General features: G+C 41.4%; 7 protein-coding genes across 15 annotated transcripts; 5 read left to right on the top strand and 2 right to left on the bottom strand.

The window, feature by feature from the left end:
- The first annotated feature begins 6,025 nt into the window (after positions 1-6,025).
- On the top strand, positions 6,026-43,640 carry rxfp2a (relaxin family peptide receptor 2a). 2 transcript variants are annotated; one of them, XM_084373181.1, is made up of 20 exons: positions 6,026-6,280; positions 10,655-10,798; positions 12,903-12,986; positions 14,557-14,662; positions 18,555-18,626; positions 20,585-20,653; positions 21,250-21,321; positions 22,811-22,882; positions 25,326-25,400; positions 26,968-27,039; positions 34,288-34,359; positions 35,421-35,495; positions 35,727-35,798; positions 35,875-35,946; positions 36,054-36,283; positions 38,339-38,484; positions 38,850-38,945; positions 40,300-40,468; positions 42,329-42,547; positions 42,705-43,640. In XM_084373181.1, exons 1-20 carry the CDS (start codon positions 6,196-6,198, stop codon positions 42,968-42,970), a joined length of 2,268 nt encoding a protein of 755 aa, XP_084229307.1. In that variant the 5' UTR covers positions 6,026-6,195; the 3' UTR covers positions 42,971-43,640. The 2 variants fall into 2 exon arrangements, with proteins under 2 accessions (XP_084229307.1, XP_084229306.1); XM_084373180.1 differs by having other exon boundaries at positions 20,585-20,656.
- Positions 43,641-50,864: 7,224 nt separating this feature from the next.
- On the top strand, positions 50,865-114,454 carry fryb (furry homolog b; the record flags this gene model as incomplete). 5 transcript variants are annotated; one of them, XM_084373090.1, is made up of 66 exons in its annotated part: positions 50,865-50,970; positions 75,721-75,914; positions 76,661-76,714; positions 76,818-76,957; positions 77,855-77,945; positions 78,419-78,498; positions 79,293-79,373; positions 81,641-81,809; positions 82,151-82,243; positions 82,482-82,580; positions 85,136-85,237; positions 85,790-85,893; positions 86,320-86,428; positions 87,027-87,113; positions 88,527-88,698; positions 88,826-88,958; positions 89,218-89,325; positions 89,482-89,608; positions 90,205-90,318; positions 90,557-90,721; positions 90,992-91,078; positions 91,187-91,446; positions 91,593-91,782; positions 92,445-92,569; positions 93,344-93,401; positions 93,824-93,915; positions 94,296-94,468; positions 94,698-94,858; positions 94,962-95,072; positions 95,191-95,345; positions 95,630-95,729; positions 95,865-96,036; positions 96,207-96,463; positions 96,542-96,688; positions 97,193-97,361; positions 97,455-97,542; positions 97,713-97,786; positions 98,773-98,923; positions 100,095-100,198; positions 101,604-101,695; positions 101,846-101,939; positions 102,091-102,310; positions 102,485-102,636; positions 102,826-103,013; positions 103,099-103,193; positions 103,277-103,475; positions 103,569-103,790; positions 103,981-104,179; positions 104,271-104,368; positions 104,549-104,719; positions 104,942-105,082; positions 105,178-105,363; positions 105,474-105,638; positions 105,939-106,013; positions 106,199-106,369; positions 106,940-107,134; positions 107,247-107,384; positions 107,654-107,868; positions 108,402-108,606; positions 109,208-109,357; positions 109,472-109,570; positions 109,683-109,766; positions 110,090-110,107; positions 110,316-110,426; positions 111,172-111,407; positions 111,678-114,454. In XM_084373090.1, the coding sequence occupies exons 2-66, from the start codon at positions 75,795-75,797 to the stop codon at positions 111,934-111,936; spliced, it is 9,000 nt and encodes a 2,999-aa protein (XP_084229216.1). In that variant the 5' UTR covers positions 50,865-50,970; positions 75,721-75,794. The 5 variants fall into 5 exon arrangements, with proteins under 5 accessions (XP_084229216.1, XP_084229215.1, XP_084229214.1 ...); XM_084373089.1 differs by lacking the exon at positions 50,865-50,970 and adding an exon at positions 69,153-69,240 and having other exon boundaries at positions 102,515-102,636; XM_084373088.1 differs by lacking the exon at positions 50,865-50,970 and adding an exon at positions 69,153-69,240.
- Positions 114,455-114,764: 310 nt separating this feature from the next.
- zar1l (zygote arrest 1-like) lies at positions 114,765-117,533 on the bottom strand. Its single transcript, XM_084373095.1, has 4 exons — positions 116,954-117,533; positions 115,518-115,610; positions 115,342-115,416; positions 114,765-115,210 (listed from the first exon to the last, which is right to left on the bottom strand). Exons 1-4 carry the CDS (start codon positions 117,500-117,502, stop codon positions 115,067-115,069), a joined length of 861 nt encoding a protein of 286 aa, XP_084229221.1. The 5' UTR covers positions 117,503-117,533; the 3' UTR covers positions 114,765-115,066.
- A 2,868-nt stretch (positions 117,534-120,401) lies between these two features.
- On the top strand, positions 120,402-153,301 carry pds5b (PDS5 cohesin associated factor B). Its single transcript, XM_084374121.1, has 35 exons — positions 120,402-120,523; positions 129,570-129,697; positions 131,713-131,916; positions 132,311-132,397; positions 135,224-135,321; positions 136,506-136,632; positions 136,941-137,021; positions 138,660-138,800; positions 139,607-139,722; positions 140,362-140,456; positions 140,637-140,782; positions 141,252-141,403; positions 143,543-143,656; positions 143,767-143,848; positions 143,940-143,988; positions 144,182-144,321; positions 145,086-145,201; positions 145,341-145,446; positions 145,846-146,006; positions 146,191-146,314; positions 146,482-146,640; positions 146,864-146,932; positions 147,054-147,190; positions 147,414-147,537; positions 147,707-147,911; positions 148,234-148,348; positions 148,632-148,764; positions 148,880-148,999; positions 149,496-149,558; positions 149,675-149,820; positions 150,409-150,481; positions 151,414-151,814; positions 151,973-152,053; positions 152,286-152,385; positions 152,497-153,301. The coding sequence occupies exons 2-35, from the start codon at positions 129,590-129,592 to the stop codon at positions 152,527-152,529; spliced, it is 4,206 nt and encodes a 1,401-aa protein (XP_084230247.1). The 5' UTR covers positions 120,402-120,523; positions 129,570-129,589; the 3' UTR covers positions 152,530-153,301.
- A 4,211-nt stretch (positions 153,302-157,512) lies between these two features.
- kl (klotho) lies at positions 157,513-172,206 on the top strand (the record flags this gene model as incomplete). Its single annotated transcript, XM_084374054.1, has 13 exons — positions 157,513-158,232; positions 159,134-159,564; positions 159,650-159,729; positions 159,924-160,086; positions 160,941-161,046; positions 161,635-161,784; positions 161,958-162,193; positions 162,295-162,490; positions 162,574-162,752; positions 164,307-164,414; positions 164,618-164,723; positions 165,091-165,217; positions 171,055-172,206. The coding sequence occupies 13 exons, from the start codon at positions 157,513-157,515 to the stop codon at positions 171,387-171,389; spliced, it is 2,937 nt and encodes a 978-aa protein (XP_084230180.1). The 3' UTR covers positions 171,390-172,206.
- Positions 172,207-172,293: 87 nt separating this feature from the next.
- rfc3 (replication factor C (activator 1) 3) lies at positions 172,294-175,862 on the bottom strand. The gene is made up of 9 exons (XM_084374055.1): positions 175,657-175,862; positions 175,131-175,268; positions 174,911-174,978; positions 174,153-174,250; positions 173,845-174,026; positions 173,610-173,746; positions 173,398-173,496; positions 173,218-173,287; positions 172,294-173,117 (listed from the first exon to the last, which is right to left on the bottom strand). Exons 1-9 carry the CDS (start codon positions 175,741-175,743, stop codon positions 172,926-172,928), a joined length of 1,071 nt encoding a protein of 356 aa, XP_084230181.1. The 5' UTR covers positions 175,744-175,862; the 3' UTR covers positions 172,294-172,925.
- Positions 175,863-180,865: 5,003 nt separating this feature from the next.
- Positions 180,866-241,763, top strand: stard13a (StAR related lipid transfer domain containing 13a). 4 transcript variants are annotated; one of them, XM_084372729.1, is made up of 17 exons: positions 180,866-181,295; positions 186,607-186,741; positions 190,490-190,669; positions 194,363-194,393; positions 226,716-226,787; positions 228,628-228,709; positions 231,532-231,595; positions 232,926-234,232; positions 234,743-234,913; positions 235,485-235,644; positions 235,734-235,932; positions 236,131-236,344; positions 237,161-237,275; positions 237,891-238,142; positions 238,308-238,525; positions 238,976-239,152; positions 239,241-241,763. In XM_084372729.1, exons 1-17 carry the CDS (start codon positions 180,909-180,911, stop codon positions 239,356-239,358), a joined length of 3,882 nt encoding a protein of 1,293 aa, XP_084228855.1. In that variant the 5' UTR covers positions 180,866-180,908; the 3' UTR covers positions 239,359-241,763. The 4 variants fall into 4 exon arrangements, with proteins under 4 accessions (XP_084228855.1, XP_084228853.1, XP_084228852.1 ...); XM_084372727.1 differs by lacking the exons at positions 180,866-181,295; positions 186,607-186,741; positions 190,490-190,669; positions 194,363-194,393 and adding an exon at positions 208,545-208,996; XM_084372726.1 differs by lacking the exons at positions 180,866-181,295; positions 186,607-186,741; positions 190,490-190,669; positions 194,363-194,393 and adding an exon at positions 215,529-216,075.
- The last annotated feature ends 10,334 nt before the right edge of the window (positions 241,764-252,097 follow it).

The following is a 252,097-nucleotide window of genomic DNA, read 5'->3' as shown; positions in this document are numbered from 1 at the left end:
TGGTAAATGTTGATTGATTGCAGCTGTGTCTCTGCAGCTGCCCACAAACGACTCATGAATAAACATTAGCTTACATTTTTGTTCTTTTTATATTTAACCATAAGATTATACACCTTGTGCAATGAACTGCTTTCGCCTGTTTGTGTGTTTGTCCACATTTGTACTGTCATATGTAATCCATTGCAGATGGCGAGGGCTTATCCCTGGTAAAAGTCAATCTGGCTGTGTTCACTCACTATGCTAATTGTGAGCGGGCAGGCGGGACCTCTTGTCGTTTCTCTGGTCTCTTTGGTGCTTTTGAGCCATCTGATGCTTTCACTGATTCTGATCAACTGGAAATGGGAAGTATTTATTCCACCAACAGTTTTATTGCCACCTACAGGCTTCACACCACATATTTCAAACTGAAAGTGATGAAATGTGTGACATATATTGAGCTATCGGGAAAACTAAAGCTAAAGTTAGATTAAGTCTTGACCTGCCAAAACACCAAAGTACAGTAATGCATGAGTTTGACTTTTAACTTTAAACATGCAACATGTAACTTCTGCCAATAGGGGGCTCTCTATCAAAACAAAAAGACAGATGTTTGTGGAGTGTTGAGTTTAGGGCCGGGCGGAGAAAGGGCAGCTAGAGATTCTGGATTAGAGCCGGACCCTCTGGAGAATAAACACCTGGAATGACTTTGGATTCTGCTCTGATCCAGAACTGTTAAGAGATCACCTTTAAACCTTTGGGATTAAAAAGTGGCTTTATCAGCACTCCTGTTAATTAACCCGACTGCAGCAGCGATCCACGGAGCTGACCTCCGTTTTCGGCTGTTTACGTACTGTAATGTTGACTGCTGACTGGAGCTGGAGGGGAGATGCACTTTACTTCATGAATAACATTACAGAGAGAAGAGGGAAGAAGAAGAGAGAGAGGCAGAGTCTCTGGTGAGGAGGCTACTGAATGCATAGAGAATAAACACCAATGTTCCTGCTGCAAAACTCACTTCACTGTTGATGTATACGGCATCAAACAACCACCACTGCTGATGAAAGTCCATCTGATATGACTCAGGAACAAATGTTCACAGATGAGGTACTGTTTGAAAGATTTATTCACCTCAAATTTAGTCCTGTTCTTGACTTCTCTTTCCCCCAAGTAGTGGTGGCAACCTAATGAAACCTCTTGAGTAAAGTTGCAGAATTAATACAAAATACACTTTTAAATGATTTGATTTTTCTTTCTGTCAAAAAAGAAAAAAAAAGGAGATATTTGATACGATTTAAATCATATCAAATGTGTAAGATGTGGCCAGAATTTGAGTTAAAAACACACAAAAATGAACAGGATGTTGTTATTATCATTTAATGAGCCAGATTCTTCTCTGTAGATACTGACCAAGTTATCATTTCTGGGTGAACTTATCCTCCGCTGAGATAAACCCACTGTACATTAACGTCCCAGCACCACACAGAGCTTGAACATAATGGAGCATTTAGCTGCTAAAGAGGCAGATATCTCCCTCACGTGTTGAAAGCAGAGTGAATATTACATTGATGTGGTGGATGCCGGATGTGTAAACTTTATTGCTTTATCAATTTTATGATGTTATGACATCTCCATGTGGTGTTTAGAGCCTGTTCCACTGCCCCCAAGTGACCAGATAATCACATCCTGCAGGTTTAAGTCTCAAAGCAATTGTCTTTTCAGTATTATGATCAAATAACGTGCATTCTTTTGAGCTGTAACAAAATGTGCTCACTGTGTACTCGATGGGAAAACACAGATGTCGGGGGAACATTTCCATCTCCAGTCCCCCCGGTGAGACGAGCAAGAACAAGAACAACTGTTGCTCCACAATATAATCTCACAAGGAACATGGAAGGAAATGCTGCACTAAGCCAACTCATCTCTCCTTTGATACCGCAACAGTCCTGCCGCCAAACTTTATAAAACGGAAGAAATTGGCGCTTCTTTTCTACACTTTTTTATATATTCAGACCCAGCTTATTTGTTAGCTCTTATATTCAGAAAGAAAAATATCAAAAGCAGCAGGACTTCAAGATTTGTTAAATTACAGCCTAATCCCTTTGTTAACTTTTTGCCAAACAAGACATAAAAAAGCAAGTCTCTCCTCATCACTCTTTCATCTGTTTCCTTTTAGTCTGGAAGATTTAAATCTTCATCACATTATGCTTTTTCTGCTGAAATTACCTTTGTGCCACAAGAAGTTGGCATGTTTGCCCATCATCCTATAACAAGTTTAGTTTGTTAGTTAGTTTTGGCAGATGCATTCTTTGAATCTTAATGAAGCCAACCAGGCTTCATGAGCTTCACATACACTGCTCATGTATAAGAGCCCAGACACGTCAAAACAGTCATCAGAGAACGAGTGTTAATGAAGGCCGTCTGTCGCCTCACGTTGCCTTGAACACAACACAAACAATAGAAATGACAGCCAACCTGCTCCATGGTCTTTATTAAACAAACCAATAAGAAAAAGAACGCATCCTGAGTGAGGCTACCTGATTAAAGTTATACTAAAGAGTACTCCAGTTCGCGCTATATGAACAATGTATAGCGATATCTGCTGGTGGCTAACAAACTCACAGCAGGGAGGTCACGGTTCACAAAGAATCCCAAAACAGGCACGTTGTGTACATGTCTGTGATTTGATTCAGATTTGATTAAACTTCCCAAAAGGCCTCCAAGGAAAACAATGATCTGCACCGAGACATTTGCTCCATTTATGCTGACCACAATTACAACCTTGTGCTGCTGCTGCTGCTGCTGCCAGGCTAACTGTGTCTTTGTACTTGTGTTTTGTGTCTTACTTGTCAGAGAGCTCATGAAAACTTTTGGAAAGCACACTTTGCACCAGAACTCCCGCACTGCTCGCTTTCCACTCCATGCTCACGCATTGATAAATCATTTCCCCCTCTCTCTCTCTTTTATGACCTTTTAAAACCTTCTCCTGTAAAAACTCAACCAGACGTGCATGTCACACCATCCAAAACCAAAATGACAGCTTTATAGGGATATTCGGAGATACAATCTGAAAAAGGAGATTGGTACCAGTATGCAAAAACAAATATGTATTCCCCAAAACTAAGACAAGGTCTAAGATCACAATGAGCTCAGTGTTGAATGGAAGAATAAGCCCAGGCTCCTGCTGCTTTATCACTTCGGTTCCTTTATTGGTAAAAGACATGCTCCTGCAGGGTCACAGAAAAAACAATATAGCTCCTCGACTGGGAAACACAAAAGGCACATATCAAAGTGAGTGTCTCCCTCTGTGCTGCTGTCATCTCCAATAAAGAAACTCATCCGTACCCTTAGGTTTGCACGGCAGGTTTCATGATATGCTGTAGTATGAAAATTGAAGGTTATCATACTGTGTACATATGCAAAAGGGAATGGGAGAGAACATTTTTTTTTGATTGAAAAAATACGCTTTTATGAAGAATTTGCTAGTTGGTTAGTTTATTTTGAACATGTAAATAAAAGAAATTAAAAAAGAGAAAAGCATTATCAAACAAAATAAAAAGACATTCACCGGTCAAAGAAAAAAATGAAGGAATGAAGGAAAAGTGAGAAAAGGAAACAAAACAAAAACCTGATTCCTCGATTCCTATTCATCATCCCAAATTTTAGACATGATTATGACAGTCATGGTACACACATCCTAATACCCAAAATAATAATAATGCTGAAATTAAATTAAATAACATGTTCAAAAAGGAGTAGGAAGAAGTGTAAAACTTATTTACTCCTACCCCCTTTCACCCACATTAAATACCCATATCAAAGTGTTTCCCTATTCATCATGTGCATCTGGAGTAACCTACCAATGAGAAACAAAGAAAATTTCAACCAATGAAATCCCCATAATGTTTTATGGTTTTTTTTCTCATTGCAAAATTTAAACTTGAAGAATACATCCAAGCACACATATCCACATACAACACACGTATACAAGCATAAATACACACATATATGTATACGCCTACATACACACATGATTCACCCATACATGAACATACTTCCATGTACAGAGGTAACAAAAATCCGTAACAAATAAAGTTGATGAATAAACAATGAACAGCTGGTGATATTTAAACACCTTCCTCACACTTATATTGTATATACATCTTTTCCTTATATTTCTTTTTGAACTGTTTTATGGTCGTGCATTCTTTTAACTCCACATTCATACTGTTCCATAGTTTTACACCAGCAACAGAAACACAAAAACTTCTCATTGTGGTGCGCACCCTAAAAGTTTGGAAATTATATTTTCCCCTTAAATTATAACCCCCTTCCCTTTCTGTGAATAGCTTTTGAAGTTTTTCCGGTAATAGATGATGTTTTGCCTTAAATATTACTTGCGCTGTTTAAAATGCCACTTGGTCTATGAATTTTAGTAGTTTTGACTGTAGAACTAGTGAGTTAGTATGATCCCGATATCCAGCTTTATGAATGTATCGTATTGATATGAACAGTGAGTGTAGCCTGCTTTTGTAGTTATTGCCCCAGATTTCAGTACAGTAGGTGAGATATGGAAGGACTAGGGAACAGTATAAAGTGTGAAGTGCTTTATGATCCAAAACCTGTCTGTTTAAAACTGCAGTGGTCTTTGAGACGTTTTGTTGTACGTGCTTGATGTGGGATTTCCAGTTAATTTTTTCATCTATTGTCACCCTAAGAATTTCATTTACCCTTTCAATCACAACACCATCTAATAAAACTTATCTGTATATCATTCTTCCAGCTACCAAAATGCATTATTTTTGTTTTGTTCAAGTTTAATGATAATTTATTTTCATTAAACCATCATTTTAGTTTATCCAATTCTGTGGTGACATTAAGCATTAATTGCTGTAAATCATTTCCAGAGCAAAACAAATTTGTATCATCCGCAAATACTACAGGTTTTAATATTTTAGACACATGACATAAATCATTAATATAAAGTATAAATAATTTGGGTCCCAACACTGACCCCTGGGGGACAAGTCATTTGGAACAAAAATCACCCAGTTTTACAAATTGCTTTCTGTCATCCAAATACTTTTTCATCCACTGTAAACTTAAACCCCTGATTCCATACCGTTCTAATTTATTGAATAATATTTTATGGTTAATTGTATCAAATGCTTTCTTTAAATCGACAAATATTCCTACAAGCTGTTTTTGATCTATAGAATTTGTTATTTCCTCTACTGAATCCATTAGTGCCAATGCCGTTGATCCGTTTGCCCTGAATCCATACTGACTGTCGGTGAGAAGTTTGTGTTCGTCTATGAAGTTGTCCAGCTGTTTTGTGAAAAGTTTTTTGTAGATATAAACAACCTAAATGCACCTGATGTTTTCATCAAGATGCATTATCTAGAAATGAACGAACATGACAAAAACACCCTATCCCACAATGTCAAAGAAAGTGAGAAAAAATTCTTAGATCTGCACCAAAAGTTAATGGGGTCTATTCTGGGCCGAGACCCATCCTCCATCCAAGTTTCATGGAAATCTGTCCTGTAGTTTTTGTGTGACCCTGCTGACAAACCAACCAACAAATAAACATTACCTCCTTGGTGGAGGTAACACCTATCATAAAACCTGAAATTCAAGGTATTGTACCGTGAGAAATGTCATACAGTTGCAACCCTACCATGCTGGAGGAGCGACAGGGCTGCAGCCTAGGGGGTGGACCTCCTGTAAACCCTGCACAGGTGCACAGGAGGGTGGATGTAGCACCTTGTTGCTTCTAGTGGCCAGTGACCGAACATCTGCAGGGGGGACGATGTGCCAAAACCACAAAGGACGACACCAGGACTTACAACATAGGCTATAGAAAGAGAAAGGTGGTGGACACGTGAGCGTATATGTGTGCGTGCGTGCGTGCGTGCGTGCGTGTGTGTGTGTGTGTGTGTGAGTGAGAGAGAGAGAGACACACACGGTGCCTCTCTGCAGAGCGCTCAGAGGTCTCTGGGAGGGACAACGTAGAGAGGATGTGGCTCCTTTTGCGCACCGAGCTCACCACTTTTCACTTGCCTCACCCCTACTTCACCTCACCTCTCTGGTCATATTTAAGTGTCGGCCATGCTCTGGCGTGTTGACTTGGACTTCTGTCGGGCTTGTCGATTGACTGACCCTCGGGTAGAAACCTGTCGGGGTTTGGTCTGAGCGACGGATTTCAGCCGGATCGACATGAGCGCAGGAAAACGTGTCAGCCTCAGGATGGATTTACCTGTTATGATTCTGCTCATCCACCTGACCCATTCTGAGATTAGAGGTAAGGAGAATGGAGGGAGGAGGAGGTTATAATATTCAGACCCACAAGAAAACGTCTCATCATATTTTAGGATTATTACAGGTTGTATTTTAAGTTTATAATAGGTCATTTTCTCAAGTTGCTAAAGGTTTTTTGTGAATTGAACATGCACAGTGGAAGACAAGTCTGACCCCAGAGTTAATAAAACATAAGTTTTAACAACCTCAGCTGTGGACAGGAAAACTATCAACTATCAACTATCTATTTTGATTATTTGAGTTGGACAGATATCCACATTTTTTTGTGGTACAAATGCATGAAATAGGCTGTGAGATTGTTCAGAGCTGTATGACTGCTGTCATCACAAAGATAGAATTAATTACAGACTGAGTTGTGTTTTAATTGAAAAGAACCGATACGATTCATTAGTTGGTGTTTTCATGGAATTGTGCCAGAATTTAGAATAAAAGTGACCTTGATGCTGAAATGTCATTTTACTTTGCTACGTCTAAATCTGTTCGTTAGTATTGAGGGAGATTTTCCAGACAGCTGTGGAGCTGATAAATATCATAAAATTCAATGTCCAATTCATTTGTGCCCACTCACACTCCCTCCACCTCCCAGCCCGTGACTCATCTTCATTGTGTCAAAATGTTTGGATGAGGTTTTGTATGAGCAGAGACACACAATAAGGACAGAGGTGTTACTAATTCCTAATTTTCAGCAGGTGGAGGAATCAGAGCACAAACACAACAAAGAACAGGTCATTCATTTAGATCAGTGTGGTGATTAAAATGACTTTTTAAAGGTCCAGTCTGTAGGATTTAGCTGCGTCGAAGGGTGAGGTTGCACATTGTAAAAAACTGAACACTCATCACCTCCCCCTCCTCTATGTGAGCACCAAAAAAGCAAAAAGTGTGAAAAGCCAGTGTTTGGTTTGTCCATTCAGGACTGCTGTAGAAAAAAGGCAGTGCACCTGTACACAAGTTTAACGTCAAAATGATAAATAAAATAAGAATTTGACCAGGCGTAACTTGAGAAAAGATGGCAGAAGCTACCTTTCAAGTGAGCCTCACAAGTCAATATGTTCCTGCAAGAGTTTCTGTCACTGTATTGATAGAGGGCTTTTAATTTGTAATGGATACAAGAAAGGTTGAGTTTATATTGACAGCATATTGAATTAACTTACGCAACATACAATATATTACTAACCTGGACCAACTGGTTACTGATGACAGTTACTTTTGGAGTGGCACTGAAGGCACAACTCTCAACTACATTACAACAAAACATAGAGGAGAAACCTCTCATGGCTGTCCCAGGGTTTGTGCTAAATTTGGGGCATGCTGCTATCTACTTCATAAAAGTTGGAAATTCTACACAAAATTCTCTTTGTGTCTGAAGACCTTGGCTGCTCCCTCTTCCTTTCCCTTCTTTCTGGCGTCCTGATGTACATGCAGGCCCTCACAGAGCAATCCACTCTAACATTTCAACAGTTCAAATCAGTCATTTTTTTTCACGTCATGCGGTGAGAAGATGGGGTTTTATTATGAAGCATGCTACATTTCACTGAAGTGGCAAAAAACGTTTATTTTTGTTGTTTTAGGAAGTAATGTTGAGGATTTATGTTATCATTGCTTATATTTGGTGCCTTGTGTGTTTTTCTGATGTTTTACAGCTAACACATGGACAACCTGCTACCTAAAATAAAGTGAATAGTAAAATAAAACATATACCACCAATGGAGTTTTTCTGAAAGATTTATTGGGGATTTAACCTGGACTGTTTCCTGTTGTAACTGAGGCTTTCTTGGCTCGGAGATTTTTAACCAGGATCAAGATTTTAATCTTTACCTGCTCATGAAGACAGATGATGAAGTCAGTGTTAGAACACAGAAAATATTGCAACTTGAAGCTTAAACTCTGACTTAAAAAAAAGAAGAAAGAAGAAGAAGTAGAAACAAGAAAATGTGTGGGTAAATTCTTAAAGTAAAGTTTGTCACACTTTGTTGTATGTTGCAGGGTGACACCAGCTTGAACAGGATAAAGGGGTATGAATAATGGATTGATGCAGATTGTTCCAGGCACTCGCTCCACAGCTTGATGACTCTATAAATACTAAACTACCTTATACAGTAAACGGTAACTGAAAAAGTGACACTTGTAGTATACTCGGCAGTTTTAAAACTCTATTATGCATTGCTGATATTTAATAATGTGAAGCAAAGATTCAGACTGATCAAACAGCACAATGTTTCTCTGTTCTGGAGTGCCACAGGGGCTCATTGCACTTTCACGGTACATCTGTTTTCATTCATCTTTTTATAGCCGACATACGGCAAACAGAACCAGCTAGAATCAGAATCAGTATTCCTTTATTGTCCCATAACGGGGAAATTTGTTTGCCACAGCAGCCAAAGGACAGAATATTACAAAAAAACAATAACAACAGCCAAAAATCTACAATATAATTAAAAAGGTAAGAAATAGAATAGACTTGTATGTACATATAAACATGGCCAAACTCTCAACAGATCTAAATGTTAGTGTGTGGTCTCTGCATGGATTTAAAGATTATCTGGTGGCGGTCATACGACTTTGATCACTATGAAATGTCAATTTAGACAGTTAACACATACTCCCACTGTGTTACTCACACAGGGAGGAAAGCGAGTGATGAAAAGACACAAGTCACTGATCAGGGCAGAACAAGTTTTTCCAAGTGTTTGACTTAGATGTCGGAGACCTGCTCTGAATAACTGAGTGTAGCTTTTTGAAATGTCACAAGGAGTTTGTCTACAGGGAACATTGCAGTGCTGTAATAACATAAATCAGAGACCAAAGCATTTATTATATGAAAGGTAACACATTGCTCATTTTAAAGCAGATATAATTGATATTTTCAAATGACTTGGCTTATTGCCAAACACCAGACAGAGACAGTTAGTCACTTTTGAACATTTTGAAGCAAAGGAGTCAGATTTTTCGCTCAGGAGTTTGTAAAGATCAAAAATAGAGCTAAATTCCAAATGAATGTTCCTCTGTAACTGTCTAAATAAGCAACTGCCCCCCCAAAAAAGTGGCCCCAAAATTAATTATCGTATGGGTTCTTATTCCTATCTTTTTTTAAGAGCATTGTCTTTCAATTTGAGACTGTCACATACAGATTTTATAATGCCTCCCCTCAAAATCCTGCCGTCACACTCAAATAGCTCCTGCGTGCACTCAGATTTACTCTGCATCTGCTCAAACTGTGTGCTTGCGCTCAGATATATTCTCGCTTGCACATATTTCCTGCGCTTCCGTCCTTCTCCGCAGCGAGGAAGCGTCACAGTGAAGCTGCTTCTGTGAGGCAAACGTCCCTCGATTTCTCCTCTGCTGTCAGACTTTTTGCATAACAACCCTGTCACAGAATGCAAGGTGTAGCGCTGAGTGAGTGCTGAAATAGAATTACATTACATTACATTCTGAATCAGCTCGTTATCTGCAAATCACGTCACAGTAATTCTAATAATCAAATCCCAGAAAAACATCCGGGCCAACAAATTAAGATATGCATGGCCTGGATTCGACAACATTTAACGTTTAATTTTTCACATTGGTCCAGTCATTGACAGGGCAATATTGTTACTGGTAAAAAAAAAAAACACAAATAAAAGAACAAAAACAGTACAAAAAGGTCAAGAAAGAGATTTTTTTTGTTGGTGTCAGCAGAAGGGTTTTAAGAAGGAGTCATTCTGCATGAGCCTCTTGCAGATGTGAGTATGGGGCCTGGCAGGCAACAGTGTGCAGGATCTGTTTGTGGGTGTTTTTTACTGACCAGGGACATGACAGGCTGCAGTAAATGAATCAAAAACAGTGTTTATAACGACTAAAGCCTCCTGAGACCGACTGGTGGACATAAATTGTGAAGCAGTGGTGAGTGAGTCATCTGTCAGGTTTAACCTTGCTAAAACCAAAAGAAGAAGGAAAATAGATTATTTGTTCAGTCACCAAATTTTGGCACAGAGGTGAAACTAATACGAATGGTTTGTTAAGCTCACTGGGGAAAGAAGTAAGGACTGTGTGTACGGGGCTGATACTGTTAGTGGTGTCATAGGTCACCTCCTCTGTTTATCAAATTTGTGCATTTCTGACTGCATTGAACTGCTTAGTCCTTTGGCTGGACAAGCTTTGCCTCAATGTGTTACTGAGTTTGTAGTGCACAGGGATGTAATGTTGTACTGTGAACTGCCTGCATTCACTTGAAAAACAGCCCTGTGGGCTTGTTCCTGTACCCTTGTTGTACCCTTTTAAAAAATATTTTCTACCGTAAACATTTCTGACAACTGAGATTTGTTACTTATTATAAGCCTGATGTATGTAATCTCACTCATTCCTGCATCTCTTTTTTTAGCGCTGCCGGCGAACAGGGCAAAATTAGAGACCGCATGCCCCCTCGGACACTTCCCATGTGGGAACATGAGTGAGTGCCTCCCACAGGCCTTGCAGTGTAACGGGCACAATGACTGTCCCAACGGAGCTGACGAGCAACGCTGTGGTAAGTGTGTGTACGTAAACTAAAACAGAGGTTTTCAACAAGCAAAGAAGACTCAGACAATGTTTAGGGTGACTGAGGAATCAACAGCAGAACATAAGTACTGCATTTTATTTTTACAGTACATTCATTTTCCACTAAAACAGCTTTATTCACGAGTGATCTGGTACCAACTCTTTCTGGTTACTCAGGCCAGATATTAGTCTGAACCCAGTAAAATAAACAAACTTTAGACCAAAGAAGAAACATTTTTCATTGAACATTAAGACTAAAAACCAAGTCAATACAGCCTCACTTGGCAAATGTGTCCTTTTACAACATGGGCAAACTCACTGGTGGATGTGCCCCCATGTTCGAAATAACACAAAAGAGACCCCTCTTGGACACCCCATGGTAGATAAAACATAACAAAGTGCCTTCTAGGGGGTCCTTCCAGTGGAGAAAATGTGACATAGTGCCCATAGTTCCTCGGCCTGCATTTCACCATAAAATTCAAATGCTTTACATGTCCAACATCATTATGGTAATGGAAACAAAAGTAGAAATCCTCATTTAACACTTTCAGACATTGGGGATGAAAATTTTAAATGTAATTGTTGCCCTAAAGCAAGTGTATGAGACTCTCTTTCTGTGATCAGCTAGAAACGAAAACATCAAGAAAAGGTGAACGCTATGAGCATAAAGTTGACCATGTGCTGTGCTAAAGAGATGACAGGAGGAGTTTAAATCAGGTCATTATTTAAATCCCTAATTAAGTCCCATATTCAAGTAATGCTGCAGAAAATTTGGATTAACCTTCAATGCTGGAGACTTCTGTGTGGAGATGTAATTTCTCCTGCTGGAACCCAGCCTACGTCAAGTAATTGACACAGCTGTGAATATATTCACTCTGTCAAAGCCAGAGCCACAAGCTCAAAGTTATTTAGAGCTTTACTATGTACATGTAGATGGTTCAAGTTTTTAATGAGACTGGGTATTTATTTTACAAAGAAAAACCCATGCCCTCAGAGTCATTTGAAGCAGGCAGCTCATCGGTGGATTAGTGAGCACCTTACTGATATCAAAGCACAGCCTTCAGCCAGTAACCTCAACCAGCCTGCTGGGAGAGCTCATAGCAACAGTGAAATACTCCACAAATGCAAATAGTGTTTAATTTTCACATTTGATTAATTTGATTAACTCTAATAAGACCACATTTTATATGTTAACAAATGCAAAACTGTTTTTCGCCACATGCCGAAAAGGTTTTTTGGGAGTAAAATAAATGTTTTTCATCTTGGTGAAAACTCTCCTGTAAACTCTCAGGATCCTCGGTCATCTGTAGCCTGAGCCACTGGAATAACCTCCTCACCACACTCTGTAGTCTCCGACTAATGTAATGTGAGTTGATGAAGGTTCTCAGTCCAGGTGATGGTAACTCTAAGTGCTGTATCGTAGGCAACTGGACTTTCAGTTTCTTGAAGGCGTTTCACCTCTCATCCAAGAGGCTTCTTCAGTTCTAACTAACTGGAGGGGAGCTGCAGGCTTTTAAACTGTGTGTGGGAGTGTCCTTACTGAGTCGTCAAGGACACGTGCGAGCTCTGAGTTTCAGAGTCGTTCGGTCAGAGCTCACACGTGTCCTTGTCGATGCAGCACTGAGAATTACCATGAACTGGACTGAGAACCTTCATCAACTCACATTACATTAGTCGGTTTTTACTCTAAAAAATCTAATCCCTTATAAATATTTTGATGAACACTGAATTTTCTACAGGTTACAGGCACATATTTAATATTGGCTGAATCGAGGAGAAGCACTCACATTGAACTGATAATTGCTGCCGCCTGTCAAGTCTTTAAGCGTAGTCGAATTCACTTCTGCAGTCTCCAGTCAGGCACATTTGACTCTTTCATTCAAAGTCGACTTCTCAAGGACTTCGCAAAACTTTGAAGAAGTTGTTAAGTGTGGAAACATTTTGCTTCCAACACTGCAGTGACTGAAGAAAACACAACTAGATGCTAGTGAAGTAAAATATCAAGATTCTCTTGTCCTGTAGCAAACTTACCATATTTCTTCAGCTGTTTTTCCATTGTTCTGTCATACAGTAACTATTGTTCCTCTTTGCAGGGGACAATGTTGGCTGGGCGGACTTATTTGGTGATACGCTAAAAAATGCCAATCCATTGGACCAGTACTACCTGAATGAGTGTTGTAAGTATGTGTGTTTACACTATTTGTATTTGAATACAGTACTTGAAAGTATTTTACAAGTATGTTTGTGTGTTTAGTCATTTATCAGATGAGGATTTTAGCCTAACAACTAATTTGTGTTTCGTAAGGTGTTGGGACACAACAGCTTGATGTAACAAAAGATATGATTTCTCCGCTTCCTTATCTTTTTACTCCAATCACAGCATAACTTGCTGTACATTAATAACAAGCTGCTGAATACAGACATGAGGCTGAGTTGATGGGAGAAGATGGATTCATAATGCTTTGTTCACACTGAACTCGAAGTTGATTATTTTTTTTTCTTGCGTAGCTCGTGTGCTCGAGTGTTTACTTAACCCAAACAGCAAGACGTTAGCTGTAAGGCACATACATTTATTTGAGCCTCTCACTCAACTCAGCACTCACCAGAGACTCAGGTTCTCTCCCCTTTTTTACCCTCTCATGGTATAAAGTACATTTCCCCTCCAGCTCCAGTCAGCAGTCAACATTACAGAACATAAACACCTACAGGAGGCCACCTCCGCAGATCGCTGCTGCAGTTAGGTTGATGAGCAAGAGTGAGGATAAATACAAGTTTTAATCCCAAAAGTTTCAAAGTAATATCTGAGCTCTCCTTCTGTCAGTAAAGTACCCCAGATCCGTGTTTATTCCTCCGGAAGCTCTGGCTCTGCACCTGACTCTCTCTTAGCGAGCTGCATGGCAAATTTAACACTGAAAGTTCTCATATTTAATATATTTTTTGATGCAAAAATCTGCATTTTCAGTTCATTCGCGCTGCGTCATTTGCATCATTCCAGATGGCCGGATTGAATAGACGTGGAGTTGCGTCTGCACTGATCTGGCAGATCAGATGAATCCCCATTTATCCCTAATTTTGAGCAAAAATAGCAAACACTGACTGGTTTCAGCTTTTCGAATGTGAAGATCATTGTAAATTGAATCACACTGGGCCCTTTGAAACTGTGATGTCTATTTTAATTATTCACGACTGCTCCATAATGAAAACAGCTACACATTGTAGCCCTAATGGCCATTCTGTAATAGGCCTATGTAGTTAAAAACCATGAATGCAGTGATTGCATTGAGGTGGAAAAGTATGGACGGCCCTACACCTGGAATGTGGTTACGGGAGATGGCGACATGCTTGACACTGGAGAAATTAACTAATGTTGCCAAAGGGAAACTAAATAAGTTCACAGAGATATGGGACACTTTTATGCGGTTCCTGGAAAGTGATCAGTCTGAAATTAATGAGTAAATTTGATTGGCGGCGCCTGTGGAAGCTGGCATGCCTCTTAGAAATAAACAGGACCACTATTGATTTTGTGTTTTGTCTCTATTTAATTTGAATTTCTACTTTTTTTTTTGGTTTTGTTTGTTTGGTTTTTTGTTTTCAACGTGTATACGTGTTGAGGGTGGGGGGAGGGCGGATTTTCATAATGTTACTGTCCCTGTGACTGTATATCTTCTATGTCCAAAACAATAAATATATTGTTAAAAAAACAAAACAAAACATGAATGCTATTTTAAAGTGTGTATGTTTGTGTAGTCTTACAGGAGTATCCAGAGAGTTGTGACTGCTTACGCACGGATGTGGAGTGTGTGGAGGTCAACCTGCAGGACGTTCCTCTGCTCTCTCCAAATGTCACCTGGCTGTAAGTGCTCTGACCGTGATGACCGTGTGTCTGTGTGTGTGAGTGAGTGTTTGCGCTTCTATCGTGCTGACTAACAATTAGAGTTCTAAATCAGTAGTTTTCATGTTCCTCATTTCGTCGAGAAGCTATTTCAGTTTGTGACCTGCCCTCAGCAAGATTTCTGACAGTGGGTCTTGCTGAAGAGAGGAAGGGCCTGACAAAAACACCAAAATCCAATTACCATGACTCAGTCTAGTTTAGCATTTTACATCATCCTCTTGCTTGTTGGCCTTTCTTTTGTGCCAAGCTTTGGGACCTCTTTACTCTTTCAAGTCTTAGTTTGTTAATTTTACCCAGCAAAGTGAGTAAAGAAAGTCAGAAACTCTGCTGTTGATTGTCAGTGTCTTTGAAGCTTTAATTTCCAACTGAGCCTGATTCTGATGAGGAGGGACAAGCAGCTGTATGTATCACTTAATCAGAGCAACGCCAGAGATCAGGGGTCATACTTGTTAATGCCTCCATGGAAACCCACTTCCCTTTGAGGTCTGAGCTCAGCTCATCAACAGGGGACAGAGGCCAAACAAGCATATAGGCAGACAGAGCATGAAGCCTAAAAAACATTCAATGTTTTTCTGATGAAAAAATGTTCACCTTATGAGTCCCCAAAATCAGGGTTTGTCATTTTGAGAAACGTGGCTTTCTGCTGGTTGCCAGGCAACCTCATCATGAAAATAGCCCCATTCACACTGCACTCCTAGTGCAGGAACCATGCGCCGATACTCTTTCTTGATGCCTGTGTGAAAGTTACGGATGTGGAGAGGAGAGACAGTTTCGCTGTGGGTCTGATTTGCCTCAGGAGGTAATATCAGAGAGGCAGCAGAGGCGAGACAGCAACTGTGTGAATGGAGAAGCCAGAGGCCTGGATCAGGGGTGTGTCGGTCTGATGGTGTTCACAGTCTGATAGCTAAACAGACCCTCTGTCTGTACTCATGTCCGTACTACTGACTCTTCATCACATTTCTGCCCGAAAAACAGCGTCTGTCCCCGGCAGCAGAGCCAGGCGGCTCCCCGCAGTTGAATGGCGCTGATCATGTGACGTAATTTAGAGCAAAAAACTGTAACTCACCATACTTTCCCCCAGAAAACAGCATCCTTCCCCATGAGTGAAAGCCAGACAGGGTCCGCTGTTTACTGATGGCGATTTTGTAATTATGTAATTTAGAGCAAAAAACATAACTTTCCAGGATGTATGGTGGGTCAGGATCTCAATCACAACACATTATGACAGCATCCATATGATTATATGGATGCGGTTATTTTAAGGTGAAAAAATGGCATAATGTTGCATAAAGGGAAGTACTGTAATGCTGAGCAGATCTACGCATGAGCAGGGGCAATTTGAGTGTGACGGCAGGGTTTTGAACAAATGCATTACAAATCTGAACATGAAATCAATGAGTCATGCTCTTAAATTAAGACCACACTCTTGAATAAAGATCCAAAAGCCCGGAAGTTCCAGGAAGTGTTCCAGTGAGCGAACATGAGCAATACCAGGCTCAGTTAATGGGGTACAGTTGCTTTTAATGTCACTTACCGTCTCCATGACAGTAAAAGATACAGCCTTGAATGAAATAACCATTGATTAGCCGTGTCCCTTCATTCATCTCTGTTTCAGCTTCTCTCCTGCCAATAGTTCATTCTAGTTTCAGGCCTGATTGCTTAATTGAATCCTTTAGTCCTTTTCAATTTGGTCTCTCAGTAAGAGGCCTCACACTACTCATTACCCTGTTGTCTGAGTACTCCGTGTTCTGAATTATCTAATAAGGCTCTAAATGCACTAAAAGCCCTCTAAGATGAGCTGTTTATTTTTAACAGTTTTGTTTGTTTTGGTCATTTCCCCAAATTTTCCAGAAAATCACTTCCAGCCAGATCATGGACAAAATGCAGCCACAAAATGACCTGTGGCCATGAATTTCTCATCCGCCGAATCTTTTTAATCTTTCACGCTATGAGGCATTTGGTTTGATACTTTCCGCCACACGTCATGCATATGATTCTCATCACATTCTTGACCTTTTCAACAATATTCCTGTGTTTTCTCATTTCTATGCCAGTTTCCTCTCTCAGTGATATCTCGTTTTTCTTTCTTCACTCTGGATCATTTTCGGTCGCTTAACTTTTCTAATCTATTTTCATGCTCCAGTAAGTTTAATCATCTCTGCAGTGGCTGCCTTTCAGTTATAGGTGTTACTGATTACTCTCATGGCACTGTCTCAAAGTCCTAACTTGCTACAGTATACTCACACCCTGGAGAGGTGTCCAGTCTGTTGAAGAGTTAATAGACTCACATAGACGAGTCTAGACAGTCTGACAGCCGGAGGGTAACCTCAGCTTGAGCTTGGAGGCGACCAGTTTGAAAGGTGAGATGCTCCTCTCGTCATCGATTTCAACAATTATTCTATGAGATTTATATCTCACATGTCCTTCAACCCGAAGCGTACTTTGAAATTCCTGGAGGGCCCCTTTGTGTAGGTCAGCTGTTTCAGTATTTATGGATCGCAGCAGTGAAAATATGAAGTGAAGTTATTACTGTGGATTTACAACAGTTGATCAAAACTGGACCTATTTTTCCTTTTTTTTTAGTTTTAACTCCACTTGCAATTTTTATCTGAGCCATATGCCTTGATATTACTGTGCATTCTGCTCAGATGGGAGTCATTCTTCCAACTTAAGTGTCTCCATGAGTTTTGCCGAAGAAATTCAAAGTCAGAATTTTAGTATTTACATCTGAGAAGTTTTTATCCATAACTGAATAAACAAGCTGTTCTCAGAGGAAAATAAGGTCCCAGAACACTGTTTGAAGCTAGAAAGGTGGCAGGGTCCGCCACATATAAACAAAACAGTATGAAACTGTGTTGTCCTTTAAGGTCAGTTTGCTTATTCAGTTTATTCAGTCGTGAAAACAAAGAGAGTTTGTTTATTTAGTTTGTTTAGGCATAAAAAAATCAGTCAATGAAGATCTTTCTCTTCTGATTAAAATGTCTTCCCTTAAACTGCATAGAGCACCTTTAAGTCATAATGTGTAAAACAACATGGATGCTACACAGAGCTTTTAAACAACATGTCTCTGCTGCACCAGCGCTATCAGAAAAATACATTTTCTAACTCATCTAGTCTAAAACAATGTATTTACAATAGTTACAGTTATTTTCCATCTTCAGCTGGTGTGAAAGAGGTGGTCACGTCATCCTTATTTCATATTCTCTTTTTAATTTATTTCAAAACACTTCATTACCTTTTCAGCTGGAGCATTACTTTAGATCATCGAGCCACAAAGCTCTGAAGAAATTACAAATGTATTTGTTTTTCTTTTTGTTTTGAGGTGCTCACGAGCTGTTCCATAGGCTTTGATTTAGTTTCTGCAGGTTGTGTTTCTTGGGTTTGTTTTAATTGTCTACTTAATAAATGTGTAACAGCTCGTATTTGTTCCCTTTTGCTGCCGATGGTGCGATCTGCTTTGGTGCAAATAAGTTCAGTCTTTGTAGAGATTCAAAGATGGTTTACTGGAATTCCTTCTGAGATATCTGCTGCCAGTCTTGCGTCTGCATGTGTGTGTGGATGGGTGGGGTGTATTTAAGTTTATTCTCATTCCCATTTTTTCTATTTCCTGTCCTTGAAGTAGCCTTTTCAGATTATACAAACGGTGGACCTTTTTATTGTTAACTTTAATGCCAGGAACTCTTTGAAAGCTATTTCTGAATAAAGTAGCAGTGGTTAAGACTCTATTGTCACTGTTCTTTGTGCATAGCTAATGCTACAGACCTTTCATCCGTTCTCGCTCTCTTTGTGTCTGTTTTTGCATGAAGTGTTTTGTGTTTTTTCTAACTGTTGCATTTCACCGTTTCTTTTTAAGGTCACTGAGGAGCAACAAGATCCGAGTGCTGACTGATTTTGTTTTCTCAGAGTACTCTGCCCTCGAGAGACTGTGAGTATTATCATGGTGCTTTCACTTCTAGGTTTTATTTAATGTTTATTTAACCAGGAAAGAAGTCTCACTGAGATTAAGAATCTCCGTTACACAATTGCAGGGATAAAACATTCAAATCAAACTGAAACAGATACTTCATATGAAGCCATGAATCAACAGACAAAGCATCTACAGCTAGTTATCCTTTCTTCCAGGTCATTTCGACATGCTGTCAGTAGGATGAGCTGCTAATGATTTGGGGGAATTTTGTAAATGATTCAAAGCAGATGGAGCAGCACACTTAAATGCTTCTTCTTTCTTTGTTTTTTTCCAATTGCAGCACTGACTTTTTGGACAGTTAGTAGAAATAAGTCCTGGGGGCGAAGGCGGGGGCCTTTACTTTTTGAAGGATGTAGTCCTGTCAGTAGGATGGAAGCAGACCAAGAATAGCATTGTTGACCCATCATTTCATTTCATTTCATCACTTTTACGCAGTTTGTTTAACTGTGGCCACGTCCTCAAAATCTGTTCAAGGAGATTTTGTGGAAGGTGATTTAAGAAAACAACAGTAAAAAAAACACATTTGCGCTCATGAAAAAATTGCCAAATCTTCCCTGCCAAACAGCTTATGAGGCCTGGCGCCTCCTCATGCTGGTCATCAGCCTGATCACACACTGCTGTGGGATGACATCCCATTCTTCAACCAGCATTTGTCACAAGTCAGCCAACGTGGTTGTGTTGGTCACTCTGGCACAAACAGCACACACAAGCTGATCCCACAAGTGTTCAATGGGGTTGAGGTCAGGACTGCTGGCAGGCCATTCCATCCTCTCCACTCCCAAATTCTGGAGGTAGTCTCTGAGAAACCCCGCTCTGTGTGTTGCTGCATTTCTCTGCAGACAGACCCAGACACGATGGCATCATAATACTGAATAAAGTATACTCTATTACATTGATAACATCACTACAAATCAGCTCCACTTAACAATATAAAGGGCTTTTGAAATGTTGTTCATGATACCATCATGATGTTTACTAAATAGGCAGCCGAAGGCACAGTCGCAGTCTTTCTGGCGCCTCTGTTTAATTATCAACTGTTTGTGCAACAGGCAAGGCAAGTTTATTTATATCGCCCCTTCAGACACAGAGCAATTCAAAGGGCTTGACAGAGACTTAGAAGTGCGCAAAATTAGCTCTTTGCACTTTTTATCTGTTTTTATTACCTCTTTATCATCTCTGGTGCCTTTGACATTGTCTGACATTACTCCGTACACAGATTCAGACGTGAAAATATAATATCTCATCAATGTGTAGTTTAAACTAATTTATATAACCAATTTATATTTTTATTATCTTGGCACTTAGAGAAGATAACAAAAAGGAAGATTGGCACAGCAAAAGCATTTTTCACTCTCTCAGCCTCTTCATCCCTTTTTTTTATTATACAGTATGTTAAACTCCATTATCTGGTTGATATCACACAACGTACTGTATCTATCATCACTGATGAATGAGACTAGAAATGGTCTCATTTGTGTCATTTATTTGTTGACTTAGTTATGAGGCTCAAATGGTAAAATGGATCAAATAATTGAAGCTCCAGTCCAGCACCTCTGTTTTTGAGTGCTTTGTTCATGTGCTCTTGTAAAATATGCAGCGATATAGAAAATTATAAAAGGGTTTTCATGAAGTGGGTTTGTCTGCAGAATCTAGAATAATAGCTAACAGCATCTAATTGATTGGGAGGACACAGATTCACTTACATTTCCACTGTCTTAAAAGTTAACTTTAATAATAAATCAGAGGTCAGTATTTCTATCTTTTAATTAGTGTGTTTTTAAGTGTCATAATTGTCCCCTGCAGATATGTGTGAAAGGGAAAAGAAATTGTGCAGTGGATGATAGTGATGATAGTGTTCTAACAACAGGGTACTACTCACTCTGAGTTTCACATGAATTATTATTTTTTTCCCACAGTTTTCTACAAAACAACAGCCTCCAGTTCATATCCAAACAAGCCTTCAGCGGCATGCACAGTTTAAAGAGGTTGTAAGTACCCCGTTCACTTTATGAATCACGTTTTATTTCCTTTGCTTAACTTTTTTCCTTTCTTTTTTTACCTTCACATGTATCTCTGATGAGCTTATTGTAGGTCAGAAAGCACACAGCTGCACAGTGAGAGAAATCCAGATGTAGAACTACCACTTTTTTCATTATTGATTAATTAATTTGTTAATGAAATATAAAAAAAAAATGTGAAAACATTTCACTGTGATAAATGACAAAGATCCTCATATTTGAGAAGCTAATACCAGAAAATGCTAAGTTGTTTTTTTTCGCTTCTATTGCTTGAATTATGACTGATACGATTAAAGGTGCAATGTGTAAGATTTTTAGTTTTAAGAGACTGACTAAAATAATCAACAGAATTTGAAGAAAGAGGAATTTTGTCGTTATGTCAAGGTGTGGGGCGTTGCAGAGATATCTACGGAAATTACCAAACTAGCCAGCAGGCCGATTCTTACATACTGCACCTTTAGTCAATCATCTAAAAAGTTTTGTGTGCTTAATGGATCTTTAGGAGTTGGAGAAACTACACTAGACAATGTATTTTTATATATCAACCCCTCTTTTTCTCGCAGGTTTCTTAGTGAGAACTTGATATCCTCTCTCAGTCCCGGTGTGTTCAGGGATCTCCATCAGTTAGAGTGGCTGTGAGTAACACACACACACACACACACACACACACACACAGTCAGTCATGCTCTTTTTTGTCTGGTTTTAGTTAAAAAGTAGGCATCTGGAGTTCTCTTTTAGATTTTGATTTGTAGTTTAGGGTCCCTCCTTTAAACAGATTCTCTTAATGTGATAAAAAAAAATATCTGGGCAGGATGGAGAGCCAGGAGAGTTGTTTTTTTACTTTAACAAGTATGTGCAGTTTTACGGCTTGAGTCTTATTTTCACTGTGAGATCGAATTTGAGTCAATTGTCCAATAAAAGAAAATGATTTATGCTCATCTCATCATATCAAGAGTTTAAAGGGATTATTTTGTTTTTGGTGCAGAGATTTAGACTGTGTCTTTATAGGCCTGCAGCAGGATATAGTAGATCAAGTCTTTCAACAACGATCATTTGGCACTACGAGCCTCCTTGACTCAACCAGCTGCCTAACAGTAGACCTATGATACAGTACAGATTAGTACGATGTTGAGGTCCATCTTGTGATATTGAGCACCCAGCCAGAGAAAAAGTAATCACCTAAAAAAAATCAGCATTTTACAGTGTGTTAATTAGAAGGACCTGTGACACTCTAGACCTGACAAGAAACATTTTGCAAAAGATTCCTATCCTCTTTCTCACCGAGAGTTAAATGAGAAGATTGATACCGCTGTCATTGCTGCTACAACCAGCAGCTTGTAAACTTATCTTAGCACAAAGGGCTGAAAACAGGGGGAAACAGCTGGCCTGTCTCTGTGAAAGATAAAAAATATATACCTACCAGCATCTCCCATCTCAATAAATAACATTTTATTTCTCATTTGCATGGAATGGCATTGTCACAGTGAAGTCGCCAGGCTATTAGCAGAGACTCCAGGAAGTTACTGTACCAAGAACCAGTTTCAGCTCATAACTCCCTGTAGACCACCTCCTTTTGTGCTCAGAATACACAAATGTACGGAAGCCCTGATGGGTGAGAGTGAGATTTTTTTTTTTTTCCTCCGTGATTCACTGTTCACTGTAGACACCTATTGACGAGAAGGCTGATATTCCGCCTGTGACACTAACAGCAGATTAGCGCCAAGTACATATTCCTCGCCAAATGAAACATGACAGTCATGGGACATAACCTGCTAACAGATACTGAAATAGATGCATCTTGTGTTCAGAGTGCAGAGAGAAATTAAAACTGCTTTTCATCTAATTTGGTGAGTAGTGGTGCACTTACGCCCCTTGTGGTCATTACAGAAACAAACACTTTAAAATGAGCTTTAAAAATTTCCACTGGGTTTCACAAACACAGAAAAAAGTACAAATTTTCTTTTATACTCGGCTCAACACATGAAAACAAAAAAATTAACTTAGAAAATGGAGCACTTTAATCCCAAAAATAAATCTATCCTTTTAATAATAATTCTTAAAAACACATGAATTAAGTTTGGTCACATGATTGCATAACTGAAGTGGTTTGTTTTTCTGTGCTAGGATGTTGGATCATAACCCACTGAGCATCTTGTCCCAGGATACTTTCATTGGGCTCCAGTCTCTCATGTACCTGTAAGTTGCATCTTTCGTCTCTTTTAAGTCTTGTGCTTGGGTATTGACTGATTTCTAATTTCAATCTTGTTCCTGCAGTTCTCCGACATACGAAAAAATGAGAAATTTAGTTGTTCATATGTCTGCATGTGATTTAAAAAATCTAGTTAGTTAACTAGAAGTTTTAATAAAACTAACACCTTCTCTTTGAGGGAAAAATGCTAACCTAAATGTTCTCAGTATAGGAAAATAAACATTTTAATCACACCACAAAGATACATATCTATACGTTTATAAATATAACGTAGGTCAACTTACAAAGGTGCATATATAATGTAACATTTTTAATTTTCTGTGTATTGTTTGACTTTCAAGATTTGAAGCATGTTGGAGCTTCAATCATTAATTTTCCTAAAAGATATTGACAAAGTGCTTCATAGAGAAATTGTAAAAGCAATAGCAAAATAATTCAAACAAAAAATAAATAGCTAACCGACAGTTGCACTGTAACAACTTTTAATCCCCTCTGCCCTTTTTGTTTCTCTCATAAATTCACAACCACGACTGTTTTTATCCTTAACATCCACACCACAGTCCAGTCTCTCTTTATGTCTTGCTGGCATCCTCACTTCCCTCCTCTTTATCCAGTTCCTGCTTTTATGATCCTAGATCAGCCCCAGCTATTGTCCTCTGTAGCCTACAATAGAAAGATTACTCTGACATTGTTCTCCCAGTCTTTAATCTGAGTGTCACCCCTCTGCACTGTCATCTGCCTCGCGCCCGTCTGCCACAGTTAATCTCGCCACTTGACATTTGATTTCAACAGGTATCCATATCCGTAAATGTCTTTTGTAATATTTATGCTTGAAAGATAAAAGCCCTTTAAATGTGCTCTCACTCTGTTTGCCTCTTCAAAGAGTGCGTGTACCTCAGCGGAGTGTCAGACAGAGGCTTCATCGCTGCTCTTGTCTGTCTGAAACCAGGAATAAAAAAAAAATGTGGGAGCAAAGACTTGCTGACTGTAATGTAATTGCTCAGTATCAAGGAGTGTATTTACAGTGTGTTTAAGAAAATGGTTTCACTGTACCAGGCAAATCAACTCTGGCTTTTGGGTGGAACTTGGTGGAAAACACTGATTTGTGATGTGATCTGATTGGCTAGGAGGGGAATGCCCCAAGCTGCTTTCACTCATTAATTAGAAGCCAGTCTCCACAGCCTGTGTACAGGTGATCTGAATCCACTGCAATCAGTCCAGAGGGATTTTGAAATTTTAGCTAAAAGTAAAAAGTAGGTATGACACAATGGGACTGCTGCAACTGAGAAAACATTTTTCAGGCAAACATTACTGAAATGAATAGAATTTATGTCACTGACTTTAGACTTTAGACTTTTATTTATCCCACATTGGGGAAATGTACTTGTTACAGCAGCAGGTAGAACAGACATATAATAAATACACAAGCAGGTAGACAGACATTCAATACGTACAGGGGACATAAAACAAGTAGACTTAAAATACTAAAAAGGATTTAAATAAGAGACAGAAAATATAAATGTGTAGAAAAATAAAATAAAATAAAAAAAGGTATTAACAAGGTATAATTGCACATGGTAATTGCACAAATTGGCGGAGGTAGAAGTGATAATAGTGCAGGATATGGAGGTGTTTAAGGTGCTTATGGTGCTACATTAAGAGTTTTTGGAGTTGTACAGTCTGACTGCAGATGGAATGAACGACCTGCGGTAGTGTTCTGTTTTACACCGTGGGTGGAGCAGTCTGTAGCTGAAGGAGCTGCTTAGGGCCTCCACAGTCTCATGTAGGGGGTGAGAGGGGTTGTCCATAATCGATGTCAGCTTGGCTAACATCCTCCTCTCACCCACCTCCTCAATGGAGTCCAGAGGACAGTCCGAGACTGAGCCAGCCCTTTTGACCAGCTTATTTAATCTCTTCCTGTCCCTCACTGAGCTTCCACAGCCACAGCATACCACAGCGTAGAAGATCACTGATGCTACCACAGAGTCATAAAAAGTTTTTAGCAGTGACCTCCACACACCAAAGGACCTCAGTCTCCTCAACAGATGGAGATGACTTTGGCCCTTCTTGTACAGGACATCTGTGTTGTTTGCTTGCATAGACTTGATTATTACCTGTCATAAGTAACATATAACAGTGAATTTGGTACTTAAATACATTATTGTTTGGTAATCCACTTGTACAACTACAATAACTATGAGTCATTTGGAGTCAGTCTGCCTAAAGGTACGTCACATGACGAACGACAAAAGGCAAATACAAACATTAAAGTCGCTGCTGCAGCTGTAGTGTTCTGATTTATTCTCAAAACAACTCACAGCTCCATTTGTTTTCAGCTCTACAAGCTGTTCCACTTCATCATTTCTGCTCTGTATTAATGGGAGCTCCTGATGTGTAGAGTTTGAATCTCTTTGTTCATTTTCTCGTCAGATCCATGGTGGACGCATCGCTGGAGCAGCTTCCTCACCCCAGCTTCTGTCAACACATGCCTGCCTTGGACTGGCTGTGAGTCTGCTCCAACAGTGTACTTGTGTGTGTAGTGCAGGTGTGTGATGAAGGAGATACTGTGCTCCAGACGGACTGATGTGTGTGCTTGTAAACAAATGAGGCTGGGAAATAGAGGTGACAGGAGTTACATAGCCTGACAATAAGAGGACTGAATGAGTGTTCCTGACGACTACATTAGAGGTGAGGTTTCCTCAGCCGATGTCACAGTGGTTGGTCAGCTTGACTAACTACTTTTGTTTAGTGAGTGCGGACTGGAGAGTCTAATAAACACCTCATTTCATCTGTAGTTTTTATATCTGTTTGCAGCGGACTGCTGTTCAGCACTCGTACACACTCCACTTTAACTTTCAGAGTGAAAACAATGTCTGTCACTGTTGGGTTTTTTTGTGTTTCTCAAACACAACCTTTACAAAAATGTGACATGTGAAATTAACTTCTTCAGATGTGAACTAAAATCGTAATTTGTGAAAATAAATTAAAGTCACACGTGAACTGAACATCTTTGCAAGAGATTGGCTTTGTTTATTTACAATGAATGGAAATTCATTGTAAATATGAATTTTTTATTCATACTTACTACTATTTTCACATGTGAGTTACGTACGTTCATATGTGATTGGCATCAGTGTTGAAAAATGTTGGGGACATAAGGGCAAACATTCTTTCAATGGTCTTCAAGATTAGCAGTTTTAGGCAATGTGATGAGGGGATCACATGTGCGTCACAGTAGATTATTATAACGGGGGAAAAAATACAAAATGGTGCATCAAATTCAATCTAATCTAATTTGTTAGTCAACGACAGTGGAGTGTAAGCCATGAATTAGAAGATCATCAGAACCAACAGGCCTTTTGTTTAACGAAAAGTAAAGAAAGTACGAAAAAATGTTTTGCCTATTACATGGAATCATCCCTAAAAATAAATGTAATGCTTGAAACATGTTTTGTGTTACGCCCCGTGGTGACTCCATAGTTTTAATGCTCCACGACTTACAAGGTTACAAGGTAAATGTATTGTCATTTTCTAAAACACAAGGCTTTAAAAAGATGTTTGAGTCCTTCATGCTACATCTGTTTTATAAAAATAGAGTGTTAATGATGATTTGAGGAGCGTGAAGGTTGGTAAACAACATCCAATGATGGACCTGTTGACCCTTCAGAGTCGTTACTCCAACACGTCACGTTCCAGATAACTTTGAAGCAAAACCCTTCGGCCCTGAAAGTCAAAGACTTCCAAGTAAACTAAAGATAAAGGAAAGTTTATCCTCGGGGTCTTTGGAATTCATTTGAGGAACCACAAAATCAACGTTCACCATTCAGAATGGTGATCAGCGATATGTGGGGGAATTCAAATGAGAAGCACTGTGCGAAGGAGAAGCCAAAGGGAACCCTTCTTCCTTTTTACCATCCACGTATGAGTGACTTTGATGATGGCTCGATTTAATTCCAGTGGAGGATAGGTGAATTAAAGTAGATCAAATGGATTTACACAGAAATGGTAGAGGTATATTGACATTAAATCACCAAATGTGTTTCTATGTCTTCTTCATTTTCTCTTCTCTCAGGGATCTTGAGGGAAACCAGATTCAAACACTCAACCATTCTATCCTGAAGACCTGCAGCAAGCTTGAGGTTCTGTGAGTATCTCATCTTTCATCCTGTGAAACTTAATAAAAGCCAAATTCATTTAAACACAATCTATTTTTGCAGTTGACAAGAATGAGGGCCTTTTGATTCCACTTAGGGAGCTTAAAGATAAACTACAAATGAGATGCATGTGTCAGGGACGATGCACATGATTGGGTTTTTGCATGTAGATATCCATCTCACGTTGATCATTTATCCCGTAATTATGTTCTGACATCAATGATGTTGCGTTGTCTTAACGAACAAATCCACAAAACTGTTTCTTCCAGCCAAGTGGTTTATGTCAAAACGTCTCATTTACATTCAGCTTTATGCAATACGATCTGTTTTTACTACTCTGTATGTTCTTGATGATCTGCAATAAGTTCATCACTCCTCAATGAAAATATGGCAACATTTGTCGTAGAATCAACTTTATCACAACGATTTAAATTGTAATTCAAATTTGCATCATTCTTAGAAGAGTGTGACTCTAATCAGATAAACTAGCTGCATCTGTAGGAACATTAGTCAAACTAATTTAATTGCATTATCATCCTCAGTAAATAGAATTTGTTGTTGACCATCCCATCTTATCTCTGGAGCTCTACAGACTCAGTGTTGCATAAACACATTCTGGTTTTATGTTCTTTTGTGTTTCATATCTAACAAGACAAAACCGAGACATTTTGGGACTTTTCTCCCTTTTCATGAACTCTATGTCATCATGTCAAGTTATAAAGTCCTATTGATTCCGACAAACTGAGATTAGAGAGTGAATTAAAATGTCACTCCGGGGCTTCCGGTCTGAGCGGTGCCATGTGAGGACGCGTTCTTACTGAGCTCCTTGCCAACACTATTAATCAATATAGAAGCAGCTATTTAATGTAAAGATCTTGAGTCACACTCATAATAGAAGCCAAGACGTCGCACCAGGCTTGAAATTTTGACCTAACGCTCGCTGAAAATGTCTAAAAACCCCCAAAAAGCGCCTGACACAAGGGTTAGCTCCAAGGCTAGCCCAGAGGCTAACGCTGCACCTGATGCTGTACCTAACGCTGCACCCGACCGGGGACCCGGACATGAGGCCATCCTCCTAGCAATCGCCGAGTTGAGGACTGAATTGCTCACCAAAGCGGAGGCACAATCCGCTGAAATTCGGAACCAGGTTGACCAGCTAAGAGCATAAGTTAAACTAGCCAACGATAATGCTAACGCCAAGAGTGAAGCCCTAGATAAACTGGTGGGGTCCTTGAGTCTGCAGCCAGACTATTTTTTGCTGGACAAGAAACTCCTCCCCTTGCTGAGGTCTAGTGAATATGATAGCATCGTTATCTCTGACCATAGCCCAGTAACAATGGTGCTTTGCTTTCCAGATAACGAGCCTCCATAACGCACCTGGAGACTTAAAGCAACACTAGATAGTTTTTCGACCTTAAAATAATATTTCTAAACTCAGTTAAGTGGTAGAATAACGGTTAAAAGGATGAACGGTGACACCTCTGCAGCCTGAGGGGGGTCGCGCCGGCAGAAACCGCACTGCGTAAGTTCTCAGAGCGGGTAGGTACATACCTGACGTAAAGGCGTCTAGTGCGACCTGCTTTATGACGCGTTTATTCGTCAGTGGATTTAGCCAGCAGCTACTTAGATTTTTTGTAAACCAACACCATGGCCAAGCCAGCTAAAAAAGCCAACAAGGTATTGTCTGAGGAGGCGAAGAAATGAAAAAGAGAAAGTGATATAACATGAGCCGGACATGGATAAATATTGGACCAGCTTACACTCTGTGGTGCGAGCTGAAAGAACTGATGGCGACCTAGCCTTAATATATATACATATTTATTATCTTACTGACTTTTACTTTGAGTTGATTTGTTGTTATGTGGTGTTCATTGGGGCTCTATTTGTCCAGTTTATAACCATAATAAAGCCGGGAGATAAGCTAATGCTGTCCGTTTCGATAGCTTGCTCGTTTTCATGTAGTGACTGTAAACGATGACTAACTTACTAAAACACTATGAACGTCTTGTCTTGTAAAGTTGCAGATTCCTTAGTTCATGCAGATAATCAACATAATTGTTGAACAGTGTGGTCGGGAGGTAACGTCAGGCTATTATTGATATCAATAACGTTAGCACGCTACTTAGCTACTGTTGTCGTACCGAGTTGGTTGTAGTTATTACACCAAACACAACGTCAGCTTGCACGTTTTCATGTAGTGACTGTAAACGATGACTAACTTACTAAAACACTATGAACGTCTTGTCTTGAAAAGTTGCAGATTCCTTAGTTCATGCAGATAATCAACGTAATTGTTGAACAGTGTGATCAGGAGGTAACGTTAGCATGCTACTTACTGTTGTCATACCGAGTTGGTTGTAGTTATTATGCCGAACACAACGTCGACTTGCGATTGTATTCAGTAACTCCCGAAAACGTAGTTATATTTTCAGACGTTACTAAACACATTCACACCCAAGTGTCGTGTTTTGGAAGTAACTTAGTCGGTGCAATCACTATAACCAACTCGGTATGAGGATAATTCTAGCACGCTAATGTGCTGTGCAGCCTATATGCTAGCAAACTACCAACTGCTATCTCTGAATCTAGCTTGTTGTTGGCACTCGATTGAGTTTTTTTCAGACGATTTCGTGATTCGCCGGCTCCGTCAACAAATTCACGTGTATTCATTTTCCCCAGGGATGCTAGTAACAGATAATTGCGCTTCTCAACCAGCCGGCGGTAGTAATGAGTCCAAACTACCTAGTGTTGCTTTAACCCACGTCTTTTGTCTGATGAAGATTTTGTTAACTTCCTATACTCCCAAATTGACTTCTTTCTAGAAACAAATCAATCACCAGACACGAGCCACTCCAACCTGTGGGAAGCAATGAAAGTGTATTTACGCGGTCAGATAATATCTTATAATGTAAGCATGAACAGAAGACGGTCAGCACGCCTTAATGGGTTGATCTCTTTGATAAAGGATGTTGATCATAAAAATTCTGAAGCTCCATCTGCGGATCTCTGTAAAGAGAGAATAGGTTTGCTAACAGAATTCGATACCCTCTCATCTGGTGTAGCTGAGGAGCTTCATCTTAAATCTCACCAAGAATTCTACGAGCATGGGGAACAAGCCAGCAAACTACTGAGCCATCAGCTAAGACAAGAGGCTGGATTTATAACAGAGATTAACACTCCAGAAGGGATAACCACAGATAAAAAAAAGCATAAATAAACAATTCAGAAAATTTTATGAGGACCTCTATGCCACTGAAAATTGTGATAACACTAAGTTAGCTCAGTTTTTCGATAGTCTTGAGATTCCAACCGTAGGCTGACAAGGCAGGGCAGACCTTGATAGCAACATTTCAGCAGCTGAAATTGATCGGGCAATTAAAAAGATGAAGAGTGGTAAGGCTCCGGGGCCGGATGGCTTCCCTATTGAATTCTTAAAAAAATTCTCATTCAAACTAAGCCCTCTTTAAAAAAACGTATATACCGAGGCATTGGAGCGTGAGACTCTCCCTCCTACAATGACCCAGGCCACCATTTCAGTCCTTCTTAAGAAAGGAAAGGGCCCTCTGAATTGTGAGTCATTTCGGCCTGTTAGTCTACTCTGCTGCGACTACAAAATCTTGACCAAGGTTCTGGCTAGTAGATTGGAGTCTGTTATGCATACAGTGATACATCCAGATCAGACTGGTTTTATTACAGGGCGGCAGCTTTTTGGCAACATACGAAGGCTTTTTAATATCCTTTATTCCCCGAAACTCCACCTACAGCAGAGGTTTTGCTCTCCCTCGATGCTCGCAAAGCATTTGACCGGATTGAGTATGAGTATCTTTTTGCAACTCTCGTCTGTACTAATAAAATAATCTCCAACTATTTTCCTATATGTAGGAGGACGAGACAGGGCTGTCCATTGAGCCCACTTCTGTTTGACCTCGCCATTGAACCACTAGCGGTTGCACTTAGGAGTGCCGAGGAGCTCATGGGTGTTGTTGGGGGGGTCAAACTCACAAACTGTCTCTATATGTGGACGACCTGGTACTTTACCTGTCCGATCCTTGCACCTCTCTTCCTAAGGCATTAGAAATTATCTCAGGCTTTGGAGAGATTTCAGGCTACAGAATCAACCTTACTAAGAGTTTGCTCTTCTCTATTAGCGACCAGGCTCGACAGATGTCTTTTGAGACATCAACATATCAACTAAAAGAAACTCGTTTACACTTTTACCTATCTTGGCGTATCAGTAACCAGTAAGTACAGTGACTTATTCAAGCATAACTTTAAACCAGCCCTGGAGAGGGCCAAACAAGACCTTATCCGTTGGTCAACGCTGCCTATGTCACTTGCTGGCAGGGTTAATTCTGTCAAGATGATAATTATGCCCAGGTTCTTATTCTTGTTTCATATAATACCTGTTTTTATCCCAAAGTCTTTTTTCAGAGAGCTAGATAAATCTATATGCACCTTTATCTGGAATAAGACCATCCCACGAATAAGGAGGGCACATCTTGAGAAACAGAAAGAGGCTGGAGGCTTAGCATTACCACATGTTTTACAATATTACTGGGCAGCTAATATTTATAAACTAATATACTGGGTCTCTGCGTCTTATGAGGAGGGTGGACCTGTATGGGTTGAAATAGAACAACATTCCGCTCATCCGGTGTCCTTACCTTCTTTAGTATGTGCGCCATTGCCACTCAGTAAGCAGCGCCTCACAAACAATCTTATTGTGAGTGGCTCACTTTGAATATGGTCCCAATTCAGGACCCACTTCAAACATAGACAGGCTATGCCCTCTTTCTCCCAATCTCAGCCAGTGCACTCTTTCCACCCTCACTCGTGGATACAGCATTTAAGTTATGGTTCAGGAATGGTCTAAAAAGGGTGAAGGATCTTTTTAAGGATGGTGTGTTCATGTCATTAGAGCAGCTGGTAAATGAGTATAATATCCCCAGTTCACATTATTTCAGGTATCAGCAGGTGTGTGTCTTTGTTCGGAAACATTTTCCTTCCTTTCCGTTACTCTCGCCAAATGACTGGATAGATGAGTGGTTGGAGGGGGATCTAAATCAGAGAGGAGGAGTGAGCAGATTATATGAGGATATCGAGATGATCACCTCACCATCACTTAGTCATATTAGGGCAGGGTGGGAGGAGGAACTAGGATTTTTAAGTGTCGGACGTCTCCTGGCAAAGCGCAATTAAGAGAATACATTCAACTTCGATTTGTATCAGACATGGTTTGCTTCAGTTTAAGGTGCTCCACAGGCTTCATCTATCTAGGAGTAGGCTTGCCAGGATATATCCAGAGGTCGACCCGATGCTGTCAGGCTACGGCTACCCTCTATCATATGTTCTAGGCTTGCCCATTTGGTGTGACCCCTGCTGGGATGGTGATATCTGGTGCACAATCACAATCAGACGCCATTGCGTTTTCATCTCTATTGGCCAGACGTCTTATTTTGTGTAATTGGAAGTCAGATATGCTTCCCACACACAGGCGCTGGGTTGAGGATGTAATGGCACACTTGAAACTTGATAAGTTGAAACACACGATCAGGGGTTCAACCCAGAGATTTTACAAGGTCTGGCAGCCATTTCTGAATTATTTTAACTAACAATTCCCTGCTGGTAACACTGGGACATAATTGAGTCACAGGCTCTGTAACTCTGTAACATGTCAGTTTTGTTTGTGCTATTATTGTCATTTTATTATTGTATATGTTGGGGTTGATGTTTGGGGACTTGTTAATTTTTCCTCGTCACCTACTCCACTCCCTCTCTCACATACGCACACAGGATACACTTTCATTAGTCTAAATAACGAACAAGTGGTCAGCAGTGTGTTGTTTTCATCACAAGGCAAAGAAGATAGTGTTCTTCAATTCAGAAATCACATTACAGTTACTAATCAAAACATTTATGTCGTTACTCGAGTTACATCAATTATCTTCGTATTGAAAGGTTAGGAAAAAAAATCATCAAACCTGGCCTGACCTCTCCTGATATCCAGGACATTCATCAAAGTGGTGCAGTCTAGTGCAGCGGTGGATCACATCCACTGCTTTGGTGATAAACATGTAAAATACGCTGGTCTTGTCCACTATAGAGCTGAGGATTGGTGAGCGAGCGACTCAAGTGAGAGTGTGTGTAGCCTGTTACAATTTCAAAGTGACTTTTTTTCCCTTCCAAGTCTGTCATCATCATATAATGGTGCTAGGAACAGCAGTCGTATTTTTTATTTATTCGTTTAGATGCAATTAATATTTGTACAAGACGATCTTCCTGTCTTTGTCTTTTTGCCGTCCTTTTTGTGTGTGCCTGCATTTCATTTGTTTAATAGCCATTGTGTATTGAAGTCTGTCTTTTTCACTCTTTCTTTGTCAGTTAATTTTGTTTGGGGTGTCTCTGTGTTGTAGATATGCGGCAGCCTGTTTTTGTCAGTTTTGTTTTGCCTTTGATTTATTTCCGACTACAGCTTCTTATCATTAAAGCCCGCTTTTTGTTTTTCTGTGCGGTCGCCTCTGTCTGTCTTGCGTTTGGGTCCCTTTTTGATACCCACAACACTATCGGCTTTGTTATTAAAGAGCATAAAAGAAAGCTCTTGTTTACGCCTTCCTTACTATGATAGGGCTGATTTGTGGGCAGATGATGCTGCAGAGCAACAAAAAAGTAATGGAACAAGATACTCGTCTTGTCGTCTTTTTTCTTTTTCAGAGTTTTTTTTTTCCTTACAGGAATCACAGAAATGGTTTCCTAAACTACATGTAACATTACTCTGGAAAAGTTTTCTAATTACATATTCTGTTTACCCCTCACATACACTCACACACTGCCACACTCTGTTTCTCTTATCTGTTTTTCATTATTAGAACAGATGTGTCTATATATTGGAGACATTTCTAATCATTTGTGACATTTCAAACTCATTCCAGTTGCTTCTCTGCTGCAGAATAATTGTAAAATAAGTGAAGCGTTTCAATCTAGCTCCCGTATTGCTCTGTAGCAGGGCGGCATCTGAGTGTGGATATGTGAATGTTTTGGCAGCAGGACGCTAAAAAAGTCGCTTCACAGTGCAGAAACTTCTCTCAGGCCGACCCATTTGAGTCAAAGTTGACTCAGTGTTTACAGGAGCCATATGTTCAGATGCTAGAACAGAGAAAAATGCATCTGGACCCAGCAGGGATCTAACACAGAAGCACCACCGTGCACAATTTGTCTGACTGCCACTCTGTCCTGTTCAGATTACTGATGGACAACAGGATCAGACGAGTTCCAGAAAACACCTTCCAGTCTCTGTTGAAACTGGCTGAACTGTGAGTTTGTTTATGTCTTTATCATTCTGTACATGTAACCACTTCACTTTCTATCAGGCGGTTTCACTGGGGACTGTAGAGAATCTTTAAATGCTGTGATGTTGAGGGAGATTCTTCAGGCTGGTGGAAAATTAACATTTCACCGCCTGACTCAAATTTAATTCATTTCATATCAGCAGATTCTTGTCAGCGATACGGACTTTACTTTTAAAAGACCTCATTATACAATAAAACATTTCAGCTGATTTAACAATGAAGGCAGTATTGTCTGGCTGGTTAAGAATAAAATAATTCCCAAATATTTTGTGAAATCTAATGTATTATGAAAACATGACCACATTATGTAAGGAGCGCTGGGTTATGTAAATTATATTTAAATATTTAATTCAATCACCAGCTGCCTGAATTTGATGTTGATCTTTTAATAGATGTTCTATTGGCTATAGTCAAATGAATGAAGTAACCCACAAGAGGCGAGTAATAATTTCACAGATCTGCAAAAAATGTCAACACAATAAATGTTTGAGAGTGAAATGACACCATGAAACAATTAATTAATAAATAAATTATATTATTATGTATTATTATAAATTAACAATTAATATAAGAGTAATGAACAAGAAATGAATCAGAAAGCACGCAAGACTTCACATGAAAGTCTTCAAAAACTGTTTTTGAATCTATTTAAACTTCTGTATTAAATCTCTTTCTATTGTGTTTATTCTAGGACCTAAGATAAGTGTGACAGATATTTAAGGAGTAGTTTTGTTCTGCAGAGATTTATTCTTGATGTTTTTGCAAATCCCTGATAAGCAAATCCACTGTTTTAGAAACCAGTTCCATTGGTCAGTGTGTATTCTGCTAGTTATTTAAAAAATAATAAAAGGAGAAAAAATAACATAGAACCAGAACTTTGCACAATGTCTTATAAATGCTTTCCATTTTCACGTGTGGTGATGAATGAATGTAAGTGAATCTGCACATTTCTCGTTTTGCTTTTCTCTGTAGATTTAGCTCTCTATTTTTTGTCCATCTCGTTTTCTCTCTTTCGTCGTGTTCAGGAATCTGTCCAGCAACAGGATAAGAGAGCTTCCAAAAAACACCTTTAAGAATCTCTCAAAGTCCCTCCTTAAACTGTGAGTAGCTGAGTCTGGCTGTGAGGAGAGGTGTGCTCCCTTATGTGAGGATTATCTTTATCTTACTGTTAATTAACTATAGATATTGTAAGTTGGTGAAGGTATAGTTATACAGCCACAACTTTATCCCATATTGAGTCTGAACAGTTTAATTTTACTGGTAGATTTATTGTTCGTCTTCGACCTGTTTCCCTGTTAAAAATGACAAAGAACATCTGTCTCTTGTTGCAGAAATATTTCCCACAATCCCCTTCTCCACATTCTCCCCAGCCACTTCAACCACCTGATAAATCTTCAGTCTCTGTGAGTACACAGGCACAGACACATGCACACACTCACAGACACTGTGTGGTAGTTAAATATGCTCTGTCTTCTATAGGGCTCTGGAGGGGATCGAGATCCCAGACATTCAGACGAAGATGTTCCTGCCGATGAAGAACCTCTCCCACATGTACGCACAGAAGCATCACAAACCTCACACATGAGGCTGTCGCTGAACAGCCAAACATGACATCCCTTTGTCACCTTCTATTTTTATTTCCTCCTTTCCTACACCAGCTACTTTAAGACGTTCCAGTACTGCTCCTACGCGCCTCACGTCAGGTCCTGTAAGCCCAACACGGACGGCATCTCGTCCTTTGAGGACCTGCTGGCCAACATGTTGCTGCGGGTGTCCGTCTGGGTCATGGCCTTCATCACCTGCTTCGGTAACCTCTTAGTGATCGGAATGAGGTCACTGATACGAGCTGAGAACAACCTGCATGCTGCCTGCATCAAAGTCCTCTGCTGTGAGTAACCACACACTACATTTCCTGGAAACAAAACTAAAAACAAATCAAGATGTTATGCAGAAGTAGATTGATGTGTGAATACATGTAGCATTCAACTGTGCACAGAAGGGCGTAAGTTGACAACAACAGTGCTAAAGTATGGCTGTGGTTATTGTGCTGTGATTGGCTCAGACCCCTCATTTGCACAATGAAGCAGAAATGCATAGAGAAAAGTAAAAAGAAATACAGGAATGAATAAGTTTGTGGAAATGAATAGGGGAAAAATGCAAATGGAAAAATAATACAGAAATAAATCAAAAATAATAATAAATTAATAAGCAAAAAGGAAAATGAAATGGGAAAGTCAATAGATAGTTTAATTAATACAAAGGTAAATAAATACAGTGACAAATAAAAGCAGAAATATCTATGTATGTCAATTTTATAAATTAATTAATGCCTACATATATTTTCCATTTTATTTTCATGTAATGAGATGGTAATTTATTTATTGAGCCATTTATTTATTTCAGATTTTGGCAGGTGCAGTCCTCCAAACTAAAAACATAAACATTTAAAATTTAAAAAAAATTTAATTTAAAGATAAGGCTGTTCGAGAGTCCTTGCTGCAAGTGCTTGGTATGTACCTTGCGCTTGAGGGCATCTGCACCTGGCTTTTTATGCATTATTCACACCACTGTGCACTGTGCAAAATAATTTGCCACGCAAGTGATAGAGCGAGGCGCTCAGAGTGTGCACTGAATGAAGGCCAGTGGATCTCCTTTTCAGGGGAAAGAATCCATGTGTAATATAAACATAGCACAAAAAGTAAGGACATTTGTGTTTGGAAGATTATTTCTTTGTTGTAACAATGCTTCTTGGCAATAAATCTTATACCATTGGAAAGCCTGTTTATTTCCCTCTTTAAATAGTGCCACATTTGTAAGAAACATGCATTTGTGGGATGAGCAGCAGAGCTGAGTATCTACCAAACACAAATTTCCTTACTTTTTGTGCTATGTTCACATAAAGCCTCCCGCATTAGTACGTTGAATTAAATTGTACTAATGAATGCCTATGAAAAAACATGCGAGGAGGTCAAGGTCCTGTCCTGTTCACACAACCAGGACACAATGATTTTAGATCATTTGCACACAATAAGAGCATTAGGTTCAAGCTTTAGCTGTGATTATCACAATTAATATTGCTCTTCAATCCTTATCAGCTGTATTATAATGAAGACTCTCTCGAGATGATCGTCATCGTTCCCACCTCCTGCAGTTCATTTCTATTTTTTTATCTATAAGCACTGTTAGTCACAGTGAATCCTCATTTCTGTGGCAGTTTGGTTAGATTTAGACGAATGGTGGCTGGTGAATCAAAAGATTGGGGAGGACAGGAGGGAAACCAACCCACAAAATCATGTTATTTTGCACTAGTTTGCTACTTATCTCTGCTCTTTTTATGTTCAATGAAAAAGAAAAAGTAAAACCACGCCTTATGAGATTTCTTCTAAAGCCTATGTTATCTAAAAAACATCCACACATATCCATTGCCTTTTCAACATCTAGACATTTTGACTTCCCTCCCCTCCTGCTTTGTATTCACTCCGTTTTATAATGTCACTCAGTTTCCTTTTCTTTAGTTCTCATGTGTCAGCTTTACTTAAAACTTTTATCACTTATATCCCCTGTCTCTCTCTGACTCACCCTCTGTCAGTTTCTCCCCTTCCCTCCTTTTTGGTCATGCTCCAGGCTTCGCGCCCTTCGCTCTGCTATTCAGGATAATTCTTAACTGCAGCATGTCGTGTAGGCGTTTGTTGCAGGAGGAAAACAAAAAAAGATGAAGCTTTAAAAATGTCATTGTGGCTTCCTCGAGTCGTACATTAACCCAGTGACTTCTCAACCACCCACTCAGTCACACACCTGCACCCAGCCACATCACAAGGGATTACTGGTCGGAGGGTAGAAATGATTTTCTGCATTTTAATGAGAGATTTGGGGGTCTGGCTGGAAGTGCCAGAAGCCGCCAGATGGATCTTTCTCTCTAAATGGACCATTTCTCATTGTTCAGGTGCAGACTGCCTCACGGGCGTGTACCTTTTCTTCGTCGGAGTGTTCGATGTAAAATTTCGGGGGCAGTACAATCGTCACGCCCTGCTTTGGATGGAGAGCGTGGAGTGTCGGACCATTGGCTTCCTGGCCATGCTGTCCTCAGAGGTAACTAAGATTAGCATCCGTCTTGCAACAACCACACATACACAAGTTTGAGCACATTCTTGTAAACAACTGAAGTGAATGACTTGTTCTGTTTGTGCAATGATTGGATTACTTCTAGTATCTGCCTCTTAGGTCTCTTAAGTAATGGACAGACAAGGAGGAGACAGCATCAGAGCATGCTGAAAATCTGTGACAGTACAGCAGACTGATGCTACTGATGTGAATAGGAATCGTTTTAGCTTGAGCCAAACTCAATTTCTGTCTGGAAGGAAGGAAATCAGTCTGAAAGTTTATGGTTCACTTTGAAAAGTGGTGCGACTGTAAGTAGCTTATGAGTTAAATGAAATGCAGGTGTTTCCCCTCAGGTGTCCGTTCTCCTCCTGACCTACCTGACTCTGGAGAAGTTCCTGGTCATTGTGTTCCCCTTCAGCAACCTGCGCCCGGGCAAACTTCAGACAGGGGTGAGCCGAACTACTAATAGAGGGAAAGACTCTGTTCTAATTTCACATGAACTTGATCTTCTCCTTTTATTTGTTTTTGATGTTTTATGTAGAAAATCTCTAAAGAAACAACAGTGGTAACTGCTCACTGTAGCTGTCGGTTGTGTGTAAAATAATCATACAACCCTAATGCTGTGACAACACTGGATTTGTTCTTCTGTAGTAGTTCAGTGTACTTTGTATTCAATTGAATGTATTTATATAGCGCGGAATCATAGCAGAAGTTATCTCGGGGCACTTTTCACATAGTGCTGGACATACTGTACTCGTTATAACCTTATGTGTCACTCTGTGGCCTTTGATGTAGCTACCTATAGAAACAGATTACAAACTATATTACAGATCAGATCCTACTTCTAGCGAGGTAGAGCCAGAAAAGCTGTTTTACGTGTGCAGGTGCACCATTTCAGATTGGGTCACAGAGTGTTCGCAACGCCTGCTTTGATTTGAAATTACTGATACAAATCTGATTAAATGACAACACTGCTGTCAGTTGAGTCACCTTGTATCTGTGAAAACACCTGTTTAGGAATTCTTTATCAAGATTCTCATTAAAACAGCTATTAGCTTTTGACACTTTTTACCATTTAGGGCAGATGGACAAAGCGTTAGTTCAAGAAGAACAGCTGTTTTGTTTATAGATTCAATCACTGCCTCACTCACAGCTGTGTGGGTTATCAGCTGACTAGAAATGTCCAATAATATTCATGTGTTTCTCATTTTTGTTTGCTGCCTAGCTCACACGTACAAAAATATTTTAAAAAAGGGTTTTAAAACCTAATGATCTCCGCCTGGTCGAGTGTTTTTGCACCTTTTCAGAAATAATCTCCATCCATACACACACCTGAAAACCTGGCGCGTGCCAGTGTAAGCAGGAAGCAGATTGTATACCCTGTGGTTTGTTGCTTAGTTACAGAAAATGCTATGAATGATTTATTTTTTTTTTTACTTTGATTGAATTTTACAGGTAAACTTTCATAAAGCCGGGAAACTGAGCTCGTCACAGAATCCTCCTGGATATTGTTATTTTTTATTAAAGAATTGTCAGCAGCTGTTTTTGTCTCTGTTTTCTATCATTGTATTTTCAATGTCCGATTGTGTCTTTTGAAATATAGACAATACAAAATCCACTCTGTCAATGCAAAAGATTATGCTCCAAGTTCACATTTGCCAGAGATGCTACATACACTGATACAACTTGATTAGGAAGCTAACATGGGTGTCGATGTCGTCGTTTCCAAAAATCTCCATTTCTGCACTTCCAGACCTAGACACAGAAAACAGTGTCTGAATAACATGTTGTCTCTGCTACCAGGTGATCCTGACATCTATCTGGCTGCTGGGGTTCATTATTGCTGCTGTGCCCCTCATGAACGAGGATGTGTTTGGAAACTACTACGGACGTAATGGGGTCTGCTTTCCCCTTCACTCTGACAGGCAAGAAAAACCTACCGCCAAAGGATATTCCACAGGCATTTTTCTGGGTAAATTGATGAAAAAATGTGTTTTTTTCAGGACGGCTCATTCCACAGTGAATACTGATTTAGTGTACTGAAAAAGTTGGTAGCATTGTTATTTGTTTATCACCTGCGGGTACCTCTAAATCCTCTGCATCCAATCAGTGAAACTGATGAAGCATTCATGCTCTAAAGACAAAAAATAAAAAGGAAAAAGAAAACACGGTACGCAAATGTACCACCTCTGGTCCCATTTTAGGTGGCATTGTTACACATCAATTAACAGAACGGGGAACACGCTGCACCTTAGATTGGGCTCATACACGGCAAACGCTCGGGCTCCTTCAACAATGCACAATTAGTCTGGGTTCTTATTACTCAATGTTCTTACTGAGCACCCATTGAAGTCGGTGATGAATGAACAATGGGGATATTCTGTCTAAAAGGGTGCCAGCGTTGACATCACTGAGCTGTTAAAATAAGAATCCAGTGAAATAATTCACGAGATGCCTTAGTTTGTGATTCATCACCAGCTTTTCTATGCTGCTGTGATACTGTATGTATGCTCATATGAAAAATTCATGTGTGTTTGAGTAAGTGTACTATATATAACGTACCTGCCAACCTGTGTTGTATGCACATGTATGCAGTGGTGGAATTTTATTCAGGTCTCTACTTAACTGCACTATTTAGGTGTTTGTACTCAACTTGAATATTTCTATTTTCAGAGATGGCAAAAGTGCACACGTTCTTTACTCAAGTAGAAGTACAGATACTTTTGTGAAAAAAGACGAGAAGATAAAGTAGAAATACTGATTCAACTTCTTTACTCAAGTAAAAGTCAGAAATTACAGGCTCTGAAATGTACTCAAAGTATAAAAGTAAAAAGTATCCATCTGAAGGACATTTCTAAATAACACGTCATATTAATATAATAATTATACTATAATACTATAATTCAAAGATTATTAAACTTAAAGATAGAGTGAGTAGGATTTGTCCGAGCAGACAGATTGTTGATTGTTGATTCCAAGGATGACCAATACCCACATTTTTGGGTTGGTAAATCGTCCTGACCACAGCAACAAACTGACAAAAAAAGAAAATCCAGGCTGAGGGCTGCAGGGTCTCTGCAGATAAGAGACACTAACACACCTTTTTTTAATTATAAAATTAAATGCATTGTTAAAGGTTAAACCGGTTGTTCACCTAGTTCATCTATTAATTAATTAATTTAGACTATACAATTTCATCACTTGAATTTGTTGTAAAGGTCTTCTGTTTGTACCGTTTTCATTTTCGTATTCTTTGCTTATTTTTTTTTTTGAAAGCTTTTTTCATAGTTTGTTTTCTTTAGTTTTACTTTAGTTCTAAAAATATATCTATCCATCTGTTGTTTGAGGCCCAGAAGAGGAACAATTATTCAAGATGTCAGAAAATGAGCTAAGATTAGAAAAACTTTCAAAAAAGTAACACCAATCCGTGAAGCAGAACTTTGTTTGTTCTTCTTTTCTACCACATTAATCATCTCACAACCCCTGATGATGCTCACGAATTAACCTATTGTGTCATCTATAGAAGTAAAAGGAGCTGGTACTTTTACCTTTTAATCCTGAAGTACATTTTGTTGATAATACTTCTGCACCTTGAATTTAGTGGGATTTTGAATGCAGGACTTTAACCTGTAATGAAGCATTTTTACATTCATGTATTGATACTTTTATTTCCTGTGTTTTACTTCAATTCTTGTGTTCTTATCTGGAAAATAAAACTGTTTTATGTCATCTCTGTGTAAAGCACTTTGCTCAACTTTTTTTGTGTGTGCCTCTGGAAATACACGTGACTTGACTTCAGTAAAGGATCTGAATAGCATGTGCGTTTCTTTAGGTCTAAACCTGGTGGCCTTCCTGGTGATCGTCCTATCCTACTCCGCCATGTTCTACTCCATCTATAAAACTGGCATTAATGCCACAGACTTGAGGAGCAGACTGCACAGTGACGTGGCTGTGGCCAACAGGTTTTTCTTCATAGTGATCTCTGACGCCCTCTGCTGGATTCCCATATTTTTGGTGAAAGTCCTGTCACTACTGGAGGTGGAGATACCTGGTAAGAAAAGAACTATACATGAACATGTCATAAATAACTAAGTCACCCTGCCACACACCAGCGATCTATTGTTGAAGCCCTCTGCCTTTGTAACAGCATGATATACAGGCACACACTGCTTTAAAATTCACACACCTCTGCTTCTGTTCTCCTTTAGGCACAATCTCCAGCTGGGTGGTCATCTTCATCCTTCCCATCAACAGCGCCTTGAACCCCATCCTGTACACTTTGACCACCAGCTTCTTCAGAGAGCAGGTGGAAGTCTTACTCTGTCGCTGGCAGAGAAGACACACCTTGAAAAAAGACCGCAAATGCCTAACCTCCTCCACAAGCTTCATGGAGGCCCATCGGGTTCTAGGCTACCAGCTGCCCGCCTACCTCCAGCGGGTGTCACCAAACCGCGCAGATCCTCGCTACGCCTGAAGGAGATGGGTGCTTTTACTGGCACTTTCAAAAATACGGGTGGAGAGCCCTGTTGCTGGTTAAATACTGAGGATTATCAGTCACTGAGCCGTCTCATCATGCTTCTACCCAGGGGCGTCGCACCCGTGGGGGATGTGGGTGTTTTAACAGCCACACTTTTCCCGGTTAGAGGGTTCAACAGCCACACTTTTTCTGCAGTTTTTCCGCAGTTTTGCATAAACGCCTCACTACAGTCGCTCAGTTTCTCTGGCCGCTCTCTGTCTGCGCTGCGGATGCCTCCTCTCACCCTCCCTCTCCTGTTGTTGCTTCAAACATGACACCGGCTTTCAGTGTGACCGGCTGATGATTGGCTTGTTCTGCCCAGCCTGTCCAGCCTCTGCTGTGTTAGATTTATCGTTCAGCTCGTGCTGAGGAGGCGGGAACTAGCCATAGATGTACATATACATAGACGCTTCACTGAGCGCTGAATCGTACGTCGAAGTCAGTGGAGTGAACTTTATAAAGCTCCTTCTACAAAGCGCTATAAGTTCATGCCTCTCATTTACACATTCACACACGTACGAAAAGAAAAACACATACGTGGGTTTGGTGCCTACCTGTTTACTGAACATATAAGGAGTAGTTAACGTTTATAATCATCAGAGAACGTTACAGACGTTGTTTTTGGTACCTGTCTGTTTCCCAGATATATTCGTACGTGTGTGAATGGGTCAATGGGAGGCAACAAGGATGTGTGAGACACTCCATCTCACTCCTATTGCCTCTCCTCCTGTCCGTATCCCACCTCAGCGCTTCACAGGTAGTGCTCCTGCACATGTACATGCGTCCCCTTCTGACTACTACAGGACTGAATTCTACAAAGTTCTGGATGTTGTTGACATGCAGTCTAGAGAAAGATTTGAGCAGGAGGGAATGCAAATGTTAAGGCATCTGGAACAAGTTCTCTTAACTGGAAAGACCACATCCATCCCCCACACTTTTGAAAAGCTTACTACGCCCCTGCTTCTACCCAAAGCCGTTTACAGTTTTTTCCCCCGACGTATCCATGCAGGGTTTAGTATCTTGCTCAAAGTCACATCACACAGGGCACAAGGAGCCAGGGATCTAACCACTAACCTTACGATCTATGGAGGACTCTTCGTACCACTCAAGCTCCAGTCACCCCCATGCTTGCATGCTTATCTGGCCATATTAAAGCAACACTAGATAGTTTTTCGACCTTAAAATAATGTTTCTAAACTCAGTTAAGTGGTAGAATTACGGTTAATAGGATGAACGGTGACGCCTCTGCAGCCTGAGGGGGGTCGCGCCGGCAGAAACCGCACTGCGTAACTTCTCAGAGCAAGTAAGTACATACCTGAGGTAAAGAAGTCTAGTGCGACCTGCTTTATGACACGTTTATACATCGGTGGATTTAGCCAGCAGCTACTTGGATTTTTTGTAAACCAACGCCATGGCCAAGCCAGCTAAAAAAGCCAAGAAGGTATTGTCTGAGGAGGCGAAGAAAAGAAAAAGAGAAAGTGATATAATATGAGCCGGACAGGGATAAATATTAGACCAGCTTACACTTGGTAGGTCATATATTACATATATACATATTTATTATCTTACCGACTTTTACTTTGAGTTGATTTGTTGTTATGTGGTGTTCGTTGGGGCTCTATTTGTCCAGTTTATAACCGTAATAAAGCTGGGAGATAAGCTAATGCTGTCCGTTTCGATAGCTTGCACGTTTTCATGTAGTGACTGTTACTAAAACACTATGAACGTCTTGTCTTGAAAAGTTGCAGATTCCTTAGTTCATGCAGATAATCAACATAATTGTTGAACAGTGTGGTCGGGAGGTAACGTTAGCATGCTACTTAGCTACTCTTGTCGTACCGAGTTGGTTGTAGTTATTGCACCAAACACAACGTCAGCTTGCACCTTTTCATGTAGTGACTGTAAACGATGACTAACTTACTAAAACACTATGAACGTCTTGTCTTGAAAAGTTGCAGATTCCTTAGTTCATGCAGATAATCAACGTAATTGTTGAACAGTGTGATCGGGAGGTAACGTTAGCATGCTACTTACTGTTGTCATACCGAGTTGGTTGTAGTTATTACGCCGAACACAATGTCAACTTGCGATTGTATTCAGTAACTCCCGAAAACGTAGTTATATTTTCAGAAGTTACTAAACACATTCACGCCCAAGCGTCGTGTTTTGGAAGTAACTTAGTCGGTGCAATCACTACAACCAACTCGGTATGAGAATAATTCTAGCATGCTAATGTGCTGTGCAGCCTATATGCTAACAAACTACCAACTGCTATCTCTGAACCTAGCTTGTTGTTGGCACTCGAGTGAGGTTTCATGTTGTTGATGTTTCCAAACGAGTCTTCGTGATTCGCCGGCTCAGTCAACAAATTCACGTGTATTCATTTTCCCCAGGGATGCTCATACAGCGACAGTATTTACGACTCTAGTAACAGATAATTGCGCTTCTCAACCAGCCGGGGGTAGTAATGAGTCCAAACTACCTAGTGTTGCTTTAATGTTATTGTTCTAGCTGAGGTTACAGAAAAGTGGAACAGAGAAGAGGAGATGGATGAAAGCATGAATACCAGCATATACTGTGCAACGGAGGACGATCACAATGGACTTGTCTTAAAGGAATAGTTCACTCTAAAACAAAATTCAGTCATTATCGACTCACCCACATGCTGATGATAAGTCTGGTGTAGTTTCTTATTCCTCAAAGTGCAGCTGGAGACCCGCGGAGGTACCCTCCGGCAACGATAATCCATATAACGAGCGTAATTGGTGTCCCAGAAGAAAAGGTCCATAAAACTACACAAAAACTTTGTAATAATCCTCCATACTGCTCGTCCGCTGCAATCGAAGCGTCCTGAAGTGGCGACATCCAGAGTTTACTCGAAACGAAGTCATTTAGTACATTTTTCTAGCCTAAACAGTCACTATGCTACATCTGCCTGGAGGCACTACGGAAGCTGCGCCGGACAAGATGAACGAGACTCGCGATAGATACACACTGGTATTTACTTCCTGCTTTGAGCACCGAGCAACACACAAACACAAGAGGGATCTGCCTGCACTCATGATTTGAAGCTTTGACACTCACAGCAGCATGTAAACACCGGTGTGTATCTATCGCGAGTCTCGTTCATCGTGTCCGGCGCGGCTTCCGTAGTGCAAACGCTGTGAGGGAGACTCCCTTGAACGTGGAGCGTGCCTCCAGGCAGATGTAGCATAGTGACTGTTTAGGCTGTAAAAATGTACTAAATGACTTTGTTTCATGTAAACTCTGGATGTCGCCACTTCAGGACACTTGGATTGCAGTAGACGAGCAGTACGGAGGAATATTACAAAGTTTTTGTGTAGTTTTATGGACCTTTTCTTCTCGGACACCATTTACGCCCGTTATATGGATTATCGTTGCCGGAGGGTACCTCCGCGGGTCTCCAGCTGCACTTTAAGGAATAAGAAACTACACCAGACTTATCATCAGCATGTGGGTGTGTCAATAATGACTGAATTTTGTTTTAGAGTGAACTATTCCTTTAAGTCAAGCAAGAAAAGTGCTAATGGTGGTTTTATAGAATACATAATGTCTCACATCACATCACATCACATCACATCATGTCACTTGTCACTCCGACCCCTTCTCTCACCCCTTCTCAGGAGGAGAGGCAGCTGCGAGACAAGCCAACAAATAGCTCTCTTATCTCACAGACACTATTTTCTATTTAGGGACTTCAGGATGAAGCTCATTAAGTCAAAGATGTAGCGCTCATCAGTCGCTGAGCTGAGAAATGGTTTCAAGGATAAAAGGCCTGAACAAAAACGACGAGAATGAGCCTCGGACTGCATAAAATGTGGCACTCAAACACAATTCTAGGCACGACGCAAATTAAAATGGAAATCAGCTGCTATATTTGTTTTCATTTCATTTGCACAAAAACTCACATTTAAAATTCAAGTGCCAAAATTCTGTTCAGATTTGCGTGCCATCTACCAATTAAAATGCAAAGTCAATTTGACATGCCATTTTAATATTTTCTAACACAATAAAAATTAATAACACAGTTAATAACATGTATGTATTGTGCCATTCAAATGGTCCCTTACATTTAGGAGGCTCTGTACATCATCCCTCTGTATTTCTGCTCACTGTCTCAGCTTTTGTTGTCTTCTCTTTCTAGTAATTTCTCTTCGCTCCATCAGTTGCTGGATTTACTGTCCTGATTAGTTCTTTTTCTGTGATACTCAATCTCCAGAGCCTCCTCTTTACAGAAATGTGGACTTGAAGCTGTGGAGGAGAGAGAGACATTTGCATTTTAGCATGATGTGTGATCATGCAAAATTATTATATAAATGCAACCTGTGAAATTACTTACCATATTTTGAGTCCTGTTTCTTCTGATTATTATTTCTGATAGGTTTGTATTGAAGGGGATGAGAAAATTACGAAATGCCATGTGGTAAGTTTAAAAATGACAGCCTAAACTTGGCTTTGCATTTGAATTACTATATGTCAAAATGTGAAAACAAGCCACTCAGTCACCAGAATAAATGTTAAGTACATTTCTGCAAAACCACTGATAACTTAGAGCTTTACATTTCTTTATGCTGCAGCTTTACGTTTGTTTAGGTTCAGTTTCTTATTTGTCTCGTCACAGTGCTGAGCTTATGCTCTAGCTAGGTTTAGGCACAAAAAACACTCGGTCATGGTCAGTAAAACATCATGGTTGGGCTTAAAATACCTGTTTTTGTCATCACAAATATGGCTGGAAATTGTCCTGAGTTCACCTCAGAAATATCCTGTGGTGTAACGGTTACAAATGGTAAAACGCTGAAGTCCTTCGACACAAATATCCAGTTGTTTCCCCCTTAAAAATGCTGAAAGGCGGACTTGAACTGCCGCCACCTGTTTGGCAGCATCGTCACCTGTAACTCCACCACCATCCCCACCATGTTCCAATATGAAAGCTATGTAATAAACATGTAATGTGAACATGATATGACACCTTTTGTAAAAATGTCAATATGGCACATAGACTATGATGCGTACAAACTTGGACGTGTCTGTGGTTTGCAGAAACGTTAACTGCTAACATTATGTCCTGGCGACTGGGTATTACATATATTTAATTACATTACATTTTAACATGAGAGAAACCTGTAAGACTTAACCATCGACAGTCGCTGAATGTTGTGCATTGGTTATGTGAAGCAGCAGTTTTCCTGTTTCCTCACTGATGGTGAACTGATGCCTATTTTTGTTGTTGCTCTGATAAAATGGGTAAATTCAGACTTTTTGCCTACTTGTTTGTTACATGCCACTTTGTTCTATAACTGTGTGTACAGTATGTGCTCTCACCGTATGCTGCAGCATCTTTAAAGTCGAATCATGCAGTTTTCTTGTTTAGACCTCCTCATTGTGTGACGTTTGTCTAAATGTAGCATTAAACTCACGAAGCTGATACGTGAGGAATTTGTTGAATTAATTTTAGTTGTCACTGGGCTCGTCGGACCACTAGGACTGTTCTAACTTTGGTTTGTGTTTCTTTTTCTACCTTTTTTATAAACATATATAATATGCTATTGATTCTGCTGCCTTTCAACAGTTGCTTTGAATTAATGACAAGCATCAGCAACCAGGTAACGGTTAAAGAACAGAACATAGAGAGTTGTTGTTGTTGTGAAAATTTCTACCAAGCTGTGGAAACTAATTTCCTATAATGCTGTGCAGATGTACATCTATTTACTTTTGTTGTATGATACTTGGTACAGGAGACTGTCTTCTCTGTGTATGTTCTGTACATCATTGTGTTTGTACGCGTCAAGTTGGGGAATTTTGTGTTTATCAGTTTTCCCCACAGAGATGGCTCCTTGACTGAAATAATAAAAAGTCAACAACAAACTTGCCTTTGTGGGCTCAATATATTATCCATCAAGGAATTCAAAAAAAATGGGGGGTGTACTTTCACAGGAGCAAAGCTGACTAATACAACTCCAGCATATGCACACACACTCACACAAACAAACACACAATGTGTCGATTAAGCAATTCTGCTCAAAAATTACTGAAGCTCCATAAATGAACCTGAGAGAGAGCTGGAGCACTGCCCCACTTCCATGTTTCTTTCATCTGTTATTTTGAAAAGCTGAAAGCTGAGAAGCATATTCTAACTGCTACTAATACCACTGTACAGGACAGTAACATTTAAGTCCAGGTAAATCAATTTGTTATAATTGAACACTACATTTCCCATGAGCTATCAAAAGCTCATGAGAGCTGTTAAAAATGTAATGTTGCAGCGATGGAAGAAGTACTCATGTGAAAGTACAATATATTCAAAATGGGGCTGCCAAATTAATCGAAATATAACTAAAAACACAAAATGTCATTGCAAGAAGCTGCAGTTTTTTGCTAAAGGTAAAATGTGTGACAGTACAGCATTATATCTAAGAACTTTAGTGCTGCAGAGATGCCCTGGCCCACAGATCTTGTTCTACAGATGTAAGAAAACATTTGTGTTTGACTCCAACAAATGTCACATGATTTTAATAGCTAGAAAAGTGAACATTTGTATTATTTCTAAATAATTTCTTTAGGCTGTTTCTCAGCATTAACAAAGATCATTTAGTGTAGCCCTATGACAATCTTAGGTGAAACCAATTATATAATCATTAGCATCAAAATATACTGAAACTACCCAAAGTAAAAGTACTCATTTATGCAGAATAGCCACTTTTAGAAGCATATATATGATATAGCTACATCATAAATGATGCATTATTGTGTAAGCATCACTACTGTTGTTATACACTGTATCTTATTCCATAATAACACATCATAATTGATTAGTTGATTTATATTGTTGTGTTAATAATCTTAATCAGCAAAGTTGTTCTGTTGTTAAAATAAATGTAGAGAAGTAAAAAGTGCAATATCAGCTTACAACATGTGTTGGAATAGTTACCTATTCACAGCTTCCATAATAGAAAATCTTTTGATTACATGTTATAAAGAAATATGCTGTACACACACAAGTATTTACAGTAAAAAAAAACAACAATATATGGAATTTCACCCTCTGAGATAAAGTGATGGTTTGGATTTGCTTTTGTATGCCTGTTAAACAGGCTATTTATTATATTTTGTTTAAAGGGGCACTATGTAACTTTGGAGAAGAAATTCAAACTCGAGTTTTAATATTTACAATATTAATGAGGTTATAATATAACCTCAGAAATATTTATTTTTTCCATAACTGAATAAACAAGCTGTTCTCAGAGGAAAAGAAGGTCACAGAACACTATTTGAAGCTAGAAAGGTGGCAGGGTCAGCCAAATATAAACAAAGTAAAACAGTATGAAATTGTGTTGTTTGTTTATTCAGTTCATTCAGTCATGAAATTAAAGACAGATTGTTTATCTAGTTGTTTTAGGCATAAAAAAATCAGTCAACGAAGCTCCGTCTCTTCTGATTAAAATTTCGTTCCAAAAACCACATTGTGCACCTTCAGTAATTATACATAACAAGACAACATTAACAAGATAAGCTGTCTCTTCCATCTTTCCATTTGTTGTTTTCAGCTGCCTGCGGTAAAAGCGTCTGGTATCACACTACAACATGTCTTTTCAGTTTTCTTCTACAGCTCCTTCAGTTGACCGCACCTGCAGCGCTCAGCATCCTTCCATAGCAGGTGTCCTGCCCTTGGACCGAGGTGCGCCCCCAGCGACACGTTGAAGGACACCGCCACCAACCAATAGGAAACGTTCTTTGCCTCAGTTTCCAGAACGTCGGCCCCTAATTGGTTGCTAAGGGCGGGGCCCTGTCATCCCGAACAGTAGTGCTGTCAGCCGGGGCGGCACGACTCCTGGAGGAGAGAGACGAGACGGATTGATGAAAACAAGCCACAAAATCACATAAACAAAGAACCCGTGCCAGGAAATGATCCTATAGTCGTCGAGGTCGACGCAGAAAAGGTACCGTTCAGTTTATTGTCGCAGTAGTGCTGTGTATGGCGGGGTTTGATGGCTCTGTGTTGATACAAAGGCAGCCGAGCAATGTCTTGATATAACATCGATATAACTACCACAGGGGGCTTTACTAGCTCGCTGGCTACCGAGTTAGCTACGGGCATCGCTGGTTATAGTGGTCGACACCTTTACATCTTTTAAAAGAAATTGTGACCAACCTGAACACGCTTGCTCCTTCCCTTAGCAGCACTCGTACCACGAACAATGCCGCGCTGCTTTGTGAGGCAGATTAGCAACAGTCTTTATGTTAACAGCGACGGTGATTGTAAATACTCACTCGTGATGGCGGTGGACGATAATATGCTAAAATGCATGCTAGCTACCAGCTAGTTAGCTCACATGAATGAATTAAAAGCCATGGCAGGATCGCTAGTCGCTACAAATGAATACAATTTAGCGGCATTTATAAAATATATAACATCTCGTAGTGTAACATAACATGGCACATGAACGTCTCTCACATATGGGGTCTGTCTGGCACCATGTCTGAGCCTCTGGACCACTCACTGATGTGATGTTTCTCCTCATTGTGAGGACAATTACACAGTTATGGGTTGCGGATTTAAACACAGCCTTCAAAACGTGAAACTTAAATTGGTTTTGCTCCACTGGTGCCAATCATCCCGCTTGAGTAGCTGGGCACTTTATTATTCTGCAGCTGAGATGCTCAGGAGTCAGCTTGAACATTTTGTGAGAGGAAGCCAGTGTTACAGCATGTATTATTTACACACACTCATACAGTACGCAGCCAGACAGCAGGCAGTGTCACCACTGTGGACTGGGCTCCTTCATTTCTTGTCATCTGGCACAAAATGAAATCATACATATTGATTTATTTGTTTTGTCTGTGTTGACATGGTGAAGCGATGAAAAGCCACATACTTAATTGAGTTTGCTGTGAAGTTAATGAGCAGGTATCAGGATGATCAAACCTCGCCTAGTTTTCATCCCCAGCCCGGTCTGATCATGCTCCTATTTTAGGCCCATTCCTGCCTTTTCATCACCCTCCCTCCCCTCCTTCCTCATGACTCAATCATACTCCTTCTCCATCTCTCCAGCTGTTTGGCACAGCCAGCCGGCAACGGCGACCCAGTTAACTCCATTGTTCTGTGTCTGGACTTGCGCTACACAGACAGCATGTCATGGGTGCCACAGCGCTGTGATTCTTCTCCCATTCATGTTCCCAATTTACAAAACCTATCAAGGGGTTGTCAGTTGTATCACTGGTCTATTTTTTCCACATCTTCAAGTTGTTTTTACACAAGTATTTTCATTAAGTTGTCACAGGATGATTTAAGGTAGAAGAAATAAGAGGAGCCAGATTATGTTAAAGGGTTTTAAAGAATGTGAGGAATTAGGATTTTCTACTAAAGTGTAATCTTTGTAATCTAAACATGTAGGCATGTGGAAGTGAATTATAATACTCTGGGTGGTCCACTGGGCCAGGGTCAGAGAGTTTTCTTGACCCATATAATCCTTTAAATGAAAACATTTCAAAATCCTTTGTACTAAGCATTAAGAGTTGTTCCAGTTTTACAAAAAGATATCAAAGTATCCAACTGAAGAAAATCCCAATCCCTCTGTTAAATGCCACAATTATGCACTTTGTGCTAACGTTACTGGGTCAGCTACTGAATGAGAGTCTTTCAGAGTCATTGACTGATAAGAGCACTGCGACAGCCACAGACACCAGATTTTTTTCCTGTCTTTAATTTTTTTTGTCAAAACATTTGATTTATTGATTGCTGTCAGGATGTTAAGGGATTTTATACAGATATGAAAAAAACAAAAAACATATCAATTCTTCTTTTAATCCCAGTCAGGCAGCAGAACTGAAGGGGTAAAAATGTCTCCAGTTGTACAATTAGCAGTCCAGTGAATTGTTTCAGGACACTTGACATCTTTACGACCTGGCTAAAGGAGATTAATCTACACGGATTCATTGAATTCCATTGGAATCCCCTGAATTCCTGAATATGATCGTGCTATCATCTTTAAAAAAAATGTATACTGTATGCTTAAATTGCATAATGAATGCACAATCTACATCCTATTTCGCAGTTAAATCATTGCGGTTCAGTGTGGTTGCAGCAGTGCCAGTTTCCTGACAAATGAAGACAAGGGAAGATAGGACCTTAATGCCTAAAATTTCATAACTGTGGCATTTGGTCTTTAGTTGTTAGCAGGCAGTTGAGAGTAACAAGAAATATGGGAAAAGCAGGAGGGAATACGACATTGTGACAAACATCAAGCAGGGACGCTAAATGTTTTCATACGTGTCGCTATGTGTTTCACGGTTCGTGTTCATGGTCATGAGGGGAACATTTTTACCCAGTGACACACTGCACTTTTTCAGCTCTGTTGCTCAGTGACGTTTGCAGGCCACCGAACACTTAATCCGCTGTGAAGATGTTGTAGAGCTTCATCTGCCTGCGTGAAAGGAGGAGAAACAGTTTGACCTCCCACACTCCCGACTGGTGAACTATCTATCTTTCCTGGCTGTCATCGTTTCCATAGATACCACCCAGCACCTCACTCCCACTGGATTACATAACCTGGTGTTTCTGCCAGGCACACACACAAGTCCACACGTATACAGAGACATCAGCATACACACACACACCATCACATTTCTTATGACCGCACTCCCTCACTGACTTTGCCTGAGGGGGGCTAGAAGTTAGTTCTTGTTTTATGGGCGAGATCTTCTCCCCAATATTACTCTGAGAGTAGCAGTACACTCATTTATTTTATGTGATCTGATGAGCCTTGTGTTGACATAATTAGAGTTTTTGGTGGATAATTAATATACCGGGCTTGTGTGTTTTGTGTGTTTGAGTTAGGACTTCAGATAATTGTTCAGGAAATGCTGTGCATTGCTGTTAGATTTTAATGGAGCTCTGAGGCTGTTTGCTGATGCATTAGAGACCCCCAGAGAAAGTGTTACATAACCCAGCTGTATGGAAAGGCTGGTGGGCATACTGTACTGTGTGACGTCCACTCATGGCTAATATTGTGTGCATTAATGCATGAATGTGCATTTTTCCAAATCCCAATAATTGAAAGGTTTTTAATGTCACTGTCAATAGATTAACAAAAATGTGTCTGAAATTTGAACAGACTTTATTTGTTTTACTTCTCAGAGCTGTCTTTCTCCTCCTCGAGTTCCTGGAACTAGAGTCTAGTGAGAGTTTAAGCAGGCTGCTGAACAAAATGATGATTTTCCTAACAAAGGAACAGTAGAGTCTAAAAATAAACAACAAAAATAACAAAAAAGTGTTAAAAAATGGCTGTCTGACATGTGAGTGCATTAGCAGAATTACTATTTTTGTATTGGACTCAAGGGGGCACCATTGTAGAGCCAGTGTGCGTAGGCCTGATGATGATGGGGGTAAGACAAAGGTGAAGGACACATGACTGATATTATTTCTACTAGTATTTGTGTCATAAAAGTTTATATCTTATCTGATTCAGCATGTGAAAGACCTAAAATTATTTCAGTTAATTTCAGTGTACAATATGTTTAGGTACTACCTGATACTGCTGTACTGTAGCACAGTTCGAGGTCTCTAAATTGACACCCAGAAATTCAAGTGAAGGAAAAGGGAAATGGCAGTTTAGTCTGATAATCAGGCTACTGTCACCCTGGTATTTGCTAATGATCATGATAGATGGCTTCTGTAGGCAAGGCAAGACAAGTTTATCCATCTAATGTAGCAGTACTATTCAGACACTGCAATTCAACGTACTTTACAGAGGCATATAAATACATTAAACATGACATAAATTAAAAAAATACAAAACTAAAGCAAGCAAATAAATAGGTGTACTGAAAAAGAAATCACTGCAAAGAGAAGTAAAACTTTTACTTTCATTCTGAGAAGAAGGCATATGTGTGCGGCAATCCGAGTGCATGAGGAGTGTGTTGCCAGTACAAACATGCAGTATACATATACTATATCAGTTACTGGGCCTGTTAAAGTCATTTTAACATTCCTAAAACTGGTTTTAACATAGATCAATAACTTATAATGTCATAAACATATGAAATTACAGGATGTTGTATAAAAAGGCTGTATAGGCATTGTTACTTGGTACATGCTTTAACCAACAAAGCCACCAAGATGTCCCACTAAATATAGTTTTCATATTTTTATTGGTGCTGGTGTTGACAAGTTCTGGAAATATGTTCTCGATCAAAGCAAACTATCATGCTACAACTGGTAACAAAAATGTCTGTGATGCAAAGCTGCATTGTTTCTTACAAAGAGATTGATTATTGCGGTGGTGGGGCACTCCTATCATTAATTTTTCATCCCAGTGAACCCCTGAACTGCAGTCTTGCTAAAGTGTATAAACCAAAAGTAAACTTGTTTATTTCTCAGTTCTCCTGTTAGACTGGGTGGCTGAGCATGTTGGGTATTCAGGCCAACTGTTAGCACGGCAGCATATTTAAGTGGCAGGAGAAATAAAAGGTTTCCTGTTGTAGCTGACGTCTCAGAGGGTGCGATTTAAATATGTTGAAGGATGATAATCAGTGGGTCATGGGGTGAGGCAATGTATCGTAAGCAACTGGTTTCTGTTTCTTGAAGGCCTTTCACCTCTCATCCAAGAGGCTTCTTCAGTTATAACTAACTGGAGGGGGGTTGCAGGCTTCTGTGTGGGTGTATCCTTATAAAGTTGTTAAGGACACGTGTGAGCTCTGAGTTTCAAAGTCGTTAGGGCCACTTGTTGATCCTTGACCCAACTGGCCTTCATGTGGGTTGCTAGGGCTAGGTGAGCCCAGGTGTGAATGGTTGTTAAGCTGTCTGGGGAGGGAACTCAGTTCTGCATTGTAGGTAGGTGATAAGTAATGGCGTAGGCCACCTCCTCTATTCAAAGATGGTCCTTCCAGTTTCAACATGGATGGATTCTTTTACTCCTCTTTCAAACCATCTGTCTTCTCTGGCCAAGATGTTTACATTGTTGTCCTCAAAGGAATGATTTTTCTCCTTCAGATGTAAGTGGACAGTAGAGTCTTGACCTGAGGAGTTGGCCCTCCTGTGTTGTGCCATTCATTTATGGAGAGGTTGTTTTGTCTCCTCAGTGTACAAATCTGTGCAGTCCTGGCTGCATTGAACAGCATAAACTACATTACTCTGTTTATGCCGGGGTGTTATGTACACAAAACACCCAGGCATAAGCAGAGTTGGTGGTTGCGTAACATCTTAGACGCAAAAGCTAGCCACTGTTGTTAACATTAGCAATGGATGCTCTTTTTTTAAAAGCAATATTTGAATTAGAAGAAATCAGATTTCAGTGCAAATTATGTCAATATGTAATTTAAATGTGTGTTTAACTAGTCAACTAGTCCCGCACATGCTTAGTAACTACTATCATTTTGAAATTAATTTATAGGTCTTTAAATACACAAACTTGTGCTAGATAACAACTAAATTATTGAGGTCAGTGGGTGATAAAGTATTAAAGTTCAGATAAGGAAGTAAAGAAGCAAAGACGCGTGTTTATGATAATAATAATAAGGCCCAAAAGTGATCATGGCACATTCCTTCCTTCTGCGTGGGAGAGGAAATAGTTTTATTTTTCAGACACTATGTGAGGCGGGCTGGCACTACTTTGTCTTAAAGACAGAGACCATCAGGCATGATCGAGTAGTAACTGGTGTAATGAGAGCAAAAGAAGGGCGCTGGGGCAGGGGGGAAATCATAAGATGGACTTGCTGTTTGCTTTTCAGACTAAAGAACAGGCCATGACCCTGTGGTCTGTGTGGCTGTTTGGGTGTGTTTAGTTGTCCCAGTCAACCGAAGCCTGTCTGCACAGTGGGTGGAAGGTGATGGCTTGGCCCATAATTCATATTCCGGCTGATTTATGTGCTTACTAACACAAAAAAGAGAGGTTAGGATCATAGAAAAGTAATAATTATGATCATGAGTGGTATATGCGGCATGAGAATTGACCTTCAGGGATTTTTTTGTGTATTCAGATAATGAAATACATTTATTAGCGGAGATTTATGAGACTTCCTGTTCTATCTTGTTAGCAATACACCTACTGTGTCTCACATCAATGTTATCAACTGTCTTTGAATGCATGTAAAAACAATCAATAGACTAATTTACATTAAAGAGTTAAGAATAGTGCTAAGGAAAGAAGAGATGGGATTAACCTGGATGTATGAAGAGTGAGATTGATCTATTGACTAGAAACACTACTGACTAACCAGGTCAAGCAAACAAAAGAGCGACAAACCTGAGTAGCTTGTCAGGAAACCCAAGTGAAGTCCATTATCATCCATTAACCACTATGCAGCCAGAGACAGTCGAATATTGCATATGTAATGTTTTCCATCAGCATGTTGTAGGTTAACATACAGTATGCAGATTAAAAGTGAGCAAAATGATTAAAAAACATATGTTGGTGAATAGATTTGTATATTTTCTCATTGTCGATGCCTTTGCTGCCACCATCATCACTGCAGCACCCTACTTTTTCTGTGTCAACACATTCCTGAAGATGATTGGTTAACATGTTTGTTTTCTTTGATTGGTTGGCCCCAGTTGACAGTTAATGAAAAGACAAAAACAGTCTCCTGCTTGTGTGTGTCTGTGTGTTCATGTGTGAGTGAGTCTGTCTTAATACTTGGCTGTTGTACTCCCCTAGGGGACGGCACGCCTCTCTAACTGACTTTGGCACCGTGCCTAGTTGTGCTTGTTTGCCACCCTTAACTATTTCCTTGACAGATGGTTGATAGTGCAACATATTTAAAGAAACTAGGGCAAACTGTTAAAAATGTCAATTTAAAAACTTAAAACAGCTGCTTTCTCTAAAGAAGAAAGAAAAATACCTCATTTTATTGTGTTTCATGAGCAGTGTGCATCAATTCCTCATGTTTATTCTTAAAACCAGTGAAACCAGTGTTGTTTGTAATATCTGGGTCAGGACAGATGTCTTTTCTTCTTCTTCTGCAAATCAAATCTGACTACTGGTGCAAATAAAGTAACCTAAACCTGAGCATGAACCTAAAACTCATAGGAAGAAAGCAATAAATATTTTATCACTTGTTTTAGGAAAAATTAAGATTACGATTTTGAACTAGGTCAGATACTTTGTCAATATATTTTTGTGAGCTGTAAACATACAGTAGCGCAGAAAAACAGGTGTTCATTGTGACAATGACAGATCATTAGCATAGACACACTGTCCAGTTATTCGTTTTATTTACTCAAACTTGTGTGGCGGTCTTTTAAAAGAGGACATAAGGTTGTGTTGTTGTTGCACCAACACACATGATCTCTCTGTTGGGCACTCAGTGGAGCTGATGTCATGACAATAGTGGTATAAACAGCAGGAAGTCACCTCAGGGTCGGTGTCTCCTCAGGGATGCTAACTACCCTGCCTGCAAAGAAGGAGAGTAAAATACAGGATGACCTAAAGTGTATTTGAGAGAACAGAGTAAGGGATTAAGAAAAAATATAAGATAATTGTTTAAGAAAGTTCGCGTTAGAGTATTTACACTGCTGTACTGTCTGGTGTGTAAAAGGGCCTCTTACTTTTTAGTAGGGCTGCTTGATAAAAAACAAGACTTAGTAGAGTGCATACCTCTGCCAAGGCCCAACGGTCCTGTATTTTCTCATAGATTCCAGCCACCTAAATATGCCTGATTTTTTTTCACCAAGGTCCATTCATTAATCCCTAAAAAATTAAAATAATTGTCGGAAATGCTGTATCTTGTAATGTAAAAGAAAGTGACAACAAAAATTATGGATCCGACATTTATCTGGATCCACACTTCAAGTTAATAGAGTCTTTTATGGGCTGAGACCCATTCTCCATCCAAGTTTCGTGGAAATCCGTTAAATAGTTTTGTGTAATTCTGCTAACAAACCAACCAACAAATCAAACAAAACAAATGTACACAGGTGAAAACATAATCCTGTGGGTGGAGATAATACATGTCTTATAATAAAAATACATTATGTGTGCATTATAATGTCATTATTCTATTGTGTATAAAATGTGAGCAAGTATTGCTGAAAAACAAGTTTTTTGGTCCTTTTTGGCTGCTCCAAGCACCTGTACTGTAACAGCACAGATAGACGCACATCAAAATCCAAGCCGCGGCTGGCTTGACCTGTTTTTCCGAAGCTATGGCTAAATTAACCGCAGTGAGCTGAATCAAACATGCTACAGCCTGACTGAGACTTTGGGGCTGTAAGGAAAAGATTGAGCTGGATTTATGAAACAAAATGGGAGGATCTTTGCGAAAAGGAATGCAGCACAATAAATCGTTTTAACCCAATTATCTTGTTTTCAATTGTTCAAAGCTAAAATGGTAATTGATAATAATGACATTTCATTAATTGCTCAGGCCTACTTTTTGGAAAATGCCTTTAAGATGTCTGTTAATCACGTTCTGTTTAGCCAAATTGCTTTTACAGTGTCCAGGAAGTGGACACATCTTATTTTGGCATTGAGAGTGATTTTGCCAGAATGATAGGACCATGTGTAATTAGGGCTGGACCAAAACAGTGCACTGTACTTCCTGTAACATCTGTTTTTGGTAGATAAGCAGCAGCGGGGTAATTTGAGTTTTGAAACCTAGAGTAATCTCTGGCCCCTTTTCACGACTAGAGCTAGGAAGTTTTTGCCACCAAGATGGACTTTTATCTAGCTGTTTAAATCATGACACTGTACATGCTGTTGTTTTTTTAAAACCAGCTCCTCAGTGAATCAGAAGAGTCTTTAAATGAATGTTTGTCTAGCTGTGGTTTCAGATTTCAAACTGGTTAACAATGCGACCTCAAATTTATCTTTGAAATACATCTGCAACTCAAGAAAAATAGCTAACTTTCACATAAACACAAAAAATGTGTGTCCCTGTTGAGGATTCTTCCTGTTTGTGTTTGGCTTTGTTTCCCTCTTCTGTAAAGGGGTGTGTCTGCCCTCAGTAATCCTACACCATTAACACTTTGAGGTTACTGTAACTGGCTAAACAGCCTCGACCAGTGAGTACAGGGACTATTACTCTTACTCACACCCACATGCCATGTGTTGGCTGGCTGAATCAAGCAAATGCATGCCATTCTGCTGTGCTCTACTACTGAGTAGAGCTCCTACAAGAAGAAGGAAACAGGTGTGTGAGAGAGGACGCAAGAAAGACATAATTTTCTCTATTGTTAAACAGTCCGTAGTGACAGGAGGAAGGTAGATGGAAAAAAATCCCAGAGAGAAAAAGAAGACGGTGAGAAGGAGAGGGGATAAGAGAACCACCCAAACTTCCCAAACCACCCAATCAAGCTGCGTTCCTGGAATTGGATCCCTCCCTTGTTCACCACCTGAGAGCGGAGAAACAGAGCTGTGCCTCAGAGACTCAGAGGAGTGAGAAAGACAGAGAGAGAAAGAAACAAAGACCAGGTGAGAGCAAAAACAGGGCACGTCAGGAGAAGACAGGCGAACTTTTACAGAAAATAAAACTGCCTCTCAAACAAAAGAAGACACGGAAGATTTATTTTATTGTTTTTTACAATCCAGAAGCAGGAGAGTGAGAAAGGGGCTCTCGAGGGGAGAATCTGAACTCTCAGGAGAGCTGTGTATCTATAACAACAAAGCAATGAGCTCACTGTCTCCGGATTGAATGAACTCAACAAAAAGAGAGGAAACCCTTCGAGAAGAAATTGGATACCAAAATGTGGATAAAAAGGAGATGAAGAAAATGAAAACTGGATTTTTTGGACTGCCTGAAAAGCCTGTTTAAATCTCTTTTTTCCCAAAGTGTTGCTCTTCTGGAACAAGATTTTTTTTCTACCAATGGTGTTTTTGTTTTTTACAAACCATCATGTAGTGTCTCCTTGCTAGCTCTGTGGATGGCCAAGTTTTGACTAGCAGGCAGTGGCTTGATAGTGGAGACATGTCTCTAGAAGATGTAGGAAGCACTACCAGCCTCGCGGCTGAAAGCGTTGCTTCAGACCACTGCGATGGCCACTCCCTGAGCCAAGGTCAGGAACAGGATCAAGAGAATCAGAGCCAAGGCCAGGATGGGATCGTTCTTGAGCGTATTGCCTCACTGTCATTGGACATGTTTGACCCCAGTGACTTCACTGGGAGATTTACAAAAATTCAGTCCAGGTCCAGAAAGAGGACGAGGATCATTGGAGGTAGGTGCAGACAAGCTTGGGATGCTTTTTTTATTGGAGTGAACATGTCAAGGCGGGAACAATCATTCAAGGAATCAGTGATATGTAACAGATGGGTTTATTTAAATGTGAATGGCAATTTGTCATGACCTGAGGGGTTACTCAGGCTGGAAATGGTGGAAAGGCTGGTTGAACCTCTAGCTAAAATAATCTTCAACTCTCCAACTGGAATGTGGGATGGGTTTTTCTAAAATCCAAACTGGGATTTGAAATAGTTTCAGATCTCTCACTACCTGTCTCTTCATGTGTCAGAACAAGGTTCTTCTATGCTGGGACTCCAGGGCTTGACAAGTGTCTTTGTTGTGGCTCTTGTTGACCCTGTGAAAAGTGATACCTTCTTTGTTATGAGAAAACAGCACAATATTACTCCACTAGTCCTCATTCTACAGAATGGGAAACAGACATGCCTGTGTGGCTCTGACCTTACATGTAAGCACAGTATTATTTTTTTCAGTTGTTCACAGCTATCCTCAACTTCTGGGAATTTCATGTCCAAACAGTTCCAACTGTGAGAGAGCGCCAAGACCTTAAGTTGTCGGTCAAAATATAATAGAACTGGGCATATGCTTTGATTCAATGCTGACATTACAGATTTTACATTAAAATGCGTTGATTTCTTTGTAATTGTTTTTAGCAGTGGTGGCAAGAGGTCATTTTTAGTATTAGTTCCATGTCCATCCCTGTTGGTCTTAGGTTTGGTTGTAGTGAGTAAGTAATTGCAGCACTAATATTGCTCATAATAGGTTATTTGATCATGATGGCTAATACAAATGCACTTAGCCCCGTACTTCTTTTGTGTTTCTTTTTGTTTTGTTATCTAAATAATATGTTAGATTTCCCATTTTATCTAGCTGTTATCAGCATTTGACCAAGCACAACAGCAGTAGTATCTGTCATTGGTAAACTTACCAAGTACCATTAGATGGCATGAGCAGGCTTGTGTTTAAAAGTGTTTTAATACAGTATTACAACAGTTTTATTTGTATTTAATCCCATACTTCAGGGAATGATGAGGGATATGTTTTAATGCTTTGATTTTGAAATTGTAGCTGCATTACTTTCAGAGTAAATTGTTTTATATCTGCTCACAGTTACCCTTATGTAAAATGCTATCGCAAAGCATTCTTTTGGTTTGGATTTTGAGTATAGATGTGTATTGATATTTAAGGTATCACAGATTTATGTAACTGGGAAACCTTGAAAATGCTTGAAAAGTGCTTGAATTTGACTGGCAAAAGGTGACGTAACGCTGCAGAAACACAGTTGAAAAAGAACAGCCAATCTGTGCCTGAACTTGAAACCTGTTAGTTGCTTGATGATTCTTTTATCCGTTCGACTTGCCCTCCAACAATAGTGTCATTTGATCTCTCAATGTAGAAACAGATCCTGTGTTCCTGTCCATTCCTGAAAAACCACAGCCAGTTCAAAATTAAAAAAGGCCTTAAAACTTCAGTACATTCTCAAATTTGACCCAAAGTGACCCAGAGTTACAGTAATGATAAAGTAATCCTCTGTTCGGTCACAAACATTACGACCTATGATCTTATGGAGTACTAGCATATTATTGTGAGGAAAGCAGAAAGGTTGTGGCAGTCATTTTATATCCGACTATACATTTTTTAGTGGAATTTGGCTGCGCTTCAGAAGAAGAGAGAAATGTGGGCGTGAAGTTAAAGGGGAAATCTGGAGTGAGGTAGTGCCTGTGTAACCGAGTACCACCTGCACAAACACGTCTTTCAGGAAAACAGTGACTTCTCAATAAATGAGCGCATAGATTGTGAAACTGTCGACACAAGAAATGCGACGGAATTGAATATTATGGGACCTGTATGCTATGATAATGTGCATGACTGAGGCTTTGATGTTGGGGAGACAGGTATGCCTGGCATGACAACAACCGACACACACACACATTCTTCGCTCGGGTTATCTATTTGATCAACCCAGCTGTGTCAAGGATACACCACTGTGTGAACTGTGACCCTCAAACAGTCCCTCTGTGGTTGTTTGTGGCTATGTTCTGTGTGTGTATGCTCATCTGCTGTGTTATGATGGACCAGTTAACAGCCACAACCACGTGTCTAATGCACATATGAGAAAGACAGATGAGCGCCACATGTTTAGTAGTGTTCTTTTGTTTAACAGATGGGATTTATGTAGCTGAGTCAGCAAGAGTTACAACTGGAACTATTAATTCATTCATCAATTAGTGGAATTTAATCTGAAACTTTTTTGATAATTGATTAATTTCCTCCGCCAAGAAGGTATGTCTTCACCCGTGTCCATTTGTTTGACTAAAAGGATTTTTCCGCAAAACTTTGATGGAGGATGGGTCTCGGCCAGAATAGACCCCATTAACTTTCGGTGCAGATTCGGGATAAAGGGACTGATCCGGGAATTTCTTTCTTTAACATTGGAGCGTTTTAGCAAATTTCTCAGAGAAAATTGCATCAATGATAAATTCAGGCGTATTTAGGTGGCTGGTATTTATGAGTGTGTACACTTTGATGCAGATCCTGATTAAAAATCTTGATGTAGTTGATTTTTTTTCATAGAGGCTAATTTTCAGCCACTATACAGTAAGAAGTGGATATTGGATTAGGCTTCATTCATTTATAGGTGGTTGTGGGCCCTGCCGGAGGTGTGCAATCCATGCAATTCTTATGGTAACTAATTTTTAAGAAAAAACACAAAAAATACCTTATTTAAAGCCTTTTAGCTGTCGCTAAATAACGCTAATTTGCTGCCAAAGATTGTTCAAAAGAAGAAGGATGGTTTCGTAGTTCCAACAAATCGTCTTTTGATCCATCTCCTGTCTAGCTGATCACATCATGTCAATTTCAGGAGTTGCATCTAAACTTTAATTTGTATTGTATCAATTTCAGCCTATGAACTTAATTAGTTTTGAATCAGAACCATCACTACTTAGATCAAGTAGCTCATGAAAAATAAAGTGAGCTGAATTTAGAAGGCTACGTCTGTTATTTCAATGTGCTCGTTACATATTTAATCAACATTTACTTAAAGTATCAGGTTGGACTCAATATTACAATATTGAAGGAATCCAAAAATGTGATGCATTCCTAAAATAAATGAGTCCATCTATTAACAGCTGGTGTTTAGTGAACATCCAGAGAGGCCATATAGGATTCCTCGCTCTTAATATGTACTGTATGTGTGCAACTATGCAACTGCTTGAGATGCATTCATAATAAAGATTAGACACATCTTTAATTTGAGGTTGATTAGAATGCAACGTATGTCTTTGTGTGCATGTGTCAATATATGAGTGTATGTGTGTGTGTATGTATGGCTGTGTGTGTGTGTGTGTGTGTGTGTGTGTGTGTGTGTGTGTGTGTGTGTGGAGGAGTCACATTCCAACAGCTGGCATGCCCAGGCCCCTGCTCAGAATGTGAGGAATCCTGGGAGCTCCATAAGGAAGGGTGTGTGTGTGTGTGTGTGTGTGTGTATGTGTGTGTGTGTGTGTGTGTGTGTGTCTTTATGTCCATGATTTTTATCTGTAAGCTGGATAAATGTGTGTCAGTCTACGTCCCTATTGTCATTGTGGGTCATGAATTTGAATAGATTTCCATATCTTGGGTAAGAGCTATGACTTGACTTGTATGTTTCTCTGTCCAAACAAACAGCTGCCCCCTCTCCATACAGAGAGCATCTCATTTACATCCAGAGAAGCTGAAGATTATTTGGCAGACAAAAAGGATATTTTCATTTGGAAATTTCTATTTCAAGAAATGTGTCTCTTATGCCGCCTCATCCACAGCTTCCACGTTTAGTTTGCTCATAAATAACATCTTAAACCCCCTGTTGTCTCACAGCTGGCATGCATAACTTTTTAAACTAATACGAAATATGAAAAAAAAAAACTAGGGTAAACCAACAGTAATTCTTGACATTTCTCTTGAGAGTGACTGACACAGAGACGAGGTCCAGTGGGGTTGAGATAATAACAGGGTGTCTGCAGATCCTTAAAGGTGCAATATGTAAGAATTGGCCACCTGTCGAATTGTTACTAAACAAATAGGGTGCAGCATATCACCGGAGTCACTGCTAACTGCTGCTAGCTGCTGTTAGGTAGTTTGCTCAGTTAGCTAGCTAGCGGTCATATTAGCAAAGTGGTATTACAAGACAGGATGGGCTACAGCTAGCTGGTTAGCATGCTAGGTCTAATGCATCAGAGTCCACATTTCTTTTGTTTTTTACTTTATATTTGTACTTACCTGTTGGCAAAATGTACTGTAGATTACACTACCTCACTCTAATAACCATATTTCTATTTAAAGCCTACTTCTGCACAGGACTACATACTACTTACCTTTATACTTACCTGCAGTTCTTAATGATTAGTCCAAAAATCAAAGTCTTATATTTGGTTAAAAAAAATATCTTAATAAAGGTCTTCAAAGGCATTTAATTTTGTCTGACACTTCTCTGAAGCCCTGGATAACAGAACGCAGAACATCGATGTTTGCACAGTTGCAAGAGAGCATCTTGGAAATCAAATTTGATTTATTTTCTCTGACTGTCAACTTGTCTCGATTGTCTGGATTCAGTAAACTGTGTAACGCAAAGGCAGAAATCATATTTGCGATACTGTTTGGCCCAGGACTGTAATGAAGTAAGCAGAAGTTGTGGACAGGAATAGGCCTGCAGTGGTTCTTTGCTATATTTCTCCTCCACTGAGATTAGACTGTAATTGTCTGTTAATGTGAACTAGGCCATCCTGTGCTCAGTAGCTCTCCTGTGAGCTGCAGCTTTGCATGATACTGTAACTTATGGACTTTCTAACCCCCCCGCCTCCCCACCTCTCCCTCATTCTCATTTTGTCTCCCCCTCCCTGGCCCGTTCACATGTCCGCTGGCACTTCCGCAGTTCATCCAGGGAATTACATGATGACCCTAATTATCCACTTGTACTTCCACTCTTACTCAACCGACCATAGCATCATCACCATGATGGCCATCATACCTTTCTGCTTAAATGGCCGTTTGGCTGAGGCAGTATGCGATGATTTAAGGCTGAGAGAGAGGAATGTATTTTCTCAAACTATTGTCTAATCGTCATGAACTATACTCAAGCTCTTTAAATGATCTTAATGATAAAAGAATTTGACCACAGCAGTAGAGTAGGAGGTTAATATCCGCCGCAAGCAAAGTGCTGATAAATGTTGGTGTTGGCTTTTATAGTTACTTAAGGTAACTGATTGTTTTTACTTGGTAAAATCTCACAAGCTATTATAAGCTAATGATGCTTCAGTGTGATTTCTTTTCACACAATTTTCTCTTTGACATTGCTCAAAAGATGGCCTGCTTGGAACATACATAATGCTCACTGTTCTTAAGTGGAATTCTTTTGACACTTGTCAGCATTAAATATTGATCAATTGAAAACTATATATACTGAATGCAAGAGCAGCCAGCATCATGCATCATGCCACCTGTAATCATTCAATAATTTAATTGCCATGCAGTTAATTTAGCTGGGCAGGTTGCCAAAAACATTAGCATTGTATAGAAATTATTGCGGGTAACACAAACAAGTTAATTACCTGCGTGGCACCACCCTATTACACCTCTGTCATTTCATCATCTGAATGATCGTTTGTTTCTGCTGTTGCTGTAAACAAATATACTAGTTAAAGCTAGACCAATAAATCATCCAGGATCATATATGGGCTAATATTAGTGTGTTGGCATCAGTGTAATGAAACTGTTATCAGCCTCAAAAACAAACCAGTCTTAAAATGTAGCAGATTGGTACGACAGACAGTCCCAAGGTTGAAGATATTAATTCCCATTAGAGTATGTCTGTTAAAGTTGTTCATTGTGGATGAGTACATCCACAGTATTTCCAATCTTAAGTCTCCAAAGTGCCTTTTGAATATCTAATTTGATGTATTTTGGCACCGATTCAAAGAGTATTTGATTTTGTCTCAGAGCTGGATGTTAGAACACAAAAAGGCCAAATGGATTGAGTATGGTAAATACTATTTCTCTTGGGTTTTTAGACTTTTACTCAGCGAGTTGTTCAGACGCACATATAGTAGATAAACATATTGCAAATATTCACCCACATTGGTTGCAGACAGACCAATGGACTACCCCAGGAATTTAGCTACTTTTTGAAATATGTAGGGACTGACTGAGGCCCTGTCCACGCGTACATTGGTATTTCTTAAAGCTTTTTCTATGTGTTTTGACCTTTGGTTCACATGTAAACAGCATTTTAGGTCACTGAAAATTGACCTTTTGGAAAATGAGACGTTTTCAAGGTGAAGACAGAAGAAGAGATGCACACACATTTATCAGTGTATGTACCATCATTGGAAAATGTGAACTTGGAGTAGGCCTTATTTGTTATATGAAAGTATTTGAGTTTGTACGTGTGACGGAATGGTTAAATTGTTGATAATAAGAAAGCCACAGGACATCGATAATACAAGAAGAGATACAAATATGGCAGCTTGCAATGTTTTGCTGACAGAACAGCATCATCCAGGAAGATTGTGTGAAGAATAGTCACGTTTCACACCTCGTTCATAGTATTTTCTGTAGCTAAGCAACCGACCGGAGTACACAATCTGCTTCCTGTTTACAGTGGCACATGCATGCCCAGTGTACTTGTGGACTAGTCCTGAGGTGGACTGCCATGCATTATTGCAATGCAATGTCACCCATCATCTTTTTAGGTGCTAAAAAGGGAATGCAAATAATGTTTATTCTCATTTATTTATTTATTGTTTTCATGTTTAATTGATTAATTGTTTAGTTTATAAAACAGCAAAAAGAGCCCAAAGTGATGTCCTCAAATTGCTTTTGTTAAACCAATGGTCTACAACCCAAAGACCCTTTATTTACTATGTTGAATATCAAAGAAAAACAGCAAACCCTTACATTTAAGAAGCTGGAATCAGCAAATGTTTGACATTTTTCCTGAAAATTAACTGAAATGATTCATTTATCAAAATAGTTGGCGATTAATTTTTTTTCAATCGAATAATCAATTAATCCACTAATCCTTCCAGCTGTAATTGTGGGACAACAGCGTCCACTACATACTCACTCAAAAATCACCTGAAAGTCAGATGCCTTCTGCACACACTTCAAACTCAAAACTTGGTTAAAATATGACGCGCAGTATGGCTTCGGACACGTCTGAGGCAGAAATGCCATTGACCAGTTATTTTTCCTTTCTATTTGTTGTTGCTGCCTGCCTCTCAATGCTGCTCTGGGCTCTCATTGGACAAGGCGGGCTTGCAGCGTGCTCACTCAGCACTTATAGCGAGAGAAGGCTGGACAACAGTCTGTCTGTCCACTGTCTTTTTATTGTCCTTTTCCTTCCTTTCTTCACTCTCTCTATTTTCTGCATCTCCTGTGCAGTACTATCTACTGTATATATTTTTTTATATTTTTCCCTCCCTCTCTCTTTCTTTCCCTATCTCTCCCTCCCTCCCTCTCTCTCTCCCTCTCCCTCTCTCTCTCTCTCTCTCTCTCTCTCTCTCCCCCTCTCACTCACTCACTCGCTCGCTCTCTCTCGGTCTATACTCTAAGAGGATTGGCTGCTTGCGTCTACCAACATCTGTGTATCACTGTCCTGGGAGAGCAAAACAGAGAGGGGATGGGGGTGTTAGCCAGCTCGATAGCAACACAGCGCACAGACAAGGCTGAGTGCCGCTCTCTTTTTCCTTCTCTTTAACACACACACTCTATCTCGTGGACGCACGCACGCAAACAAACGCACGCACTCGACAGCAGACAGCCGCAACATCCGCATCGCTGGCTGCCCACCCGCATCCCTCTCTCCTTCTCGCTGTGTCTTTCTCTCTCGGCGTGCACTCCTCTTTCTCTCACTTTGCTCTGGCCGCAGCGCCTCATCCTGCCGTCCTGTCCCCTCGCTGCTGTCTGTCACCGTGGCCACATAGCCTCTGCAGCCATGGCGACCAGCCAGCAGGATTCAGGCTTCTTTGACATCAGCATCAAGTCTCTGCTCAAGTCCTTGGGAGGGAGTGAGTACGGCTAACACATCTCAGTTGTTGTTGCTGGTATGCCAAACAAATGCATGATACGGTCTGAGCGGCGAGCTGATCTTGCAGTGTACAGACTGTGCTTATTTTGTTTGTGTGTATCTGTGTGTGTGTGAGGACTGAAAAACAGGCAGCAAACATACAGCATGATCCACACTGTCAATATTTGGCATTGTTACGTAATGGAATAATGGAAGACAAGGGGGGTGTAGAGAGGGAGAGACTTGCTCCAGGGGTTAGATAAGGGAAAATCTGCCTCCTCAGCAGTTTTTCTATATGAATTATACAGAACATTACTCAGCAAAAGAATAAGTCAGTCTTTGAGTTCGTCATAAGCTTTGCACCCACCACTAAAAAAGTGTCGTTCTAGATCTCATTCAATCATTTTGCCATTAAATGTCAGGCAGATCCGTATGTTAACATGTGTTATCATCCTGCTGAAAGACCGAAAGACAATCATTTCTTAGGTCGGTGAGTCAGTGTTTACCAAACAGAAGGTAAAGCTAATGTATGTGAATCTGGGATGCTTGCCCAGCAGCATCATCAGACTGGACATACTGTACTTCCTCTCACTTTCAGCAATGGGCTCATAAACCTGAGACATGACAGTTAGCAGAAAGCATCCCTCTTATATAGTCATCACCACACAGACAGCCTGTAGTTTAGCTTTACTGTAACATCAATGTTTTGTTTGTTGATATAGAGGACTTATCCTGTTGTTGTTGTTCTCTCCGACTTCCATGCATTGACTGAATATTAGCTTTCATCTTGTGTATGTGTTATGTATATATGTGTAATTAATATAAGAGTTATATAAAAGCTAGGGCCACGACAGTTATTTTCATTAGCGAAGACTATGTTGATGATTTTTTTTTTTTCGACTAACTGATTAGTTGTTTGGTCTGTAAAACGATCCAAAGCCCAAGATGATGTCCTCAAATACTTGTTTTGTCCACAACACAATGATATTCAGTTTACTGGTAAAGAGGAGTAAAGAAATAAGAAAATATTCACATTTAAGCAGCTAGAATCTGAGAATTTTTACCTTTTTTTCTCAAGAATTTTCTCAAATGGATTTACCGGTTATCAAATTAGATGGTGATTAATTTATTAGTCGATCGTTGGAGCTCTAGTTGAAGCTTCTCTTTGTGCTCTGTTGCTGAAAGGTCCTGTTGTGCGTGTCCCTTTCATTAGATATCATGAAGTTGTTTTGGTGTGTGCGTGTTTGGTTAGCAGGGCAGCTGTGTGGAGCTTGTATATTAGGTGTGTGCTGAAGGTTACTGTCAGCAGGGGTTGTGATGTTCTAAGAGTTACAGAGGAATTGCAGGCTGTTGTGTTGTGTTGATGGTCCCCCCCTCAGCCATTTAATGTGATGTAATCAAAAAAGAAATCAGCCTAATGGTGTATGTGTTTTCTCGTTTAAGCTTCTTACAGCTATAGGACCAAAGTGAGTCGTGTAGGCTTGATTGCTCCAAGGTCATGATGATGATGATGGTAGTCAGAAGGCTAGAAAGCCAAGAAACCGGCCTGAGCAGTCTGAGTTAGGTTTGCGTTTCAAGCGTGAAATAACTAGATAAACAGCTGACCTCATCAAGTTGAACTCATTCCATCTCATGACGGCATTCCTGACATCATCATGTGTCGGCCTCTATCAAAAATATCAAAAGACACACATAGTTGAAACAAGCTTACTCAGGTTTGTGATTTATTTTTCAGTTTTCTAGTTTTTAGTTTTTATTAGGGCCTCACCTAATGATTATTTTCTTTGTGGATTAATCAGTCAATTATTTTCTCAATTAATACATAACTTGTTTGGTTTATAAAATGTCAGAAAATGGTGAAAAATGTTGATCAGTGTTTCCCAACGCCCAAGTCTGAGCTGTCTGGCAGTTATCTGTGATAGAGGAGTAGAAAAGAAACTACAATTTTCACATTAAAAAGCTGGAATCAGAGAATTTTGCATAAAAATATACTTAATCATAAACTACTCAATATCACAGTATTGTAACCTGCCATCTGAATCTATGTTATCATGCTCTAAATGGTTTATTTGCAATAACATCTGGAAGCGCGTGAGTAGAAAAGGACTATGATTTGAATAATAATACACATGCTTTTATTTTTCAGCTATATGTCAAACTTTTCAATCATATATGTGAATTTTGGTCTGATTCAAGCGTACCTTTGTTGCACTTAAAGCTCTCATCTCTAACTGAATAAGTTAGTTATAATCAGTTGGTTAAAATGCCACCACCAGTAACAATGAAAATGCCAGAACACATTAATCACACTTACTCCTCTGACAACATACAGGTTTGGTTCTGTTAGGTCTTGTCAAGGGCAGCTGCTGTGTGTTTGTGGTAATTGTCTGTGCTTTTAAAAGTGACTCATCACAATCCACTTTACTTAGACACTGCCAACCAAATGTACAAGCTGTACAGGGAGGATTTGTCTTTTTACAACCCAAGAAGTTGTTGCAATGCTTACCAACCTGAGTTAACATCTCAGCCATAATTTCAACCTCTATATGAAGACTTATGTTTGATAGCTGCGTTCTTCTTGACTCACAACACAATGCATGTTGGTCATGATTCATCACTTCAGTATGCTTGTTTGTCTATAGGATGTGATGGATGTAAAGTAACCTCTCTACTAGTCCTGCAACTAACGGCTGTTTTCGTCAGTGCTGGACAGTAGCTACAGTACAGTACTGAAGTACAATTTTCAAATGGAGTATTTCCATTTTCTGCTACTTCATACTTCCTCTCCACTATGTTTGGGAGGAAAATGTCATACTACTTATTCTCCTTCAATTATTTGATAACTTTAGTAACTAGTTATTCTGAAGATTGCATGCTGCATCTGAGCCAAAGTAGCTCATTTTTACCTGAACTTATTTGATCAGTAAACAGATTAAAAAAAACAAAAAAACACTGATTGTGAAAATCAGAAAGATGCTACATTTCAGATTTGATAATCTCTGGACTTGTAGTATTCAGTAAATAAAGTACATGTAAATATATGTGTAGACTTAGGTGTATTTAATGTCAGATACGTTCGTGCATTTACTAAAGCACTATTTGTATGGCTGTCTTTCAATGGTGTGCCTTTTGGGTACAACGCTGGTTTTCGCCACCAGCTAAAGTGCAAGTTTATGTCTTGTTTTGTATAACAGTCAAAAAACAAACTATATTACATGAACGGATGTTTAAAATAAAGAAAAGCATAACATTTGAAATTCACTTTTGAGAAGCTGGAACCACAGAATGATGAAAAACGATCAATATCAGTATAGTTTCTAGTGTCTTACTTTGTCCCTGTCTTGTCCACACAATGTGATTAAACCATGGCTGACTTTTATTGACTAGTCACTACAGATTTCTGCTGATTCACCTCTTAAAATGCTGAGTCATGCAAATTTCTACGAGGTTCGCGAGAAGTGCTCTGGGACGCTGTATCGACAGCTCTATCGGACACCGTTCTTCGCGCTCTCATCTGCTTTCCCCACCGACATGCATGAGGCTCACACAAACATCCTTGTACACACACACACACACACACACACACACACACACACACAGAAACACACACCTTAAATTCATGACACTGCGAAGCTTTAACAGTTCTCATTAGGGTCAACCTTGACTAAATTAGATCAGTGCCATTTGCTTTGTAGTTCAACCATACTACTTTGCTTTCCTGATTTGTCGCTGTCCGCCTCGGAAAAAGTGTTGCGTACATGTGTGTTTGTGTGTTTGTGTCTCTATCAGCGTGTCTGTTTTCATGTGTGTGCACTTGTGTATGTCTGAGCAGGGGTCAGTGGGAGTGGTGGGTATGTAAGAGAGTGACCTCCAGTGGTCTATATATAGCGCCTCCCTCCTCCCCTCGCCTCTCTCTCGGGGCAGTGTTGAAATTCCAACCCAACTCTTCTGGTCAGATCTCCACAAGGAGCAAACTTTACTTAACTGCTGCTGACAACTGAAGGACAGCCACAAAACCACTCGCAAAGGCGCACTTTATTTCAAGACAACTTTTCAATGCAAGGATTCCAAGGTCGGAGGAGCTACAGAGGCGTGATGGGGGCCAGGAGGCGGAGCAGACGCTAAAGTGGAAACTGAGCATATAGCTCTCAAGTATGGGGCGCTACACGGCGTCTGATCTACATGAGCCTCTGCTGGAGCAGTACAGTGGAATATCTCTTGATCCCTGTTGGTAGAGTTCACTCGCCGTGGAATAAGTCTCTTCTGACACTTTGACACCATCTCTTCCTCTGTGATTGCAGCTCTGAGGTGTCACGTTATCCTCACTTGGCCATGGCTCTTCCGGTCTGTGGATTTCTTCCTGTTTCATTTGGATCAAATGTGGGATACAGCTATCATGAGAGTTTTCTTTCTCGCCTCAGGCACATGTCTTTCACTTTACCTGCCTGTCATTTTCTGAAGGATGGAGCTTCACACTTTTAGCTTTGGTTAAACCTGCACAGTGCCGGAGCCAGACATTATTCTGATGTCTGCAATTGCTGTCATGGTGGAATAGTTGGATATTAAAAGCAAACGTCTTGCGTGTCGCTAATCTCTGGCGAGGAATTACATTTATTTGTCAATCATGGGAGCTATGGTTTACACCTTGTAGACGTCTCAGCTTCATACCCTCTCCCAGTGTTTCATTCCTCCTCCATCCCACTGTTTCTGCTCATTTTACCCACCTCTTCCCACCGTGTCCTCGTCACTCACCGCGTTGCTGTCTGCACCATGGAAGTGCCAACTAAATGGAGCAGGGCTAGTGTCATCAGCTTCATCAAGGGCCTTGGTAAGCACACAGGGGGTGTGTGTTCATGTGACCACTCAGGTTTCACACAAACAGGTTGCTGTCTGTGAGGCCTGGGGTCCTGTCGTGTCCTGAATTAGTATTTACATCTCACCTCTCCAGAGAGGTCAGGTCACGTGGTCATGAAAGGTCAGTTAGACCTGACAGAGTTGTTAACTCACACACACACTAGTAGTAGCAACTTCTGAAAGACGCTCTTGTGAGTTATCGCTTTGTATAACCCTGTGGGGAAAAAAATACTCTATGCACCTTGTTCTTCTCACCATGTTGAGGGAATCAAACCTGCAAATATTTTAGTGTGTACGTGCAAGTTTTCCCTTAAACTAACAATAGTCCATAGTTCAACATGAAAGCTTTCCACAAAGTCTTCCTTAAGCTCTTACAGTGCACAGTCACTGACGCCATGGAAATGTGCTGCTTCTTAGAGTGACGAGTTTCTGCTATTTTAAGGCCGTGTCAATATTCCTTGAGACGCATGACAGGAAATGCCCTCTCCCTCATTATATCTGTCTGTCTCCAACTGAAACCCTTTCCAGGCTCCACCCACTCCCTGTCTGTCTCTCCTGTCTGTCTCGCAAGAATTAATAGTGCTTGGTCTCCCTAATGATGTAATCAAGAGAGAGAAATGAAAACATGGGCTGGCATGCTGCAAGTGTGTGTGTGTGTCCATCTGTGTGCCTGGAAAGTGTACCCTGTCAAACTTGGACACACTAAATATGAAATTAGTCATCACTGAGGGGTTTTAACATTACAGAAAGAAACTAGAATGCGACTCAGTAGAGTGCGTACCTCCACCATGGCCAAACAGTCCCATTTAATTCAATCAAGGCTCATTCAATATACAATGAAACATATTTATATCTGCTTGGATATTTATTGTATAATTCCTGGATCCATCCCTTTATTTGGGTCCTCATCAAAAGTTAGCGGGGTCTATTCAGCTCCACATTACTTCATTATAATCCTGTTCTGCCACACATTTTACCTTCATCCAAAAATGGCAGTTTTTGCATTTTTAGATTGCACTATTGGCCATATTGCAATTTCAATTGGGAGAGACTAGTGAGTAAAGCAAATGTTTGTTACAGCAGATGATCAGTGATAATGAGTCTTGTCAGAAAGTCTTTGGTGCATAGACTCTACAGGGAGATTTTGTGATCAAAAGGCATCAGCCCTGAGCAGCATCAGCAAGAGGAATCCCCCCCATAGAGTCCAGATATGGTGGTGGTGGTGGTGGTGGTGGTTGAAGACTCTGCTGAGACAGATATGCTGATGAAACGATGAAGCTGATGAAGTCTGACTCTGTGATGGGGAGGTGGAGGGTGTGCACAAAGAGGCAGGAGACACTCTTATTTAAAAAGACAGCAGCAATACGATAGGCTAACAGTGAAAGTGTGCCCGGCCGATTATGACCAGCTGATATCAATTGATGGCCCCAAATAATGAGAGGCAATTATGAGTGAGCATGAGTGAGAGGGGTGAATGAAAGGATGGTATGAGAATTAAACAAAGCACTGAGCATGCGAAAGAGTAGTCTTCCTGGCTGAACTTAAGCTAGAGCTTCATTTTGATAATAATCAGATTAAATTAACCAGGTCTATTTTGGACTAACTGACCTGTCCTGACTCTCCGCAGCCTCTCCAGTGGGACTGAAGCCGCCCCTCCCGCCAGTCAGTGGAACCTTGGGAGAGAGAAAGGGTCCTGTCATCATGGCGCCTGTCAACGTGGACCCTGAGAGTAAGCCGGGCGAGTTCGTCCTCAAGAGCTTGTTTGCCAACTTCACCTTGCTCTCAGAACGCAAGATTCGCATCATCATGGCAGAACCACTGGTGAGTGACTTTGCATCGATAATGTCTCAGCCCGTCTCTCTCAGGTTACAGCATCATTCAGGAATATGTTGTGGATTTTATCCATCTGCAATGAGCCTCACTGCCCTCAGCATCCTGGCTTGTATATAATGTAACCTAATCTAAAAAAGGCCTTTCACATTTTCCAATTATCATTTTCTGTATCTTCCTACACCTGTATTTACAATATTTTAATCTAGGACTTTGAAAGACTCTTCTGTCCAAAATTTGAGGTTCATATTATACATCTTAGCAAACCTGAATGCTGACTGTTAATACCTCATCTTTTTTAGAAGGAACAAACTGTTTAAGTTTTCATCTCACAGCTACCCCCTTTCCACCAAATTAGCTCTGGTTTCTTGAACCAGTTCCTTGCAAGATTCTTGAAACCTTTGTGCTACCAAGCGAACAAGCCTGTGTTACCGCCAGTTTTGAGCAGAACCATTGTAATTAAGGGTATATCAGCAACATTTTTATGTCAGTTAACATCTGATATATTTCACAAAATGAACATAAGAAGGCACCTAATTGCTAAATGATGAAATCAGTTCTTTAAAATGTCTTGTATTTACAGGCTATACAGGAGTCTGGGGAGATACAAGCAATTTAGAGCAACTTTTGTCAGTCTGAGTTTTGAGTATCCTGTCTCAAAGTTTCATAAAAAAATGTCTTCCTACGTCTCTTCTGACATGAGTGTTTTCCCTTCTGTCTATTCTTATATCTCACAGGAGAAGCCCCTTAACAAATCTCTGCAGAGAGGAGAGGACCCACAGTTTGACCAGGTGTGTATTCCTGACATGGAAACCTTATAAGCAATAAGTGCTTCTTCTTTCGTCCCACTAGCCACAACATTAACCTCTCACTTTCTCATCTCCCTCGCTGCAGTTGATCAGCTCTATGAGTTCTCTGGCAGAATACTGCCTGCCGTCTATCCTGAGGACTCTGTTCGACTGGTACAAGAGGCAGAACGGCCTGGAAGACGAGTCCCATGAATATCGACCCAGGGCCAATACCAAGTCAAAAAAGTAAGACGATACAAGCGGCACACACACTCCCCTCAGCATCCACTAAACTGTCACATATATAAACAAATGCGTGAGAAATCCACAGAAAAACACACCCCCACATGTCAGAAGGACTTCTTCTCTACTTTGCCATAAAGTATTGCATCTGTTCATCCTGGCTCATAACATTTTTAACAAACCCTAACCATAAATGTCTCTCTTACTCAGTAATGTTGTAAAGGCCTTGAGAATCATTGAGTGGGAAACTAGAAAGAAAAAATATTATTTTTTAGATTTTTACTAACATAATGTTTAGAGGCAGTAAACAATAAGCAATACTGTTAGTACAGCAGACTACTACATATGAAAACCCACAAAGTAGGGCTGCAGCTAACCATGGGTTGATTATTTTCACGGTTAGTTGATTAATCATTTAGTCCTTCATCCATCATTTGTTATCATAATCGACACATAATCACATTTAAGAAGCTGGAACATTTTTTGCTTGAAAAACGACTTAAATGATTGATCAATTGTCAAAATGCTTGGCATTTACTTTTCTTCTGATTGAATAATTGACTAATCATTGCAGCTCAAAGCAGAAAAACAAAACGTTAGAAAGCAAATGTAAAACTATACTTTCATTGACAGCATACACAAATAAACTGCACTGAAGGTGTTGTCATCCTTGCAGGAGCTCATTTCCAAATCTCTAACAAACTGCACACTGAGTACACACAGTTGCACAGTGGACCAGATGGTGCCTACAATTAATTGATTAACGGAAATGTAATTAAAGCTGTTTCTCACGTAGGACACATACACACAGAGGCAAGGACAGGAGCCTACATATGGACTCCATGCAGTGAATGTGGCGAATAATGTTTCTGTTTCTTTGTTTCTGTCTTTTTGTCTCAGTGATGAGCAGCAGAAGGACTACTTATTGGAGCGGAGAGATCTGGCAATAGACTTCATCTTTTCTCTAGTGCTTATAGAAGTTTTGAAGCAGGTGAGTCTCAGTTCATAGTGCAGTCAGTCACTTCACACTTTGCTTTTTGTCTCCTCAAACCTGTAAGCATGAGTGGATTTAACTTTAAAAAAAAAGTCTGTCCTCAAACAGTATTTTAATCACTGGAAACAAAGACAAACCTGTAAAGTACTGTTGGCCTTAGCTTTAATCCTTTAATGCCTGCATAATAGTGAAAAAGGATTTAAACAGTCAGAACAATATAAATATTTAACACGCTCTTCTTTGATTAAAATCTCACTTGACATCAGTTGTACAGTATTTCCCACACAACTCATGTGAAACTAACAAAACAAAACAAATACAAAGAGTAATGTGAATGAATTTTCTTGATCTAGTCTTGGATTCACAGAAATAAAATGCATATCAAGCTCCCCAGACTGCCAGCAGAGTAGTAGTACATTTTTTCACTAAGGCTGAACTCAGAATAAATTGAGTATTTTCTCTCCATCCAGATCCCCCTCCATCCTCTTTTGGATGGACTCATCCAAGAAGTTATAAACCTGGCCTTCAAGCACTTCAAATACAAGGAAGGGTAAGAATGATAACATATTTACAGGAATGCATTAAATGAAAAACAGTTTAGAGTTTTGGTGCTGACCAACACACTCACATGCAATTTTGATATCCACATGAATATATACATAGCTCTCACAAACTGGGCAGGATCTAGGCATAGGCTTTCTAGGAACATGCTTAGGCCTTTGTATTGTTACTAGGGGGCCCAGACAGAAGAGAAAGGAACTGCCTACTTTGAATAATTTTTGATATATATTTTAAGATATTTAAAAAAACATTTATAAAGCTAGAAGAATCTCTGGTGTTTTATATATATATATATATATATATATATATACACACATATATATATATGTGTGTATATATATATATATATATATATATATACACACATATATATATATATGTGTGTGTGTGTGTGTGTGTGTGTATGTATATATATATATACATATATATTCATTTTTTAATGTACACAATGTTAGCTATACTTTCTCTATACGGCAGGTATACAAAGTATATGATGACTAAACAATTGCGTTTGAATACCAAAGTACATAAATTGATAAGCTAAAATAGATGCCGAACAAAACTAATGAGTATAATAATAATTGAAAATAGCATTGTCAGGGCATAAAACCAATGATCTGATGATCTTCACAAATCCAGAATTATGACACCCCTATTTACCAAAGTAATATTTTTGCACAATATCTTTATTTTTTACTTAAGTATGACTTTTGGGTACATTTGACCAAACTGATATAACAGCACTGCACATGGTTCATATTCATGTTTGTGTTTTCTCCTCAGGTATCTGGGACCCAACACAGGAAACATGCACATAGTGGCTGACCTCTATGCTGAAGTAGTGGGAGTTGTAGCTCAGTCCAGGTACTGTTGTGCAAATGAGTGTTTATACTCTTTGTGCCTACATACACATCAAATGTTTGCATATCTACAGGGAGTTGATTATATCAGTTGACATTCAGTTTATTTTTTTAAAAACAGTGAGGATTGTTTAGTGTAAATTTGTTGAGATAATCCTAAAAACTATGTCACTATTCACGAGGCATGTGTGGCAGCAACTTAAATATCTACAATTCCATTTTATTTGTATATGTGTTTATTTACTACAGTCTAGAATATATTCCTTGTGTTTGTCATATAAATTGAATTTGTAATCTAGGTCACATTGCAGCTGTGGGCTGATTCTGAGTCAGGGTGGGAAATTGAATGTGTGGCTACCTGTCCTCCTCTCGACCCCATTTTCAGCAGAAATAGCAATTACCAGTGCTGTCCCCTCTGTCTTGAGAACAAATGAGGGAAAAGAAACAAATGCCTGCCATGTGTGCTCGTACTATGGTTGTGTGTGTGTGATGGTATAATGACACTCCAGATGATGGTCCTCCGTCTGTTTAATGTTGTGTGTGATGAGAGATGAGCGCTGTTCCCATTTTCCAGGAGGTTATTAGAGTGATGGAGGAGGTGAGGGTTCACAGGATAGCTCAGTCACTGCTGTCGCACGCACGCACGTGCACAAACACACACGCGAAAATACAAGCTGAGCCATCACATCATTTAGCACAGTCAGGGATCTAATACTGTAGTTGATAAAACTATGGGTTTCCACTTGATTAAGCTGTTTGCTAACATCCTTTTCAGTGTTATTTATCTGTAGTACATAATTTACACACAGCGCTATGAAAAGGTTGAGCACACACAGGCTTAAACAATCTGGTCACATACTTTATTCTTGGCATTATCTGTGTACCTTTCCAGCTTGGTTTATGGACGGCGGTGTTTATGTGCGTCTTATTTAAACAGTCAGCACTAAACAGAGCCCTGATGACTGTTACACTCACTTAACTGCTGTGGCAACCCCTGTGAAGCATGCAGAAGTGCGGCCCCAAAAAACCGCAGACGCCTGAAGAACAAGTGCACGCACACACGTTCACATTCCCTCCACATCACCCCTCCAGATGCCATTCTAAATATAGGCCTGCAGAGCACTGCTGGTATAATCTATCTGGATGGTGCGTACATACACAAACACACACGTAAGCACACACAAGTGTGCATGTGCACATGCTAACAACAGATACATAGAGGAGGAAGAGTGAAGGAGAGAAAATAAGAGTTATCTACACAACACAAAATTGTAGTAATTCGACTAAGTGTGCTGTCACTCTGCTGAAACCTGGATATGAAAACATTTACTAAACTCAAGAGAATTTTAGAAAGACTTTTGTAAAAAATGTTTTCAGTTGAGGGAATGTTTCATGAAGGAAGTTCAAACCTCAAAAGCATTAAATGGAGTGCCTGATCTGCAGATACAGACATTTAGTCAGATGAGATTCAAGGAAATCTCGGTGCTGCAGATGGAAAACTCTGACCTGCTGCTTCATTACACCTGGTGGATATGTGGGAATAGAGAAACTAACAACCCGTATTCTGCCTCTCGGTTGTTCGCGGCTGTTCTATACTACGCTTGTGGTTCCACCTGGTGTGCCAGAAGCGTCCAAGAAGCGCCCTGCTCCACGGAGAATACGCTGTCTAGTCTGTTTTTGACGGAAGCGGACAGAGGCCAGGTCAAGCTGCACAGAGCAGATCGAGCCAGGCAGGAAGTCAGACACAGAAACAGCATAGAGCATCCGGACAATTTTCAAAATAAAAAACCCTGTGCAGACACACAGCACTTGCTGTCACTTCCATTAACATTGTAAGATGCTATCTTCAACATTCTTGTTCATTCCTCAGAGAATAATGCATGGATCTTGGTGGAAAAAGTATTTAGGTGGTATCTGTGTGTGAGTACAATTTGATGCGGATCCAAATAAAAATCTGGATCTAGTGGATTTAAATGTGTTTTATTTGATAATGGATGAGGTTTGATTGAACTAAAGTGGACTGTTGGGCCATGGCAGAGGTATGCGAGAGGGACTGCCATTCTAGTTTTGCCTGTTTTTGTTTTCTTGTTCCGTATTTCTGGTTGTGAAAAAGTCATAATTTAACGTATGCACTATTTTTAATTGTATGCAGAAAGAAAAGCCTCATAAAAATGATTACGTATAATTAATATAAATTAATATAATACGTTTAAGAAACAAACTGACAAGAATCGAGCGGCTGTTCAAATGTGATCACACTTTCCTCTGCAGGTTCCCGGCAGTGAGGAAGAAGTTCATCTCCGAGCTGAAGGAGCTGAGACAGAAGGAGCAGAGCCCCTACGTCATCCAGTCCACCATCAGCCTCATCATGGGACTCAAGTTCTTCCGAATCAAAATGTACCCGGTGGAAGACTTCGAAGCCTCCTTCCAGTTCATGCAGGTAGACTCAGCTGAAGTCCTGTCAGTCACATGTCAAGAAGTGTTGAAGAGGTTCCGGTTTAGGAATCTCAGGGAGTGTTCGCAGGACAGACAGGCTCGGTCTCTACATACATTCATGCCTGGAAGCTGTTTAGAGAACTATCTATTGATTCATCCGAAGTAAGCTGGGGTTAAGTGCCTTGTTTGTTTGCCCTTTGATGGTAATTGCAGTAGCGAGGATGTTTTCTAACTTCCTTCCCGCATAACGAAACAGGGATTTGAAACGGTGACCTTGCATTGACAGAATTATCATGTATTGTTTATCTCACTGTCTCTGACTCTCTCTTCTCTTTATGTCTTTAGGAGTGTGCACAGTATTTCTTGGAAGTGAAGGATAAAGACATCAAGCACTCATTAGCCGGACTATTTGTGGAGATACTTGTACCTGTTGCTGCTGTAAGTACATTTTAATTCACTGCTCCGTGCACTTTTGCCTTTATCAGATTTAAGTAATTTTTTGTCTTTCAATAAAAAATAACTGTTCTTTTGTACAGTAAGACTAAATATATATTGTTTATATCTTTAGAGTTATATAAATCTTAAGCTTGTGAATATATACAGTCAGGTAAAGTAGATTAAGTTAATTAGGGTCTGGTAAAATCAATTTCCTTGTCCTTTAATCCTCCTCCCCCAGACTGTGAAGAATGAGGTGAACGTGCCGTGTCTACGAAACTTCGTAGAGAGTTTGTACGATACCACACTGGACCTGTCCTCGAGGAAGAAACACTCTCTGGTAAGTTTCTCCCCATATTCTGTTTCATCACTGCTCATCCCTCTTCATTTCCTCTCCATTAACAGCAATTGGTGAAAGCTCTTACTGTAACTCTTCCAACATGTGGGCTTTTATCTCCACATGAGGAGGAGACAGAAGTGCAGTGTGCAGTACGCCGGCTAGTTTTTGAAGCGGTGCCAGATGGGCAATATTTCCCCACAGCAGGGAAACAGGCAGGGGAATCAGCAAATTAGATGCAGTACATCTCCCTTATTAAGATAGTGGTCTCACATGAGCAAGCATGCAGTAAAACCCCTCTGCTTAATTATCAGGGCTGTTGCCGTAATACGATAAAGTTTAAACAATTTGTGACGCAGGATTGTGTAAAAAATACAACTTAATTCCCGGTAACAAGACGTTTCCTCACTAATCTATCTCACTATTGTTACTCTGTCTGTAATTTAGTACTTAAAGGGGCAGCTCACCCCAAAAACAAAAATACTAACCTTTTTCACTCTTACTTGTAGTGCTATTTATCCACCAAGTTTCTTTTGTGTGGGTTGCTGAGCTTCGTAGATATCGGCCGTAGTTATGTCTGCCTTCTCTTGAACATAATGGAGCTAGATGGCACTTGGCTTGTGGTGCTCAAAGTGCCATAAAATACAGAATACACAAAGGCAATCCACAGATCTTGTTTTGAGTAGTTTCGGTTAGGGACTCTTTTCTTTCTGTATCACCGCAGGAGGCGTGCATCTCCCCATGCACAAGAGGCTTGTGCTCATGATAGCACAGGATCTAAACATTAAAGGTGTCCTCTTTGACTGAGCCGTAATGTTAGCTAGCTTTTTTCAGCTGAGTCAGCTAGCCGCAGCCATTTGATCAATTCATATGATAATAACACATGGCATCAGGTGATATTCGTTACATGACGCAGGGCTCCAGACAGACATGCCACTCAGCCATCGCGCATGCTTCCTTTGACAGATTCTCCAAATACTTCAAGCAACCCATGCATTCAAGACTTGACACACCTCCCACATTCTGTATGTTTTCACTTTTAGCGCACATGCATGAACACAAATGAACAATAACCTGGCATGCCAGAGCAGAATGGATGGACAGGATAGTGACAGTGTGGAGCATTTCAATAATTGTTTTTCTTTAACATTCTGAGACACTGAAATGGGAGATAGACAGATAACATATAACCTCCTTGATAAGGACTGACAGGTAAATGATGCACTCCTCAAACCGAGCATTCCCACAGCCATTCATGACATGGGTGTACCTGGACCTACACCGGTCATTAACGAGGTATTCATGTTGGAGAATGATCTGCATGCAGACTTACACACCTCTACCAGATGGTTGGATGGACTAGACAGCCAAGTTCACATTCCTGTGTGTGAACTTTGTTTTTCACACACTGGCTTTGCCTTTAAACATATTAAGGTATTAATCTTACTGTGGTTGATTTAATTATGCCTCTGCGTCGGTGATAGCTGTGACTGGAGGCGTTATGTTTTTGGGCTGTCTGGGTTGTCATCTGTACGTCCCATTCCCGTGAACGCGATATCTCGGAAACGCCTGGAGGGAATTTCTTCAAATTCAAAATGTCCACTTGGACTCAAGGTTGAACTGATTAGATTTTGGTGGTCGAATTTCAAGGTCACCTTGAGTCGGTACTATGTACTCCTCTGTAAGGATAGTCTTTAAGTGAAGACAGCATGTTTCTCACTGGAAAGTATTTACTGGAATCATACATGTCAATATAGTGAAAACGCCATTTAATACCTTTTATTGGATATGACAGCACAGACATGGATGTCAATTCCAACCCCATAAACACCTCCCCCCTATCCTTCTCATTAAAAACCTACTGGCAAGATAAAGCACACAGGAAGTGTTTTGTTAATTAGACTGTATTTCAAAGAGAAAGACAAAGATGAGTGAGACAAAAACAGGCTAATGAGGGATTTATGAAGCCTGAAAGAAGTGTTGGTGAAAAAAATGTGAAGCTTAATCTGATATAATGAAATTGCCCATTGTTATCAAATGATAAAGAGCTCAGAAATTAGATTTCAGCTTGGAGTAAATGATTCTCAGATCTGTTTAACTGACTGAAAGCAGTTTGAAAGTAATAAGCTGCATACTGTAGTTACTGTGTAAACCTTAGGGGTGGGAATCAGACTTATTCAAGTTTCGATAAGAACATGATACGTTGCCCATGATAGCAATTGTATCATGACACAGCAATTCTGCGTTACTTGATACACTGCAAGGCAATCATCCATGATAAATAACGATGTCCGTGTAACTGGAGAATCAAAAATACCCCTCATGTATTTATTCACTGCATTGTGGTGTTTATTTCGCAGAGATGGAACTATGTACACACAAGTGTATAGATTCTGAACTCAGTGCTTCTCTAACACGCACCCCTAATAGACCCTCTGAGGAAGACTGAGAGTCTGAATGAAGATGAACTTTAAATTCTGATAACCTGATGCTTCCCTGCATGTTGTGTGAACTGTCTGATGCACATGTGTCCCATCTGTCTCCTCTCTCCGCACCAGGCCCTGTATCCTCTGGTGACCTGCCTGCTGTGTGTCAGTCAGAAGCAGTTCTTCCTCAGCCGCTGGCACATTTTCCTCAACAACTGCCTCTCAAACCTCAAGGTCAGCCTATCTGTACCATGCAAATGGCAATAATTAGCATAGCATCGGGGGGGGGGGGGGTATTTGTACAGGTCACAGGCGCTGTTATGTAGCACTCACTCAGAAAAAACTATGCAGCTGTGCAATAAATTTCTACCCCGGGGGAAGAATTTTGACACAGTGAAAAACAGTGCATGCACACAACAGTGATTTTCACACACCGAACAGCTTCACTAGCGTGACCTAATACCTCTTGAACTTTTTTAATCAACCATCAGTATGTATTGCCTCAAGGGGAACAATGCAAGTTAAGTTAAGAACACAGTGATTGATGGGGGCTCATAAAGACTTCTGTACAAGTTGACTACATGATCACAAAGTAAATGCTGAGAAAGCAGCGCGTGCTGTAAATTATCATGTGACTGTAAGGTACAGTATGTGAGGAATGCCGCATGTTTCATAAGAACGTTGTTGTTGTTTGGAGTGAGAGGAAACCCTGTGAAACATTTTTTGTTATGTGGAGGCACAGTATGTGAATCAATGCCGTACATGTTTGCATGCGTGTTTATGCAGAATAAAGACCCCAAGATGGCACGTGTGGCTCTAGAATCGCTCTACCGCCTGCTGTGGGTCTACATGATCCGAATAAAGTGCGAGAGCAACACTGGAACACAGAGGTAACAGGCACACCTAGTTTCTCACCTACAAAATGGAAGATGTCATGTTTTTAGCGTCACTGAGTCATTGTTAACTGTATTTTTATACCTTGTCATAATTATAATGAACAAGCAAGGAACTTTTTCAGTTTTAGTTCTGTTTCTGCTTCTTCCCTTGCTTGGTAACATTTGTGGTCTGAAGTTAAGTTTTAGCAGATTTCCTTCAAAACACAGCCCATTTCATAAATTCTGCACAATGCAGAGGAGAGGCTGTCACTCTTTTTTTTACTTGGTGTTGTTTGTTTAATTAGATAATTATGTATGTTTCTTAAAATGTACTGTATGTGAAAATGATTTATTAGAATCCTTAAAAAGCAGAGGTATTTGACACTGTCTCCTCCCTCTCTGCCTGTGTCGCCTCTCTCTCGTCTCTCCTTCTTCCTCCAGTCGTCTGACGTCCATCACCTCCACCCTGTTCCCCAAAGGGAGTCGTAGCGTCGTGCCCAGAGACATGCCCCTTAATATTTTTGTCAAGATCATCCAGTTTATTGCACAGGTGTGTATGTACGACACTTGCACACACTTCTGTGAAGTCTCAGATGCCGGTTGGTTATCTGCTTTAGGTCAGAGCACATGAGAAATTAAGTGGAATTTGTTGTGTTTTGTATGCAGCCAACTATTTGCCAACTTCTAAGATTTATTCCGTGCTTTTCTCTGCTATCAGTAAGAAAGACAAACACCAGTTAATCCAAAAATGATGTTGACAGAGTCACAGAAACAGGTCAAAAGCTAAAGAAATATTATTTCAGTACCTACTCACACAGTCGCTCTGATTATACAGGATTACCAAGAGTGTAGGTCATCAGATATTCGTTACATTGCACCAGAATCCATTATGAAAATTGAATACACTTCATCTAATGGCTGTGTGAATGTATAAATGACATTTAGTGAATTTAGATCAATTCCATACAATCCATATATTGTCCTGTCCTAAAATGTCTTTTTTCATTTGTAATCTCTCTATATAATTAGTTATATAACAAAAATGTCCCATGTGAACACTGTTGGTGATATACAGTAGATGTACTGGCTGCCTCACACCACATAACCTCTGAAATCCTGTAACACTGGTATGTTTGCCCTCCTTTCAGGAGAGACTGGATTTCGCCATGAAGGAGATCATATTTGACCTGCTGAGTGTTGGGAAGCCTGCCAAAGCCTTCAGTCTCAACCCAGAGGTAAAGGGAGCAGACGCAGACATTCAACCATGTGCAAACATTCACACACAGATCACACAGTGTATCTCCTGGCCAAGTTACAAGGATGAGCATTCCAGTTTTTATTTGTAGTCTTCCGTCAGCGAGGAAGGTGAAGAACAGTGTGTTCTCTGTTGGAGCTTTGACATTTTAATACACCACCAGAATGAATAGGCACCTTTTCATCTGCGGTAAAGTGATAATATGCAATGTGATTACAGGATTCTGCTCATTAAAGCCACTGCGTGTTTAAGGGGAACTCCGCTGATTTGACACATCAAAGTCTGTTTACAGGCTACTGCATATGTGCAATAGAGTTGTATAAAGCCTTTTGTGTTTCCAGTTTGATAACTTATAATAATACTCATACTAATTACACTACTACTACTAGTAGTACTACTACTACTACTAATAATAATAATAATATTTATATAGAACCTTTAAAAGCAGAGTTTACAAAGTGCTTTGACAGACAAGCAAAAGCCAGAAACTCAGGAAGACAATATTACAGAAGAGACACTCAACAGTCAAGCAAAACAAAGAAGCCTAGTCTAAGGAGAAGTGAAAACAAGAAGGCAAAACACAAAATGTCAATACGAGTAATCACAAGTAAAAAATATTAAAGTGATAGAACAGGCAAAATCATTAAAAAAAGCAATGCAAGTAAAGAGATAAACAAAAGAATAAAATCAATTAGGGAAGAAAAGAAGACACCATCACATCAGAGGAATTAAAAACAGATAAATAGAACAGTAAAAGTAAAATAACAGTAAAAGGATTAAAAGATAAATAAATAAATTAACAAGTCATGTCATTTTAGTCGGCATCAACTGACTACAAGTTTGAAAAAGAAAAAATAATGCGGACTCGAGGCTACATTAGCTGCTACTAAGATCAGACAATGAAATCTTCAACTGACCTGTCAGCAGTTGTGTTGCATTATGGATAATGTAGGCGCAAAGTTTTGACAAGGAAATAGTGTGGAGTACTCTTTAAACACAGTAAAGACACTCACCAGTTTGGTGGGTATGTTTTGGATAATTCAGAAATATGTAAAATTACAGTAAGACATTAGGAGCGGAGATTACAAACTATTTGATCATACAATCGTTGAAGTAGTAAATTACTATGTAAGATCACTTTCAGTTTGAACAAAACAAACCCCTCGTTGAGCAGCACTGAATTATTGAATATGTTTAAAAATAATCATCCCAAATAAACATTTAATTACAGTATTAAATATTCTGTTGTGTCCTACAAAATTCATTTTGCTTGCTAAAGTGTAAAGACTGCCTGGTGATTTGCTGCCAGACTCAATCCCTGCCACACATTCGCCGTTGCTCCTGATAAATGGACTGTCTGGCGTGTAGTAACGATGCTTTATCTGTGTTCCAGCGTATGAACATAGGTCTGCGGGCATTCCTGGTGATAGCAGATGCTCTGCAACAGAAGGACGGAGAGCCCCCAATGCCCAACACAGGAGCCACTCTGCCCTCTGGAAACTCTCTGAAGAAGAAGAAAACGTATCTCAGCAAGACGCTAACTGAAGAGGAAGCCAAACTAATAGGTCTGTGTGTGTGTGTGTGTGTGTGTGTGTGTGTGTGTGTGTGTGTGTGTGTGTGTGTGTGTCTGGAGGCATTCACGACAGAGTCATTTGAATGCAGTGTCTAACTCCATGTCTGTGTTCTCCACAGGCATGTCCTTGTACTACTCCCAGGTGCGAAAGTCTCTTGACAACATCCTGAGACACTTGGACAAGGAGGTTGGTCGTTGTATGATGCTCACCAGTGTCCAGATGCTCAACAAAGAACCAGAGGACATGATCACGTATGTTACTACATACTAAATTGCAGCAACTGTTTTTTACCTTTTAGTGCTGAGGGCTATTCTATTACTGATAGAAAGAGAAAATGAGACACTATCACTTTGTAAACTATTTGGAATTGTGCTATTTTAATGACATTCAGTATGTGATATTGTGATATAGATAATTGTTAACATAACCTACATGTATTTTGAGTTAGGAAATTTACAAATGCCTTAAACAACTGTTAGCATGCTAAATGTCCCTCTCCGTCTTTGACAGTGGTGAAAGGAAGCCTAAAATCGACCTGTTCAGGACGTGTGTGGCTGCCATTCCTCGGATCCTCCCTGATGCCATGTCCAAACCTGAGCTCATTGACCTGCTGTCAAGGTGAGTTAGAGACAGGACAACCTCATGTCTGGCTAGCTAACATATTATTTATTTACAAGACACATCTATCCTGAGTAATCACTGATAAAAAAGTGTTTTTTGTTGGAATCCATATGAAGATGTTAAGTATAACTTGCGCTGTCATCTGTCCCTCAGACTTACAGTGCACATGGACGATGAGCTTCGTCTTATTTCCCAGAACTCCCTGCAGAGCCTGCTGCTGGATTTCTCAGACTGGAGGGAAGACGTCCTGTTTGGTTACACACATTTCCTTTTACGCGAGGTAAAACTGGCAGAAAAATGCAGCTTACTCGACAATGAAAGATTACTGTATATCCTGCATTTGCATTTGTTGCACCTCCTTCATGTGTGTGTTAAGGCTTGGTTTTTGTGCTCATCAATGATAGACACTAGATAACAGAAGAAAATAGTAATCCAGATTGAGAAGAAGATGAAATCTTAATTGGTCTTTTCCGTGTTCATTGAGTGATTAATCATCATTGACTTCATATTTCATCAAATGTTGAAATGCCACAAGAAACAAACAAAATACACCTAAAATTGAAAGAGGAAATACAAAACATAGACATGCAAAACTCAAAATTGGTTGCTACAACAGCACTTTTTTTTCCTTATTTCTTCCTTTTCACTTCCTTGTGTCAATTGTTCAAAGCCAAAATCTCTATAACATTTAAGTTAATACTGCAAAGTGCAGCTTACCCTTGCAGAATTATCATTTGTGCCACAGGAGGCCTATCAGGAAAAACTCAATTAGAGTGATTGAAAGCGTTACCCTTTTTAAATTAACAGCATATACTAACTATACTAACATTGAAATTGGCAGCCCCCTGATAAATGTCCCTCTCTCAACAATTCCAGGTCCAAGACACCCATCAAGGTCTGCAGGATGCATCTGTGAAGCTCCTTCTGCAGCTGCTCACACAGTGGAGGTTAGCTCTGCAGCTCCAGGGGAAGACGCGAGGTGGAGTTGAGGTTTGTACAGCTAAATGTAACACACTTCATACTCTTTTCCCCTGTTACACCAGTTATCTGGTTATTCATTGTTGAGATGACTATCTATTTAATTTCTTTACTTTAAAATGCATTGATCCAATGATGTATCTTGCAGCTAAAATGTTTGTGTGAAGTGCTGTGATTAAAAGTTGACCGACAGTAATACTTGTAACTCTAGACTAACTTCTCCTCCTTCTCTGTCTTTCCTCTCCATCAGTCCAGCCCCAGACTGCCTGAGCGAAGCCCTCACTGCTCAGTGCTCCATGCGGTTGAGGGTCTGGCTCTGCTGCTCCTCTGCTCGTGTCAGACCAGCACGAGGAAGCTGGCAGTCGGTGTGTTAAGAGAAATACGCTGCCTCTTCACAGCACTGGGCCACGCTGAGGTATGACACTGGAAACTCTCATCTTCACCAAACAAACACAGCGTCAAACTATTCACCACATGTTTATCTCGCCTTTTAAAGCGTCTGAATAGAAGTGACTGGCAAAATACCAAGGACAAATGTTACCATTACGTAGAAATGGCAGGATGTAAGGAGAGCCCTCTGACTGTAGCTGTGATTAGATGTGCAGCATACGCACCAGGTGAATTCTCTCACATTATATGACGCTGTTACAAAAATAGCTGATTCTATAAATGTCCTCCCCTCCAGGACGACGACAAACCCATGATAGAGGTCATGGACCAGCTGAGCCCTGCTGTAATGGACAGCTTTGTTCACGTGGCTGTGTCTGACTCAGTGAGTGTATTTATTTTAAGAGTGTGATCACAGATTAGTGCATCAGATGGATCATTTATGTAACAGTCTTCCAAATGACTTATTTTGCTCTTAAACTCTCTCCCTCAGTCCACGTTGCCTCTCAGCCACCATGTCGACCTCCAGTGGCTGGTGGAGTGGACGGCTCGACTGGTGAGCAGTTCCTACGACGTAAAGAGCCCCAGCCATGTCTGGATCTTTGCCCAGTGTGTGAAGGACCCGTGGGTGCTCTGTCTGCACATCTTCTTGCGGCAGGAGCACCTACCCAAACACTGCCCCATCGCCCTGGGATACGCCTGGCCCTACGTTTTCACACGGCTACAGCTGCTGCTGCCACTGGTTGACCCCAAGTACGAGAACGCACTTTTTTTTCTGTCACTTAACAGCCAAATATCTCTATGATCTCTACGATCATGTATCTCATACAGCAAATGATCCATGCCTATATCCGTCAAATATCTGACCACCTGCCTGTTCTCCTTCTGTCTTTCTGCAGCAGTCCTGTAAATGCTAAGAAGACCAGCACAGCTGGCTCCAGTGACAACTACATCTCTCTGTGGCGTAACTACCTGATCCTGTGTCTAGGTGTGGCTAAGCCGAGCATCATGTCCCCCGGTCACCTCAGAGCTTCCACACCAGAGATCACTGCCACCACGCCTGACGGCAGTGTCACCTACGACAACAAGGTGTGTGTTTGTTCTGCAAACAGATTCCAGAATTAGGAAGGAAAAGAAAGAAAGCTAATTCTGACACTTCAGAAGCTGGAACCAGCAAATGTTTAACATTTATGAGTAATCAGATATCAAAATAGTTGGCAATTCATTTTATTTGGACGGACTAATTGTTGCAGCTCAATTTTTATTTAAATGTTGCAGCTCGATTTTGATATTCTGTTTGAATTTTTTACTCTTTAAAATGACAGAAAATAGTGAAAACATTGCCCAGAACTGAAAGTGATGTCCGCAAATATCCTGATTTCTCTAACCAGTTGCCCAAAATCCCCCAAAAATATCCAATTTATAATGTCATATAACAGAGAAGGGATATATCACCTCACATTGGAAAAGCTGGAACCTGAAAGTAATTGGTATTTTTGCTTAAAAAATTACTCAATCAATCAAAGCAATTAATTTTTTTAACTGTGAGGGCAAATAGTAAATATATAGTTTCTCTGATCCACAGCAATCATAAATGTGATTTAAATTGTGAAGAGTAATCTTCAGGTAGAGAAACAGAATTGGAAATCTGACATTTTGAAATGGTGAAGAACCAGAGACTAGTTGATAATAGACACCGTGTACTTTTTAATTTGCCTGATACATGTTTGTGATTTGTTTTTATCTCTCAGGTGATAGGCACTCCCTCAGTAGCATGGCTTCTGAAACAGCTCGTCCCGCTAATGAGAGCTGAGAGTTTGGAGATCACAGAGTCTCTGGTGCTCGGGTTCGGATGTACAAACGCTCTGGTCTTCAGGTACGGGAACATGCAGACATATACAGTGACAACACACGCACAGCTCGCGTCACACACATCGGACTTGGGTCATATTTATTTACTTTCAAGAAGTCAAATAGTTTGTCCATTAAAGAAACAAAAATATGATTTAAAGCTCATATGACTCTTCATGATGTTGGTGTAGAATAAACACACAAAGCCTGTGAGGAGGGAATGACACTGGACAGACTGGTAGATTACAAGAGAAAATGGATGATGTGCAAGATTTAGTCCTCATCTCTTACATAAGAATGACACGATTCATCAGCCTTTTTACGCTCCACTCTGCTTCTGTTAGTTATTCCCATCTGTCTTCACATTCACTTCATAACTGAGATGCCTCAGTGACACTCAGGGGGAAAAGAACTGCGTCACAGATGTAGAAGACAATTCTTAGAGGGACAGAAATGTATCACATTTTTTCACAGGACAGAGGTTCCATTGTGACACAGAGGTATTTCATTTTAAAGAGATCATCTATGTTTAACCTGAAGTGTTTTCCAAAAGGGCGCTCATTGTTATTAAAGAGATTAAGGTCTCCGCAGACAAATTTGTCTGACATTCCTGCGTTTGAGGATTAGTGGTTTGATGGCATGTGACGTTTGGGTTGCACAAGATAAGAAATCTGTTACAAACCATTCTGTTCCCTCGAATCAGACTATCCTCCATCTGCAAGTGAAGAAGATTCGATCTGTCTCATTTAGCGATGAAGCAATCAATTGATCTTTGCCCTCTTTGGTCCTGTGTTTATAGGGAGCTAGTCGAAGAACTGCATCCACTGATGAAGGAAGCACTGGAGCGTAGGCCCGAGGTAACACACACATTAACACACACACAGATGGAGAGTTTTGAGAGAAACACACTGACAACACTGAAACAAGATCAGGTTAACTTTATTGATCCATGAAAATAAAGACGACTTTTATATACAGCAGTTAATAAGAGTGTAGAGGTATATCTGTCATGTTGTATGTAGTATATTTTCATATCTATTAGAGATGTCGTACATAAGTCAATAATTTAATATTTATGAAAATTGACTTATTGATTTTCTGACTCTTAATGGTAAATTGCTTTTCCTTTTACAAATCACTTACACAGTATATAAACAAAACAAATTATGAATATAAACATGTTTTTTCCCAATTCAACTGCAGAATTGATTTTGTTTGTTTGATGACTTAAATTTACTCCCAGTACAGCAGTAAACTGACAACCTGTGTTTGTCTTCAGAACAAGAAGCGCAGAGAGAGGAGGGATCTTCTCAGGCTGCAGCTGCTGAGGATCTTTGAACTGTTGGCTAATGCGGGAGTAATCAGCGACAGGTAGCATACACATTTAATCTACTGAGTGTCCTCTTGATGTTTTTGTTTTGGTCTTTCCTTGTATGTATGGGCCCATGCATCATTTCAATAGCAGGTGCAATATAAAACTTCTGATATCATGAGCAATATTACTTAATTAATTATTAATTAATTAATTATTATAAATTGTCATTATTGTTCTATTTGACACTGATGTCAGCATTAACTCCTTTTACACTTTATATTATTACTCTGTTGTGTTGTGATTTTTAAATTGGTGTTGTAAGTTTGAGCAACCTCTTCTTCTCTCACTCGCATCCTTTTGTACCTTCTGGCCTTCTGATGATGATATTCCCTACATCAAAGATGATTTCAATGATTGTCCTTCTTTTCCTCTGCAGCACTAATGGAGCACTGGAGCGTGATTCCCTGGCACTGGGTGCCTTGTTCCTTGAGTATGTGGATCTAACCCGGATGCTTCTGGAGGCTGAGAATGAGAAGGAGCTGGACGTGCTTAAAGACATCAGAGCCCATTTCAGCGGCATGGTGGCTAATCTCATCCAGTGTGTTCCGGGTAAATATATATATATTTTTTTATTTATATTTTATGATGTTATATATCATATAATACATTTGTCTGTCAGTGGTATTCGATGTAGTCGCCCTGGCTGCAACAGTGTTCTGCAGCCACAGCCTGAATTTTAATGCTAGTGCTCATAATTTACAATCGTATATTTAAACCTGTCTCCTATTTTGACCCCTCATGTCTCTCTCTCCCTTATCTCTAATCCTCCCACTCACAGTCCATCACAGGCGCTTTCTCTTCCCTCAGCAGTCTCTGAGACACCATCTCTTCATCCTCTTCAGCCAATGGGCTGGACCCTTCAGTGTCATGTTCACTCCCCTCGATCGTTACAGCGACCGCAACCACCAGATCACTCGCTACCAGTACTGTGCTCTAAAGGTAAGCAATGACCATACTCCCGCGACTCAAACCTCTCATTTGTTCCTGTTATCGTATCATACAGATGCCTTAGCTTTAACTCTTTTGTCACTTTGTCAACTAGGCCATGTCAGCAGTTCTGTGCTGCGGTCCAGTGTTTGACAATGTGGGTCTCTCTACTGACGGCTATCTCTACAAATGGCTCGACAACATCTTGGCATGCCACGACATACGGGTAGGTCAACTTTTTTCTGAAACAGTATCAAAGTTTTCATTCAAATCTTAGTTTTCCTAAATTCTTTTGCTCCTTCTGTGGAATAATCACTCTACATAATAACGTGTGTTTGCCCCAGGTGCACCGTCTGGGCTGTGAGGTGGTCATCCTGCTCTTAGAGCTCAACCCAGACCAAATCAACCTGTTCAACTGGGCTGTGGACCGCTGCTTCACTGGATCTTACCAGCTGGCATCTGGCTGCTTCAAGGCCATCGCCACTGTCTGCGGCAACAGGTAGGGAGTCACGCATTTCTTACATTTGTTAATGAAGCTGACGTCAAGACACTGAAGATCGACCAGCTCCAGGGAAACAACTCTATAGCTTCTAACCTCCCTTTTAAAGTTTTTTTCTGAAAAATTTACTGTAATCAAGGTAAACAAAGACCAGTTACTATTGTCTTGATTATAGGACTTGCAAAATCATCCAGAACACACTGACAGCAACTGTCTGTTCACATTTATTGAACTGGTATTCATTGCAACTAGCATCTAATGACCATTTCTCCTTACTTTCCCAGGAATTACCCATGTGACCTTGTGACCTTGCTCAATCTGGTGTTGTTCAAGGCCTCAGACACCAGCAGGGAAATATATGAGATCTCCATGCAGCTGATGCAGGTACAAATAAGACACAGAGAAGAACAACACAGTCCAAATAATACATATTTATTAATCGCACACAGAGAGGTGGAAAAGAGCAAATAGCCAAAATCTGACGATGCTTTTTGTAAAAGATCAATATCATGTGTGCAGGTGCTGGAGTCCAAGCTGTGTGCGTACTCTAAGCGGATGGTGGAGCAGAAGCCTGGAAATATTTTGTATGGAACGCACGGCCCCCTGCCTCCCCTGTACAGCGTCAACCTGCCACAACTCTCCATCCAGCTGGCCAGCATGTACCCAGAGCTCACTCTGCCTCTATTCTCAGGTACACTTTTCACACTGAAGCACATTCAAAATTTCCAAGAAGCCGTTATTCTCCCTGAGACGGTTGTTAAGGGTGTTTCTATTGTTGTTCAACATCTTAAAAGAGTCCTCAGCTTCGTCAAGGTACTTCAACTTCCATTAATTCCTCTGACATTTTTTTCCTCCTTGTAGAGGTGAGCCAGCGTTTCCCAACCACCCACCCCAACGGCAGACAGATCATGCTATCCTACCTGCTGCCCTGGCTCAGTAACATTGAGCTAGTGGACACAGGCCTCTTACCGCCTGCCTCAAGCCCGTGCACACCAGAGGAAGAACCTCACGGTCAGGGACAGGGCGTGAATCTGTCCCCGTGTCTAAGAGGTAACGGCTGGGGCTCCCTGCAGGCGACATCACTGGTGCTCAACAACCTCATGTTCATGACTGCGAAGGTAAATATTGAAAATTACTCATTTTCCAATTAAGTTTGCAGCCTTTTCAACAGGATTTTCTTCTTTTTACATCACCAGTACGGAGACGAGGTTCCTGGGCCGGAGATTGAGAATGCCTGGAATGCGTTGGTGTCCAATGAGAGGTGGAGCAACAACTTACGGATCACCTTGCAGTTCCTTATCAGCCTGTGTGGAGTCAGCAGCGATACCACACTGTTGCCTTATGTAAGTGTTGTCTGCAGACACTGAGGCGCTGTTCAAAAGTTGAAGCCATAAAAACTAAAAGCCCCAAAGGAACTGAATTGTAGTGCTCCTTTTTGAAACTCACAGTTTACTAAGTGATTTTTGGTCAAATATAAAAATATAGTTGAATGTGAATGATTTACTCTGCAACAGTGCGTAGCTTCCATCAACATATTTCTATGCGCATTTTGAAGTATTACATTGGAAAAGTATGATGGAAATGGCATAATTGAACAGTCCACACAGATCTGATGTCACCTTTCTTCACATTAATACATGAATCAAACAGAAAGGTAGAGGTTTAAATGTTTTAAAGGCAGGCCATGATCTAAACTGAACAGGAAGTCGGCTATTTTACACATTTCAGAGTCCATGCCTGAGGACTTCCACATGCCTATTGGGAGTCATAGACATACACAGAGAGTGTACCTTTTTTTCTCTCCCTTTTCTGTGAAGTCACAGTAAACTCCTTCGTATCTGTTTCAGATTAAGAAGGTGGTGATCTACCTGTGTCGCAACAACACCATCCAGACCATGGAGGAGCTCCTGTTTGAGCTGCAGCAGACTGACCCAGTCAACCCTGTGGTGTTGCACTGCGACAACCCCCCCTTCTACCGCTTTGCTGCCAGCAACAAAGCCTCCACCTCGCAGACAGGTTAGAGGAGATGTTCCTCTTATATCCTCTGTCACGTCTGTGACTGACTGCACTGTATTTCTGATGATCATCTCTGAAATGTCTTGTGTGTAGGTACCACCTCCAGCAGTAACACCGTGGTGGCTGGTCAGGACAACCTGGCAGACACAGATGAGAGCAAGCTAAGAGAGAGTGAAGAACGGTTAGTATTAAAACGTTTGATATATTCTTAAAAAAAAAGCTGAATGTCTCTCAAGACACTGAAAGCAGTTGAAATGTGTCAAATATGTCAGCATCATACCAGTTAGGGTTTAAGACTGTACACTTTGCAAGCTCTAAATTTAACTTTGAGTTTTCATTTGTTTCTCTCAGTAGGGCGAGGGCTCACAACAGGCTGGAGTCTCGCTACAGCAACAGCTCTGGAGGCTCCTACGAGGATGAAAAGAGTAAGTCATTTGCTTCTCGTGAGAATGAATGTACAAACTGGCCTAGTACAATGTGTGCTCACACACAGCCCATAGGGACTCACAGCTGTCTGTTACTTGGAAATAACTCCAGGACATGGATTCTTCCTGTCAGTTCATAATGAGATAACCTAAGACCTTTATGCTATATGTGACATATCCCTTCGATACGGACAAGAATGGAGACACTGACACTTTAGTTTAAAGAGTCTGTGCACCAGGAATCAATACCTAAATAAACACAGTAATCTTTACTGCTGTGGCCAAGCTGAAACCTGGGTGTGTCATTCACTGCATTTTAATTGTTGTTGTTTATCAAACACGTTAGCCAAGGCCCACCACTGTCCCCCATGTCTCAGACATAGATTTAACCTCAGCCACACTGATGGCACTCGGTCTGTCTTTTGCAGGCGTCTGTGTTGGCAGGCTTCCAGGCAGAAGTCTGCTGCTGTAGTCCTCATGTGACTAAGCAGAGTTGTACACAGACGTGGTTACAAGGGTGGACACTTAACACTAAACTATGACTATCATGTGACTTTACTGTTTCATGGCGTCAAGCACTTTAAGAAATATCTTCCTCAGTATAGATGTTTCCTTTTTAAAAAAGTTAGATTACTTTGGAAATAAAGTGTGTAATACAGGTACAAGAGAGATTTTGATTTAACAAGAAGTTTTCGCCTTTCAGTAGACATGTACATTACATTATGTACATTTATTGAAGTATGTATTGTAATACACAGTGTGTACGACTTGTTTAAATACTTGGGCTGCGACTGAGCTCATGTTTGGAATTTCACGTTTTGAATGGTTTCCAAATGAGCTGTCACATTAGCTGTTTGTTATTGCTTTGAGTCACATGGGAAAACTTGTTTGTGCTTCAGAGTCTGTGTTCAGCGAGTGAACCCATGTGTTTTTGGTATATGTTTAATTTTTATTAACAAAATCTTGGTATTGGTCTGTTTTCATAGCTGACCCACTCCCACCATACGCTGGTTGGCTGCTAGGTGTTGTGGAGACCAACCATCCTCAGCCGCTACCCATGCCTGTTAACGGAGGCTGCTGGGCTCCTCTGGTCGACTACCTCCCGGAAACCATCACACCTCGAGGACCACTGCACAGGTCTGCACAAACAAACACAGACGTACATTGAACAACTCAGAAATGTGATGTTGTTATCAGTAACATCAGAGTCAGTACAGAAAGGTATTCTCTAACAGACAGGTTCCACCTACTCACAGACTCGCTCTGTCTCTGCTATGTAGGGAATGAATATTAGAAGGGACTCTACTCATTTATCTTCTCCATCTCTCTTGACACCTCAAAAATCATTAAAATGAAAATGAGATTCAGCTTAGATTTATGATGCGTGTGTTTACAGGAGAGCAGGCTGTTTGATCACATTAACAGGGCTTTATATTCATACAGTTTCTGTATCTGCAATTTGTCGTGTTCATTCTCATTCAGTACAAGAGAAGCCTCACAATCCCAACACAGTAAATACACAAAACCAGTTTCTAGAATGAGACTTGTGATCTACAGATCTTCTTTAAGACTGAAGGACATTCAGCAGAACAAACCGATAAAGAATACAGGTTCTCTCTTGAATACAGTTGTCTTGGTTTTCATTCTGCTGTTTTGATGTAGAGTTGAAACATCTAGTCAATTAAATGATAAGTTGATTGACAGAAAATTGACCAGCAACAATTACTAGACTTACTATTATTATTATATATATTTTTTTTATTAAGAAAACAAAAAATAAACAACAGATATCACATTTATTGAATTTCAGTCAAACTTGGTTAATGATTTTTTGATGAACTTGCTTGGTTGTTTATATTTCAGGTGATCCTCTTATTCTTATGTGTTTTTACTGTAATGTCTGGTCTGATGCAGCAGTTCTCTTAATTCAAGTTTCTTCCACAGGAGACAGTAAAGTAACCTTAATCATAAATGACTATTATACTTAAGTTTCAATTGAGCCTGGCTCTTTTATTCAATACTTTGTGGCGCGAAACAATGAATTTGTTAGTTTCCCTGCCATTGTCATCTAAAGATAATTAGACAATGTTTCGATTATGAAATTCAATGTTGGTTGCAGCCCTAATTTGACAGAAATAATTCTTTTCTTGTTCTTTATGCTGAATAACCGAACATGTGGGCTATTTGACATCACATGGGCTTTAAGTATGGTCACACAGCTCAGTGCACCACCCCACCGCCTATGGAAGGAGCAAGTGTTGTTGATATTTTGTGCACTCACGTGATCTGTGTGTGTATTTGTCTTCAGGTGTAACATTGCAGTGATCTTTATGACTGAAATGGTGGTGGACCACAGTGTGAGAGAGGACTGGGCTCTACACCTGCCCCTGCTGCTACATGCCCTCTTCTTGGGTAGGTGTGCACGACACACACACGCACACACATACCTCAGCTTTCGTCTATATTTCTCTTAAAGTCTGTGGATGTTGTAGCTGATTAATCTTGAAAAGAAATAAAAGTAAACAGTTCAAACACAGTCTGAAACACAGCCAAAACATTTTTATGTGAAAAACTGGACCAGCTGGTTGGTCAACCATGTTCACTCAGAAAAGTTCTCCAGCTCTTATCTCCCAATGAGGTAACACGAGGTGAACTTAAAATGATAAGATCAAAACATTGTCATTCACTGGGTGTCAACAGGGTGTTTTCTCCCTCTACATACTCCCAAAAATAACCTTAAGGTGTTGCAGGTATTTTCTGTGACGTCCAATAAGCTCATGGCGTGACACAGACATGGAGGACAGACCATTCTGATGTGTCACACAGACACGGACACATTCCCCCGGGTCTGCACGACTTTATTATCTGACACGTGGACACATACCTCCTCTGTCAACTGTGCAGAACTGTATTATTATGCACGCTGCATATTTAGCATACTTACCCTCAGGTTCAGGCTGGTCATTATCATCCAATCTGTGTGCATGAAGATGTCTAAGAATCCGTGTTGCATTGTTTCAAGATTTGTTTTTTCCTGACAATGTGTGGGGAGAAATGGTTTATACACGCTGTTTCACCTCTCACCGGGATCACCGTGGTATCTAATGCTGTACACCTAACCTGCAGGTTATGTTCTAGATAACAGAACAACACATAGAAAAGCACCGCCCTCTGACCATTCAGTTCTCTAGAAATGGCCTCATCATTCATTTAATAGCTCAGTGTGCAGACTGTGATAGGTGTAACCCTGTGTAGCAGGGCCCCCTCCTGTCTTCTTTATCCAATATTTTACCTGTTGGCTGCAGGCAAAGTCAAAGCCATTTGATTGCTTATTTTATTTTTTATACCGATATCATCTTACCACAGCGGTGGACTGAGGCACTAAAGCCTTGTACTTGGTATAAGATATGAAGGTGCCGCTTTGATTTATGTTTTAATATTTCTTAATTATTTGCTCCCAAGTCCGTTTGAGTCGCGTTGCATGAAGTCTGAATGAGACTTGAACTCTCTTTCTCACTTCATAAGAATGGATCTAAGCAACATACTAATTTAATAGAATACACAAATATAATTATTAGCAGTTCTACACATGTCTTTAGTGTGATGTGATAGTACAGTCATATTATAAGCTTGTGAACATTCTGTGATTTTTTTTGTCAGCTGCATTTGGTAACTGTAGCTGTGTTGCTTTTGGCCTAATTATGTATTTAAACATTTCTATTTTTCTATTATAGTTAGCTCTCAGTTTATAGAATATCTTGCTGTCTGTACCTGTACCCACAAAATCTTAATCCTGTCATTGTCTTCCATTGGTCAGGTCTGGATCATTACAGACCAGAGGTCTATGAACACAGCAAACGTCTCCTTCTCCACCTCCTCATCGCCCTCTCCTGCAACAATAACTTCCAGGTCAGAGTGGGATCCTAATAATTGTTATTTTTGTGCCATTTTAGCTTGAAATAATATTGCATTTCTTATAATGGCAATGGGAAGTTAATCATTCAAAAATTCAGCCACATTTCTTTAGTCACTGAAGAATCTTCCTTGTGGTGATTACAGGTAATAGCCTCAGTTCTGATGCTGACGAGAGAGATCAGTGACAACAAGACCCTCACCATCAAGTCCAGCTACCACACGGAGTACCAGCAGTCACGTAAGTAAAAAATACTCAACACACATCTATTAATCCTGCAACATTTACCTGTGTAAAGAAATTAATATTTGATTGTTTTTCTCATGGGAGAACCGATGAAAACGTGCTGAAACAGTATTTAGTAACAGTATCCATTGTAATTTTCCTTCAGACGCACCTGACTTCCTGCGAGAATGGCAGACATCTCCGGTGGTGGATTCCGGCCTCAGCTCCACCTCCAACTCTTCTTCTGCCAGTTTAGGTGGCGGCAGCACTGCAGGCAGTGTTGGAAATTTGCCCCTTGTGACACCTGATGACCTGGAGGACCTTGAAGATGCGCCCAATGAAACCGACGAGAAGACGAACAAACTCATCGAGTTCCTCTCCACCAGGTACGTGCGGCTCCACTGGAGTTTTGTGAAATTGTACTGCTGAAGCGACGTTTTGGCATACAAATGTTCAAGCAGGTGTGTTTGTGAAGTGAATGTGTGTGTCGTGCACACTGTGTGCGCACATTTAAGTGCTTGTGTAACATGTATGTGGTGCTACTGGTGGTGGGTATACAGTGCCTGGAGTACTGCTTTGTTGTTGCTCAGAGCGTTTGGGCCGCTGTGGGTGCACGAGGACATCACGCCAAAGAACCCCAACTCCAAGAGCACGGAGCAGCTCTCCAACTTCCTACGCCACGTTATCTCTGTCTTCAAGGAGTCGAAATCAGGTGTGAAACTGATCATGTTAATGCCAAATGTCAGAAATATCAGAGCTCACTTCCTACACGTGTACTGTTTCTGAAAATCCACAATCTATTTTCAAACGATTTGTTTAACGCCCTCTACGGCGTTCTGCAATGACGTAGCCCACCACCCTTAATGTATCTTAATGTCTTTGTTCCCACCTGTTTCTCCAGACTTCCACCTGGAGCAGCAGCTGAGCGATGTGGCTTTACAGACGGCGCTGTGCAGCTCCTCACGTCACTACGCCGGGCGCTCTTTCCAGATTTTCAGAGCCCTCAAGCAGCCAATCAACAACCACGCCGTCTCTGACCTGGTCTCACGCCTCGTCGAGGTGGTGGGAGAACACGGGGACGAGGTGCAGGTGAGAGAGAACAAGAGATTGTGTGGTTAGAAACGAGCATATGTGAGAACTATTACAGCACTAAACATCCAATTACATGTTTCAGGGCTATGTGATGGAGGTGCTGTTGACGCTGGAGTCAGTCGTGGTGAATCTGGCAGAATGTCTGAAAAACAGCGACCTTATGGCAGCTCTAACCAGGTAGGCCACTGCTCTTTATGAGTGAAAAATGTAAATGTAGCATTTTTGTCAGAATGTTGATTTTCACTGCGTTCGATTCACAGGACGTCCTCACCAGACTTTGTGACCAGTGACAAACTGATGAACAGAAAGAGCACGGGTCAGCTGAACTTCCCTGGCCCCGGGTTTGTTGGTCTGTCGTCACAACGCCACCAGCGATCCTACTCGGTTCCCAAGAAGTTTGGCGAGTGTGGCCACCATATGAGTGATCCTCCTCGCAGTGCAACTCTGGATCGCATACAGGCAAGAACGAGAGATTCTTGTCACTATAATACTAGAACAGACCTGTAGAACATCTCACTAATTCAGTGTTAATACTTCATTTTTAATCTACAGGCCTGCAACAGTCATGGCCTCTCCAGATCAGGGAGAACCCCGGGGTCCTGCTCGTCGTCGACCAATCGTATCGATCCCAGTGTCCTATCGGATCCTGCCCATGTTTCCCATCCCTCAACAATACTGGCCACAGTCTTTTGGGTGGCGGTGTCACTCATGGAGTCTGACTTTGAGTTTGAGTATCAGATGTCACTTCGCCTCGTGCACAAGTTGCTATCAAAGGTAGATAAGATGAAACTTCCTGATCTTAGAGGGAAATCTGTCATTATACTAATTTTAAGGGGATTCCCAGTCATCAGCACAGAAGTGCAGAAGTACAAGCAATGACTATAAAAATGTATCTCAGGAGGAGTCAAAATAATACAACCAGCTTCAGGCTTCAGTTAAACTAAAAACAACTCTTATTTCCCAGGTGCCCTTAGACAGAGCAGAGAACCGAGAGCGCCTCGAGAAGCTGCAGGCTCAGCTGAGATGGAGCGGCTTCTCTGGGATTCAGCAGCTTCTGTTGAAGGGTTTTACCTCCCAGGCCACTTCTGACCTCACCTTGCAGCTCTTCTGCCAGCTCACTCCGGTCTCCCGCGTGCCTGTTGTTGACAGCTCGCAGTCTATTGGTAGGTATTTTCATCCTGCATCATTGTATGAGATTTTAAACCGTTTTTATTTATACTGTGTTGGAAGTTTAACCCCCCTCTCTCTGTACAGGTTTCCCTCTAAATGTGCTGTGTCTGCTGCCTCACCTGGTGCAGCACTTTGGCCATCCTACTCAGTTTTGTAAGGAAAGCGCGGAGAGGATCGCACAGGTAATGTAGCCTCGTCTAGTTTACTTTAATGTCCTTCACTTTACTTAAGTTTCCTTTAGATTAGTTTAGATTAGCCAGTGATTGTAAAAGAAAGAAATAAGAGATAAAAAGCAGTTAAAAAAGCGATAAAATGCCATGTTAAAGCAGTGTGGTGCCTCTTCCTGTCTCTTCTTCTCTCAGGTGTGTCTGGTGGAGAAGCACACAAAGTTGTCCCATTTGGCCCACGTGATGACTCTCTATAAGACTCGGTCCTACACCCGGGACCCGTTCTCTTGGGTCAGTGTGGTTTGCCGCTACCTCCACGAGGCTTTCTCCGACATCACCCTCAACATGGTCACATATATGGCTGAGGTACGTGCTGATAAATGTGTGATGCATGCCTTATTTCAAGGCTTACATGGTTATCATTTGCAGGGCATTTTTAGGAAAGGACGTTTGTTGGATGGTTTTTGGTCTATAATTGATCTATAATTCATGTAACATGGTCGAATACCTGATTAACTAAATATCCATAAGCAATATTTTTTGTTTGCATGCTTTCTCACTCATTGAATGTCTCTCTCCATGTCTCAGCTGCTGGATAAGGGCCTTCCCAGCATGCAACAGTCTCTCCTCCAGATCATCTACTGTCTGCTCAGTCACATGGACCTGACTGCTGTACAGGTGAAACAGTTCAACGCTGATGTCACGAAGACCATTGAGAAGTTTGTCCAGGTAATCATCTCCTCATTCCACTGCCACCCTGTGTGTGATACGGAGTATGCACTGCAGTCTCTCTTATACTTTGTACTGCTTTTGTGATTCCACAGACCATACACTGGAAGGATGCCTTAAACATCTTAAAACTGGTGGTGTCACGCTCTGCCAGCCTGGTTCATCCGGTGTACGGCCACTCGCAGGGTGACCTGTCTAACCTCGAGGTCAGCAGAGTGTGGGACGGTTCATCCAAGGCTCTGCCTGGAAAAACGCTGGATTTCACTTTTGACATCTCTGAGGTGAGGAAGCAACTAAAATAAATGGAATGCCCACTTACACTTTCAGTACTCATAGTTTTTATGATATCTGCACATTTTAACAAGTGCCTGCCTCTTCGTCTTCCTCACAGACTCCTGTGATCGGACGCCGGTTCGACGAGCTCCAGGGTTCAGGAGGTAGAGAGGGGAAGGCCAGAGCCATGGCTGTAACCCGCAGTACATCCTCCACCTCCTCTGGATCCAACTCCAACACCATCCTGGTGCCCGTCAGCTGGAGGCGGCCACAGTCCTCTCAGGTAGTTACACCCTACCGTACATTTCTTTATGGAGCTCTAGATGATCTAACTAATAGTTTTGACATCAAAGTCATATTTTTCTGTATATACTTAGTTTAATAGCATGAAGAAAAAATATGCTAGACGTTGTTCATGTGTGCAAAAAATATTAGATTAATGGAAGCACTTATTTAAACATTTGAAGCAGCTTTAAATAAAAGCCAAGAAACAGGAGACAACTTGAGTTTAATAGAGTTTATGTTCATTTCGTCTTTGTTATATTCATTACTCTTTATTTCTTTCTGTCTTTCTCCTGAATAGAAGAGAACCAGAGAGAAGCTGGTGAACGTTTTGTCTCTTTGTGGACAAGAAGTTGGACTCACCAAGAACCCATCTGTAAGCTTCCTACCATCTCTTGTTTACAGTGCTCTACCTGTGCTTGTTTACAGTCAACTACAACAGGGCAGAAGTCACTTTTGTTCGAGGCAAAAAGCTGCTAAACTTAATACCACTGGAGAACGGAGAATAAACACAGACTGTCTGTTAGAAGTCTAAATACCTCTTTTGTTCCTTCTCTTCAGGTGATCTTCTCCTCGTGTGGTGACTTGGACATGATGGAGGTGCGGGAGAGCGGTGTGTCGTCAGAGGAGGGCGGCACCAGAGAGGACACGCTCGATGACACCGCCAGCGAGCAGCAGTTCAGGGTTTTCCGAGACTTTGACTTCCTGGATGTGGAGCTGGAGGACGGAGAGGTGAGACTTATCTTAAGCGTAGCTAGTAATTAATCTCTCTTTCCTTCCCTTTTACCTTGAATGCATCATTTCTTTCTTAACATCAATATATTTGAAATGTATTTCTCTGTCCCTCCTCCTTGTCTCTCTCTCTGTCTAACTCTGTGTCTCTCTCTCTTCCCCTCGCTGCCTAGGAGCTCCAGGTAAGGTCTCTTACACTGAGCACTTACATTAGCTTCTGTCTGTGGTGTTGCTGGCTCCTTTGTTTCCTTCCGATTGAACAAAGGATGATTGTGCTTCATTTTGCTCTCACAGCTTGGTTGCAGAACTACATTTCTGACAATACTGCTACTCGTCATAATGGAGATAAATGATATTCTAATGTCTTTATGGGATAAAGATCATCATATTGAATGCAAACAGCCTTTCCAGCATATTTCCATGAGTAACTTCTCATTTTGCATCTTGTGCTTGTCACCTTAGACAACTGTTCATTATCTTGAAGGTTTATGTCTTCACAGCAGTGATATTCACTGCTACCATCGCCTCTGCCTTTGTCTTTCAATGTGTCTGTGTGTGTGTTTCATTCAGGGCGAGACCGTCGATAACTTTAACTGGGGCGTGCGTCGGCGATCTCTGGACAGCACAGAGCTCGGCGACCTGTTGGAGGAGAGCCAGCACTCAGGCAGCACCCCCAGTCTGGGTCACGAGGACCCCCACGATTCAGACGAGTCGTCAGAGGAGGAGGAGTCCTCAACCAGCCAGAGCCTGTCCCACTCTCAGCTTGTGCGTAACTGTCGGATATGTTCTGCGTTGACATCCGCTGAAAAGCTTTATTGACTGTTATTGGAATGATGACCCAGTTTAAAGAATTTCCTGTTTTGCCTCCCTGTTCCAGACTAACCCTTCTCCATCAGAGGAAACGAACCACACTGATTCTCTATCTACTTCTTACGACACATCTGCCGACCCACAATCCTTCAACGCCACCACACCGGGCACAGGACCACTCTGTGATGATCACCGTGGCCTACACGTGAGAAAATAATACATACATACTCATATATATTGTGTTTTTTGGATGGAAGTTGCAACTTAAAGTAGAACATGTGTGATTAAGTATGGTATGATACAGTTTTTTTAAACACTTTCTAAACAGTATCATGATATATACCATTGCCATGATAAAAAATGACTTATACTGTTACGTAGCTATATTGCCCCGCTAACATATACATGTGCTTGTGGATTTTCACAGTTATGCTTGTTTTCCTTTGTGAAAATGTAATATCTTTGTCTTCTCAGGGGAGGGTGTGTGTTGATGACGAGGACACTCAGGCCCAGGATGACGAGCTGTCACTGAGCACCAACGAACTTCCTCACGGCTCGGACTGCGGCGAGAGCTTCACCCTGGAGCTGCCGGGGCAGCCTCAGGATCAGCCGCGCAATCTGGACCACAGGCTCAACCCGGACTACTGCCAGCCACCGCTGGACTTTCTAGACCCCAACTGTCTGCCCAGGTGAATGTGACAGACAGGAACAGGAAACAATATGGATTATTGTTTCACTGGAACTTTTTATCAGCTGAGAATTGGACTGAATCTCAGTTAAACTGCAGTTTAAGTGCTTACCTTAAGCTGCCACAACCATAATGTTTGTGTATACAGCATTGGGACAGATCAGGGAATTTATTATTAGCTGTGATTCACAATGAAGTGCGCTGTAAATATTTTAAGAAACACACTTTTCTGACCTTCTCATACATGTAAACTCAAGTTAAAATAAATATATACTGTTTTTCTTTGTTGCATTATGTTTTCTGCACCTTGTAACTCATATTTTAGGCTACCTTTACAAAGACCTAGTATTTTTTTCCATTTACTACTTCAACCATATCTAAGTGGCACAGAGGGTATCACATTATCCATCTCACATAATCCCATGAGGTACTGTAGCTGGACACTTGATTTTGTTTCAAAACTTTTTTTCGGGGAAGATATCAAAACCCTTTATTATTTGTGCCCCCGTTTCTTTCCCATTTTCATGGCGACAGCTTACGTGATGATGTAGATGACTTGGAAGACCTTGGTTTTCCTCCTCCCCCCTCTCCATTTTTCTCCGCCATCTTGGCAGCCTTCCAACCCGCAGTGTGTGACGATGCCGAGGAGGCTTGGCGCTGTCACATCAACCAGCTCGTGACCGACTCAGACGGGTCCTGCGCCGTCCATACTTTCCAAGTCTTCTCGTCTCTCTTTAAGGTAAATCACAGGAAGGACCAGTTGATATCAGTTATAATTGTCTTACATTTTTTGTCTGTGTTTCTGTTTGTGCCAATAACCGTGTTTCTATCAATGTTTCTTAATGCACGTTTTGAGGTATCACATTAGAAAAGGTTTATGAAAAAAGAAAGCGTCATAATGTCACATTGCAGGTTCTGCAAACAAAATGTTTCCACCATTTTACACCCAGGAAAAGTCTGTTTGGGCCCCAGTGCATCAGGTGACGTTGTAATTACACGGTTTGGTCACTATGAAAGTTGGCTTCAAAGCCTGGTGCTCTTCCTGGGGGCTTGGTTAGGTAACAAGTTCACAATATCTACTTTTTCTACTCTGATAATTAAAGCCATGCATAAGATTGCCTATACTTACAAAACGTATTCACTCCAAGCCAGTTGATGCAAACAAACCTGATTTGCATTTTGTTTTTTTCTTCTTTTCGGTGACATTTAGTTTGACAATTGGATGGAAATACAGTTTATGATGCTCTTTTTTTCACTTGAAGCAAACTCTCATATCCAGTAGGATTTAAATGCATGTGTGCAACAGTACAGTCATTTCTGAAATTACCTTTCTTTCCCAGAACCTCCAAGGTAAATTCTGCCTCTTGACCACTGATGTTGCCACCTACCTTGGAGAGGGCTTAAGGGGCATCGGATCAAAGTTCCTCAGGTCCTCACAGATGTTAACCACATGCTCAGACTGTCCCACAATCTACATTGATGCTGACACGGTGAGCGTTGAAGGCAGACACATTGGACTTGGTGTTGATCGCAGCATGTTGGTTGGATCAGTCAAGGAAAACAACTCATTTTTCACCTCCTTTTCTCTTCTTGGTGGTCTACAGATCATGTCCTATGGTCTCCTTGAGAAGATGAAGTTCAGCGCGCTGGAGCTGCAGGAGTATCTGGATACCTACAACACCAAAGAGGAGGCCGCTGTATCGGTAGCTCAACCTTTTGTTTCGTTGGATTTTTTTTACATGCAAATGTGTGACTAACTAATGAAATACTCACCATCTCTCCTCTTCTCTTGTCACCTTGCGTTATTTCCTTCAGTGGCTGAGGAACTGTAAGGACACATTTCCCAGGTGCCCCGGTGAGAGTGTGGTCACCTGTCAGCCGGGAGACTCAGAGGAGAAGGTACACGACAAAGTTATTCACTGTCACATGCCGATATCTAGAGTTTACAAGCACACCTGCTCCACATAGGTTTAACTTCTTCTCCTGTGCCATGTTTGCTCTCTTTGCATGTTTGCTGTGTGCTCTCTATTTTTATTCTCCTGACTCCCACAGTCACTAAGGACTACATAAGATTTCAAATTTCTGGGTTTTATACACTGTTGACTAATTCTTGGTAGCTTGACTGTGAATAGTAGTGGTTTATACTGTGCTGTGCATGTGTTTGATTGACACTTTGTCTTCCTCTCACCTCTGACGCCCTAACACGCTCTCTCGCTGTCTAGCAAATGGAGTCTCTTGCAGTAAGTTCTCTTACAAGTTTCTTCACTTCACTGCTTTAGATTCTTCTTAAATGAACTGCTTGATTTTCTCTACAAGCTAGCTGTTATTGTGTGTTGGTATCCCTTTCACGTGTGGTGTGTACTTTGAGAATGTGTGAATGTGCCGTTGTGTCTGTGTGTCCTCTCCTCCTGATGAATCTGACCCTGTGTCTTCTTTAATGTCTTCCAGCAACTGGAGCTTTGTCAGAGGCTTTACAAGCTGCATTTCCAGCTTCTCCTCCTCTTCCAGTCCTACTGCTCGCTCATTGGCCAAGTTCACGCCATCAGCTCTGTGCCTGAGGTGAGCCAAATATTAGTCCACAAACATATCGCCCACAGTCTTAACACAGCAAGTTATATTATTGATTGTCTATGTGGGAAGATCCTCTACACAAGTTATCTGTTGTCAGAGTCAGATTGATTTTCTGCTCAACTTTTGGGTGTGAAAATATATATTTCTTTAAATAAGATACAGTCAATATTATATAAGGATCCTTAAGATTTTGTTTTTAAAGAAATGTGTGAAAAATGAACTGAGCGAGACACTATACAATTAAAAAATAATAAACTTGTCTGTGCTCACTGGTGGACAAACAACAGTATCTTACCGATACACTGTGTTTCTGTGCCGAAATTTTTGGTCACTTCCTTGTTACTTCTCTGCAACCAAACTATAATGGCATGTTTCTGTTTTACCATAGTATATGTAGCTGGGATATATGTGATCATATCTGCTTTAACAGTAACAAATGAAAAGAACTTGTGCCACTACTGTACCAGTATGTCGATGATTATTATTCCTACCCCTACTAGCGACAGAAAAATGGGCTCTATGTGACTATGTACTCATCAATTTATTTATTTTCTGGCTTTATGTGAGTGTATTGTAACGTAACGTGAAAAATGTGACATTTCCTGTCTGTCCCGGTTGCCTATACAAGCCTGTGGACGATTTGTTGTTTAATGCTGCTGGACTGTGGATTTATTTGTGAAGCACTCAGGACGGATTTTTCTCAACCACTGCCTGTATCTTTCCCACCCTGTAGTTGCTGAACATGTCTCGAGAGCTCACTGATCTGAGGACCAGCCTGCAGGCAGCGGAGGCGGCCGTAGCCAGCGACCTGGAGCACAAACACTTGGCGCACACGCACGCACACGCCACCCAGGTGGCAGCCATGGTTGTGCCCAGCTTCGCCACCTCAGAGGCAGCTGTGCAGTCCATACTGGAGTGCCTTAAGAACCACGAGTTCACCAAAGCTGTGCGCTACATCCAGGAGTTCAGGTGGGTAACACTAGACTTATTGTATTACAGTTATTCTGTGTTTTTCTTGAGTTTGAGTCTGAATCATCAGGTACACATGCTCTTGAAATATTTTCATTAGTGTAGTGCTTTTGCAGGTTCATCTGTTCAATCAGTAGTATAAGAAACTTTTGCAGAGATTATGTTTGTAGAAAACTCTGCAGGGCATCTTTAAACTAAACAGTTGTTTTATATAACTGCAGCAGTGACTATCCATCTATCATACTGACCTGTTACACCTTCTTGTCTCAGGAGGCAGTGGCCCAGCGGAGTGTTCGGTGGCAGCTCAGAGAGCGAGGTCCAGACGCTGCTCAACGTCTACTTTCGCCACCAGACGCTGGGCCAGACGGGCACCATCGCCCTTGTCGGTTCCCGCCAGGACCTCAGCCTGATCTGCTCCAAGCTGCTGGAGCTCAACGGGGAGATCCGCGACATGATCCGCCGCGCCCAGGGGTACCGGGTCGTCACAACCTACCTCCCCGATTCCAGCGCCTCCGCGACCAGCCTCTGACAGGAGCTCAGGAGCCCCCCACCCCCTCCTTCCCCACCCTTACCTCCCCCCTCGCTGCAACCATTGACCCTCCCAAAACCATCTCCACATCCCTCGCTGCCGGCAGACGAGGCCCAGCACCCACACACCTGGCCGCTGCCTCCTCCTGTGTGTCTGCTGCCGCGGCTGCACAGCTCCAGACAGTTGCCTGCCTATCAACCTTCTCAACACCAGAACCATATTTAGACCAAAACCTTCCTCTGCTCTCCTCATCCTCATCCACTGTAGACTCTGATACCTCTTTGCTTGATTTCCCCAAACCCCCAGACCTGTTCTCATCGCACAGCTGCTCAAACACACCAGATTTTACACTGCCGCGCACACGAGAGCAGAGGCGGAGATATCTGGACGAGAACATTTATCATCCTTTCAGAGGACACTCATCGCACAGCTCACCGCTGTTAAATCTACACAGCAGCAAACACCTGAAATCGTCCCTCACATCTAACATGCTCCCGACAGTAGCCTCAGAACCCACCCTGCTCGCGCACTCTGACACAAACGCCCCACCTGTTCCCCCTCGGGGCTTACATCTCCCCCATTTCCCCCGCTCTCCATACAAACACTCGAGCCCATCGCAAGACCTACACCCGCGCCATGATACAGTCTTAACCCAAGGCCCTGCCCCATCGTCATCCCTTCTTCCTCCTCCTCCTCCTCCCCCTCCCTGTCCCACCGGCCCAGGAGAGGCTGCAGCGTGGGGTTGTTGTTGCTCCTTCGGTGGTGCTGCAACGCCCTTAACTCGCTACCTGGGGAAGGTGGGGCACGCTGCCCTGCCTCTGCTGAAAGCAGGGGGGCTCCTGAATGCTGAACCTTCAGACGTCCAGACCTGAGACGTGAACGTACAATACCAGAGGACCTATGAATCCAAATGCCTGAAACCAACTATTCCTGTGCAGATTTTGAATCTGAAAAGGAGAAGACGACACACTTGTAGATTTTTCACTTTGTCCCAGACGATACTGGGATGTAGATACTACAGATTGCTGCCTGCTGATACAGACGACCTGATGTGATTCTATGCGAGCGCTAGCTTTCGCTTTACAGCCACATGTTGTAAAATTGATGTGCTCCTGGTTTAAGTCCTGCTTGATGGCCGTCATTCAGCATTAATCTGTTGTGCGCCCGAGGACCTGTGAAGGCTCTAAGCTTGGATTTTTTAACTCGCTTCCCAGAGGAACTCAAGACCTGATTGAACTTGATTGACTGTTGCTGCCTCCTTCAGGTAGTCTGCTGGTAGTATCACCAGAGACAGTGAGGAAACTACCCGTGAAACCATGTACCATCACTGGTAGAGTTTTTCGCTATTGCACTAAGTGGAGTTTTGGTATTAGTTTTTAAAAAAAGATGTTACAGGAAAGGAGGTTGTGTTACTGTGAGAGAAAAGGCTGTCACTTTCACTGAGAAGGAAAACGCTGGATGAACTTTTCTCTCCCGTTGTGTCTACTGTTTCGACGCCTCCTTCGGAGGACTTTGTGCAATGCATGACCCAGTTGAATGCTTTCTACTGTACTAGTGTCCCTTTTTTTGCTCCCTAAAAGTCTGACCTCTCCAGACTGACTGAAAGACTGATCGACGAAGAGCGGATGCAGAATATTCAAGCGTAATTCCTCATGCTGCCCTTTGCTCTGTTTATATTCTGTATCAGTGAACCAGCTCGTCTCCTGACTACTGTTGTAAACATTGGTAGACTAATCATACCATTATCTGTGCACTCCTCTGTGGCTAGTGGTAGCATCGTTAGTGAGTGTACACACTGTAAATGTCTCACTGTCCGACACTGTAACGCGCTGACCTTATGTGTTCACATGCCATGAGGATGGTGCATGTACACACAAATATTTTTGTCTCTCTGTCTGTATACTGTTTCTAGTTATGGCCGCACAACCATTGTAGCATATGTTTGTGTGTGGTATGTAGTTACCTTACACGTAAGGGAAATGCTGACATTCAGCACTCATTGTTGATGTTCAAAACAAAATCTGTGCTACTACTGAAGTCGAACACTTCCTGTCGTCAGCCCTTTTTTGTGACTCTCCCTGTAGAAGTTATTTACTGTACAAATATCTTTTGTCTATTTATATCCGATCAGCTATAAATCACTCATTTGACTTTCGGTTTTATATTGATGTTTGTCCTCTCAAATCAAACTGCCATGCATGCATCTTCTGTGTACTGTATGGAGTGTTTGAACTATTTATTAACAAAATCATATTTTATCTGAAAGATATGTTTGTATGAGGTACAAAAGGGAGCTTTGAGCTCATGCGGGTATGTTTTTTGTTTTTTTTTTCCTGTGTGTGGGAGAACGTGTGTGTGCATGCCAAACAAGAAATTGCACATTTTTAAAGCTTTTTAGATCTGAGACTGTAGTCGTTTTGTTTTTTCACCTTGTAAATACTTTTACAGCCTTTGTGAAGTTGTTTTGAGTTGATGCTCTGTACAAGTCGGTGTCAAAGTAAAAGACGTATGAAAATTATTTCTTGTGCATTTCACTCAAAACCCTCCTCCCATCTCATATTTTAAACATTTTGATTCAATTTACGAGAAAAAAGATTTTGTTGTAACCCATCAAAGTACAAGTGTGTTTAGCTGCAGCATTGACATGACAGTACTGAATGTAATTTATTTTTTTAAAAGGAAAAACCATTACAACTATACATTTTTGGTTGATTAGAATATTATTAAAGTTGCAAACATTCAAGCAGCACGAGTCAAACCCAACTGATCTTCTACAGCTCTAAGTTCAAGGTTCAAAATGAATCAGTACCGATTCAGTAGGAATTCAATCAACTTTTAAGATGCAGTTTATTTCATTTATTTTTTTCTTCTTACAAAAAGTAGTTTTTCATGTTTAAGCACCAGGATCAATGAAGGGACACAAAGACAGCCTTCCTTTATATATTTTTTTGTAAAGAAGTTGCTTCAAATAAAACAACCAAGAAAGAGATTCATCTACTCGCTGGCAGGAGAATAAATCAATCTCTTCAAGTTCGTTACTGGAGGCAACTTCCAATCTGTGACATGTACAGGTAACTAGTGTCATCAGATCTACATGAAGACTGGGTGATTCCAGACATGTAGGGGCAGGTCAGACGATGTATTTGAAGCTGTAGGTGGCGTCACAGGACAGCCTCATGCCCTTGCAGCGACAACACAGGTCCTGGCGGTGAGGCCTCTTCATGTTGATGTGCCTCTGCTTCTTCTCGCAGCTGCAGCAGGTCTGAGAGCAACCCTGAGACGGTGAAGTGAATGGAAGAATCACTTACATATCATTAATAATCAGGAAGAACTTACAGGCACATGGAAATTATCAAATCACACTGTGCCATTCAAAACTAAAACTATTCAAGCACTAAAATATACCTTGCAGAGGATGGACTCCACTCTGTATGGGTTAAAACCCACCTGACACTTCCGGCAGAGCTGCTTGTAGTACACCTGACCACATTTAAAAAATTTATATAATGTGAATTCATATAATTAATGCATATTTTGCCAAACATAAGACAGTGCATGCTGAACAACAACAGACATCTTACCTTACTGGTTCCAGAGATGCACCACACATAAGCACTCTCCCACCGGATGTTACACTTCTTGCAGTGGAAAAAGCCATACCTCTGCTCCAGGAACTAATGAGAAACAGACACTGGACTCATTTGTGCACAGACCCATGGCACGAGGGCTGCAACTATCAATTGCGATTAATCTAGTGATTATTTTCTTGATTATTCGATTAGTTGTTTGGTCTATAAAATATTAGAAAATGTAGCGCGTTGTCCACAATCCAAAGATGATTCAGTTTACTGTCAGACGAGCGGAGAAACCAGAAAAATAGTTCACATTTAAAAAGCTGGAAACAGAATTTACTCAAATTATAGCTGGTGGACAATTTGATAGTTGATGACTGATCGATTAATCATACCAGCTCTCATGGCACAAAATGATGTCACAATGAAAGTAGGCCCATCTATATGTCATGCTGAGTGAGAGCATTCATGCAGGAAACAAACACTAGGCCTCAAATTACAAAAAAAGGATGGAGTAAGTATGGAATAACCCCAGATCTTCCAAACACCATCATGTCATTTCTTGCATTTTTCATTTTCATTCTTGTTGATCCATTCTGTATTAACCTTCTTAAATCCTGTTTATGTGTAATTTTCTATTAGCGTGAGTTTCTTGTCTCAATTCCTTTTTATGTTTTATTTAAGGGGAGACACCACAGACATCCCCAAAAGTATTGCAACACATTTCATTTGACTTTTATTGCATATCCATGATTATATGCACCCATATCCCAATATCCCTAACTCATTTTGAGTAGTGTACATTTTATGGCTGTCGACAGCATTTTCCACTTTCTGGACACACCGACGTACAACAGGAGGTTTGAACCCAATGTTCAGATTTCTGTTGAGGAATTTTATGCAAATGAGTAGATTTTTTTAATAAGAGTGCCTCATTTGCATTTCTGAACATAACATTTCATTACAAAAAAATTGTCTTGAGGTAAGCGATCAGCTGAGGACGTTTTATTAGTTAAACATTTGACCTGTTCACATGTAGTGTTGTCTCCTTTTAAAGCACCCTGATTTGTTGTTGAAAGCTGCTAGTATAAGAAACTTGTGCTCATCAAATTGAGGATTTGTTTGGAAATATTCACCACCGAAATGTGTCATGAACCAACATGTTGAGGGCCTTAAGGTGGGACTCATGATAGATCCTGAACTCCTGCCTGTATCTCATCTAATTTAAAGCCCTGTATTATTTCAGCTGAGTGCTTCTGTGCTCCACATTTCTAACTTATGTACTGAATCAAATTTCCACACATTATTTCTAGGCCTATTCACCTCTGGACAGTTCATAGGGACTTGGAGGAAAGGGCCACATGATGGTGCCCAGCAGATATCGTTTGGCACCCATATGGTCTGGTATTGTACAGCAGGATTATGTGAACTCTCCTCAGGGTTACCTGAAAGTTGGAGCCCTTTGAGGAGCGGTGGAAAGCTGTCCCGAAGTCCTTCACTGTGTCCTCACCACTCTGATCCGTCTCCGCATCCCTGTCAGACTCGGCTTGTTCAGCCTCTCCTTCACTTCCACCGTCGCTGCACAGTTTCTTCAGGTGGATCCTGCGGTCAAACACCGGGGAGTAGATGGAGACGGGCCTCAGGAAGCGCAGGTTGCTCACAGGCGGTGTGTGGCACGGTGGTTTCAGCTGATCCGGGCTCTTGGCGCACACATGATGGTCTCCCTCCGAGCAGAGGAGCGTTTTGGGACCCAGCGAGCACTGCACGACTTTATCCACTTTGGCGTTCACCTGCACGCCGCACTCTTTGGTGAGGGCCTTCTTGAGAGGAGCGGGCACACCGGGGCTCACCTGGGATATGATGGCCTTGCAGAGCTCCAGGTAGTTGAGGCCCTGCGGGGTGATGAAGCGGCCATCTCTCTTTAACCAGCCGCTGTCCTGAACCAGCGGAGCGCAGACACTGTAGGGTGGGAACGTGGAGAGGAACCTCTCCATCCTGGAGCCATGAAACCAGTCCAAAGGCTCCCCGCTGGGATTTTACTCGCCTTCTCGCAGCACTAATTGGCTGATTGAGAACAGGGGCGTGCAGGCTCTGATTGAGCGGCCACAGACAGAAAGAGTCAGAGTAGGTCTGAAGATATCACGCAGGCCAATGGGCTAAATATCTGTTATACTGTTTGCTCATTTAGAGATGATGTTTAGATTCAACAAGCGTTACTTTAAATGAGATCATTTGATTTAAGTCAAATGGTTTTATTCAGAATTTCACTGTTAAAGTCTGTTATTCAAAGATCCCCTCCACACATGTATTAAAGGGTAAGTTCACCCCAAAATGAAAATTCTGTCCTCGTCTCCTATCATGTCAACGGAAAGTTTGGTGAAGTTTCATGGTCAAATACAAAGCATTTCTGCAGCTTCACGGCAAAATAGTGTCACTGCATTCTCCTAAACAACTGAAGTAGATGGGAACTTGTTTTAAAACGTGAACCCCCTTCCTAAAAAACAAATAAAGCTCATCTAGGTAATCCAAGTCTTTGGAAGCCCAGAGATCCCAAATTAATTTGTAAAGATGTTACTTATGCTCATTTTTTTAAGGTGAAATCTTCTGTAGCCGCAGAGCTAAAAGTGTTAGCGCACAACATCTGAAGTCAGTGCCCAAGCTCGACTGCTTGTCGAGGGTTTAAATAACATATTTTCAAATCAATGTTGGATCTTGGGGCTTCTGGAGACTTGGATTACATCAGACGAGCTGTATGGAGCCATTTTGTGTGTTTTTTTCAGTTGTTTTTGCATTTTTAAACAAGTCCCCATCTACTTCAGTTGTTTAGGAAAATGCTGCTCCATAAATGTTTTGCAGACTACGAAACTTCACCCGACTTTCCATCCACACATGGGTGAGTAGATCATGATTCAATTTTAATTTTGGGTGAACTTATCCTTTAAGGAATACAATAAATCTGTGTGTCTGACATGTTTTTAGGCAGGAAATAAAGATAATTACCAAATTAAAATCATTTAGCTGGCACCTACTCCTTTTCCCTAATTAAAAATGATATATAATATAAATGTAATAGTATATAAATACGCAGATGTTTTCCATTTCTTAAGTTTAATTTGTAAGAAAGGTTGATTATTAAGACGCCATCCCAAAGCGTCATCATTATTTGATGAGTTGGAATGAGACTCAAAAATCTATTTTTCTGACAAAGAGCTCCTTTAGCTGCTGGACACAAGATGTCTCTCAGTGTTTGTGCACTGGAGGACCCAAGTGACCACATCACACTTGTGTATGCTGAATATTGGACCGGGACTGTCTCACAGATGGCTTCCTATTTGTGATGTCACAAATCATGCTCAAAGTCCCGACTCCTAAAATTAGATTTTCCAAGAGCACAGAGAAAATGTACACCTACAGCAGATTAATGTGAAAACAGTCTTCTGGTGTCTTCTTCAACTCTGCACGTGCATCATTTTGCACAGTGAAGCTCAAACATCTGTAGGGACAAGAGGAAAAACACATTCATGACTGGAGGGAGACTTTAAATCAATGCCTGTCTATTCTATTTTTTCCCAGACTGAAATTATATTAAATTCACTGTTATCAAAGCTTTCTTTCAGCAGCAAGAATTTCACAAAAGTGGCCACTAATCTGCAGGTCTGTTCTTCAAAACAACTTTAACAAATGATGCCTCAAAGCTTATCATCAAAACATTTCACTCTTGGATTGTTCTAAGTACCGTATTAATGTATCTATTTCTCTGCTGTATAGATTTGAGGAGGCACATGTGAAACATTAGCCTATATTGGAGCTCCCCCTATAGCTCATATTGGCAGAGACCGGTCATAGAAAGTCAAAGCAAGCAAATGATCTGGGAGACATTTATTTCTTTTAGTTTAAAGGTGGTTCAGTGGTGAAGTGGTTCAAAATCATGTGCGTTTCTCAGGAAATCAGCAATTAGCTTCATAAAATGACAAGTGTAACCAAACTAAATGCACCTGTAATGTGAAAGAGGAACAGATGTTCCTGCATGGAGATACAACCTATGAATGAATAGGTTAACAGGGCAAGGAAGCAGGAAAAATCAATGGCTCTATAGCAGACTTAACTGTATCAGAGAAAAGGCAGGATAAATAGATGCACACTGATTTGATAAAATCCCTTTTAATAGGTAGGAATACCTTTAAAATATGAATAGCACTATTGAGAGGCAGCAGTACAAATACATGAATACCACCCTCTAATGAGAACATTTGGCTTTTTGTGACCTTGTCTCATTTATGAGATCACTTTCACACAAGAAATATCTAATATGAAACTCTGCTGGTGCGTTCAGGGGCTGTGGGAATACTGAATTTTGGAGCGAAAAAACAGAACTCAGGGTATTAAAGGCAACTCAAAAGTGTCTCTTGTGATTCAATGTGTGCTTGTTTGACTTTTTCTCCAAACACATAAACACATTATGCTCCTATTTCAGTGTCTGTTTTCTTGTAGGCTGTGGGCTAACTGTTGCACATTTATTATCATGAATAATGAATGCTCTGAAACAACAATAATGTTTCACTTTAAAAACAATACAGTTTAACATTGTGCATTCTCTGTAATTTAGGCAGATTTTTCCTATAAATATTTTTAGTGTTTGTAGGCAAAGTTGCCCAGTACATTACATATTATTATCATCATCATCATTATTATTATTATTATTATTATCATTATCATTATTATTATTATTATTATTATTATTAGTTAGTTAGTTATTGTAAGTAAATTTCGTGTTGGATTTTAAATCATTAAAAAAAGGCTGATATTATAATTATCGACATGAAGTCAAAGGACAGCACAAGCATGATGAAGGACCCAGCAGTCCGACATGTCCCCGCTCTATAGGTGGCGCTACACACTCGGTTATGACTTGTACCCATGGGCACTGAATCTATACATATTGGCGCCATTTTGGAGCTAGGAGGGGGAAGAGAGCTGCAGAGGAGGACACGATTGATCACAATTCACCGTATCAGGTAAGAAAATGCACAAATTAGCAAATCATTTTGATTAAAATGGCGCCGTATATTCTGGCGCCGCTGTGAAAAACTGTATATAACCCAGGATGTGTCCGCGGAGCAGCCCGGTTTCCAGCGATAATAGGTGGAGCGCAGCCCGCCTCGCTCGCCTGTGTTCTCGGCAGCCGTGTCGGATTCACGGCGCTGGTTGACCTGGTCCTGCGGCGCAAAATGGTTAGCTAGTGAAATACTAGCACATTCGCTGGGCTCAGTGTCCCAGCAGCAGGAGCAAACAGTGACTCGGCTTGGTGGTACGGCTGTGGTCGGGGTATCGATGAGGATATAACGGGAGTTAGCCGGCTGTTTTGTTCAGTGCAACGTTACTCTCTGTCCGCCCTCTGTCACTGAGATTGCTGCTGCTAACGTTAGCTGTTAGCTCAGTTACGCTAGCCAGTGTGTTTGCTAGCGAGATGGGCACAACAGCTAGCTAGCGGCAGCTAACTAGATTAGCAACGGTCAACAGTACAACAACAAGGCAGTCTGGCTATATCATAGTCCCTGGCCTTGGCATGCTGTTGTACCATACATATAAGCACCTATTCATAAAATGCCCCCCTCCTTATCCATTAACATGAACTCACATTAGCGTAATTGTGGGGTTAATGCAAACCGCACGCTGGTAGTAATCCGGTCTCTGCTCCGACGCAAAATTATTTACGTTTTGACTCTCATTATTATGATCTACTTGTAAAAGGCGCATTGCTCTCTCTAACTGCACAACGCCTCATAGCGTCAAACGTGTTTGTAATCTGATCATATATACCAGATACCAGCGGAATATCTCACTTTTACTGATGAGGACTGCATGATTTAAAGCGATATACCTGGTCCCGTGCTCACTCATTGTTATGAATATGTCTGCAAACAACAAAAGGCTTTGAGCGCAGGACACACAGGCTGGAGGAGTTATTTAAAAAATGGACACTGCTTGTTATTTTGTCTGGGTTAGGGCAGTCACCTCCACAGTGCTGCAGTGCATTTGTTTTGACAGCTGTGATTATTGTGTGTCACCATCAACACTGCAGATTGGTTAACAGATCACAGGTTGTAAGAAGTGTCTGAAATATGTGGTTGTGTAGCCATGTAATAAGGATTTTGGTTAATAGAAAGTTGTATCAGGAAGTTGTTACCACATTACATGTAAAGCCAGTGTTGTCTAATGTAAGTGTCTTAAAAATTTAGAATTTGATGTATTGATATATGGTAGCATTACCAAACTAAATGATTGCGTTTCTGCTTGTAGTCATATTTCCTCGCTTAGTATCTATTTACGTTCACCCAAAAATGAAAATAATGTCATTAACTTTTCTAGGGGTAGACTGATTATTGGCCCTGTCCATATTCAGCATTTTTTCAATTATGAGTATTGGTTCTGTCAGATTGCCGATAAAATAAACTAATTTAAAAATGTGCTACTTTTGCCCTGATGCAGCATCCTGGCACACATGGTCACACTTCACATTAATGGCCTATAAGCACTGACAAATCTGAATCTGCAAATTAACTAGTAAATAAATGTATCAGAATAAATGTAGTGGAGAGGAAGTACCTGAAAATTGTACGTAAGAACAGCACTTGAATCAGCTTTGTAAGATTTTCATTTGTACTGCAAATGAATATCAGTCCCAAATATTGGTTTTCAGTCTACTCGCTTTCTAATAATCAGTATTAGTATCGACCCTGAAAAGGCTGTATCGGTTGACCCCTAATCTTTTCGTTATGTTTTGCATTATTATATTTTGACAGCAAAATGGCGTTAAAGCATCCTCCTTAATAACTAAAGTAGACGGAATAGTAGAAGAAATATATAAAAAACGCCCCAAACAGCTCATTTGGCATAATTAACGTCTCTGGAAGCCTTGAGAACCCCAATAAGATGTTATTTACACCCTTTATAAAGCGGAAATCTTCATCTTTATAGCGCACACCCCATCTGAAGTGGTGCACAAGCTCAACTTGCACTGATTGTGTAAATATTGTCTTTTCAAATTGGTTTGGGATGTTGGAGCCTCTGAAGATTACAATGGACGAGCTGTATGGAGCCAAAGTTTTAAAACGAGTCCCCATGGACCTCAGTTGTTTAGGGGAATGGTGCAATGCTGTTTTGCTGTGAAGCTCCAGAAATGTTTTGTGGACTGCAAAACCTCACCCGACTTTCCATTGGCATGAGGCTGAGCAGATGATGACTGAATTTTCATTTTTGCGTGAACTCATCCTTTAAGATGGCTTTGCACAAAACCACATGGACTCGTGTTTCATCAGGAACCACTTTGCAGCAGTTCTGGTTGGAGTTAATTTTTGGTTTTGGTATTTCGTTTGCCCCCTTGCTACAACTAATGAAGGCTCCAGCCCTACAACTTTATTTCTGCCAACCAACTGAGCAAAATTATGTTTGGTCAAAAGCTCGTTCTACAAAGCCACAATGGTAGTCTTTAGTTTGTCTCTCGCTGATGGTTTGCTTGTGTTGAACAGACACAGAGGAGCAACTGCTCTGCCCAATGATCTTGGACATGATTCAGCAGTGTTGCGTGTTTGTTTCTGTCATGTCATATTGGCTTCCTTTGCAGTGTGGCATTTTTTTGGAGGTTTACTCCAACCTCTGTCTCATTCTCTCATAACCTTTGGGCTAATTTCAGTCTCTCCTTCTCTGCTTCATTGTTGTTTCTGGCCGGCCTTCACTGGTTCAGATTTGGCAGAGACGTGCCCCGTTCAGAAAATCTTGGTTCATTTCATCTTGGGCGAATGAAACCTCTTTGACTGCGTGCCCCTGTTCAGCCCGTTTCCCTCAATTTGTGTTTGTGTGAGTGCCCACATGGAGGTCGTTGAGTTCAGCCAACTGGTGTCCAGTCCTCCCTCTGCTCGCTGACAGTCGCTCTCTTACTGGTGATCACCAACAGGGTTAAAACAAAAGGATGTCTGTGTCAAGGTTCAGATTAGGTTAGGAGCACTGCTCTCAGTCTTCATATTTCATGTGGCAGCTGTTTGAAAGGGCCAAAGTGGGGAGAGAAGAAGCAGCGGACAGATTGAAAGCCTTGGTGGGAGGGCCAAATGTGTTTTTACTGTGATAAACAAGTATTGAGTTGAAAGTAGCCCATGTTCAAGAGATTTAGTGTGGGGTAAATCTTGTGTGATAATTTACTGCCGCTTCTTATTTAAAGTGAAATATTCCCTGGTGGATGGTGCCCAGACAGACCCACCCCCAGGTCGACAAATACTCCACTCTGATTGGTTTAAATGCGTGTGTCGGCGTGGTAGAGCGGAGAGAGAGATGGACTCAAATTTGGCAGCAGCTGTGGGGTGGAAAGAAGGTCAGAATGGAGCAATTTGGCCGTCAGCCAGCGTCCAGTCAGTGTGTGTGTGGGTTTTTGCTCCGCATGTGTGTGTGTCTGTGTGTTTATAAAAGCTCAAGTACAGCTGCAGAAAATTGTTTGGTTGTTATTCAAAACTCACTCTCACAGTTTGGTCACTAAATCAAACCCAGCAAGTGCTTTTGTCAGACCACAGACCTACTGACCCAGACTGCTCTGATGATAAAAGCAACATAAATTGTGAGAAGATGCTAAGAAGACAGTATTTGCAAGAGAGAGTTGTCTGTCCATTAATATAAAGTGTAGGTAACATTATGCTGTGATTTTAAGTTTTTTTTATTTTAAGGAGTAAAAACATGTTTTGCTGACTCCCCTGGGAGAGGTGGTGGTTGTTGTTGAAATAATTTCTGATTTGAAAGCAGTGCAGGAAAACATAGCAGCCACTAATGCTGGTGCAAATCACACTTCAGACAACTTTGGTACTTTACCAGTGAAAGCAGGTTGTATGGCAGAAGGAGTGAAGATGTGACAAAATTTACCTGACAGCAAGTGCTGCCTCTGCACTGTTCTGAGCTCCAGACAAGAAATCGCAGCGGTATACCAGTGTCAGGGTTTACCATGAAGTTAGGACTGGGCGATGTGACCTTGAAACCACATTTTCATGCTGTATCTTTACACAATATTTATCTCGATTTTTTGAAATGTGCTCAGAAGTACTTTATAAATGCTAGGATGATCGTTTTGACCAAATACCTCAATATTTATATTGTGACTATTGGAGGGATGACTTTTGGTAATTTCACAAAACATAAGCACATTGAGATTAATGATAAAAAATAATTAGTAATGTGGATATAATGACAGTCTGATAATTTCAAAAGATTACATCACTTTACTGTAATGCAGCCTTTTTAAAACCAGGAAAAGACAACACTTATTTCATATCATGATATGAAGATATCCAAAGTCTCAGACTGTGTGTAGTCTTATATCATGATTATGATTTATATTGTACTAAGTGGCCAGCCCATGTGATATGAAAATTGACAGTTATCATACCATGCATTCGCTTATCTACGTTTCTGACTTGTAATCTGTTATTGCTACTAAAATATATATTATTTATTATTATTATATTATATTTCAAGTTATGTCAAGTTTCATGTCTGTCAGAAGTGAACAAAATATTTTGTGGAACTTTATGATAATTGTGTAATATTCATGTTCATATACTGTGAACCTGTGATATTTTCTGAGTTGGTTATCGTACTGTGAAAACCTCATACTGTGCAACCCTACTCCAGACATTAACCAGGGAAAGACTATAGATCGGGTTCTGTCCAGTATCTGTCCTTTTATTTGTCTTGACTCTCATTTGTCTTTTTTGACCATGCTCGGGGAAGTTATGTATAACCCTACTGCTTTTTGGCTTTCTATGAAATTACATCAGTTGGCCTCTTTACAAGGTACTTTACAGCATTACACTCCAGATATGACGGATCAAGATAAGATGACATGTTTGTTACTGATTGAAATCAAAGAGGAATGCAGGCTGTGGAGGAGAGCGCCTTCGTTGTTTATTTGTTTGGAATATAGAAATATAGATTGTGTTAGGGCCGAACAATAAGAAATAAAAACCATACTGTGGATGAATCCTTTGACAGATAATGCAATTGTGATACGAGTCACGATTTTGTATTTAATTTTTTACGGGGGGAAAATGATGATGTTGTGACCTTTACTGGGGTCCTTGTCAAACAAGCATGTTCCCTTATGTCTGGAGAACATTATTTGTAGGATGTGGCATCTCTGTAACCCCACAATGCTTCATATTTAATAGTATGTTGTGACACATTTTACCTTCATCAAAAAATTGCTGCTCCTGCAATTTGCCCATGACCATATTGTGATTTCGATAATATTTCAATTAATTGTGTAGCCCCAGTCTGTTTGGATGGTATAGTCTTGTAGTTTTGAGTTTTTCAAGCAAGAAACATAGACAATTGCTTTATATAATTGTGTAACGTCTTCTGATTTTTTCTTTTGTGCAACTAGCGATCAAAAAGTCAAAGATATTTAGTTTACCCTAAAGCATGACAAAGAAAGCAACAAATCCTCACATTTGAGATTCTAGATCCAGCAAATATGGGAAGTATTTTTGCTTAAAAATGACCAAAATACTGTTGTTCCACTATCAAAATAGTTGTACATTGACAAGTTAGTTGAATAAGCAATTAATCATGTTATTATTGCAGCTCTTAAGCAAGGTGCATCTCTGGAGAACAGTTTATTTGAATAACTAATACTATAAATTCACAATTGAAGCTATGCAACTGTCACATAGTCTCAAATGACCACTGAGTTCATGAGTCAACAATTAAATTTTTTTCCACATTAATTTAATACTCTGAGACCTGAAACTCTCAAGACTCATTGAATTAGGACAGACGTGGAGCTGGTTGGAAAAGTGTGAGGAAAGGTACGCCAAATAATGGTGTTTTTCTTTTAAAATTTATGAAGTTTTAAAACTAACCTAATAAATGTGGTTGGAATTTGTTGGGGAAATGTTTTAAGCTTTCAGTCTGACCTGCCAAAAGTAATAAATGCATTTCAACACATTCTTTCACTTGTTTACCAAGAAGAAATGTCCAAATCCCTGATTGTTAACGGCACACGCTTTTTCTTGGTAATACAACTTCTTCAGCCTCAAAGACAAACAAACTGTCAAGCTCAGCTTTGGTTAGGTCGATAACACCTGAACACCTCAGCTAACCAATTTCCTGTGGGGAATCCCACATTACATTGACACATTGAACAAAGTTGCTTGTGTTGAAGTTTCTGTATATGACTCACAAAAAATCTTCATGCACAACATTTTCATTCCGATTTACTACCTAATACATTGATTAATCAGCCTGATTTCCCCATTGATGATGTGGATTTTCTGGTGGCATTTAATAATATGAAAATGATGACTTAACTCAAAGATATTAAACGCTGTAATTATTTAGTCTATGACATGTGAAATTGCTCAACAGGGTCCCAGTGGCAGTTAGCTTGTTTTGTCTAACAAACAGATCAAAACCCAACAATATTAAGTTTACTTTCACATATGACAAACAAAGGCAGCTAAGTTCTCCCTTTTTTGTTAAAAACGATTATTATCAGAAATAACTGCTGACAAACCAACCAACCATAAACCAAACAGTTTATTGTTTTTGATGTCTCTGAATTTGAGGCAGTGTGTCCCCTCAGGTGTGCCGTAAGGCAGCAGTCGCTCTGTTGTCACTGCCATTTCCCACTGCTGCTCTGGCGACAACTTCCAACTTTCTCACCCAGCAGAGAAAACTGTCTCAGTATCGATGGCTGTCAGCCATTGGCAACGGACAATTGTATCATTCATCGGCCCATCCAGTCTGATAATGTACTTGCACCTGTAGAGTGGACCATCATCACTCACAAATAGTCTTTTGGGGCTTTTCCATTGCCATTTAAGGCCTACTGTGTCAAACCATGCCATGCTGATGTGATTTTCCATTACCAGTTTAAGCGTGCCTTGTTGTGCTGAGCCGTGCCTTAGATGGACCATCTCCAAAGTGGGGCCAAAGCACGCCCGCCCCGCCTCCAAATTTGCTGCACTGACATCTCACAATAATGACCAACCTGTGACAAACCTCTCCTAACCCTCAAACAAGCGTATGTTGAAAGACTCAACATATGTCTGTGCAGGAGGCCGGAGAGACAGACCTTATGTAGAAGTTGGTGCAATCAGCTCTCAGTACTTTTTGTGGCTTCTAACTGAATCTCTGTGGTTTGAATTATAGTTTCCCTCTTGTGTCCCTGTTTGCACTTTCAGACATCTGCTGTATTTTATGGTTTCATCGTGTTCTGGAGTCATTTGAAGTTACTGCTGCTGGAAACATAAACATTTCCTGCTTTTCCTGCTTCATAGTAAAGCTTTTAAATAACAAAATAAGGGGAGAGTTTTGTGAAAAATGTATAGGAAATGAAACGTGTTTATCTCTAAATCAGTGGTGCTTTGTTAGCGGAAATTCTTCGATAATACTGCAGAGACTATTTACAGTCGCTCCTTTTACTACTACTCAATCGGCCGATATTGGCTGGTCACAGATATATCGTTATCATTTGTTATTACATCGTCATGTGATGCACTTTGGACTTTTTCCCATAAGCTAACAATGTGAAAGACGCGTCTATAAAACAGTAATAAAAGCCCCACAACCCGGCAGAAGTCTTGAGTGCATATGCTCTATGGCACCCCAGCTAGACAGCCACCGCCACAATTAAAGTCTGATTCTGTGGGGAACACTGTATTGGCAATCACCAGTTGATGGGCTGACGGCGGCCGGTTGGAAAATTTTAAATATCGCCCAACCCTAAAAAGGAATCGGCATTGGGCTGCATATCAGGTGGGCTTTATTGTAATAGATATGCAAATCTCTGCCACGCTGGGCTGATGTGCCGAGTCCAACCAAGTCGAGTCAAGCCAAGCCATGTGCATGAAAAAGCCCCATTTGGCTGACTAGAGACAACGGTGGCCAGAAAGTTTACGCTATTGGAAATAATATTAATTAGCTACAGCTGATGGCAGGATTGGGTGATCTACGTTTTTTGTGTAAAATGCCATCATTATGAAAATTGAGTTATTAAAGCATGCATTCAAATGTTATTTTAATTAAGGCAGATGAGACTGAGCTACATGATCTGTTTTGAGTCACGGTCGTGTCAACTGTGAAACTAGAATGAGGCTGGAGGAAATTGCTCTTATGGTTGATACTAGCGAGGCTGTGACTGAAGGGCTCTATCGGAGGCATTTTGTAATAAGATGGTCTTCTAATTTATTGGTTGCAAATCATCAGATTCAGATCTCCAAGTGTGCCTGCTTCCGTTATTTGAAAACCTTCTGAGTAAGAACCCTCGACTTTCCACCTCTTTGCTGAAATTAATGCATTGTTGTATCAAATGCTTTCATGTCAAATCACTAATTAAATTTTTTGTTGCCCAGTTCATGAAGAGTCTATGTATATTCATGAATTCTGAGTCAGACTTTAGGTTGTTTGACAAAAGGGTGGGCAGGCAAGATGTAAGAGGAAAAATTAAGTCCTATTCCTCACTGGATACATTTCTGCCCTTTTATTATCTTTAATGGACAAAAAGCAGCAGCAAGGTGACACAGGTCACCTAAGTAGCTGTTGGAAAAGAGCAGTGTAAAGTGCACCATGACTGATCTGGCCTTGAGCAGTGCACTAAAATGAAAGTCAAAGCACATTTTGCATCATGTGAATGCCCCAAACATGAATTGGGTGTAATCCTTGACAGGCTAGTGGCCATGGTAATGAAATGTGGAACACAATGGCAGCAGCAGATCGCAGTGAAAAGTCAGCCTGCTCTCTGAATGCAGCAATTTCATCATTCATTCAGCTCGTAGAAAGCTATTACTGTGCTGTGAATACCTCGCTGAATATTTCAGAGGTCTCTATTGCAGACTTCTTTTCGAGCTTTGAAGTATTAAAAAGATTTGCCTTGGGTTTCAAATAGTTAAGGGTGGGCTTGTCTTCACTTTTTCGTTGGTTGAGGTTTAGTTTCTCTCCTCCCTCCTCTTTCTTTGTTCTCTGTCTCACCTTCTCTCATGCTCTCCTCTAATTTATTACAACCCTTATTCTCTCTTTCCTCAGGCTGAGAAGGGCTAAAGAGGATGGCTCACTCTAAAGCTCGAGTCACAGACGGGAAGGTGACCTACCCCCCGGGGGTCAAGGAGATCTCTGACAAAATCTCCAAAGAGGAAATGGTCCGCAGGCTCAAGGTCAGTATCTCACTCCCGTTCTGCTGCAGCCACGTCTCTTTTGTTTATTCTATCATTATCTCTTTGAAGCGGATGTTTTTAAGTACTAGTATTGATAATGTGTAGTAGATAATAACAATTGATAATGTGTATTAATAGTAGTAGTAGTAATAATACTTTTTTTTATCACTGATGCATTATTGAAATATTAACAATTCAAAGTAAAAAAACAACAGTTCAAAACAGAGTTTTTATGGTGTAACTTAACAATTTGAATGCTGCAGAGGGAATTTAAAAGGCACACTCTGTTAATGTTTTTCAAGAAATTGTTGATTTATTATTAAAGGAGTGCTGTGTAAACAGACAGAGCTCTTGATACAAGGAATAGCAGTATCGAGAGCTAACATGAGTTTAGATGTAGGACTGCAGCTAACCGTTATTTTGATTGTCGATTAATCTGTAGATTATTTTGTCCTTTAATCAATTTTATATTTTTTGTTGGTAAATGGTGTAAAAAGTCAATCAGTCTTTCCCAAACTCCAAGAGAACATCCTCAGAAGTCTTGTTTTGTCCACAACCTAATAAATTCATATATTTAAGGGTCCCCTTAAAAGATCACCCAACCTGATTGATTGTCAAAGTAGTTGGCGATTGATTTAAAAGTTGACAGCTAATCAATGAATTAGGGCCCGACCGATATGGATTTTTTGGGGCCGATACCGATTATTAGGAGGGGAAAAAATCCGATAACCAATTAATTGGCCGATTTTTTTTTTTTTTGTAGTTTTAAAATTTTATTAATTTAAGTAATATATCTACATATTTACTTTTTTTTTTTTTAACAAATGGCTGCTTTTGAGCCTTTCAGACACTTCTACAAAGAATTAAAGGCAGAAAAATAATTTCAAATCCTTTTTATTGCTGAGTCAAGCAGCATATTAACATGACAACCATCCAACATTAGGCCTACAACAAGGCACCATTAGCTTTAAAAAAATAATAACAGTAAGACATAAATATGCATTGTTTAAAAGAATCTGTCTAGTTATGTGGGCCATTTTCAAACTCATAGCCTACATTAAGCATTTTTCTTAGTTGTGTTTAAATAATATGGCTTACACTACACCCCTGGCTATTTATTTTAACTGTAATAAAGATGATAAACTAATTCTTCTCTGCTTATTATTCATACTGTAGCGGGTGTGAGTGTGAGTCTGATTTGTCAACCTCCCGCACTCACACACTCGTCATCCTCTAAAACAAATAGCCTAAATAAAAATAAAAAGACCTAACTCACGTACATCATAACGTTTAAAAAAAACAAAACAGGAACACTCGATATACTGTAGGCTACTGCTCTTCACGCCGACAGGAAGACCGACTGATCCTCTCAGTAATATACCACGGATTTATCATGAATCAAACTCGGACCAGAAAAGCGTTTTCAACCACTACTACTACGTTTTCAACTACTTTATTTCACAAACTTGTTTATTTAACGTTGAGGCGGACCACTCCCCTCCGTGCGTCCCTACCGCTGCCTGCTCCAGATCAGTCACTCTGCTGTGTTGTGAGGTGGTTAGTGGATAGTGGATGGAGTCTGTCATGAGGTCGGTGCGCCCTCTACAGGATTAATAGCCTAATGTCGGGGGATCTTTTCAAATGGCGGAACATTTTCAAAGTAAAACCAAGTCTTATTCCCTGCATTTTATTTCTGAAAATATCGGCGACAATCGGCGAGTTTTGGCCGATTACCGATTAGTCTCAAACGGGCTATAATCGGCCGATTTAATCAGCTCGCCGATTAATCGGTCGGGCCCTACAATGAATCGACTAATTGCTGCAGCTCTTTTTGGAAGTACTTCAATGTGTACTTAAGAAGTCCTACAGTTCAAGACCACAGATTCATATAACCAAGATATTCTGAAAAAGTTACATGGTGCACTTTTAAACCTAATTGTCTTCGATTGATGGCACACTGCATCCAGCTTTTCAGTCAACTCAGCCACTAACCTCCGGCACCTTCTCTCTTCTAGATGGTTGTAAAGACCTTCATGGACATGGACCAGGACTCTGAGGAAGAGAAGGAGCTGTACCTGAACCTGGCCCTCCACCTGGCCTCAGACTTCTTCCTCAAACACCCAGACAAGGACGTGCGTCTGCTGGTTGCCTGCTGCCTGGCAGACATATTCAGGATTTACGCCCCAGAGGCGCCCTACACCTCCCCAGATAAACTCAAGGTATGCCGCTGAAGAAGACTCTGCTCCACAAGAGTTACTCACCGATTTAATTACATAACCCAGTTGTATCTTCTCTGGGGTATTTACTTCACACTAGCAGACTGATTCCAGCCAGTGTTTTTGGCTGGAGGCTTGACATGACTCACACTTTATAGAGTCTCTAAACACAATCTGTTTATTACACACAAATCAATATTCAGTAGCATGTCATGAATACAATCATTTTGGTGTGTTCAGGTTTCAGTGTTTGTGTTGGAACTGGCATTTAGCCTGAAAACACCTCTAGGTATATTTGTTTTGTGGCTGTTTTTATAGTTGTTGTTTTTTTACTTTGTTGTGTTGCCCTGATCAAACCTAATTTCTGCTAATGACAGTGTTTCTTTGTTGTTTCCAGGACATTTTCATGTTCATCACACGACAGCTCAAAGGACTTGAGGACACTAAAAGTGCTCAGTTCAACAGATACTTCTATCTGCTTGAGGTATGTGATTTCGAGTCTCCTTTTTGAATCTGAATCCTTTAGAATCCCTCATACAGTCTTATTGGGTTTGGTTTTCAACACTTAGCTGCAGACTTTTGCTTTCAACGCGTATCTACAGTCATAAATAACTCAAACTCAAAGGTCTCTGACTGAGAAGGAAGAAACTTTTCAGGGTGGCAGCCTAATTAATGCTCACAACCTGCAGCTACAATGTGAAAATGCAATGAGCAGAAGGTTTGAAGTGCTGATTAAATGTGTATGAAGTAACATGTGCAGGCTACTTAGAGGAAATACTATCTGCCCCTGGTCATATTTGCCCAGTGAAAGCAGCTAAAATGAGAAGCTCACTATTCAAATGTTTCCTACATTGCTCATTGCTAGTAAAAAGATTAAAGGTTTAATTAAGAGATTTGTTGGCTTTGGCCCCTAATAAATCTGGGAATTTTGCCAGGGAATTGGCTATTTGAAGAGAGGGTTCACATCCCTAACATGAGTAATGTTTCTTAAAAAAGGCGCATAAAAGGAGAGCTTACTGCCTCTCTTGTACTGCATATTTCATGTTCACAGTGTAGCAGGAAAGAGGAATTAAAAAAAAAACAAAAAAAAAACAAAAAAAACAGTTGAACGATCCGTCAACTTAAAAATGTGTTTTGCTTATTGTTATTTGACTTGGAAGATTGACTTTTACTGTACCAATGATGTATGCATGTACAGTATTTGACACTAGGAGTGCTTCTCTATGTGCTTCTTTAGTCTTCTTTAGCAACTGTCGTATATACAATCCCAGCTCTGTAACACTTTGTCAGCCGTAATGTAGGTGCTGACTACAAACAAAAGTCATTACGTCATAACAATGTTATGTGTTGAAAACGTGCATCTTGACGTTAACATGTATGTAACACTGTGATCCTACCCTCTCACTGAAGTTACATGGTGCAGAAACAAGTGATGGGGGGGCTGAGTTTAATACTTTTTAAATGGTAACTCACTCACAACTTAACTTGTGCAGGACTTTAGTTGGTGTATGGCTTGTTGACATCTCTGCTCATTCTGTGCCTACATATTTCCGCAAAAAAAAAGCTGTAGGTGAAATAAAGGCCAGGTCTTTAATAACGGCAAACAGAAAGTCACTGAAAGTATCAGCTCAGCTCGCTTGGAACCTCAACCAAGGTGATGCAAAAAAAAAAAAAAATACCTGTTCGATCCAACACAGTATGATCCAAAATGGCAAGGGAAAAAAACTAGTAGAGTCAAGTCGAATCAAGCCGTACACCAGTTAAAACAGCTCAAAGCCACTGCCACTATTTGTGGAAATAACTGTTCAAGCATTGCCAATTGTTTAGTTCTATCTCAGGGGGTTTGCATTCCCTATATTATTTGACCTCTGATCCTCTGAATAAATTTACTGAATAAATGTTTTAAAGATCTTCTGTAACCGCATCGCATTAAATAAATGATATTGAAGGCGAGTGTAGAGTCACGGCGGAGGAAGCAGTGGTGACAGAATGACATGCACTCTCCTGCTGTGCAGCAGAAACTTGGAGGAAATCTGTTCATATCAGCAGCAATCTGACAGTTTTGTTTTCCACCTCCTTCGGGCTGCAGCAGCCTCTGTCTGAACTTCTGAACTCCTTTAAGTCAATAAAGATAAATCAAAATTTAGTGTGGCTTCAAAAGTAACTAGACTAAATCCCTCAGTATTTTAGGAAAAACGAATTCTCTGATGTTCTTTTAATATAGTTTTGTTTGATTTTCATTCGTCTTGCTTGCTCTTGCATGTGTAACTTGCTCTTGCTTGTGTGTTTCAAAGTGCTTCTGATTCATTTATGGGAGTTTGCAAGAAGCTATTTCCTGATGAAATCAAAGGGCAAGTTGAGTCAAATTGGATGAAAATGTATTTTATTTGCAGCTTGATTATTATTATGAAGATTGTCATTAAAATGCCAGTGTTATAAATGGGGCATAATTGAACAATCGGAAGCAATTGTGTGATTGAGGAGGTCTAACTTCCAGTTTTAATTACATTAATTGCTTTGCACTTCATGCAACAATAGTGAAATCCAAATTATTAGCTACAGCAGCCCTGAAGTGGTTTTTAATAAGAACTTTTTAATTTAAAGTTGAAATTGAAACCTCAACTCATCATACAAAACCAGGCAAACTGTCTTCATGCTCCTGTAAATGGACATAGTGAGTGCCAACAGAGCTTGTTTACTGAAGCTCATTTGAAGTGACTCTAATCAATATTTTTTCTTATAACGATGCATCAAATGACAGTGTGTAAGGAGAGACGCGCATGGTAATGAGTCTACAGAGACCCATTGTCTGAATCTGTATTTCCCCTCTGCTTTATGGAGCTTTATAGGGAGTTTCAGCTCATTGTTTAGCTGTCCGGCCTGAAACTTTACTATTTGGTTTCACTCATAGCTCAGAGCCAAACAGCAAACAGACACAGGTAGTGACTAGCTGGTGGACAGAGTGGAGTATTTAGTAGCTAAAAAGCCAGATGATTCCAAAAGCAGAACAAAAACGGATTAATTTTGGACTTATTTTCACCAGGTGGTGAGAAACACAACTCTGAATAAATGCTAGTGTTGCTCTGTAAGTGCTGAATGTTTAAAGAAGCAAGTTTAAACTTAAAAGGTAAAGATGTGTCAGTGGTGCATTCACAACTTGTGACCAACAAAGGCATGTTTGCAGGTTTCGAGATTATTGAAGGATGATAATTGAAAGTCAACAAGCAAACATGGCTGTCTGTCCTTCCCTCATCTTCCTATTTTGCATGTGCATCACCACTAACATCCGTCCTCCTCTTTTTTTATTCAGAACATAGCATGGGTGAAGTCGTACAACATTTGTTTTGAGCTTGAAGACAGCAACGAGATCTTCACCCAGCTGTACAGAACACTCTTCCAGGTCATCAAGTAAGTCCTTTTATCAAGACGTGTTTCCATATTCATCATGGTGAATTTGTGAAAGTGTGGCCAGCTTTTATTTTTCCGCAGTAGTAGTCCTTAATGTCAGGAAATTATCCCTTGTAGCCTTTTGTAACACCTAAATCTGTCTCTGCTGCTACATCGTGAAACTGCACAATAGCAGTCCAGTTGTTTCTCTTTGATTGCCTTCCCTCCTCTCCTCTCCTTCCTCCCAACACGGCTCTCAATTTCACTCTGCTGAACACAACCTTGAGGGCTGAATTCTGCAGTACAGAATTTGGCTCTTTGCCATTGGTACAAAATAGTGTTTGTGTGTGTGTCAAGGTTGTGCCAGCACAATGTGTGTTTTTTTACTCTATAGGAGGAATCTAAAGACCTCTGCTTTCCATTTGAAATATGTGCAGTGTAGGGGAATGCAGCCCTAGTGTGTGTGTGTGTGTGATACAAGTGAATGGGAGGTAATGAGACTAGTAATGCCTGGCAGCGTCGAGGACGGCAGTCACTGAGATACAGATCTAGGTAATAAGCTTTACCCCCCGCTGTCATGCAGATCATTATGAGCAAATACACCCACCCTCTGTGTGATCGGTGCATCGCAGTCTGTTTTTGTGAGGCCAGTTTGTTTTCAAAACGAGCGATCTGGCAAGTGAAAAAGTCTGCGAAATGCCTGCTGCCAGCAAAGCAAATCTCAGCAATGGTGCACTCAGAAAATTACAGATTCTTGTGCCGAATGGGTGACGTGTACACTCTCAAAACTGCCATTGAGTATTTGACATTTTGATCTAAACCAAGTCAAATTTAAAGTCAGACACTACAGGCAAAAATGTGCTTCCACAACATGTCTCTTTCCTACTAGTAGAAAGGAAACCACAAAAGCACACAATTCATTCAGATTTCTGTTCTGGAAATGTGTGCAAGTTAGCACATATTTGACTAAATACTGACACATTTGCGTATTTTTCATAAAACTTGTAATACAAAAAAATATTGTCTCATTGTAAGCATCAACTGGGGAGGTTTCATGGTGACATCTATTATAATTTTTCCCATCTCATCTGTAGTGCCTTGCCTTAAGTTTCTGTCTCAATAGGAGCCAGTGTGTAATATTATATTTTAAGTTATGTGATGATGCCCTCCACGACCTTTGACCCTTTTTCCTCCCGTTTCCCTAGCAATGGCCACAACCAGAAGGTGCACATGCATATGGTAGACCTGATGAGCTCCATCATCTGTGAGGGAGACACTGTATCACAGGAGCTGTTGGACACTGTGTTGGTCAACCTGGTGCCAGCACACAAGGTAAGAGCGTGGTCACACAGAAAACCGTTAATATTGAGACCAATATCATTTTCCATACCCTGTAATTCAATGAGACCCCTGCAGGCGACGAGAGGTAAGGCAGCTTATGAGTTTGTGCACAAACATCTGTGGACATCTGTGCCTGCTGCAAGCATCCGAATGGGATTCTCCTGGGTGGGAAAAAAAGAACTGATGGACTACACCCTCAATTATCACATTAAATGTGCTTTTGTTGTTACTGTTGTTGTTGTGTAGTATGTCCTCTGGCCTGCTGTTTTATTCACCACTTGTTTTTCCTGTCTCTCTAGAATTTAAATAAACAAGCGTATGACCTGGCCAAAGCTTTGCTGAAGAGGACTGCACAAGCTATTGAACCCTACATCACCAATGTAAGATTAACACTTTACTCCACAAATACTTTTTTACTTATTTTTGTGTTTTACATTTTGAACATTCTGCGATAGTCACAAAAACACAGAAATGATACTTCTGAGAGCAATAACTGTTGAAACAGTGCATGATGTAGCTTCAAAGTTTTACATGTATCCCAGTAGCACCAAAACGCAACATCTGTTTACAATAACTTCCAGGTTGAAAACTCCCACATCAAGCACAAGCTAACATACAATTTAGTTGTCTTTTTTCATGATGTTATCTTAAAGTGTGTACATCTAATCTGTCAAAACTGCATGTCCGATGCTTTCATATCTCGTGAGTGACACTTTCAATAATGTTAGTCTAGAGACATAATTTGCCTGATGGGCCACAGACTAAAGAAATCACAGCTTATGTTAACTCCAAATTAGCAGTTATTCAAATAAGTTGTTGTTTATCATTGCAATCAAATCAACTGTCAGTTGTCTACATGGAAGTGACTGTTGTTATTAGTGCAGTGTCACTATGATTCGGTTTATAGGAAGAGCATGATCCCAACACCACCAGAGTATTTGAACCAGGGCCAACAATGCTAGAAATGCCTTGGCACTGCAAGAGAGTCATACTGTATATGAGCAAATGATGAAGCTAAGTGATCTATTGGACATTAAAATCAGCTGTTGAACATAAAACATTTGGAGCATCTTAGTATTTACATCATATACATTCAGCACAAGGGTCGTAAATTGAGATTTAATGAGGCCACTGGAATGGGGTGGAATAGGTTTTGAGACTGTTTCACAACTTGAAGACAGGTTTGTGCAGAGCAGAGGTGTGATTTAGGAAACCGCTGAATTCCTCCAGAGATACTGATCTGTACTTGACCTTTGACCTCACCATAGGAAGGAAGGGCGAATAACAAGAGGATTTCCTCATTGAGATCACAGTCCTTGTAGTCTTTGTCATACATCCTTACTTTCTTCTGTCTCATCTGTAATTGATCCTTGTTATAATCACTTTATTTTATTTGGACAAACAACATTCACACACATGGATGCACATGTTTAAATATATAGTAATATGAATACATACATAATATACACATGCTTATTCTCATATTTGGAACATAACGAATGTTGAAATAAATCTGCAAGACTATTTTGCACAATGGTCAAACAGTGTGTGATTTATCAAAAGAAAAAACACACAAAAAAACAGATTTTGCACTCTTAAAGCACATTTAAGAACAAGTCACATTGACCAAAGTTCTGTACAAACAAGAGAAGGTAACTAAAAAACACAAAAACAAGAAATATAGACGCAAACATCAGGGACACAGCTCATAGACACAAAAACACAACATGAGTGCAAAAACACAGGTCAAACAATCAGCCACATCAGGAGGATTCAAGCATCAGGGAATTTTTGAGCCTGGACTTAAAATTTTCTTGAGGGAAATGTGAGAGAACAGACAAATAATAATAAACTGAATCTACATACACAGACTGCTGTTGTGACCTGAGCATCTGCCTCTGCATCAGTGCCATGCAGAGACATGCATGAAACTGTGTGTCGGAAAAGTGACAGTTCTGAGTTGGAGGACCTCGCTGGATTATCATAACCTTTTATGCCTCCATCTGTGTCTTCTTCAGTTCTTCAACCAGGTGCTGATGCTGGGAAAGACCTCAGTCAGCGATCTGTCTGAACACGTTTTTGACCTCATCCTGGAGCTTTACAACATAGACAGCCACCTGCTGCTGTCAGTGCTGCCGCAGCTCGAGTTCAAATTGAAGGTGAAGAAAAACTCCCTGTAAACGTTCAAATTTGCCTGAACGCAGCTTTTAGTGTCATACATTTGTTAAATCATGTTGTTTTTTTAGTGCAACACACCTCACTGTGCTTTATTAGGATGTTTGACAGGTAAATAAATGAGATTTGTTTGTTGTAATGGTAATAGCAGAGATGGAAGCAGCAGCAGCGCTCGTGTTATATTGGTGTTATGAGTTCATCCACACGCCCGACTGAAAACATGAATTCTTCTCAAAGCTATTACCCACATCCTGCACATTTTCACTTTCTCTGCAGGTTTGTTGATTCATATTAGAAAGATAAAGCAGTCAGCCAGTCAGCATAATGTTGCCTCTGCAGTGTCTCATAAAGGCATCCTGCTGATGGATAACGCTCATTAACTGTTCAGAGGGAGTGTAGATCACTGCTGTCTCCTCAAAATAATAGCTGCGATAAAATTTCTCCCCCACAGACTACACACTCTTTTTCTCTCTCTCATGTTTGCTCATTCTTTGTCTCACCCTCGCTCTTTTCATCTTTATCTCTTGTTGCTCGTTTTCTCTCCTCAATGCTTTTCTTCTCTCATCCACACTCCTTTCCTCTTGTCTTCCTTTGTCTTTACTTCTCCTTGTCGCTGCTGTTTCCTCGTTCTAAAACAATATTGATACCAAAGTAACGGCTGCCTTTGTGTGTTATGAAAACGTTGCCAGTGTTGTTCATGTAAATGAGTTGGCGTGTCTCTCCATAAGAAATGGCCAAGTCCTGTGCATCATTTCTCTCTCTGTCTCCCTCTTTCCCTCTGTCTCTGCAGAGTAATGATAATGATGAGAGGCTGCAGGTGGTGAAGCTGCTGGCTAAGATGTTTGGAGCCAAGGACTCCGAGTTGGCTGGACAGAACAAACCGCTCTGGCAGTGTTACCTGGGCAGGTGGGTTTCAGAGTTGTGGCTATGGCACCCTACAGATCCTTTAAAAGTCTGAAAAAGTATTTTTAAAGTTTTTTAAAATGTGACAGACCCTTTTTTTCCAACATGCAGTGTATACTAAAACTTACTGGAATCACTGTTACCTTACATTTAGTCAATCATTAACAACAATCGATAAAAGAGTATAAATAAGTAACTGTAAATCATAAGGTTGTCCTGCACAAATAAAGGATAAATAAATGGCATAAATGGCAGAAAACCAGCAGATTCTTTCATTTTGAAAGCTGGAACCAGTAAATGTCTGACACTTCTGCTTTTAAAAAATGACTAAAACGATTAATGAACAATCTAATAATAATAGTAATAGTAGTGATAATAATAATAACTTTATTTGTATAGCACCTTTAGAAACATGGTTACAAAGTGCTGTACATGCATACAACATATCAACAAAGACAGAGTGTAACAGGGAGATACAATACGTAAAATCTGGATTATAAAACAAAGTTTAAATAATCTTAATCAGGTGAAAATAACTAATTTCAAATAATTTTATCACGATTAAGTAATCGTGTGTGTGTTTATGTCTCACCGTCACCTAGCAGAGTTGCTGACATTAACGACCACTTCTTCTCCCAACAGGTTTAACGACATCCACGTGCCTATCAGACTGGAGTGTGTCAAGTTTGCCAGTCATTGTCTCATGAACCACCCAGACCTGGCCAAAGACCTCACAGGTAAATCAGATGAAATGCTTCAGTTTATCAGCATGGAACCCCATCGTGATCCGTGTTGTTATTTTGCCACCTCCTTTTTATAGCGTGTAATTTGGAAGAAATGAGAAACATTCGCTGTTTTTTTTTGGTTGTGGCTTATTCTAACACATCCCACTCATTTGTTCCTGTTTTCTTACCCAGAATTCTTGAGGGTCAGATCACATGACCCAGAGGAGGCCATCCGCCATGATGTCATCGTCTCTATAGTAACTGCTGCCAAGAAAGACTTGTCTCTAGTCAATGATGCACTGCTCAATTTTGTTAAGGAGAGGACATTGGACAAAAGAGTAAGTGGGCATTTTTTACAAAAAAGTTCTCAGTGTGTTTTCAGCGTTTTGTATGAAGCTCTGGGCGATGTAATATATATGTAAATCTAGTCACAGTTATTTATATATACTAAAAATAAAAGTAAACAAACCTTCCAGGCTAAATCATTATGAATCTTGTAGTTTCTTAAAGGCAGTTCCTTGAAGGACTACAGTATTTTTGGATTGAAATAACACATTTTCCCGTAATTTAGCTGCTGTTTTTGTACAATGTCGAGCATCTGTCTTATCAACTGCATGTCAAAGTTTCCAACTTTCTTACTGAGAAGACTTCCTGTCACTGTAAGTATTTATAGATCGCCCAGCCAGTTTTCTTTTGAGGACTACAGCTACTGCAACCCTTCTATCTTCTCATAATTTCTTACTTAACAAGTTGTCGTGATTGATAATCATGCGTCTCCTTTTATCTTTCCCTATCCTTCCTCATCAGTGGCGTGTACGTAAGGAGGCCATGATGGGCCTGGCATCGATCTACAGGAAGTACTCGCTGCAGGGAGAGGGAGGGAGAGAGGCCTCTAAACAGATTTCCTGGATCAAAGACAAGTTGCTCCATATCTACTACCAGAACAGCATCGACGACAGGTTTGTGTTCCTGTTTGTTATAATAAATACACTGGAAAAGCAAAACACCTTCATGAGTAAGTGTTTAACACCTGGAGGCAAGTGTTTAAAAGAGAGCATTTACATTTGTTTCGTAAAAGATGCTGATGAGACTTTCTGTGAGTTTGCTGAATCATTTGCGCTTCATTTTCTCAACCACAGCTTCCATGTTTGCCTTGGGCTATTGGCAATGTACCTTTGGATTTCTGCACTTAGTTTAGTTTTGATGAATGCGTCTTGTTCCACGGAGAACAGTGTGGATAATTAATATGAATCCTTTGCAAATAGAAGTGGTATGCCAAAAACTGAGTTTTTGCTTGTTGTGATGTATCTTGAAATGTTTCATATCCCTAAAATCTGTACATGCAAAGCTAAAAGGTTATGTAATTGATAGAAGTATTGATATTCACTCACCACATTTTCCCCCATGTTACATAACGTAATGACATCATCATAAGTCTTCAACGTGAGACAAGCACTAGCTTTTGATCAATTTAAACAGGATCATGCAAACACCGATCTTTCGCCGCCAGTTCGGTGCTGTCCACCCCCGTTTTCATAGGGTTAATATTAATAATAACATCGCATTGAGATATGTTACAGCAGAGTTTAGCAGTGTGGGAACACTTTTCACCCGTCTGGAATTTTGTTTGATTGTGTTTCCAAGTGGTATTATTGTCGGTGCCGCTGTTGCAAACACAACTGGATCATTTCTGTTTTCCTCAGAGTGGCAAATAACAACAACACAGGACCAAACCCCGTGCCTGGTGGCAGACAAAATGATATAGTGGTGGCAATGTTTATGATGAACCAATGCAAACGCTGATGGTCTCATTATTCTACCCATTACATTGTGCAATAAATATTCACTTCATAATGATACGTGAAGCAGAAAACCCGTCTACTGCCAGCTTTTAAGTCGGTCTTTCAGAATCAAAACAACAAATTCTTCTCTAATGTGACCACTACATTAGCCTCAGGCCAGCGTAATGTTTTTTCATTATTTGAGAAGCCACACAGCACACTGCAGCATCACTCGTATCTCCACCTGCAAATGCACGACACAGAGGGCATACAGGACCTCTGTGGGAGTTATTGAAAGTGATTCTGCAAAATGTCACCAGCTGAAGTAGAAAGTAGATGAGCCATGTTGGGGGCAAAGTGGGCACCTCCTGAACAAAAGCCTGAATGACAACACACACACAGACACACACACACATAAAAAAGAAAAAACTAGTCCTGAGATCTAACTGCAGGGCCGTGTTGTCCTTTGGATCACTCTGCTGCAGTGGAGCTGCTCAGCTGCCAGCAGGAAAAGTCTGTATTGTAACAGGCAGTTCCTGTGTGAGTGCGACTGTATGAAAGTTAAACAGTGCAGCACTAAAATACTCGTGCATGCTCAGCAAATTCTCCCTTAAAACTGCTGGAATTTATGATCTAAAATGTACTTAATCATAAAGTGTCAAAATGTTATTATGAGAGGTATTAAAATGTGAGATTATGCCCAGACTGCTGAGAAATGTATTTAATTAAACAGTCGCTAATATATTTGGTAAGTAACTACCAGGGAGGGACTGTGATCTCATTCATGCATAAATATTTGAAAATAAGAAGAAAAATTCAACAGGAAACTTTTTTCCACTTTCTTCCAAGCTGCCTTGATTTTCTGATCCTGGTGTGGATAATCTTATTAACAGGGAACACACAAGTCCTTGAAATCCTTGAAAGATTGTGAATTTGAGGAGAGAAAATCGAGGCCTTGAATTTTTTTATAAAAACAGACATAGATATGGGTCATTAAAAGTGTTTTGAATTTATATATTTTGTGCACATTTTTAAAATATATTTAAAAAAATTGCTAGTTGTCATTATGCTTTGTGTTGTAACAATAATTAACCTTGATCCATGTCTTTGCCGTGTTGGGTCATTTTAGTTGAAGGGATTCGTCCTTGAAAAGTTCTTGAATTTTGTGTTAAGATGTGGGAACCCCGTAATAAACTAATCGTGTCCACTCGCTGTCAGGACTCTCAGCTCAAACCTTTAAAGAGAAAAACAAACAGATAATCTTCAGTTTAATCTAAAAATATTAAATATCTTAAATATTTCCTTTAATGTGCACAGGTTGCTGGTGGAGCGAGTCTTTGCCCAGTACATGGTTCCTCACAACCTGGAAACCTCGGAGAGGATGAAGTGTCTTTACTACCTGTATGCCACCCTGGACACAAATGCTGTAAAGTAAGTCTCTCTCACACACAAAAGATTAAAGGTAGTTGCTGTGACTGTGACTTTGTGGGCGAAATGTTGAAGGAAGACCTTTTATAATTTTCCTCCTCTGTGCCTCTCAGAGCTTTGAATGAGATGTGGAAATGCCAGAATCTGCTGAGACACCACGTCAAAGACCTGCTGGACTTGATCAAAAAACCGAAGGTAACTCTGACTGAAGCACACTTTAGAAAGCTGATAGTTTAACAACTCTTATCTTATGTTTCCTGACTGTTTTTGTCGGGTTTTTTTGTAGTCTGACGCATCAAGCAAGGCTGTCTTCGCCAAAGTCATGGTGATCACAAGTAAGGCATCTCACGCATGTTAAAAATTAGTTCAACAACTTTCTTTCAGAAAGTTTGCATCAAATTGTTAGCATAGATGAAGTAGAAGGGAAAAAGAGCAACATTTCTTCTGAAATTGCTGAAACAGGATGAGCTAGCCATCCTTGTTTCAAATTTATGCTTTGTTGACATCGTCTTTTTATTCTGTCTACAGGGAACCTGCCAGACCCGGGTAAGGCTCAGGACTTTGTAAAGAAGCTGGCTCAGGTCCTGGACGATGACGAGCGCATCAGAGATCAGTTGGAAACCTTGGTCAGCCCCTCCTGCTCCTGCAAGCAAGCTGAAGTCTGTGTGGTGAGTATTGACGTTTCTGTCCCAGGTCACAGCGTAGTGCCTTCTAATTTAATTCCCGTCACTGCCTTTGATTTTATAGTAATCGATACTCTGTTTTTGGGGCTCTAAAAACATTTTCTCAAATCAAAGGTTTTGACTTCAAGAAGCAGTAGAAAACCCCAGAAGTGTCTTTATAATCTTTCTGTGTAGAAGTTTTTTCACTTGTAGCTTTAAGCTTTGAGTCAGTATTTTGGGTTTAAAAAGGTTGTTAAAGTTGGTACAAATTGTGAATTAATCTGCAGTAATCTCTTAATGACCATCATGAGTGTGAGGATAGCTTACCCCTGCTTCTAACAGTGAATCTGCTGATACACTTTTTACATCAGTTCTTCAATTAATGTTATCAGAGAGCAAATTTTGCTGCCTCTTTTATAATCTCTAACACAATCAGTGAATGATGGGATGTTAAGCTGGATACTTGCCTAATTCCTGTTTGCTCGCATGTAGTGTGTTAGGAGATTTATTACATATTGAATTATTCATCTAAACAGATTGATGAATGGACACTGGAAATAAATGGAGATACTGTTGGTCAGTTTATTATTGTAAGAAGTTTGTGGGTTGTTGTTTTTTTTTCCCTTTTTCCCTGGTTGCGCGTTGAGGGGATTTGTCTCTTTCTCTCTAAAATGTCTCTTTTCACACCATTTCAGTTTTACACATTGTCAGGTTTGATGCATTAGTGTCATTATTATAATAATTTTGTAAATTATTTGTCACCTTTTCAGCGAGACATCACTAAAAAGCTCGGCAGCCCCAAACAGCCCAGTAATCCCTTCCTGGAAATGGTCAAGTTCCTGCTGGAGAGAATCGCTCCTGTACACATCGACACAGAGTCCATCAGGTACGTGTGTGTGTGTGTGTGTGTGTGTGTGTGTGTGTGTGTGTGTGTGTGTGTGTGTGTGTGTGTGTGTATTTCTGTGTGTGATATTTGATTCAATTGTGCCGTGTTTGACCTTTTTTCTCTGTCTTTCATCTGTTAGTGCTTTGATAAAACAGGTGAACAAATCTATAGACGGAACAGCCGATGATGAAGAGGAGGGCGTCCCTACTGAAGAGGCCATTAGAGCAGGACTGGAACTGCTGAAGGTAAAAACCAAACGTCAGCTGAACATTTGCATCTATCTGCAACATGTGGTGATGAATACTAGGTTGTCAGTTCATTATCTCATGTTGGTGCTCCATTTAACACAAACGATTGGCTCTAAACTCCTCCAACAGTTCTGTTGCTGGGGTGTCTGTGTGAATTACTGCCTGCTACTCCAGTAATCACTGAATAAATATACTGCTGTGCTCTGTTCTTGTTGAGTGAAGTAATGGAATGACAAACGGGAAGGCAGCACCAGTCATTAAACATTATATACTGACACAAAGACATTTGTTTTCAAAGAATTCTAGTTTCTACAGTCAACACTTTATATGATTGATGGTGATTATTGTAGAAATTACAAGCAGCTGTTCAACCTCTTCTTTTTTAATCCCACACAGGTGCTGTCGTTCACACACCCGGTGTCATTCCACTCCGCAGAGACATTCGAGTCCCTGTTGGGTTGTCTGAAGATGGACGACGAGAAGGTCGCAGAGGCTGCGCTGCAGATCTTCAAGAACACGGGCAGCAAGATGGAAGAGAGTTTCCCTCACATCAAATCGTACGTCTCATCACCTGATTGATGCTTGAAGCAGGACGTGTGCAATCACTCTTTTAAATCAGGCATTTAAAAACTGTGGTTGTTCATATTTTGGGCTGAGACACTTGCTTTGAGCACGCTGCACTCTTCATGGCTTATGGCTTCCTATGGTTTGTAATGGTGCTCTCCTGCCTGCTCCCCCTAGTGTGTTGCTGCCGGTACTACAGGCCAAAGCCAAGAGAGGCCCCCCTCGCCAGGCCAAGTATGCCATCCACTGCATCAACGCCATGTTCACCAACAGAGACACACACTTCGCCCAGATCTTTGAGGTGAGTCAATCCCATCACTTTGGTTTTTTTAACTTTCTTACTCATAAAAGAGAAATATATATATATATATATATATATATATATATATATATATATATATATATATAGAAAATGTAAATTAAATGTCAAGTCATGCCAATTAAATGTGACATGTTTACGTCCCCCAGCCTCTGCATAAAGGCCTGGACCCTGCTAACCTGGAGCAGCTCATCACTCCTCTGACCACCCTGGGTCACCTGGCTCAGCTGGCGCCAGAACAGTTTGCTGCACCGCTCAAATCTCTAGTCGCCAACTTCATTGTGAAGGATCTGCTCATGAACGACAGGGTACACAATCCATCTTCATATCATCATATACACTCTGCTCATGTTGAAGACCAGGGCAGCTTGTTATTGTTTATTTATTCGACACTTTACATTTTCACTAACAAAACTCCAGACTGAAAACCTGAAACGTGGCCAAAAAACTGTCCTACAATCAGCATTTATGTTGCCTGTCTGTTCGTATCATTTGAAATAAGTCGTATATTATTATCTGTATTGTCTGTAGATCCCAGGCAAGAAGACAACCAAACTTTGGGTTCCAGATGACGAAGTGTCCCCGGAAACTCTGGCCAAGGTCAGCTGTGAACCTTCATGTGTCTCTTGACACTCTCTCTGTTCACCTTTTTAGTCTACTGTTGTTTGTTTTTATATGAAGAATACTTCATCACAATCTTTCTTTATTTACCTTTGTTCAGATCCAGGGCATAAAGCTGATGGTGAGGTGGTTACTAGGAGTGAAGAACAACCAGAGCAAATCAGGCAACTCCACTCTGAGGATGCTGACCGCTATTCTACACAGTGATGGAGACCTCACCGAGCAGGGCAGGATGGGGTAAACAACAAAGCCTCTACTTCTTTATCAGACAAGCATGAGGCTCCTGTGTGTACCAGCCTCTTGAGCAGTTTTGTATTCAGATTATTAAAATGACATTTTCAGTGAAGCGCTGGATTTTAATAGGTTTTTTGAAGCCTAGGGGGGGATGTTGGGCTTCATCATAACAACATGAAACCCTTGTTTATTCTGTCTCCTCTGCCTCCTTCCCATCATCCCCCAGTAAACCAGACATGTCGAGGCTGCGGCTGGCGGCGGCGTGCGCCCTGCTGAAGCTGGCACAGGAGCCTTGCTATCACGAAATCATCACGTTGGAGCAGTATCAGCTGTGTGCTCTCGTCATCAATGTAAGAACCTCCACAGGTCTCTCTGTCTGTTTATGGCTCTGATTTTAAATTGTTTTAAAATGATGCATCTGCGCTCCCTCCCCACATTTCTCCAAACCATTTCATCATCTGTCTCCTCCTCCTAATCACCGTCACTGTTTGTCTGTGCGTCATTCTCTCCACTCTCTAGGATGAGTGCTACCAGGTGCGACAGTGTTTTTCCCAGAAGCTCCATCGGGGCCTGTGCCGCCTCCGTCTGCCTCTGGAATACATGGCAGTGTTCGCTTTGTGTGCCAAGGACCCCGTTAAGGAGAGGAGGGCTCACGCTCGCCAGTGCCTGGTGAAAAACGTCAACATACGCAGAGAGTACCTCAAACAGCACGCAGCCATCAGTGGTAAACAAATTCGACGAGATCTGACAATTTTCAAGTGGAATCTGATATTTTTGTTTGTTTATTTTATCTTAATAGCAGCTCTCAAAAGTCTGTCGCATTAAAAACAAGTCATCCATTATTTAATGCTTACATTCTACAGTTTATATATCTACTAAGAATATTTTACATATGGAGCTAAAATTATTATAAAGGGGAAGTTAAACAGAAATTGTCCGAGTGCAAAGGAATGAATACGATCTTTGCTTCCTTTCCGTGCACGTCATTAGCACTGTTGTGATGAGGTAATATTGCTACAATGTTTACCTTGTGTGTGTGCCAACAGACAAGCTGTTCTCACTGCTGCCGGAGTATGTGGTGCCCTACACCATCCACCTGCTGGCACACGACCCAGACTATGTCAAAGTACAGGACATCGAGCAGCTCAAAGACATTAAAGAGTAAGTACGCAAAGCTGTTTGTAGATGATAACACTGATGATGAACGAATGAAGTACACATTTTTAATTACACATGCAGCTATGTTGGCTATGAAAACACTAAGCACTGAATAATAACTTCCCCCCCACAGAGAATACTCGCCGCTATCACCATTTTATTATTGCCATTACTCATGAAGTGCATCTTCGGTGTCCAAACAATTTTAATGCTGCGTCCAAGAACTTTAGAATGAAAACGCTCTGTAAGTCCTGTATGCTAATGTCAAACCTCCCTTTCTTGTCAGAGCTTTGTGGTTTGTCCTTGAGATCATCATGGCCAAGAATGAGAACAACAGCCACGCCTTCATCAGGAAAATGGTGGAGAATATCAAACAGACGAAAGATGCCCAGGCCCCCACCGATCCCAAAACAAACGAGGTACACATATCAGTCTGCAAGACGAGTTCTCGTACACTGAATTTATGATATCTGGACAATACATACTCATTTTCACTGCCTCCAAGTATCAACCTTTTGTGTCTCCTCTTTACAGAAACTCTACACAGTGTGTGACGTAGCCATGCACATTATCATGTCAAAGAGCACCACCTACAGCCTGGAGTCACCAAAAGACCCGGTGCTGCCCACGTGCTTCTTCACCAAACCAGACAAGGTTGGTGTCTGCACCAGAAGATCTTCAGTATTCATTTCCAGCAGAGCAATATCTTTACTGCCGTCTTCTGGTCTGATGTATAATAATAGCAACAGCTGAGCTGCAAATCTGATCTTCAAAACAATTTATTATATTTGACTTCTTAAATGAGAGGTCAAGTTGCACAATTCCCTTTAGAGTGTTACGGGTATTTATGCATTTGCACCTCTTTGAAAAGTGGTAATTAGAAGATAAACACAGATGACTTGTATCCTCTTTGTCGCAGTAGCTATTTGTAACCTATTTATTTTGTGGAAGCGCCCCAGATTTTTGTGTAAATACAGGCTTGTTTCAGCAGGAATTATCAACATAGCTGGCCCACATTTTTACTAATTAGACTTTTTGTCAGGAGCAAACGCTCTCATCGTAATCCTCAGCTTGTGTTTCATGTTATCTTCTGGTATTTGTTCTCCTGACACACACAAATACTCTAACATAACCCTCCTCTCTGTTACAGAATTTCAGCAACACAAAAAATTATCTCCCACCAGAGATGAAGTCATTCTTCACACCAGGAAAGGTAAGCTTATTAACGCTTCAAAAATGTCAGTGTTGGCTGTTTCCTTCTCATATCTCTGTTTTGCTGCATGCAACACAAATCAAACTGTAACTTTTTCTAATTTCTCGCTCCACCAGCCGAAGTCGGCTAACGTTTTGGGTGCAGTAAACAAGCCTCTGTCGTCGGCGGGGAAGCAGCTCCAGAGTAAAGCTTCTCGTATGGAGACCGCCAGCAACGACGACTCCTCGTCTAACCCGGGTTCTCCACAGCGCAGCAAGACCAGGTATAGGACATGTTAGTCACATGAAAACTCAAAATCCAGTCCAGTTCAAGACGTTCAGGTGTTCTGATCTCTGAACTAGAGCTGCAACTTACAATTATTTTCATTATCGATTAATCTGACAATTACTTTTACAATTAATTAGAAAACTCTCATCATAGATTCCCAGAGCCCAAAGTGTGACATCTTAAGTTTGCTGCTTTTACCCAACCAACAGTTAAAAAAACTGAAGGACTCTTTATTAACTGTCATCAATGACAAAGAAGATCATCAGATCCTTACATTTAAGAAGCTGGAACCAGCAAGTGTTTGACTTTTTTCCCGAAAAATTACCGAAATGATGATCAATGATCAAAATAGTCGGCCATTAATTCTCTTCGATCATCTCATCACTCATCAGTTAATCGACTGATTGTTGCAGCTCTACTCTGATCCCAGATATGAAAACAAACTTCCTCACAGCCCAGACAGTGAAGATGTTCATTGATATCTGATGATGGACTACACAGAACCACAGAGCCGGCTTTTGTATCTTGTCACTTGCAGCTGGTGTTGAATTGATGTGTATCTAAAATAATTTCTGTGTTTCAGGCACGACAGCACAGAGATGGATCATAGTGAAAACGAGGACATCACCCTAAAGAGAGCAGACAGCACTGATAAGGTATTAAAACCTCTTTTATTAACTGATGTAATATCTACTGTGATGTGAGAACTTAAGCTGATTGGTCTTACAATTTAACTTTAATTCTTCTTGGCCTTCATATCCTTGTTACTAATGAAATCTTTTCAGACCATTTTGTGTGTAAATATCATCTGAAAGCTCCAGTAATCATCCCAAAATATCCTGGAGTTATTCTTTCCGAGCTACTGGAATGTTATCAGAATCTCCCAGCCATCGTTTTCTGGAAAAAGTTGTAACAATCTTAAGGATTGTTATTTTTGCATTTGCACGACCCAATTTCCTCAAACTGAAGCCTGATTTCCTCCTTATTCCTTTAATTTGCTTTTGATAAGAGCACCCATGACGCCAACAGAATAAACAAGCAAAAATAAAACGACTTTTGTATACAATGTGATCCGAATGGTAAATTTGTTTGAACTGCAGTATTACTGGTAATGAAAAGCGAACATGTTTTATAGTATGACTGCACAAATAAAGGAAAAGCACTATCTGAAATAACACCGTAGCTCAGGACGAGTAGGAATGGGCACGTTGCTGTGATCCAGTGAAGTGTCGGGGTGATAAAAGCTGGTGCGTCTGTGTTTTGATCCTACTGTGCAAACAGCTGCTGGACAGAAGTCAAGATAAGATTAGCAGGTACACATTGCGTAAACGGTGATTAATAATAGCCTTCAGAGTTACCGCATACATCATTTTGTCGTTGAGGTGATGTCTTCTGTCAAAAAAGTACAAACGTTATGTGCATTTCAAACATTTCACAGGAACGTTCTATTGTTTAACAACTTGTTTCTCACATTTATTTAATTAGAAGGTGAGTTTTAAGCAGGAAGCATCACAGAAAGCTTCTGGTTTGGCCATGTAATATCAGAGTTCACACAGGTTACAGCAGACATGTCTTCTCTCTTATATAGGATATCGAAAAGCCCCGCGGTCGCAAACGTGGCGTGACCTCCAGCGACGACCAGGACAGCAAGCCGAAGCGCGGACGCAAGAAGTTGGCAGCCAACGCGACCGCAGCAGCCGAGCCCGAGGACCAGTGGGACGAGGACAATCGGCCAGAGGACGAACAGAACAGCCCGCCGAAAAAAGGACGCAGGGGCCGGCCGCCGAAGTCCGCCGCTGCCACTCAGGACACACCTGCCAAGGGAAAGAGGGGGCGAAAGAAGGCTGCTCCTCCACCAGAGGATGATGAAGAGGAGGAGGAAGAGGAGGAAGGAGAGGATGAGGAGGAAGAGGATGACAAGAGCAGTGAAAATATGGAGTTGAAGACCAAGGGAGGAAGGCAAACCAGGACGCCACGGCGATCACAAGGGTAAGACGCAGAGTAATCCTCCGTCTATGCAGTACACGCAGACAGAGAAGTTGAATCGTCGTCACTAATCGCATCCACTGTTGGCACGGAAGATCTGTCAGCATGTTCATTTTTGACTCAAAGTCTGGTGTCGTCTGCATTTTGTCTTCCTTCAACAGCTCGGAGTCAGCAGAGTCCACACCGCAGAAGAGGAGAGGACGTCCACCCAAATCAGCTCAGCCAGCCGCCAAGAAACCAGCGTAAGATACACACACATTTTGTGATCTGTGTTGTGTTTTACAGCATTACTGTGTCTTACTGGCCAGTGGACTGCGTGTAAGTTAATGATTTATCTGCTGAAGATTCTTCTCTCCAACATTTGGCGCCTGGTCGATGGTATTTTGAGAGATATTGAGCGAGAAGTTTCGGTGGGTGATGTGTTTACATGCTGAGGCACTCTGATTCACTGTGAATCCCCTCTGTGGTATCCAGGCGCGGTGGGCGATCGAAGGCAGCCGCTGCTAAAGACGAGTCTGAGGAAGAAGAAGAGGAGGAGGAGGAGGAGCAGCAGGAAGACGAGCCAACACCGAAGGTACTTAAGGTGTCACATGAATCATATCAGGGACTAATTTAAGAAGTATAGGAGGATTTATAAGCTTGTATTCTGAGTAAAGTTTTCACCATACTGTTTTACTCTCCACAGGGTCGCAAGAAGGCAGCAGGGCGGAGAAGATGAGCTAAAAAAAAAATGACGGAGGACAAATGAAAATGGCGCGTGTACTCTAAAAGTCGTGGAGGGATGACATAGGAAAGAAAATATGGACATTGAACTTTTTAAACTTTTCATACGCCGATGCTCCTACTGTTACACAAATTCACACACTTGCATATACCACACGCACACTACATGAGTACATCTGTATCATCAGCTGTGGGTTGTTGCATTGTGATGATGTTCGCCACATTACGTAGAAATAATTTTAACAGAAAAACAAAAAAAGATCACCCTTGTAAATAGTCTCTTATGTCTGTTTCATGTTCTGTTGTTGTGTTTGATGCTGACTGGGGGGATGCTGTAAAGCCGTTACCCGCCTATATTATTATTATTAAAGTGCTCCCATAAAGCAATATTGCTTATCAATCATTCCCTCTGTGTCACACTTTTTAAAACCGAAAGAGATTAACCATTACCTTTTTTTGTGACGTTAATTGTGTCATTTTACTTTAAAGGAAAACATGCGTTTTTGTTTACAGTTCTGTATATTAATACCTTTTTTTTTACCATGTATCGGAAAATTAAAAAAAAAAAATTGTCAGAAACCTGTCCAAATGTAGAGTTGCCTCTGGAAAAGATTGTAGTGTGCATCTAATTTTTAGGTTTGTACTTGCTGGTAGATGGAAGTCATGAGCAGCTGTGGTTGTAGTGTTTGTCACTGCTGATTAACTCGGCCTCACATCCACCCAGTCAGATCCCCTGTTGTATCAATATAATTCTCTATAAAACCTGACATGCTCCATTTCTCTTTATTTCACTTTGACGTCTTGGATGAAGCTGTTTGCTTCACATGGTAATCAGCTGTGATGCCTTCAGGTGTCAGGGAAATCCGACAGAAGAGAGGAACACAAAGATGGATGATCCTGTGTGGGCACAAATTTAGTCGGCATTCATTAATTTTTAAAAAAAATGTCTATTAATTTATTCATTCTTATCTTTCATCATCCCTTTATGCATTGACTTTGAAACTGTTCCTAGGTAAGTCCATGAATGTCGACTCATGATGTCATGATTGTATTGGATGATGCGAGTCTCCTCGGACTCCACTTCCCATCAAAATGCCAAATGTAAAACCACAAAAATCATCATTTATTGACTCCAATTGCTCTTTTTAAACTGGCTTTTTGTTTGTTTTCGATATAAAACGTAGACCAGGGATGCAGAATCCCCGCCATTTGTGTTGCTAGGCAACATCACCAGGAAGGCGTTGTAGTGTGTGTTTGCCCTCTTCTGTTAGCATAGTTGGTTTGGACATAGATACACATTCACACGAATATGATAAAATGTATTTTAATGGAATTTACGTAGTAAGCAAAGCTTTTTCTGCTTTCTGTACGTAGCTGAGTGGTTACACAGTTCAAGTAGTCCCAAACTCTTCAGCTCAGCCTCACTGTTCCCGCTATATTAGCTAGCTAGCATTATTTATTTATTTATCATTTAACTTTATTTCAAATTGTCCGCAAACAGTAACAAAGGTTAACACAGAATCGTATACATTCAGACCTGAACCAGTGACAAACATAAGAGGACGGCTTAAAGAAACAAACCTAACAGAAGACTGAAGAAAATACAAAGAGACGAGAGAGAAGATTCATCGTTTTTACTGCTGTTCTGTTTTGTGCAGTAGAGACCGTAGACATGTACTGCACCATTTGAATTTATATTTATGTATGTGGAATTATGCGAGAAGTACAGTCAGACTGATGAGGGAAAAGGCATTATCGTCCTTATCGTTGCGATCATAACAGCCAAAATGTCACCTATATAAAAAAAAATCTTTTTCCACAGTTTATACATAAATTCACAAGACCAAAACAGGTGAGAGACCGTTTCAGGATGCAATTCACAGAAAGAGTGATTTACATCGATGTCTTGTACACACAGTGGACATGCTGTGTTCAAAAGGTAAGGGAGCCATTATTTGTTATTAGGGCCGCCTGTGCCTGTGACATGTCAACATGTCTGCTGTGAAATCAAATCAAATTTCTAAAATAAACTGGCTGCTGTGTTCAAAAGCTTTGGCACCACATTACAGAGAGACATTGGAACCTGTCACTGCAGCAGCCTGAGGTTTTTAGTTCTATATTTATAGTTGTGTGAACTGAGCTGATACTCGATGACGACAGTCTTTTGACAGGTAAGTTGTCCAACTCTGTCCACATTCCTTGTAATAATTCTACACAGTATTGCTATGTACTAGGCTTTTTTAACTATCATACAAGAAATCAACACATCGACACACAACGTGTTTGATGTAGATTAAAACTGATCAGCTGACTTCTCAGAGGTCTTAAAGGTACTATCAGTAAGAAAAGTTTATTTTTGAGTCTCATTCCAAGCTCATTAAATACTGACGCTTTGGGATTGTAGGACAGGTCGGCCACCGTCCCAGACCCTGGTGCTTTGACAAGTTTGGAACGAGACTCAAAAACAGGACCTTTTAAGAACTGTTTTACTTGATTCAAAGTTTGTGTTTCTAATGAGCTGTGCAAACACTTTCATCTCATCTCATTTTCTTTCTGCTATTTCGCTATTGGGGTCGCGGGGTGTTGCCGCTTTTATCCCCCCTTTCGGGGAGTTGCGGGGCTACTGGGGCCAAATCCAGCTCTCACAGGGCGAAGGCCAGGGTACACCCCTGGATGAGACACCAGTTCATCCAGGGCCCTCTGATGGCAGAGGCTGCCTTGCAGCTTGCAGGGTGCCAACTGCACATCAGGAGCAGTGTAGGGGTTCAGCATCTTGCTCAAGGATGCTTCGGCATGTAGCTCAGTTCCGCCCAGGGGAGCCGGGGTTCGAACCAGCAACCTTCTGGTGGCTGGTCACCTGCTCTACCCACTGAGCTACAGCCACTTTCATTTTTGTCCAAATACCACTGTTTGCATGTCAGACCCTCTCTGCTTTTTCAAAGGTCCATTTAATAGTGTTTTGACAGCACCAGATTTGTAGAACAAAAATGTGAGGTGAAGTCCATTATGCTACATGAGAGAAAAAAATGTGGATGAATTGAGGAGAGAAGCTGCCTCGTAGCCTGGAGGCACAGCAGCGGATACTTCTGTATCTTTTGCCAGAACACAGCAGGATGGACGGACTGTAGCTGGGATGGGTGTTCTCTTTCAGCATCTTAAGGCATCTCACTTCACAGAGATCATCGACACATGTAGATGGGTACCTGTGATGTTCTGGGCAGTTTGCTCCATATCTTCGAGGCCTTTAATTATATTTGCTGTGATTCATTATTTGCAGTGTGTGTACAGCATTGAGTTCACCCACACAGGTCCATCACAAACAGTTTGTGCTCTCAGGCTGCTAAGCATCCCTCGATGGTGTTCTTCCTGTGCCCTATATGGAGACAAGCAGTGCATTGCACTGCATATGCATGTACACTTGTGATGGGAACTTTCCAGTGCGGCTCAGCCCAGTGGAAAAACACCCGCACACCACGTTCTGCCCCCGGTTATGATCCATGACAGGCCATAATCACATGCTGCTCGGCTGCCATGTGAGTCTGTGTTCCTGCATCGGAGGAGACCAACCTGCCTACATCACTGATAAGTGACGTCACAGCACGCTTTGTGTAATGTTCCTGTTCAAAGAACCAAGTGAGCACAGTCTGTCTCAGGTGTATGATGATCCTTCGCTCACTGAACTGTCTGCTGTTTATGACTAAAATCACAGTCTTCACTCAACTCAGCAATATTTCATCAGTGTTCATAAAATTAAGTAGGTTTTTATTTTTTTTGTAAGGCTTTTCACAAGGCAACAAATAATATCAATAATAAACAGCAATGACAATGAGGAAAAAACTAAAAGAAATACATAAAAACATAAATAAATAAACAAATCAATAAATAAAGCATACAATAAAGGCTGCCAGCTGTAAAATCAAGTAGGTTTTATTTGGATTTGATTATTTGATTTCACAGCTCAAGTCTAAACCCAAATATATTGAGTTTACCATCAAGAAGAGCTGAAAATGCACAGAGAGACACAGTTGAGAAAATTCTTTAACAATTAATCATCATTGATTACTCATCAAAATGTTTTTAGTTTACTTTGTAACAACTAATCGACTAATCCACCAATCATCTGAGCCCGTCAGAATGTACTGTGTGTTGTCTTTGATTTGTGTTAATTTGATTTGAAACTTGTTTTGTTTTTTTATGTATAGCTAACACAGGATATAAACACTGCACATTTATTATATCTCAAAGCTCACCTGTCCAGGAAATGTCCATCACTTTGACCTGGGAGGTCACACACACACACACACACACACACCATGGAAAAGGCTCATACCTCCTCAGATATCCATGCACGTGGACCAAGATGGCCAGCAGTAAGAGGCCGGAGTTTCCATGCAACCGAGCTGAAAGGAGGAAGATAAGGAAGTAAAGTGAGCAGGGTGCAGCAGGGTGCACTGACTGCTGTTTGCATATCCTCTCCTCACCCCACTCACCCCCTCCTCCTCCTCCTCCTCCTCCTCCTCCACCTCTCTCCCCCATCATCCAGATCCAGTGACACATGCAGATGAGGTTTCTCCTCCTGTTATGAGATTATCTGCCAGCAGAGGATGTATGATGATGGCGCTGTCACTGGGCTCCTGCACCTGGGTCTCTCTCCTGCGGCCTAACTTGAACTGCCGGAAACAAATTGATTTAATATGAGCCCTAATCGAGCTTTCGATCACAACAGAAACTAATGTGTTCCTGCTTTGCTTAAGATTGATCATTTGGGGCCTCTTAACATCATGTTGTGCCTGGAGACCATCGTGCGTCAGGTGCTTTGGCTAATAATTAATAGATTTGGAGAGGCGGCGTGTGGTGGGTTCACAGCTGGCTGACTGCGCCCCGCAGACCGCTGTTCAGTCACCTACATACTCCAAGCACGGTTAAAAAAAGATTAGAGCCAAAATCTGGACATCTGAGGCCGGTGCTGACGGGCACCATGGGTGCTCTGCTCGCCCTTTTCACATTTCTCGCCTTCGCTGCTGCTGCTGACGCGAAACCCAACGCTGGTCTGAAAACGTGGGGACGCTTCAGAAAGCTGCCCTACCCGGGAGACAAGGCTTTCCTCTACGGCACCTTCCCCAAGGACTTCATGTGGGCGGTGGGCACGGCGGCGTACCAGGTGGAGGGCGCGTTCGAGAAGGACGGCAAGGGGCTCTCCATCTGGGACACTTTTACGCGCGGGGGGAACCGTAAGGCTACCGGGGACGTCGGCAGCGACAGCTACCACAACCTCCGCGCCGACATCCGAGCCATCAGGCAGCTCGGGGTGAGCCACTACAGGTTCTCTCTGTCCTGGTCCAGGATATTTCCCAACGGTACGCGCGGGAGTTACAACGAAATCGGCACCAACTACTACCGGAGCCTGATCAGGGGGCTGAAGGAGAACCGGGTGCAGCCGGTGGTCACTCTATACCATTGGGACCTGCCCGACCACCTCCAGCAGAGCCTCGGCGGCTGGAGCAACCCGGAGATGGTGAGCATCTTCAGGGACTACGCCGATTTTTGCTTCCAGACTTTCGGGGATGATGTGAAGTTTTGGATCACCATTGATAACCCGTTTGTGGTGGCGCGGCACGGGTACGGCACCGGAGTGGTCGCACCCGGGATAAAGAACGACCCGGATCTGCCGTTCCGGGTCGGACACAATCTCCTCAAGGTGAGTGAGTTTGATATAACAACTTTTTTATTTATTTTTTGTGCGTGTTTATTATGACTGATCCAATAGATGTGAACAACATTTTATTTTATTAGATGATGTGTTTTGGGTGACATTTTAAAGGGGCACTATGGAGTTTTGGAGATGAAATTCAAACTCAGATATTAATGAGGTAAAATACAAACTCAGAAATATTTATTTTTTCCATAACTGAATAAACAAGCTGTTCTCAGAGGAAAATAAGGTCCCCAGAACACTGTTTGAAGCTAGAAAGGTGGCAGGGTCCGCCACATATAAACAAAGTAAAAAAGTGTGAAATTGTCCTTTAAGGTCAGTTTGTTTATTCAGTTTATTCAGTCATGAATATGGTGAGAGTTTGTTTCTTTAGTGTGTTTAGCGATAAAAAAGAAAAAATCAGTCAATGAAGGTCTTTCTCCTTCTTCCTCAAAACTACATGATGTAAATGAAAAGTATCTAGCACGTTCACTTTTAAAGAAAATGAGTAAAAAAGCACAATATTTCACTTTAAATTGGTGTAAAACTAAAGAAGCCTAAAATAGAAATACTATAGTAAAGTATCCAAAAACACGTCTTTAAAAAATACCAAAGTATCAAGTATCTAAAATAAGTAAAGTACACATGTGTACAGTTAATATCCACCACTGCTTATATTTACTTCATTGAAAAAGGATGGATTGCTCTGAGTGAAACAAAACCCTGATGAAACACTTTGTCGCCATGTCTTTGACTTTTTAATCTTTAAATTGTCTTTTAGTCCAACTAGTTTGTTTTTCACCTGTAAAGCATTTTAAACTGACCTGTATGAATTATGTTTGACTGACTGAACATTCATCCTCCCCTCTGTCCATCCATCATCTCTGTTTCTGTCTGTGTCCTCCAGGCTCATGCAGCTGCCTGGCACCTCTACAACCGCCACTACCGATCCCGTCAGCAGGGCAAGCTGTCCATGGCTCTGGCCTCTCACTGGATCAAGCCCAGTCGCACCCGCCTGGAAAGCCTGCGCGAGTGCCAGTGCTCCTTGGACCACGTCCTGGGCTGGTTCGCCCGGCCACTGTTCATAGACGGGGACTACCCTCCCTGCATGAAGGCGAGGCTGGGCTCACGGCTGCCCTCCTTCACCCGGGAGGAGAAGGAGCAGGTGAGGGGGACGGCAGACTTCTTCGCCCTCTCTCACGGAGCGGCCCTGAGCTTCCAGCTCATCAACGAGAGCCTGAAGTTTGGGCAGAAGGAGGATCTGGACCTGAGGATGTTGCTCTACTGGGTCAACGCTGAGTACAACAAGCCACCCATCTTTGTGGTGCAGAGTGGTTGGTAGGTTTAGATGTTGTGTTGATGTGTCTGTATGCCTGTGATGTACTTGTGAGTTGTTTAATGTATTCACTGCTGCTCAACACAGGTACGTCCTTGGAAACACCAAGACAGAAGACCCAAAACACATGTACTACCTCAAGACGTTCATCGCAGAGGCACTAAAATGTAAGTAAAGACACATCCTGATGTCATACATTCATCACAAGCTGCATGAAGATCTACATTTTTACGTTTTTGAACCAACAACTCAACTGAATTGTTTTCTTTTTCAATATGACCGTAAACCATTTTACATGAAACTAAAAGCTCAAGCAGTGACTTCATTCTGTCCTGTTCGTCTGTCCACATTTGGCACACAGCGATTGTCAGAGACGGAGTGAATGTAATCGGATACACAGCCTGGTCTCTGATGGACGGCTTCGAGTGGCACAGGGAGTACGGGATACGACGAGGGCTTTACTACGTCAACTTCAACACTCTTGACATGAAGAGGGAGACAAAGACATCTGGCACCTTTTACAGGTACATGTGGTGTTGTAATGAGTGGAGATTTTGACAAAAGAAGCTCAACATTGAGCTCAGTCCAATAACAATATCAATATTTACCCTCTCATAGCAACACTTGAGAAGTTTAGACATCATGCTATATGAATAATGCTTTGGGACAAACGCAGATGTCTTTAAAAAAGCTTTGCTTCATGACTATTGGTTCTGTGTATCTGTAATCACTCGAGGCGCTGAGCACAAAGTACTTCAACTCAAATGTAGAAAAAAAATCTCTTTTGGATAAAACTTAAAAAAAAAAATACTGTTACAATAAACTTTCTTCCTTCGTGGAACAAACCTGCTCCCTCCAGTCATCAAAAATGGTTTTAGAAATTCACAGAAAGTTGGAACTTATGTTGCAAACTGGCTGGTATTTGTCACATTTAAACACATTTTACAGAGAAGATATTAATATAGAGCAGACCGTCTGCTTTGGAACTGCAGTGCGTCACAAACCTAAGGAACCAATCCCGTCAACTTCCATGTCATTAACATAACACTAGTGGGAAACAACCGGAAAACTAAAGTTAAAACGTTTTATATCAGACAACATGTACACCAACATCAGCAGATACAATCAGTCATCTGATCACCAGGCTTGAATATAGACTTCATATTTTGAATATTTATGATACAGAGAAGCTGACCAATAAATTGTACATCCCCGATGTTCATATTTGTTGTCTCCTCACATTTGGTTACATTTTTGAATCACATACACAGTTATGGTTTCAGTTTTTTTTTTAAACATGCTGCCTCACAGCTACAGAGAAAGTCTTCACTCTCACACAGCTCCTCCTGAAGTGATGGTTTTTCACTATTTTCTAAAGGAACGTCATCCAGAAGAACGGTTTCCCAGAGCTTCCAGAGAACAGACCGGCACAAGGAATCTTCCCGTGTGATTTCGCCTGGGGGGTGTCAGCCAACTCCATACAGGTATTAGTGTGTGTGTGTGTGTGTGTGTGTGTGTGTATGTGTGTGTGTCGAGGGTGAGAGGAAGGAGTGTGTGCACTGTATGTGGAAGCATACGGGAGTTGTGCAGGGCCAAAGGGCACATAACAAATTAAACATAACTAGACTACTTCCTCAGAAATAGTACAACTTGAGGAAACATTAACAATGTATTAACTTTAGAGGTTAAGAGGTTCAGTATAAACCTCACTGATATTGTGTGAAGTGCAGTATAGTAACTGTTGCTATTAATTTATTCCCTGATTTAGTAGGAAAAAAATAAATAGCTGAAAGCCCTGTCCCTTTGGAGCGACCTTGTTCCCTGTTCATCACATTATTTTGAAGTGTTTCATGTTGAAAGTCCGGCTTGTGACAATGAATCATCTCTTAATCATAAACCACATAGCCTCTCACAGTCCGCCAGCTGAGCTCAACAGCACAGGGACCAACTGCTGCAATCGATTTTGCCCCATTTGGCCTTTATTTGCACTTGTATGTTTGTATGAGGTAAGCGCAGTGTGAGAGGGCGAGGGAGTGCATGTTTACACTGCCCTGATCCTCTCCGTGTCACAGGTGGAGACCACACCAGGCCAGTTTGCAGACCCCAGCGTTTACTTGTGGAACATCGCCAACAACGGAGAGCTGCTGAGGCTGGAGGGCCTCAGTGCGCCTCCTTTACGCCGAACTGCACACTGCGCTGATTACGCCACCATCAGACAACAGGTAGGTCCTCCCATCAGACCAACATTCAGCCCAACTACTTATTACCTTCACCAAAGACTTTCTGGTGTTTAAGAATTTGTTGCTAATCGTATTACTAACTGGTATATAGTGTGTGAATTATTTCACCAGGGTGTATAAGCTGTGACATTGTTTATCCTCCTCTTTCTCTTTAGGTGGATGAAATCCAGCAGGTGGGGGTAAACCACTTCCACTTCTCCCTCAACTGGTCAGCCCTGGTTCCTACAGGTGATGTGGCTCACCCCAACACCACTCTGCTGGGCTACTACCGCTGCTTCACCCGCCAGCTGCTGCAGGCCAACGTCACGCCTGTGGTCACTCTGTGGCACCACACGCACCAGCGCAGCAGCCTGCCGGCCCCGCTGGACTCCAACAACAAGTGGCTGAACAGGTCAGATACAGAAATTTGTGATGTATGTTTATGATCAGCTGTGATGACCCAACCAGAACTACTAGTGCCTGATATAAATGCAGTCTTGAATCTTTCCTCAGGGAGACTCCTGAGGCATTCGCAGAATACGCCAGACTTTGTTACAGAGAACTGGGCGCCCACGTGAAGATGTGGATCACCCTGAATGAGCCCAACGATGAGATGGTGAGCTACCAGGAGGGTCATCAGATGCTGCGGGCGCACGCTTTGGCCTGGCGCGCTTACGACCAAGAGTTCAGACACGCACAGGGCGGACAGGTCAGTAGCAAACCTTCCATAAATTAGGTATAGGTTGAATCACTTTGATCACCTGTACTTCCATGTTTGGTGTCATGTCTCAGGTGTCTCTGGCTTTGCACATGGATTGGGTGGAACCGGCGTTTTCATTCAGCCGTGAAGACGTGGAACCGGCTAAAAGGGTTTTAGACTTCCGCATTGGCTGGTTTGCAGAGCCGATCTTCGGCAGTGGGGACTATCCTCTGGGGATGAGGAGCTGGCTGCGTCAGCTCAACTCACTTGAGTACAAAAACTTCATTCATACTTCACTACAGTGACTCTGATAGCCATATAATAAGCACTGCTGTAATTTGATGTGTTTCTGAATGTAACAGGAGTCAGTGGATGGATTTAACTTGAATATTCAATGGTGTAATTTGGTGGGATATTAGTTAGAGACTGTGGAATAACTGTTGGATTTTTATTGGTTAGCATTTTTAGCCATGCTAGTGGCTTGGCTCTATTCGTCAGTCTGTCCACCTCTATATCTGAACAACTAAAGGATGGATTGCTATGAATGTTTTTGCAGACATTCATGATCCCCAGAGGATGAGTCCTACTTAGCCGACTCTGGCAACTCCCATTGATAGCATTCTAAACTAAGATGGTGAACATAGGCTCCTTGCTAGACATCAGCATATGCAATATTTCACCAGGGTTTATAAGTTGGGTAAAACATTCCCGTCATCTCTAGTGTATTCATCAGGTAAAGGTTTACATTTGTCCAATACTACATAATACTCTAATACACCAATACTAATAATAGTCCAATAATCTAAATAACTGCAAACATACCAACATAACAACAGCTTCAACGCTGCTTTGACGCTAATGCTAACATGCTACACTGGTGAAGATGGTGAATGTGGTGAATATATTACTCTTAAAAGTCAGAATGTTAGCATTGTTGTGGTACGCTCGTTAGCACGCTAACGGGAACAGCCTGACATTCCGAAATACCTCCATTGCGAAACCCCTCCATCCCGACACACCCCACTCCGACACACCGCTGTTCCGAATCCGACTTTCAACTTCCAATTACTTCCCAATAGGGTTAGGGTCAGGGGTACCACAATAGCCTTTTCGGAATAGCGGGGTCTTTAGAAAAAATGGGAAACTACGCCATTGCGATGAATGGAAGTCTATTTTCGGAACAGCGGGTTTTCGGAAAAGCGGGGTGTAACCCACGCTAACGTTAGCATTTAGCAGAGGTGGGAATTGTGGAGTCATCAAGTCATCTCCATGCCATGTATTTGTTCTGTTCATGCCCTAAACCAGCTGAGTCCAATCAGCACAGCTCTTCAGCCAGGAAGGTGAGCTAATTAGTGAATGCACCTGGTTCAGTGACTGAGCAGAACAAATACATGGCATGGAGATGACTTGATGACTCCACAATTCCCACCTCTGGCATTTAGTGCCACTACACAGCCGCTAAGCTTCTAGCATGGCTGTAGACTCTCCTGTTTATTGATAATACATCCATATTTGTTTAAGCTTGTCTTGGGCAGTGATTTTTGTGCAGGTGACTCAAATCTCAATTTTATTTTCATGTAAAAATCACCTACATGTTCACTTTAATAGGTTATTAATGATATGGTGAGACTTGATTTTCAACTCAGCATGTAAATGAATGGGAATCAACAGGTTCTGTGGTGGTTTGGAATCTATTAAAAGCATATGGAGTGATTTGTCATCTGTGTTAATGACACGGATTTAATAGTTAATGGGTCAATTCTTAAATACTACTGTTATATCATCTCCTCCTGTATAAAACTCCATATTTTCTGTGTTTCCGCAGCCTGCCAGTGTTCAATGAGGAGGACAGACAGCTGGTTAAAGGAACATATGACTTCTTCGCCATCAGTCACTTCAGTACCAAGCTGGTTACACATGCTAAGGAAGACTCGTAAGATAAAATAACTTTTGCCTTTATTTTGGTAGTGACACAAACAGGAAACAAGGGGACAATAAATGTCCCTGTCTTAATTGTCGCAGTGTTAAAGTAGCTCAGTTTAGTGGAACATGAGTATGTTGCTCTGATGTAATGATACTAATCTAACACATCACAACCCATAATGGTGTTATTTTTTGTCATCGCCATGTCTGCAGGTACACCTACACAGCGAGGCTAGAGGTCCAACACATGATTGACACCACGTGGATCATGTCCCCGATGCCTGTCGTCCCCTGGGGCCTGAGGAAAGCCCTCAACTGGGTGAGATTGAAGGGAACTGAGTCACAGTTTGTTTGTGTTACAGACTTGTGAAGAGTTAGAAACGTGAATGTTGACCATTTTTTCTATACTAAAACCAGTAGTAGGTTTGGATGTTTTCCTGTGTTAAGTAGGAGACATCTTGTTTTTTTGACCACAAAAAAAGTGAACAGAGAAAGAAAACCCAAAATATACATTTTAGATAAATGTTGACTTTTTTAATCTCATAACTTTGACTTTTTATCTCAAAATTATTACTTCTTTCTCCAAATTAGAGCTTTGTTTTCATGTATTTTTCCTTTTCCTGTTAAACTATAACAAAGAGCCTTAATCTTGATTAAAAACTGTCATTGCTCTCCTCCTGGGCCAGGTGAGGGAGCACTACTGTGATGTACCTGTCTATGTGATGGCTAATGGAGTTCAGGAGGATCCTGCCCACTTCAAAGACAGTCTGAGAGTGTACTACCTGTACAACTACATCAATGAGGCGCTGAAAGGTACTACACACATACATCATGCTGCTGAGACACTTGTGTGTACTCACTGGCCTCTGTAGAGTTTAATTATTAGACAGGTGTTTAGGACACTGACCCTTGAATAGTCAGCTGACTCCAAACACACACACATGAACACAAAAACATCAACAGAGGTACACACTCTAGACTGTTGAGTCAAGGTTACCTGTCCTTGTAAAGTTTATTGGGTTACACTCGCTCAGCACTTTGCTGTGTCATGCTCAGATGTGCACATACTACCACGTTAATGAAAGTTGTAGTTTGCTCTGTCACCACTAAGTGGCATCCACCCACAAAAAAACAAACAGTTAGTGTATATTTATTGAGAGTGACTTTTACACTTTACAGACCAAAGTCTGAAACCATGACACATGTGGAATTCACTCATTTTAACTTTTTTTGTTGATGCTTTATGACATTTTTGACTTGTTCATACTGAATATGAATTGTAAGGCTACATCTCTGTATATATATGTTGAGAGGAGTACTACTGTGGAGGATGAGTCAGGCCGAGAAAATAAAAACATGTGAAAAACATCTTATAGTTGTGAAATAGCGAATCGAACATGTCACTTTTTGTGTAGTTATGAGGCATTTTTCATGGATTGCAATGTCTGGAACTCATGCATGATTATTCTAAAAAATGACACATCAGGTTAAGTTTAAAAAAGAACTTTGACAATATGAAACTTGTTATGTGGGTGAGTCCAAAAAGGAAAGGTAAGTAAGGTTGTAACAGGGTTTATTCCACATGGTAGCACAAGCAGAATCACATCTTCTTTTTAGCTCCAGGATCAACAACTAACAGCCAGTAGTTACTTCCGCCTTCTCTTCTTCACTCACTAACTCACAGTGCCTCCTAGTGGCGGAACATGGATGCAGGAATACTAAGTGAACACAACATCCCCCCTTTACTTAAGAACAGTTCTTCCTTCAGCTGTAATGTAATATAGAAACATAAATCCTTTACTTGTCAATTCTCTCTCAAAGGTCTTTACACCTGAGACCAAATAATGAAATTAAGATTAATACACAGCATATGTTTCAACCTAGACTGCTTCTTTGTGTCAACAGAATCAATAACATTGTGTTTGTTCCTTTTAACTATTCTTCCTTTCTCACAACACAGTAAGAAGATCGAATAACATTCAGCTCAATCATTAATTTCTTTTAAGCAACTTATTTTGAACATTATCACGACACATTGTTTGTTTTTTTTTTTTTTTTTTTTCCTTTTAAGTCTTATAGTCTTTGAGCCAAGCTGGTGGGTTATGTGCTCTAACAGGACGACTTCCGGTCTGTTGCACATTTCCAGGCTCAACTGTTCCTCCCACTTCAGTTTCTGACTGAGCCGAGTTTTCAGGAAGCTCAGCGGGTACTGAAGTCAGATGAGAAGCATGCCATGTTTTTCCATCATCCAAGATGTAGGTGCATGGACCCACTTGCTTTTTGATCATGATGGGGGCAGAGAATTTCTGATGTCCCTTTAACACATGTACAGGTTTGCGCACCCGCACCTTGTCTCCCTCTCTGAATGAAGGAGTGCGAACTCCACGTCTGGTATCAAAGTACTTCTTCATGTGCTTTTGTCGAAGGGACACTCTCTGACGCAGCACATCATCACGTGCTGTCATGGCAGGGGGAGAAAGCACGTCGAGCTTTGTTCTCATCTTGCGGCCATGCATCAGCTCGAACGGTGATGCACCCGTCATGGCGTGTGGTGTAGCACGATACACTTGTAGGAAATCAGCTGTAGCTCTTTTCCATGCTTTGTTTTGAAGCATTGTGGCCTGGATGCAGCTTTTGAAGACTCTGTTAAACCGCTCTATTGCACCGTTAGCAGCTGGGTGGTACACAGAGGAGCGGATATGAGTGATTCCTCTTTCTTTCAGGAATGATGAGAATTCAGCAGATGTAAATTGCGGTCCATTGTCAGTGACCAGGGACTCTGGATCACCACACCGGCTGAACACACTGCTGAGAAATCCAAGCACAGTTACCGTGGTGACAGATGGTGCAAAAGCTACTTCGGGCCATTTTGAGTAGTAATCGGTGAGTGTGATTGCAAACCTGCAGTCGTAAGTTGCATTTTCAAAAGGTCCAACTATATCCATGCCCAATTTCTTCCAGGGGCCATCAGGCAGAGACACAGGTTGCAGCGGTGCCTCAAAAACCTTTGCAGACTTGTCAGAGCTTTGACACACTGAGCATGCAGATATTTGAGAACGTACCAGTGCATCCATTCCAGGGAACCAGTACAACTCTCGCAGGCGCTGTCTTGTTCTCACAATGCCCTGATGACCTTCGTGAGCTAGAGCAATGAGTGTGTGGCGTAAAGAGGCAGGCACCACTAGGCGTGTCCCTCGAAACACCAAATTGTCCTTCACACACAGTTCATGCCTCATCTTAAAGTAAGGCTGCAGAATTGGCTCCACGGCTTTCACAGAAGCTGGCCACTGCTGGAGGATCTGTGCACGCAGAGAAGCAAGTTCAGAGCAGGAGGAGGAAGCATCCTCAAACTCACCAGCAGTCACAGAGACAGGACATGTTGACAGCAGAGCCACGAGTTCAGGATCAGAGTCTGTAAGGAGAGGAGAGGCAGCAGGCAGAGGTAAGCGTGAAAGGCAGTCGGCTGTGTGATTGAGTGAACCAGCCCGATAAACAACGTCATAAGTGAAACAGAGAAGGCGCGCAGACCATCTTGCAATGCGCATCCCTGCTCTATCAGTCCCTTTCGTTGAGAGGAGTGTTGTGAGGGCCTGATGGTCGGTGCGCAGTGTGAATTTCCGGCCCCACAAGTAAGTCCTCCATTTTTCCACTGCCCAGACACACGCGAGAGCCTCTTTCTCGACAGTTGAATATTTCCTCTCAGTCGGCGTCAGCGTCCTTGATGCAAACGCCACTGTTCGTTCTGTGTGATCTGGATGCAGTTGAGTGAATACAGCACCAAGACCATAATCTGAGGCATCAGTTGAGATTATGGTTGGAAAGTCCGGGTCAAATAAAGCAAGGGCAGGGCTATTCACCAGTAGCTGTTTCACATGAAGAAAGCATTCTTGAGCTTCATCAGTCCATTCAAATGTGGCATCTTGACGCAGACAGGCACGGAGTGGTTCTACCACTGTGGCGTAGTTAGGTATGAATTTTCCATACCAAGACAGCATGCCTAAGAAGGAACGCAGGCTGCAAGCATTTTTGGGAGCAGGAGCCTGTGTAATGGCTTGTAGGTGTTCAGTGTCAGGCTGAATGCCTCTTGCTGTCACTAAATGTCCCAAGAACTTTAAGCTGGTTTGGCGAAAGTGGCATTTCTTTTCATTCAGGTGCAAGCCTGCATCTTTAAGGCGTTGCAGTACAGTTTCCAGAGCTATGTCATGCTCCTGTGCCGTGCGTCCATAGCAGATTATGTCATCCAGGTAGTACTGTACATTAGGCACACCACTCAACACTGTCGCCATCAGTCTTTGAAATGCTGCTGGAGCTGAAGCCAGACCATAAGGGACTCTGCAATAACGAAACAGTCCCTCATGTGTGATGAAAGCAGTTAAATCCCGACTCTCAGGATGCAGCAGCACTTGGTGATACGCACACTCCAGGTCAATAGTTGAAAATACAGTCGCACCTGAAAGTGTCGAGAGCAATTCCTCCATGTGAGGGAGAGGGTAGCTGTCTACTATGATTGCTTTGTTTGGCTCTCGAAAGTCTCCACACATTCGAATACCTCCCGTTTTCTTTTGTGTGACTACTATCGGTGAGACCCACGGAGAGGCTTCAATGCGTTCTATCACACCAGCAGAAAGTAGTCGATTGAGCTCCTCTGACACAGCAGCTCGCACTGAGAAGGGAAGGCGCCGTAGCTTTTGACGCACAGGTACAGCTGTTTGTGTGACTTTTACCTTATGCATGAACCCTTTGGCGCATCCTACGGTTGCAGGAGAGGCTGGCTGTGAGGTGAGAGAGGCCACTGCAGCTGTAGGAAGCAGAGGAGGAGGTGAAGCAGTTGGTGGGTGTACAGTGTTGTCCTCAATGCGCAGGCGAAGGGCAGATATTAAATCCCGTCCCATCAGTGCAGTTCCTGAGTCCACCACATAGAAATTTGCCACGCCTTTAATGCCATCCATGTGTACAGTCGCCTTCATGCATCCTAACACTTTGATAGGGGTCTTTGAATATGTCACCAGTCGGACAGAGGATTGTTGGAGTGGAGCTTCTCTGAAATGCTCCTCATAGATGCATCGAGGCAGAACAGAAACAGCAGCACCCGTATCCACAGTCAGTTTCATTGTTTGAATTGTCTTTGCCGTCTGAATGTCCACTTTGCATTGTATTCTGTCCGGAGAGTCTGTTCCATCCACCAGCAGCAGCGTGTATTCAGGCATTTCAACCTCTTTCACTGCCTGAGTTTGCTGAGATTGACACACACGTGCAAAGTGTCCTTTTTTATTACAATTTCTGCACGTTACTTTGGCTGCTGGGCATTCACGTGAGTTGGCCAGGTGTTTTTGTGAACCACAACGGAAGCAAGCACGTGCAGATGAGGTCGAGGCAGGTTTATTAGCAGGTTTTGCAGAAAAGCTCCTATGTGGCTGTCTTGGCCTGTATGCTGTATCATGAGCCTTCACAACATGAACAGGTAAGTGTTGATCACCTGCCATAGACTTAGCTTGTTCACTGGCAGATTCAACTTGAGTGGCTATTGTAATAGCATCAGTTAATGTCAGTTTATCTTTAAGAAGCAGTTTCTCCCTAATGCGGGGGTTAGCCACATGCTCCACGAGCTGGTCTCTAATCATATCATCAGCATTGGCAAATTCACATGTTGCAGCAAGCTCTCTTAGTGAAGCAATGTATTGTACAATTGACTCCTGGGGTCCCTGTGCTCTCTTCCTGAACGTGTGGCGCTCCACCACCACGTTAACGGAAGGCATAAAATGTTCATTTAATGCAGCAATGGCGGCTGCTAGGTCGTCACCTGTGTTCGGCAGAGTATGAAAGATCCGCTGTCCCTCCGAGCCCAGACAATGCAGAAGTAGCGCTCGTCTCCTTGCTTCTGGCCACGCGTCTCCATCTGCACGGATGACCAGGAGGTAGTTTTCGAACATCCTCACCCACGTCTTGAAAGGAATGGCCGGCTCCCCCGGGCAAGGCAGGAAAAAATCCGGGAACGGCGCATTTACAGCCATCTTCCGCAAAAACAATTGCAGGTTCGACTCGTCGCCAATTTGTTATTTGGGTGAGTCCAAAAAGGAAAGGTAAGTAAGGTTGTAACAGGGTTTATTCCACATGGTAGCACAAGCAGAATCACATCTTCTTTTTAGCTCCAGGATCAACAACTAACAGCCAGTAGTTACTTCCGCCTTCTCTTCTTCACTCACTAACTCACAGTGCCTCCTAGTGGCGGAACATGGATGCAGGAATACTAAGTGAACACAACAAAACTCAACTACATAATTAATATTAGAATAACTAATAATTAAAATACTTAATTTTAATTTAATCTACACCGATGCTCTATGTTCTACTTATTTGTATTTTTAACCCATTTTTTTACCCCTCATAATCAACATTTACTTAAGCAGTATATAAACATTGACTAATAAGCTTATAACACACTAATGTAGTTGCAGGCAGATTGATGTTTGAAAGTTTTATTAACTGTTAACACTTCAACACCAACTTTAACTCAATTACTTTATTACGATATGTTAAAAACATTTTTTTTTAATGTTTATATACTAGTTAAAGGAGACTTTAAAACTTTAAAGACCTTGTACGAATGAAAATAAATCTTGTACCTCTCACGTTGTGCTCTTTCTCCTCAGCGTACACTCTGGATGGTGTAAACCTGAAGGGTTACTTCGCCTACGCACTCAGCGACCAAAGGGACCCGGGGTTCGGCTTGTACGGCCACGTCCACGAGGAGGTCATCGTCAAGGCCTCTTTATCCAACTATCGTCACATCATCCAGCACAACGGGTTCCCCATTCAGGGCACCACGCCCCAGCAGTGTGCAAGCACGCCTCAGCCCTGCCTGGGCTGCCATGTGCTGGTCAAGGGGCCCGTGGTGGGCTTCCTGACTCTGGTGGGTTCAGGGGTGCTGATCACACTGGGCCTCATTATCTACTACACAGCCAAGAGACACAAGGAGTGTTACTGATGATTGTGACTGCGGGATTTGTTTTTGTCCTTTTTAGAAACGAGTTGAGGGAGAAATAGAGCTTATTGTTCATCAGCATGGAGCTCAGTCTCTGTTTCACTTTACAGCAACTTTAAATTATGGTTATTTTACAATATGGACCTTTACAATAAATGAATAATGAAAGTGGCTCAATCATCTTCACATTTTAGGTGATACAACTGTTATTAAATGTTATGTAAAGTTGTTGTTAATGTGTTACAAAACCTGCTTCGCAACTTTTACAGCTGATAAACCCATAAAAAGTCTTTAGATGTTTAAATGTTTTCAAGACTTGAATGCATCTCAGATTGTTTTTAGAATATGAAATTGAATGACTGCTATAGAGTAGCAATTTTTGATGACTACATTTCCAGGCTAAACGTTTCTTCCATGCTGGTTTTAAGACTAAATGAGGTAAATACTACAAGAAAGTGGACTGTGAGGTACTTCAAATCACTAAGGTTGCACCACGGGCAACCTACATTTTAAGTTTGTTGTAAGTGATTGGATCAAGAGGTCTGGCAGTCAACAAACTAGTTCTGAAACCAATGACACACCTGACCAAAGTGTCCAATTCCACTCTCAGATATCACATAAACATTTTTGGACAGGAACAGACTTCAAGAAAAATGTAACTAATCATTTAATTGTAGAAACTTAACCTGACAAAAGCTGCACGTTATCAGTTCCAGATGATGGTGTGTAATCCTAAAATGGACTTTTAATGCTGAGTTCATGCTGTCTGGAAGGTGAAGGGTCACCCAATAATAAGCCCTGGAGAAGAGTAGTCCAGTGATGGGAACCTCCTCATTACCTCCCCAAGTATTCACTGGCTTCAGAGCACATGGGGCATTTTGCACACGTCATCAGTAAGAGTCAGTCATGTAGAACTAACACAATTTTAATGTGGACAAATTTGATGTCTGACATAAAAATATATACATAGAGAGGCTTTTTTGTGTAGTTATTACTATCCTGTTGGTTGGTGGAGGGGAAAAGGGTGGGGGCTGGGAATGGGGCTTGAGAGGCAGCTGGGTTAAACAGTCAAAATGTAGTCTACAACCAGTTTTTTGTCTTATTTGTTGGTGTTGCAATTAAAAAATAAATCATAAATAAACTTTAAGAGTTTTATTCTTCTAATAATGTGTTATTCACACTATTGTGACTGTGGTGAGTCTTTGTTTATCTGTAATTATCACACAACCAACAATAAAAAAGACATGGTGTCATGTTTCCAGTCTGTCTCACATACTCATTATGACTTCAGGAGTGGTGGTCAAAGATTGTGATACGTCTGTTCATTCTAATAAAATCCATGTTTGGTCTTACTCACAGAGCAACACAAGACTTTTTACACGTTATAAAGAAATCCATTTAATGTAACATTCTGCTGCAGAGTTTTAGTAAAACATCTTGTGCCCGTGCAGTGTATTTTTAAATGCAAAAAGTCTTCTTGGGGCAAAAGGTAAGAGCATGTCAAGAAAAGTATCTGTCCATCTTTAAGTCCATTCAGATTCAAAACATCATGCCATCCAGACCATCCTCCATGAACTTCTTGTAGATGGCCATGAACTTGGCGGTGAAGGCCTCGAGGTGGTAGATGGATTTGTTGCCCAGCTGCAGTCTGTGTTCGTAGAAGGCTGCCATGTGAGCCACCTCTGTCTTCAGCTGGCCGTCGCAGTTACTGAGTAACTCTTTTACCAGACCCTGTTAGAGGATTGGACGAGGAAAATGAATACTCATGACCTTAAACATTACTGCAAAGAGTTTCAACACTTAGATGGGAGATGAGACGTAGTAAAGGTACCTTCATAATGATGTCAGGAGGGATGCAGTGAGTCAGCAGCTCGTACAGTCTGGCTCGAACCTCCAACAACCTGGAAAAGAGACAGACGTTGATTTGGCATTAAAACATCTACACAAGTCTGATTGACATTATTTAATCGCCATCAGAAACAACTAAACCTCTTGTCTTTGCCTCTCCTACCTCTGAGGGCTCTGCTGGCTGACGATGGCATTAGCAGTCTCTCTGAGGTAGACCTCCCAGTCTGTTACCGGGACATCTTGGTCCACTGAGAACGGATACCTGGAAGAGATTACCGCAGGCTAAATAAGAAGATACTTTTCATTTATATTCCATACTAATCCACAGATGAGGTTGTGGAGGAATGATGATGGATACGTGTTGTGATAACTTACTGCTGCACCCTGCAGGCCTCGCACATCAGAAGGGCTTTGCGGAGGTTGCGACCAGACTTCTCAGTGATTTGTTTGGCCAGCTCAGGTGGGAGGAGCAGACCCTCTTTTTTACAGACTGATGTCAGAACATTACAAACCTGGCAAAAAGAAAAACAAGGTTAAAATGTTCCAATTCTAATGAGATACTTTTAGATGATTACTAATTACAATCTAAACCACATCATCTCCATCTTGCCTCTTCTGTGCTTGGCAGAGGAACTCGGACAGCCAGACAACGGCTCCGAATAGGCCCGATGACTTTGGAGGTGGAGGTAGAGCACAGGATGAGACGGCAGGTGGACATGTACTTCTCCATCGTCCGGCGCAAAGCGTGCTGGGCATCCTTTGTGAGTCTGTCCACCTCTGTCAGCAACACCACTGAGAACGAAAGTGTGTCATTACTACAAGAATGACAGTCCGATATGACGGCTTCACAGACAGATGGTTAACAGAGAGAAAGGGAGGGAGGACAACATAAACCAGCAGGTTAGGGTAGTTTCTTACCTTTGAACTCTCTCTGGGTGCTCGACTGGATCTGCTGTGACTGAGCCACCGTTTTAATCAGCTCTTGAATCACCACACGGTCCTGGTTTCCAGCATCACTGGAACGACACAGGACATAAACACATTTAAGTCCAACGGAAATTTAAAGCGTTTTTATCTGCTACACACCGTCAAATAAATGTGATGGAGTAGAGTACCTCCAAACTAGGGCCTCAAAATTACTTTGCAATATCTTTGATGAATAATCATCAGTGATGAGGATATTAGGGATGAATGATATATCAGGCCGATAAATTATAAGGGCCTAATATTGGGAAAAGTATGTTATGAGCGTTGGTAAAATTATAGCTGATAATACAAAGCCAAATTGCTTTAATTGACTTAACAAGTACCAGCACCCACACACTCTGATACATTAGTTGGCAGTACACCAAGGGCTTTAATGAGGTGTGGATCACTGACAGCAGACTAGAAAGTGAAAAAAGTGTTGCATACTCTTTTTTCATCAGATCTGAACCTTTCTTGGCCCCCAATGTACAAGTTAGGAACTTCTTTTGAGATACAAAGAATGTAAATTTATCAGTTATCTATCAGCCTTTTAAACTAGGAAAAAACAGCTTGCATGTATGTCAGATCATACTATAACAATATCCAAGATCTAAGATGATGTGTGGACATCTATGTATTACTCTGCCTTACTCCAAACTGCAACAGCACTTCAGTAAACATACACAGCTACTTATTCATGATTGAGTTACCTTGGGTTGACTTCCAAGTGGTAGTTGCTGGCTATGGTGTTAATCTCGATTTTCTTCTTTGAGGGAGCCTGGAGACAAAACACAAAACACAACGGAGGATGCACCCGACAATTTGATTCTGAGCTCATGAAGACTGAGAGGGGAAGAAGTCTGGAGAAACTGCATGTTTGCATTGAACAGGAGGTCTAGTGACTGTGTGCCTCATCGTTTGCCTTCTTACCACGATGCTCTGGTGCTCTATGCGAAGCTTCTCCACCCCAGCTCCATACAGCTCCCTCAGCAGACACATGATGCGGGTCTTCTTCCCGGCGCCGGATGGACCGTACACCAACAAGTGTGGGAAGTCTCCACATTGAACCTTCAAAACAAACATTGAAAACGAGGCTATTACTTTTACCACCACTCTTGACAAGCAGCTAGCAGACATGCACTACATTTACTGAAGCTCCAGCAACGTTACGTATTTAATTATGTGCCGTTATTTCCTTGTTAACCACAGAAACAAAGGGTCATATTGAGATGAATTAAACAATAGCGGCACTCAGGTGACGTTAGTGTTTGATATGATGGACACTGCTAACGTTAGCTTAGCTTAACTCGGGTTGCTCTTCAAATAACATTTACACTTTAATGAGCGGGTCGACAACAGAGGTTAGTTAGCACAGCATATACCAGTGTTGATACCAGTGTTAAGATGCTAATGCTAACATTACCTGAACGCAACGCGGTTGTTTGTATTAACTCACCAGGTTTTTTAGCTGAGTTGCTTGTTCTTTATGATAGTCCAGTTTCCCGAGGGAGGTCGGTCGGTATTTATCCAGCCACAAACTCATCGTGTTATGGATTCAGTAGCTGTTACAGGTCCGTGTTGTTGACAGCAGACAGCTTGTCGTTAGCTACTCACTCTCCCGCGAAATATTCTCAAGCAATCCGCGCGCCTGGTTCCTCTTCCTGTACGGAGAGTCGAACGGGTCAAAAGTGCTAAACGCGAGCGCGAATTCCACCTCTTCCACTGTGATGACCACAAAACTGTGAGTATTTATTTGGGAGAACGTACTTTTGATGCATTATGTAGTTTTAAATAAGAAATTCAAAGTCAGAATTATATTATTTACTATATAAATTAGGTAATTGTAGAAACAAGCTGTTAAACTTGGAAAATAAGGTCCCCAGAGCACTGTTTGAAACTAGAAAGGTGGCAGGGTCCGCCAAATATAAGCAAAGAAAAACTGTCAGTGAAGAACAGTCAGTTCTTTCTTTTCTGATTAAAATGTCTTCCTCAAATAGTATATATAGTGTACCTTTAAAGCTTACAGTGGCAGACATAGTGGGCTCTACCTGAACGATTCATAATGATGTATTATATTAGTTTCATAAAGCAACATTAGTGCACTATGCTGAAGGGCAACAGCTTGATCCTGTAGAGCCTCAGCTTCATAGATGTCCATGATGTCCTCACAGTCACTATCTTTTGTGATGATATATGTGCCTCTCCAGCAACACACCAGAGATGACCTCCACTAGAGTCACCCGTGCATAACATCTGTTGTTATGTCCAGGTGTAAGTAGAGATTTGTGTGTAAGTATACACAACCCAGGAGAGGACTGGGGGTTACAAGGGACTTAGGGTTAATCTGGATATATCCTCTATGGAATTTGAAGCAGGTTTGCATACGTTTACCCTGAACACAGCCAGGCTACAATGATGCCATCAAGGAATGTGAGACGTAATCCCACGCCACGAAAACAAAAGCTCAGTGTCACCATGCCATGATAAGAAGGTGGCTAGCTTTTTGGACAAGCTCATCTTGTGAGTATTAGTAGCATATGCTTGAGGCTTCTCTCTAAATATGTTGCATTTTGTACAGGGAGTCTTGTTAAATGCCTTTTATTTCATGGGTGTAACAGGCATTGATAATGTGGGTGGGAAACATTTTTTACATAGTAGACACCATTTCCTGTATTCTGGTGCCTTTGCAGGTGGTTATCTCGATATAGCATGATTTTTTAAAAAGATATTAAAAAGCTAAAAGTCCAGATGTTTATTTGGTGACTAATTCATTAACAGCTATGTGGCACAGGCTCCTGATATGTATGTTTTTTTGTCTAAAAATACACATTTGCTAACATTTCAAAAAGCAAATAACTTGAAATCCAACACAATAAATCAGAGAAAAACCCAAAAAACTGACTGCACGCATGTGAATGTTTGTTGTCAAAATGTGGCTTTGTGGTCTTTAGCATTTTACACAGTGTCTACAGTACACACTGTCAAGATACCACAGCTTACATAATTCAGCGTGGACATACAGTGTTACCATCTCTTGTAAACTTAAATAAGACAATCATAACCAACCTAAGCTGTTACAGATACTCTTTGTCTTCCTTCTTTTCTGTATTTGTTTCATTGTGTGTATCTGCCTGTCAAATCTCACCTTTTCCTTTGCCCTGCTTTTCTCCAGCCTGACCCAGCTAACTATACCTCTTGGTGACAGGAATGTTATATATGGAGGAGCGTGTCTCGGCAGGTTGGCATAGCGTGTATTGAAACACGTCTTCGAGTTAAATTAATATGCATCCATCATCACGGCAATGGAGGACAGTGTAACATCTGGGACGAACGACTGAACTTTATCAAGTTCATTCAAGCAAGTTCATTCATAAATATGGATTTGACTCATACATCACCTGATAGTTCAACTTGTGCTGCTGTGTGGTTTTTTAACATCAGTTTCTATTACATGGTATAAAAATTGTTTTTGGGTGAAGAGACACGACAGAAAGCAATTCATATCTTCACTCCTAACCCTCCACCTTGACCAGATCTCTTCTCCCCGAGACCTTGAGGGTCAAACAGGCCTCAACAGGCAGAAATCATCCTCAAGGTTAACGTACACGTAGCAGGTCTTTACCTCCTGACCCCCTCCTAAACATGAAATTCAATGTTTGCTGGCAAACTTGAGGAATTCCACAGTTCGCCGACAGCTTTTAAACACTTTAAGTCCTCTCTTGTTGATTGAGGCTTAAACCTTGGCTGTAGTGAGAGAGATTTAAAGAGCATAGGAACATGTTTGAAGCATTACCTCATGTGTTGTCGAGGAACGTACTTCCAAGGTGAAAAATCCTTTGCCTTGAGCCATATTATACAGCAATGAGTGAAAAAGAGGAATGGGGAGGGGGGGGAGGTGCCCCGCAGACCCCGAGCCTTTTAACCATCTGTCATCTTTCGTCAAAGTCGAATGTACGTGCAGCTAATTTTTTGATTTGTTTGATCACTTACACAGCACTATGTGCTTAATCTGCTTTAAGTGGTTAATTTTTACATTTTTTCTCGCTCTTGTACATGCTTGCATTCACGAACACACACACATACGCACGCACACACACACACACACACACACACACACACTTGCACAAACAGCACAAACACCTGCCTGTGGAACTCTTGCTGAGGTAATGTAGGAGGGCAAAGCATTCCTCAACCCTTTTCTTTTTCTCTCCTCCCCTCACAACGTTTCATATCTTTTCAGAGGTGAACTCACTCTTTCTGCACCATCTGTGTCATGCAGCATATAAGCCCTGAGCTTATCTTGGCTGGATACTGGATACTACTGTGTTGGATGTGTTCTTGGATGACACAACTTCTTCACAACAACATCTGGTATGTTGAAAATATGAATTCTCTGTCTTTAGTCTTTAGTTCTTAAATTGTCTTATTAAGGAACAGGTCACAGTTTCAAATTCTCTTATTATTGAGTATTTTCTGAGATTAAGATGCTATTAAGTTATTGTGCAGTAATATTTTTCACAGATTTGACACATGGCCTTCACACAATGGGAAAAAATGACTCAGTACGGCAGAATGAAACATTACTGGGACAAACGGACACAATGTTTTTTGCACGAATAAAAGAAGTCAGTGTATGAGATGTGCCGAATTTACAAGAAGGCCCAGATAATTCAGGATTTGTCGTTGTCAGCATTTCATGAAGTTATTAACACTCCTTTTAACTCAACAACTCACAAAATTGAGTGATTTTTTAAGGGAATTTGGGGGAATTTTTCTCCCCCTCATCTCCTTGCTGTTGTTGACTGTGGTTGGTGTGGCTGCTTTGACTTATGCTGGTGTTCAAGCTTAGAATTGTTGTTACCCTGGATGACAATGACGTCAGTATATCAGCTGAACCCTCAACACCTCCAACTGTGACTGACTTCCCGTGTCCCTGATTTTAACCTAAGCTCAAGACCCACCACCGTGTGTTTGAAAAGTCAAAGAAAACATGCCAGGCAAGGAAAGGGTGTGTGTGTTGGCTGCAGCCAAAAATATCCATCAGGAAAAAACAATGTGTTTGAGAAAAATGCTACAGACTGCGGCTCTGTGGGGTTTTTGGGAAGATAAAAGTTGTTGGCTTTGGTTGGCTTTTTGTGATCATCCTGGCTCGAACTGATCCCATTTATCTCATATCTAAGGCTTTTAGTAGAATACTTATAGTATCAAAATATTAGAAAAGTATCATTTTTGCGAAGAAAACTAAAAATCACTTTCTATGAAGACCACATCTATAGTGTATTATGTATTTCATTTGTAATGCTTTATGATGCGTGCATTAGATACATCCATATGTAGTTCACTTTCCACATTTATTTGATTATTTATTAATAAAATTATTTATTTATTGTTTGTTTGTTTGTTTATTCATTTATTCATTCATTCACTCAAAGCCTAAACTCATTTGCAATGCCCACCCCTAGACGGGCCTTTAAAGAACATAAAACTCAGAAACAAATCCACAAAAGACAGTACAAACACTAACTCAACAATGAATACATACAAGAAAATACAGGCAGAACAATGTGAAACACAAACTGTAATACAAAACAATAAAACACCATAAAACAGTCGAGGAGCCTGACTCTGTATGTGGTTATAGATGAGTTTAAGTTGAGCAAATCTGATAAAATGATCAAAGCTTAACATATTGAATATCTGAAGAACATGGCAACAATGTGATCTAATTGGCTTCCTGTCCAAAAACTGTATATCATCGTTAAGAGATACTGCATGAACTATTGCAGTGTACTTTAATTTATTATAAGTCACATCTATAATGTTTTCTGACTTACAGTGATTAAAAAGGCTTGATCTGTTGTACTGCATTATAGATGTTGTCTTCATAGACAGTGTTACTTTCAGGGTGGAAAATGATTGATTGGCCATTATTGGAAATCTGTCTCAGTAACAGTTTCCCCCTTCTGGAGCACTTAAGCCTCTCTAAGCAAATCCAGACTTGAATCCAGACATATACAAACATTTATAGATACAAATGGCCCTGGATTGTGCATACATTTATTCTTTAGTATGCACATGTGTGAACATGAATCATTTTGCCCAAATTTACATTCTGTGTCTCTTTTTTCTACAGCTCAGGTGCCAAAGGAATTCTCACCTCCACATAGCTTCATTTCAGCTGCTTCACATTAACGAGCCGGTGTTGCACTCACTATAAAAGCCTTGAAAACTGGTTCCCTCGTGATGCATGAAGGTCCAGTAGCTGCTCTGCCTGTTCAGCAGCAGCCCAACAGGCATATTTACCCCCAGGCTGCTGGTGACCTGCAAGGTCAAGTTCCCTTCCTGTCTCAAAGCTCCAACGGCAAACTGAGAACCATGTCTGAACCTGTCCCTGTGCCGTGTTGTGCTCCGGATCCTGCGGACAGTCATGCTCAAAGATGTAAGGAGCTGAAGATGGACATCACCTCCCCCTGTAATCACTTACAGCAGAGCGGACACTGTGAGTGCAGCCAGAGCTCAGACGTGGCTCCTGGAACAGTACTGGACTTGGAGGTGTCAGACGTGGACAGTCGAGCTGCAGAGGATTTGAAATACTTTGGAGACATATCACCTCAGCAGCAACAAGGGAGCCCTGTAGAGACCTCCTTATCTGATTCTGCCTCCTCACCAGCCCTGGATCAAAGTAGTTGCAAACATCTTCAAGCATCTATGAATGAATCAGAAGAGTGTTCACTTGATCTGCTGAGGATAGTGAAGCACAAACCGAGTGCCATTGTGTTTCGTGATCATAAATGTAGCTCTGACAACCAGGTGGTTGTCGCCAATGACAGCTCTGACAGCGGGGACTCCTCATCCAACACTGAAGAGGTAGAGGGTGACGATGGCGACGAGGAGGACGACGTTCCTGATGCCTTGCAGTATAAGGAGTTCCTGGTCAGTCGTCGCCGCCGACACTTGAGCAGGAACAGGAAGTGCTTGAGGAAGAGACAGGATGCCCAGCCTAATAGCACCGCAACGAGGCCCACCAACGAGGGCAAACCTGAGTTCACAGGTAGCCAGGAGGAACAGGATACGCCGCAGGACAATGGAACACAGGTAAGAATAACAAGACAGGAGGAGAGTGATAACAATCAGAAAGAAGTCTTACTCACTGTGCCAGAGAAAGCAGTTCAGTGGCTGCATGCTTGTGTTGTAATGTGCTGCAGACAGGCCTGTTTCACAGCAGACGTTTTTCTTGTCTTAGCAGGAAAAGCACAGGCGTTAATGATAACATTGACAATGGCTCTGTCCTATTGAAGTGTCTCAGCAAGAGAGAGTGAGAGAGCCAGTATGCACGTTACCAGGACCCTGAAACTGAGCAGCTAAATCGTATTCAGCCATCATTTATAATATTATTCACACCTGTGGAAATAACTGATTACATTTACTTAAGTGCTGTATGTAAGTTTAGTTTAGAGGTACTCCACTACATTTCAGAGGCAATTATTATACTTTTAAAAACACCTCATTTATCTGACACCTAAAGTTTGTTTGTTTTACTTAAAATAAGCTTATAAAATACAGAGTTCAAGATTAAACCAGTGGTTCTGGCTCTAGTATGTCATGTTTCAGAGGAGTTATTGTTCCACCAAAGACACATGTCCCCTCTAAACTTTTCAGAAGGTTTCATTTAAAAGACAAAGACTAGAGAAAACGTGAGAAAAATGAATGAAGATTTGTAGAGCAAATAACTTTCCCATTCATCGTGTCATGACCCCTCAGATTTATCATGTGATTTTATAAGGTAGTTAAAACCAGCTGCAACAATACAGTGTCATTTGCTGTACAAATGATGCATCAGTATTAACAACCTAGTAATATTGTCACAATACAGGAACTGCTAACTTTGATAGAATACCTTGACAAATATTGATATTTGATGCCATGTTTGATGCCGTGGGGAAAAATCAAAAATTGATTCTAAATCATCTTCTTTACTGGAGTATATTTTTACTTTATTCTATTTCATTTTTCTCTTAGTCAGTTCCTACCCTGCGCTGCTACTTTTTGTTATTGTTTGCATAGTGTTTGTTCCCTTGTGCTGCTGTGTCAAATTACATTTCTCCTACGGGGATCAATAAAGGTACATCTTATCATACCTTATTTCAAAATATCTATAATATACAAATAACAAGGCCACAAAACATGACGATGAGTTATGACTTTCCTGTTCTTGGCTAGTAGCACTAACAGCAGAATGACCATAGGAAACATTATATATATATATATATCACTCATTAGAAACTTTTTTTAAAATTTCTCTTTGAGTCCTTAAGAGAAGAGAGAGTGAGAGGTACCGATGTATCGATACTGCCGAAAACATGTTTTGAAACTGTTCAGAAAATTCAGAATCAATATGTATCAAAAAATCAATATTTCTGACAACACTAAATAATGTCGGATATAAAAAAATATATCATTAGCACCTTTGCTTTGACACTTTAAATACATTTGTCTGATAATACTTTATTTTTACTCGAATAGGATATTAAATACAGACATTTCACTTGTGATAAAGTTTGTTTACATCAATGCATTGGTAGTTTTACTTGACTGAAGGATCTGATGGCCTGTTTGTAATGTTGAACCCCACGTCCACCACTAGAGGGCAGCACTGTCAAACTGTTTCAAACTGGGATCTTGTTTCCACTTGACTATCTATTTGTTGCTTGCAGTATTTATTCAATTTGAAGGTCCAGTGTGTCTTCCACAGATTTTTAAGAGTGTAAATCTGAAAGCTTGTGAATTTACAAATGCTTTAATGCCAACAAGGAACAAGATAATTGATTACATTATCCATATTCTATGTAGGCTACTTTATCCTACACAGTATGTTGCAATAGGCTAGTTGGAGCATCCTCATGGAGATGCTTTCATTTAGTATGAAGTATGCAGTAGAAATGTTTTTTGCATAATAGTCTTCTTTGGTGAAGAGAAGTAAAGATGTGGATCTAAAAAATAATCTAAACAAACCATTTCCTTTTAGTCTAAGTTGCAAGACTTGTAGTGTTTCTATAAATATTATGCAGCCATCATTTAGAGATAAAAAGTTCACAATCATTTGGAGTCTTTGCTTAATCAAGTTTTGAAATCAAAGAAAAAAAGGATATCTGAATAAAAATTTAAATTTGGCACCTTCAATCATAAATTCCTTTCATTTTTCCCCTGGCCCCGCCTGGCATCTCTGCCTCCCAGCATGCACTGCGCCAGCGGGCATCCATTAGTGTGATCGTGCCCCTGACCGTGTTCTCACACCTGTCAGAGCAGCCCTCAGCCGCTGGCACGTTCCCATCACAGTCCTCTGGCGAGCTGCACACTGTTCCCTCCTCTTGGACTGAAATGAAAGGATTTGTTCTTTTGTGATGTCGTTCTCAGAGTTTGACCAAGTAGCTTTTAAAGTCACTTATTGACAGGCATTGGACCAGCGCTCATTTGAATACCTGTTAAGTCAAAGAGGCTCCATTGTGGTTCCACATTCTTGGAATATCTTGGTCCAGGCAGTTTCGTCACACCGCACAATGTGGGGAACGACTTTGCCAAATGAAATAATTTGAGAAGGTTAGAGCAAATACAAGTTATCAAACTGGAGTTAAAGTGAAATGACTCTTATAAACTTGGCTCTGATATTTGAGTCCAGCATCAAGCCAGTTTTTCTATCATGTCCCAGTTCTGTAGGTGTTTTCACTTTTATTGCAGCCTTGATCATTGGCCACATTATTGTCTCAACCAATTAGGCTTTTCACACCAAGATAGTTTACAAACTGTTATATGGCTTTATAGATAAAGAAAGGTGTGATTTGAGCCTCATAAAGAAGAATCATTTCATTCCCAGGAGACATAAGATGCACCTATGAAATACTGTGATTTCCAGTGATATATTTAGCCTAATAGCAGTAAGGTCCCTTATCCTTCTCTGGATTTGGAAGATCACCAGAATTAGTTTTCAAGTGAAACTCCTGCTGCTTTCTACAGCTTCCAGTATTCTTCATAACAGACAGCACCACTGGACTTTCACTGTTTCTATTACATGTTTAAATCCAGACAATTGTTGTGTTTGTGCCTGTGAGGGCAGATAACATACCTCACTCTTTGATAAAACTTTCAAAAGGGAGCTGGTTAAATTCTACTTCAGGCTTGGTCCTGGTTCATGATAAGATTTTTTTGTCTTTAAAACAGTTTATAACCAGTGTTTCACAATAACAATACGTCAAATGATAATGTAAAAATGTGAAGGGGGTCGCTTGTAGTGATGAATCTACAGAGAATTATCACCCAAATCTGTAGTTCTCTGTGGCTTTACGGAGCTCTATGGAGAGTTTCAGTTCATTGTTTAGATTTCTGATCCGTAATTTTACAGTTCTGTTTTTTTCTCTCTGTTCTCATAACAATGGTTTTAGCTCCACGTAAAGAGCCATCTTGTTTCTCAGGAGTTGGTGGAGACCAAAAAAGAGCAAAACGAGAGTGAATATTGGACTTGGACTGGGCGATGATATGCCAATAATGTACTCTCAACTTGTTTCCACTGCCCTCAAGTGGCCAAAAAAGCAATGTATGGACTCATAAAAAAGTAATATCTCTCAATTATCAAGTATGACCCACTAGAAGTGTGTTGCGATATCTGTTTCTGCAGAGATGCTTCCCTGCTCCTTTATTTCTTTATTGTGTAGTATTATCAGAAAGAGATGCAGGTTAGTTTGACCGAGGGCAGTGCAGGGCTACACACACGCAAAGGCAGAACAAAGAGCCAAACCCCGAATAGGATGACACTTAGTGTGTAAGAGTGTAACTAACTGAAATCAGAAAATAATGTTTTATTTATTTATTAATGCGTTTTTCTCTCTCTTTATTCACTCTCCAGCTGGCTTTAACACTGCTGCTGCTGCTCTCTCTGATAATCAGATCAGATAAAAACTGATACTATATGCTAAAGGATTTTACAAAGACTTAGCTGAAGGAAAAACTGATCATTTTACATAGTTTTTCCCATCTCTCTCCTCTCCTCTCCTCTCCTCTCCTCTCCTCTCCTTAAAAAACACCAAACAAATAAACAATCATGTACAATTTTCTGAAACAATATCTGTGAAACTTGAGGAGCAATCTGTTTTTCCGATCTTGTAAAATTGACTTAAATCCTAAATCTGACAATTTCAAGTCCTCCTGTAGATTATTCCAAGAAGAAGGAGAAGACACTTACAGACCTTGGATAGCCTACACCTCTTTAGTTATTTATACTTAGACGTAAAGTATGTATCATCATAAGAGGTGTTTTAGCCTTTCAAGACAGTTAAAACAAATAATGAAATGGCCCTGCAGGAGAGATATACTGATGCATTAAGAGCTCTATCCTCTGTAAAGACTTTGGACAGAAGCCTATTAACATTTCATGAACTTTGAGAGCACTCTGCTGTGAAGACTAAGTGTCCACACTCACGTGCCACTCTGCTTATGCTCATGTTTGCAGTCACTCATGCCACTGAAAGGCCTCCTCTGCCTGTGTTCTCCCCTCGCCCTGCCTCTGTCCCCCATAGTGAGGGTAAAAATAGCACCCTGCTGCACATAGACAGCCCTCTGTGCTTCTGTGTGTAGGAATCTGGAGATGTGGGGGCTGTAACACACAGGAAATGGCTTTACTGCCAAGCCGTTACTGCAGATATTTTTTAAACTGGTCAACATGATGGGTTTGGGAATGGGAGTGGACAGAAGGGTGTGTTTGTGTGCCTGAGTGGGTGGGTGTGGGCATGCATGTGTCTATGCATGCATGTGTGTGTGTGAGTGTGTGAGGGGGCTGTTTTTGGCTTTCGAGCTCGTCAAAGGGGCCCTATGTGCTGCTATCAGCCTCTGGGACTCTGGGATTGGCAGCGGAGCCCAGAAACAAAGCAGTTTGTTCATTTCCTGGAAGGCCAATGAACAAGTGTCTCAGTCAGAGTCCATGACCAATGGGTGGAAAGGGAAAGAGAGGGAAAGCGAGGGTGTAGCTATGCGCATAACTGAGCTGTGTTGAATGGACAGATACTACAACACATTAACACAACATGTGGCCACACTGCTGTTTGTATATCGTCAAAAGACAGTTGATTCTTCTATCTTTGGCTCTTATTTTTCTCTTCTGCTCCAATAATCCCACTTAGAAGGTGTCACTTCCTCCACAGTGCAGGGTACACTGTGTACCCCTTCTTAGGCTGAAAGCACAATGTTCATCCGCAAGGACCTGGAGGCAATGAAGGATGGAGTAGGTGGATGAGGAAGAGGAGTGTGTTAGGTTCAGCAGATTTCTCCTGAAAGGCCTCAGTGCTAGTTAACCCCAGAGTTTGCCCTTCCGCCATATTTACCTGTGTGTGTGTGTGTGTGTGTGTGTGTGTGTGTTCAGGCTGCTGCGTGTGACTCCATGACCGTGCTGATGAAAAAGTTGGATCACCTAAATGAGGAGATCCAGGAAGTCCAAAGCGCTAATTCCTCTTACGGAGACGAGGCGGATGCCGAGGAGGAGCAGCAGAGCACCGCGGTAAGTCAAGTACAATTAAATCAAGTCTGATTTATTTATACGTTGCTTTGAACAGACTCGAGCCAAAGAGCTTCAGCAGGAACAAAGTCTAAGAGCATAAAGAAGCAACATCTTCATTTGCTGAAAAGAAGACAACATTAAATGGACTTTAATGGTTTTTGAATGGAGTCTGTAGGGAGTTTCTCTTCATGACAAATAATCTACTGATCCTAACTAACCAACACAGACACTTAAAATGTGATTTATCGTCAATGGATCTACGTAACATTCTGACATTAAACGTCCAGTGTGTCAGATTTAGGTAGATCTATTGCCAGAAATGTTGCACCGCCATACAGACCAAACACTGGCTCCAGAAAGGGCCTTTTGAATTTCTTGTAGGTTCTGCTAAACATTTGTAAGGGGAGGGTTAGGTGAGGGGTATTCAGTTGGTTGCTATCTGCAACCTTAACCGCTAGGTGCTACTAACTTCTGCTCACTGGACCTTTAAAGGTTCAGTATGTAAGAATTGATCTCCTCTTGAATTCAAACAAATATGGGCAGCATATCACCAGAGGGAACGCTAATGCTAAACGCTGCTAGCTGTAGCTACCGTCAGCTTGTAAGCGCAGTTAACGGTGCAGCTAGCAGTCGTATTAGCTGACTCTGCCCAGGCTGGGAGCTCCGAGCACAGAGAGATTGTTGGTGTTGTTTACTATCGGATTGTCGCCTCTTCAGTTTGAATGTGGCTAGCTGGTTAGCATGCTAACTTCATCCCATTTCCTGTCGCTCCTCACTCTGTCCTGTCTAATAAAGCCATGAAAAACAAAACACAAACAAACAAACTAGCTGTACCTCGCAAGTGTCATGAGAACTATGTCATGACATGGTCTTATCAAAGCACCAAATTGCCACTTATTCACTAATGTATTGTTCCATTTTTAGACAAATCTCATAACTTTATAATTCGTGGCCACACACACACACTCAAGCTGAATTTACCATCAGTGTACCACACATGTTGGACGGGGAGCCTACTCAGTGGAATGGGTTGCCAGGATTGTCGTCTCTCCCCCGATTTAATATGAGGTAGATTAATTAAGAATAACAGTTTGGATGGTCTCCAAGGCTGTTGTTTTTCCGCCATTAAAGCCTTTCATAAATCAGGCGGTTTCTGACTCGTCTGGTATCCATCTGGAAACAGCATTAAACCACAGATACTGAGAGCTGAGCTCAGACCAGCCGACTGTTATTTTAAAGGTTTATTTAACACAATTTCTGGAAGAGGAACACAGTTTGTAAACGGCTCCTGTGCTGCGCTCCTCTACTCGCCTCTCGCAGGGCATTCCAGCTGCCTCATTATGCTCACCAAGTGTAAATCTGGTAACCTCAAATAGCTCTTAAACCAACAGCACAGAACTTGAGGAATTCATATAAAAAGGCTGTATTTAATCAAGCTAATCTTAATCAAACTGCCTGGCAAGCCAAGAAAACAGCAGTAAAACAGACATTTATAGCTTCGTCTATCACATTCTCTGTCAAGTATTTTTATGTGACAAGATAAAACACACAATACAACACAAAAATGATGATTAATAAAAAAGCAAAATCAATAGAACTGTTCAGGTCAGCTGCCTGCCCTACAGTGGAAGAGGAGCAGAGAGACCATTTATCTTAAAAATGTCAAATATTTATAGGGTCATAAAGATTAAATGACGCCAGCCCAGAGGGGTAATGCATGACTTTTTCTTTTTATGGCAGTAAAAGGCGTTCAGGGTTGGGTGTGAGGCAAAGTGATTTATTGTTTGCATAAAAAGAAACTGAATTCAAGTGAATTTAGAACGTCCTCTCAGAATCAACACAGTGTCTTTATTCATATCTAGAATGAAGTTTTTGTCTTTGCAAATCACGGGTTTAATATAGAAAGACTGATGATATAACTGTTCTCTCCGAACAGGATTTTCTGACAACCTTTTAATTGATTCTTCGCTCGCTGTCCTGTATTCAAACAATATCCTTTAACCACCAGCTCCTCCTCATTCTGTCAGTCATACTTTTAAAAAGCCCCTCATTTCTTCCATTTTAGATATCTTTTGTTATTGTATTTTTTAGCCATGCTAGCAACGTAGCTCTAGTGATGCCATTTTGTCTGTTTGTCCAAAACTTTGGTCCCAATTTAAATATTTAAACAGCTATTGGATGGATTCATATGACATTTGAAAAACACATCGGTGTAACATCTTCTCTGCCAGGTAATTTATAAGGGAAGCAGTGAGCCTCCTGGAGCTCTGTTTTTAATAAAAACAACTGTCATGTAACGTAGCATGACACCTAACCATTAGCATACTGAAGCGTCATAGACTATAATGCATGCCTATAATTTAATAATAATAACAATAAATAATACTTTGTGGTCAAAACTGGGACAATTTGGTAGTGGAGGTTGAAAACTGGGACATTTTTAGTGTTTTACAGGTATTTGTTGGGACTCGGGACACCCAGCTTGAAACCGTAACAATCTTAGACAAACAAGGACGTCTGTTCAACATAATTAAGACCAACAAATGTGGAAATACAGCTACACCAAAATTAGAAATTTAGATGAGAAGTTGACTGGCTGTCAGTTTGAGTTGAGGACACAATGTCCTTGATGTTGTTATCTAACTGTGACTGCATAGTTAGCATCATGCCATCTCTATGATGGAAACACTGCAGGGTCAGAAAGGGAATTTTCAACACAGTCCCTCATTGTATGTTGTGATGAAGGGAAAATGTGTCTCTCCGTGCAGTTCTTGGTTGAAAAAATGCTATTCACGGAAATGTTTGCCATTCCTCCTTCACTCTCAGCTACACACTCACACTGGCAGAGCATCCATGTTATCAGTCTGTGACGGGAGGGGAGAGCGGGAAGCACAGCGGCGGGTCCCCCCACTGAAGTGCGTACGGTAGTTGAGTCACGAGGTCAAGCTGGGATGGACTTTCCCATGTTGTCAGGGAGCGGAGATTCACAGGGGACGATGATGGGCTGGGGATTTTTTTCAGAACGCGAGAAGGGCAGACACATCATCAGCAGTGTCTTATATCTTCAAACACTCACCCTCCAACACCAGCTCCACTAAATACTCCACAGAAACCACACTGCAGATACAGAGAGCTGCTGAAGGGGCAGGTGACATGAAGACAGGGACTCGGGTAAGAGACAGGGGCGACACAGATACACTGATATTAAAGGAGACACAGTGAAATTTAGCATGAGACATACGCTGCAATTAATATAACAAACAAGACAATAAATAAGAAGAATGGGCAGCAGTTTAAAAATTATTTAATTTGTGTTTAGGGAGAGTAAGGAGAGAGAAAACAATAAATATCTGTAGCAAGAAGAAAAAGGATTTACAAAACATGTGGTCATGGTGATAATTTAATCTTTGTATAACAACTGAATTTTAGTTTTTGCTCATGTCATTATTTTAAATCCAAAGTTTAAAGATGTTTGAAGAACAGATGTGTAAATGAAAAGCATCTTATTTTATTCCACCTTTTGACTGACATGTGCGGAGGCCCTGAGAGGCCAGTCTGAAAAAGAAATTGTTTTCCCTCCCGTATTTATGACTTCAGAAAAGGTGAAGAAAAATGTGTTTTTACATTTTTTTTCTTCGTCTGTGAAAACAGGTTATAATAGGGTCACTTGAAAGTTTCCTAGTTCAAGTTTTTAATCTTTATAGTCTTTTCTGTTCACCATCTGACTTCATCTTCTCTGTCCTCCCAGGGTGCTCCGGCTGTGGGCACGACAGTGAGCCGAGCGCTGAGTCAGGATCAGAGAACCTGCAGAGCTCCAGACAAACATGAGCCACTGACAAGGCGCCCCTCGCGACCTTTGACCCGCAGCAGACCGCTGACCCGCTCGTCCCTCTCGTCCGCCACACATCTCCACACTCGACGTGTCAGGGTGAGCGAAACTCTCCCTCTGTGGGTGTGTCTGGGAGTGTTGGAGACATAACATATTTTATTTTTTACATTGTTATAGCTGTTCTCTCTTTAAAAACACATCGACCTCTAATGCCCTTTTGTTGTATTTCATATCTTACAATGGGAAGTTCCACCCTAAGCTCTTTACAGAAGAGTAAATGTTTCCCTCACTTTCTCTTCTGACTGTTGTATCACGTCTCCTCCCTCCCTCCCTCTTTCTCTCTCTGGGCTTCTGTCCAGTCTGCATGTCCCCTGCTGTTGTGTAAATAAGGTGAAAGTTAAAGGATGAGGCAGCTCTGTTCCATCCCGCAACATGCAAGGTCATCATTTTTCTGTTTCAGCACTGCGGCAACAACAAAAACTACCACACATGCTGTAAATATCACTGCTCAACATGCACAACTGTGAGACAGATGAAGAGAAGGGAAAAGGCAAAACAACCTTTTTTTAAAAAGTAGATTTCTACAACAGTAACAGGCTGATTTTTTCAAACCATTTCAACCGTACCTTCATCAGTGGATGGAGTTTGGTTAGTTGTCGTGGATGTAGATCGGTTGGCATGCCAACTGAGTAGCTATTAGCTTTCCATGTCGTCTCAAGGGTTAAAGTGTAATCTCGAAGACTTAAGTCCTGGTTTGTTTACTGGTGGTTACAGCAAATGTGGTTTAATACTCCAGGTCACAGAAATCTGGAGGCAGCAAATAATTGGCCATTTTCAATGACAACAACTGTGTGCTGATTTTATGCTGCACATGTCATGAGTTGGAGTTGGTGAGAAGGAGTTGGTTACTTTACTGAGAAGTTGGAGGTGCGTAACTTGTCCTCTGCAACTCTTCATCGAACAGATCACTGCACCTGCTCCTGCAATATTTCAAACCTATCTGCTGTAAACAAATGCCAAAAATGATCATTGTCTTGTTTTGTAGACACATTTTTGATGAACGATAGCAGTAAACGCTAAGCTCACTGACGAGCATGAAAGTTTGTTCTTGGTCATAGTAGTTGAACAAACTTTGTGACTGAAAGCTCTGGAATAAGTTAGCAAGTAGACCTTGAGTTGGAGGTGTTTTGTCAGGACATTTGGTTTACCCTCATACATACTAAATTCTTACTGTTTTTTGGGCTATATTTAGTTGAAAAGTTAAAATGTTAAAACTTTTGCACTTTGAAATATTGTCATTTTAATGCTGTTAAAACAACAGTTAAATGTAACCAAGAAATACAAAAACTTTAACTTTATACCTCAGGTTCTAAAGATATACGTCTGATATCTGACGTCAGATTTAGGCTCACTGTACTGCCTCCACAACAGTTGTCATGCCTCTGCAGAATACAGAGGATCATGCCTTTGTAAGTGCTGCCAGTAGTTCGTTGATCCCGAAGTGTCAGGATTGTTAGTGAATATGTGTGTGTGTACTGGATGTGTGTGTGTTGTGTGTGGATGTGTAGGTAGGCACAGAGAGCAGCAGGGGCCGTGGGATCAGACTGATGCTAAGAAGTGGGTTTATTTTCCCCCAACCGTGACTGATAAAGTACAGCTGTCCAAACTGACATGGACACACACACACACGCGCGCACACACACACACACACACACACACACACACACACACACACACACACACACACACACACACACACACACACACACACACACACAAACTTAACACAAGTTATTTATCATAATTTCTTAAATACTACATTTAAATGACTGATGTATGGTTCTCTCAGGTTAGTAAGTGTTTCTTGCAATTTTGAAAAGCACCTATGACTTAAAATCAGTGGTGGAAAGTAACAAATTACATTTCCTCATGCACAGTACTATACATTTCAGAGGTACTTGTTCTTTACTTGAGTTTTTATACATTTGAGAGGGAAATGTTGTACTTTTTACTCTACTGCATTTATTTGATCCTGTTAGCAGATGCATATTATTCATACAAAATATAATCGACTGATATACTGTGACGTATTATTTGTAGGTTAACCTACCCAGGAGTATATAAAGTACGTAAAATTTCACACTAATGCATCAATAAGTATAATCTAATAATATAATATACAGTATTCTGAAATGGGTCCTTCTGCATACATTGTACTTCTACTTTTGGTACTTCAAGTATATTTCACTACTCATACTTTTGAACAGTGTGTCTACTAAAGTAAAAATTTGAATGCATGACTTTAACTTGTAATGTATTTCTACAGTGTTGTATTGGTTCTTAAAGGGTAACTCCACCAATTTCCCACATTAAACTGTGTTCACAGGTCTTGTGGAGTACTACTGCATGTGTGAAGTAGTATAAAGCCTTTTGTGGCTCCAGAGGAAGCTGCATGTCATCTGATAAATTGCCTCCACTCAGTAGGTAACCTGCATTGTGGGTAATGTCGGCATCAGGTTTTGAAAAGCGGTCCCCTGGTCGAGCATTGCACTCCTTTAACATTGTTGGACTCATTATGGACAGATCAAAAACAAATGATCAAGAGATATTGCCTGTTTTATTCAATGAGTTCTTCTTCCTTTTCAAAACCTGGTGCCTACATTACCCAAAATGCTACTTTATTCGCATTTGCAGTTGTACACCCCAAGACCTGTAAACATACTCTAACGTGTAAAATTGGTGGAGTTACCCTTTAAGATCTGAGTTCCTACTTGACAGTGAGACGATGCCTTGTTTGTTTAGTAATTTACAGTATATGATCTCAGGCCCAAGGAAAACCCTTGAGAATCACGCAGAATTTCCTGTGTAATTGCAAAACTGCAGGTGCATCATTTGCCAAATCCCAGCTTCTGATGACCTTTGGATGGATGTGGGGTTTTTCTATTCCAGAGGCAGCATTTATGATACAATATCTGTGTTGTTATGATGTTTCACACACTGATTAGGAAATCAATCCTGGCCATTTAGTTCCCTGATCTCATGTTTTGTCAATTCCCATGGGTTCTGGGAAATTTTAAGGAGTTTGATGTACGCCTCATGATCAGAATCTTTCATTTCCTGTGTTAATATTCAAGCTATTGAACATTTGAGTCGTGGGTTGTTGCTGCTGGATTTTACTGTGACTGGTCTTGATCTTATTTTCTTCCCTCTTCCCTTGTTATTAAGTCCCATCATCTATTTTGATGACCTTTTCTGGCATGCCCTGTTTTTCTACTTGGTTTCTTTCCAAATCAACTCTCTCCCACACACACACACACACACACACTGACAGATATTGTATGAAACATCCTTTCCAATTTCCTCTAATGTAATTGCATCATTTATTATGATTTAAGTCTCTTTTCCTGAAAAAGAGACTCCAGTCTCATTCATCAAGTGGATGTCACCCAATAAAAAAAGACTTATTTAACTTTTTTTCACTTTTTAATTTCAATAAAACTCTAGTTAATGGTTAAACAAATAAGCTGTGAGTGCTTGTTAGGGTTTCATCATATACTGTAAACACTCAGGAAATGTGTTTCTTTTGCTTGAACCAGATTTGGAATTTGGGTCATTTTCCCAGCATGGCTTCTGTTGCTGTTCAGGGAAACTGAGTCACCGCCTCTGGCTGATATTGAGTTTACATTCTCCGAAGCCTTAGACTGTTCATGTCAATCCGCGTAAGTGTTTGTATATTTTATTGCTTTTGCTTTTAGTACTCATTGTGTATTTCTTCTCTTTTTTTCATGTCAGGCTGCTGCAAAGATGACGAGTGGATCAGCAGGTAAGATAAGAGAGAGTGAGTGTGTGTGTGTTTGTGTGTGTGCTCAGTGTCCATTCAGATGGATTGTTTGCATTCCCGCTTTGGGATAAAACCGGACTTCTGGGAATGTCTCCCACAGGATTCCCAGCCAGAAAGTCAAACCTCAACCACCCAGAAGTAATGATATACTGTTTCTACTATAACACACACACACACACACATACATGCATAGAGTACACATACACAACACATGCATATTCAGGTGCATAAACACAGATATGCCGGCGAGCTCAACCAAAAAAAACACAAACATTTTGTGCTTTGAAGTTTTGGTTTGCTGGAATTTGTTGTGTGAAAACACTCAGAAGCTTATCACCTCTTCTCCAGAACAAAAACAGGTTCCCTTTATTATTCATTTTAGGTACCCACAGTACCCAAAAGTCATACTTGTTAAGAAATTGCTTCAGCAAAATTGATAGTGACCCATACTAATAGTACTTCAGTAGAAGTATATTAAATCTGATATTAAATGTTAAAAGTAAATTATACATATATTTACATGTATGTTTGTACCATGGGTCGACTGATGATCAGATCTGATATCCAGCATTTTTTAAATTAACAGAGTCAATAATCCAATTGCCAAAGAAATACATTTATTTAAAAATGTACTTCTTTAGCCCTGATGCATCAATCTACAGTGTAACTAGTAACTAAACTGATCACATCAATGTTGTGGAGTAAAAAGTGCGATATTTGCCTCCAGACTGTATCGGAGCTGAAGTATAGAGTAGCAGAAATTGGAAACACTCAAGTGAGGTACAAAAACATCAAAATGAAATATGGTACTTGAATAAATGTACTTAGTTACATTCCATCCCTGGTAATCTGTCCAGTCAATAACAGATAATGCGATAGTAAATGTATATTGAAATAAAAGAGAAAAAAACGTTGAAAATTGTCTCTTGTGCCAAAAAGAACATGACGGAATGTAACTTAGTACATTTACTCAAGTGCTCTACTTAAGTAACATTTAGACATACTTGTACATTTCTTGAGTATTTCCATTTTCAGCTACTTTATACTTACACTACATTTTAGAGGCAAATTTTGTACTTTTTACTCCACTGTGTTTATTTGATAACTTTAGGAACTAGTTACTTTGCAGGTTACATGCTGCATCAGAGACAACACAGCTCATTTTAAAATAAGTTTATTGCTTAACTTTAAGACTTTTGCTCAAGTACTGTTCATATTGGTAACTTACACTTTTACCAAAATAATATTTTAACACAATATTGTTACTTCTACTCTGGTTACTTTTTAAAGAACTGTATTTTTTCCCTTTGCTTTTAAATTCACATCTTTTTTCTTTTTTTCCTTCTCGGACTCAAGTACCCAGAGACGGTGATACAAGAGTCTGAGGAGATGATTAATGAGTCCAACTCTGACCCCTGTCCGTATCTCTTATCCTCAGAGTGTGTCCCTTTTGATTGACATGCACAGGCGTCGTGGCGACTGTCGGGATTGTTTATTTTTGTGTGTTTTGTCTGTATGTGTGTGTGTGCGAGCTGTACGTGTCATAACGGTGTCTCCGACGTGGCACCGTCGTCAGAAAGGGTCACATTACTGTCAGTGATAGTCCACGCAGGAGAGGTGCAGTGTGGGTAATGAGGCCCCAGAGGCCGCCAGGAGGTCAGAGGTGACGGCGCCAGTGGCATATGACGAGCGTGTGTGTTTGTGCGTGTGAGAGACAGAAACATTTCATACAAACACGGCTGAGTGTAGATTAGTTTGGTTGTTTGGGGTTCAGTGCTTCAGATTTGTTTTCGCACTTGAGAGTGTTTATTTTCTCCTCTGATACGAGGAAACACTTTGACTCCTTGACAGAAATTCTGTCCAATCAATCAGTGCTGGGCGGCCTGTGTGGGCTGAGTATCAGCTGTGAAGGGACAGGATATGATATGCACATATCTCTGCTCACATAGCTGACATTCACCCTCGGCTCGGACAGATAAACGGGGAATTCCTCGCAGGAGTTTTAACGAGAACTAAAGTACCTGTGGTCTCAGGCTGTAGGTTTTTGCTTTCATCCTCAGAAGGTTTGAATCTGTTTTTAATGTGACTTTTTCCTGAATGCCAGTTGGTGTGTGTATGAGAGGGGACGCATGCCATGATGGTTTAAACCCAATCTGACCCTGAGCCACGAGGGAAAATATTTTAATCCCTGCAAAGATGAAAGGATTTATTGTCAATACATTTTTATTCTGAAGAATTAATACGCAATAACAGAGATGTATTTTTGTATAAGCATCTCTTAATCTATGAGGTCACCTCCATTGCACCTCTGTCTTAATACACATGCGCCCATTACACATTTAGCATCTTAACCCACTTCCACACTTGGATTGTGGATTATTACAATTTTGTTTGCCTGTTTGATGCGATTGTTTCTTATTTGACCCGTCAAAGGTCTGCGATGTCTGAAACAGAAAGTGCCTCACATCTGGTCTTTAAGCTCCAGGTTCCAGCTTGGCTGGAAGCTCTTGGCTGAGTCAGTATTGTCTAACAGTGATAAAGCAGAAAGATATTCTAAGTTGGTTTTATTGAATTTTTGTATTTTTCATCACAATGACCCACTGGCAGATGCAGACATGCAACACATGGTTGAGTGCTATATTGCTTTGGTAAAAAAAAAAAAAAGACGTCTCAAAGATCTTTTCAAAGAGTGCTAATACTTTAAAGCAGCTGATACAAATGACCTCGTCTTGAACCAAACTCACACTGACACACATTCTCTTCACTTTCACTGCAGTCCAGGATTATAAAAAAACACATAATCCATCACGTTATTGGAAAGCGCTCGGGGGAGGCTGTGGGTAATCTCGACCTATGGCCTCTGAATCCTTTTAGTGTGTCCCTCGCATGTCTGTAATATGTTTTTAATATGTCTGACTGGAGGGATTCAGCTGATTTATGGCGCCGGCAGACGCACATTTTCCTGGAGGCGATGTCACGCTGATGTTTAACCCAAATGTTTTTCTCTTGTTGTAGTTGTTCGCTTCCTTGACTTTTTCTTTTAACTTGCTGACAGTGTCGGAGGGTTCAGCGAACGGCGTGTACGTGTGTGAAAACCTCTACTGCTGCCACTTTGTGTTATGCATCAGATACCTCACACAGAAAAGCAGTTGGCTCAGCAATTAACTTCCAATAAAGCTTTATAACTTAATGGCAGTGGCTTGTTGTGGTGTTAATGTGTGCGTGTGTGTGTGTGTGTGATGCATAGACCCACCAGAGTGCATACATTAAAGGTTTGTGATGCTAGGAGGTCCCTTATTAACTCAGTGCTTAGTCAGGGAGCCTCTCTCACTCTGTGTGTGTGTGTGTGTGTGTGTGTGTGTGTGTGTGTGTGTGTGTGTGTGTGTGTGTGTGTGCTGTAGTGCTTTAACAAGTCTGGAAGTGGATTTGGCTGTAGTCCCGGTCTCTCCCCGTGTTTCTTCCCTCACCTCTCCCTTTTCATTTTTCCTCTGTCTTTCCGCCCTCTGCTGTCTTTTCCGACCCTTCAAACTGTAACTCGACCCGCACAGGGATTTTTTTTATTATTATTGTTTGTTTCCAAGTCTATTTTCCATCCTGGCTTGTTTTACTGTAATTGTTTGCTGTCTTTCCGTTTGCATTTTTTCCTGCTGTGTTGCTTCCGCTGCCAATTTTTTGTCAATGTGTAAAGAACACACACTCAGCATGACACGCAAAAGTGATAGTATCTATAAGTTTTCATATCTCTCTGTGTGTGTACTTATGTTGCATTTTCACATAAAAAAGCCGACTGTCTGACACACCTGAGTCAAATGATCAGCGTGTCATCAAGCTCTGATAACGACCCATTCATTTGAATCATGTGTGGCAGGGGGCCCCAAGGAGCTGGACTGAAGAGCACTAATCACATTTATTTATTATCAACTTAGTTATCAGATAATTTCGCAGCACACACACACACGCACACACACACACACACACACACACACACACACACACATACACAGACATCTGAAGTCCAGCTGTGGTCTCTGTGAGGCATCACTGAGCAACTGGGACCCACTTTACATCTTTTTACTGCTGAGCGACGTAGTTGTTACAGCTTTGGTTGTGCTTTAGTAGTTTTCACCATCCTTATACACTTATTAAGTTATTTGCTGAAGAAACATGAGCAGTAAGACATTTGTTTTGAATGAACCACCAGCTAAGATAATCAAAAAAGAAGAGAAAACAAAGGTCAACAGTATAATTTTACAGCTCGGCCTCCTGGGAAACTTGTGGCCACACAGTTTTCCTTGTTACCATCATTTTTGGTGCACAAAACAAATAGTTTGTAATTTTTTGTTTGCTTAATCGCCCATTCTGACTGTCACGCTGTCCTTATAGGCGCACAATGTAGTTTTGGGGAAAAACATGTAATCAGAAGAGAAAGATGATTTTTTTTATGGCTAAACAAACTAAATAAACAAACTCCCTTCATTTCCATGACTGAATAAACAAGCTGGCCTTAAAGGACAACACAATTTCATACTGTTTTACTTTGTTTATATGTGGCGGACCCTGCCACCTTTCTAGCTTCAAACAGAGTTCTGGACCTTATTTTCCTCTGAGAACAGCTCGTTTATTCAGCAATGGAAAACATTGATATTTCTGAATTTGTATTATTACCTCATAATATTGTACATATTAAAACTCAGAGGTTGAATTTCTTCTCCAAAACTACATTGTGCCTCTTTAACTAGGTGAGGACATAACTGATGAAAATGATGGTCAAGGCTATGTGAAAATTACGGTAATTTCTTTGACCATTTCGAGGCCGTGCAACAAGCTGTGAACACAACACTGACATATTATCACCTTAAAAGAGTTGCTGTTTGGTGCTGGGAGAAAACAGCTGCTGATTTGTGACTCTACAGCAAATAAACAGAAATATTACTCTTCAGTCTTAACATTATACATGCATAATTTTGTGATAATGCTCAGTTAATCAGTTTATTTGAACGTTGTGGTGATAGTTTGATCGTGAGCAAAAACGCCGCTGTGTCTGACAGCTTTTTAAGCACCACTCCTGTGCACATGAAACCCGACCACTCGCGTATGTGTTGGCATGTATGTTTGGCGGCACACATATGAGTGCATATTTGTGTATCGCCTGTACACACTTGTGTGTTTGTGTGTTATCCTGCAACCCAACACCAGCACAGAGAAAAGGCTTGAGGAAGGAAGTCGGTCCTTGAGGATGTTCCTGCTAAAATGCTTATTTGAACAGCCCAAAACCTCACAATACGTGTATCGCTGCTAAGTGCCTTCTAAATGAGACACTCGGCAACGAGGGCTCCTATCAGCATGTGATCTGCACTCCTGTGACCTGTTGAGTTTCCTCCGTGTCCATTAGCTATTGTTTCCCCTCCCGGCCCTGCCACAGGTCCTGCTACTTCCATACCACAGCCTGCACCCTGCTGCCCTCCGTGCTCGGCTTTCAAAAACCCACATCCGTCTCAAAATTCAACATCTACCCCTGCTAATTAAGTGAGTCTGCTTCACATATCCCCACCCTGGTTTCCTCTGTTTCCCATCTGTATCATCTCTCCTCCGAGACCTTTGCTTTGTGTCCTCCGGCCGCACTGATAGCCATCTCCTGGTGTAGGTGATCCAGGCTCCAGACTAGGAGGTGGACGATGTCAACAGACTTATCTGCGCAGGCTGGACAAGGGAAGTTGTTGTTGTTGTTACTGAAGAGTGTGGGAGGGGGGGATAGACACTCCGAATTAGCTCCTGACCCACTTTTTCTCGTGGCCCATTTTTCTGAAGAAACTGACCAGAGTGGCATTCCTTGACGGCTGCTGCAGAAATATTGACAGAGACAAGCTGATCCTGTTGCTTCAAGCCCGCGTGAGGAGCTGGGTATAATGCTGGCTCAACACATGAGCACACAAATGCTAGAATAATACAGAAAAAAGCTGTATATCTTCCACTGTGCTGTGCTGGTCAAACTCAAATGTCAGGCAGGAAAATCTGACTAGTTTCCACTTGTCTTTAAGCTTTTAACAAAATGAATTTCACATCTTTACTGTTTTAGATTTGGGTCATCTCTCTTCTGGTCTCCCGTGCCACCATCTTCAGTCTTCCCATCCTCACTTCCTTTCTCGCTGAGTCATTGCTGGCTTTTGCTTTAGCATGGAGCACCTGTCAATCACACAGTCTCTCCGATGTATCAGAGTCAAAGGTCAGGTTAACAGCACGGCCTCTGAATACTAAACGCAGCAAGTTTCATGTTGTCAACTTTCATGTTAAAAAAAACATTTTTAGCTGGATTTTGAATATATTTGTGTTTTCTAAACATTCAAAAAACCTTCATTTTTCCAAGGTTTTCTGTCGCTGAGACTCTCCTGCACTGTGATCGTGTCACTGTTAAAAGAGAGTGGGTTGTTGAGTTCAGGATGATCAATAATTTAATATATCATGTGATCAAACACAAAATCATCTTGTGTAACCCGCTCCTCTCTCCCAGCTCCCTTAAATTTGCGTGTCTGCTCGGCAACCCTCTTTCCCTTCCTCCTCCTCCCTCTCCTCCTCCTCCTCCTCTCTACTCATTTTTCTCCTCTTCATCCCTGCCACTCTCTCCCCGGCCTCTGTCTTCTATTTTCAGCAACACTCAGTCATTCAGGCCAAGCTGCTCAGCTCACTTGACTCCACTGTTTGAGACAGAAACCCGCCCAGACTTATACTGCACGTCGGCCCAACCGCTGCTCACTTGAAATGTTGAGGTGCGCTGCAGTTTAAACTAAACAAACGAGCAATCCAGACAAGATGGAGCGTCGTCTTCAACCAGCAGAAGAATCCAGAAACATTCCTCCTCCTGTGAAAGCAGCTCGTTACCTCGAGCGAGCACCAGCAGTCTGCTTAAAGTGGAAAACCTCCAGATTAAATGAAACCATTGAACAGATGGCACTGTGTGACCTTGACCTAAATTCCTAGCTCATACTATCTGTTTGTAATGATCCTCGAGAGCACACACACACACACACACACACACACACAGACACACACACACACACACACACAAACCTAATCATCTTACTATGAATCACATAGCAATTCCATATGTTGCTCACTTCCTCAAAAAGCTGCAGGATCCAGATCACAACGTCTGTTTATGTGTTCACTCATGTTTGTGTTCTTTACCTTCAGGAACTTGAAAACTGTATATTCATGCCATAAAACTGTTTCTGTATCATTTAAAAAAATTACATAGGGGTAAAAAAAAATCTAAAAGAAGGAAAGTTGACAAGTCTTCTTATTGTAAGCGACTTTGGGCTTGTTTTTCTGTAAAGTTCTCTATGTCCTGTATGTCTCTTCTCTCTATACCCGTTGAATAACACATGATAGTTTGTCCTGTTGCGCGATCCGTCCGTCCACAACCCTGTTCCCTGAGCCCGCTCCCTTCCCCCACACACACAAGTGACAGTCAGCTAGGTTTAGAGTGAAACATCAAAATTGCACAGTCGATGGAGTTTCTTTAGTTGAATTTCTTTTTTCACACCCCTTTAAAATCCTCTTTAGCCATGAGAGACAGGTGAGCAAAAATGTACTTAACCTGCTGTCACGTGCTCCCATTCCAGTCCTTCTTCTGTCTTCAGTGTGATCATGAGCTTTTAAGTCATGATGTAGAAACAACAAGGAAGCTACAAAGAAGATGCATTATGTTTTATTGCTTGGAGCGTTTAAACAACATGTTGATAGCTTTATATCACAAGGCTATTTTGACTCAGACTTGTTACTTCACCACTACATTCCCCAAAAACCACTAAAATATCAATTTACCTGACTTGTTGTCAGGGTTAAATGCATAGTACATAATGTCTCTCAATCAAAACAGCACAAAAGACATGGGAATTGTGGGATCATGGGAATTGTTGTCTTCACCGTTGAACAATCCCCCTTGCATTTCTGTGTATATATCGTCAAAGTAGGCACCAAAACTTTCACTGACTTTCCAAGATGTTGTCCCCACTTGAAGAGGAGGTTCACGTTTGGGCTGTAACGATATCAGATGTCCGCTGTACGAACAGAGTCATGATAACGATGTAATCGGGATGTATACTGACAAATCTGGGAAAAAATGCTGTCTGTCAGATTCAGCTTTAGCTTTGTTTGGTGTGCGTTTTATCTCTTTTTGCAAATGAATTAGAGAAGGAAGTGGAGAGAGAGTCTGTAAACTCAACTGGAAACTGGAACTCATTCTCCCAATAATTCCAGCACCACATGAATGCACTGTGCATCTTCTCACAGGCAGTTTGTGCTCATTTGACCTCAGATGACCTGACAGGAGGACAAGCGAGACGCTCTACCTCCTCCTCCCTCTGCTCCAACCTCTCCTCCTCCTCTTCCTCCTCTCCCTCCTCCTTTCTCTGCCTCTAAAAGACAGCAGCCTTCTCCCAACCAGCCCTGTTCATTTCTGTAACCACTGCGAGATCTGATTGCTCTCCCGGTGGAGACGCCCATGCTCTGCTGTGTATTTGTTCTGAATATCTGATCCCGGGTTTCGGTCCAGAACATGTCCATTGTGCTGCTTTGATTGGCTGTTTGAATGTGTTAGGTTGGTGTTTTGATTGGCCGCTGCTGTGAGACAGTGTTCCTGTGGTGTTCTCCCCGCCTGCTCGGGGTAGACGTTGACCTCACGGAGCAGCTTACCGATCCACATCCCCACAGCCCTCAACATCACAGAGGGGAAACACAAAACTGATCCTGGATCAAAGTTGCTTAAGTTTTCCCACAGAAGTGTTTGATTTCTGACCTGTGGCCTCTTTCTTTCTCACTCTTTCTGTCTCTTAACCCACAATCCACCCTGTTTCTATAGTGTCTTTAAAATCCAGTCTTCTTCAAAGGTAGATATCTTTTGTAGTGTCCCACATTTACTACAATTAGCTGCTGGTTTCTTTTACAAAAAGGTAGCAGGGTTCAGATTCAACAGTTTTAGAGAACTGATGACTTTTTAGCATCTTTGGCATTCCAGTCTCCACCAATCAGTCCTTCTGTGTTTTATACTGCTTATCAATAGACAGTGCTTCAAGTGAGTTTCTGCTGTGCTAACTGCACAGTCACAGATTTCCTCCCTGAAGGGACACTCTAACGATGTATGTTACGCCTGTAAAGTTGAGAGACAATTTCAAAAAACAGTCAAAACTGAAGCCACAGGGGCCGAGACACACTGATTTTGAGTCTCTAGCATTGAACAAGCTTTGGGATTTATGAAAAGTTCCCTCCAGAGCCTCAGATGACATTGTTGTCACAGGCTGAGATGTACTCCCCAAGACATGCAAACTTAAAGGTGCACTAGGCAGCTTTTTTATGGGTCTTTAAACAAACAGAAACAGTTCAGATGTGGGAAGATGTATTTTCATTGTTGAGTAATCTGTTAGTTGTTTTTTTGTATTTGTGGGGTGAGACAAACGGCACATTGCTCGTCGACAGTTAAAAATACAGGACTATATAACCAAAATTACATAGTGCACCTTTAAGATCAGGTGCACATTAAGCAGAGTTGCTCTTTTAAAAATAGGCAGTGTATAAATAAGAATAATAAATCCTGCATCTTCTCAAAACGTTTTAGATGAACCTCGCACAATGTTTCAGGGCGTCAGTAAATTTAAAATTGGACTTTATATATCAGTAGTAAATGTTTAAAGGATTAAAGAAACTGCAGAAAATGTCAATTCTGCTTAATCTTCTCCTCATAGTTATGTCAGAGTGTTCTTATATTAAGCCAGCTGTGCCTGTAGGTGGCTGTGATAATGTGCTAAAATCCCTTAATCCTGCAGCCCACACACGTTTGCACAGGGAACGTGGGTCACAAGGTAATGTGTGCGTATGCAAGCTGGGTACATATGCATCCACTTATACGTTAGCTTATTCATGATTTGTGTTTGCGCAGGTTTAACTTTATTTATTTGCTTCTCATGTCCGTACACAACATTGTGTGTTTATGCGTCTCTGAGCGTCGGGAGAGCTCGTCGTCATGCCGTCTCTCTGTCTGGTACCTTCAGGGTTTTCTGTTACACTTTGGTTTTACGCTGTGTTTCATGGTTGTAAAATAATGCTGGTGTATGTGCGTGTAAGTTATGACATAACGTCTACCACACACATGCAGTTGTACAAACAAAGTGTCAAAAATTGAAAAACAAATGCACCAGCAATCTGTCACACAGACTGTTTCCTTTTCTATAATTATGTTTCATAAATAAAAAACTGCAGGCACGCTCGTTCGAGAGCAAAATGACTGCAACCGTACAATTATAGATGAAATACAGTCATGCAAAGCAACGTCTCTTCCTCTTATCCATACTTTGGATATAGTGAATAGAATAGAAAGAGACTGAGAGGCTTTCCATGAACAACAACACATTAGACCCTTCTGCACCTTTTATTACAATGCTCAGATATTCCTGTAGCTCTAATTAGGACTGCTGCTGCTACACTAGTCTTGATATCGTGATTTTAAAACGTAAAGCCACTTTGATCTGACTGACAACAACTTGAGAGCTCCTCGGCATAAGTTCTCTGCTTGGTTGCCACAAAAAAGTCTTGAAATGGTCCAACATCCTGTAAAAGAATTGTCAGTTTTCCTGTGAAAAATATCTGGTTTTGGTCGCCACAAAAACGGCTGGAGATGGTCAAACTTCCTGTGAAAACTAGCTGGTTTTCCCATTAGAAATAGCCAGTTTTGGTCGCCACTATAAAGGCTTGAAATGTCCCCAAAGACTCTCGTTGTGGTCGCCTGTCTGGCAGCCTTCCCTTCCACCTTCTGATGTGAAAGTCAGCTAATAAGCATTTAATATGAACGTGATATGCCACGTCTGGTACAAATGTCAACCTTGGATGTGTCCGTGGTTTGCACAAACTTCAACTGCTAACATTATATCCTGGTGACCGGGCTGCCTTGTGTCCATCTGATCCATCTGGAAACGTCACATTCTTTTGTTTTGCAGCAGCCTGTAAACCTAAGGTGTGTTGCTCTGAAACAAGGACCTTGTTTGTGTCTTTCATTACGAGACATGTGGTGGTTCGTCTTGTACCTGTACATAATTTATTCCCACACAGTCTTATTCCCGTCGCATGCTCTCATCATCATCATCTTTTCAGGGCTGTCTTTTCCCCAACCCTCTTTTTACTCCTGTCTGCTTTTCCAGTCCTCTCCTCCACATGGATTACAGTCTCCCAAACCAAATATAAGCCTGCGCGACGGCATCCAGTGCCTACATCTTCTTTAAAGGGATCCCTGGCCTCATTGCTCACAGATCAATGCCATGCGCCTGCATATGTCGCGGTCTCTTGCCAGCTTTGGATCCAAACCCATGAATGGAGCTGATTCAACTGTTTAATTTGCTTGCCTCTGTTGTTAACCTCCAATCAATAACGAGGCTATAACGGAGAAGCTTACCCTTGAGGAGGTATTGAAAATGTCTCATATTTAAGCAGAGCTGTAAGAACAAATTCATTGATTAGCTGATTGACGGCTTTTATTTGTCCAATGTGATGATATCTGTCAGGTTTGGACTGTTTGTCGGGCAAAATAAGAGTTTTTAAAATGTCACCATGGCTTTAAGACATCGTCAGGAGCAGTTTACACCCTGCATGAGTTAGAATAACACGGTAAATGGAAAACCGAATATTTCAGCTGCACATATTAAGTTTATTTCTGGTGTTTTCAGGATGTTTTCACTCTCGAAACTCAAATTAAAAACATCTGGATGTAAACGATGAAGCGTCTCACAGGGGCGACCCTCCTGAGAGAAGGAGCTGCACACAGACATGTTTTTGACACATTTAAGTTGTGTTTGTTGTGTCGTATTTTCAGTTTAGTGTGTAGACAGCTCCTTTCAAATAGAAGACCGATTGCCCAAACGAGGTTTCTGCACACTGCGGCTGACCATTTATTGAGGCATGTAATATGTTTCCAATATTTAGAAAAAAACAAAAAAACAAAAAACCAAAGAAAAATCAAAATTCAAAGCGGAGAGGCTGTTTTTGCTGTGTAAAGAGGGCTGGTGAGGGCCTTTCTATTACCAACAGCACTACATCAACGGTAAGTAGCCTGTTTTTCAGTGTGACTGTGTCCCATTATTCCCAGTCTCCCCCTTTCATTTTCACTATTTCAGTATAATCATGTCATGTAACATGCCGTGTGACTTTCATCCTCTATTTGCAAATATCAGGCTCGTGAATCTCATTGAGCTGTTTCATGAGAAGCAATCGAAACAATTACGGAAACTCATCTGATGTTTTGTTCCATGAAGTGCCTCCTTTCTTGCTTCCTCCTGTCCCACACCGGATCTTCTAGTGTCGGTGGTCTTATCGTCAAACTCTCCCCTCGGCTCCTCAGTTCCTTCCCTTCTGTCGTTCCTTCTCCTCTCAGCGACTGATAGTTTCATCAGTCTTTTCCTCCTGAACCACTTTCCCTCTCATCATTGCCGACTGCCAGCGCCAGCCATCAATCTCACCCTGGTCTCAGCAGTTTAACGCAGGAATATAAATCACCGGGTCTCTCCACAGCTTCACTGTCATCGGACACCAGGCCACAGCAGGGCAAGGCAGAGAAAGTAGGGCTGTGAACTCCAGCCTTCCTCTTTAACTTGTGAACTCTATGTTTGACGGAGAACCAGTAAAACTGTAGAAATCACCTTTTTGAGCAAAAATCCCCGAGTGATTATTCATAGCCCCATTTATGACAGTAACCAGTAAAGTGGTATTCGGTGTCCGGATAAGTGCAGGATTCTGCTGACTGCCCGGGATGTCGAGCGTGTTTCGACAGGCCGAAATGTCGAATCAGGCCTCTGCTCGTGGATCCGTGCTGACCTGGAACTCAACACCACACACAGGACATCCGACGGTGTCAGGCGGACGGCAGCTGAGGAGCATCCCGGCCGGTCTGATCACTCTGTCTGGCATTCCTGGGATAACACGGGAGTAACTCAGAGCTCAGAGAGAAATTCCCGAAACTCTCAACCTGTCAGACGGGTGAATGACACACAAAGAGAGGGACAGCTCAGACGGTTGATGTTTGTGCACTTTCACCTGGGTTGTCAGGCAGACTGGAGAGTGTGAGTTGAGCATACTCGCTCTTTACTGAAGTAGACGGGGACTTGTTTTAAAACTTTTAAAAAAACAGCTGAAAGAAAACATAAAATGGCTCCATAAAAGTCTCTGGAAGCCCCAAGATCCTAAATGGATTTGAAAAGACGTTATTTACACTTCAGACGTGGTGCGTGCTAACACTTTTAGCTTAGCCGCAACAGTTCAGCTTAAAAAAGGGCGTGAGTAACATCTTTTCAAACCAAATCAATTACACAGACAGAACATGCAGACTCTGCCCAGGAGGGCCTTGAACCCCAGATCTCCTCACTGTAGGGCACCAGTGCTATCCACTACACCACCACGCTGCCCTGAAATGTGACTAGGCGGTGGGAAATTGGAGGTGTGATCTCTCCCTGAATATCGATCCGCACGAGCCCATGGAGGAACTATTCCTGAACACTTGTGCAGTTAAAGGAAAAACCCGCTTTCAAAACATACTCTGGATTCCTTTGTGCATTTTGTTGTGCTTCTTTCACATCACAGAAAGAGATCTCCAATGCAGCTTCAACTTAAAATCACCAACATTTACCGTATCCAGCTTCTGAAATGTTTCAGGATCTGCTGCTGTCCCCTGTTTCCCGTCATTATAAGTGACATACATTTAGTTTTTTGGCAGCTGATGAGACAAAATGATCTATTTTGCTGGTGACAGGACAGGACCGATGGCCCCCAGCACTCTGTTGCTGCAGTTGCCTCCCTGTAGAAGTTCACACTGAATGAGCAGAGATGCTCGGGCGAGCTTTTCGCACACAACTCAACTTTGTGTGCATGCTTGTATGTGCGGCATGACTGTGTGTTATTAGTGTGTATCAAGGGGACTGAAAGGGATCCTTGTTTGGGTGTGTGGGTGGGAGAGCATGTAGGTTTGGTGTGTGTGTTTGAGAGAGAGAGAGAGAGAGAGAGAGAGAGGGTGTGTTACAGGCGGGGAGGGAGGGGGGGGACACCGCCTCTCACATCTGGCTCTCCATGTCAGAGACTCACATGAACAAGTTATGCTGAGACAGTGCTGCACCTTCAGGGTGCTGAGGAGGAGAGGAGAGGAGAAGAGCTGGATGGACTGATTCTGTTGAGCGGGTCCGGATCCTGTGAACAGGACCTCATCCGCCTGCGCTGGTGCAGGAAGGTGACGCAGCGTTAGAGGAGCTTTCACACCAGGTGAAGCGGTGACGACCATTGCGGCACAGCAGCAGCAGCAGGAGCAGGAGCAGGAGCCGCCGGGAGCGCACTGGAATAAACACAGGGACTGAGGAATAACGGGCTGCTGACGGAGCGCTGCATGCTTTTTGTATCATTATTATTATAGTCAGGGAGTGAGTATGCCTCCACCGCAATGACAACCCAGCGAAGGTCTGCCAAGCTTCAGCTGCGGCGGTCGATCAGCGAGCAGCTGCGGGACTCCACGTCCAAGGCTTGGGATCTGCTGTGGAGGAATGTGCGGGAGAGACGGCTGGCAGGTCAGAGAGCCAAAACACCCAGTGGGAGTGAAACTTATTGTACTGTTTTAATTCTCAGTGTTGACTGACGCGAGTCTGTTAAATAGATCTGTTGCAGCATGAGTCGTGAGCTGCTTCCTTTAAGACATCCCGTTGTGGCTTTTTAAAAAATCAACATATCAGGGTCTGAAAATGGATTTCTGTCTGCGTTCCCCCGCGTTTTTACCATTTTAAACAACTTTGCTGATTAATATCAGAATGATATCAGAGACTGAAGTTAATCCTGCTGTGTGTATCCTCTGTGTTATGCCTGTAGCGTCGTGCGCAGCGCGCTGCCTGATATTTTGGGAAGGTCATTGTCAAATATAGTGCTCCAACCAGCGCAGGCATGTGCCGTGGACAGGAGCCCAGCTGGGGGGTTTCAGATGCCAGTCAATCAGCATTTGTTGTCCCAGTCTGCGGATTTGCTTATAGAGAAAGCGAAAGGAGGGGGTTTCATATTTTTGGGGTGTTATCAGCAGGGAGTCCGAAATGTTCTCCCCGCGCGCCAATGCACCAAGTTTGTGGAGGGTCAGTGGGTTTGCTCTATATTTACAGTGGCCTGGATGCGCAGGGTTGGATGTCTCCCTCTCTCTCTCTCTCTCTCTCTCTCTCTCTCTCTTTCTCTCAACTGTGCGTCAGAGATGGAGAGAGTTGCATCTGTCTCCCGGGTTTAATGTAATTATCGAGATGTCTGCCTCTTAAGCAAATTAAGCGATCAACATTCCCACATGCAGCACCCCGCAAACCGAAATCAGTCGAAGCCACAGTGCCTGTCAAGTGCAAGGCAGTGATAAATCGCTTGTGTGGCCAGCAAAAGGCCACAAAGCCATTGTTAAGCATCATTTTCAGTACTGCATGATGGGTAGTTAACTATGAAGAAGATGCTTTTTGTTCGAGAGGAGTCAAATGGAGCATCGGGGAGCACCTGCTGCCCCTCCAATCCTCCCCCCCTCCAATGTCTCACCCCTTCATCCTGCCCTCAAACCCCACAGCCCCCTCCCACCCCACCCCACCCCCACTGCTTAACTCCCCAGCTCACAAGGCACACAGTTCACATCTGTCTGGATCAGATTTAAGGGAAGGGGAATCCTTGAAATGTGCACATGTGGCCTCTCCGTTACGCAGAGAAATGGCATTTTATATGTGGAAGTGCATGTTGGGAGCCGATCAGATGTTTTGAATTGAAACCGTGTGATGCATTTGCGAGGGACGGCTGTTTGAACAAGAGAAATGGGCCTACGTTTCAAATGAGCGCACTGGATTTGGCTTAAAAACTAAAACAAACAGTAATAAATGCACATATAGCAGAGCAGAGTGTCCGAGAGTCACAGAGATTAGGCAACGTACTTCGAGTCCCACTGCGTGTTCAGGTGGATTCGATTGTGTTCGTGTTTCCGCTCAATCATCCGAATGTTGTCGTGCGTGTGTGAAAAACTGAGAGTACATAATAGCACCTGGATTTAGCTGTAATCCCTCAGATTTTTAGGTTAGCGGTGGGGGTCGGAGCTCCCTTTGCGTGTGGGATTTGAGGGTCTTAGTCTCTTGGGTGGGGGTTGTTGGTGACTGTGCGTGTGTGGGTGGGTGAAAACACAGATGCAGGTAAATGAGTTCAAACCTTTACCTTGAATCATCTCTGTGCGGCTACATCTGTGTGTCACCTGCAGCTGTCTTTCACTGCTGTACTGCCGATACTCAGCTAGCTGGCAGTAAAACCCAGTGATTGTTCGGCTTCATGTTTGTGGCTCTGAATGCTTTTGAACACAAATTCAGAAGATTCTTTGTGCTTTCTAAGGTAATCTCAAGGCTGTTCCAACGACGTTAGGTTCCTGCTTTGGTTAAAGCCTTTAAATACCTTTCAAAAGGTACGTTTCCCCCAAGGAAATCATATTCACACAACCCCATCACCAGAACCAATGTGGCAATGTTTCTGAGAGCCACAGATATGTTAAAACTTTGCTTTTGATTTGTTGTTTACGTGTCTTTAGGTTAGATTTTTTTAATTTTACGTTGTGACAACACTGTGCTTATATTCAGGCACAAAAACGACTTGGTTAGGGTTAGGAAAAGATCATGTTTTTGCGTAAAATACCCGGTTGTGTTGCCACAAACATGGCTGGAAAATTCCCTGTCGTCTCGCATTAAACCCTTGTTGTCCCTTGAGTCAGTTTTCTTAGGCTGTCATCAGTATACTGCATTTCTGAAGCAGAAACGCTCAGCCATGGCATTGACTGCTTGTATGATATAAAAAACACTGTCTGGACAGGCTGACAAGGCTTGATTTTCATGAGATCTCCCGCTTGGCAGCCGTCTCACCCAGCAACGCCTAACACCGCCACCATCCCCTCCCCCTCCTGACATGAACGTCGGACAAACATGTACAGTGTGTGACACATATGAAACGTACACACTTTTGCAGAAAAGCAAAATGCCGACATCTTATTCTAACGACCGGGCGGATTCATCTGCGTTCACAAGGAATCACTGCAGCGCTTCAGAATATGCCAGATCTGGCCCACACATTTAAACGTGTCAGTTTAATGATTGATGTGATTTAGCCTGCTCCCAGCGTCATTTCAGATGTTTCTTTTATCTCTGTTGCGCACATGTGCAGCCTCAGATGCTCAGGAATGGGGGCTCCCTCGGCTCTATCTAAGTCTGTAGGTTAAAGATTAAAGGTGAGGAGGCTTTGAAAGTCAGAGCCCTGAAGCTTGGAGATACTGACTGTGGAGCTCAGGCTGGTTAGTGTCATCCTTTGGATAGTTAAAAACCTCCCAAAGGCTTTTTTATAATGAGACCTGCAGCTTTTTCATGATCTATATTCTATTGCCGGTTCCTTTCACCTCTGCTTTTATTTGTGTTCTGTGATTGGCTAACCCTAACCCTATTTTATTATTGCCTTTCCTTTTAGCTGAGCTAAGCACAAATCCATTTGAATTATTTTGATTCATAAGATGCCTTATTTTGACAAATAAGGCATGATAAATGTGTAAAATATTGATATTAGTTCCGTCATGTGCATGATGTCTCCATCAACCTCTTACCATGTCAAACTGTGAAATAGACCCACTGTCTGGTTTTGCCTCCCCTGAAAACTGTGGTTTCACTTTCAAAATAAATCTAGGTGCTGTATCTAGGCAGCTGGACTTTCAGTTTCTTGAAGACGTTTCACCTCTCATCCAAGAAGCTTCTTCAGTTCTGCTTCAGTTCTTCTTCAGTTCTTCTTTATCCTCTTGGATGAGAGGTGAAACGTCTTCAAGGAACTGAAACGAGTCCAGTTGCCTACGATACAGCACCTAGATTTACCATGACCTGGATGACTGAGAACCCTCATCAACATATTTCAAAATAAAGGCACCTACTTGGTTAGGTTTAGGGAGGGACTGTGGTTTGGCTTTAACTACTTCCCTAAAAGATTCACCATTGACTATTGGCTTCACACAGGATTCAAAGCCTGTTTTTTTGGGTGATGGTCCTGCGGCTAGACCACCTGACCATCCCGAACTTCTTGCTGAAACCCACTTTTTAGCTCTTTACACTACTGTCCTTCTTTGCTCCCATCATATCGCCCCCTGCTGGTACTGCACCTTCACATGCGTGCACTTCTCACGCCAATGCGAGGAAAACCATGACACTCACACGAGCTGTCTTGATAGTTTCCTGTGCAGATTTTGTGTTTCAAGCTCTAAGAGGAAAACACTTCATTAATATTTATAGCTAGTAGTCATTAATGGGAAGATCTGGACATAGATGCGTCACTAAAGATGATTTTTGTTTCTGAATTTCCTTCTTTCATCCAACTGTTTCTTGTTGTGCCCCCACCTCCTGCTTGTGATTCATCTTTACTGTCATATAACTGTAGTCAGTTTTTAGTTTGCCTGTTCGGTTTTGGCCTGCTGTAACTGAGACACAGTGATGGATATTACATTACTGTCCTCTTACTACAGCCCTGCCCCGTGCCAATCCATTTACACACATCTATTTAGCTCAAGATCACATTACTGCGTCAGCCTGCTGTGCCCGGCATCAGTCAGACGGTTCACTCACTGCTCTGCATCGTGTTTTGGGTCCATTTTCTTTTCTCACTTTATACAGACTGACATTAGAAGTAAACAAAGTCGGTTCACACTTCCTGTTTTTCAGTGAGACATCTTGGAGATAAGCTGTGATTGTTTTTCCAGATTACCTCAAGAGGGCAGTCTAATCAAATCACAGTTTTTAGATTCCTCCCTGACTTTGAGTGAGCATTAATATTTGATACGCGTTCACCTCTCCGACAGCGTTTGACCTGCAGGCTGAATCTCTCTGCTGTACAGTAATGCCCCTCTACTGTGAGATCAAGTGCCTGAGTGTGACTGCTGACCTGAAATTGACTTTGCCGTGACCTACTTTTCACATGCACCCCGTCCCACTCTTAGCCCCCCCCCTCCCTCGCCCATTACCTCCCTAAAATGAATTAAAATGACCCCCTGATATCCTCTAGTCCTTGCAAATCACTATTCTGCCAAACTAGGTCAAAGTATGAACTTCCCTCCTCCTTCACTGCATTCCATACATTTATCCTCCAACTCATTTACTGTATGGCAACATTCAGCCACACATTTCAGACTTTAGCATAGATTACTACAACTGCTACGCAACTGTTGTTTGACAGATGTTACGACGATCAAGAGGGACCCAGCGAGGAATGTGGGTGATCTTTATAAACTAGTTCATTCAGTGTTGTAGTTTCATTTTGTGCTACTTTATACTTCTTCTGCATTTCAGAGGGAAATATTGTAGTTTTTACTCCACTACATTTGTCTGACAGCTAGTTCATTTGCATTACAATTTCACATAAATGCACATTAAATAACATCAGTTACGTTGATTTCAGCTCTTTCATATTCATATTTGTTTGCTCATAGAAAACAAAATAAAAGTCGCCTCTGCAATGGTTTTTGAATATTTTATGAAGACATTTCTCGTGCTACACAGACGCACCCGGCAGTGAAAGTGGTGCATGAAGAGGAATTTTCATTTGTCCTCTGGGGGTGTTTTGATGTGAATGTGGATCAGATCCATGGTTTGAATGTCCCACATTTTATTGTGTGTCATGCATTGTGGAACCGTTTTGGTTTAGACGAGGGTTGCGTCAGGTAGACGGCGCAGGAGGCGGAGGTGGTCTCATCTGTAATGATGAGCACTTTTTGCGTTGATATCCGTGATAAATGTATTTGGGCGTATCTGCAATATCAAAGAAAGAGTGGGAAGCAATATACTGTAAGGGCAAACAGAAAAGAATAGTAGTTTGTGTGTGTTACAGCTCCTCCGGGTGAAATCTGGAAAATTTCAGGGTAGCAGTGTGTGTGTGAAAGAGGCTTAGGAATTGTCAGCAGCTCCACCAGAGAGACATTTCCCCTCTTAAATTCTCAGACGGTTTCATTTTCATAGCTATTTGAGGCCCAAAGAGGTAAAATAATCCAACATTTAACAAAAAAATCAGAGAGTTGAATGATAAATCATTTAATGACCCGTCAGACTTATCGTGGGAAAGGGCCCAGCGTCTAGGTTGGAAAACCCTGGACTGAACAAAACCTGCCTGATAGCTACATTATTGACTTATCATACATGTATTATCAACTTATTGATATATGGACATGACCTAATGAAAGACTGTTCCAAATTTTTTATTTTTATTTATTTAAGTGCAGTCTGTTTTTGTTAGCAGAGCCTGAGACTCTGGTTTCATTTTAATTACGTTTTTTACAATATTTGAACGATTTTCTCACATTCCAGCCAATGTGTGAATATTACTATGAATTAAAAGTTCTGTCCCCTTTCAAAGGGTGTTCTTGCATTATAATGATATTACATTATCAGTAAATCAGTCCATCTGGAACGGCTACAGTAGTAAAATGCTGCTTCCATGTTGTTGTTTCCACAATCTGATAATAACGTTGGTCAGACTGAGCACTTTTACTTTTGATACTTTGACACACATTTCGTTGTTGGGATCAGTTATGTGAAATGTCATGTGGTCTGAGCCTGATGGTGTGGATTAGAGAACTTTTCTGAATGGCATTACAGTCCTACTCAGCTGTAGTAACAATAGGTTTTCTCCTACATACATTCCTCGTGCACCCCCACGCACTCTCTATTGTTCTTCACTTTCCCATTTCACTCTGGCATACAGCTGCTGGGAAAGTGTTTCTTTTTTTTTTAGGCCTGTCCCCTACTCTCATCTCCCATCCCAGATATCCCCTTCTCTCACACACTCATTTGCCCGAGGCATGTACCAAATTGTGTCTCTGGCACAGCTTCAGGAAGCAGCGTTTTCCCTGAGCTCTCGTGCCATTGGCCGCTGGTCATGTGAGCAAAGGAAAGAACTTGTGGAAGTCTGTGAGTCTTTCTCCCATCTCAGCTGAGAAGTGAGCATGTGTGGGTGTGTTTGGGGAGAACAAGGTCTGTCATCTGAGTCAGGTGGTGTGATGCAGCTCGTGTGTGTTTGTTCGGCTGTGGTGAGTTGAAGGGAGGAGGCAGGCGGGTGGGGAGCTGATTTGGCTTCCAGTGAGGGCATGTTAGAGGCAGGAATTCAGGAGGAGTGCTCACACAACGACTCATCAGGGTGAGAGGGAGCGGGACTTGTAGGTTAGTGAATGTGTTATGGACCATTATGGATGAAGTGGACGCTGCAGTGAGTATGGACAGTACAAACGGAATAGAAACTGTCCTACAGGAGGACGTCACTGGGCGAGTTATCAGAAGACTAACCATCGCTGTCAGTGTGGACAACACAGAGAGTGCTGACACAGTCTGTACTGAGGCCAGCGTGGATAGTGCTGACCTCACAGAAAGTAGGAGCGTGGAAATCGATGACCGAGTGGATCAAAGTGCCAAGGACCAAAGTAACAGTGGCGAGAGTGACGGCGACAGCACCAATGAGGGAACTTGTCTGGAGGCCATGACACCTTCCGGGCAGGACTACTACCTGAGGCTGGGCGACACCCCTCGTCGGCGCTCGGCCCTGCGCCTCTCGCGCATCATTGCCCGCCAGCAGCTGCTGCGGAGGCTGTCACAAGGTAGAAATAGAGAGCTACGGCCAAGTGGTCGTGTGTGATCAGATTCTTTAAAGAAAAGAGGAAAAGATTATGTAAAATTCAATCAAATTATGGCATTTTTCTCAGAATTGTTGTTCTTTGCTATAGATAGCTGTTTTTACAAGGAGATGGAACCTAAATACAGCTGCAACGCATTAATCCACGAGTTGTCAACTATTAGATTAATTAGCAACTATTTTGATAACTGATTAATCAGTTTGAGTAAGTAAAGTAGACATATTCTGCTCATTTTCAGGTTCAATATTTTATTTCATCTTACTACTAGAATATGTTTACATGCTTTAATGCTCAAAAAAGCAGCTTGTCCCAGCTCCTGTCTCTTTAAGGCCCCCCTCCCGATTACCCAGTCTGCTCTGATTGGTCAGCTCACACACGCCTGAACCAGCAGCGTTAACAACAGCAGAGCAGCCGTGCTAAATCCATTCTTGTGTGCAAAACCAGCCGCTAGGCAAAAGTTATGCAAATGTGTGACATGGTGACATAGTGTGATGTCACAAAGTGACAGAATTAAAGACGGGACTACTGATGAGATGTTCAGGAGCAGTGTTCTCTGTGGTATAGAGGAGCTTCTGTTGGTGCGGACTGTTAACTTTTAAGATCTTTTGCACGTACAAGAACCGGAAGGAAAAAAGCATAATAGGTCAAACTTGTGATTCAAGCTTCTTAAATGTAAGCATGTTCTGCTTTCTTTACCCCTCTATATAAAACAAGACATTTGAGGGCGTCATCTTAGTCTTTGGGGATCACTGATCAACATTTTTCACCATTATCTGACATTTTATAGCCCGACATGTATAGATGTGACACTGACTTTATAGTGTTTGAAGCCTACCCTGTGTGACTTTCCCTAGTTTTCTTATCTCCTGTGGATGAACTCAACAAACTCCTCATGTGACTGTCCATTGTCCAAAAGAAGAGAGCTGGGTGCAGATTCAAACAATGTAAGCTTTGATCAAGAAGTCAGTTTGTTAGTTTCAACCCTTTTATCACTGGTCAAAAATCCCACTTAAACCCACTAAGATCGGCTTTTGTGTGCAATGGGAATATGAACACTCAGCATTTGCACGCGGGTCAATTGTCTCTGCAGTTCACGGGTTTTTATCACCTCGGCTAAGGAAGGAATTTTGGATGTGGTCTATTCAAGGACGTTTTATGACTGGACACAGTGTTGGAGGCGGAGCCCCGTTCATTCCTATAAAAACTGCTCAGTGGTGTTTTGAAGCCAAAAAAGTTCGACTTCCCACCTATGAAAATACCTGGATTGCCGACCAAGCCGGCTAACTTCCGGTTTACCGCCCGGCTAGCTTGAATGGGGATAAAATCATTTAATCATGCTGCTCTTCTAGACTTTCCAAATGTTATTGGACAGAATGGCTCAAATATGACAGTGAAGCTAGTTTGCAGGGGTTGTGACGCTCAAAAGAATTTATCCACCATTTCACCGACACTTCTTTCACAATGGGTCTATTGTTGTTTTCTCTTCCGGGCTCATTCGTGATGTGAGAAGTGACGTCAGTGAAATAACGCTTCAGATAAGAATCACAGACTGCTGCCTTGCCTGCGGGAAGTGAGAATGGGTGTACGGCGTTTAAAAAAACCCATGTAGATCAAGGAATTATTCAGTATTTATCCTCCTGCGCAGATTTCTACACACTAAAAATGAATAGACCTTACACGTCTAGAAGTAGCCCATCTATCTTCTGTTTCATCATGCTTTTTAGGTTTACTGGCAAGAGCTTACACACTGCAGGTTGCCAACACTCCCACTTCTTTCTGGTTGTAATCAGACAGACATATGGAGCCACTTCCCCTGCAAAGATGCCTTTCATAAATCTAAAAGAAGTCATAACAAACCCCTAAAGGACTGTAGTGTTATTGTTTTTGTCTATGTCCCGTCTCTACCCAGCTCGTCAGCTTTGTATTCCATGGTAACTTCCTCAGCTTCCTGTCACATGACTCATGCTTCCCGGGCAGTAAACAGAACATCCCGGTGTTCGTTTAAGAGGCTCTGGGCTGCTCTGCTGCCTGTTCTCATGTGTGCTGAGTTCACTGTAGAAGATGAGTTACTCTGCTCTGTGGCTTGAGGTTTTTTCCAGGTGTGCTGTTGCTACACTTCAAACACATCAGATCTCCGTGGTGTCTTTTGTTCCGATCTGCTGTACCGTGGCACACAGCTCGGGTTTTATGACGCAGCAGAAACTTGTCGGGTCTTGAGGGAATCCTGACTGCTGACGAATTTGTCGTTGCGAGCCAAATCTAAATAACAAAATACTGATATGCGTGAAGGCGAGAGAGACAGATGACAGCTGCAGCGGGTGAGGAATGTAATTGGTAGAGGCAAGTTTATGCCTGTGCTGGTTTTGAGTGATGGTTCGACTTATTTAACTTTCACTGCCTGCCTCTTGCACTAATACACCTTTCAATCATACTCTCTCTCTCTCTCAATGTCCTCCTCACACACACACACTTCACAGTTACCTTCCACTTAAAGTGTCAGACAGACTTAAATATAAAATAACTCATTCACCTGACCAAACCTACATCCGAAGCCTTTCAAAAGCTTGATTCATATCTGAAAGTACATGCCGTCCCTCCTGCTGCTTATACACACAGGCTATATACAGGCGGGTGACAATCCAGCCACCTGTTTTCTTCTCAGGATCTTGTTATTAAGTTTTTTTTAACAAAAGGTTGCATGGTTGGGCAGGCATGTTCTCTCCACACATCCCCCCACCCCCTTGATTATCTAGAAAAGGTTCAGTACAAAGTCTCTTAACTTAAAGTGGAGAAACTTAAAGGGTAACTCCACCAAATCTACACATTAAAGTGTGTTTACAGGTCTTGGGGAGTACTACCGCATGTGTGGTAACATAGTATAAAGCCTTTTATTGCTCCAGTGGAAGCTGCATGTAATTTGAAAAATTGCCTCCAGTGATGTCACTCATTTGCTAAATTGCATTATGGGAAATGTGAGCGCCAGGTTTTTAAAAAGGAAGAAGAATGTGTGCAATAAAAAGGTGGTGTCTCTGGTTCTGCTGTATCATGTGATCATTTGTTTTTAAACTGTCCAATGAGTCCAATAGTGTTACAGGAGTGCATTGTTAGGCCAGTGGACTGCTTTCCAAAGCCTGGCGCCTTCATTACCCACAATGCAACTTAGACACTGAGTGACATCACTGGAGGCAATTTATCAGCTTACATGCAGCTTCCTCTGGAGCCACAAATGGCTTTATTAAAGTATCCAGACCTTGTAGAATTTCTTATCAGCTGCTGACTGAGGAGCGTAACACTCTTAATGGGTCTCTGTGGACCTTCTGTGTTGTGCTGGAAGCTGATCTCTAGTTTATTATAGCAGACGTTAGCTTCTGCTGCTCTCTGTTAGCTGAGCGGGGAGAGGCACTGAGACAGGACGCTCGAGAAGGTGCATGAAGGCACATCCTTTGGACTCTGTTCCATCAAAACGATTTTGAGGCTGTTATTTTAAGGTAAAAAGTTATACCTCTACCCATAAAACAACCGGCACAAGTGTTTACCTTCACACAAACAACAATAACCCATCATGGAAACATAAACAAACAAAAGGTACGAAAACTACTATATCACAATATATATGTAATATGTTTATTCAGGTTTTGTTTGTAGTTTATAATTTGATTGACATGCATCTGGTTGTATTTTGTTTCACTTTCTGTCAGCATAAGTTAATAAGTATGTTGATTTTCATGTAAGCTAACTGAACTCTCTGAACTCTACTGGAGGGATGACACAAAAAAGTTCCTCATTTTGCAATTTGACGATAGCAGAGCGCTGTCTGACACCTCGCTCCAAAATCTCTGTAGTAGTTGTGTTGAAATCTGGTGGCCGACCTTGAGTTCCCTGCATGCAAGCATTTATTATGTTTCTTCACTCTTTTAGTCAGGGTTTTCATTGAACTTGTCACCTGTCTGTGTTGATCCTTTTCACACTTGACGACAGCTGCTTCTAGAGCAACTCCCACTGAGTGGAGCTGTCAGTGACAAAACCACAAGGCTGTACTGACTGCCAATCCGAGCTGAGCACTAAACCACTTCTTTGTAAATGCTCCACCACAAAATAGCCAAATGGATAAGATGCAGCACATACTGTACATCCCACTGAAGTTACCATAATTTGACAGAAATGCTGCGACACGTCGTTTTAACACCCTCTGCTGGAGAAAACGTGGCACGACCGAACACACGACTCGATCGCCTTTAATCTTTTTCTTGTCATCTCACTAATCCAGCACTCACCATAACCTCAGTGCTGTTAGTAATCATCCTCACAGCTGACATACAGCAGTCCTGCCGCATCTGTCACACATCCAGGTGCGACGAGAGGCTCTGCGCCTGAACCTGCAGCGATTTCATGCCGGCGTTGATTCACTTCTACAGTACATTCCTGAGAGCTCGACATCATCACAGATGAACCATACGAGACGGGATGCATATTCCTCTTCCACCTCCCTCCCTCCCTTCCTTCCTCCCTCTCTCCCATCACTCCTCCTCTGCCTTCCTCGCTACTTTTTTTCCTTTGTGACCTTTAAACATGATGGACTAAGTGCTTTAGCGTATGTGGGAATATGGCTGCTTTCCAGGCTTCCTGTAAGTGTGTGTGACTGCTTCGCTCATGCCTGTACAACCTGAACCAACTACAACTCATCGCTTCTCTGTCCCCTGTCAGTGCTTGTGGTTCTTTTATCAGATTCATTTTAACTAAATAAACCAAATGTAAATACAACTTTTTAAAATTAACCACATCCTCTTTACTGAGCGTCGGTCTGTCTAACAGCTATCCCAGCTGAGTCCCGCTGACATGTTGAGTCCGGAAAACTTCCTGTTGCTGTTCTTAGCTCACATGCCGCCTGGGAAATTCAGAGCAGGAAATGATGTCATGCACGTCACTTCAGGGTCCTTAAGACCTGACATAAGGCATCCATAATGCTGAGAAAAGGCTGTCAGCAAGTCAAGGTTGGAGAAAAGGAAGGAAATGAAATGTAGAGGACAGAGAGGCACAAGCTGAGTGAAAAGCTGTGAGGACATTAGGGTGCTTGTATTGTGTGTATTATGTAACATAGCGGGCACCCTCGTTATGTAAGGAACTACCTTACAGCCCCTTTTGTCCCACACACGGACGCCCATGTTCACACACCCACACACACAGTCACACACATACCATCTGTCCGCCTTCCCTGCTGCTGTTCTAGTGGCTCGCTGCCGGTTGTCATACATTCTCCACAGCAGGAGCGCAGCGACGTGGAGTAGACTGAGGGAAAGGCACGGTAGGCAGCCCGGATTAGCTCCGTCCGACTGTGTGCATTTGTGTGTTTTGTGGCCCACTAATAACATGTTTGTGTGCACTAATTAATCTCTTGATTAAATTCTGCACAGACGAATAGCGGTGCTTTGTTCTCACGCTGACAGGAGCTCTGCCACTTGGCACCTTTGTGCGCAAACACAAAGACGCGTCGCCAAACAACACATGCACAAACAATGTGAAGCGCGCCCTTTTGTGTTTTTTACCCACTGTATGTGTGGACTTCAGAACTGTTGATCGTTTTTGGATGCAACACTAAAAATGTCAGTGAAGATACAATTCAGAAAATTGAAGGTTTTAAATGCAGTCTGCGGACAGGATGTGATTTCAAGTGTGCCTCATTTTTGGCTGCACAGTTAATTAAAATATTATTGAAGTTGCAAAATGGCCAAGTGCAAGATCCAAATCACAGAAGCTGCTATATTTTGATGAAGGCGAAATGTGACAAAACAGCATTTTATTGAAGTGCTGCAGAGCTGCAGAGATGTCCTGGTCAACAAATCATGTTTGCTGGGTACAGACCCAAGAATGTCACATCATCATCATCATGGTTTTAAAAGGTTTTTAATTGATAATGTAACTTGTGATGCAAAAATGATCATTCCCACCGACCGTGAGCCATATCACAATTGCAATATCTGTCAAAATAATCACAATATGATGTTTTTGTTACCATATTGTGCAGCCAGTCCATAGCAACTCAATGTGATATTTCCATTGTGTAGACACGAAACCTACAGTCAGAAGCAAACTGTATTTTTGTATTTTACTCCTGAAAGACAAACTCAAAATGTATCTCTAATTTCATTGGAGTAGCACGTTTTGTTGTTTTTTGCATGAGCTGTTCAGAGAAATGTAGATGGTTTTGAAAAACAAAAAGTTTATATTGAATACTCTTAAAGGGGCAGTTTGTTGGATTTAGAGGGGGCATATTGGCAGAAATGGAATATATAACATAATGAAATAATGTTTTCATTAGAGTATAATCAGCTCAAAACAAGAACTGTTGTGGCTTCATACCTTAAATTGAGTCCTCTATATCTGCAGAGTGAGGAGGTCCTCTTCCAGGGAGTCGGCCATGTTGCTCTGCCAGAATAGACAAACCAAACACTGACTCTAGAGAAGGCCTTTCGTGTTTTTTAGCGGCCAAAGTGAGACAAGTAGAGCCTGACAGAAATACAGGTTGGCTGATGTTATTGGCCGATATATTCACGAATATATCCTGTTGGCTGATATGAAAACTCTTCACTCCTTCAGTCAGTCATTTTGAAAATGTCGTTTTGAACAAAGTTTATTCTTACATTGTCAATAATCCTGTCTCTGTAACATATATTTGTTACAAGCGTTTCATAACCACATTTGAGGGATGACTCCAAAAACTATGTGTGTATCAGCGGATATATTGATATCAGGGTTTTTTTTTACCAATCTTTGGTACACTACTGTTTATGACACCACAACGTTGTATGAGTGATTGACTGAAAATATGCTCCTTTTCCTATTCATTCATAGTAATGACAGAACATGCCACCTGTGACACATTGTGGCTTATGAGGAGATTAAACAGGACTCGTTAGGCTTTCGATACATGTGAAATACTTGTAAATGGGATCAATTCATTGTTGATTATGATGTTAGTTCGGGCGACAGGCCATGTCGTGATACACAATACTGTATATATGTCACTGGGTGACAAAATCAAATATAACAGTGTTTTTGACCCAATACCTCTGTATTGACATTGCAACGATATTGTAGAGATCACTGTTGGTGCTTTGACAAAATATTAACAAAAAGAGGTTTTTATAAATAATCATCAGTAATGTGATATACTGTAATGACTAAGCGGGCAGAAAAATACATCACTTTACTGTAATGCAGCCTTTAAAACAGACACACCAGGAAAAGACGCATGCCATGTCGCAAGGCTAAGACAATATAGTCTTAAATCACAATTACAGAATAAAATCAATATATATCCGAGCATTATTTAGGTGTTTTAATGGAATTTATTGACAGTAAGAAAGTCAAGAACATCACCAGACTCATCCTTTGACATTTCTCGTTCGTAGTCTCTCCTGCTCTTCCTTGACATCTCCTTTTTTTATTGGTTTCTATAAAAAGAGTCGATAATCTTTCAAATCTCACATCCAGTAAATAAGTGGCTGGCGTGGTATGTCTTCCTGCCTGTGGTTTTCCCACAGGGTCCGTCCATCTCTGCTGCCCTCCCCACCCCAGCTGTCTGCCGGTCTCATCCTTTCTGCATTCTCTGACTCACTGGGGGCAACATCTGGACTGGGCTAAACGTCTGCGCTTCGTGCGTTTGTGTGTATGTGTGTGTGTAACGCATGTGCATTCCCCCGCATATTGCTCCGGTCTGCAGCGCTGCACAGTTAACCAAAAGGAAAAGAGGCCGAGGTCAGACTCTCCTTGCTGGCTTGCCGGTAGGTTCAGCTGACATGTGAAGTTAGCGTCCAGCAGTCGTCAGTCTGTGACCTCGGGGGCTGGCTGATGCAAATGCCAGCTGAAATTAGCCATTTCCTCTCTGGACGTGATGGGGCGACAGCGGCTCTGGTGATGACAAAGAAGATGTGGAGTCGGTGGCATCGAGCAGAAGAAAGAATGAGGAGGTCTCAGTGAAAGAAGCAAAGGGGACGAGTGGGTGAAGCGAGGAAGACATGGTTAAGTTAAATAAAGAAAGGGTAAGAGTTTAAACAGAAGGCAGAGGGAGGGAGAGAGAGAGCGGGGAAAATAGAGAGATATTGTATGTGGATCCGAACAAAGCAGAAAGTGCGAGAGAGGAGGTTGAGGAGAAAATTAGAGGGAAGAGAAAGCCTGCATGGGGCAGGCTGGAAGAGGGGGGCAGAGTTGTAAACACAAGGGTTGGAGAGGCAGCGAGGAGGAAAGTACAGAATCACTTGACGTAAAGCTGGATGGATGGAAGGCGAGTGGATGTGCCATGGGATGGAGAGGAAACGTCAGTCTGAGCAGAGGAGAGAGAAATAGAAGCATGTCATCAGCCGCACCATGAGGGCGTCAAGTAAGTGTTCAGCTGCTCAGGTTTCCTCAGATTTCTTCAGGCTCTCTCTGGTGAAACGCTCCTCACTGGAGTTTCTCCGTCTCTCCGGGATATTTTCAGAGTGTTACCAAGAAAAAAAGAAATATTTTTCCCTCGTGTTGCTTCATATGTGATTTAGAGAGATGAGTTATGCTGAGAATGTTGGGAGAGGGATGTAATTGCTGGATTGCGGTGAAGGGATCATTTCCTCCTGGCCGTTCTCATCTCTGATGGTGAAGACGGAGGCTTTTTATTGCCCCGCTGAACTTTGTCCTCTGTGTTTCTGCGGCGCCTCTCCCATTCACTGCCAGCACCTCTGAATGACTGAATGAGACAAGTGAAAATGGGTGAACGGGGTTTGAAAGAGGTATGAGATAATGGCAGCTACTGCTTGCTGTTGGTGGTTAGTCAGTGAGTGTTTAATTTTGGAACTTTGTGTGGACGTTTGGATTATTTTGATCTTAAAAACTTGTCATTTAGTCTTTTCCTCTGGTCTTATTTCGTCTTGTAATGGCCTAGCATGGCCCTGTAATCCATATTTATCATTTCTATCATTTATATGATCTTTTTGAGAAGATGTCTTTCAACAAACCTTTCCCAAGCTTCCCACTTTCTCTGGTACAACTTTTTTTTTAAGATATATGTAGCCTATGCACTGTATGTATAAGTGTGAATGTGTTTGATGTGTCTGGGTGTATTCTATATCTTTTACATTGCTGGCACCAAGATCATTCACACATCTTTGTCAGCACAAAAGCTCTGCAGAGGCGTTTAATCAGTGTCTGCCCATAAAGAAAATGTACACACACACACACACACATTTCTGAGCTGCCAGTTTAGCAGTGTGAGCCATACATATGCTAGCGGAAAAAAGTAGTAAAACAAGCAGCTGTAAAACGTCTCAGGGTGCTGGCGGCAGCAGCACCTAATGGGGTGTGGTGCCATGTGTAAGGCCTGTTAAATTTATGCATTAGCGGCTAAAATCTGACGAAAAAAAAACTGGTTGAAAGTACAGGATATACTGTATATTGTAAGCATAAATATTACCTAAAAAAGTTGGGACTCGTGATTAAAAACAGAATGCAATCATTTGCAATCGAACTGTGTTCCCGAGCCCGTGTAGTAACAGCCTTGATACAATCATGGTTTTCAAGTGTTGAACGGCGTTGTGAACAACTGAGCCTCTGGAAGGTGTCGCCTTCTTACTTTCTGTCTGTTTGAGGATTCCACAAATTTCCCAGTGTTGTGCTGCCCCTGATCCTAACTGGTTTGAAATGTGTCGATGGCATCAAATTCAGAAAAAACATACATTTACGTAAATCCATCAAGTTGATGAGGTAAAACATTAATATATTGTCTTCATATTGAGTGATGGAATGTAACTAAGTACATCTACTAAGGTACTGTACTTAATTACAACTTTGAGGTACTTGAGTATTCCAATTTTATGTTACTTCATACTTCCACTCTGCTACATTTAAGAGGCAAATATTGTAATTTTTACTCCACTACAATCATTTGATGACTTAAGCATCAAACAATAAACAGTAAACAATATATATATGTATATATATATACATACATACATGTAAATGTATGTTTAATTTACTTTTACTTGTACTTTTGATATATAAGTACATTTATTGCCCGAAAATTACTTTATTACTGAAGAACTTGTCATATCAGATACTTTTACTCAAGTATTATTAGTATGGGTGACTTTCATAAGTCATATTCTAGCACAATATCATTATTTTTGCTCAAGTATGACTTTTGGGAACTTTTTACAAACCTGAGTATATGTTAACTCTACTGTATATAAACTGTGTGAACTGTTTCCTTTTTGTGTGTCCCTCACTGGCTCCCTTCCAGCTTTTCCAGTCTCATCATTCCAGTCAATTCCCAGAGGAAAATGTAATTCCCTAAGACGTTCCTCCCAAAAAAAATTCAAGAGAGACAAAAGAGTTTAATGCTCATTATTCATCTGTGTTTAGCATTTATTTTTATGCATATAAAAGACATCAGTCTACTGGAATTCTCGGAGGGAAATTCAGTAACGTGGGGACTTTCCTCCACACACAAAAAAAACATGTTTTAATGGCTCCCATTTCAACAAAGTGTTTTTTATTATTGCTCTGACTTGTTGCCAAAAAATCCATATGGTCAAGTGTGTTCTCAACGTGCCTCTTCTGCTTTTTTTGCTCCACAGAGATTGAGGCTAAGGAGGCTTGTGATTGGCTGAGAGCGGCAGGATTTCCACAGTACGCCCAGCTTTATGAAGGTAACACAACCACAAAACTTCCTCCAAATCTCTCCTCTTGTTCATCTCTGTCTCTCTTTCTGTCTTATTTTTTCCATCACCTCTGTTTCTCTCCCTCCATCTTCATACGCCCGTCTTCAGGGCCGCTGCGGTTCTATTTCCAGGCTTCAGTTCCTGTCCAGAGGGAGGGGTCATGGGAAAGGCCTTGTTATCACTGCTGGGACTCTCACAGCCTCTCCCTCCCTCTCGCTTCTTCCTTCCACCTTTCTCCGTCTTCCCTGTCCTTACTTCTCATCCAATCACCACCTCTTCAGAGCCTTCTCTTCCTACCTTTTTCTTTCTTCCTGTCTTTTTTTCCCCTCTTTCCACCTTTCTGGAGAGGCAACATTCATGTGATGATCATCGGGTCTCATACAGCTGAGGCACAAACAGGAAATGGCCCCAGTAATCTAAGAAGTAGCTCTTAAAATCCAGCAGTCCCTCTTTAACTACACACACACACACACACACACACACACACACACACACACACACACACACACACTGCGCTTCTCTGAGAACTGCTGTAATGTCGGGTTATGGATGCCGGCCTCTGGGACTCTGCGGCTGCTCCATGCTGCCTGCAGTCGGCCACCACACACAAAGAGTCGCCAAAATAAAAGGCTTGAGTCATTTTGGCGTTGGCATTGTGGAGAATTCAAGTTATTTTGGGTGGTTTGGAAATGTGTGTCTGTGCTCTGTAAACTTGAGCGGCAGATGACAGGTGGTAACAGTGGCAGTAACAGCAGTCGTGCCACATGTCACAGACTTCCTTAATGGCTAACGGGCAGAGGAAGCTGCTGTCTCCTGTCAGTCAGTAAACGTACTACAAGGAACTTTTGACTGGTTAGGAAACAGTCTCAATTTAACACTGATTCATCTGTATGTCTGTTCCACTATAATTATTATTTCAGTTATTCTAATTGCCTATAACCGAGTCGGATTCCGACGTAACCAAGTTGGATAAGTCATGAAATTAAAGCTATTTTTAATGACGGAGTGCTGAGGATGAATTGAAGAAGCTGCTCTGTAGTCTTGTGGTGCTGTATGACACCAGACACAGTAAGCTGATATCAAAGAACTAGCAGCGATGAAGGCTGACTGTGTCGCGTCTCGTCACTCAGCCACAAAGCCGCACTTGAACGCACCGCAAACACAGCCAACTAGCTCATATTTCTGCAGCATGGATTTAACAATTAAAATCTGGATACAGCTTCAGAGGTGTAGCCCTGTTCGTTCCTATGAAACCTGCTCAGTGGTGCATAAAGCCAAAAAAGCTCTCGACTCCACAGGTATAATGTTACCCGGATCTTCTGCGTTGTGTGGCCCAAAGAGCGTGCACACCACAGACCTCTGGCAACTGAGCCGGCTAACAAACAATCAGAGTGGTTTCTCTGACTGACAGGCCACAGCTGACAAGGGCTGACTAGGGCCAACAGTGCCGGACGCACCTCAAAAACTATGGACATGGACGCTCACCAACAGCCTCGACGTTAGCTGACGTCTGACCGTTAAAACACAGTTAACTTTGTTTCGGCGTCCTCATATCATCAAGTTTGTAAAACTGTATTTAAAAAGAGTAGATCAAAATAAATAAATAAATATTACAGTTGTTGATCTTACATAGTCACAAATAGACACATCACCTCCTGCAGAAACAGAAAGACAGCATGCCGTGATGTTGCTTCTTTGTCTCATTTGCTTCCAAAATAAAAGCGCGTGTCACTTTTGTCCACAGGGGCCGCCAGAATCAACAAAAATGTGTAATTCCTTGTAGCTGCTTTAATTAACAAAACTCAATGTCTCTGACTCTCTCTGACAGATTCCCAGTTTCCAATTGATATTTCCTCAGTGAAAAGGGACCACGACTTTCTGGACCGGGATCTGGTGGAGCCCCTGTGTCGGTAAGGACACTCATACACATGCAGACCTCATCCTCTCTCCAGTAACAACCCCCCCACCCCCCCCATCCCTCCCGGGTTCTGTAGTCTGACTTGTCCCTGCGGTCTGGTGCTAACCACTAATCATTAGATGTCTGACCTCGACCCTTAATGAAGTCCCCATCCCTGTCTCCCCGCTCAGACACCCAGGCTTTGATCTGGTCACCTCCCCTCCCCTCTGCCACGCTCTGATCTCTCATTCAAAGAGCCGAGACCCTCAGGGGGCAAAACTGGGGGGGGGCTGAGGGTAATAGGGAAGGAGTGAAGGGCTGCTAGTATATTCCACCAGATGGTTTTGAGTGTGTGTTTTAAGTCCCTTTGCACACCTCTGTGATCTTTCTCCTCCACATCTCCTCTTCTTCTCTGCTCATTGAAGTCTACTGGGCTCGTATCAGCATACCTGCCTCCCCCTGCTCTCCACCCGCCTCTCCAATCCTCCAGTGTCTATGGAAGAGGAGGGTGTGGTAATTATAGCGTTAGTGATTCCTGACAGCCACACTGCGAGAGGCTACACATCAGACCCCCTGAGAACTGTCTCTGGAGCTGTAAAACACACTCATAATGAGCTAGCCTTGTTCGTGCCTCGCTCTTTACATCGCTCTCCTTCCAGAACTGTAATTTTAGATTATACAGTCATGCTCGCAGGAAAATATAGTGCATGGAGCAAATTTCTACATCTGCATGAATGTCAGGAAGAAATGTTTGCACCATCCTGCAGCAGAAGTACAGGGTGTGGAGCCTCTGAGAGCTCCCTCTGTATATTTGTCAATTTGGATGTTTACTTCCAGCAAGAAGATATGACAGCTTGCTGCCTCCTATTGGTGGTTTTCTGGTTTATATGTAGCAACAAGCAATCCCTTGTCTGGCCGTTTGTATGAGAGGACAGAGAAAGTAAACAGTGAACAAAGAAGGATATCCCGCAGTGCTGTCAGAGGCTGGACTCTTCTGAATCACACAGGTCACAAGCCTCGAAACATGTTTTAATGATCACGTCTTGAAAGGCACCACCCTCCTAGCCAGTGGTGGAAGAAGCACTCAGATCTTATACTTTAAGGAGACTTATTATGCTTTCTCCTTTTTGTTTTTCCCCTCCCTTCAGTGTGTTATATAAGTTCTTATGCATGTAAAAGATCTTGAAAGTTCACACCAACAGAGGCTCCTCTCTCCCACAGAAAACACTGCTCCTGAAACGCCTCGTCAGTAGTCCCGCCTTTAATTCTGTGATTTTGTGACATCACACTATGTCACCATGTCACATATTTGCATAATTTATGCTGAGCAGCTAGTTTGGCACGCAAGAATTGATTTGGCACAGCTGATTTGTTGTTGTTAGAGGTGCTGGGTCAGGCGTGTGTGAGCTGACCAATCAGAGGAGACTGGGTATTCTGGATTCAGCATTCACATTGGATCCGGCGGTGCGGCGAAAACGCAGGTTTTCTCATTAATTTTAATGAGTGTTGGTTTTGACTGCGGCGGTACGGGGCCGCAGGGGGCTCCACAAAAAAAACACAGCCGACTGAATAAAGTAACGCTATAATGCCAGATAAAATGGAACTATAGTGATACTACACAGAATCGCAGAATTTGGATGCAAGAAAGTGAAAACAAGCCTAGATTCCCTAATGTTCAGAAAAAGTTTGAACCCAATCAAGTGAAAATAATTGATGAGGCTCAGAATAGACATACAAACAATCGCAGAAATAATTAGATGTAGCTCTGAGGGCCAAACTTTACTAAAAAAGCATTAGTATGTTTTTTGCAAAATCCAATTAATTTATTAGAAACTTTTACATGAATTTCTTTCTAGAAAATCCATGTTGTGAACTTGGAAGGCCCAGGTATTTATACACTATGGTACTGCTACCACGGTGTATAAATACTCTGTTACAAGTAAAAGTCATGCATTCAAATTTTTTCCTGAAGTTGAAGTACAAAAGAATTAGCATCAAATGAAATTAAAGTATAAAAAGTAAAAGTACTCATTGTGCAAAATGGCTTATTTTAGTTTAATTTTATTCAATATAAATATAGTGTATAGTGTTTATTTTTTTTGGATAATGCAGAACTTAAGTCTTATCTCAGCCTTTAATAATACATAATAATGTATTGATTTCTTTTTATATATTTTATTATCACACCAAATTATGCAAAGTAAATAAAGCTGTCAAATAAATGTAGAATGTGGAATAAAAAGTACACTATTTACCTCTGTCATGTAGTGGGGTACAAGGAGAAGGCAGCATGAAATGGACTGGAATTACAAGTACAAGTACCTCAAAACTGTGCTTAAGTCAATGTACTTTCCACCACTGTTTTTAACTAGCTGCTTTTCACGTCTCCTGAGTTGCAGCAGGAGGTTAAGTCTGGGTGGGGAAGGATGGATGTAGATATCCGCACAGATCTTTTTTGGTGAGGAGGTTGCCCCCCTGCACATGCACAGAGCGTGGAGGAGGAAGGGGGTGGGGATGGGTCTCAGATGAGGGGAGGGGGAGGAAAGTGAAGGGGAGGAGCAGGCTGGGTTTCGGGGGGATGCACTCCTTCAGGGTCCCAGTGGAGGGATGCCAAAGGAGAGGAGGAATGAGGGGGGAGAAAAGGATAGATACAGAGATCAAAGAGGAAAATGAAGAAGCCAGACTCAGAGGGAAAGGGAGACAGCCGAGGTGAGGAGTGAGAGATGATGAAAGTGAGAGTGCAGAAGGAAACAAACACGCAGCAACAGACAGAACATATCTAACCTACAAGCTCTAGGATGTTTCACTAACTGTGTGTTGATGTGTGTGTTACAGACGTCTGAATACTCTGAACAAATGTGCCTCCATGAAGCTGGATGTCAGCCAGCCCAAGAAGAAAGTAAGACTATTTTTTTACATAAGCTGCATCTTAAAGACTGTTGTCGTTTTGCTGATGATGTCTGGTCACTGTGCATCTGAAAATGTTATGACATGTAAGTGATGATCTCACCTGAATCAATACATTTACATCTGATTTGATTTTTGATTGTTATGTGTTTACACACATACAAAATATATAAATGAACATACACGTACGCAACAAAAGATGTGATGGAGAGGTGAGAGAGTCCCTCAGAGGGGCTCGGTCCAATGAAAAAATTAGAGAAAGAAAGAAAAAATGTATTTAAAGGATGGACAAGAGAGGGTAAGAAGAGGGAAACTAGACAAAAGTTGAGATTACACACACTAGCAGACTTTAATGAGAAGAGGAATGATCTTCGTCAGGTCTGAGCAGGCTGTTGACCACCCAGCCCGCAGAGAGAGATAAAAATCTCAAAACACATCACAAACATCAATGCACAAGAGCGGGAGTATATAATACATCAAATATATCAAGTACTACTCAGATATCCAACATAGATGTAAGTTATATTCATCTAACACATTATAAAATATTATGCATGAAAAATTTGAAATGTGTTTCACCAGAAAAATCTCCACTCATACACACTGATATACTGTACATTTATCATCAAGAAGCTTTACCCAAAATATATCTGAATGTACATACCCGAATGCTTGTTCCACATATTCTTGGTTCAGATTTCTTTGTGCCAGACTTCAAAGTGCAGAGATGTAGAAACTCAGTTACGTGTTGGTCTGCTTCCAGGGAAATTTATGATCATGACAAATGTTTCAAGTGTAAACAAACCGTGACGTCGACCATTTTTGTTTGTGAACTGCCGTTTTGAAGCCCAAGTTTGGCATTATAGCCATCATCATTTTGGTTTATTGGAACCAGAGGTGAACATATTTGGACCAATCACAAGCTAGCCACGCCCGAAAGCATACCCTGCGTTGTCATCTCTTTAATTAAAAAAATATTCTTTTTATACTTTTTATTCTTTATAATTAAAAAAATGACCATCATGCTGTGTTGAAGAAGATTTGAAACTAGCACTTGAGACCATAAAGTCATTGGAAAAATTTTTCTAAGGTAATAAATCAAATGAGAAGCAGGGTCAGTTTCTCATAAGCTCATATAAAATTGGACTTCTTTTTGCAACCAGTGGATTCACCCCCTGCTGGCCATTAGAAAAAATGCCGGTTTAAGGCACTTCTGCACTGGCTCCCTCTATATTTTATGCAGTCACTTGTATTTGGTCTAAATCAAAGGAATTATTTGTTATATGAGTTACTAATACCTCACGTCCTTTATCCTACCATAGGGTGATGACTCTGATGAAGACGACCCGTTGGCCATCAGTAAAAGATGGACATTCGAGTGGAGCAGTCGACGCTGGTCTCGCCTGCAAGACTTCCTGTTGGACAGCACCAATGAGAGCAGCCCGACAGGTCAGGGGGAGGGCCTGCGCAGCACAGTGAGCAGCGAGAGCATGCTGACAGACCTGAGCGAGCAGGAGATCACGGAAATCTCCTCGCTGCACAGTGAGGACTCCGCCTCTGCCATGCCGGACTCTATTTCTATGGCCTCTCTCTCCGCTTCCTACCAACCGCCCAGGGAACTCCCACACTACAACTCCCTGCCAATCAAGAGCAGCCGCCACGGGCAAGGAGGGCGGAGTAAAGCCAAAGAGTTTTTGCGTCGCATGGAATTAATGCGCACCTGGGGGCCGTCGACGAGGCGGAAAAGCTCAAGCCGCAGGCCCCCGCTGGTCATCAGTGGGCCGGTGTTACAGGGGGAGGAGCCTCATGCGCTGCAGATGCTCCAATGCACTCCTATTAGCCAATTAGAACACAGCCCGAAACACAATCACCAACCTGATGGTGACACTTCCCCTGTCTCTCTTACCAATGATTGTCAAGACCTATCCACCATGAGTGTGAGCCCCATTAATGAGACCGTGGTGCCCAGTGTGAAGGAACCTGTGTGCAGCAAACCTCGCACTGCCAGCAAGAGAAGCAGCATGTATCTGGAGGATATGGTGCTGCCTTCTCAGGGTAAGAGGACTGAAGGACAGAGCCAGTTTGGCAGAAACCAGTTTCGCTCGTATGAGAACCTCCTCGTTCACATCCCCAAAGACCACAAACCAGGCACCTTTCCAAAAGCTCTATCCATAGAGAGCCTGGCTCCTTCCCCCGACGACAGGAACAATGGCCCCCAAACTTCTCCACCCAAAAACAGCCTGGGCGAGCCCTGGTCCGGTAAACCTCTGTCCAAGCCCCCCTGTCCTGGAGCTCCTCGGGGCAGCAGGGTGAGTGTTTACGACAACGTGCCAGGCTCCCACCTTTACGCCAGCACAGGAGACCTGCTGGACTTAGAGAAAGAGGACAACCTGTTCCCTCATCTAGACGACATCATCCAGCACGTCAGCGGTTTGCAGCAAATAGTTGACCACTGGAGCCGCAGCGTGCTGCCCGAGGGCGAGACAGGGGAGGGGGAGGAGGAAGGGGAGGGCAGGACCACCCCCAGTGAAGGCGAGAGAGACGGGGTCTCCTTGAACGACACCGATTCGACAGGGACCAGTCGGGAGAGACGCGACTCTGGAGTCGGGGCATCACTGACGAGACCGCGGTGAGTAGATGTTCGGCCATTTGAAATCATGTTTGAGTTCAATGCTATTATCATAGGCAAGGGGTGTAATTCGCAAGTTTCACAAGATTTGCCGATATCACAAAGTCTGCCACGATACGATTTTGATTTGATTCGATACAGGGGCCTGCGATCGATATGAGATGATATTATATGCCCATTTAACACAATCAGTTACATTTATATTAACTCACAATAAGCAACTAACATACATGCCATGGGAATAAAGCCGTATCTTAATGATGGCGGCAATATGAATCAATGTTTTTACTTTGCATCACTGCTATTGGATGGTTGATCGAATAGGGAATCAATAAATCTATCCAGATCGATGTATCGTTACACCCCTATTACAGGCCAACACGGTGATCCAAGAAGACCCAAGTTGTAAAAAAAGCACAGAATCATCCTTTAAATTGACCTGATAAGGCCTCTACATTGACTGAATCTCTGTCTCTCTCATTCTTTACTGGTACTTTCTCCCCCTCCCAGACTACGATGGCCCAGTTTCAGAACCTCTGATCATCTCAACCAACCAGCATCATCACTGCAGATCAGCAGCCAATCAGCAGGCCAGCTCAGCCTGCTGCAGAAGTTCTCTTTGCTCCGCCTCACCGCCATCATGGAGAAATACTCCATGTCTAATAAACATGGCTGGACATGGTGGGTTAACATGTTGCCACGTAAATTCATGCACAAGTCTTGTCCCCGTGTTTCTCTCCTCTTCTCTACAATGTGACTATTAGCTCATATGTTATACATTCGTTCTTATTTTGGGGGATTGACAAACTTCCTGTTGTGTTACTGCTTTATTATTGTCAACCTTTCATGCCATCTAAGGTTGATTTGCACTGTATGTGTGTGACAGTTCCTGCAATGGTTATTTTTACTGCTTCCTTCATGAAACAGCAGGAATATCTGCACAATCAGCACCTTCACACATGTTTTAAGAACCATAAGTGCATCTACAAGCCTGATACTGGTTATTACAGGGGTTTTGTGCATCGACGAGGTCGTCAAAGGCGCCAGTGTCGGTCAAAAACTGGCTTTATATTCTCAGCCAACGACCCGCAAACACAAGCACATCCTTGTGTTGTTAACGATCGGTCCTTTTTATTATCCCCACGAGGGGAATTCTGTCGACTAGCATCTACATGAAGAGAAAGATAATGAAAGCACTGGCCGCTGTTTCTCCCACACACTTCCCTAATTGTTTTCTGTCTATCGCTCCCAGGTCTGTGCCCAAGTTTATGAAGCGCATGAAGGTGCCGGACTACAAAGAGAAGAGTGTGTTTGGTGTTCCCCTCATCATTCATGTCCAGCGCTGTGGTTTTCCGCTCCCTCTGTGTTTACAGCAGGCCCTCAGTCACCTCAGAACACACTGTCTGGACCAGGTTAGACTGAACTAGAGTCTGTTCGTTTCCACAGAAAGCAAATAAGCGCCCCGTTTCTTTTCCTGACTCTTTTCACGTTCCTGTCTCAGGTGGGATTGTTCCGCAAGTCTGGCGTGAAGTCTCGTATCCAGGCGCTGAGGCAGCAGTGTGAGCTGTCCCCCGACTCTGTGAGCTACGAGGACCAGTCAGCTTACGACGTGGCCGACATGGTCAAGCAGTTCTTCAGAGACCTGCCAGAGCCTCTGCTAACAAGCAAGCTGGGGGAGACCTTCCTGCATATTTACCAGTGTAAGTCTCCTCGGAGCTGTGACTGCGGTGTTGGTCGCAGCTGAAGTCGTCTGCCTGCCTCAGAGGATGTGACGATATGGTTTAATATGAGATAACTTGAATGTGGATTGGATTGTTTATTTGTTCCTTTCTTACATCATATACCTATATTGTTGATTGTATTGGAAATCTCATCTCCTCTTTTCTTTTTTTGTCTAGATGTCCCGAAGGAGCAGAGGCTACAAGCCGTCAGAGCGGCCATTCTGTTGATGCCCGATGAAAACAGGGAGGTTCTGCAGACGCTGCTCTACTTCCTGCGTGATGTCACTTCCTTGGTGGAGGAGAACCAGATGACGCCGATGAACCTGGCTGTTTGCCTGGGGCCTTCGCTGTTCCACCTCAGCATACTGAAGAACGAGGCGCTGTCGCCGAGGTGCACAGACGAACAGACCAACACACTTATACACTGTAAAATCTGACAAAGTGAATAAAATAAAAAAAAAAGAGGAATCCAGTGCCTCAAAATTACCAAGTTAAAGTGGACCAATCATTTTGAATTGCTAAAACCTTTTCAGCTCATGCAACTTGAATTTAATAGTCTGCTTTAATTGGTAATTCTGAGGTAATCGGTTTCCTGACTTTTCTGAAGTAAAGCAGCCTTTTAAAATCAGTGTACGCACACTGAAGTGATCAATGTGAAACTGAAGTGTGTTATTATTACCAAGCTGCAAGGACTGAGTTAAATAAGCAATGATTCATTTGGGAAATGTATCTGTTGCCGTGCAAAATCAATTACAACATGAGGTCCTCGAGAAGAATAAATCTGATTATATTCATTTAGATACAGTTTAGATTAAATTTAACACTAATCTTTCTTTTTTATACATTTCTGTATATTCATTGTGATGTAGATAAAGGTGCAGACTGTTTAAAGCTCTGCAGGTTTCACAAATGCATGATAGTTTTTTCTTTGATCTGCTTAATGGCTTCATTGACTTTGTTATGTTCCTTCTTATTTTTTTCATCTAATACTTGTTTTAATTGTAGTTTTTGTCACAGTTGTGTTCAGTAGTAGTCCTACAGTAGTCTGCGTAATATCACTCAGTAAAATCAAAGTTCTCCCAGCTTGCACAAGGGCTTTTATGAAAGTACGGGAACTCCTAATGATAAAAACAGCTTTTACGTCAACAAGCGCACTCTGCTGTCCCTCTGTGTAAATGCTCACATGATTTATATTCCGTATAATCAGGTCAATCCAGAGGAAGTACACCACGGGCCGCCCTGATCAGAAGGACCTGAATGAGAACCTGGCTGCCACCCAGGGCCTGTCACACATGATCACTGAGTGCCAGCGTCTCTTTCAGGTCAGGATTTACAATTTATAGCTGCAGTTTTTCTTTCACGTTTTCCAGATTGACTGCTACTTTCAGGGTTGTTGTTGCGAAAAATGATTTACGACTGACAGAAGTTGGTTAATTCACTGTGCTGCTGACTGAGAAATAAAGCATGACCACGTCTTTATGTACGAAATGAACAGACTAAAATAACTGACCTCGTGAAGTGGAGCGGTGTTTCCTCCGCTGAGTTATTATCCAAGGCCACAGTATAATTAAGTGTAATAAACGCATTTCTTAAGCTGTGTATCATCACTACCTTGAGGCTGTCAGTGTGTACAGCAAACTGTTCCCTGCTGCTGATGGTTAGAAGCTTTTCAAGGCTTATGTCGCCACTAATTTATTGTGGTTATAAGAGTTTTCATAACAGCAAGAATGGAAGACGACACTAGATATTAAAATGCTCCGACATTTCCTTTAATCTCTGTCATCTGAGTTCTCATGTTATTGCTCCGATGGCAGATGGACAGCCGGTCATCTCACGCTGAGTTTTATTTGTCACGATCTATTTTCTGCTTTAGACGTGACAGAGTTTAGGCCCGAGCTGATGCTGTGATTCGACGCACGTCCGCTTCTCTTCCCCAGATCCCTGAGGAGATGGTGACCCAGTCTCGCAACTCCTACATGGAGGCTGAGCTGATGGTGCCCCCGCTGGACGAGCTGTGCAAGGCTCACGAGGAGGAAGTGGAGGAGGATGAGGTAGAGGAGGATGAGGAGGGATCCTATCACGCGCATCTAGAAAGGCTGGTCCAGAGCCTGCTGGAAGAGGCCAAGGATAAGAGCAAAGGCTGGGTGTCTCGCTCGGCTACTGACCATACAGAACTGGCATTTAAAAAGGTATGCGGTCATTACATTTCTGGGATATCCTTGGATTTAAATGTGTCACACCGGAACTAAATTATTATACTATGTGTCTGTTTAGCTTTAGAGGTTTATGAGCTTTTTATACACATGATGAGATCAGGTGTGAAGCTCTTCTGTCGTGATGTGTTTGTGTGTAAGGTGGGCGATGGTAACCCTCTAAGGCGGTGGCGAGTGTGCATCGAGGTGTCGGCGACTCCCAGCGAGGTGCTGCAGCGGCTGCTGAGAGAGCGCCCCCTGTGGCAGACTGAGCTGCAGAAGGAGAAGGTTCTGGAGACGCTGGATAAACAGACAGACGTGTACCAGTACTCCTGCCGCAACATGGCGCCTCAACCCAGCTGTGACTACGTGGTACTAAGGTCAGGACTCATGAATTTAAGCACTTTGGTGCTTCTGGACTCGATTTCTAGAGAAATAGTTAGTATTGATCAGTACATAGCTTTTTCAGGTACTGTAAAGAAAAAGAATGGAAATCTGTAGTCACAACATGTATTTTAAGACTATTATGATTTAAAAACCCTGATGAAACATGACTTAAATGCCACGCTGTATAAAAAGTAAAGCTGCAATGATGAGTCAATGAAATCTAATTTATTGGTGTCTACTCTTGTTCAACAAAACTAACAAAATTAAGTGTGTAGCTTCCATACTCGATGCTACAAAAAAGAAAAGAAAAACAATAAATATATATGAGTAAAACTGAATATAGACAGTATATGTATAGTAATAAAATAGCAATAGTTAACAAACGTCATGAACAATGTCTGGCAGTAGTAAGTGGTCATTTTCTTTTCTCTCCTCCTCCTCAGATCCTGGCGCACAGACTTGTGTAGGGGCTCCTGCGCGCTGGTGTGTGTGTCTGTCGAACACGACGACAGCCCACGCATGGGAGCAGTGAGGGGGGTGGTGCTGGAGTCCCAGTACCTCCTCGAGCCCTGTGGGACCGGGAGGACCAGGCTCACACACATCTCCAGAGTGGACCTCAGGTGTGGGCAGACTTCAAGTGCTCTCATAGTCGAGGCTTGAATCAATATTGCAATCATTAACGTACCTTGTTTGCTCCTCTTGCTCCAGGGGAAGGTCTCCAGAATGGTACAACAAGGCTTTTGGTCACCTGTGTGTTAATGAAGCCCAGATGATCCGCTCCTCTTTTCTCACTCCGGATCAGACGAGCACTGAGGCCAAGATCTGAACCCCAAGGAATCGAGCTTTATCTTGGGTCACACTTCTAGAGCAGCTGGGGCCAGGAGGGGCGTCACCCAGGCTGTGGACGCTGGTGTCTTTTCAGGCTGCTGAGCCATACTGAGCTCTGCTGTACCATACTGTACTGAGTTACAGTCATTCACACACACAGAAGAGAAGGAAGGAGTGTTTCTAGTTATGTGTTCCAGTAACCCTGCCTCTTTAGACAACACATCACTAGTTATTTATCTCATAAATTATGATTTTCCAAACATGAAACAACTAATTGGATTTTCTTTGCAAAGACATTGATGTTTGATAAACTGCAAGTGACTCATAACAACGTGCGTTCTGTGAAGGATGAGTTTGCGTGGACTGAAAGTATTTTCAGTATTTATTGCTCTTGGTGCTTCTTCCAAATCTTCATCTACTAATCCAATATCTGACAAAAAAGATGAGCTAATAAGGCCGCCAGCATGAGCCAGTTTAATCATGAGATGGTTGCCATAGTATCAGGGTTAATGTTTAATCTGCAACACCAGAATTTGGTATCACTATAATAGTTATTGAAATAGAGCACCTACCTGAAGCTTACACAGTGACTTTGTTGTACGTACAATCCAAAATAGCATGTCGGCCAAACAGTGTGAAACTCATTATCCTCAACATAAACCTTAACATTAAATACTAAAATACAAATTCCCTATGTAATTTCTTTTTAATTCGGTAACGTCATAACGTCACCCTCGCAGTAGCTGTTTATTAAAATAAAGAAAAATCAGTCATAATTCATGTAGAATCCGAATTGCTGTAGCCGACGCAGAGTGGACTGCACAGTGACACAATAAGTGTTTCACAACGATCAGTATTTAATGTTCTTATTAAGCTATAACTACTTAAACTCTGGTTTAGTCTTATTTTTGAGGCAGTTAGGACAGGATTCAGGATTTGGGACGACTACTTGTAATCCTGGACTGTTATATCTAAATTCAATCCAGTATAACTCTAAATTTTGAGCCATCTATCATAATTTAAACTCACCAGATCGAGGATCCACATCAAATTGTACTCGCTCATAGATACCAGCCACATATATACACCTGGTTTTATCATCAGGATCCATGCATTATTACCTGGGAAAAATGGAAATGTGGAAAAATGGCCTATCTCATAATTGTTAAGGATAGTGAGAAAAAATTCCGAATCCGCACCAAAAGTTAATGGGATTTATCCTGAGCCGAGACCAATCCTCCATCCGAGTTTCGTGGAAATCTGTTCATTAGTTTCTGTGTAATCCTGCTGACAAACCAACAAATAAACAAGCGGACAGGGATGAAAACATAACCTGATTAATTTGTCCATATATAAACTAATTCCAAACACTTATTTTATTTTATTTTTACCCTTTCTATAAAGCAGTTAACATGTCACTTACATATGCACATTTATAAAATGCACTTACGATCGAGTCTTCTCCAGGTGAAACTGCGTTAATCCCAGCGCTCCCTGTCAGTAGGAATGACCAGGACCAGTACAATATGGGTACATGTCAGCATTACATTGTGAAGGGTGCACTTGTTCAGGAATAAAAACACAGTACATGAGGGATCCGGGTCCATAAATGTGTTGTTATGGATACATTGTGTTGGACGTCACTGTTGATTTAGTTCTCTGTCACTATTTTCAGTGTTAAACTTATCTAAATGTTATTTTAAAGTTATTATTATTGTCATTATATTGATGTATATGGTATCACTTTTGCTTTTTTTTTTTTTTTTGCTGTCATGTTATACAATGTCTAAGACATGTGACCATTTCACTGCTTCTGGGAAGCATGTTTGAGTGTGTGAGTGTGTGTGCATGGATGTGCCCGTGTATCTGCATTTTAGATATGGGTCCAGCCTTGTATTGTAAATATATACAGTATGACGCTTTCTGTGCCAGCAGATCAAACATCGTAGCTTTTCAGGGTCTTCCTATCATATTGATATGCTGAAATGTGAACCTTCCACACGCCATACTACTAAAGCAATACTAGACTAAAGCTTGCTCCGCCGTGGCACTGCCTTGGCTTTTTTTTGTTTTTTTTGTTTCCGGCTGTAGGCAGCGTTGCTATGGTGTTGCTATGATACAATATCCCTACTGTGCCACCAAAATCCTGCGTGGAGGATGTTTGCTGGGGAGTAGTGTGGCATGTGTGCGTGCGTGTGTGTGTGTGTGTGTGTAAATATGTGTGTATGAGTGAGACAAAAAGACAAGGAGTGAGTGAGTGACTCTGACGTGAGCCCTCGGCTGTTTGGGGGAGAGGCTCCAAACCTAGCTGAGGAGCTGAGACCAGGTCTGCGTGGTTGTTTCTGACAAAGTGGCAGAAAACAGAACAATTGTTTCTAAACAAGAAAATAAAAAAATCTATAAATCAAACAGTCCTCTGTGGTATTAATCCTCATGCGTGAAATCACAGCATATGTTCCTTGTTATGTGCCCGTGTGTCCATGGAGTGGTGCTGTTGGACTGCTGGAGTCTGAAGGTCATGAATGAATCCAGAAAGTGTGCCATGGAAAGTGTTTTTCAGATAACTGAGTAAATGAAGAGTCATCAGGGGGTTCTCCCAAAGGACATCTTCTCTGTGTCCTTCCAAACGGATGGATGTAAGAATCTAAACCTCCACAGCTCAGATCAATACTCAATCACATTTACCTACTTAGCCGTGTTAGACTGGGGCTCTCGCAGAGGACGATGAAGGTGTTTGAGCACAGGCGCCTCTTGTCCCCAGCCTCCCTACAACCGGGGTTGTCTGTTAGTTTTGTAACAACACAGAAATGAGTGAAACATTGCTCCATTAACTTCTACCTCATTTAACATGTCAGTGATTTTATCTAGAAAGTAGGGCACACTGTGGCAGCTCCTGAATGCCAATGATGCTCTGCACCGTGGGTGTGCTTCTGCTCCCCTACTCCACGGGCTCTGACAAATGAGGAACATCATGTTGCAAATTACACTATGGAGAGAGAGAAAAAAAAAAGGATTACTGACAAGGTGAATTGAATTTCCTGACTGAATCCACTTGACTTTGTGGGTGGATGTTTAGAGCCACAGGGGCAAGTGTTCAGATTATGAAGACATGGACGTGCAAAACGTGTGATTTGAAATGACAGTGCTGGCTCTCAGATGAAATGCAGACAGATTAAAAAAACATCAGTTGTCTCTCACACAGGTGACCCTGTGAAAGGGTTTGAGGGTGACCTCCTGTGGAGAAAAGAGGCAGTGCATGTCCAACCACTGGACATGTCAAAGAAATCTTTACATCCCTTGGGCAGCTTCAGATTTTTTCCTTTTTTTGTCTATTTTTTCAAAAGTGGATCGACAGAGAAAGAACCTAGAACCATGTAAATGATATTATGAGTCTTACTGTGGTAGTGCGACTTGAAAACAGTTGATATCGATGTATGGTATTTTTGAACTCTTCTTATTCCTTGTCTTACCTCTATTTTGTGGATTGGTCTAATCATGCTCTAACTTTCAGAACTACAGTTCTGATAATGTCGGGTTCTGGACAGCCACAATTTGTAAGACATGACCAAAGTGTGAAGAGACAACAGGGGCTGTGTTGCGCAGATGTCTCCTGACGTTAGCATGCTAACAAGCTAACCCCAACCTGTCTCCTGATACCCGTAGTTTAAGGTGGCAGCTATATGATAGCTGTTAGCATAATAAATAAACTAAATAAACTCACAAAATATGAAGAAATGAGACACTCTTACTTTTATTTTCCTTACTAAACAGAAAGATACATCCGTACAACTTCTGAATTTCCGTTTCCGTTTTTTACCAAACTTAAACAAGCTTAATTGCCTCATTAACTAGCTAAACTGCTTAAACTGTATATAAACTAAATAAAATGCACCAACATGGTCTAAGTTTGTCTTTGCACAATGCTCAATTTACAGAGCAAGATGTGAAATATTCCATCTCTATGCGCCATTTTCCCCAAGTGATCCAAGGCCCCAGGCCACCGGCTCCAAAGCTATTGAGCCATGAGCTAATTAGCTAACGGTGGCTAACTACAGCCAAGGAAAACTAGCAAAGACTTTTCTTTAAGACTAATGCTATATGTCATTTTAAGGCAATTTTAATGTCACCTGAGATATCACAAAACTAATCAGTTTTTATCTTCGCTTTGCATTTATTTTTCTTCATCACAGATATAAAAAAAACACATCATGTAGGATTGCTGGCTAAACTTAACCCAGCCTTGTTTATGTGACGGATCAAAATAACAGAAATCTCTCATCTCCAGTCATTAAAGAGACCAACATCGCTCACACTATCTGAGGAACTCAGCTGACGTTTGTGCTGACGGACGTCGGATGTTGTTTAATACTGTTACTCCTTATCTGCATCGTGTTCACATTATAGAGGCATGAGCAGGGAGAGAGGAAGGAGGCGAGTGGAGGGGGGGGGAGCAGATGTTTCTCCTCTGAGACTGGTTAATCCACTGTCTTCTTCCAGACAATCATGATAAGGTCATTAATGAATAAATTATACAAGGAATGAATTATTGATGGGAACGTGTTGGCAGTTGTGCGTACAGTATCCTTGAACAGTATCCTATACCTCAAACTGCACAATTAATTAGAGAAATTAGTGAAGCGTGCGTTAAATGCTTCAGAAAGAGAAATCTGGCACTTCATTTCAGGAAGGTCGAAGTTTGGAGGATGTTCTTGATACATGAGGATGAGGATGATACGAATTTAACACTGCATCAGATAAAATGTTGTGCCGCGATATGTTTTCTCTTATACTCTCCCCACATTTGGCCAGTTTAATTATATTATCAAGTCATATTACTGTTAGTATTAATGCTTTTGCTCGGAGTTTCACAGAAAAGACAAGAATCACAAAGCTTTACTGAACAATTAAGCATCTACTGCAGATAAAAGGTGACCATATTGAGAATAAATGATCAGTTACAGCACCAGATAGAGCCTTTATCACAGCAGAAAGGTCAGACGTTTTAATTCATTACGGCATCAATGGCTGCTCCTCTCCTTTCAGATATACCCAGTGGACCTGCACACATAATATGAGGACCTGCTGCAGGAACAGCTAATAGAAATCCAGCCATTATTCATCTGTTTCTGAAAAGTCAATGTGCCATGATAAAGGCTTGTTTGATTCCCTCTCAGGCTCATTGGCTCAGGTGTCTCACCTGCAAACACTTGAGGTCGAACAGACCGCAGCTTGTGCCTCTCGTGTCTTCCTATTATATTTGAGTCACATTTGAGCAAAGCATCTTGATTTCCTGAAAAATGAATTACCCAGCGGGCTTTGAATAAAACCCAGAAGGTCGTTTTTACAACACGTGCTGCTGTTGAGAAGGTCTTTTTTGATTGACGACACGGTGAGAGCGGCCAGAGTGAGCCAAAACAGCAAAGTTGTGGCTAAAGCTCCGTAAAGTAGCTGCAGATTCAACTCATGAGGTGTTTCTGCACAAATACAGGACAGATGAATGTTGGTAGCTTCATCTCCCTGTCATTCATAGTTTGTCCTTGTTCTTTTCCCTGTTGCATTCGTGTTTTTCTATCAGCTTTAAGTCTTTTACAGATTCATCCCTTTCATTAGGACTCTGTTCACTACATGTGGTAATTGGCTGCACCTTTACCCATCTGTACAAACCCACAGTGTCCCGACAGCACGTTTAATCAACACCTGTGTGGGTGTGCCAATGCGTTCGCAGAGACTTTAACTCTTTTCCCTTTAGTTAATGAATACACATCTTCAGAACAGTGAACATATTTTTCACACTGTTCAACAATACGAGCAGTTAAATATAATTTAATGCCCCTGGCTCTAAAGATATATAAAGATACATCACACTTTTATAATAAGTAAAATGGCCCGACTCTGTATGCTTTTGTTTTAAGGCCGTACCTTCGGATAGTAAATTCTGGGTGTTTTGTGAATCAGGCCATGCACGAGAAACTAACATGACAGATCTGATGTGTTTGGAAAATCCTGAGACCTTGAGTGGAATTTTAAATCAAGTTCTGCTGGTTTGAACTCTGCTCGGCTGCATGATAATTGACTCATCAGGGGGGTCGAGGGTCCATGTGGTTGAAAAGACTGAGCCGTACTGGATCATTGTCACGTACGCTGGACACAAAAATGGACAAGCAGATGTGTTGTCTGTTCTCTGGTGTACATATTTTCAGACCTTGCTAACCCAATAGCCTTGAGGTCCACATACTGTATGTGAGCTTTTCCATCAAACCGAAGTGCCTGTTTCATCTCAGCTGCGTTATTCATGGCCACCACCACAGTTCAGGAGCCATATGCTCCAGCCCAGTTACAGAGTCGAGTCCTTGATCCCAGGTTGTGACCTCTGTCAAAGAGCTGGATCCTTCATTCCTGGTGACAGCTTTCAAGACCGAAGGGAGTGTTAACACAAACCAATGAAAATGAGGAACTCTGACACAGAATCATGTGTTTTAAAAATATTTGTGAGTGGAACATTTTGTTCTTGTCCTTCAGAAATCAAAAATCTCCCCAATCTTTCTCTGACAAAGAAAAAGGAGGCTTGTTTAAACCTTCATTATTGCACCTCTGAGTTCAACCAGATGCTGGTTTGAAGAGATTCATAAGAGCGAAGATGGTCTAATCTTCTTAACCAGTGGAGGAGTGTGTAATCCTTAAATAACGACGAGTAGCATTACTGAGGTTATGAGATTTCAGTGGGATGACATTATTTTCTTATGGGCTCTTTCCCTCCTACTGATACATAGCCACTCTTTTTATCCGTAATAAGCTACTCTGTGGTGTCTTCTGAGGATTGTCCTCTGCAACTCCTGCAGAATTAGAGTCGCTGAGTGAAAGCGACAGGGAATAAGACCTGCTTGTTGAAAGTACTTGGACCCAAGATTGCAGAGGATCTCAGGAAAAGAGCCACTAAGAACATAATGTCATCCCTCTAAAATCTGAACCTCTAGTCTAATGCCCCTAGAGTGCGGACTCAAGGTCTTTCAGTCTATTTTCAGCAAGGTTTCCAAGCAGAACATGAATTGTAAAGAGAAGGTTGCTGTTATTCACTTCACCTGTTAGAGCTTTTTAATGTTTTGGCTGAATGGTGTATATTTTATTTCGACCATTAGCTCAGGGTCATACTTACTAGCTGAGGTTACAAAACAACCAACACAAGATCTGTACCACGTAGGGTGGATGGCCAGCTGGCTAACCTTAGCTTAGCTTAGGTTAAAATTAGTTTCCCTTTTCTTGCATTGCTCTTGGATAGTAGAAAGCAACTGTAACTTATACACCTTTGCTTTGTACTGTTACTGGGTTGTGACACAAAATGTATCCACCGTTTTACAACTGCTTCTTTCACAATGTAAGCTTATGGGGAAACGTCTTTTTGGGCCTCAGTGGTGTTGTAATCACACAGTTTGGCCACTATGAAAACTGGCTTCAAAGCCCGGGGCTCTCCCTGGGGGGCTTGGTTAGCCCGATATCTGTAACTTAGCTAAGCTGCATGGATCCGGCTTTGGTTGTTTCATAATGTTAGCTGATATTTTGCAGACAGTAAGCTAGCTAATTTAGGCAACAGATAAAGTCAGGGAAGATCTCATTTTTTAGGTTACGTTTGAAATTGGCAATACAAAGAGATTAATACATGTTACTTGATTAACGTTCTTACACAGACATTAATGTCAAGAAACTAATGAGAGTGCACTGGGACCCCACTGACTTCATGTATTGAAAGAAAATTAAACTCAATAACTTTTTGAGTTGGATGATTTTGTACTGTATAAGGGAAATGTTACAGATAATAAGATGGCTGAACATATGACTGAAACTAAATTATTCTAAATGATTACCTTGTTTTGAACCATCAAAACAACATGATAAATATCTTTTACTTGAAAACGAACTGTAAACAGAGAGAAACGATTCAGAAACCAACAAAGTTAACAACAGAAAGGCATTTGATTCCAGCTAATTTAGCTCATTATTCTTTGAATCAGTAAATGTTGGCGGAAAAACATTTGATTGTCTACTGAAGTAATATGAAATTGATAAATAATAAACACATGAAGAGACAACAAGCTGCTGTGTTGAGCTAGCTCTGCAATCAGATTTTTCCATCGCCGTCTCTATAACTCTCACTCTCTCTTTCTCTCTCTCTCTCTCTCTCACACACACACACACACACACACACACACACACACACAGGAGTGCACACACATCTTGATGATGACTCACGACCGTCTCTGAAAACAGGAAGTTAATATCTGTTTTCTATCTGTTGTGAGGTCAGCCCGTTGCACATAAACAAGTTTGCTTTTCACTTGTCCTTAATAGGAAAGCAGAATAGCCTAAGTCAAATTTATTACATCCGCCAAGAAGGTGATGTTGTCATCCATGTTCGTTTGTTAGTTGGTTTGTCAGCGCGGTTACACAAAAACTACTGAATGGATTTCCATGAAACTTGGATGGAGGATGGGTCTCAGCCCAGAATAGATCCCATTACCTCTTGGTGCGGATCCGGATAAAAAGGACGGATCCACCAAATGTTTCCATTGTAATCATTTAAGTCTTCATGAAACAGAAGTCAGAGAAGTCATATTTAAATGTCTCCCATAAAAACGGTGTTTATAGTAGCCAATGGAGTTAGTGCTGAACATGACTTACGCTCCCCGCCATGCAGCTAGATGTCGGAGAAGTCGATTTGCACGACAGTGCGCTCCCAGGGATTCAGCCTTTTGTCTGATTATTGGAGAGATAATCCAATCGCTGATCAAATGAATTAATCTTATAGCGATATTTTTTTCTCTGATGCGAGAGTAATCTACAAAGTAACTAGTAACTAAAGTTAACAAGTAAATGTAGAGGAGTAAAAAGTACAATATTTGTTGCCAAAATGTAGTGGAGTGACAGTATGAAGCAGCAGAAAATGGTACCTCAAAATTATACTGAAGCAGAGTACTTGAGTAGATGTACTTAGTTACATTCCATCACCTGATTAGGTGATTAGAGGGCTAAAATGGTTTTCTTGCCAGGTTTGGCTCCTGGCAACCCGAGGTCGAACATTAGTCAGCTAATAGCAGCGCTAACGTGAGCTGCATGACTAAACAAGCAATCGGTAATATGTCTGAAGGCAGCTTAACTCCATAAACCACCTCGGTACTGGATTCCAGCCGGAACGGATTGGACAGTCGGTCTCTCCCGACACCAGCTGTGTTCGTTTGGAGCCCGGTACAGTTAGCTGCTGTTAGTGGTAACTTTAGCCAAAGGCAAAGTCATCTGTTTATCAGGAAACGCCATAAATCACAGAGGGCTCAGCCAGATCAGATGAAGGAAAACCAGAAAACTTTTTCTTAATAAAATATGATCCAGTTTCAGAAATGTGTGTTTTGGTACAGTAATCAGTGAAGCCCGCCCCCCAGAAAAGGTCAGCTTCAGGGGCATCTTTCTGAAATGAAATCTTGGTTATATGATTGGTTGAAAGAGGTTGGTTCAGTCTTATGTAAGCACACGTGTTATTTAGTTTTACAGGAAGAAGACATGATTGGGTTTTTATCACAAGAAAAATACAATAAATATAATTTTTTGGACATATATTGTTAAATAAGTGCAGTGTGTCCCTGTGGATGTGATCTAAAATTGTTAAAAAGGCATTTTTCATTTCAGCTTGACATTTAAATTGTTTCTCTTTTTTATTCTTCCACATCACAGTGGAGATTATGATTCCATCTGTATTGTTTTGTTGTCCTAATGGTTGTCTGTTACAGATCATTGATCATAAATTACGACCAACAGTTATGGGTGGTTTAAATGTTGGAGTGATACAGGGCTATCGAGTCTGATATTGAATTAGGCTTGATTAAATTAAAGGAGACTGTTTAGCCTCGGTGGAGGCGGAGATGCGCTCTACTGAGTGCCATTCTCGTTTTGCTATTTTCACACTTATTATTATACTTACTGTCAAGGCCTCGATTGAATCATCAGTCGTTTAAATGATAACAGCAGATCGTAGATACTTGTCAAACCAACTCTAACCACAACCAAGAGGTTTTCTTGCCAAGAAAACAAACAGCATTTTCTCCAATATGCACTGATCAGACCCTTTCTGACAGACGCCACCTCGGCTGCTCTCTCTCTGTCCCGATCCCCTCTGAAGCTCCAGCACTCTGATCATCAGCCCACACAGGACACTGGCTCTACCTCTGCACATCTCTACAAAGGTCCACCAGACCAGGGAGGTAAATGACTGCCTGCCCGCCAGTGTACCGCACCTCTGCTGGAGGTGAGGGAGGGGAGAAGAAAGATGAGGTGGAGGAGAGATGAGAGAGAGAGTGAGTGAGGGAAGAAAAGCAAAGGAGAACAATGTTAGGGCTTTTTTTCCCCAATCTCCAACCAGATCCCGGTTAAGACCGCTCTCTCAGCTAAAGAAGTCTTTTGTGAAATCATGACAAAGCTGCAGAAGCAAGCCTTTGTCGGGAAACAAAGACGAGTGTGTTTGTGTGCCTGCCATTGTAGTTGTGTGTGTGTGTGTGTGTGTGTGTGTGTGTGTGTGTGTGTGTGTGTGTGTGTGTGTGCACATCAGAGAGTAAGATAGCATGTGTTAGTTTGAGAAATTACTTCTCTGAGTGTGAGGGAAGTGTGTAACAGATGCAGGCGTTGTGTGTGAGTGTGCGTTTGACGGAGTGTGTGTGTCTCCTTCATTTCCTTTGTGCTGAAGATTGGGTTGGGAAAAAAAAACCCAGAGATGGCCTCTGCTCATCTGGAAAATTCTCTAATGATCTCACGCGCACGCAACCACGTGCGTTAAAATGTGAAACACACACTTGCACACAAACACAGAGCCAGAAAATGTCACTCCCGTGTCGCCCTCGCCTTGTCCCCTCTGTCAACGGTCATCATCTCAAAGAAAATGAGGAGCGAAACGTGGCTGCTGTTGCTGTCTATTTGAAAACACACTCAGACAGACACACACACGGACAAACATGCACAGACAGAGTGACGAATCAGCCTCTATAGCCACCTTGCTAATGGAAATCCTACCCAGCAGATGTGCCCTGTTGGAAGAACACATGGAGTGTGAAACAGGCTTATGTATGCACACAGGTAGTGAACCAGTAACCACAATCTGAGCAGCCCCCGGAGGAAACTGTAGGTGTGTGTGAGGCTGGACCTTTGAGTCGGTGCTCAAAGAGACTCAATGGGAGCATGACATCAAAAAATTGGAGAGAGAAACATCTTGACACAGTTAAGCATGCAGGACACTGTCGCATCATCCAGACTGAATTCATGCAGCAGACACTGTAGTTGAATATATACAGCAACCATTTGCATACATACTGCATGTGCGTGTGTGCCACTGGCTCTCAGCCTGGAGGCTTCTACGCCTAGAGTGCCGTCCTCTTTCCTGCCATACATAGAGCATAATTTTAGGGCAATTATTCTACTTTAGGGCCTGTAGGAAATAGAAATTGCTCTTTGTGAAACAGAAAGAGGAGTATAAAGAAGAGGGGCAGGGGTACGAATCACAGAGTGCGTTACAATATAATTCACAATACGTTGTCCGTGATAACGATAGTATACAGTGAATTTATGGTAATCCTCACACTGCTACACAATGATACAGCACAATATCTGTCTAACTAAAGAATACAAAATACCCATGAAAAGACAAATTGCAGGAATTGACCTTATCCACACAGTGGCCATTGTCAGGGTGGGAAACTCGAATACCTGGATTATGTTATTGTTATGTTATTGTTGCAAATTGTACAAACGTAGGTAATCTGACAAATTGTTATCATTTAGCAGGTTTCCAGTTAATCAGCAACTGAAAAAACAATGAATAGAGGAACATCAGGCTATATTTTAAGGTAAAACAAGGTATTTGAGAACCCATTAGCTTCCATTAGACAACAGCCAACGTTAGCATTCAACCATTTTTGAGCTAACGTTACTGTTCGATAGTGTTACAATACGACAGGAGTGGCGTTAATTAATCCGGAAATATTCACACATCTTGGACACATTTATTTAAACCTGGATGTGAAACACACAGGGTGTAATCAAACAGTAATGTTAGCTAGGAAGTTGTTGAATGCTAATGTTTGCTAACTGTTATCAAATGTTGTTTTACATTGAAGTATGACCTAATGTCCTGATGTTTTTATTATCTGTCATCCTTTCAGTTGCTGATCGATCGGAAAGTGGTAAAATGATAACAGCTTGTCAGACTTTGTCAATTTGCAACCAGGAACACAACAGCATAACATTATCATAGCATTCAAGTTTCCCACTCTGATGTTGGAGGAAAATGGCTGCCTTGTGAACCCATTGTCAGTTTCACAAAGTTTGACATTAACTGTGGCCCTCCCCAATATATCAATATAAACTCAACTATGTTATTTTAATGATATTATTATCACGCAATTAAAGCACTTGTGTCTCAATAGCCCTCAGTGGAACAGGATGCAGGTAGGCCTGTGTGTGGAATCTGAGTCTGTCGTTGGCTGACCTCTAGTAAATAGCTCAAAAGATATGCTCGACTTTTTTTTCCTTCTTCTCCCACTGAATACAGTAAAAGCACTTTTATAACCGTTACTACTCATCATTTTCTCTGCTCTGAATTACAGGTCACTCTTTAGGTTAGCTGCTGGTTAGCTGACATTTGCTGGCAAGCCACATTCACTAGTGTTGTGAGTGGTAAATGTAGTTTTCCTCAGCTGGCAGGGTGG

Source organism: Pagrus pagrus (genome assembly GCF_965226575.1).
Source record: "Pagrus pagrus genome assembly, chromosome: 14".
NCBI lineage: Eukaryota > Metazoa > Chordata > Actinopteri > Spariformes > Sparidae > Pagrus > Pagrus pagrus.
The sequence above is the reverse complement of the archived record's forward strand: the minus strand, read 5'-3'. Positions and strand labels throughout refer to the sequence as shown.

Coding starts and splice junctions, on each gene's coding strand:
- stard13a (XM_084372729.1), top strand. CDS start 180,909: ATGAATGAATCAGAAGAGTGTTCACTTGATCTGCTGAGGATAGTGAAG. Junction 186,742..190,489: donor AGGAGCAGCAGAGCACCGCG/GTAAGTCAAGTA, acceptor CTGTCCTCCCAG/GGTGCTCCGGCTGTGGGCAC. Junction 238,526..238,975: donor TGTGACTACGTGGTACTAAG/GTCAGGACTCAT, acceptor CCTCCTCCTCAG/ATCCTGGCGCACAGACTTGT.
- pds5b (XM_084374121.1), top strand. CDS start 129,590: ATGGCTCACTCTAAAGCTCGAGTCACAGACGGGAAGGTGACCTACCCC. Junction 129,698..131,712: donor AAATGGTCCGCAGGCTCAAG/GTCAGTATCTCA, acceptor TCTCTCTTCTAG/ATGGTTGTAAAGACCTTCAT. Junction 149,559..149,674: donor CATTCTTCACACCAGGAAAG/GTAAGCTTATTA, acceptor TCGCTCCACCAG/CCGAAGTCGGCTAACGTTTT.
- zar1l (XM_084373095.1), bottom strand. CDS start 117,502: ATGGAGAGGTTCCTCTCCACGTTCCCACCCTACAGTGTCTGCGCTCCG. Junction 115,611..116,953: donor CAAAGGGCTCCAACTTTCAG/GTAACCCTGAGG, acceptor GTTTCTCATTAG/TTCCTGGAGCAGAGGTATGG. Junction 115,211..115,341: donor TGGAGTCCATCCTCTGCAAG/GTATATTTTAGT, acceptor TCACCGTCTCAG/GGTTGCTCTCAGACCTGCTG.
- rxfp2a (XM_084373180.1), top strand. CDS start 6,196: ATGAGCGCAGGAAAACGTGTCAGCCTCAGGATGGATTTACCTGTTATG. Junction 6,281..10,654: donor GACCCATTCTGAGATTAGAG/GTAAGGAGAATG, acceptor CTCTTTTTTTAG/CGCTGCCGGCGAACAGGGCA. Junction 35,799..35,874: donor CTGATAAATCTTCAGTCTCT/GTGAGTACACAG, acceptor TGTCTTCTATAG/GGCTCTGGAGGGGATCGAGA.
- rfc3 (XM_084374055.1), bottom strand. CDS start 175,743: ATGAGTTTGTGGCTGGATAAATACCGACCGACCTCCCTCGGGAAACTG. Junction 174,979..175,130: donor TAGAGCACCAGAGCATCGTG/GTAAGAAGGCAA, acceptor TTTTGTCTCCAG/GCTCCCTCAAAGAAGAAAAT. Junction 173,288..173,397: donor AGCCAGCAGAGCCCTCAGAG/GTAGGAGAGGCA, acceptor TCTCTTTTCCAG/GTTGTTGGAGGTTCGAGCCA.